We start from the raw sequence: 266,452 nt of genomic DNA, 5'->3' as shown, positions 1-266,452 counted from the left end.
TGACCGTATAGACATACTAGCCTAAGACAAACAGCCAGGTACCAGGAAGAACTACTACTCAAGAAAGCATCCGAATCTGATCCCTGAGCAGAAATCAATCCCCTTCTCACTATAAAACTATATTTTTCCCATTGAAATAAAAGCTTTATATTGAAAACACTTTGCATGTCACTTTAGGGGTGGTGGTAGTTATATCCTACCAAAGTAAACACAGAACGAAGATGAAAAGTATTAACACCCTAACACAAAGGTAATGCAGAGAGTGAAGCTTATTGGCATTTCAGTGTGGGTGCCAGGGAGACATCAACTGGGTAATGAGGAAAATCAGTGGGATCAAGGCAAGGCCGAGCTGGAAATTGGCCTCTGTTTTATCATTTAAAGGCTCTTATTTGGATCTCCGAAATGCTCCCTTCATTTTCCTACTTATAGGTAACAGACAAATGTGGAATCTCTGGTATTTATTTTTTATTCTCTTGAGCCACATCCTTTGATCTCTATTTTACAGAAGTACCCTAATGTTAGTTCCAGACTCTAGTGGTTTCCTGGCTCAACAGCTGCTTCTACCAAGAGAGGAACCAGAACAATCCTGGCACTTCACTGAAGCCTGCATGGGTACAGAAAGGTCCATCTGTGTAGCATCTGGCTTTCAGCAAAGCTCCAACATTAACCTGTCATTGTGTTTGTTTTAATGCACTTTCTTAAAGTGGGGAGAAAAATACATAAATTGCTAGTTTATTGCTTTTCATATATTTTATCTTGTGTCTTTCTTGAATCTGACCTTGTAATTTAAACTATTCATACTCCCATGAGTTTTCCCTAGAGAGTTCATTATTAGGCTTAGTTATAGCGTGTAGTCAATCACTCTATTGCCGAGGAGCGTGTCTGTTAAACTAAAGTGTAATTCCAATTATTGAGGGCTTACCAGGTCCCAAAGTGCCTTAGCACATATTACAGACATTAAAAATTCATATGCTAAATCTCTATCCCGGAAGAGTCTAAGGTTTAATTGGTGAGGCAAAATAAGATAGAACAAAATATGCTCACACAACAAAGTGTATTATTTAGAACAAAAGGACTAAGTTCAAAACAAGAAATGATGACTGACATGATGGAGGAGTTTTTGGAGGGAGTGAAATTTGGCCTAGGCATATATTTTGTGTGATTAGACTGTGGACAAATCAAAATAAGCAGGGGTAAGCATATTTCTGAAGCCCTTCATCTGTATTTGTCAGATCTGAAATCCTGTTTGGAATGAAGGGACTAAGTGAGTTACCTTATAAATGGGCCATAAAATGTTCAGAATGTGCAACCCGTGGTGTGACTTTCAGTGCTCCCAGATCTGCCTAGATCGGACAACATCCAGAGTGCTGAGACTCATCCATACTAATGGACATCTTGGGAATAATGGAAGATAAGAGTCCACCTCTAGTCTCTTTGGACCAGAACTTGCTAGCATCTAGCATGCCTCTGTGAACTCCTTGCCAAATCCAAGCCCTTCCTCTTACTTGCCTACAGGAAGATTAGGGCTAATCCTCTCAAAATCTATGGTCAGTTTCCTATTACCAGTGCACAGGTCTGTATTGGATTGCATCCTTGTCTCCCCAAGGGTCACAGGTTAAAGGCTTGATTTCCCAACTGTTGGGATATGATAGAAGTCTTAGGAAGTAGGGGTATGATTGAAGGGAACATTGGCATACATCCCCTGCCACTTCTGTTTCCTGGCTGCCATGAAATGAGCTGCTTTGCTCCATCATGTACTCTTTGATGTCCAGCCTTGCCTCAGGCACAGAACAGTCCAAACAAATGGTCATGACATCTCTGAAAGTGTGTGCCAAAATAAAAACTTTCTTCCTTTGTTTATCTCAGATGGGTATGTAACAACAGAAAGCTGACCGACATAAACAAAGGAAGTCCAAAAATGGGGCATTAATATGGCCTGCGTTGAGCATAAAGTTCATAATTCTTTGAAACAGACTTGTGGAAGGAGTTGGAAAACAGGTCAGAAAAATCCTGAAATACTGTAAATATTAACATGTGGTTCTGAGGCAGCTCAGAAATGCAGAACCCCAGTACAGATGCAGACAAGGAAGCCTGTGCTGATCAAGCTTCAGAAGGAGATCAACTGTTGAGAATGGAACTAACTGTCAAGTTTGTGACACTCTGCAATGAGCTTGACTATATTCTGCCTGTGCCAAGAGACTTTGTAAAATGGTTAATTTACAAAGGTGATGGACTTGTTTACATGGTGGAGGAAAATTCTAGGCACCACAGCATGCAGACACTGGCATGGATATTGCTGACTATGTCTAGCCAGATTTACACTAAAAATCATGAGCAAATCGTGTTTGAAAAACTCACAATTTGAACAAAATGGTGGCTTGTTAAATTCTGGTTGCTGAAGTCATTAACACCAAGGGCTCTGCACACAGAGAAGGGAAATATGTTTGAGGGCATCTCAGGGATCAGCAAGTTCCACCCGCCCAAGCATAAAGTATACATTCATAAACCTTTGCTTTGAGAAGGACACTGGTCTCCAAGCATGTGCTTCTGCACAATCAGCCATCTGGACACATGGGGGCTGTGGTCCAAGAGGGTATTATCCAGTTGGACTGATTTTATGAGCATAGTGAATGTGAGTTGTGGTGTAATGGAGGCGTCCATACAGAATTCTTAAAAGCCAAGGAATCATGGAGTACGTGACAGGGTCAGGGTTTCTACAGGCAGTCTGGAAGAAGGTAATCCATGAAACTGAGTGAAGTTATGGCTGTGACAGACAGTTCAGGGTAACAGAGGTGTCAGGAACACAGGCCACAGCCCTGGGGAAATGGCTCAGCATGTGAAGTATCTGCTGCCCAAGAATGAGGACCAGAATTTAATTCCCCAGCACTCATATAAACAACAAACAACAACAGCAACAACAAACCCCAAGTATTCAAAAAAAATGAACTTCAGATTCAATGAGAGATCATGACTCAAGTTAATATGGAAGAAACTAAGAATGATAAGTTGATGTCATTCTTCTCAGGAAGAGCCTAATTTTGTCAGGCAGACGGGACAAACCTGGGTAACATCTCCTGGCAAAGGCAGCCCTGATGTGTCTGGAGATAACTACAACAAATATTTTGCATGCTTAATCTCCCCATTACTCCAAATAACAAAGCTTTGGAATCTGTCTCTTTGAAACAAGTTTAATAACTCAAAATTATAACTTGGGGCTATGAAACCATATAAGCTGATGAGGATTTCTGTTCTGGTCCGGGTCCCTTTTGTGCATTAGCCAAGAGCCAGTTGTGTACTATTATTAAAGAGGGTTTTTCTTTGTTTATCTGTACCAAAGGGACTAAAGGGAAGATGCATAGAAGAGGAAACTTGGCATCTTTCTGGCCTCTTTATATACATGAGCACACCCCAGCATAAACAATCTCTTTGGTCTGGATGTTAGACATGGCACTACAGAATCTGGTATTTCCCTGTTGGGGTTTGGTCCTGTGCTATTGGTATTCCATTCCGCCTCTTTGGAATAGGAGTCTACCCAGTGCCATTGTATGTTGAAAGTATAGAACTTATTTTTAAAGATTTATAGTTGTTCAAAGCTAAGAGTCTGCTTTACATCTCAAAGGAGACTTTGGATTGGATTTTGAGTGATCCTAGAAACTTTAAGACTTCGGTGACTCTCAGAGAAGGGCTGAATGCATTTTGCATTGTGAGATGGGACAGGAAGCTTTCAGGGTCAGGTATCTAATGTTACAATTTGGATCTGAAATGCCCCCATAAAGCACATGTGTTAAAGGCATAGTCCCTGCTAGGGACACTATCGGGAGGAAGTAAACTCTTGAGGAGGTAGGGGCTGGGTATAGAAAATAGGTAATAGGGAGCAAAGTAAGTCAAAAGTTATCTCCAAATGACCATCGAAGGAGACAGTGGGATCCCTAGCCCTTCCTCTGTTTCCTGAGAGCTACAAGGTGGGCGGGTCCGTTCCCTGTGTGCTTCTGCCACGATGTTCTGATGTGCCTCACCTCGCAGCAACTGAGCCAAGTGCCCCTTGGCTGAAATAAAATTCTTGTCTTCTTCTTCTTCTTCTTCTTCTTCTTCTTCTTCTTCTTCTTCTTCTTCTTCTTCTTCTTCTTCTTCTTCTTCTTCCTCTCCTCCTCCTCCTCCTCCTCTTTCTCCTCCTTCCCCTCCTCCCTCCTCCTCCCCCTCCTCCTTCTCCTTTTCTTGAGGGGGTGAGGGGGTTGAGACAGAGTTTCTCTGTGTAGCTCTGGCTGTCCTAGAACTCACTCTATAGATCAGGCTGGTCTCAAACTCACAAAGATCCTTCTGCCTCCGAAGTGCTAGGATTAAAGGCATGCACCACCACTGTCTGGCAAGTACTCTTCTTTTAAGTCATCTCAGGTTATTTTGTCACACCAATAGAAAGTTGTACCAGGAGAAATGCCTGGAAGCTTCGCACATGCGCAGGTATATCCCCATGTTTGTTTGTTTGTTTGTTTGTTTGTTTGTTGTTTGCATCATTAACCCCAAGATCCAGTCTGACCCAACACTCTCAGCCCTTGTTTGTGATCTTCCCCTAAAAGCTATGGCAGGCTCCACACAATCCACCATGGTACTTTCCCAGAATTCCTTTCTGCCTCCTGCAAAGACTCTATGAACCCTTATCTGTAGTACTTACCCTTCTGTTCTCCACTCTTCACTCACTGTAGCAAACCCTACCTCATCCTCCCTCTCAGTTCCTGATAAACAGTTCCTTCCATTTCCTTCTCCCGGGACCTGCATCCCAAATCCCTCTCGTCTGCCCAGTTTTATGCTCTCATTTTGTACCTTGTAACCACCCCAATCTGCCTTTGCCTTTGTGTTGTACAACACAAGTTATCCAATCTAGTGATTCCATTGTCTTTGATTCTGAGTCAATGGCAGACCCAGCACTGCAGCTCTGGCAGAATCCTTCCTTCCCGGCTTGGTTTCATCTCACCCACATGGCAACATTTCACTGCACAGCTCTGAGATCTGCACCCACACAGCTAAGGAATGCTAGGGAAATGCCACAACTTAGAAGGTAGGAACCTGTAGCTAGAGTTTTCCTGCCTGGCCCACGGTCAGGACAAATCTCTCTCACCTGCCAATCCTGCAGCCGCTCAGACCCAACCAAGTAAACACACAGAGACTTATATTGTACAAACTGTATGACACAGTTTGTATTATTTTCTGTTAAATTAACCATTTTATTAGTTATACTTGCACGTGCTCATGACTTACCTAATCTTTCATGGCTTCAGCTCTTCTGCTCATCAGACTTCTTCTCTGCTATATTCTGCTATGGCAAAGTTTATATAAAAAAGAAACATTAAATACAAAATCACAGAAAAAATCTCATCAATAAATACTACTGTATAAGCTTAAAAAAATCTGTACAGAAATCAAAACAAAAAACAGAACTTATATTCTTACAAACTGTATGGCCATGGCAGGTTTCTTGTTAACTGTTCTTATATCTTAAATTAATCCATTTCCATAAATCTATACCTTGCCATGTGGCTTGTGGCTTACCAGTGTCTTCACATGCAGCTTGTCATGGCAGCAGCTGGCAGTTTCTCTGACTCAGCCTTCCACTTCCCAGAATTCTCCTCTCTCCTTGTCCCACCTACTTCCTGCCTGGCCACTGGCCAATCAGTGTTTTATTTATTAACCAATCAGAGCAATTTAACATACAGACCATCCCACAGCAGCTACCTTTTATATTTTTCTGACCCCATTCTCCATTGCAGGTGTAGAAAATGTCCACTTAATGTTTTATACCTACACATGTCACCAGGCCTCTCATCCCTAGAAGATGATCTCTCAACCTCCTCCATGCCACTGGACACTTTCAGAAGGAACTGTCCTATCTTTCGTCAGAGTCATCCTTGGTCTCCTTCCCTTTGATAAAAAAGAGGAGCCGTCCTCTACATATCCAACCTCTCTTCTAGTTGGTGGCCTACAGCATCCAATTATCTTTGTGTCTCACTCTATCAACTAGATGCTTGGTTTCCTCTTGATTCTTCTGGGTGATTCCAAGTTTCAAGCAAAGTCAAATGTCACCTATCTTAACTAGCACTTTCCTTCAAGCTAATACCTCAAGGCTACCATCCTCTTCTTCCTTCATCCATAGATGCTCTCAGCAGAGCTCCTTACACCTGCCGTATTTGTGTACTTACTCTCCTACCAGGCTCACGGAACCCTGGCATCTACATTTAATGTCCTACAGCTGTTCTTCTGCAAGGCTGCAACAACCTCCATATCATCAGCTTCACAGGAACACATCGTCTTCTGCTCTTAAATCTGATCACTTACTTCCCATGGTTCTCTCCCCCATGGCATCTGATCACTTCCTGTGGTCCCTCTGAACCACTCTCTCAGGTTTTGTGATTCCTTTGTCTGCTTTTTTTTCTGTTTTCCTTTGAAAGCACCTCTTATTTACAAGTATTAATATTCCCCAGAATTTGAAAGTTGCCTCTTCTCTTTTTACTCCATTTCCCCCAGGCAATATTCTGACCTTGCAGTAGATACATATATTGGCAGTGAAGTGTGCTGTAGAGGAAAGCTATTTGCATCATGACAGCCTGGTCATGGGAGGAAGAGGAACCAATTAGGCCTCTAGCCCATGGACTCATGCTCAGGATATGTGTTTCCCCCTCAGTTAATATTTCTGTAAACACCGTCACCACACACTAAGAGGTGTATCTTGGTCTCCTAGGTGATTCTAAGGTCTATTCAAATTGACAGTGAGGATAAACCATCACATTCTTTGCTACACATATTCAAACCTGTGTCCTCAATTCCCTTCCCTGACATTCAGACCCATATACATTCAGGTCCACTCATTACTTCTAATAGAATTTCTCTTGGTACCTCAAATGCCCAAATCTCACCCTGTGTTTTCTCTACTGTCCTTATCTCAGCAAATAACCATTCTCTCAATCCAGGAAGTCATTCTTCCTTCTTGTCATTCCTCAAACTTGATCAATCCATAATGCGGGCATTCTGCTCACTGGCATCTGTCATTTCTTCCCTTGTATAATCCATCAAAGCCTCCAGCGTCACCTAAATTGGTCTCTGAATCTTCTATGACTGCCCATCAGCCTTCCGCAGCATGATTCCTAACAAGCAAGCTACTTCCTGAGCAGGAAGTACACAGTTCTACTTGATCCTGTCTTTTCACCGTAATGTACTCCCCTACCACAGGCCAATAGCAACACAGCTAGCCAATCATGGACTGCAACTACTCCAACCTAAGCCAAAATGAACCTTTTCTCCCATTGATTATCTCCACATTTGTTGTAACAGAAAGCTCATCAGTAGTTCATAGTACGTATTTGTAGTGTAAGCAAATCAGTCCTGCCTGGCAGAACTCTGACAAAGACTTTGGATGAGTAGGCCACAGACTGATGAAAATCTGCCCTCCAAAAGCATTTGTTCATTTCAAATTAGACATTATTTTTAAGACATCTTGCAGATATATTTTAAAACTAAGGTGTTTAGAGATTTAGTTATTTTGCTCACTAAGCAAGTATTCAGTTCACCTCAGCTTGTGTTAGGAATCTTGATTTTCTGTCAGTCAACTAAACATGAAGAGACAGCAGGAGATGATTCACTTCCACCTCCAGATGACCCAGTGCACACACTGCTAAGTGAGGGAACACTCTGCTGTGCCTACCAAGAAGTTCTCTGTTGCCACTGTCTAGGTTTTGTAGCAGACGGCAGGTGAGGGAAGAGTAATGGGGAAGAGAACTTGCCTTTTCAGAAGAGACCTCACTAGCATCAGTTATACCTAATGATTTCTGCCTCTGGCCCATGGCCATTGTGCATTGAGAAATCAATATTACTTCAGAAGAGCCAAAGTGCAAGGTTCAGTGGAATCATGTGGTACTGGCCTTTACCTTGCTTGTGGAGCAGTGAAAACCACAGTAGGCTCCCAGCAGCCTTGGGAAAGAACACTTTGCATGAGCTTTGAGAAGAAGTCTTGAGAGGAATGGAGAGCCTGCTGGCACTCTTGTGAGTTAAGACAGGCCTTTGGATGGAAGAAAGCAGTTGGTTTTTACAGTACAGTCAACAAAATCAGCTGTTTCCACTAAGCTTGTGGCCCCAGATTCTACCCTAGGTCCTGTAACTGCACATGCCATGGGCTTCCACGAGTCTTAAGGATTGAGTCGGGGAGACAGTGTGATGACTAGGGATGAACACGGTAACTTGAAGGGATTTACAGGTCTGTGCCCTTCCTGACTCCGAACTTCCTTCAGTTACCACTTGTTTAAAGTGTGAAAGTCAGAGAAAATCAAGTTGAACCTCTGGATTCCCTTGACCAGATGACACAATGGTCCTTCCTGGTGATGCATCAATTTTGTGGCTTGCTTGGTGCAACAGAGTTCACTCATGGCTGGATCTGAAATAGTTTTGTGGGTGAGGTGACACAGGTTGATCTGTGGTTCCCTTGGCAGCTTATTGTAGCCCTGAAAGTCACACAGACATGTGTTTGTCGTCTTTCTTCTCTCCCATAATGAAATAAACACAACACACAATCCTTAAGTATTAGCCTCAAAGTTTAATCAGTATTATATTTTCATGGGAGCTACATGTGTAAGGAGAGACTTACTGAGTATCCAAAATACCTCAAGACCAGCACTTGGGAGCAGTCCAGATGTAATTGGAATTTTCTTTGGGCCACCAAACAGCTCCTAAATAAAGACACAGAGACTTATTATTAATTATGAATGCTCAGCCTTAGGTTAGGCTTATCCCACTAGCTCTTTTAACTTAATTTAACCTGTTTCTATGTTTCTATTCATCTATGTTTTGCCTCAGGACTTTTTACCTTTCTTTCATTCTGTGTGTCCTTTCCTGCTTCCTTTGTGTCTGGCTGGCTAGCACCTGCTGTCTCCCTGGTATCTTTTTCTTTCTCCCTCCAGCCTAAATTCCTCCTCCTACTTATCTCCCTGTCCAGAAGTTTCCTTATACCTCCTCCCTTGCTATTGGCCATTCAGCTTTTTATTAGACCAATCAAGTGCTTTAGACAGACAAGGTAAAACAACAACACATCTTTACATAATTAAGCAAATGCAACACATCTTTACATAGTTAAACAAATATTACTCAACATAAACAAATAGAACAACATATCTTTACATAGTTAAACAAATGCAACACATTTTTGCATAGTTAAACAAATATTCCACAACATTCAGACAATCAGAGCAGAGCCACACACTTTTGTGAAGCCCACTCCAGCTGCAAAGGACAGGCAGGAAAGTGGCGGTAGCAACACTTGACTATTCCACAAGCCAGAAGCAATATCTGAGAGGTCAGTCCACCTCATCAAGACACCATAGTCATCTGACTGTTTCAATAACTATGTTTGCCAACTGCATATATTCTCAAAGCCCCTGACTATGTAAGATTGTTGGGAGAAAGACTACAGTGAGATATAAGGAGGACAGAGGACCCTAACAAGGACATCACAGGTAGAGGAGACAAGATGGATGGAGAGAAGGACTGGAACAAGTTAGCAGAGGAGCAGTTCATTGGAAACCAGAGCAGAGGTGACGTGCTGTTTGGAGTCTCTCTCACAGCTGGGTACAGTGCCTCAAAGAGGGCCCCCTGGAGGCCCATGCCACCTGCCAAGCCCAGACTGCTTCCTCATCAGTTTTCATCTCCTACAGGAGCTCCACCTTCACCTAGTTTGGATAGCGGTCTTCCAAGTTACAGTTTCATGCTAAAGATCATGCATTGGCTATAACACAATAATAGTAACAATAAATTATTATATTTATTACAATAACATGAATTCTTATTAGCTTTATTAATGACAACAAGAAAAAAGCCTTAGGAAGTTTGCTTAAAATGCAGATTATCAGCTCCTGTCCCTAGGCTTTGAGAGGGAACCTTGCTGTGCATTTCTAGCCAGGGTGCTACATATTGTGGTTTCTGATCACACCTTGCAACTAAAAACATCTTGCAATGTCTCATTTACAGCAAAGAAATCAGTTATGAGTGTTGGAGGTCACACTTCCAAATAAGTATTTTTCCCTTCTGTTTTCTGTTTCTTGAGGACAAATTTTTTTTCCTCAACTAATATTTAGTAATTCATATGTCTGTGATGGATATATTCAGAAAAAAACACAAGCACATAGTCTTTCTATCCATGGAAAAAGAAATAGAGAGAAGTTTCACATAGTTGATCTTTTATCATCTTTCTTGAAGCCCTGTTGTAAAGGAGTGGCTAGTGAATACCTATATGAGTTCTTTGGTCATTTAAGAGGGGTCCTGAAGTCATATCTTGACAATATTGCCAAGGAAACAAAGCAGGTAACCATAGAACAAGTACTATTCGTGAAACTGTTTTCATTTTCATTATTTAGGAACCTGAGCACTAGAATATTCCAGAGGTGGAAGAATGTTGGAAGGTATCCCATCCTTCTTGAAACAGGGAAGAAGGGGTCATTAGGGTGCCCACAGCATTTCCATGAGTACTTGTGGTTTGAATGTGAAATATCTCCCATGGGCTCACATTTGAACACTTGATCCTTAGATGGTTATGCTTTTTTGGCAAGGTGCCTTAAGAGGCGGAGCTTTGCTGGAGGAAGTGTGTTACCAGGGGTGGGCTTTGATGCTTTATAGGCAGCCCTAGTTCCTGTTCACTCTACACTTCCAGAGTATGGTTACAATGTGACCAGCCAACCTCCTGCCACTGCCCCCCAACGCACGCTAGCTTTTCTTCCCAACCGCGATGGACTGTACCCTACTAGAACTATAAGCCAAAATAAACCCACTCTTCTTTCATTTGCTTTGATCAAGGTTTTTATCACAGCAATAGAAAAACAAGTAAAACACTGCCTATATTCCTCAAATCTCTGAAGCAGGAGAGTTACCTGAGAGCAGCTGACACCCAGCCCTCACGCCAGTACCTTGAGATGGTCCTGAAGTGACTCTGTCAAGTGGGCAGATGGAGACCTACAGCTTTGGGGTGACAACAAGGGCTGCCTCTCAGATGGCAAGTTGAAACATGGAAGAGGCTTTCCCGTGTCTGAGAGGAGCGTGTCTCACGCTAGTCCTCATTTGGGTCCTCTTCTCTTTCACACATCTTGGGGCGGGGGTTGGCTTGGCAACTGTCCCCTTCCATCTGAACTTCTTCTGGAGTATCCCCAGCACGTGGGCCAGGTCATCAGCCCACAGAACCACATGCTTACAGCACTTGTTAGAAAGTGCTCTGCCCGCCCTAGCTGGGCTGTAGCTTTGGCAACCTGAGCTCACTCTACCCTTCACCCCTACCCGCAACAGGTCGGAAGCAGGGAGAGCCGAAAGTGATGGCTGTGGAGGGAGAAAGGAAGCGAGACACAGTCGAGAGCCAGTGGGGCGAATCTTCAGGTTTGGTTTTGTCGTCTTTTGTCCTCCAAAGTCAGGAGCATAGAACACTGCAGGAGACAGGCAAGGGAGAGATGTGAGGAACCCTCAGTATCCCAAAAAGAAAAGCACCCCAGGCTGAGGAAGCCCACCTGTTCATGTGCAGTGTGACTCACCGCAGTAAACACAGTAAATGTGCATTTGTTCTTCACACCCCAAGATAGACAAACTGATCAGACAGAAGGATAAATGGAAGGGGGAGTCTCACTGTTCCAAATGGTAACACTCCAAAGCTAGCCTTTCCCGGGTGCAGGCGCTGTTCTAGTCCCGCGCACACACGAGTGTGTGTAATTCTCACAGCAATCTGCAAGGTGCATGCCGTCATCCCCAGTATTGTAGAGCAGGAACACAGAGACACCGAGTAACTCATTCGAGGTTGCACAGCTAGTCAAGAGTAGACTCAAGCAGGTCTCCATGACTATGCCCTTGATACTGCTACACTTGCTTTGAGGTGTAGTATTCATAAAAGGCAGGCACCGTGTTTCGTAGTTTCCCTTAAAAACTCAAAATTGCTTCTTTGAAAATGTGGCCATCGCTACAATCATGGGCTTTCACAGTATGTTCAAAGCAACAGAGTGTAGCATTTTGCAAGGATTGACTTGACTTCCCTTTAATTATATATTTATAAATAGGCCCTTTGCAGACTGACAAACTATTGTTAGTAACAAATGACTTTTTCCGTTGCTGACAGCCCATTGCAACACCCAGTGTGTTGTGACACCACCATGGCTAGGAACCCACTGGCTTGGAAAATAAACCTGAGCTGGGAGATATTTATATAACCAAGTTGGAAAGGTAGTTGGAATGTGCACAGAACAAGACGTCAGCAGTGCGTGTCAGCCTCCTGGCTTAGAGCCTTCCTGGAAAGAGACACAAAAAAAGTAGTTGATGGTAAAGCCAAGGCCTGTGGTGCAGAAGTGGAGACCGGGGACTGTGGATGGGGTGTTGCTGGGATGCCTGCAGAGATAAGCTTCAGGACATCTGTGGGGGGTGGGGCTTCAAGACAGAAAGCCCAGATTTATTGTTGCCAAGGATTTCAGTTGTCCCTGGCTGAGAATGCCCTCTGAAAGCTCATGTGATACACCATGAGGGAAGAAATCAGGCTTCTCTAAGGACTTGTGGGTGCTTCCTGGGGCATTTGGCCCTCTGATGTGCCAGGGTAGTTTGTGACTTTGGTGGAGTTATTCAATGCTAGCCTGAGGGGAGGGAGCATACACTTCTATCATTTCTATCCAGCTGGGAAAATCTGCAAAGCTTTGATAAAAATGAAGCCAAGATGGATTTCTATTCCCTCCGGAAAGGGTGAACTCTGACTGTTCACTGCTTATTTCCTCTTGCCTTCAATTTTCTTCCAGAAACTCAGCCCCAAATTACTTTCTTTTTCATTTCAAATGAATAGGTTAGTGGAGCCCCTGTGTGTCTCTAGTCCGAAGATACTAAGTAATACACTGTTTTTGTTCAATCCATGTAAGCATTATTTAGATAAAAACCAATGAATCTATATAATGGCTGTGTGTAAATGCTAAGGCTTCCATATTCTCCATATTCATATACATTTATAGTCTCTATATATCCTCCCCGCCCCAAGCCATTCTTACATAGGATGCATTTGAGGATATTGCACTAAAAAAAAGAAATTATATGGGAGAAGTTTATTTGCAAAAATCATTATTGGCCCTTTGGTTAGATTTCAAATGATCACAATGGGTTTGAAAGATCCAGTTTCACCTGGCCTGCTAATCAGCTCAAGAATCTCAAGGCCTTGTTAGTTGGGAATGTGATGATTAAAAAAGAAAGAGAAAGAGAGAGAGAGAGAGAGAGAGAGAGAGAGAGAGAGAGAGAGAGAGAGAGAGAGAGAGAGAGAGAAAGGAGGAAGGAAGGAAGGAAGGGAGGGAGGAAGGAAGGAAGAAAGGAAGGAAGGAAAGAAGGAAGAGAAAACAAAACAACAGCAACAACATTGGCTTGTGCCTTCAGGACTTACTAGGGACTGCTCAGTGGACTTGATGTTGAGGATAAATATGAACAAAACCTGGTCCTGCCCTCAAGTCTAGCATAGCAACAAATTGTGTAAGACAGCCCTCACCACAAATCCTAAGTATGTGACTGACAGACAATACTATTGTACTGGGTGAGCATTTAGTCCGGGCAAGCGTGGAGATCCCGTTCAGAAAAGGAACATGGTGGGCCAGGCCTATCAGCTCAGCAGGGAGATGCCCCACACAGTGAGAAGAGTGGGAGAAAGAGGGAGGGGAGAGGAAGGGAGGGGAGGAGCAGGGGGAGGATATAGAATGTGTGAATCAGAAAATGCTGCTTGCCACTGGTCTTCGGTTCTAGGCCCTTCCCAAAGTCCAGCCACATCCCAACACTCCAGTACTCGAGCATCCTACATTTTTCTAAGTGGGTTCACACTGTTGTCATTTTAATGCTTTCAAACCAAGAGTTAATGAATTAACTGTATGACTTAAATAAACTTAAACTGTATGAATTAAAATGACTGTGGAACAAAATTTGGCCTGTCTTATACAAATAACAACTGTTTTGGTAACTAGGGCAAAGACAACTTTCTATGGCTCATAACCCCCTTCCCTTGTAAAGACTCAGTTGATGGGTACCTGTCCACCTCTGAGGTTTGGCAATAAGTGTAAGCACTTCATTTTGATCAAGGGTAAGGTCAGGGGAAAGCCAAACTACTAACTGGCAATATTTCTGTCTCAAAGTGACTTTATTGTTACTTTAAAGGGGGAAGTAATAGTTTTATGATTTGGCTGATTATTCAATACAACACTGTGAATGAAAAGAAACGTGGTTTTCAAGTTTAAAGCTGTCCAGCATAATGCCATCTGAAAGTTAGTCTTCCTCTGTCTTCTGCTTTGACAGTATGCTAATGTTCACCAGACAAGTCCTGCCTCAGCCCAGCTATTCCCCATCCTCCACAGAACTCTATCAGAAGTTATTATTTGCACTTAACACAGGAAGAAACGGAGGCCCATTGAACTTTCAAACAACCTATATGTCCTTTGATTCTGAGGTCTGTAGTCCGGCTCTTGGATCCCAGACAGCATTCCTCCCTGTCCCCGGGGAATGCATTCCAGAAGTGACACAGTGACCAGGAAGCAGGTCACCAAGAGCAGCTAATCACAAAAGAAATTGACAATTCCACCTGAAACAAGCACTTTTGGACCCAGGTCATTATATGCTAGAAGGCCCATAAGGAGGGACCCTACTGCGGTCCGGAGAGGTGCTAGGGACCCTCAGTGTACCAGCCCCAGACTGGTAGGTCTTTCCACCCCAGGCATTACAAATGGAAAGGTTCCCAAGAGAATCCTAGCTCTAGACAGTCATTGACAAAAAGGCTTAACCCCCCTGGCTGAGTGTGGCCAACTCCCAAAGTGGTGTAGGATAATAAATGCCTGCTGTTGTTTTAAGGCCTGAAACTCGGAGTCATTCTCTGTGCCGCAGGCTGCAAGAAAGTGACTTCCAGGATCACTCCAAAATCAATTTATAAACACTCAGTGCAGAATGAACCAGATGACTTCTGAGCCTTGGGAAGTAGGGGAAGGAGGTTAAGGTATTACATCAACCCTCTGCCAGCCCATGTCCCCACCCCTGATGGCATATAGAAATCCCTCTTTCCCACCCGGGTCTTGCATCATGGACGCACTCCATGGCTGCTTGTCTCTAGGAACAGGCTTGGAGACGCCCTGGCTTTTCCTGCAATCTTGCTGTGTGCAGGTGGCTCTGGCTTCTTTGAGAGGTGGTGCTGATCCTACTGCCTGCCTTGATTTCCTTGCCAGCTCTTCTCTCATAACTCCATAGTCTGTTCCCATCTGAGCACAGACAGTACTGCAAAGGTGGTTGGGAGTAATCTCACCTGCCCGCAGTATTGCTTGCTTCCTGATAAATTACATCCCGTCCCTGGACTCACATTTGGCTTAATCTACAGGGAACATGTGTGTTCTGGGTGCGTGTTAATGGTTATTAAAATAAGGTCGAGCTTATTTCCTGGGGTAACCATTCCCTGTTAAGATTCTAAATCGTCATCTACTTCCTCAGCTTTTTCTGCTGCTGCGTTTGAAGGCTGTGCTCCAGTGAACGCTTTACACAAAATCCCATTGAATGGCTCCCCCTAGTGTAGCCTTGCAGAGGCACTGTGTCCAATGCCCATTAGAAGTTCTTTTTCATTTAGATACATGTAATATATTTTCATTTAGCATCCACAAATGAGGTAAATCAATTACTATGTATTATTTACATCTTTAAAATGACATTTTCATAGTTTTTCCTTTCACGAACTCTATGACCAGTTAAGATGGTCATTGCCAAGCTTCTATTTGCTTTCTGGGTTTATTTTATTCAAGATATTGTTGTACAGTATAGAGAAGGAGAAGAAGGGTGGGGAGAAGAGAATGGGGAAGGGGAGGAGGAGGAGGAAGGTGATAAGGAGAGGGAGAGGGGAAGAGAAGGATGAGGCAGATGAGGAAGAGGAGGAGGAGGAGGAGGAGGAGGAGGAGGAGGAGGAGGAAAGTGTGCGAGCAGGGGAAGCTTCCCAGATGGTAAACCTAGGTTATTATTTTGCTTATGCTCTAAAACAAATTCAGTTGCAGCTAATTAGGCAGTATACAGTCGTGAAGCTAGCAGAGATGTGCACAGAGTACATTTTGCTAAATCATCTTTCACAGGACACCGATTCACTAAGAGGTTTGCAGGCATTGTATAAGGAATTCTGTCATTTTAGCATGCTTCGGGCTCTGCAAAGTCCTAGGGCAGAAGCAAATGCTTCACAAAGCTTGTGTGGCTTTGCTCGATCCCTCTCTCTGATTTATTTGCATCAGAGAGTCTCTCGGAGCTCCTGGAGTAGTGTGGGGAAATCCTCTGAGGGAAGTGATGAGGTGCAGGGGGAGTCTCCCCTGGCTCCCTGTCATATCAGGAGCCCACAGTGGAACAATAGCATTCTTGCCCAAATGGAAAGCCATGGTCCTACGAAGTACCTGGTAGGAAAGCGACCTTCTCAACACCCTCCCCTCCTTCTAAGAACCACCAGTTTCTCTAAGGGTCCTAGCTACTCTGAGGACATCACTTCTTTGTGGCCTGACTGGCCATCCTTGGAAGTGTCACAATGGAGCATTACCCCAGAACAAGTATCGGATCAGCCGAGACTAATGCTGCCATAGCCAAATGAGGACCTTGTCCTCAGCAGAAGAACTCCCTGTTAGTCCCAAGAGCAATATAGTATACTAGTTAGATTTTGTCAACGAAACATCTGAGAAGAGGGAACCTCAATTAAGGAATTACCCTCCATCAGGTTGGCCCACGGACATGTCTGTGGGGACATTTTTTTAAATTAAAGATGGATATGGAAGGGCCCAGCCCACTGTGGGCAGTGCTACCCCTGGACGGCTATAAGAAAGCAAGCCAGTAAGCAGGTTTCTCTGTGGTCTCTGCTTCGGTTCTTGCCTAGAGTTCCTACCCTGGATTCTACAGATGATGGGCCTGGAATTATAAACTAAAATAAACCCTTTCTTCCCCAAGTTGCATTTGGTTTTGATGTTTCTCAAACAACAGAAACAAACTAGGACAATATGAAGTAGTAGTTCTGGGAAATCCTGACTAGTAGTTCTAGAATGTGTTTATTGATCCCACAGTTGCTTCTGTAGAACTACTCTGACATCACCACATGACATGGCCTTATTCAGAATCTGCCCTATGCCCAGTGCAGTGTCAAGGACAGACATGGTGAGACTGTCAGTACAAGTGATGGCCCTATAAAGAATTTGAATCTAACCAGGGAGATAAATTTACACAGGAAAATTAGAAATTAACTATAAGTGCATGCCATAGCCCCACCCCCTCCACTTTCAGCTCTGCCAGCTCAACCAGCCACACCGCTCACGTACCCCATTGCAAACGTGCAGTACCCTGACACTTGTCCTAGTCATTGGAAATGCTGGAAAAATCTCCCGAGACCTTTCTAATACTCTTACACCCCACCTTTTGTATTATTATAGACCAGCTTAGTCTTTTAACATCAGGGCTTACGATTTTCAGCATCTAGAGCCTATGACTGACTATATTTATTTTTAATAGGCCATTTGGTAGTACTGTTATAAATAACATACCTGTAAAATTTCAATATTAAGTTTCTCTTTGGTAGTATATGGAAATAAAATTAATTTTGTATATTGACATTTCAGTGAATTGTAATTTTTTAGCACTAGAACTTTTCTTTAGATTGTTTGGTATTTTCTGTTATCATGTATACTGAGAAAAGAGACTAAGGGACCAGAGAAACTGCTCAGCACTTAAAAGCCCTTGCTGCTTTGCCAGAGGACTTGAGCTTGATTGCCAGGTCTCTTATCAAGTGGCTCACAACTGACTCTAACCCCCGTCTCCAGTTCTAGAGAATCTGATATCCTCTTCCGGCCTCTGCAGCTGTGGGAATACACTTGGCCCACAACACACACAGACACATAGACATATAGAAATATTGTTTTCCAAAGAGGGTTTGTTTCATCTTTTCTGGTCTGCTTCTGGGTTTTTTGTTTGTTTGTTTGTTTGTTTTTGTTTTCTTTTGCCTTTTCACACTGGCTAGACCATTCAGTACAGTGTTGTATAAGAATGAGAGGATGCCGGGCGGTGGTGGCGCACGCCTTTAATCCCAGCACTCGGGAGGCAGAGCCAGGCGGATCTCTGTGAGTTCGAGGCCAGCCTGGGCTACCAAGTGAGCTCCAGGAAAGGCACAAAGCTACACAGAGAAACCCTGTCTTGAAAAACCAAAGAAGAAGAATGAGAGGAGTAAATAACCTTGCAGTGTTTTGCATTAAAACAAACAAACAAACAAACAGTGTTTAGGGGGAGTTATGAGGGTGGGGGCACACCTGGAAGGACTGGGATGTGAATGTCATTGGGGTGGATGATGTGAAATTTCCAAATAATCAACAAATTGGAAAATAATGAAGTGTTCAGTCTTTTTACATTATATATTAACTACTTACCACTTCTCTAGCAGTTAATAAATTTCCCTCTATTAACAGATTTCTAAGAATTTTAAAAACATAGATGTTAAAATTTTCAAATATTATTAATAAACATCATTTTTTCTTTCATTTCCTCACTAACATAATAAAATACACTAACTGATTAATGCTGAATGAGTTCTGAATTCCTTCTTAAAATAAACTATTTATTCACAGAGAATTAGCCTCTTAAAATTTTGCTTCTGTGCTTTCCCTCTATGTTCACAAAAATATTGACATGAGCTACAGTTTGGATTGTGAATATTCATCCTTCCAAAGCCTATTTGTTAAAGGGTTGATCCGTAGCCTGTGGTCCAACTGGGGGGTGGGGCAACCTCTAGGAAGTAGGGATACTGAGAGGAAGGTAGCTCATTACAGGTATGATCTTGAATGGGATTTAGAAATCTGTCTTTCTGTCTTCCTCTGTCTGTCTCTCTGTTTCTGTCTCTATCTCTGTCTCCCTCTCTTCTCTGCTTTCAAGATGCCATGAGGTGAACAGACTTCTTGTATCACATGCTCTCACCATGGTATACTATCAATACTGCACAGGCCCAAAGCCACAGGGCTAAATGACCGTGGACTGAAAACTCTGAAGCTATTAGCCCAAGTGAACCTTTCCCCTGTTTACTTTACAAGAACATTTCATTACAGTGACAGGAAGTCAGTGTAGTTTAATATCAGCATAATCAGAGGCTCATAAAAATGGATGGGAAGTATTTCCTTTTCTGATTTCGGAGAAAAGTTTGCAGAATTTTTATTTATTGTAACAAATGTCTGAGATAATCAGCTGAGTAAGGGGACATTGGAGCCTTCTGATCCTTGCTCACTCTCTGTTTTTGCTTCTTGGTGCCATGAAGTGAGCATGTTTCTCTGAAATGTGCTCCCTTAGTGTGTGCCAACATGACCCAAATATGACAGAGACTGCACAGCCTGACCCTGGAAAGTCAAAATAAACCTTCCCTCCTTGTAAGTTGTCGCCAGTACCTTGTGTTCCCGTGATAAGCTAACTCGGTGACTCCTTCCTCTTTGAGGCTCTTGAAACCAATCTTCTGGCACAGAGCAGGACTGTGATAATACGTATTTTTAATATCGTCATTGTTTTCAAATTGACCAGCAGATTCTTGGCTGAGAAATGGCCTTTTTCATGTTTTATTAAATATATGTGATAAAATCATATCACTCATCTCTGAGAACTATCCTGCAGTCACAGACCTCCCCTGCATGAGAGATGCCAGTTAACCCTTTAGTAACTTAAGCATGGTAGAGCTGGCAAGAGCTCTCAGACTGAGTTTGTTCTTTTCAGGCAGGTGAAGGAAGGCTTGGAGATGTCTTTCTGCTCAAGGTAAAGCCCTAACCCAACATGAAGGTAAAATGGAGAATCAGGTCCTAAGGGGATAGTGTGGCCATTAGTTCCCATGGTTGAACAGTAGATAGTCCAAGCCTCAGTTTCCCCTTTGCATGTTGACATTCTTTGGGGATGGGCTTGCTGACTTTCTCTGAGTCTCTGACTGCGTTAACCATCAAATGCATGACTGAGCTGTGTTCCACTGACGCCATTCTCCATGTTGTTTCATTTTCATCCCATTGTGAAGTCCTAGCCTTAAAAATGTGCTTTAGTTTCCAAACACCAAGGCATTTCCATTCAGGGGGTATGTGAACAGACAAGGCAGTTTCATCTTCTTTTCTGAGGCTTTCACTGAGGGAATGTTATAAACCGTTGCACAGAACTTCCTCCAAAGGCATACCTGGGACTTCTGAGCATTAGCCAAGCCTAGATCCAGGATTCCCAAACTTGAGTGCAGAAAGCTTCACCCCCTCACCCTTCCCAGTGATCTGTTGCTGGTAAGCTCAAGGAATATTTACTTGCTCTTACCCCCGTTCAGTTTGGTTAATAAAATGTTCACTGACTTTCCTTTCCCTCTTCACCACAGGGAGCCCTCGCCATTGGCTTCCTACTCCAGGCCCCTGGCCTAGGAAGGCTGGGAAAAGAAGATCTGTGTGATCTGCTATGTCAACAACTTTGGAAACAATTCTTGAAATGTGTTTTGCAATCTCAAAATTAACTACAAGTTTTCTGTCCCGTGTTTCCCTCAAGGGGTCTGTTTCCCCTTAGTGGTCTGTCTTCCATGTTCCCCTCCACCTGGCTGCACATAAGGTGACAAGTCATGGGTCCTTTACTTTCTAGATGTCCCCTTAGGTAAATGGCTTCTATTTAGAACACTTTGAGTTTAGATTGCATTAGTAGATCAGACAGAGTAAAAATGAATTTTGAGCCTTGGCCCCTTCTCAGGGAGACCCTAGGAAAGACAGTCAACATCTCCGATACCTGATTTTCTCATTTGTAAAACAACTTTATTAAGATGGTCTAAATAAATTACATGATGAACTTTGTACACAGCAGGTCTATAAAGGGTGACTATAATTATTTTTTTGTAGCATCTGCCTCAGGTCTTTGATGACTGTTGGCTGGTTTCCAAAGTTCTCCAGACTTACTTTACATGATCATACAGCCTCAAGCATGACTGAGTCAGCCATTGACCCAGTTCTCATCCAGATTCCATTGTGTACTTTCAGCTGGATGATGGGCCTTTTCAGTGACTTTCTCAGCCTTCTTCCATATTCTATGATCAGAGTTTCTTAGTGTCAGGACACGGTCAAAAATATGATGCATGGTGAACAATCTTTGGGGAGCTGTGAGAGAGGCTCCAGGAGAAAGGCAGAGGTACATTTTGTCCCCTGGATTGTTCTTGAATGTGATTTCATGCCTCCTGTGTTAGACATTTACACTCAATTTATAAGACATGTTTATTCTTGTTGGAACACAGAACACAGCTATAGAACCCAATCCGGTCAGTGCACCCTGAATCTGGATATGGCCTTCTGCCTTAGTTTCAAGCTTTCCCAGATATAATCTATAGTACATGCCAGGCAATTGTGTTTAAATTGTTCTGTCCTGAGAAAGTTCTGGGAAAGGTCTGCTTTGTTAATATTTAGTATGTGCTCACTGGCACATTTATTTACATGTTTCTCTGACCTAAAACAATCTCCCTTAGACCATTGCTTTTTTGTTACATTTGTGTTTAGAAGCACACTAAAACTGAAGTAAGGTTGTCTGCAACAGTAGACTGTAGTCAGCCCCATTCTTTCAGGTCCTCAGATCCCAGGTCCAGTAGCCAAGATCTGCACAGGTCAGCGAAGGTCAACATTTTGTCATTCATATGAGAAAGCAATGGTGTGCTGCATAAATTCCAAAAGAACAGCTTTACTCAGAGGTAAACTATAGTGCCTTGTGTTAGTCCATAAGAGACTGAATTTTGATGGCTATGCAGATTGTCTACAAAAAAAAATCTAGAGCGAATGGTTGGAACACTCAAGTGATAGACCATCCTGTGTTCATCTATTTTATCAGTGATTTCTGTGTCAGAACAGATAGCCATAATAGTAAAACTGCAGTGGATGGTTTTGTTTATGTAGTTAATAATAGTGTACTTGTTCCCTTTGTATGTGATCTGGTTCCAACCTCCTTTATGGCCATAGGCTGTAAAAGCCTTCAGTGATACTGCCACATAAGGCAACAGGTAGGAATTACATACATGTGTCTCAACAGGAAGACTCTACCCGGGCTCTAGAATTATGACTGTACATTGCAGTGCTCAGTCACCAAAAACTTATTGATTTTACCTTTATAAAAGTAGTAAAGTGTAGCTAGAGTTTTCATGCCTTGCCCACAGTCAGACAAATCTCTGTCACCTGCCAGCCCCACAGCTGCTCAGACCCAACCAAGTAAACACAGAGACTTACATTGCTTACAAACTGTATGGCCGTGGCAAGCTTCTTGCTAACTGTTCTTATAGCTTAAATTAGTCCATTTCTACCTTCCCTGAAAAGGTTGTGATTCATCTTCCTGCACAGCTGAACAAGATTCCATAGTTATTCGGACTATGTTTCCTTCGTTGATTTACATCTCGGTGGGTTCGGTTTCTTAGTCACAGAAATAAAGCAGCAGTAAACACGGGTGTGCAAGCCTCTCTAGGGCACAGCATAGCGTGCTTAGTGCATATCAGGGAGCGTGGCTGAGCACACTGGTTCCAGTTTGTTGTTCTGTAGTAACGGTGTTTTCCTGTGTGGCTGGACCAGCTTTCAATCTCACTGGTAGTCGGGGGAGATGGAGCGAGTAAACTGTGAAAAGGGCCAGGTTGGGGCTTGGAGGTGGGGGACAGAAGAGCAGGGATGCTCCTGGCCACTGCAAACACACAGACTGAGAAAGCATAGTTCAGGTTGTGAGTTTCTGTATTTCTCTCACAGGACTTTCCATGAAACTCCACGACAAATGTTGTAAGACTCACAGCCATAAGATGGTGCTAATGCGACGTGAGAGACTATTTTGTGTGCTACAGATGCCTTTGGAGCAGGGTATCTCCTATTTAGATTTTAGGAAATAAAGCTAGTTTTTATAATGTAGTAAATAATTTAAATATAGAGAATAAACTACAGCTATCATTTGGATTATGATTTTTTCACAATATGTAGAGAGTGGAGCCAATGTTTATCTAAACATACCTGAAGTTGGCTAATTTTAACACCAGCCTTTAACTTTCCATGGACATGCATACTATGCCATGTGCCATGCCTCAACTGTTTATGCCAAGGGACTTTTCTTCACTTCAAGAACTCAAAACATTGTCGAGGGCCTGGAACCATAAGGTAAGGTGGGCATCTTGTCAGTGTAAGGTCTCCCCTCCTGACAAGGGGTGCTCAGGAAGATTTCTCCCCGGAGAGGTAATGCAGCAGTAAGGGTGTGCAATGAGTGAGTGTCTGAGTGCCATTGTGTCTGGGTGGAAATTCGTGGAAGACTAGGGGAGGTGACAACAAGGTCAACCTCGGAAGGGGGACTGCTGTTATGACAGAGCAGGAGGAAGGGTCAGATGGTGAGAAGCTTCAGGCTGTGAGTCAGCAGGGTAAATGCAATGCGCATATACATATTTGTAAACACATTTTCCTCATCCATCCTTCTGTTAATGAGCACCAAACTTGTTCCATGACAGCTGTTTTGAAGAGTGATGTAATACACATTTGATGTGCAAGTGTCTCTGTGACATGCTGACTTAAACATCTTTACTACATACCCAGGAGTGATATGGTTGAGTCATACAGTACATCTAGTCTTACTTTTCTCAGGGCCCTTCATAGTAATGCTTACAGTGGTTGCACAAGGTCACACTCCATCCAAAGTGTGTAGGAGTTACCTTTGGTCTACTCCCACTCACTGTTGTCAGACCAGGGTGAGATGAAATCTCAGTGTAGTGTAAATTTGCATTTCCCTGGCGGCTAGTGAGGATGAGCATATTTTCATATTTATTGGTCATTTGTATTTCATGTTTTAAGAACTTTGGGTTCATTTCATTAGACTATTTCCTGGTCTCTTGTTTAGTTTTTTGAATCTCTCATGCACTCCAGACATTAATTCTGCTCACTTGATTGTTTCCTTTACAGTATGGAAGTTTCTCAATGTCATGAAATCTCATTTGACAATTGTTGGCATGATTCCCCTCCCTCTTCACCTCCAGTCCCTCCCTCCCACTTCCCCTCTCCCCCAGATCCACTCCTCCTCATTTCCCTTCAGAAAAGGGCAGGTCTTCAAGGGATATCAACCAAAATGGCATATCAAGTTGTAATAAGACTAGGGACCTCCTCTCATATTAAGGCTGGAGAGGGCCAGTAGGCCTAAAACCTATACAAAAAAACTACAGGCAATTGAGTGGCCTCCCCAGGGAAGAGCACACCAATTAGCTGTCCAGTACCAACATGTCAGCCCTGAAAACATGCATACAAGAAACATTATACACTAAACGGGTTATATTTAGGTATATGTGTGTGTGTGTATACATTTGTGATTGCAATAGAATTTATGAAAAAATAGGATATGAATTTGAAGGAGATCAAGGGAACAGTGTATAAGGAGGGTTTGGAGGGAGGAAAGAGAAGGGAGAGATGTTGTAATTATATTGTAATCTAAAAAAATTTTTTAAATACATTGGAGAAACACAACCTCATCAACAAGTGGTACTAGGTGGTACTGGGTAACTGGATATTTACATGTAGAAGGATGAAACTAAATCTTCATCTCACGCCTTCAACAGAAGTCAACTCTCTAGATGGATCAAAGACCTTAATGTAATACTGGAAACTCTGAAACTGATGGAAGAAATGGGGAAAACACTTCAAGATATAGATACAATATAGGCTTTGAATAAAATTCTGGTCTTTGAGCCTAGCATAATCATCAACAGAGAGGCTTCATTCAGCAACAGATAGGAGCAGATGCAGAGACCCACAGCCAAACATGAGGCAGAGCTCGGGGAAATTCTGAGGAAGAGAAAGAGGAAGGATTATAGAAGCCAGAGCGGCAAAGGACACCAAGGAGAACGTGGCCCGCAGAATCAACTAAGTAGAGCTCATAGGGGCTCCCAGAGACTGAAGCGACAACCGTGGAGCCTGCACGGGTCTGATCTAGATTCTTTGCACATAGGTTGTGGTTGTGTAGCTTGCTGTTCTTGTGGGTCTCCAAACAGTGAGAGTGGGTGGTGTTTCTGACTCTTTTGCCAGCTTTTGAGAGCCCTTTTCTCCCATGGGGTTGCCTCATCCAACCTTGTTATGAGGGTTTGTGCTTAGTGTTATTGCATCTCGTTATGCCGTTTTTGGTTGGTATGCCTGGGAAGACTGCAAAAAGTTTTCCTTTTCTGGAGGGAAATGGAGGAGTGGATCTAGGGGAGAGTGGAGGGGAGGGGAGGCAATGAGAGGAGTGGAGGGAGGAGAGGCTTCTGTCTGGATGTATTGTATGAGAAAATAAAAGAGTAAGCTCTTATATTCATTGATTCTTTGTATTGTTTTGTTTGTTTCTATTTCATTAATGTCTACTCTTTTTTTTTAATTTCTACTCTTGTTGTTGACTGGATTTGGATTTGGTTTGTTCTTGTTTTTCCAAATTTTGAGTTGCATCATTAAATTATTTATTTGTGCTTTTCTTCTTTTTTATAATATAGACACTTAGCACTATACATTTTTCTCGTAGAACTGCTATCAGTGTGCCTGAGAGGTTTTATTGTCTTTTGTTTCAATTTTCATTTATTCCAGTAAATTTTCATTTCTTTCTTGGTTTCTTCTTTGACTGATTAAACAGTGAGTTGTTTAATCTCCAAGAATTTCTGTATTTGCTAGAGATGTGTTTGCTGTCAATTTCACATTTTTTTGCATTGAAATCAGAATAGGAGTTGTTTTAACTTCTTTGAATTTGTAATGGTTTTCCCCCCACAGGATGTAGTGTATTTTAGAGAAGCTTCTATGCGCTGCTGAGTAGAATGTGTATTCTTTGGTGTTTGGGTGGAATATTCTGCAGGTAATCTATTAAGTCCGTTTTATGTACGATGTCAACTAATGCTTATGTTTCTCAGTTTATTTTTTGTCCAGAAGACCTTTCTATTGGAGAAAGTGGGATATGGAAACCACCCACTATTAATGGGCTGATGTCTTTAAATGCAGTAGCACATTTTTCAAAAATGAAATTTGGTGTACCAGAGTGTGGTGTATACGATTTTAGAACAGTAATGTCTTCTTGGGTAACTGTTCCTTTGATTAGAATTAGTTTTAGTATGACATCTATTTTGTCAGCTATTAAGATGATGACACCTACTTTCTTCCTGGTCCCACTTGATTGGAACACTTTTCCCCAGCCTTTGACTCTCGGGTGGTATCCTTCTTTAAAACTGAGATGTGTTTCTTGGAGGCAACAAATAGATGGATTTCTTTTCTTGATCTAGTCAGTTTGTGTCTTTTGACTGGAGAATTGAAGCCAATGATATTTACAATTATTATTGAAATGTGTGTGTAAATTGCACTGGGTTGTTGGTTTTGGCATTCATTGCCTTTTGTCTTCTTAGTAGCAATTTCTGTTTTAATAATTATGGCTTAATATTTCTTTCCAAGTCTCTTGTTTATGCTCATTCCTCTCTTCAGTGTGAAATATTGCTGTATTTTCTTTAGGTATAGTTTGTTGCACATAAAAATTTTTAGGCTGTTTATGTCATTTGGTAAGTTTTTCTTTCTCCTTCAATTAGGGCAGAGAGTTTTGCTAGGTATATTTGTCTAAGCTGGCTGCCATTGTCTTTTATGATGTAAACTTCTTTGTTCCAGGGTCTTCTGGCTTTCAAGATTTTTATTGAAAAATCAGCTGTTATTCTGGTGGTTTTCTCTTCATAAGTGACTTGTGTTTTTTTCTCTTGCTATGTGCTCTTCGATTCACTTTGCTATGTATACTTAGTGTTTTAAGTAGGATCTGTTGTGGAGATTTTCTTTCAGTCTGGTCTATTTGGTGTCCTGTGTGCTTCTTGTATTGGTATGGGGGTGTCTTTCCTGAGTTTACAGAAGTTTTCTTCTGTGATCTTGTTGAACATCTGATCTATGCTGTTGACTTGGGATTCTTCTCCATCATATATGCCTGTGATTTGAAATTTTGATCTTTTCATGGTGTTCTCCATTCCATCTACATTTCCTGTATGTTCCTTTCCTGTGTTTCTAAAATTTTTTCATATTCATTTTTTATTTAAGCTACATCCTCTACTTTAAGTCCTGATAGTCTGTCTTCTGCTTGGTCATCAAAACATTTCCTTCTCCTTTAATTAAGACAGGTAGTTTAACTAGGTATCATAGTCTGGCTTGGCACTGTTCTCTCTCAGCACTTGAAAGGCATTATTTCAAGTCTTCCTAGCTTTGAGTTTCTGTGGAGAAATGAGCTATTGTTTGGAAGGGCTGATTTTCAGATATGACGTGGTATAATTTTCTGGCAGCTTTCAGTTTACTTTCTTTTTTCTGTATTTTTAGTGTTTTAGATTTAACATGACACGGGATATTTTTTCTGATCTTGCCTTTTTGGTGTTCTAAATGCCTTCTGTACATGAATATACATTTCTTCGATTTAGGAAATTTTATGCTATGATTTAATCAAGTTTTCTTTGATTTTAGCATGAAATTCTTCTTCTCTGTCTGTGATTAATAGATTTAATTTTTCAGAGTGTCCCATGAATCTGTAATGATCTGCTTTAATTTTATTTGTCTTTTTCATTGCTTGAATGTTCTAATTCCTCTACCATGTCTTTAAATCCTGACATTCTGCCATTCCCTTATTCTGCTCTATTACTGATGCTTTCTATGGACCTTTTTCTATTGAATTCTTCAAGTATTCTGATTCAGTATTTTTTTCAGTGCTTATATGTATTTATTGAATTTTATCAATATCCTGTGTTGACTTCCTTGTTTCATTTAGACATTTGTGTTCTATTAGAATATATCCAGGACTTTGTATTCCTTTAGATTTCTGTGAACATAGTCATTATTTATAATTATTTGTCTGTATGAGATTAGTAGTTATTGAAGAAGTTATGTTTCCACAGTTTTTTACAAGTTAGAACTTGTGCATTAGGGTTAGGTCACTGGTTCATTATTTTAAAAAACCTTTGTTCTTTCAGTGGGAGTGTTGGTAATATTGAAGATAGATGATGTTATAATAAGATTAAGTGTCATTTTCCTCTTCTGTATTGGTGTTGGTAGTACCTAGCTCAATTTCCAGTACTCCACTGTGAGTAGAATGTTGCCTGGAATATTAAAAATAAAGAATAGGCATATTCTGGAAATACAGTAATAATCAAATAAAAAACAATCACTTTTTTTTTTTGGTTTTTCGAGACAGGGTTTCTCTGTGTAGCTTTGCGCCTTTCCTGGAACTCACTTGGTAGCCCAGGTTGGCCTCGAACACACAGAGATCCGCCTGCCTCTGCCTCCCAAGTGCTGGGATTAAAAGCGTGGGCCACCATCGCCCGCTCAATCACTTCTTAAATGTCGATAATGGTAGGAAATAAAGGAACAGTGATAGTACTATGTACACTGATATATTAGTTACTGTGGGTGTGAGGGCAAAGGAAAACCAGCAGTGTGAGACTAGTGCATAGTACTTGGTTAACAGATTGAGAAACAGAGCAAGTAAACATAGACATCATGATGAGGTGGTAGGATAGAGAAGGGAGATGAGGTAGGTTGGACCAAAGGTAGCATGGAAATAGAAAGAAAAAGTTCAGGCAGATAATCTCAGGAGCCTGTGACAGGGACACCTGCAAACCAAGGCAGCCTGTGTTCTATATGGAAACTGCCTAAAGGACAATGACATTGGCAATGGGAGGAATCAGGAGAAAAGAAAAAGAGGAGGAGGAGGAGGAGGAAGGGGGAGAGAAAGAGAGACCAAGAGAGCATGAGAATAGTGTGCCTGCAGTATAGAGCTGGTCTGCTAACTTGGCATTGTCCATCAGGTAAAGGGGGAATATACATGAGGAGGGATATCTGGATGCGTATTTGAATGCTGTCCTTCCTGCTTGTTGGTTTCACTCTCTGGTGCAGTGAGAAGCCCAAGACCTTTGGGCATCTCAGTTAACACAGATGGCCAGTGCCATACAGAGGACACAGAGTTTCCAGCTCCATTCCCAGGATACACTGATAGGCCAGTGAAATGGAGCACTATGTGGAGAACGTGATGCCTTTCTGGATACTGTGAATGATTAGACATGGTATTGTAGTCCTTTTTGAGATCTCCATCCCAGTATCTAAATAATATGCTTCCACTTGAGCTCCACATCATCGATCCAGCCAATGAATCAAGAAATCACAACCTTTAATGCTGCTACACAAGGAGAGTAATTTGCTCAAGCCATAGCTGCAACTGAGGAAGACACTGAAAAGACAGCGCTGTGATGTTTCTGAGAGGCCCACAAAACTTAGGACTACATCAAGAACCTTTCATGCATTGGAAATGTGTCACTGATGAGTAAATGATGACATAGGGAAGAAGACATTCGAGAATTTCATTCTTAACTTAGATGACTCATCAGATGGAGGAAGCTGTAGAAGCCGAGAAAGCTGCATTTAAGAAGGCAACAGCTTTAGCCTGGATAAGGGTGATTTTGACTCCTGAAGGCCCATGGAAAAAGTATCAGAGCTGCTGACTAGTGGAGAATACTGTCTGAGACTGGGCCTGGGATGTACAGCTGAGAAAGAGGTGAGAGGTATAGACAGTGATGAAGAAACTCAAGAAAATGTGAAGAGAATGGTTAAGAGGAGCTTTTACAAGTGCAAAATGTTCCTTAAAAAGAGCGATCTGAACTCCTACCCCAAAGATTTTTTATACAATAAAATATAATTACATAATTTCTCCCTTTCCTTTCCCCCTTTAGCCCCTCCCATGCCTCCCTTATTCTCTATCAAATTTCTGGCCTCTATAATTCTCTCTCTCTCTTTCTCTTCTCTCTCTCTCTCTCTCTCTCTCTCTCTCTCTCTCTCTCTCTCTCACACACACACACACACACACACAAACACACACACATGTATACATACTATGTGCTGAACTTAATTTTTTGCTTGTATGTACGTGGTTTCAAGGCTGACCCCTTCATATTAGATAACCAATGGAGGGGCTCTTCCCTGGAAGAGACTGACTCTCCCTCTCTCTGTAATCTTTAGTTTCCCGTGGTTCTTTATCTACAGGTGAGGCCCAGACAAATTTCCCCTTCCAAGTTTTCATGTCTGTTGGGTGCTTCCATTGTCCTGGTCTCGTTTAGGCAGTCACACTGCTGTGATATCATAGCTGTGGGTTCTCTGACATTTGTATGAGACATAGTTTCCTAGCATATTTCCCAGTCCTTGGTAATGTCTGTGATACATCATCATCTTACAAGAAGGTCTGTGAAGAAGAGAGGAAGCAAGTCAGTCAAACCTCATGGGCACATTTCTGATAAGAGGGGCAACAACAGCAGTGCTTGTGGGGGAGGGGGAGGGGGCTCCGGAGGGATCCAGAAGAAAACAACTATAATAGAAGGTGACTGTGGCACAGAATGCTGCCACTGAAGACTTGCTGGGGAGAAACATGTGGAGGGGGGTGGTGCTACTGGCAGGCCTGACCCTGTTAGGCCCGGGTCAATCTGTGTTTGTGTCTTAGTTTTTAACCAAAAAGCTTTAAAAGTACAATAAAACAAACAAACAAACAAAAAAGATTTTAGAAAGCCAATGTAATGTTTTTACACAGTTGTACAGTCTTCTGTGTTTATGTCTTTAGGTGTTACAGAAACCCAGAGAGTTTTAAGCTATAGTAAAAGAAGATAACAAGCCAAAACCTGCACAGCTATCTAGTAGAGCCTTCCCAATACTCCCCTATCTTTCAACTTGATTTTTCTTATACAAATAAAGCAAAATAAAATCCTAATTATTTGTTATGACCACACATCACTCCTGAGGCTGGACAATAAAGGACAGCTGTGTGAAGCTTCCTTCGGTTGTGGTTTGAGGTCAGTGTACAAGACAGGAATACAGGAAACCAGTAATGTGGGGATTTAACAAGGCAACTCCACGTAGTTAAAAGGAGGCTTATTTTGGGGTAGCTTACAGCCAGTCAGGATCCAGGAGAAGTGAGGTGCAATCTAGCGGGTTTCTCTGGAGAGCTCTGACTCGGTCTGCCATCCAGCATCCAGGATCACGAGGAATCAAGAGAGCAGGCACATCTGGATCTTGGGTCTTAAGGGCTCCTGTAATGGCCATGCCCCAGGGTCAGGTGCTAGGTAGGCGTGGTAGTTACTGGCTGCCTTGCTGGGGCAGTGCTTCAAGGTCAAGTGCTTCAAGGTCAAAGCTGGAGCAGCTACCTACTACCAACCAGGAGAAAAATTTCTCTGCACAGAAGAAAAAGCTGCCCATTGCCCATCTCACAGCACTCACATGTAGTCTTCAAATGTCAAAGCAATAGGTGCTAAACCATGCACATAAGTAATAGCTTAATTTATTTAAAAACTGAAAATAAGCTGAGGTCTAAGATTCCTATTTGTTTACACCAAATTAATGTAGAGCTGTGTAGAATTCTGAGATGGGCTTACCTCACTGCAGTCTTCTAATACTGAGATGAATATTTAGTGGGCCGGGGAAAGGAAGAAGGAACATCAGCTGAGTGCTTACCCATTCCAAGCACTTTAACACTGTTTAACTAATGCCCAATGACCCTGAAATTGGGTAGAGTTCTGATTTATACTGAAGAAACAAAACTTTACAGGACAATATGAGAAAGCTCAGCACAGAACCTACCACAAAATGAGTAGGAATATCTTTTTGAATGAATGGTTGGTGATAGACCAAGTTGAGAGAACCAGGAATCAAGCTTAGTCAATGATACTTCACATCCCCCACATTCTCTACCAGAGTACATTGCCTCCCAGTGAGACCATGCAAAATGGTTTGAATGGCTAAAGATCACTGCCAATAAACCCAGCTAATACTCCCAGCAACCTATGATTTCAGGGCTCTTTTAATTTTAAAATATGTGCTTCATAAAAGAAAACACAGAGAGTCTTTGTGGACCTTTAAAATGATTTAATAAGCATTGTACAGAAAAATAACAAAATTCATAGGAAAATATTATGTGTATGGAACATTTTATTGGTTACATAGCTTGTATCATTTTTGTTGAGTTCTGATAATTACTCTAAAATATCCCTCTGGTGACATTGTCCTGAAATGTCACTTTAATGAATGTTTTCCTTTCTCTGATCCACACAACAAAAGGAATTATTTGAAAATGTTAAAATCTACACAATACAGCATTCTTGTGTCCAGCATTAAAATATTTTCCAACTTTTATAGTAATTTTATATATAATTGCTTACCTATTGCAAGTAAACTAATCTGTGAAATTGACTAATCTCTTATGGATGGCCAAAAATATAAGGAAAATGTAAGTATAAAACCTCCAAGATGCTTAATTTGTAGCAGATACATATTTACTCTACTTTCAAGGTAATAGCCAATTTCCAAAGCATTTATGACAGATAGCTTTTATTGGGAGATAAAATTTATAAGACAATGCCATCTTCATCATAAACTAAAAATAAGTGATGACTTAAAATATGTATTACAAAAGATGGCGGCTTAAAACACGGACCATACTCAGCAAGCTGGAGCCACCAAGATGAGAAGGCTATTGCTTTGTTCACAATCTAGCCCCTGAAAACCTCACATGGTAAACCCAGCTGGATTTTCTTTACTGATGATTATTCCCAAATTTGATTTGGTTCCATAGTAATTTTTATTTTACCTGCTATTAAAAGAAAACGACAGGATTCTACTGACAGACTAATAATTATTGGGTTTAGTCTGGAAATTAATCAGTGGCAAATATTTATCTGGTTGAGTTAATAACCTTCACAAGATTCAAACTATTACAAACCCAAGTGCTTAGAAACACTTGGACTGGAAATGATTTTTAAAGGTTCTTAAAAGCTAGTAAAACTCTCTCTTTAGGGGTAGCTAGAACATGCAAAGCACATGAGAGTTGAGGCCACCACCACCATCAGGTCCCTTGAGTCTGCACTTGTCTACATGGCTCAGAGGGTCTGGGCTGATCCACAGGTACTAGGGAAACCTGAAGCAACATGCCGAGCTGGGTCGAAAAGGAATTACTTATCCTTGGTTTCTTAAATTACATTGTTATTTTGCATACATGTTTCCTCAAAACTAAAATGAACATTTGTTGAAGATGTAGGAGATGACTTAATCGTTTATGAGGTTAGCTTGACAGGCTGACAGTCGATGTAAACAATGAAGTCATTTATCGTTAGTAACCAGAAAACTTTAAATAACTGTATCTTCTTTTGAAGTGTCTCTTAGTAAAGCTTGTGATTTTTTATTGTTGTAAGGCCGGAAGTGTTCTTTCTTAACATACATCTTTGCACAGAACGGTGGATAGCTTTGTTCTCAGTTAATCTTCAGTACTCTATACATACTATTCTGAAATACTGTGGTGAAGTAAGGTCTGGAATTCTTGAGCAGGACACTACAGAGGGGAGGATTAGCTGCATTGGAAGGGTCTTCCACATCCCAGATTTCAAGCATACTGCAACCAGGTCTGAAAGATAAAGGGCATAGATAAATAGCCATATTAAATAAATTAGCATATTCAAATTAAGAAATAACTTCTAAATTTCCAGAGGCTAATTGATTTAACTACTTAAAATCTTAAAACCATAACTGCAGAAACCATTAAGCTCAGTAAAATGAAGCATGCTACATTTCCAGCCCCAGTCAACATATGCTGACAATAAACACAAAATATGGAGACAGAAATCTATATTTGAACTAGTTTACCTCCAATATGAAATATAATTATACTTGTGGACCACTATTTCTGTCCAGTCATAAGACTAATTTGTATTTGAGTGAGATAAATTAAAGGAGAACTGATTAAATTCCTTAGAAGATCCATATGTTTTTGACATAAAGTGCCCTGAATTAGTAGACAAACATATCCAGGCAGAGGAAGGAGGTTCTTAGTCTAAGTTGCTTTCTTTAGCCCTTCACTTTTGGGGAGCATGGTTATAAGAGTACACTAAGTGGTGTAATGTGTCTTGATAGAGAGTAACCCTACTACATAGGAATCATTAGTTGGAAGAAGTCAGGCAAAACTGACATCAAATTTTTAATGTATATTTTGAAATATAACATATAAAATCCTGACATTTCCCATGTAAAGTTTAACTGTATGCAGGGATTATCACAACCAATGCAGAAACATTCCTATCACCTAACATGTTCCCTATGCCTTTCTGGTAGTCAGTCTTCATCCCCAAACACAGCCTGGGTATGCACAGATCTCCTTTCTGCACTACAGCATTTAAAATTCCGTGCAAATACATTGTGTAAGTTTTTCATTTCTGGCCTCCTTATTTTAGAAACTGTGCTGTTGATACCTTAGATACTGATTGTCCTGGTGAACTCACCTGTTAAGTTGCCACAACCTAAAAACACTTGAAAAGACAGCTCCAATTGTGGAATAGATCAGGTTGCCCTGTGGGCATGTCTGTAGGGGATTGTCTTGATGGTTAATTGATGTAGGAGGGCACAGCCCACTGTGGACAGCACCAATCCCATTGCAGGTGCTATTGAATTCTATAAGAAATCTAGTTGAGGGGCTGGAGAAGAAACTCAGTGGTTAAGAACACAAACTTCTCTTGCAGAGCCCATGTTCAGGTGGCTCACAACTGCCTGTAACTCTAGACAGGGAATCTAATGCCCCCTTCTGACCTCCATAGACACCTGCAAACGTGGCTTACACACATGCAGAAACACACACACACTGTCACAAATCTTTTAAAATAGAAATACAAATTTAGATGAGCATAAGCCTGTGAGCTAGTCAGCAAGCAACATCCTCCATGGTTCCTGTCACATTTCTTTGGTATTGAAGTGAGTTCCTAGGTCTGAAACTCTAAGATAATACTGTGCAATAGTAAGGTAACAACAAGAAAGTCTGCCTTCAGGTTCATGAATGCCTGCCTTGACATTCCTCATGACGAACTGTGACCTTGAATTGTAAACCAAATAAATACCCATAATTCTTCCCTGCCCCATACATTGCTTTCTGTCTGGGTATTTTGCTACAAGAGATGAAATTAGAATATTATATTTGTTGTAAGTATTATTGCCTTTACATTTCTAAATAGTATTTTATGACATGGTAGACCACAGTTTATTTGTTGATGCTCAAATTACTCAGCATTTGGGGTACTTGAAGCACATAAGAACTGATTTTAGGCAGACACCTAGCAATGGAACTGTAGGGTGGAGTGCTAAGTGTGGTTGGTAACTTGATGACAAAGTGACTGTACTGTTTTCCATTTCTACAGTGTATGTGATTTTAAATTTGCATAAATGTATGGTATCACCAGTCTTCATAATTGTAGTCTTTTTAGTGTTGTTATGGGTTGTTCAAAATAACTTCTTTGGTACAATATCTTAACCAAATTTGTCAAATTTTGTATTGTTTCTTATTGAAGTGTGAGAAGTTTAAATATTCTATCTGATGTTCTAGACTTAACAATATTAATCAATCAATATATGGCACATAGAGGCTTCAATCTGATTCTTTCTAATACACTTATGTACCCACAGAGGACCAGTGTAAACAAGGAACATAACTCTGTCTCCACAGCTCATCCATGCTCTTTGCAGTTCACTCTTCTGTTCATCAATGCCTTTCAAAACATAACCATACATCCACTTCTTGTCACTGTAGATTTGTGTGTACTTTCTGGAATTGTTGCCTCCTTTCTAATTTTGTCTGGCTTATTTTCCTAAATACAATTATTATCCATATTGTATGTATTGATGAGTGGCATTATGTTGTCTAAATATTCCAATAGTGTTTAGCAATTAATTTACCTGTTAATCCATATTTAAATTATTTCTAAGTTGCAGCTATTGAAAAAGCTGATGTGAATAATTGTATACAATTATAAGTATGGATGGCTACTTTTTTTAAAAGTCTACTTTATGAGTGTATGTGTGTGTGTGTGTGTGTGTGTGTGTGTGTGTGTGTGCGCGCGCGCGTGCGCGCGCGCGCACGTGCATGCATGTGTGTGCCATGTGTGTTTCAGTGCCTGTGAAGGCCTGAGGAGGGCATTAGATCCTCTGCAGCTGGAGTTACAGGTGATTATAATCTGCCTTATGTGGGTGCTGGGAGCTAAACTCAGGTTTTCTGCAAGAGCAGAACATCCTTTTAACTGATGAGCCAGCTATTCAGCTCCAATAAATTCCTTCTTTAATCTTAAGCAAATACACAGAGCAGGTGTTGGGTTTCTTATGAGACTGTAAAGTTCTGTCATGAAGTGGTTGTACCACATTCTATCATGCAACTGATACATGAGAGTAGTAGGTATGCCTCCATGTCGGCAACACTTGAGAGAGTTTCTCTTTCAACTCTAAATATTTTACTAGGTGATTTAAAAATACCACTTTGTGGGCTTAATGTACACTTTGTAAGTGGATAGTAACATCAAACATCTTTCCATATGATTCTTTGCCATTCATGAATTTTCTTGTTGAAGTGTCCAAGCATTTGCCCATTTTGACTAAATTGTTTTCTTATTGAATTTTAGTAGTTCTTTCTATATCTAGATAAAGTTCTTTATTAATCACAGGATTCAAAAATGTTATCTTCTAGCTGTGACTTATTTTCCATTACTCTTACTTACATTACTTCTATTCATTATCTTCTATTATTATTCTGCTTATGAAAGGTTTATATTTTTAAGGAGATTTCATTTACTAATGCATTCTTGTGTCATGCTTGTCATATTTGATTTAAGGAATCTATCATAAGGTCCCAATTATTTTCTTCCAAAACTTTCACATTTTGGGTTTACAGTTAAGTTTATGATCTGTTTGAATTGCAGGCACATATAACCACCACACTGCTTCCCAAGAGTCTTACTGTGAGTGGGCGCTTAATTTTACCAAATGCCTTTTCTGTGTTTATTGAAATGATCATAGAAATTTGCTTTTTATTTTACTTATATTACGAATTTAAGCCATTGCATTCATGAGATAAGCCCACTGTCCCTTGAAAATATAGTTGGGATCAATTTACTGTTACTACTTGAGATGACAGGCTCATGCACACAGTTAATGACTTCTATGCCTCTTTATATAAAGTCACACACTTCGTCCCGAATACTGCTGTGGTGTGACCACAGACTCTGACATGCTGTGTTAATTTTCATTTAGTCCAAATATTTTAGGATTTCCCTTGTGATTTTATCTTTGATCTTTAATTGCATTGTCCAAATTACAATTATTTAGACCTTTTCCAGATATCTTGTTATTAATTTCTAATCTTATTCCATGTTGTCAAAGAATGCAATTCCAACTGTTTTGAATACATACATATTATATATTATTCAGATTTGTATTTTATCCCAGTCTATGCTGCATTAGCTCTTGAATGGTGTGTGTGTGTGTGTGTGTGTGTGTGTGTGTGTGTGTGTGTATCTAAGAGCTTTTATCAGAGTGCTATGTATTCTTTAATTGGTTATGTTAATTTTTTGATTTTGTATATCCTTGAAGATTTCAGCATAGCCTTTTTATCACTTTCTAAGTATTTTAATATCTAATTGTATTGCTGGTCTGTTTCTACCTCTGAGTTGTCAGTCTTTGTTTCACATCTACTCCTGTTCTGTTTTACACTCAAATATTCACAGTCCCAATCATTCTAGCACCCTGATATGTGGAACTGTTCAGCACTGTGCCATTTTCCTTTGGTGGTGTGGTTTAATAGCTATTTTATCTGATAAAAACTACTCAACTTCCTTGAAGTTAAGTGAAAAGTTTTAGTGATAGCGCTCCATTATCTACTGCCTCACTTTAATTTTATTTTTACATTTTGCATTTTAGTGGTTGTTTATGGATTGCAAACAGAAATCTTCAAAATATCTTTTACTGGGCAGTAGAGCTAAATTCCTTTCAATAAATAAAGCTTTATATTTCCACTTATTCTTTTTTGTGCTGTTATTGTCATGTGTACTACTCACTCTATAAGCTGAAAAATACGCTGATGTTTTCTTTTATTTTGCTAGATTTTTAAAATATTCCCATAGAAGAACAATGTGGTCATTAACATGTGCAAGTTCTCAGCACATTGCCTTGTTCCCTCCACTTGAGCCGCCACCAGGAATCATTTCTCTACAATGTAGAGAAGTTTGCTTGCAAAATGCCACTGAGACGCCATTGACCTGAACCCCGTCAGCCGACCCTCATGTACAGATGGAGTTTCACTGAACATGGAATTCCTGATGTCTTCATTCACTGCTTTGCTCACTCCAGAATCAGACAAGCAGGCTCTTCCTGATGAGAAGTCAGGTGTCCATCATGGTGTGCACCTTCTTCTCTTCAAGACAGTCCTCCAGCTGACCTTTGTGCTGGGCTGCAGTATGCCTTGCTCTGACCTTTGTGCTGGGCTGCAGTGAGCCTTGCTCTGACCTTTCTGCTGGGCTGCAGTGAGCCTTGCTCTGACCTTTCTGCTGGGCTGCAGTGAGCCTTGCTCTGACCTTTGTGCTGGGCTGCAGTGTGCCTTCCTCTGACCTTTCTGCTGGGCTGCAGTGCACCTCGCTCTGGTTTTCTCTAGGTTTGCCCTAAATGGATTTGTGGAACTTTTTAGTGGGTCTCTCAGTCAATGACTTTCTCAAACCTCAGAAACTAGACATTTCTTCAGCTGTTGTTTCCTATCACCTGTCTTCTCCTTCCCTCTGGCCCCAGCTGTCCCTGTCATGTTCAGTTACTTAGTTAAGTTGTCCAGGTCTCTGCAAATTTTCCTTAAAAAACAATTTAGATAAGTCCTGTTCTTATTAGTTGCCTTTTCTTGATCTAATTCAGATTCACCGCTTTTTTTCTTGTATCAAATAAATTTTGCTGTTTAGCACTTTTAAGTTTGAACTATTTTACGTCTAGAGTTCCCAACAGAGGTGGTTTTAGTTCTGTTGAGAAGCTGTATCTTTCACCAACTGATAGCATGTTCTACTTTAATTCATGCCCCCGTTTGTTTGTTTGTTTGTTTGTTTGTTTTTTGAGACAGGGTTCTCTGTGTAGTCCTGGCTGGTCTGGAACTCACTCTGGAGCCCAGCCTGGCCTAGAACTCAGAGATCAGCCTGCCTCTCCCTCCCGAGTGCTGGGATTAAAGGCATGGCCCATTTTTGTTGTTCCTGTAACAGAAGCCAGGGCCTTGCACATGCCAAGTGAGTGCTGAACTGTATCCCCAGGACTATTTTATTAATCATTTGAATAGTGAATATGGACTCTCTAGATACTTAATCAAATACTTTGAACCAGTTTCTGATAACTTCCTACTTTCAGAGTTTTGGTCCCATTTTCCCATTATGTGTATAACTGAAAGTTTGGCTTGAAAAGTAGATACTATACATAATACATTCTAATGACACTGGAACCTATTTTGATCTTTTGACTTATGAATGAGATTGTGGTTATAGGCAATTTACTTACCTGGATCTGTTGATATCTCAGCCCAGAAATCTAAATAATAAACTCAAGAAATCCACTGAACACTTTGTTTTTTCCATTTTTGAAAATGCAAATCTCAAATAATTTATAATGTACTTATGTCATCTATAGTTACAAGACATTTTTAAGCTTTATGCATGCAATATAATTGAATAACATTAAGAGATAAATATACTTCACTTATAATTCAGTTATCAAATATTACAAAAATTTGAAAAATTATAGAATATATATATTTACAATAGATATTTTAACTTGACTAAAGAATTACATGATGAATACTTGTGCTAAAACATCACCTTACTTCCTTAATCTTTATACAGTTCATGTTTATATATATATATATATATATATATATATATATATATATCAGTGAAAAGTAAATATAAAAGGTCACATGAAAATTGAGTTATTAAAGTAAAATTTTAATAGCTATTATCAGAAGATAATTTAATTTCTCTAGATGAACTTATTTTACCTTATGCTATAATAATATTTTAATGGGATGTATCTAAAATATATAGCCTTAAAGAATCAGGACTTCTACATAGCAGCATCTTGTCATTATATAATAATATAGAGTGATTTTTTGGCTTTACAACATACCATATTATATACAACATCAATACTCACTTTGTTCTCACAACACACCATGCTTCTTCTAGAACATAATAATTGACATGTAATTCCAACAATTTATCTCTCACTTCTACTGCAGATTTTCGACTATAGGCGGAATAAACTATTTTTGTTCGAGCCCTTTAAATTTAAAAACAACAATTACAAACAAATTTTAAAATAAATGATAACAGATTAAAGAAATATTGCTAGCAAATTGATATTGTAACCCTCAGTGGATGGAAGACAGATATGTATGGTCATAAACTATGCAACTGCTTTGAGAGATTGGTTTTCACACAAATATTTATGTTTTGAACATGCTAAATCTTAGAGCAGTTTGAAGCTTGTTATATCTAAGTTAATTTAAAATTGTACTGGGTGTCAGGCTGATAGTTCAGATTGTAAACGTTTCTTCATATAATCCACAAAAGAGCTGAGGCTTGTAGCAATACGGATTTAGTAGATAATTTCCCTCTAAGAAACAACTGACAAGTGAGTTTTTAGCAGTGGGCATCCAGGATACTACCACAGATAGGAAAACACCATATAAGATTTTGAAATGCTAGGATATTCATTCAAATACAGCACAATAGAAATTCTGTCCCTGATCAAATTAAATGTTGTTTGGGATGTTCAATCACCACAACTAGACAAAATTTTGAATGAATTCAAACTTTTATTCTAGCAGTATGCCAAAAATTAAGAGCAAAAGATTTCTTTAACAAATGATAGACTGATCAAAATAGCTTTTAAATCCATACCTGCTGCACTATAAATAAAGACCTGGATTCAGGCCCCCTACACCCAAAGCCAGGGACATTTGTTCTATCTGTGACCCAAACACAGAGAGAACTGGAAACAGGAAGATCTTAGAACCTCACTGGCCAGCCTAGCTGAACTTTACCCTCAATAGACCTAGTCTCAAAGAATAAGGTGCAGAGCGATCAGGAAAGACATCTACCACTGATCTCTGGTCCCCAGACATGTCTCTCTGCTTGTGTGTGTCATTCTCTCATGCACATAACCCCCATACATGAGAACCATTTGTTGTGTGTATGTGTGTCTGGCTCATGTATGTGTTTGTATGGGTATATACATGTGTGTGCATGTCTGGAGACCAGAGGTCAATGCTGGGTATCTTTCTTTGGTTTTGAGTGTATGGGACCTGACTTGGGGTCTTCATCTACCTACAGTAAAATGGTAGGCCCTTTACTGACTAAGACATCTCTCCAGTCCTGCAACATTATTTTGCTCAGGATTGATTCAGATTTGAGGCTCTATTCAACCTACGTCAGAAGAAACAGGTACCTTTAGAAATTGTTATAAATTTTGTTTCTTTGTTAGAGACAAGGCTCCATTCTGTAGTTCAGGTTGGCCTTGGATTCACCAGGTCAGCCTTGATCTCAATGGTTCTCATGCTTCAGTTTCCCAAATGCTGGGATTACAGGTGTGCCTTCCAAAACCAGCTGCGTTGTGCATCCTTTTAACTTCCAGAGATGAGTAGAAAAATGCTTATGTGATTATGTATACATGAGTATATGTAGATGAACATATGTATGTGTGTGTGTAAACAAACAGGTGACCTCTTACCTCAAGTCTGCGTCCTCATAATGTGGGTGGTTCACAATTGGATGCAGTGTAGATAGCTTGATGCTTGCCATTGTAGGCATAGCACCTGCAAAAACAGCATCTGGGAAACAAGATGACGTTTCTTAGGAAAACACTTTAAAGAAAATAAAAAGTTCAAGAAGGATCCTTACATAATGGCCACTGATGTAGATGTTTTAATTATTCAATATCCATTTCTTGTCTTCTGTAATATTTAACCTTTGCTTGATTGGTGGTGAAAAGCTATGCACAATACTTTTAAATTTTATTTTACATTTATTTATTTGGGGTGTGTGTGTGTGTGTGTGTGTGTGTGTGTGTGTGTATGCTTGTGTGTGTGCACGTGTGCATGGATACACATATGAGAGGACAGAAGACAATTGTTGGGAATGGGTTTTCTCCCTCCAGATGAGGCCTGGGAATCTACATCAGCTCTTCAGAGATGGCAGCAAGTACCTTTACCCACTGAGCCTTCTCATTGACTCCACACATGATATTTTCATAAGGATCCTGTGACTTGGTTAGTAGGACAACTCAATGAATTCTATTTTTCTTATTGTGTAGATAAATAGGCACAGACACAGCAAAGCTATGTGATCTACCAAGACTCTACAGTTGAAACATTTCCAAACTTACCCATACCTACTTCACCAAAGCTTCCTGCTGTACTTTAAGGACTGGCACTACAGGCAGAAAACTAGACAGAAGGAAAACTATCCTGTAATACTATGAACTATGTAAAAGGCCAATGTCATAGCACTTTTTTTTCAAATGATTTTGTTGTTGTTGTGAATTGTAGTTCTGTGGATTCATTAGAAAAAAATGCTGTACTTCAGTGTTTCAATATTCACAATATGGGGACTAGAGAGACAGCTCAGTGGTTAAGAGCACTAACTTCTTGCAGATGATCCAGGGTTAGTTCTCAGCACCACATGGAGGTTCACAACACATAACTCTAGTTCCAGAAGATTGGATTCCTATTCTGACCACTACAGGATCTGCATGGATGTGGTGCACACACATACAGGTGCATATACATACACATGAAGTAAATAGGTGTTTTTGTAATATCAGTGATAAAGTTTGTTAGTTGCCTTTTACAATTTATTGTTTCTCCAGCTCTTCAAATCCTTCATTACTTGTTGGCAAAATTTTTGGAAATATAAACTTGGATATAATAACTACATCAAAATCAATTATTTAGGCTTCTGTTAAGTCAAAAACCAAAAACTTCATTCTTGACATTTTAGTACAGTAAATGTTTATATAATTTTAAGATTATTTTTATTTATAAAAATTGGTCACAAGCATATGGCATTTTATTTAAGTCCACTGAAATAACATTTTGTTCCAAATATAACTAAGCACTTGAACTAAATACAACTTCCTGAAAACATGTAATAAACACCAAGAGCCTAGAACAGTGAGGAGTGTCAGTTTTATCCTTTAGTGATGGAGTGGCATGCTGGAGCTTACAGCATCATAAGAGAGTATCATGGCTAGATCTGGGGAAAGATGACAATCAAAATTGAAGCGCAATTTCTGATGAACGTTTATTTCTTACAGACCATTGTAAAGAAAGACAATTGAACTACTGCAAGTCAGAATTGTGCACGCCTGAGCGCGCACGCGCGCGCACACACACACACACACACACACACACACACAAATGTATACATACATATATATATATGATACACACACATCTGGAATTCTTAGCTGTATTTGACAAACAAACACATGTGTGTGCTTTATATTATATATGTATAACATCTCACCTGGCCTGGTGTTGTGTTTGATCCAGTGTATGAGTTCTTCCTGAGGCAGGTTAGTAAACTCTCCCATGATGCTCCATTGGTTATGGAGGTTTGCACAACCTTGTATTGACATGATTGTCAGAATACCGAAGACAACATTCTCAAAATGAACTCTGCAAAAAAGCCAGCCAAAGAGCTGAAATAAAAAAAAAAAACATTTATTTATATTTCTTATATGAAGAGTACTACTGGATCAAAAGTACATTCTCACCTTCCTACTGAATCCAAAGTGGATTACCCTTTATCTCAGTACACAGACACACTGAATGCTCATCTGCTGCTTGCAAAGAGCCAACATGCTAGAGTGACTGGACCTACTCATAAATAAATTTTCTGTGATTTTGAAAGAATTGAGCGTCTTTCCAATGATGACTTGTAGCCAGGCACTAGGATTAAGGAACTGCACCTTGAAATATGCTAGACTGAAATCTTTTAACATTTGCCTGATTTTTATGATGACTTGAATAAACAAAAGAAACTCCACAAGCACTGACATGCATGTTCCTTTCAGGAAAATGGCTGCTAGACTGTCAAAACTGAATGAGGTGCTTCTAGATGTACTGAACATCTGTCTAATTCCTGTAGCTGTCTAGCTGGTATATATGTCTATTAGCTATAGTAAGGAATAGCAGAATGGAGAGCATTTTGAGGAATTCTCTAATCCAAGCAGGGCCACTCTGGATCTCCTCAGCATTGAAAATGTGCTATTAAGGGGGTTTATGGTCCCAAACCCCCTTCACAAACTTACATGCTAAAAGAATATATTTGTAGACATGATGATAACAGAGGGTGAGGAATACCCAATTGCTTGTCACAGAAACATCACTCATAGTCTATAAACGTTTTCAAAGCCACTCTCTTGCTGACAATGAATCAAATGACATTTATAGTCATTGAGCATAGTTAACTCAAAGCACTCAATGCTTTCATATTTTGGATTACTCAGCAAAGCCATGGCAGCTCCACGTCTTTAGTTGTTAGAATGCCTGTTAAGGCATTCAAGAGTGGGTGGCTTACCTGTCGGGAGCAGATCAAGGACGCCATAATGCACATATGGGGTGTCAAAAACAGCTTCAACCGCATGATTAAAATGGCGAGAGCTGTGAATGCCAGCAACTGCAAGGTGTGAAAAATCAACTGCAAAACACAAAGTAGTGACCTTTGCACTTTATACATTTTTAAATTAACAGATAAAAATAAAGTGTCTTACATTTTCTTATACAGAAGGGCAGAGATTTCCCAGCATGGCATTAAGCCTATTAATATATGCATTCATCTATTCAACTAAGATTTAATAATATAATAATCTCTGCAGGAACTTTTCTGAGTGCTTCAAATAGAACACTGAGTAATTCTGCCCTTGTGAGGCTCACACTTTAGGGTATTTAGTTAGAAAGGGATACTGGTAACTCACTGTACATAAAAAAGCTGCAATCGATTAGACAGTGACAAGAACAATGGGCAAGATGGAGGAGAGGAAAGAGCCAAGCAGCAAAGGATGTGTAAAAGGCCACAGTGAGGACACCATATCTTAAGGATTGTCAGCACAGTAGGCCTCACTGAAAAAGTGACAGCAGGAGAAGGATTTGAACAAGGAGGGGAAGAAGACAAGGGACAAATACAGAAAGCTTCATATGATTCATGTGCATTTCAGTTATGAGCAATCAGAGGAGCACATAACCCAGACTACTCTTAAGGCAGAGTGGTCTAAGTGTCTGTACTAGGCAGCATTCTATCCTACTTTAATAGAGCCCAAGGATCCACAGGGCAACAGTTTCAAATAAAATTTTCCTAATTGAGATGTTCGTACAACATAACCTTTACTAGAAAAATGTGCAGTGATGTGGGAATAATCAAAGTAAATGGCAACTAAATATTTACATCCTAATTCACTGATGTTCAACTAAATTACAGATATATGGTGTGTAATAAGTCTTTTTCTGTCCTACCAGCTAGCTCCCAAATAATGACGCAGAGACTTCTTATTCATTATGAAAGCTTGGCCTTTAGCCTAGGCTTGTCTCAACTAGCAGTTATAACTTAAATTAACCCATTTATATTAATCTACATGCTGCCATATGGTGCTCAAAGGTTTTTGCCTTTTACCCTCCTCCCCTTACTACACCATTAGATTGCATCCTAAAGCGAGCCACCAAGGTCTGGTTCCTTATTTGGCTACTGACTCATTCTGAAGACAAAACACCAAGGTCCAACAATCAAAATTCATTATTTGGACACACTGGCTAACATATCCAATTAGGACTTACCCACTCACTCTAGCACAGACTTCCCCCTTTTCTCCTTAAAAACTTACTCCTGGAAAAACAAAAAACAAAAACAAAAAACAAAACACAAAACACAAAACAAAACAAAAATAAACAAACAAAACACCTGCTGCTGCTTGTTGTCTGCTTCTGCCGGATCCAGAGGCAGCTCCCACCCCTACTTGACCTCCCAGGGTAATAAATCTTTGTGCTGAGAATTTGGTGTCTGGATGTGTCCTGTACTGACTCCAGGGGGCCTGCCCACCCTTACAATACAAACTGTGTATGTACAGAATAAGACTCTGTAAAATAAATGAACAAATAAAATAAAAACACATGTATCTATACCATAGAGTATAAGAAGGATGATATAGAAACACACAAAACAAAACACAAACTTCTAGTAATTAGTCTGCGTTTTCTGACTGTCTTTCAAATCCATGTTAATATTCAGTTGTGAGGTGAGATGAAAAAGGAAGCCCAGAAGAAATGATTACCACTGCCCCAAATCCAAGCAGCACTGATGTGCAGCAGCAGGAAGGCTACACCTCTGTGAGTTATCCTTCAAGTGGGATTTAATACACAAGTCTACCAAGAATGAGAGCTTTTACCTCACCATTTTCAAGGAGCTGTTTTCTGGAAGAAAAGAAAAATGATCTATTTACTGAATGTCCATGCAACATCATTACATAAGAATAAAATCATTCATTTTAATTTTAGATTTTAAATTCTTAATTCTTCCTAAACTGTGTAAAGTACAAAATTTAAAACACTATATATATGCTAATAATTACATATGGTATATGAAGAGGCTGATCTTTGATTAAGTTAGAATATGTTTTCCTAATCCCTGGAGACTGCCCTTCTGGAATGACATACTTCTTTTTAAATATTTAAGCTATGAATTATAAATACAGTGCTTTCAATGATTACTGTTGGACTTTTGACTTGTTTTAATTTTTCACAATTATAAACTACATGATATTTTATACATAACTTGGTAAATATCTCTAAGCCATATAAATATTTTATCTCTTGAAAATCAGTCCAAATGAATATCTACAGTAGCATATAACGTTCTAAATACTGCACAGTGAATATATACTATGGATAATATAGAAATTATTTTTATGTTAATAGAATTTATGGCAATCTAATGCACAAATAAGAATATCTAATCTAATCCTCTACAGAAAAGACTGTGCTTTACAAATGGCCTTATAGGAAGGGACATTCTAGGAGAAAGAAGTTAGATTGTGATGAGAGGAAATTCACAAGTGTAGTCTTAAAGGTGGTCACAGAAGGTCTGTTGAAAAGTAGAAGAGGAATCAAATTACTCAGATACCCTGTAGCTTTTTCCTAACCTATATAGCCAGGGAATGGAGGCATCCCAGTATCCTGAACTCTTCCACTCACAACAGAATCCTGCAGTGAGCAAAGGACCTGGCTACTATGTAATTATTATATTCACCAAGGACCACCCAACTGGTATGAATAAAACTAGTAGCCAACTTATTATATGAACAAACAAAATACAAGTAACATGAAAAGGAATTACAGAGATAAATAAGCAAAACAGGTGACCTTTCTGGAACACTAATGCAACACATATAAGACAGTGTTCAATGCAACTTTTAACGTTTTTCTTCGGAGATGTTTGGGGGTGGATCACTTATTACATAACTAGATGAGCTGCCATGAAAAGGAGCTTTCTAAAACTCTGGGACAAACATGCTAACCGAACTGAAAAACCATAAACTTAGGTTTGGAAAATAGAATTTACATGGCTGAAGTTTGGATGCTGGGAAACTCAGCTATGGAATTGTCCAAGAACAAAAGGGACAAAACAAGAGACGGTGGGATTCAAGCAGAACTAGACCACCAACGAAGGCAAACTAGCACAGATAGGAAGACAGCGTCAACCTCCTGAACAGAAGAAGGATGGGCTCCTCATCTTAAAAGAGCCAAAGAGGTAACAAAAATGTGCACACATACGAAGCTTCTACAGAAAATTTCTAGAGAGAAAGGCTATATGGGTTTTTTTTTTATCTGTAATTTTCAATACTAGAAAATAAGCAGAATGTATGAGATGCTAAATGAAACCTGGGAGTGGCGGCAAACGCCTTTAATTACAGCATCCCTGAGGCTGAAACAGGGGGATATCTGATGTCCAGGCCAGCCAGGCCTACGTGGTGAGACCCTGTCTGAAAAACAAAAACTAAACAAAATGATGGATAAAACTCAGACATACCTATTAAGCAATCCATCAATCATACGAAAGTACAAACTATATTTTCACAGAAGAAAGCACTCAGACTGGGCATGGTGGCACTCAACTTTAATCCCTGTACTTGGAAGGCAGAAGGAGGAGGATCTCTTTTGAGTTTGAGGTCAGCCTGGTCTACCTAGTGAGACCCTATCTCAAAAAACACAAACAAAAACAAAAAAGGAAAAAATTCAGAAATTATGCTGTCTCTAGATTCTTTTCAAAAATACTATGGAGGCATGTGATCTATGACTCTAAGAGGAAGAATTAAACACAATAAATAGTAAAGAACAAATCAACTAGAAAATTTGGAATATAACAATTTCTAATGTCTTAATTAAATTGTTTAGCGACTTCTTCAATCAGAGTAGATTCTGAACAATCAAAAAATAAGCTTTCAGGTTGTCTTAGCATAACGTGGGATGTGAGCTTGTGTAGGTAAGACATCCTTTAACTTGGGGTGTGAAACAAGCAGAATGAGTCAACCTCAGCCTATGGGACAAGTTGTGCATGCTATAAATGGCAGAGCTGTGGAAGTTGGAGCTGCCCATGCTCTTTGGAACAGAGAAGACTATGAATCCCAACAGCAAGACCTGAACATCACAATGTAGAAGAAGCAGAAGAAAATGACCTTAAGAATAGCATCATGAAGATGCTAGAGGCCTTTCAAGAAAAAATAAAAAATAAAATTGAGGAAAAGGCATTGGCACCGTTCGCGACCACGCTGTACTCTCTCTGTGGCTGCCAGGTTTGGGTGGGGCGAGAGTCTAGGCAGCCTCACTGGATAATGGTGCCTTCTGTGGGGTTGTGTTACTGGCAAGTGCTGTGGAAGCTGTGGGAGGTGCAGCCCAGCCGCAGTGCTGGGGTTTGAATGGGAACTGTCGCCTATGGGCTCATGGTGGAACTGTCAACTGGAGGAACTGTTTTAGAAGGCTCTGGAATCTTTAGAAGGTGTGGATTTGCTGGAAGAAGTAGGAACAGGCATTGAGAGTTTCTAACCCAGCTCTGCTTCCCATCTACCCTGTCCTTCTTGACTATAGATGCAGTATGACCACCCCTCTCCCGTGTCTGCTGCCTGAACTCAAATGCAAGCTGAAATAAAACATTTCCCTTGAGTTGATTTTTATCAGATTTTGTTTTGTCACAGCAATGAGAAAAGCAGCATGGAAAATTGTTCCTAAAGAAGGCACTCCTGCTGTGACAAACCCGACCATGTGGTTCTTAGGCCTTCACAACTGGGTAGGAGGAATGAGGAAGAGATAGGAACATCACACTAGACAAGCCCTGGAATACTTCCACAGAGCTTGATCAGCTGTTGTGATAGGAATTTGAAAAAGAATAAAAAACTGAGAGAAATGTACAGGCCTGGCTCATTAAGTTTCAGGAGGAACAAGGGCTTTGTTGAGAACTGGAGTGGAGGCTATTCATGCATATTCTGGCATCGAATCTGATTACCTTTTGTCCATATTCTGAGACTTTGGGGCTAAATTCAATGGACTGATTTTTAATGGAGGGAATAAGGTAATTCAGTGGATAAATGTTCCTGCTGCCAACACTGATGACTTCAGTTTGATTTCCAGAACCTACATGGTAGAAGTAGAGAATCAATTCCCTCAAGTTGTCCTATGATCTCTGCAAGTATGTCATGGTACACACACACACACACACACACACACACACACACACACACACACACCTATCTGCCTATGCAACACACATATACAACAAATAAATAGTAAATGTAATTTTAAAACATTTTATTTTGATAGGAGATTAAACTGAGAATGAAGGGGCCCTTACTGAGAATAACCACCTCAGGAAGTATTTCCTCAGGGAAAGCTCAGAGAACCCAATAAAGCTATTGTACAGAGGGTAGGTTAGACCTTGAGCTGCAGCAGGACTTGTTACATTCATCTACCTGGCATTGGTTTTACAGGCATGAAAAATGTAACAGTATGTAGAATATTATTTTAAGATGTGTTTTTCTTTAAGCAGTGGAACATTTGTTTAATGGTGCAAAGATGTTTGCATTCCTTTATGTTGCATTTGTTTAACTCTGTGAAGCTGTGTTACTGTGCCTGTCTAAAATATCCGATGGTCTAATAAAGAGCTGAACAGCCAATAGCAAGGCAGGAGAAAGGATAGGCGGGGCTAGCAGGCAGAGAATATATAGAAGGAGAAATCTGGGGAAAAGGAGGAAGTAGTCAGAGAAGGAGGGGGACATCAGGGGCCAGCCACCCAGCCACACATGGAGTAAGAGTGAAAGTAAGATATATGGAAGTAAAAAAGGGATAAAACCCAGAGGCAAAAGATGGATGGGTTAAAGTTAAGAAAAGCTGGCAAGAAACATGCCACGCTAAGGCCAGGCATTTATAATTAAGACTAAGCTTCAGTGTGTGATTTATTTGGGAGCTGGGTGGTGTGCCTTCCAAAAGAGCAAAAGCAACCAACTGAACTATTCTCTATTTAATGAAAAATGGGTCAAGACAGAAATAAAGAAATTAAAGCCTTCCTAGAATTCAATGAAAATGGATACACAACATACCCAAACTTTTGGGACACAATAGAAGTGGTGCTAAGAGGAAAGTTCACAACACTAAGTGCCTACATTTTAAAAAAAAAAATGGAGGCCCAGCTCTGTCCCAGTTGCCAGCCAGCAGGCAGGGCTCCTGCGGGAAGGTCCCCCTCCCACCAAGACCCCCACCGAACCCTGCAATCTACATGCCTGCCCCCATACCCATCCGCCTGAGACCCCAGCCACTTCCTGAGGCACAGAAACCAAACCACCAGCTCTCATTGGACCAAGAGAAGCTCTCATTGGAATAAAAGTAATCCCCGGAGACAGGGAATCCGCCACCTCTCATTAGACCAAAGTGGCTTTTTAAGACGAAGAATCTGCCACCTCTCATTAGACCAAGAGAGGCTTCCTGAAACACAGAATCTGTCAGCTTTGACTGGAGCAAGAGCCCTGATAAGACCAAGAGCGACTTCGTGAGTTACAGAATCAACAAGCTTGGGTTGACCCAAGAGCAGCTCTCTGAGACACAGAATCTGCCTGCTCCAATTAGACCAAGAACTAAGATTGGACCAGAGGGACCCCTGAGACACAGACACAACAAACACAGAGTGGACCAACAGCAACTCACTCAGACACAGGCACCTCTTATACCTATTAGAGGAGGAGATGGGCAGATGTCAAGGAAAGATACATACAACAACATAAGGAGCAATACGGCATCACCAGAAGCTAGCCCCCCTCCAACAGCAACACCTGAACATCACAATGTAGAAGAAGCAGAAGAAAGTGACCTTAAGAATAGCATCATGAAGATGCTAGAGGCCTTTCAAGAAAAAATAAAAAATGAAATTGAGGAAAAGGCAAACAAAAAATTGGAAGAAATCAATAAAGAAATAGAGGAAAAGATAAATAAAAAATTAAAGGAAATCAATAAATCCCTTAAAGAAACCCATGAAAAAGCAATTAAACATGCGAGGGAAACAGTTTAAGACCTGGAAAGGGAAAGAGAAACAATGAAGACACAAACAGAGGGAATGCTGGAAATAGAAAATCTGAATAAACAAACAGGAAACACAGATGCAAGCATAACCAACAGAATAAAAGAGATGGAAGAGAAAATTTTTAGTGTAGAGGATACAATAGAGGAAATACCAAAAATACCAAAGCCAAAAAAGTCATAACACAAAACGTCCAGCTGCATAAATGTAACTCATTTTTTAAAATAAATTCATTCTTTACTTGAGGTACATCTAGATTGTTTCCAGTTTCTGACATTATGAATGAAGCCAAATCTAAGAATAATAGGGATAGAAGAAGGAGAAGAATACCAACTCAAAGGCACAGAAAAATATATTCAACAAGATCATAGAAGAAAACTTTCCCAACTTAAAGAAGGAAATACCTGTGAAGATACAAGAAGCCTATAGAACACCAAACAGAATAGACTCCCAAAAAAAGTCCCCTTGCCACATAATAATCAAACAACTAAACCTACAAAATAAAGAAAGAATATTAAGAGTAGCAAAGGAAAAAAGCCAAGTGACTTATAAAGGCAAACCCATCAGAATAACACCTGATTTCTCAATGGAGACTTTGAAAGCCAGAAGGACCTGGACAGATGCAACGCAGACACTGAGAGACCATGGATACCAGCCTAGACTAATATACCCAGCAAAACTTTCAATTACCATAGAGGCTAGCTAGTAGGGAGGACCCTAGGAAGGATGCATGGATCGCCATTAGACAAAGAAATGAATGAGATCTACATGAGCAAACTGGGGGTGAGGGGGCAGGTAGTGGAGGGCAAGGGTTGGGGAAAGAGAGCTTTGGGGAGTGGGAGGTCCTAGCTGGATCTGGAACAGAGTGGAAGAACAAGGAAAGAGATACCATGATAAATGAAGACAGCATGGAAATAGGAAGAAGCAGAGTGCTAGAGAGATCCCCAGGAATCCACAAAGATGACCCCACTATAGACTACTGGCAATGGTCAAGAGAGTGCCTGAGCTGACCTACTCTGGTGATCGGATGGCTGAACATCCTGTCACAATAGAACCATCATCCAGCGACTGATGGAAGCAGATGCAGAGATTCAAGGCCAAGCCCCAGGCAGAGCTCCAGGAGTCCAATCGATGAGAGAGAGGAGGGATTATATGAGCAAGAGATATCAAGGCCATGACTGAAAAAAGTACAGAGACAACTAACCAAACTAGTGGAAACACATGATCTGTTAGCTGAGGAGCCCCTGTGGAACTGGACTAGGCCCTCTGGATAAGTGAGACAGTTATTTAGCTTAAGCTGTTTAGGGGGCCCCCAGGCAGTGAGAAGGGGACCCGTCCTTAGTGCATGAGCTGGCTTTTTGGAACCTAGTGCCTATGCTGAGACACTTTACTCAGCCTTGGTGCAGGGAGGAGAGGATTGGACCTGCCTCAACTAAATGTAATAGGCTCTGCTGACTCCCCAGGGGAGACCTTGCCTTGGAAGAGTTGGGAATGGGGGGTGGGTTGGTGGGGAAGGCTAGGGGGTAGAAGTAGGGAGGACAGTGGAATTCATGGTTGATATGTAAAATGAATAGAAATTCTCTTAATAAAAAGAAAAAAGGAACAATCTCATACTAATAAATTAATAGCATATATGAAAGCTCTAGAACAAAAAGAAATAAACACACCCAAGAGGAGTAGACTGCAGGAAATAAACTGAGGGCTGAAAATCAATAAAATAGAAACAAAGAGACAATACAAAGAATCAATGAAATGAGTTGGTTCTTTGAGAAAATCAATAAGATAGATAAACTTTTATCCAAACTAACAAAAAGATGGAGAATATCAAAATTAACAAAATCAGAAATGAAAAGAGAGACATAACAGACACCAAGGAACCCAAAGAATCACTAGGTCAACTTTAAATACCTATACTCCACCAAATTGGAAAATCAAAAAGAAATGGATAATTTTCATGATAGGTACCACTTACCAAAGTTAAATCCAGATCAAATAAACGATTTAAATAGATCTATAATCCTTAAGGGAATAATAGAAGCAATCATCAAAAGTCTCCCAACCAAAAATAGCCCAAGGCCAGATGGTTTTAGTGCAGAATTCTACCAGACTTTAAAAGAAGTAACACCAATACTCCTCAAATTATTCCACAAAATAGAAACAGAAAGAACATTTTCAATTTCATTTTATGAGGTTGCCCTGGTACAAAAATCACTTGACAAAGAAAGAGAATTACAAACCCATTTCTCTTATGAACATAGATGCAAAAAATACTCAATAAAATACATGAAAACCAAATCCAAGAACCCATCAATGAGATTATCCACCAAGATCAAGTAGGTTTCATCCCAGAGATGCAAGGATGATTCATTTATGAAAATTAGTAAATGCATTCCAACATATAAACAAACTGGAAGAAAAGAAAACATGATGATCTCATTGGATACAGAAAAGGCCTTTATAAAATTCAACACCCCTTATGATAAAAGTCTGGATAGATTAGGGATACCAGGGGTATACCTAAATATAATAAAAGCAATGTGCAGCAAGTCTATAACCAACATCAAATTAAAAGGAGAGAAACTCAAAGCAATTCCACTAAAATCAGGAACAAGACAAGGTTGTTCACTCTCTCCATACCTATTCAATATAGTTACCTGAAGTTCTAGGTAGAGCAATAAGACAACTGAAAGAGAGCAAAGTGATATAAATTGTAAAGGAAGAAATCAAAGTATAGTTATTTGCAGATGATATGATAGTATAAACAAGTGACCCCAAAATTCTACCTGGGAACTCCTACAGCTGATAAACACCTTTAGGAAGAGGCTGGATACAAGATTAACTAAAAAAAAAAATAGGTAGTCCTCCTATATACAATTGATAAATGGTCTGAGAAAGAAATCAGGGAAATAACACCCTTCACAATGGCCACAAATAATATAAAATATCTTGGTTTAACTCTAACCAAGCAAGTAGAAGACTTGTATGCCAAAAACTTCAAATTTTTGAAGAAAGAAATTTAAAAAGATATTAGAAGATTAAAAAATCTCCAATGATCATGGATCAGTAGGATTAACATAGAAAAAATGGCCAGCTTACCAAAAGCAATCTACAGCTTCAAAGCAATTCCCATCAAAACCCCAACACAATTTTTACAGACCTTAAAAGGACACTATTCAACTTCATGTGGATAAACAAAAAACCCAGGACAGCTAAAACAATCCCGGACAATAAAAGAACTGCTGGTGGTATCACTATGCCTGATTTCAAGTTGTACTACAGAGCTATAGTAATAAAAACATGCTATTGGCATAAAAACAGACACTGTCAATGGAATCAATTTGAAGACCCAGCTATAAATGCACATACCTATGGACACTTGTTTTTAATAAAGCCAGAAATACACACTGGAAAAAAAGACAGTACCTTCAACAAATGGTGCTAGTCAAACTGGGTATCTGCGTGTAGAAGAATGGAAACAGATCCATGTTCATGGAACAAAACTCAAGTCCAAGTGGATCAAAGACCTTAACATAAAACAAGACACACTGAATCCGACAGAAGAGAAATTGGGTAATGGCCTTGAACACACTGGCACAGGAGACAACTTTCTGAACAGAACATCAATAGTGCAGGCACTAAAATCAACAATAAATGGAACCTCAAGAAACTGAAAAGCTTCTGTGAAAGAAAACATACTGTCAACAGGCCAAAAGGACAGCTTATATCATGGGAAAAGATTTTTACCAACTCCAAATCTGTTAGAGGACTAATATCCAAAATATATAGAAAACTCAATAAACTAGATATCAAAAACCAAATAATCCAATTTAAAAATGAATCTAAACAGAATTCTCAATAGAGGAATCTTAAATGGCTGAGAAACACTTAATGAAATGTTCAATATCCTTAGCCATCAGGGAAATGAGATTCCATCTGACACCTGTCAGAATGGCTAAGATCAATAACACAAATGACAGCTCATGCTGGCAAGGATGTGGAGCAAGGGGAACATGCCCCAATTGTTGGTGGGGGTGAAAATTTGTACAGCTACTATGGAAATCAATATGGCAGTTCCTCAGAAAACTGGGAGTTGATCTACTTCAAGAACCCAGATATGCCGTTCTTAGGCATATATCCAAAGGATACTCCATCTTATTACAAGGACACCTGTTCAACTACGTTCATTTTGGCTTCATTCATAATGCCAGAAACTGGAAACAATCTAGATGTACCTCAACTAAAGAATGAATTTATTTTAAAAAATGAGTTACATTTATGTAGCTGGAAAAAAATAAAGAAAAAAACAATAAGTAAAAGACATCATGAAATTTGAAGGCAAATTGATGGAACTAAAAAAAAAATCAACCTGAGTGAGGCAACCCAGACCCAAAAGACAAATATGGCATGTTGACATTAGTCATTAAGTATATGATAATCAAACTACAATCCACAGACTCAGAGAGGTTAGGTAAAGAAGAGGGCTCTAGGGTGGAAGCATGGATCTCCTAGGTAAGGGGAAATAGAATAGATTTTGCTGGTGAACTGGGGCTGGGTAGAGACAGGAGCAGGAAGAATCACTTGGTGATGGGAGATTGGTTAGAGGGAGAGAGTGTGGGGAGAGACTATCACTGCCTTGAGGTCCAGCCTCCAGCAGCTCAAGGTTTGAGGGGAGAGCCAGTGGAGATGTCAGACTTTCACTCAATTCGACTTTTCTATCTGAGGGAGTAAAACTTAATTCTCAGGGGCCTGTGAGGGTGGCTAAACTTAACTCTCTGGGGCTGACAAAAGAAAAGGAAAACACACACACACACACACACACACACACACACACACACACACACACACACACCTCCAACATGTCAGGATCTCACCTAGGGTCCTGATGAATGGCAAGCCTTCAGCAAGTCAGAGAAACTGAAGAGGAGATGCAGAGTAGGCAAACTACTGGACAGACAAACAGACACACAAGGACTTTTCTAAGGACTAAAGCTTAGTTCTTCATTTTATAATTCCTACAGTTGCTTGTTCTACTTTATTCTTTTTCTATTCTGTTTTTTCTGTCATGATGTTACCCTTGATGTCAATCTTGATGTCTTCCTTCTATCCTTCCTGGTGTTTTTCTTCTCTCATGCCTTTATTTTTTCCTTATGGCTTATATACCCCAGTACAATCTTTCAAGCAATATAAAAATCACAATGTGGTTACATTCTATTTTTCAAGTGAATGAAAAATTTTAAAAAACAGCATGTTTTCTATATCCCTTACAAGATTAAACATTTTATGTATTACAGGTGAAAAACAAGTTGTCCCAAGAATCCACATACATTCATACCCAAGCAGCTTGTTATAGATTAACAGAGTGTAAGTGAGCAAAGCTTTTTCTCAGCCAGTTCTTTTACTTGCATGCTACCTTTTTCATTTTACATGTTACACAGAAAGGACCAATCATTTTGTTATTTATCTCAAAGGGTAGTCTTATAAGAAATCTTAGAAGAACCATAAATCTAAACTTTTATGTATGAAAAACAACCAGTTAGCTCTACTTTAAATCCTCAGGGTACACACCCACTCATTAATAGTTATATATATTAAGTTATATATATATATATTCCTGATATATATATATCAGGAAGCTGGGAGCAAAAATGGGTACAAGGAATTAATCATCACCTTTGATTAATTCACCAACCCATCCTAGTAAGAAAGGCACATCAGCCAATTATTATTGGGCTGCTTTGTTCTTATTCCCTGAGCTTAATGAATCCCTCACACAACTATGTGTCTTTCTAAACTTTAGATTGTTTCCCAAGATTTTCTTCCCCAAAACCAATAACAAAAACATCTTAACCTAACCTTAAGTCACATTTAAAGCCTTGTTTTAGCTATGATGCACACTGAAACCCACGAACACATCTCCCAACATCAAGATTAAAAGAACTTGAGCTAACTTAGCTTCTGGGACTCAGTTGTTCCTCTAAATCATTAAGTTAAGTTATAGCTCCTCAAGAGAAACTAGATGTGTGACATTTCTTTGTTCATATTTTCTATCATCTTCAGCCTCTGCTTTATCAGAGGTGGGGGCAAAACCATATCTTGCTTTTATCTATAATAGTATTCCCATTAAGCTAACCTCTATCATAATCCCTTACTATAATTATTAAAGACCCTCAATCATCAAAATCTTATTTAATTAGCACTATTATTGTATAAAACCATTGCTTCAGTTAAACAGTATATCTTAGGAGGAAATCATCTTCATAATAATGTACAGGTAAAAATGCCCAGTAGAATGGGATATTTCCACGAGACAATCATACTACATTAAGTGCAGAGGGGATCTCCCCATGCCCATTCACACCATGCCAGATCCAGAGAAAAATGGCAGCAGCAAACATGCAAAGACACAGTAGTAGCAAGAGACATTCTAGAGCAAAGGCTCTCAGAGCCTTTCCTATCCTTGCCTAATCAATCATTCATCAGAACTTTATTCCTGGAGTGCCTATCACCTAAAGTCATTTGCCACCTGCTGTTCCTCTGACAAGGCTAAGGGACAGCTAGAATTCAGGGGCTTTAGGGATGGTGTGGAAACCTAGTACAGTGGGAACTTCTTGGGATCTATGAGGGTGATTCTAGTAAGAACTCCCAGTAATGGGGGATACAGAGTCTGAACTGGTCATCTCTTGTGGCTTGGCAGTGCTCCCAATGGCAGGACTGGATTGCATTTTGTTAAGTTGTTGGCTGAGGGTGGGGAGGGGGCTCCCATGGAGATACCAAACAACTCAGGCTTATGCTAGGACAGAGGGCTGCTTTCTCCAAACTCAGAGCAGGGTCCTGTTGCTGAGGACAACTTCAGTTCATTGAATATAGAGAGGTTAAACTGGTATCTGCCTGGACCCTTCACTCCTACACTCTAGTCTCTTTGGTGTGAGAAGTTACTCTGAAGGCTACTGAAAGAGAAACATGGACACTAACACAGCCTTCAAACCTTTGACCTACAATCTATTCCATCTGCAAGATGTTCTGGGGCAATGGTGGCATACAACTTGTGGGAGTGGCCAACCAATATTTCTTTTAACTTGAGGCACACGTCACAGGAAGTATCCCATGCCTGATACTGCTTGGATAGCCAGGAATTGGAGACTGGATAGCCCAGAGACTTAGGGTAGAGCCAAGTATGACTGGCCAAAAAAAATCAATAAAATGATTTCTAATGATAGTCCTCTATACATACATAGGTGCTTTGTCCAGTCATCATTAAAGAGGTTTCCTCCAGCAGCAGACAAGAGTGGATGCAGTAACCCATAGCCAGGCATTATGCAGAAAGAGTCTAAATAGGAAGTCTTCTTTGGGTCTCTCCCTTAGAGATCCAGGAACCATGTGGAAGAGGGTGTAGAAAGATTGTAGGAATCAGAGGGGATGAAGGATACCAGGACTGAATCAACTAAGCAGGGCACATATGAGCTCAAAGAGACTGAAGCAGCAAACACAGGGCATGCAGGGGTCTGTAGCAGGTCCTCTGTGTATATGTTGTGGCTGTTAGCTTGGTGGATTCTTAACTGTGGAAGCAGGTGTGTCTAACTCTTTTGCCTGCTCTTGGGATTCTTTTCCTCTTCTTGGGTTGCATTATACAGCCTCTGTGTAAAGGCTTTTGTCTTAATTGTATTTTTTTGTCCTGTTTTGTTGTTGTCTCTTGGAGGCATGTTCTTTTCTGAAGGAAGTGGAGGGGGAGTGGAGCTGGGGGATCTGGGGGGAGTGAAGTGAGGGGAAACTGTGGTTGGGATGTACTGTATGAGAGAAGAATCTATTTTCAATTTAAGAAAAAGAAAATTAATGAGATTCAACACATTAACAGAATAAAAGATACAAATCATGTCATTATGTCAAAATATACAGAAGAAGCAGCTAACAAAATTCAGTACTTTTTCAAGATAAAAATTCTCAAAAATGAGTGGCTCAACATAGTATGGATCGTGTATTGAAAAGCCCATTGATAACATGATACTCAATGGAGAAAACTGAAATGTCTTACTCTAGAATCAGGAACATGGTGAAGATAGCCACTTTCACCCCTTCTATTCAACAAAGTAGCCAAAGCAATAGGCTAGAAAAAAGACAAAAATGCATTCAAGTTAGAAAGGAAGAGAAAAGGTTGCCTGTGTTTTCAGACATGAAACTATCCCAGAACTGTTAGAGCTAATGATCAGATGTAGTAAGATGCAAAAATCAGCTGTCTGTGTATACATTACCAATGAACAGTCTGGAAAAAAATTAGATGGCAACCTATAAACTTATAATACAAAATATTGATTACAAAAAATTTAAAAACATCCTATTCCCATATATTAGAAGAATTAACATTGTTAAGATGCCCATACCATCCACAGCAACCTACAGATTCAATACAATATTAAAATCATCATGTATATTTTGAAGAAATAGAAATAAGAAACTTCAAGTATGAAACCACAAAAGAACACACATAACCAAATCAGTCTTGTGCAGGCACCACACTTTCCAATTTCATACAAATTACAATACCACAGTGTCAAACACAGTATACCACCAAGGCTCAAGGCACATCACAGAAGAGGGGGTGGAAAGCATTGAAGAGCTGGAAGGTGGGAAGAGTGCTGTGTAATGCCCTTCTAGACATGAAGTGGCTGGTGCACACATAAACTCAAAGCAGGTGTGGTTACCTGAACAAGACCTATTTAAAATCAATTAAAAATTCCAGGGTGTAAGTGGGAGGAACCTGGATGTACACCATGTCTAGGTAAGGAACTACCAAGAGTTGATGGCAGATGGGGGAAATAGAGTCACTTTTCTTTGGTGGTGAAGGCCATGGGCAGGTTGCCTATGCCTCCATGATCCATACCCAATAGGAGATGGTTAGCACATTAGTTACAAAAAGGCAAACTACCTGACAAGCCCCAAGCCACACCAACTTGGAAATCAGGTAGGTGAACTTTACTCTCCTTCCTGTTCTCCATTTCCAATTTCCCAATCTCATCTCCAGCCCTGTAGTAGGGGTTGGGGCATACTTTTCCCTCTTCCTCCATTACCCGGGGACTCTGCAGCTACTCCTGGCAGAACTAGCCAACCCCACTTCTAATCAATCCCCATTCCACTGTGTCAGCTCCCAATACCTAGAAACTTATTGTACCTGGAACCTCCAAGTGGCCAAACCTTGAAGTGACTCAAAAGTACTCAGTAGGTAACCTGTAGCCACCATACTCTCCTAAGATCCAGAAAGGGCAACAGAAATTAAGGAATACAATAGTCACCCAACCAAAACAAGACCAGATATCAACACTTAGAATTACAATTCCCCACAGCACATAATAATCAAAGCAATAAGTGTACAAACAAAGAAAGGATATTATTAAAAGCAGCAAGGGAAAAAGACTAATGAACACAAAAACATAAACCCACTAGAATTACTTTTCAATGTAGATTTTGAAAGCCAGAAGGTTCTGGACAGATGCTTCACAAACTCTGAGACCACAGATGCCAGCCCAGACTATTATACTCAGTAAAACTATCAGTCACAATAGACAAAGAAAGAAAACATTCCATCATAAAATCAAATTTAATTAGTATTTATTTTCAAATCCAGCTCTACAGGAGATAGAAAGAAAACTTCAACTTGAAGAGGTTTAACCTCACCCAAGAAAACACAAGAAATAAATAATCTTAGTACCACAAATCAAAAAGAGGGTCCCATATAACAAGAAAATAACAAGAATCAACAAACATGGACCATTGATGACTATCAACATCAATAGCCTTAATTCCCCCAATAAAAACACAGATTACCAGATTGAATTTGAAATCACTTCTGTTGCATGCAAAAAAAAAATGCCTTAAACATCAATGATAGACATTACTTTGGGATAAAAGGATGGAAAAAGATATTCAAAGCAAATGAACATAAGAAGCAAGTTGATATGGCCATTTTAGTATCTGATAAAATAGATTTCAAATCAAAACTAATCAGAAGAGATAGGGAATGACACTGTATTACTCATCAAAGGAAAAATCCACCAAAATGATATTGCACTTCTTTACTATCTGTGCACCAAACAAAAGGGCACCAAAGTTCATTTTAAAAAGCCACTACTACATCTTAAATCACATATAAAACCTCACACAGTGATAGTGGGTGACTTTAGTACACCATTCTCGCCAACAGACAGGTCATCCTGGTAAATACTAAATAGAAAATGCTAAAGGTAACTGATGTCATAAACCAAATGTACCTATTTACAAAACATTTCACCCAAACAAAAAAGAGTGTACCTTCTTCTCAGCACTTCATGGATCTTTCTCCAAAACTCACCACTTACTGGGACACAAAGCAAGTCTCAACAGTTAAAAGAAAGTTTAAATAACACCCCATCTGACCATGAGAGACTAAAGCTGGGTATCAATAACAACATAAATAATAGAAAGCTTACAAACTCATGGAAACTAAACAACTCACTATTGACTGAAAATGGATTAAGACAGAAATTAAGAAAGAAATAAAAAAACTTTTTAGAATGCTGGGCAGTGGTGGTGCACGCCTTTAATCCCAGCACTTGAGAGGCAGAGGCAGGCAGATCTCTGTGAGTTCAAGGCCAGCCTGGGCTACAAAGTGAGTTCCAGGAAAGGCACAAAGCTACACAGAGAAACCCTGTCTGAAAAAAAAAAAAACCTTTTTAGAAATGAATGAAAATGAAAATAACCTTATGGGATACATTGAAGGTTGTTTTAGGAAGCAAGTTCATAGCACTAAGTGCCTACATTAAAAAAATAGGAGAGCTCATATTAAAAAACATAGCAGCACACCTGCAAGCTCAAGAACAAAAAGAAGAAATAATAGCCTAAAGGAATAGACTTCAAGAAATAAATAGGCTAAAATCAACAAAATAGCTACAACAACAAATACAAAGAATCAATGAAACAAAGAGTAGTTGGTTGAGAAAAATCAATAAGAATAACAAACCCTTAGCCAAATTAACTAAAAGGCAGAAAGAGAAAACCCAAATTAATAAAAATGGAGTTGAAAGGAGGAACATATCAGCAGACACCTAGGAAATCCAGAGAATCATAAGGACATATTTTAAAAACCTGTACTTCACACCACATTGTAAACCTAAAAGAAATGGACATTGATACCAACCACCAAATTTAAATCAAGATCAGATAATCGATTTAAATAGACCCGTAATTCCTGGTGAACACAAGCATTATCACTCTCTGCTTTCTGACTGTGCATGCAATGTCCCACTGCCTGCTCCTGTGGCCATGATGGACTGTGTCCCCTGGGAAATTAAGATAATAAACTCTTCCTTCCTTACGTTATTTTTGTCAGAGTATTTTGTCACAGCAATGAGACAATTAAGCAATACAATGATTTCTGTGTAAAACAGAAAAATAACTGAGAAATTTTGAATAGTTTTCTTTTTGATATAGATAATATTTATAACCAACAAATGAACACAGAATACTGGAAAGTTTTATATAGTTGTATAAATTATAAAAATGTATAAACATTCCAAAATTCATATATAAATTATTGATTCATTTCCTGCTTCAAAATGTATAGCATGAATATCATATATAAAAGTTTATTATTGAAGAAGAAATAAGTCACTAAGAAGAAATATAATAAACAGACCTTGAAAAGAAAAAACTTCACTTTCAGCTATATAGTTGATAAAAAAGACTTCCTTATTCTGAATTACTGCCTTCCACTCATTTGCCCCCACAAGTCTTTCTTTTTTCACATTTCATCACTTTGCAAGTATCTGAGGACACTTTTCATATCTCTATCAGTTACATTTCAAACAGTGAAGTGTTCCACGTCCCTTCACGCATTTCTTATGGAAGGGCTTATCAAGGAAACTTATTTAGAATGTCATGACACACTTCTCCAGCTTCCATCTGACTCACATGAAACAGAATGTACATATGAGCACCCTGCTTCAAAAATGATTTCAACCAATGCTCTCAAGGTCTTATATTAGTATCTCTGGCAACCAGACAAATCTGCTAATAGAAAAAAAAATACAAGCATACAGTATACAAGGCTTGAGAAGACACTCAGTACTCTTGGCACAATTTTTCTGTCAATATAAACTATCCAAAAAATAAAGAACGTTAAGTAAAATTAAGTGATATAATTACTACTACAAAGTAGTTTGAAATAACGTTTCTTCAGAATGTATTTTTCTCAACTGTGTGTGATATGAATTGTATTACTTTTCATTGGCCCCTGTCTGTGCTTGATTCTAGCAATTTTACTGGAACCACTAAAAATGTGATACAACAAATATTTTTAAAAATAAAATTTGGCAAAACATTTAACATTTAATAAATATTTAGAAATATAACAATTATTTCTTTTCTCAAAGTTAAAAATAAGGATGGCTTAAATAAATCTTAAGCTATTTCTGTTTATTAACTTTAAATTCTGGTGATATATATGAAAATTAAGTATGTTTAAAATTTGAGCTATTTTAAAATGTAAATATCTTTAAAATGATTTTAAATATATAAACTAAATCCATAAGAGTAATATTTTTAAAAGAAAAAATCTAAATCTACTTCTTATAGTCTTTGTTAATCATAATGTTGAAGTAAACAATCGTTCGAAAAATTATTAAAATTTTAATAAGTTACTTAATAATGAACATACTATGATTTTTAAAACAACTGTGAAAGAGTTACCTTAGATAAGTGTTTGTGCATAAGACACATAAGATATCACGAACAATCTGTAAACAGAATCAATCGATGAGACTTCTCTACAACATACTGTGATATACTGAATACTCTAGCTCACTGCTATAAACCATCCATTCCACCAAGAAGGTTCTCTTCCTCTGCTTTGTTCATTCCTTTGCTTTTGTTTCTTTAGATATAAATGTCGCCCTGGCTTGGGTTGGCCTGGAGCTGGTGATCCCTGTGCCTCAGCCTCCACATCCTGAGATTACAGGTGTTACCATGAAAACCAACTTCTTTCGTGTTAAATAAGTTAAATAAATAAATAGTTCACTCCGAGCTTGAAATTATCAATTAAGGATAACAGCTTCCTGGTGTATTCAGTAGGAGTGGTAGAGTAAATCTTATGTCTATTTTGGCTCTAAAGTGCTTAGCTTTTAGAATGTGAAGAGCTACATACTAATACTGAAACTCTGTTTTAGCTGGGCAACAGATGATCTGAAAGGAGGGAGCCTCTACCATGCACTTTAGACAGTTTTAACCCCCACATTCTTCTCTTCCTCTTGTTCTTTCTCTTCCCTACTCATCTCTATTTCTGCTTTACTCAAAGCTCTAGATAGTTATTAAGTAAGTTGCTGATTCATCTGCTTTCTTGACTACACTTCTATCCAAGATAGCTGCTATATGAAGATTTTCAGTTCTTACAAAAAAAAATGTACCAGAGGATGGACAGGGAAGGAGGAAAAGAAAACGGGGGAAAATAAATGTGTAAGTTAAGCTGGACCACATTGGATTTACCATACAAACCAAAAAATCCATAGATACTTAAAAGTTTGTACTTCATAGAATACTAGCTTTAACTCAAATGAACGGGCAAATATATATAGTTGAATAGCTAATTGAGCTTTAATTGAAATAAAATTTAAGTATAGAAATTTTAATTTCACATATTAATTCAAGAGCATACTTCATAGAAAGATATTTCAAATTCAAGGAAAACATAAATGTAATATTAATTTAATATGTATCAAATAATATAAATAAAATCATAGTCATGTACTCAATCAGAGAAATTGAGGTTATCAATAATAAAATATCAGTTTGTAGGAATTTAATATTTATGCTTTCTCAGTAGAGTCATATTACATATGTCATCCTTATTCTATAAGGTCATTTTATACAAGTGAAAATCTAAATAAGCATCAGTTATATCCACAAAGTGAAAAATAAGCCACTCAGGGCAAAGAAAGAAGGAAGAATTGACAAGGAAGCAGGAAAGAGTGGAGCTTTAGTGACTACAAGTGTGTGTGTGTGTGTGTGTGTGTGTGTGTGTGTGTGTGTGTGTGTGTGTGAATGTACACATGTCTATCTATGTAGACACTTCAGTTTAGGCTTGCAGTGTTTGGATACTAATAAAATATTTGAGAGTGTCTGTGTCTGATTAAAAAAAATAGTACATCTAGTCAACCTTTGCTACACTGGATGGCTCTTCACTCAACAGTTACTTTCCACTTTAGCCCCTAAGCTTGAGTTGAGCCTGGCAAGAATGCTGTGGTCTACTTGGATGGAGTACAAACAGAAACAGTAAACTATCTTGCTTTGAGCTTGGGTGGACCAGGGCACAGGAGAACAGTAGCCTGTTGTCATCTAGCCCATTCCTCTTCTTCTCCTCTGTCCTGACTGCCCCCAGTGGAAAGGAGCCAAGTCAGGTGTAGACACAGAGGTGTAGACTTGGAGGGTGGTGCCTTCTTTATGCAAATGACTACTCATACTCTATGCTGAAACAGAGGGACAAGAAATGGGGTGTGGGAACTACATGGAGAAGACATGCAATTTTTAACTTTAAGTATAGAGAACTCTTTCAATGGGATCACAGCTGGAATTGTGGGTGGGGAATCATGTTATAGCTTCTGCTGAACAGGGAAAAATAAGCATGGGTTGACTTAAGACACTGCTAACAATATAAATAAAGATGGCTCCAAACCACTAAAGTGTAGGGATTTATGTCATTAAAGTCTTAAACCATGAAAATATGCCAGTGAATTTTTAAAGACAGTTTCTTTTAACATGATATGATCTTCTGATATAAAAGTAGTATATGTGTAAGGAAAGATTTTTTTTTTAGTGGTAGTGTAAATTTCTCCTATGCATAACTGCTCAAAATAGATGAAGACTTCTTTGGCTGTGTTTTTACACTCATCACTATACTTTCTACTCATGATGCATAATAAAGTTTTTATTTTTAGCTATGTGTGCAGTGTTTCATGTCCCACACCTGAGACTGTCTGGGAGTGGTCATGTTTCGCTTGTCCATCATGCCTTCAAGTATATGCAATTCTTTATATATAATCAATGATTGGTAAAAATCACCTTTGAAATAAAGTATCTTTAATAATGTGATTTTTAAAGTATAATACCAAAAAAGGCATAAGTAAAATTATTTAGACAGATAAAAAGAATTAAACCTAAAAGAAGGAAGGCATTTAAGCAATTAGCATTAATCTATTGTAGTTCTATCTGAACCCATTAAAAAAATGACAAATTTTACATACCTTTTTAAAGATAAAATATGTAATCACTATAACAAGTGGAAGTAATAAGGTCTTTGTGTATCTCAGTGGTGTCTGAAATATAGCAAATGATTCAAAATGGTTAATTATGAAATTTTACTTGAAGCAGTAAATATGTCAAACTGAGCCATAATGATATTTACTAAAGATTAAATTTCCTTGTCTTTAGCAAAATATATGCTTATCAATTTCCACAGTCTAATATAAGAATGAAATTATTAAAGTGGTTATAAAAAGAATCCAATAAAGACAGCAACCTGGAAGCTACTCTATGATGTGGTTAAGGGGTCAGCTTTAGAAATAATAGGCTATACTCCAAAGGCAGAGGGGAAGGAAATTCAGAAATTCAAAAAGACAGTGACAGACTAGCTGAGAAGATTGTCATTGTTTGTGGTGGTTGGGATGAGAATGGTCCTCATATGTTCATTTGAATGCTTAGTCATCACAGAGTGGTACTATTTAAAAGGATTAGGAAGTATGGGTTTGTTAGAGAAAGTGTGTCACTAAGGGGGTGGACTTTGAGGGTTCAAAAGCCCAAGCTAGGCCCCAGGGTCTCTTTTTTTCTCTCTTTTGCTGCCTGTGGATCCAAATGTAGAACTCTCAGCTACCTCTCCAGCACCATGTCTGCCTGCATGCTGCCATGCTTCCCATCATGATGACAATGGACTAAATCTCTGAAACTGTTAGCCAGCCCTAACTAAATGTGTTCTTATATAAGAGTTTGCCATGGTCTTGGTGTCTTGTCATAGCAATAGAATACTGACTAAGACAATCAACCAATAATTAACTCCAACTTTGTGGCTACCTGGTAGGTAGGGAGAGAGGAAGAAAAGCCCTGTCCAAAAGGAAAGCCAGCTGGCCCTGGCTTTAAGAAAACAATTGACAGTCCTAACCCCCAGAAAAGCCCCAAGCCCTCACATAATTCAAATATTAGACCTGAAGCTTTGAAATTGCTAGAGGGAAACACAGATAAACACTTCAATACATCGGCATAGGCAAGGACTTTCTGAAAAGGATTCCAGTAGCAAAGGAAATAATCCCAAGAATTAACAGATAGGCTATGCAAAATTTAAAAACTTCTACATGACAAAGGAAATGATTGTCAGAGCAAGCAGTAGTACAATATCAAATTATATGAAGAACTTCAAAAAAATGGACATCAAAATATCCAGCCAATAAATGAACTGATAAACTGAATAGATAGCTCTCCAAAAGAAGTGGAAATGACAATAGGTATTTGAAAAAGGGTCTGTGTTTATATCTTAGCAACCTCTTTCCAGTCAGAATGGCTATCATCAAGGAAACAATGCTGGAAAAGGTATAGAGAATGGGGAGACTACTGGTGGGGTGTAAATAAGAGCAGTCACTGTAGAAACTAACATAGATGTTCCTCAAATTGCTAAAAGTAGAACTACCAAAAGACCAGTACATATATCTATGGCATACCCAAAGAATTTTCAGCCAAGCTATCACAGAGATAAAAGCACATCCATGTCTATTGTTCCAGTTTACAAGAAATGGAACAAGACTAGGTTTCTATCAACAAATGAGTGGATAAAAATAATGTTATACACATGAAAGTAGAATTTTACACAGTAATTAGAAAAATGAAATCATACCATTTGCAGGAAAATGGAAGAAGTGGGGAATCATTTCTCTAATGAAATATTGGAGCATGTGCTTGTCTGTCTGTGTTAGTTACGAAAGAAGAAAAGGGACTATGGTAGAGGAAGAATGAGGAAGTGGCCAGTAACAATGGGCCATGGACCATGGAGAAGAGCAGTGGGGGAGGGAATGAATAAGAAAAAATATTAGGAAATATATATAATGTTTAATCTATAATCAAATCTATTGTTTTATATTAATTTGAAGATTAACTAAAATATCAATAGATAAAAAAATTATCCATAGAAACTATGAAGCTAGATCTGGTTATGTCTACATTTTCCTTTCTTTTGGGTGATATTTTTCTATATATGACACTAGGTTTTACATGTGTGTTAATAAATCCAGGTCCTACAGTCTCATTTTCTACACTGAAAAGTTCTATTCTTTATATTACTGTCTCTTAGACTAAGAAGAAAGTCCACCAGAGTAATTACAGAAAGCAGAGAGAGTGCAGAAGTGTCACCAGGCAGACAATTTTCTGGACCAGTTCTCATATGAGCTCACTTGCATGTCACTAATTATATCTACCTGCCATATGTGCAAGAAACAAGTCTTTTTTCCTCTCTGAAGTCCTACTGTGCCCTGCCTAATGGGGAATTAGTTGTCAACAAGAGTTTCTGAGTTAATGGGTAAGAAATAATAAAATTTTGTTACTATCTTAACTTAGAATTATAGCTATTAGGCAAGGACAGACCCAGAGACAACATTTCTAGTCTAAGAAGAAAAAGGAAGCCTCACATTGAGGAAGGACACTGTATTGGGGCTCAAAGACCCATCAGAGCCAATGTGCCTAGTTTTCTCTCACTGTAAATGGAAGAATTGTGTTATATAGTTACTGTGCTCTTAGTCTATGATCTTACAGCAAGGCAAAGCTTTAATGACAATGAGCTTGAGCTTTTTCAACTGGCGAATGGCATGCCATTCTGTAATGTAAGGTGTATTTGTTCACTAGTAGTTTGCTGATCTAGGCAATAACCTGTTACAAGTTTTTTTTGTAGTATTTAGGGTAATAATGCAGTGAGAGTGACTTTCTAAAAAAAAAAAAAAAAAAAAAAAAAGGATTTGAATTTCATTTCCCTAACTGGTCTCTCAGTGGCCTTGATTACTCAAAACAATATATTTTTTTGTAATAGCAGTGATCACTTTGATCAAATATTTTACCTCAATTAACTGATTTAACTGTCATCTAACCATCATCTATAGGCATTGATTTTAGAGGCAAAATTGGTGATAAATGCCATATGGCTAGCAGACATTAAAGGAAAATAGAATAAGTTGGGTGTTTCCCAAACCAAATGAAAATGAACAGAGAACAAAATCATTACATGTGCAGAGAATGAAAAGTAGAGAAACATTCATACCGCTTGTTCCATGAAGTCAAATTCAGGAGCACAGGTGTATATTAAGGTATCGAAATCTGTGTACCTTAAGATTCTGGCTGCTATGAGGTCACTCAGGCGAATCTGGAAAAAATAAAGCAAAATGAATGAAAATCACACAACAATATAGCTAGTAATGGATAAATGATATTGCCCAAGTGTAACAGAGTAGATAGATCCAAGATGCAGAAGTGTGCCTCAGAATCAAAAATCAAATGCAGAGGACTGAGGGTATTAGCAATGAGTTATCAAGACTACAGAAAATTAATAGGAATATCAAATGTGCTGGTTAGTTTTTGTTAACCTGACGATAAACTAAAGCCTTTTGGAAAGAAAGAACCACAATTGAGGAACTGCTCCTATCAGATTGTCCTGTGAGCATGTCTATGAAGCATCTTTCTAAATCAATGATAAGTGAAGGCCCAGCCTACCGTGGGTCAACCCCAAGACACTGGGTTGGAGAAGAAAACAAGATGAGCAAGCCATGGACAGCAAAATAGTAAGACGTTCTCCTCCTTGGTCTCTGCTTCAGTTCCTGCCTCCAGGTTCCTTACTGAGCTTCTGCTCTGACTTTCCTCAGTTATAAATTGTGACATGGAAACTAGATTAACTCTTTCCTCCCAAAGTTGTTTTGGTCAATGGTTTATAATGGCAACAGATAACAGTGGCATGAATATCATTAGCATAAATAATCACTTTCTAATTGGATTTAAGTCCTATTCCACAAGATGCAACCCATACCTGGCACCATTATTGGTCCAAGAAACTATGTCTAGACAAGTCATAGACCCTAGGGGTGATCCTGGTGCTATTACATTGCCAAATGGGCATAGTATTAAGCTGACTCCTCGTGCCATATGGTTATACCCATAGATCAATACATCTCTCAACCATCAACTGAAATACTTCTATTTGCAGTAAATAGTGATTAACACAGAGACCCACAACTATCCAAGGGACAGAAAATAAGAGACTGCAGAATGCTCAGCCCTCCAAAGGTTTAGGGATCATTGTGGAAGTTAGTGCAAAGTGTAGGAGGAGGAGAGGTTGATGGCTAGAAGAAAGCTTTAGACACAGCAGGGTAGTGGCACATATGGACTTACAGCAGTTGTGACACCATATACAAACCTTGTGCAAGGCCAAGTCAGACCAAATCCCAGCATGGACAAGGGAGTTGGTCACACAATCCCAATCCCTAGCCAAGGAGTGACTAGAAACTGTTAGCTGCTGGGAGATGGAGAGATCGTTTTCTTTCTTTTTCTTCCTTCCTTCTTCCCTTCCTTTCCTCCCTCCCTCGCTCTCTTCCTCCCTCCCTCCCTCCCCCTCTCTCTCTTTCTTTTGTGGGGGTGTGTTTCAAGACAAGGTTTCTCTGTGTAGCACTGGCTGTCTTGGAATTTAGTAGACCAGGATGGCCTTGAACTCACAGAGATCCATCTGCCTCTGCCTCCTGAGAGCTGGGATTAAAGGCATGCACACCACACCAGGCTATAATAGTTTTCTTAAGACTGTAGCCCTTAGAAATTTGACCAAGCACACATTCAAGACTAATTGGACACATAAACTAGTTTTGAGGGGTGTAAAAATAAAAAGACAAAAATTGTGTGGGTGGGGATGGGGAGTGAATCTGAGATGAGTTGAGGAGGGGAGGTGAAACTTGAAATTCTCAAAGAACTAATACAAAAATAGATGGTAAGAAGTGGAAAGAAGTCAGGAAAAAAATAACAGTGATGGTAAGGCTAAAGCCAGTGTTTGCCTAGAATAAACTAGTTCGTGACATTTATAATCACATAATTTGTGGGGGAATAAACACTTTCAGTTCACTTTTCACTATACACTATAAATCATAAACATTTCTAGGTATTAGAGTTTTCACAAAGCCATACGTGCTGGCTGTGTTTAGTACTTATTGATTTCAGACATCCATTCATCCCTTAAGCATGAGAACCCTTCTCATAGGAAACACAACTACACATTCTATTTTGACTTAGTTACTTGGCACCATCAATCAAACCCAGTCTAGAAGCCTTGCTTTCTACCACCAATGAAACAATTACTTTTCCACTGTGAGATATTTGACATATGAAACCTTAACTCAAATTTCCTGAGAGGCAAAGAAACAATTTTAACAACGCTGATGATTATCAGCATTTACACTAGCTTAAAGAGTCCTCTTATTGGCCTATACTGAGGATTTTTCTCAAAGATACTCACCATTTTTTAATTTAAAATAATCCTGACAACTAATAATTTGTTTAAAATACTAAAATTTTACATCTAGTGGATATCACATAGGGAAAGTCTTTTAGGACTACTATCAGACCATTAATTATGAATTTATAATCTAATAATTTATCATAAAATTATTGAACATCTTTTCACTTCATCCTATAGCAATGTGTATGTTTCTTTATAGATTTACAGAGCTTGAGTGAGAATATGGAAAAAGGTGAGAAATAAAATTACCAGCCTACCAAATGGATAAGTAATGTAAAAGTCTAAATAAAGTTAAGTAAAAAAAAAAAAATATGCCTTACTAACAGAAAACTAAAGGTAATGAAGAAAACTGATGTCACACATCCCAGAAAATAGAAACAACAGATGTACCTAGGAATCCATATTTACCATATCAGTAAGTACAAAATAGGATTTACGTGTAGAAATTCTTTTATGTGAGTGTAAACCATTTCATTGGCCATTCCCACCACCTGGCCTTTTACAGAAGCAGTGCTATAATTAGTTGCCAAAGGTAATATGATTCTGTGCTGGCTGGGCTCCTACTGAACAGTGCCAGATAAAGAAAATTTCATTCTACAGTTTCTTCTGTTATGTTCATATATGCTTATTTCTTAAAAGAAAGTGCTAGACTCCAAAAAGCCAGCTCATGCACTAGGGACAGATCCCAATCCCACTGCATGGAGGCACCCTAAACAGTTCAAGCTAAACAATTGTCTCGCTTATCCAGAGGGACTAGTCCAGTCCCATGGAAGCTCCTCAGCTATCACTTTGTGCATCCTTGGTAGAGGGAGGAGGGGCTTTGACCTGCCTCAACTGAATGTATCAGGCTCTGCTGACTCCCCATGGGAGACCTTGCCTTGGAGGAGGTGGAAATGGAGGGGTAGACTGGGGGGGAGGCTCGGGGGCAAGAGGAGGGAGGACAGGGGAATCTGTGGTTGGTATGCAAAATGAATAGAAAATCTCTTAATTAAAAAAAAGAAAGTACTAAAAATCGAATGTGTATCTATGCATATTTGGGAGTTAGGCCTTGAAAAGGGACTTTCATGAAATTATTTGATGTAAACAAATAAATATCAAATCACAGATAAAGAATCCATATACATTTTCTAGAGGATAAAAAGACAAAGACACAATAAAAATAGTCTTATTTTTAAATACAACACATAATTTTAGCCTCTAATATTAAATTAGTAAAACTATTTTGAAAAAATTTAAAGGTCTGTATTTCAAAGATAAGTAGGTACTGGTCATACATTATCACCTGCAAAAAGGAAAAATTATCATTATGCAAATATTCATCTTTAGCTGCAATATTATAAGTTAATACCAAGGGAATTTGTAGTTTTGTCTCTAGAGGACTGAGACAGCAGCCACTAACACATTTTCCCTGGGCATTTATTATCACTCTGCAGAAAACATGCTTGGCCTCTGGACAAAGGAAGACACACAAACAGATGGCTTCAAATTCTTATCCAGTTGTGCATCTTTAGAAAGTTTAATGTTTCAAGTAGAAAGTACTTACATGGTCTGAAACGCCACAGATTTTAGATGTCAGAAATTTCAAAATAATTGTTCCACTCCACCAAGCACAGCCTTGGATTAGCTAGAAAATAAAGAGAATTTGGCTTTTAAAAATAACATAGGACTGAGTTAGAATATTCAATGATGCCCACAAGTAGCAGCACAAAACTAAATCATGTTGAGATGCACTCATGTGCTATGTGGAGTGAACAGAAAGAAAAGGAAAGCCGACTTACCATTTTGCATATTGTCAAGGAATGAAATTTGATGACACTGTCACACTGTGATAAAGGACCTAAAAAAAACACCAGGACACTACATACCCTAAATCTGAATATAATTGTAAAGAACAAGAAACTTCCTTTTAATCTCTTTGAAGACAGAGAGAGTTTTATTCCTAAACATTACTGTCAGCTAAAGGCTAAGGCTCAGAGAAGTATTAGAGGAGCAGGATAAGAACTATGGTAAGATCCCAAGGTTGGAGAGGAGGGTAGCTCAAGTGAGTCTTCTGGATGTGACAGGGACAGGACTACTTCATTCAAGAACTCACAGCTATGGCTGACTGAACAGGACCTGAACAAATCAAGCCAGCCTACATTTTAGTATGATTGGGGAATGAGTTCCCAAGCCCAATCCCTAGCTGAGGAGCTGTAGACAGATAGCTGATGGTTTCTGTGGAAGAGTGAGTCAATCCTCTTTGAGAGTGTGGCCCCTGGCCCTTCAACAACACTGCAGTAGAGGGCCACATGCCCTGATGTGTGTGAGTAGTACATATTGGGCTCCATAGGTTATTAAAAAGAAAAAAAAAAAGCACCTGAAATTGAGGGATAAGAAGATGGAGGTAGATCTGGGAAGAGTTAGTGGGATAAGTGTAGTTAGTGTGATCGAAATACATTATATGAAATTCTCAAAAAACTAATAAAAATGTTTTATCAACTATTTTTCACTGCTCTTGCATGAATATGAGTCTTTCTTTAAGAAAAGAAAATTTTCTTGTATCTAAACTTTCAGAGCTAGGATCCACAAATAAGAAAGAACAAAGCGGTGTTTGTCTTTCTAGATCTGGGTACCTCACTCAGTACAGGTTCTGGTTCCATCCATTTACCTGAAAGCTTCATTTCCTTCTTCTTTACAGAGAAATAGTATTCTGAAGTGTAAACGCATCACATTTTCGTTACCTATGCATCAGCTGAAAGATGTATAGGCTTGTTCCATTTCCTAGCTGTCATGAGCAGGGCGGCAGTGAACAAGGCTGAGCAAGTGTCTATGGAGTAGGATGTCAAGTCCTTGGACATGTGCCAACGGTTGGTAGAGCTGGGTCATATGGAAGACACATTTCTAGCATTTGGAGGATTCTCTAGTGACTGGGCTGGTTTGCAATCCCACAGTGAACCAGGGCTCCCTTTCCTCACCGCCTCACCAGCAATTGTTGTTATACTTTTCTAGATTTTAGCCATTCTGACTGGAGTAAGCTGAAATCTGAGAGTAATCTGAATTTATATTTCCCTAATTTTAAGGATAATGTGTGATAAACACATTGGGGGATATTTTTAGCCTTTCATTCCTTTTGTGAGAACCCTTTGTTCAGAGCCATAGTCCACATTCCTTCGTTGGGTCACTTGTTTTCTTGACTCTTTTTTATTTGAATAGAATCAAGCTGTAACCAACCTGGAAGCCTTCTCACTAGGAACTAGCTTTTACAGTACTAGAAATAGATTCCAGTCAGAGAAAATTTTAAATCTAAAAAATTCCTAACATGAAACATCCAGGAAATCTGGGACACTATGAAAAGAGCAAACATAAGAATAGGAATAGAAGAAGGAGAAGAAGCCCAGCTAAAAAAAAAAAAACAGAGGATATATTTAACAAAATCATTGAGAAATTTTTCCTAACCTAAAGAAGAACATGTCTATAAAGGCACAAGAAGCTTGCAAAACACCAAATAGATTGGATCAGAAAAGAAAATCCCCTTGCCACATAATAATCAAAACACTAAACATACAGATCAAAGAAATAATATTAAATGAGGCAAAGAAAAAAGGCCAAGTAAAATACAAAGGCAGACCACTTAGAATCACACCTGACTTCTCAGTGGAGACTCCAAAATCCAGAAGGGCCTGGACTGATGGCTTGCATACTCTAAAAGACCATGAATGCCAGCCCAGGCTTACCCAGCAAAACTGTCAATATCCATAGTTGGAGAAAACAAGATATTTCATGACAAAGTCAAATTAAAACAATATCTATCCAAAAAACTCAGGCCTACAGAAGGTACAAGAAAAAAAAAACTCAACCCCAGGAAGTTAACTACATACACAAAAACACAGGCAATAGATACTCACACCAGCAAGGAATACCTAAAGAAAGTAAACACACAAAACAGACACAGACACAAACATACACACACACACACACACACACACACACACACACACACAGACATACTACCATCACCAACAACAAAATAACAGGAATTAACAATCATTGGTCAAGAATGAAATGACAAATTTCTTGATAGATACCACTTATCAAAATTAAATCAAGATCAGATAAACAATTTAAGTAGACTGATAACTCATAAAGAAATAGAAGCAGTCATTAAAAATCTCTCAACCCCAAAAAGCCCAGGGGCAGATGGTTTTAATGCAGAATTCTACTAGACTTTCAAAGAAGACCTAATACTAATACTCTTCAAATTATTCCATAAAATAGAAACAGAAGGAACATTGTCAAATTCCTTCTATGAGGCTACAGTCACCCTGATACCCAAACCACACAAAGACTCACTAAAGAAAGAGTATTACAGATCAATTTCACTCACAAACATTGATGCAAAAAATTAGCAATAAAATACTAGCAAATTGAATCAAGAACACATCAAAAAGATCATCCACCATGATCAAGTAGGCTTCATCCCAGAGATTCAGGGTTGGCTCAACATATGAAAATGTAATCACCTGTCAATGTAATCCACCATATAAACAAACTGAAAGAAAAAAATCACATGATCATCTTATTAGCTGCTGAAAAAGCTTTTGACAAAGTCCAATACCCCTTCATGATAAAAGTCTTAGAGAGATCAGGGATACACGGGGCACAGCTAAACATAATAAAAGCAATATAGTGCCAATTACCAACATCAAATTAAATGGAGAGAAACTCAATGCAATTCCACTAAAATCAGCAACAATACAAGTATGTTCATTCTCTCCATATCTATTTATTATTGTACTTGAAGTTCTAGCTAGAGTAATAAGACAACTAATGGAAATCAAGGGGATACAAATTGGAAAGGAAGAAATCAAAGTATCATTACTCACAGATGATATGTTAGTATGCATAAGTGACCTCCAAAACTCTGCTAGGGAACTCCTAAAGCTGATAAACACCTTTAGTCAAGTGGCAGAATACAAGATTAACTCAAAAAAAAAAGTAGCCCTTCTACATACAAATGATAAATTGACTGAGAAAGAAATCAGAGAATCAACACCCTTTACAATAGCCTCAAATATTATAAAATATCTTGGTTTAACTCTAACTAGGAAAGTGAAAGACCTGTGTGACAAGAACTTCAAGTCTTTGAAGAAAGCAATTGAAGAAGGTATCAAAAGAAGGAAAGATCTCCCATGCTCATGGATTGGTAGGATTAAATAGTAAAAATGGCCATCTTACCAAAAGCAACATATTCAATGCAATCACCATTAAAATTCCAACACAATTCTTTACAGACCTTGAAAGAAAAATACTTAACTTCATATGGGAAAAAATCCAGAATAACCAAAACAATACTGTACAATAAAAGAATTTCCAGAGGTATCACCATCCCTGATTTCAAGCTCTACTACAGAGCTATAGTAATAAAACCACAGAGTGCTGGCATAAAACAGAGAGGTGGGTAAATGGAATGAATCATTTGGAAAGACCCACCTGTAAATCCACACACCTATGGACACCTGATTTAAAAAAAGAAGAAGAAGAAGAAGAAGAAGAAGAAGAAGAAGAAGAAGAAGAAGAAGAAGAAGAAGAAGAAGAAGCCAAAATTATACAATGGAAAGGAGAAAGCATCTTCAACAAATGGTGCTGGTCTAACTTCATGTTGGTATGTAGAAGAATGCAAATTGATCCATATCTATCACCCTGCACAAAACTCAAGTCCAAGTGGATCAAAGCCCTCAGCATAAATCCAGATACACTGAACCTGAGAGAAGAGAAAGTGGGAAATAATCTCAAGTGCATTGGCACAGGAGACAACTTCCTGAACAGAACCTCAATAGCACAGGCACTAAGATTGATAATTAATAAATGGGACTTCATGAAATTGAAAAGCTTCTGAAAGGCAAAGGATACCATCAATAGGAAAAAGCAGTAGCCTACAGAATGGAAAAAGATCTTCACCAACCCCACATCCAACAGAGGGATGATTTCCAAAATACATAAAGAACTTAAGAAACTATAAACCAACAAACCAAATAATCCATTTTAAAAAATGGAGTACAGATCTAGATGCAGAATTCTTGATAGAGGAATCTCAAATGGCCAAGAAACACTTAAGTGTTCAACATCCTTTGCCATCAGAAAAATGCAAATCAAAATGACTCTGAGATTCCATCTTACACCTGTCAGAATGGCTAAGATCAAAAACACAAGTGACAGCTTATGGTGGAAAGGAAGGGGAGCAAGGGGAACACTCCTTCATTGCTGGTGGGAGTACAAATGTGTATAGCCACTTGGAAGTCAGTGTGGTGGGTTTTCAAAGAACTAGGAATCTACGTACCACAAGACCCAGCTATACCACTCTTGGGCATATACCCAAAGGATGCTTAATCATACCACAAGGACTATGTTCAACTATATGCTCAACTATGTTCATAGAAGCTTTATTTGTAATTGCCAGAACCTGAAAATAACCTAAATGCCCCTCAACCAAGGAATGGATAAAGAAAATGTGGTACATTTACACAATGTTGTGCTACTCAGCTGTTATAAACAAGGACACCAGGAAATTTGCAGGCAAATGATGGAACTAGAAAAAAATCATCCTGAGTGAGGTAACCCAGATCCAGAAAGACAAACATGGTATGTACTCACTCATAAGTGTAGGTTATCTGCAAAATAAAGGATAACCATGCTACAATCCATAGTCCCAGAGAGGCTAGATAGCAAGGAGGTTCTGGGGCGGGAAATACTTGGATCTCCCTGGGGAGGGGAAAGAGAAGAGTTTTCATTATAAGACTGAGGGAGATCGGGATGGGAACAGAGCAATCAAGTGGGGGGGGGACAATTACAGGGGGCAGTACTGAAAGAGACTTCTGGAAAGGGGGGCGGCATTTGGGAGCAGGTAAAAACCTAGCACACAGGAATCTTCCAGAAATCTACAAGAAAGACCCCCATTGCTAAGATTCCCAGCAATGGCAGATATGTAGCCTGAACTGGCCATCTCTTGTAACCAGATTGGTGCCTAGCCCAATTGTCATTGGAGAGGCTTCATCCAGCAACTGATGGAAACAGGTGCAGACCCACAGCCAAACATTAGGCAGAGTTTGGGGAATCCTGCAGAAGAGGTGGGGAAGGGATTGTAGGAGCCAGAGGGGTCAAGGACACCACAAGAAAACTCAAGCAATCAACTAAGCTGAGCTCATAGGGGCTCACAGAGTGACAACCAGGGAGCCTGCATGGGACTGACCTGGGCACTCTGCATATATGGGACAGTTGTGTACCTTGGTCCTCTTGTAGGACTCCTAACAGTGGAGACAGAAGTTGTCTCCAACTCTTCTACTGGCATTTGGGACCTTATTCCTTATACTGGGTCATCTTGCACAGCCGTAATACATGGGGAGGTGCTGAGTCTTAGTGCATCTTGATATGCCATGTTTTGTTGATACCCATGGAAGACCTGCCTTTTCATAAACAGAAAGGAGGAGTGGATTGGGAGGTGGGAACAGAGAGAGTATGGGGGGAGGGACTGGGAGGAGAGAAGGGAGGGGAAACTGCAGCCAGGATGTAAAATAAATAAAAAAGAAATTTATTTAAAAATAAGCTCAATTTAGTGCTTTTGTACAGTAGAAAGATATTTTTAAATGCATACGTTTTTAAAAAATCAATTCATAGCTATTAAGGGATATTAACGACCAGCCTGGACTGAGTCTATCAGGTCGATCCCAGTCCTTGGGGGAGACCTTGATCTGGAGGAGGTGGGAATGGGGGGTGGGCTGGGGGGAAGGGGAGGGGGCAGGAAGGGAGAGAACAAGGGAAACTGTGGCTGTTATGTAGAACTGAATAGTATTGTAAAATAAAATTTAAAAAATAAATTCATAGAAAACTTAAAATCCAAGACAAGAAATGGGAGAAATAGGACAAAATAAAACTTCCATTAAACACAGACAGTGAAAGGAAGGAGGTTATAATTGAAGATGAAGGAAATGATGGGCTGTCTAAAGAAAAGGTCCAAATAAAAACTTGGCAAAGATATTAAAGCAAAGGCAACTAAATAACCATAAAGAATGCAAGTGAGAGCAGACTGGTAGGAAGGACCAGAAATCGAACAGGAAGATGAGTACATAATCAGAACTGTATTTCTTGAGAAACACATTGTCCATAAATAAAAGAGACCCTCTATCTATGCATGTACCTTAGATAGGATTTCTATTGCCCCTTTTTAAAAACTGAATTGCTTGTTTTCTTGCCATTTAATTTCTTTTTAGTTCTTTCTGTATTCTACATATTAACCCTCCCCCCGCCAACAGATATATAGTTTGTAAAGATTTTTTTCTCCATTTGTAGGTGGCTGCATCACTTGAATGATGGTGTCCTTTGCTGGACATAAGGGTTTTTATTCATAAGATCCCATTTAGTAATTGTTGACACTGGAGAGAGAGACAATAACCTCAGCAAATTGTACTGGTCAAACTGGATAGCTTATATAGAAGAATCGAACTTGATCCTTATATTTCATCCTGCATTAAACTCAACGCCAAATGGATCATGAACCTGAACATAAGATCTGATGTCCTGAACCTGAGAAAGGAGAAAGTACGGAATATGCTTGAACTCATTCGCACAGGAAAGGAAGACCTATAAGCAGTTAATATCAGCAATTAAAATCAGGAATGGAGCTAAATTGTGTTCTCAAAAGATAAAACACAAATGTCTGAGAAACACTTTAAAAACTGTTCAACATCCTTAGCCATCGTGGAAATGCAAATTAAAAACTACTTTGAAATTTCACCTTACCTCATTCAGAAGAGCTAATATTAAAAAAAAATAAATGAAAATAAATGCTAGCATGGATGTCAGGAAAGGGGACATTTATTCACTGCTGGTGGGAGTTCAGACTGGTGCAGGCACTATGAAAATCACTATGGAGTTTCTCCAAAAGCTGAAAATAAATCTATCACAGACCCACCTACACCACTCTTTGGCATATATCCAGAGGACTCTATATCCTACCACTGAGATCCTGCTCATCTATGTTCATTGCTCCTGTATTCATGATAGGTAGGAAGTGGAAACAGCCTAGATGTCTATGAATGCATAATAAAAATGTGGTATATTTATACAATAGTCTATTACTCAGCTGTTAAGAAAAGTGAAATAATGAAATTAACAGGTAAATGGATAGACCTGGAAATAATCATTCTGACTGAGGAAAGTCAGACCCAAAAGAACAAATGTTACCTGTTTTTTCTTATTGAGGATGTTATCTTTGATGTGTGTATTTCAACTGGAATGCCCACAGAGGTCTGGAAAGTAGCAAGGTACCATGGATGGGGGGTTTCGAGAGAGGAGAGAGAGAACGAGGTGGTAGAAAGCGTTAAAGGGGAATAATAGAACAAGGAGGGTTAAATTGGGATGGAAGATGGGAGGGGAAAGTGGAGGAGAGTGTGGGGAGGGCTAAACAGCATTAAAGACATTTTGAAAAGTCACGTGGAAACCTACTATTATAGACTCTCTCATGTGTGTATGTGCACATACATACACACATAAAAATAGTTATGATCTTATTTCTCCTTTTGCTTCTTTTCTGTCTTGTGGGTTCTGGGTATTGAACCTTGAAGCATGCCATGCAAAGAGGCCACCTTTGAGTTACATCCCTAACCCATTAAATCTTCCTTTTCTTTTGCTTTATGAACTAGAGTTAATCCTCCATTGTTTCTCTATTTACAGATCCTGTTAGTTATCCTTGATAACTTAGAATATCCTAGAATACCTTCATTCCCCTTTCATTCTTTTTTTTAAAAGATTTATTTATTATGTATACAGTGTTCTGACTACATGTTTGCCTGTAGGCCAGAAGAGGGTGCCAGATCTCACTACAGATGTTTGTGAGCCACCATGTGGTTGCTGGGAATTGAACTAAGGACCTCTGAAGGAGCATCCAGTGCTCTTCACTGCTGAGCCATCTCTCCAGACCCATCTCTTTCATTCTTAGTGGACACTGTAGCAGTTTGAGTGATAAATATCCCCATCAACCTGTGTATTAGAATACTTGGTTCCTGGGTGGTGGCTCAGTTTGGTGAGCTTTAGGAGGTACAGTCTTATTGAAGGAGTTCATCATTAGGGGTGGGATTTGAGAATTCAAAGCTCATATCACTTCAAGTTCACAGTCTCTGTTTGGTGCTTGTGGTTGAAACAGGGGCCCTCGGCTCCCTGGTCCTGATGCCATTCATGCTGCTTGCTGCCTGTCCTCCCACCACAGTCACTCACCCCTTTAGAACTCTAAGTACAGACAAACTCTTCCTTCTGCAAGTTGCCTCTGTGGTGGTTTTTATCACAGCAACAAAAAGCAACTAAAACAGACACTATCCCTGGATATAGAATTCTTGACTGGCATTTCCTTCAGACCTAGACACAAATCCTGCCACCTCCTGTCTCCACAGCTGGAGATAGAAGTCTGCTATAACTCGTCTCAGTCTTGTCCTTCTATATAGCATATAATGTCAATATGCTATTTCTCTCTAATATCGTTTTCATTTTCTAAAATTTTGTTATAATGTATCATGGCCTGAGTTTCACTGGATTTCTCTTAATCAGGATTCACCTTTTGAAAGACTGAGGTTTCAGTCATTGCTTTTTAAGTATTTGTTAGCCTATTTTTGGCCCCTTCTAGAATTTCAATGATAATATAACAGACCTTTTCTTATTGCCCACAGATTTCTGAGGCACTGTCATGTTTCCAATCTTAATTTAGATCAAGTGGTTTCTCTTGCTCCATCTTCAGAGATGCGGTTTACTCACTATCATTCACTCTTACCATAAGCTTATTCACCACATTTTAAACTTATATTTACTGTGTTATTCAACTATATAATTACTAAGTTCTTTTTTCTAAAAGCTTCTATTTCCTGAGATGTTATGATCTGTTTCTAACATATTTAAATATGTTCACTGAAGCATTTTTTATGATGGCTGTTTTAAAATCTTCATCAAATAATCCTAGTGCCCATTGTTCAATCTCCCTCTTCCCTCCCTCCATTCTTCACAGCCTGCAGTAATCACTATAATACATTTCAGTCAATGTCAGTAAAACATCCACCCATGGGAAAGAGCAAGCAGTATTTTTTCTGTGCCTGACTTCTTTCATTATGTGTAATGCCCTCCAGCTTTGTGCATTTTCTATATATCATAATATCATTCTTACTTATAGATGATAAATTACATTGTGCACAGCCATATCTCATTTTCTTTTTCTATTCATCCACCAATAAGCACCTACATTGATTCCACGTCTTAGTTGTTAAGAATAGTGCACCATAAACATAGACTATCAGGTGTCCCTCTAATATAGTGACCCCATTTTTTTTGGCTGTAAACCCAGAGTAAATTTAGCCAGAGTAAATTCCAGTGATCCACAACACCAAGGCACAAATATAGTTCATGATAACCTCATGTGTATTTTATGAAAGCTAGAAGACAGGTATTCAAAGGCTCTAAACACAAGGTAATGATGGAGAGGTGGAAGTCATCCCAATGGTCAGAGCGATGATATACAGGAACTGAAATACCATGTTTTATAACACAAATATGTAAAATTATTGCAAATTAATACATTTTATTAGCAGTTAAGGAGCTGGAAAAAGTTAACTACTCTAATCACTATACACTATATACATGACTCAAATGATCACATTGTATCCTATAAATCTGCATAATTAAAATAATGAGTAAAAAGAAATGCAGACTTCCAAAAACACCACCACCCTATTCATCTCAATGCTGACATATGCTGATCACCTTTTCTAACTCAAGTTATTATTTTTCTCATTCTTGCTATTGGTAATAGCTATTGCATCTGATGCATTCTGAATAATGTAACAGAGATTGTGGAACCTATTTTAATACCCCATCTTAACCTATAATAATGTTCCAATTCAACCGATGTAACCGGACCTTTTTATAAACTCTTGTTACAATAACAATTTAGTTCTCAGAATCTTTGCAGAGCTATGCTTGTCAGTTTAGTTCACTTGCTTCCTCTCGTGGCTTCATCTCAGTCCCCACTCACGTTGACCACCAAAGAGAATGTCCCTCACCAGTCCTCTTGCTGTTAAGTGGAGGGTGGCAGATACCAGGCATAGGGAGTAGGAGAGGATATTAATGGATTTAAGATGTTTCCAGTTATGGAACAGTAGGATGTTTAAGGAAATATAGTCAGAGTACATACACCTATTCCTTTTAAACAGCTTAACGAGTTAAAGTCTGCTTGTTCTCAATATGGCCCAACAGCGCCTTTCACTCAAGCCATCTTAGAAACTATGGCAATTGAAGCCTTGCCTCCTGAAGATTGGAAACAATTAGCTAAAGCTTGTTTATCTGGAGGAGATTAATTATTATGGAAAACAGAATTCCATGAGCAGTGTGAAAGTACTGCTAATGTTAACAGAGCTCAACAGATTCCTATTACTTTTGAGATGTTAGCAGGTAAAGGTGATTATAGAGATGTGGATAATCATTTAAATTTTAACGTGGTAGTGTATGCTCAAGTCAGTTCTGCAGCAAAGAAAGCTTGGAATAAATTGCCTGGCACTGGAAAGCAAACAGAGGATTTATCAAAAATAAGACAGGGACCTGATGAATTGTTTCAAGATTTTGTTTCCAGACTAATGACAGCAACAGGAAGGCTATTGGGAGATAATGAAGCTGGACTTTTGCTTGTAAAACAGTTGGCTTATGAGAATGCTAATACAGCTTGTCAAGTTGCCATTAGACAATTCAGAAAGAAAGGAGATATTTCTGATTATATTCGGTTATACTCTGATATTGGCCCTTCTTATACTCAAGGGCTGGCTGTGGCTGTGCAATGCAGGGAAAGACAATTAAAGATATGCTTTTTCAGCAAAGACGACAGGTTCCAGATAAAAGGAGGATTGTTGGACCACCTGAAAGTTTTTTCGAGTGTGGTCAGATCAAATTAGGCAATGCCCCAATAAGGGAAAGCCAAAGGAACCTGGATTATGCCCTAGATGTAAAAAAGGGAAACATTGGGTAAATGAATGTAAGTCAATAAAAGATGTGCATGGAAACCCTCTGTCGGGAGCAAAGGGGCCAGCCTCAAGGCCCAGAAACAATGTTATGGGGTACTCCAAGCATTCATTCCTCAGCAAAGAAATCCTTTCAAGACCTCTACAGAGCAACCCCAGGCAGCGGAGGATTGGACCTCAGTTCCTCCTCCTACACAGTATTGATTCCTGAAATGGGAGTTCAGGCCCTGCCTACAGGCATTTATGGGCCTCCACCAGAAGGCACAATTGGTCTTTTGCTTGGGAGAAGTAGTATAAGTAAGCAGGGAATCTTTGTTGCTCCAGGTGTCATAGATACTGATTATGAAGGAGAGATTAAGGTTATGACCCATTCACCTAATGGAATTTCTGTTGTAAAGACAGGGCAGAGACTTGCTCAATTAATTTTACTTCCACAAGTGCAAACAAAAAATCAAGCTATACATAACAAAAGAGGAAAATCAGAATTTGATTCTTCTGATGCTTATTGGTTACAAGCTATAGGCCCACAATGTCAAGAACTAATTTTATTTATAAGTGGAAAAAGGTTCTCTGGTCTTCTGGACACAGGTGCAGATGTGTTTGTAATTACTGCTAATCAATGGCCATCTACCTGGCCTAAACAACAAACTATGACACAATCACAAGGAATTGGTCAGTCTTAGAGTCCTGAACAGAGTAGTGATGAATTAATATGGAAAGATGAAGAAAGGCATGAAGGAATCTTCTGACCTTACATTGTTCCTCGACTGCCTGTAAATTTATGGGGAAGAGATGTTATGAGTCGGATGGGAGTTTATTTGTATAGTCCTAATGAAGTAGTCACTAATCAAATGTTTCAACAAGGGTTATTGCCAGATCAAGGCTTAGGAAAAAGGAATGATGGATGTGTATCTCCTTTGCCTCCACAGCAAAGGCCTAATAAAACTGGATTAGGGTATTTTTAGAAGGGGTCATTGAACAGTCTGTACCCCATGCAGACCCTGTAATTTGGAAATCTGATGAGCTTGTATGGGTGGATCAATGGCCCCTAACAGAAGAAAAGATAATAGCAGCCCAGCAGTTAGTACAGGAAGAGCTAGACAATGGCCATATAGAGCCTTCTAATTCTCCTTGGAATTCTCCTATTTTTGTGAAAAAAAAAGAAAAGAAAAGAAAGGAAGGAAGGAAGGAAGAAATCAGGCAAATGGAGATTATTACAAGATCTTAGAAAAGTGAATGAAACTATGCAATTGATGGGTACTTTGTAACCTGGATTGCCCTCCCCTATAGCAATAACTAGTAATACATATAAAATTATTTTGGATTCAAAAGATTGTTTTTATACTATTCCTTTGGCTCCTCAGGGTTGTCAAAGATTCACTTTTAGTATTCCCTCTGTGAATCTTAAGAAACCAGTGAAAAGATTTCATTAGAAGGTTTTGCCTCAAGGAATGGCTAATAGCCCAACATTATGTCAAAAGTTTGTAGCTCAAGCTATACAACAAGTTAGGGCTCAGTTTCCACAACTTTATATTATCTATTACATGGATGATGTTTTACTTGCTTATAATGATGAGGGAATTTATTTGCTACCTATGGCCAAATACAACAAGATTTGGCTCAAGCAGTATTAATTATAGCCCCTGAAAAGGTTCAAAAAGAGCCACCTTTTCAGTATTTAGGATATATAATATCCTAAGGAATTAAAACCTCAGAAACTAGAAATAAGAAAAGATGAGTTAAAAACATTGAATGATTTTCAAAAGTTATTAGGAGACATTCAATGGTTATGATCTTATTTAAAATTACCTACTGGTGATTTAGAGCCTTTATATAATATTTTAAATGAAGATAGTGATACTAATTCACCTCGAGAGTTAACTAAAGAAGGAAGACAGGTTCTTGCACAGGTTGAGAATGCTATTCAATATCAGCAGATACATTATATGATCAACCTTGGCAAGCATATATCCTGCCCACTAGACTTACTCCTATAGCAGTATTATGGCAAGATGGTCCTCTTTTATGGTTTAATCTTCCCATTTCACCTGTTAAGGTATTATATCCATATTATGAAGCTGTAGCATGTCTAATACAAAAGAGTCGAGTTGAATCCACAAGGTATTTTGGCAAAGAGCAAAAAACTATTGGTGTGACATTCACTCAACAACAGATTGACTGGTTATTTCAAAATACTGATTCTTGGACAATTGCTTTTGCTCAATTTCTGGGTCAAATTGATAATCATTATTCTGCTGATCAATTATTAGTTTGCTCAGATACATTCCTTTATTTTTCCCAAAGTAGTAAAACATATTCCAGTAAAAGATGCTGCTTTGTTTTTTACTGATGGTTCATCTAATGGGAAAGCAGCTTATATGATTAATGGTAAAGGATATATAGTTCAAACTACTCCTGCCTCAGCTCAAGTGGTTGAATTAAGAGCTGTCACAATGATCTTTCAAATTCTGAAAGATAATTCATTTAATTTATATACAGATAGTCAATATATTTATAGAGCTCTTCAAGTTATAGAAACTGTTTCTTATATTAAAACTATTAATGAGCAAATAAGAAAGTTATTTAACAAATTCATGATGCCATTCATTTAGGAAAATTGCCATATTTTGTGGAACATATAAGAGCACATTCAAATCTTCCTGGTTCATTGGCTGAAGGTAATACTTTAGCTGATAAATTTACTCAGTTAATCACTTTATCTCAAGTTGAACTTGCTCATCGATCACATGCTTTACATCATCAAAATAGTAAAAGCTTAAGAAAACAATTTGGTTTAACAAGAGAAACTGCTCTCCAAATTGTTAAGAAATGTGCTATATGTCCTCAATATTTAACTGTACCTCATTTTAGAATAAATCCTTCTTCCTAATCATTTATGGCAAATGGATGTCACTCACATAGAATTTGGAAAATTGAAATACGTGCATGTAACTATAGATACTTGTTCAGGATTTTTAATGGCTACTGCTCAAACTGGTGAGGCTACTAAGCATGTAATTGCTCATTGCCTGAAGTGTTTCTCCTATATAGGAATACCAAAAGTTATTAAAACTGATAATGGAACTGGATATGTTAGTAAAGCTTTTTATCAATTTTGTTTTCAATGGCAAATTGAACATAAAACAGGCATTCCTTATAATCCTCAAGGACAAGGTATTGTGGAGAGGGCTCACAGCAGCCTCAAAATACATCTTAAAAAATTAAAGGAGGGGGAGTTGTACCCCCAGTCACCACACAATGCTTTAAATCATGCCTTATTTGTTTTAAATTTTTTAAATGAGGATGCTGCTGGAAAATCTGCAGCTGATTGATTTTGTCATGAAGGAACCACAACTAAATTTGCTCTAGTTAAATGGAAAAATCCATGTAATGGTTTATGGAAGGGCCCCGATCCTGTATTGATATGGGGATGAGGACATGTTTGTGTTTTTTCACAGGAATAAAATGAAGCTTGTTGGTTGCCTGAAAGATTGGTGTGGTGTGTATGGAGCAGAGAGATGCTGATCCTGATGTTGCTGATGACCATTCAGAGATGCCAGAGTGAGACCTATTGGGCCTGTCTTCCTGATCCACCAATTTTACATCCTGCAACTTGGGAAGGAAAAGAAATTATGGTTGCAGTTAATGATACCAGGCTTTTAGATCAACCTGTCACCCAAGAGTTCCACATTACTCGCAACTTTTCTTACATTGGATATGGTAAAGGGATCCCTATATGTTTTGTAAAAAATACTACTTTGGAGGGATGTCTTGGAGTGTTTCCAAAACGAGTACTGGGACATGATAAACAATGTACCAGTCATACAAAGATATTGCTTCCTCAAGGTAATTGGACAAATATTACTTCACCCCTTCAACGATTTCCTCCATGTACAAAATAACTGCGAGAGTCTAACAGAACTTTGTTTTGGAGATGATGTACTGGCATTGTTCCTTTAAGGTACAACATCACAGGGATATAGCAGTATATTCTTGACTGGTCTGGAAATCAGGAAGATTATAGTGACTCTTATCCTGTGTCTACAGCAGAATCTTGAGACCAAGGAATGTCAGCTGGAATTTGGTATTCCAGTACTGGATCTCCACACTTATGTTTGGAAACTTGCTGCTGCCATGGGAATAGTTGCAGGACATTCCAGTCATTTGAACTCTGTTTGTCCTTTCAAAGGAACTGTTTTAGCTTGTGTTAAATGCCCTGTGTTTTTTTAGTTGGTAAAGCAAATATTTCTATGAATGGTTCTGTGTTTAAAGTATCATGTCTTAATTGTATTTTGACCAATTTTATTTCCAAAATGGATAATCGCATTCACGTAATACTGTTAAAACAACCTTCTTTTGTTATATTGCCATTCTATGAATGATCCATGATTTGATGATAAAGTGCTACAAGTAATTGAAGAAATTAAGAAAACTTTAAACATGCAGAAACGTGTTGCTGGATTAGTTATAGCAAGAATTGTAGCTCTTGTGCTACGACTATGGTGGCTTCAGTGACTTTGTCTCAATCCATTCAGACAGCAGGGTTTGTTAATTGAATTGTCTATGAATGTTTCTATAACATTAGAGATTCAAGAAGATATTGCTGTAAAAGTGGAACATAAATTGAATGCTTTATATGATATGGTACAATTTTTGGGAGATGAGTTCCAAAGCCTGAAAGCTAGAGTGCATTTGAAATGCCATGCTAATTATGAATGGATTTGTGTTACATCTTCTATGTATAATGGAAGTGCTATTGGGTGGGAAAGGGTTAAGGAACATCTTAAAGGAATTTTGCATGATTCTAATGAATCCTTAGATTTGGCTAAATTACATCAAGATATATTAGAAATGAGAAAGGCTAAATTGGATTTTGATGCAGTTAAAACAGTTGAAGAACAAGTTAAAAGGGCTATCCCATCATGATCATCATTTACTTCACTCTTGAGTAGTGTTGTAGCTATTGGAGCATGTGTCTTAGTAGGCACAATCTGTTTGCTTATGATTCTCAAGCTGATTTTGAACTCATTGCAGAGATTGGGATTGGAACTCCATGGAATAAAGCTCCACACATTCCTCTGACTTGACACCAGAGGCAGGTAGCCAAAGACAGGTAAGTTTTCTTTGCCTCTTTTCAACCTAAGACAGAATGTGAATGATGGAAGTCATGCTCCCATGACAGGAAAGATTGGAGTGTGATAAGGAAACACCTAAGACAGGCACGGTCATCTGAGAGACTCAGGGAAGTCTTTAAATAAATAAAAAAGGAGGAACTGTGGAAACCACAACTGACTCAGTTTACCAGTTTGAATCTGAAGTCTATTCTGAGTCAATAGAGTTCAAACTTGTTTGCTCCAAAGCTGTGAGAAAGTTCTGATTAGCCCACAGTGTCTCCTTGAAGGGCTGTGAGAAAGTCCTGATTAGCCCATAAGAGGGAACATACTATCTAGCTAGATGCAAGCTGCTGATGCCTTCCAGAGGTACATTGAGATAGAAAATGAAACTGCCTGTTCCCTGGTACAAGGCAGGATAGACAGTGGTTGAATGCCTGTGTTGTGCATTGTTCTACCTCTGTCCTTCAAAACTGTATTATAAGCTGGCAGTGAAATAAACTCGGGGCTGTCTGCCATTGCTGTCTGGCATTTACCAGCAGAACTCTTGACTCTTTTCTGTCTTCTTCGTTGTCTCTTCAATCCACACACCTCTACCCAGCTACCCAGCTGACTCTAGGCAGGCCCAACAGCATATTAAAAGTGTCATGTTGTCAACTACTTGGTAGACAAATCTTTCTCCATTTTCACCATATGGCACAGGAATGCCTCAAAAAGAACCTAGAAGATCATGACATTTGTTTTTTCGTTATTTAATGAAATCTACTTCTTCATTCAATTTAAGAAATAAAAAGACAGATTGAAAGAAACTGTTAAAAACATTAATTCTTACCCAAAAGTGGAGTTCAGAAGATCCCAATCTTTGAATTTTATTCTTCTTTTGCATTATTGCCTAGAAGACATGTAACCAAAAAAAAAAAAAAAAGAAAGAAAACATTAACATTTATTTTACAATTAATAATTAAACAATCATTCCCTCCTATCTCAACTACATCTGCAATTTCTGCCTTAATTATTGGCTTTCCAAATTGTGGACAAGATAAACTTCCTTGAAGCTATAAGAAGTTGCTTTGTGTGATAAGATGTTGCCTTTTGAATGACATTTCTACCTCAGTGAGTTATGTGGTACGTGCTCTACATGGTAATTCCTATGGAAAGAAGGTAGAATGTGGATAATACTGAGAAAGTCTAGTACCATGCTAAGAAAGACAACTGCACTGTGCACACAATCAGTTTTTATAATGCTGAACACACGAACTTTCCTGTTTCTGCATTATCAAGTAACCAGGAGAGTCCAATCTTACACACCATCTAGGCCTTGTATTTCCTCTATTGCTTATATTTGTGTTTTTCTCAACAAAAATTGAGTGGGTTCATCTCTACCGTCACATCCTGTTTATTTTAATGTCTCTCAGGCACAGATTCTTACAGGCAAGATTGGCCATTAGTAATTTTCTACTCCAGTTTGGGTAGGTAGGGGTGATACACTAGGTGAGTTTTGGGCAGGAAGAGCCAGACTAAGGGACTATCAGCAATGGTTTGGTATTATTATATTTATAGATGGACTTAGGCTGGTTTGAGACAGTTTTGACAACAAATCATCATATTTTATTTCTTATATTTACAATGATGACTCAAAAAATCCATTTTATTACTTTTAGTCACAATTCTAATATGCACAAGCCAGAATTGAGACTATTCTCTGTTCCCTCACATTTTCCTATAATGTGATACCAGAAATAGTAAATCAAAAATTGTCTATCCTGGGTGCACTGCACTGATTTAATATTTGTGGATTGCCCTTGAATTTTAACATCTTTGCTTCCTACATCCTTTCTACTTCATAAAAACACAGCTATTCACGTCCCCCTTTCCCTCAAAACCTATGCTTGACTTTCTGCAACTTACCCACGTCACTAACAAAGATGAGGAATAATAAGAACTTAAGTACATTGGATTCCCAAACATCAAAATGAAACATAGGATAACAGAACCCTGAGATAAGGAAACAAAAATGATTCATAGTCAATACATGTACTCATACTTCGGAGACAGGTTAGACAATTATATCTTTAGCATTTTTATTAGTGTATATTCACTATACATAACATACTTCATTATGACATTGTCACACAAGTAGACCATATAAATTGATCATATCATATAAGCCATTGATTATAGTATTAATGGGTTTGTCTAAATAAAAATAGTATTTCAAGTTACTGCTGTAAGTATTAAAATTCAAGATCATAAATTACTTATACCAGAATTTAAAATTTTGTGTGCTACTTTGGTTTCTATAGTTTAAATAATGGAGTGACATAATAAGACAATGATAAATATGTTTTCACTAATGTTTTGTTGCATCATTTTATGATTTTTATAACTTATAAAGATTTATTATCATTTTATGATTTAAAGGAAGATGCATTTGGAAACTAAGAAAGTACAACAGTATAAAATTCCAGTTGCAAATTTTCACATTTTCACAGTGTTAAAAATCCCTGATGTAAAAGGCACTTAAAAAAATTAATGGCAATATTAAAATGTAAAAATAAAGACTAAAGGGCTGGAGAGATGGCTGGGCAGCTTAGAGCACTGGCTGCCCTTATAGAGGACCCAGGTTCAGTTCCCAGTCCCCACATGGCATCTTACAACCACCTGTAACTACAGTTCCTGGAGATCTGAAGACCTCTTCTCTACTCTGTGGGCACTGCATACATGCAGGGTATATACATGCATGCCCAAACATTCACATATGTAGAACAAAAGTAAACACATCTTTAAAAACATAAAAGCTTTATAGAGGACAGTCCATCTATGGTATGGTTGCCAGTTTAAAAAAAAAAAAAAGCACGGCACAACATAGAGCCTGACATGAGCATTTCAAGCTTTCTCTCTGGATATCGTCAATATCAAATACATGAAATACTAAAAGAAGTACCACGTGAAACAAAATTAGTTATGCTTTACAAACTGAGATATCTTAATATTAGACTTATAAATATTAAAAATGTTACCATGTTGATATAAATGATCTTCTGAAATTTGCTTGGCTCAATGTATCCCACAACATACATGGGAAATAAGGAGGCTATCTGAAATGAAAATATAAAAAAACCCAAAGTGAAAAAAATGTAGAAAATGCACAGTTCATTATTCATAGAAAAAGCAAATACAAGGGAATAGTTGTCTATCTGATGGTAAGAGCAAAATGATGTGACCTAACTTTCCAGCCTAGAAACAAAACAGCTGAGGAAAACATACAGAAATCTAGGCATATATGAGGGCTCAGTATTCATGGTTCTCTTTACTATTACTGTTATTATTAACAAGCCAATTAAGAACCACGGAGATAAATCCCAGGAAATAATGGGAGTCTCTACCTCTGACTATGACATTTGGGTTATTTCTCTTCCAGAATAGCTTTGCAGTTCCAACCACGGCTGAGAACCCTGGTTGTGCAGCAGGTGAAAATGAACAGGTTGAGCAGGCAGACTGTGAGGAAGGCACCCTGAGAAGGATGCTTCCTACATTGTCAGGCTTTGGTTTGAGGCTTGGAAGGTCTAACTCTGGAGGTGAGCCAGAAAAAAAAAGGAAGCTACCAGAGGGAACAAAATCCATTTTTGGGTCATCTCACTCAGTGACAATGATTCAACATTGCTAGTGCCTTTGCCTGTTGAAAACAAATTCATTATTCCCTAGAGAAAATGATCATCAACATAGCCTTTTGCTAATCCTAAATCACACATTAAAACCAACCAGGCATGGGAATAGAAAAGGCATTATGACAAAGACTCCTGAAATAGATCGGTTAAAAAAAAAAAAAAAATCTCCTACAGCACAGATCAGCAAACGTTATATGAAGGGCCAGATGAATTCAGTGTGTCACAATTTCCCCTATTGCACTTTCTTTTCTTGCCTATTTTTTTTTTACAAATATCTGTATCTATTATGTATAGATACATAGATATAAAAATCTGTGTCTTTATCTATCCCTATATATATAATAAAAATATAGATAGATAGGTAACTAATAGATAGATAGATAGATAGATAGATAGATGATAGATAGATAGAATATTTTAGTTTTTGAGACAGGTTTCTCTTGTACTTGCGCTTTCTGGAACTCACTTGGTAGCCAGCTGCTCGAACTCACAGAGATCCGCTGCCTCTGCCTCCGATGCTGGATAAAGCTGCGCCACCGCCGCCCGGCAAATATTCTTATCTTTCAGGACATTCAAAAGCATGCCTGACATCATTAAACATAAACTTGTTTTGTATGGTCTAGGACACATAATAGGTAGGGCTAAAAATTCGATGAAGAGAACTAACAGTCTTAAGAAAGGAAGCAAACTAAAATTCTGCAACTAAATATTACAGTAATTAGTATTGAGAAGCTGAGAGGGGGCCTGGGAAGATGGATCAGTGGTTAAAAAGGCTTGCTATTCTTCCAGAGGTTTGGAGTTCAGTTCCCAGCACCCACATCCAATGGCTCACAACTGTCGGTAACTATCTCCAAGGGTTCAAATGAAATAAACAAAGCTTCTTTTGAAAGAAGACCCCAACAGCTAAGTTTCAAAGTAGGATAAACAAAAAAGAGGTGTGCTACAAGATGGGTTAGGGGAAAACATCCTGAGGAAAGCATAAAATTATAAACCCTGGAAAATATATGGAGAAAAGCACAGCAGAGGTAGAGCACATGGTACATAACCCACATGTGACACTGACATTTCAGGAGGAGGGAGGAAATAGAGAGGAGGCTATATTGAAATAAGTGCAACTGAGGACTTCTCAAAATGCAGAGAAAAAAAAAAAAAAAAAAAAAAAAAAACCCAGTGATTCATGAATACTACAAACCAAGAAAGTTAAGAACAAAGAGATCATTGTCAGGGTAGTTGGTTGTAGAAGCAATAGAGAGGGGAATAACAGGGTACAAGTGACCTGACTAGGGAAATGGGAAAGGGGGACTTTTATTAAGGAGGAGGGTGTGGATAAATACAGAAAAAAGAGAAGGGAAAAGTAACAGTAAAGATGTCTGAAAAAGTCATTTGGAATCATACTGTTAATGATCTACTAAAAGTATAATATGCATAAGTTGGTGTATAAATATTCACATGTAGTTTAAATAAAAATTTTCCATCTCTACTGGCAATACTCTTTCCAAGAGCCAAAGACCAACTCACAAAATCCCAACACCAAGCATAAGAAGCCCTATTCTGAGGTATTGGTCAGGATTGATTGTCCAAAAGAGCCTCAAAACATTGCAGGCTCTTGTCATGGTTGTCACCAAGAGGTGGATGGTCCCTATTGCTTAAAGACAGCACTTGTTTCAGACACAAGGCTCAGAAGTACCCAAGCTGGAACTGACTGAATGTCTTCTCCCTGAGGACTAGCTTTCATAGTCTCAGAAGGCCCCATGTAAGCTTCCAAAAAGGAAAATGACCTACAGTCACCACTTTACTAAATCACCATAATTCATAACAACAAGCCATAAACATTTGCCCTATACCCACTAATAAATGTAGTTTACACCTTTCATCAAGGAAACATTTCTGCAACAGATGGAGACTACTACAGAAAACAACAACCAACCAAAACTCAGATCTGTGGAATCGAGGCCCAATGGAATACACTTAAAAAACAACTCCAGCATCTAATACTCAAGGAACATTGTAGAGGAGAAGGCAGGAAGACTGTAAGAAAACTTAACTCCAAGTGGATCAAAGACCTCAACATAAATCCAGTAACTCTGAACCTAATAGAAGAGAAAGTAGGAAGCACTCTTGAATGCATTGGCACCAGAGATCACTTTCTAAATATAACACCAGTAGCACAGACACTGAGAGAAACAATTAATAAATGGGACCTCCTGAAACTGAGAAGCTTTTGTAGAGCAGAGGACATGGTCAACAAGACAAAGTGACAGCCTACAGAATTGGAAAAGATCTTCACCAACCCCACATCTGACAGAGGGCTGATATCCAGAATATATAAAGAACTCAAGAAATTAGTCATCAAAATGCCCAAAAGTCCAATTAAGAAATGAGCTAAACAGAGAATTCTCAACAGAGGAAGCTCAAATGGCTGAAAGACATTTAAGGAATTGCTCAACATTACTAATCATCAGGGAAATGCAAATCAAAATAACTCTGAGATACCACCTTAAACCTGTCAGAATAGCTAAGATCAAAAACACTGAAGACAGCTTATGCTGGAGAGGATGTGGAGCAAGGGGAACACTCCTACACTGTTGGTGGGAATGCAAACTTGTACAGCCACTTTGGAAATCAATTTGGTGCTTTCTTAGAAAATCGGGAATCAATCTCCCCCAAGACCCAACTATACCACTCTTGGGAATATACCTAAGGAATGCTCAATCATACCACAAGGGCACATGCTCAGCTATGTTCATATCAGCATTGTTTGTAATAGCCAGAACCTGGAAACAACCTAGATGCCCTTCAACTGAAGAATGGATAAATAAAATGTGGTACATATACACAATGGAGTGCTGCTCAGAAGAGAAAAACAATGATATCATGAGGTTTGCAGGCAAATGGATGGAACTAGAAAAAATCATCCTGAGTGAGGTAACCCAGACTCAGAAAGACAAACATGGTATGTACTCACTCATAGGTAGATACTAGATGTAAAGCAAAGGATGACTAGATTGCTTCTCGCAAGTCCAGGGAGGCTACCTAGTAAAGAGGACCCTAAGAAAAACACAGGATTCGCCCAACAACAGAGAAATGGATGAGATCTACATGAGCAAACTGGATGTGACGGGGTTAATAAAGGGCAAGGGTTGGGGGAAAGAGGGCTTAGGGGAGCAGGAGATCCCAGCTGCATCAAGAATAGAGAGGGAGAACAAGGAAAGAAAGACCATGATAAATGAAGACCCCATGGGAATAGGAAGAAGCAAAGTGCTAGAGAGGTCCCCAAAAATCCACAAAGATACCTCCACAATAGACTACTGGCAATGGTCAAAAACTGACCTACTCTGATCAGATGGTCGAACACCCTGTTGTGATAGAACTCTCATCCAGTGAATGATGGAAACAGATGCAGAGATCCATGGCCAAGCCCCAGATGGAGCTCCAGGAGTCCAACCGTCGAGAGAGAGGAGGGATTATATGAGCAAGAGATATTGAGACTATGATTGGAAAAGGCATATAGCCAAACTAGTGGAAACACATGAACTATGAACCAATAGCTGAGGAACCTCATGGAACTGGATCAGGCCCTCTGGATAAGTGAGACAGTCGATTAGCTTGAACTATTTAGGAGGCCCCCAGTCAATAGGACCAGGACCTGTCCTTAGTGAATGAGCTGGTTTTTTGGAACCTAGGACCTATGCTGGGACACTTTGCTCAGCCTTAGTGTAGGGAGGAGGGGACTAGACCTGCCTCAAATGAATCTACCAAGCTGAGCTGAATCCCCAGGGGAGTCCTTGCCTTGGAGGAGATGGAAATGGGGGGGTGGACCGGGGGGATGGTGGGAGTGGAGTGAGAGAAGGAAGGACAAGGGAATTGGTGACTGATATGTAAAATTAAACTAATTATAAAATAAAAAAAAAAAGAATTAGCAGACACACAGTTCTTGTTCTTCAGCTCCAACATGGACTGGACACTTTGAAATATTAATATACCAATTACCTCTTTTTAAATAAAAAGATTTATTTTTATTTTAAAAAAAACAGAGCCACAGAATCAGAGAACTAACTGGGATTGTGTCTCCTAGTAGTGTTGGAAGCTACACCCATACAATCTCATCAGCATAGCTTCCTAACTGTGAGCTAAACAAAGGCAACAGTAGACAACCCAAAGTGGACAGAAGGCCATGAGGCCTCAGCTCTACAGAAAGAACTACAGGCAACTAAGGAACTTCGATAGAGGGAGAAATAGTGTTTCCCATGGAAAAACACATCAGTAATTTTCTAATACTAAATGGTCAGCCCTGAAAACATACAAGTAACATTACACAGACTAGTAATATATGTTCATACATATTACAGTGTGTGTATGTAAAAACGACAGTTAATGTTTTAAAAAGAGGCCATGAATTTGAAAGAGAGCAAATGAAAGGGGTACATGGGAGGGTTGAGGGGAGGAAAGGGAAGGAGAAGTGTGATTATATTATACTCTCAAATAAAACCTCAAAAAAGTAACAGAATTAAGTTTTTTTAAGAGCTTAAATAAGTAGAAGAATATTCTGTATTCTATGACCAGAAAAAACAATACTGTTAAGATATTAATTTTTAAAATTTTGGAATAAAATTTTCAGAAGAAATGGAAAGGAGAATTACTATAATTAAATTAAAATTATTTTTCTTTCTGTAAACAAAAGATAAATATATAGAATAATCCAAGATTTCATCTAAGTTTAGAAAAAAACAGCAAAGAAAGAAAGGAAGAAAAAGGATGAAAGAAAGAAGAAAGAGAGAGAGAAAAAACAAACAAGCAGATTTTAAGGGACATTGGGACAATTGCTTTGTGTGCTTCCTACTGAGTCTAGATCACTTAAAAAATAGTTATAGGCAATGAAAGAAAGTTCATAAGGTCACCTTGTGAGGAAAATTAATTTTGTATTTTACGTAGGAAAACCACTGAGTAACAGTAAATTTAATTAATAGTTTATCCAAGGTATAGAAGTACTGTTCAATTGTATAATTCTTTTATCAATGCTGCATAAAAGTTGGAGACCTTTCTGTAAAACAATAATATAAACAATAAAGTCAGATTGAAGCCTTGAGTAGAACTCGGTTCTAAGCTGCTGAGTGTGCCTCAAAGCAAACTAGAAAGTGCAGGTGCTTCACAGGCAAGCCTGACTTAACTGGATGCCTGGGACTTGGGGCCTTCATCAGTTAGAGGAAGCGAGTGCTACCTGCTGGACTGGACTACTATGGGATTGAAGCAAAATGGTCGGTCTCTACTTCTGAAGCTTGGCACACTTAGTCTTCCATTCTTATTTTTACCTAGCAATACAGTGAGGATTCACTCATCTTCAGCACTTTCTAAAACACCACAGCCAAGCTTTGGTTGAGAAAATACTGAACAGGCAAAGCTTTTGCAGGGTTTCTGAAATGTCGTTAGTTTAATCACTGGTTAAAAGATCATTTCTATCTCCAGACACAAGCAGCAGAGTTGGTAAGTCCACTGTGAAATACAGAGAACAGTGGACATGGCCTCTTGCTTCTGGGTGCTTCTATTAGACACTGGCTTCGAGGTGAGTAGCCTTCAGCAGAGTTAAGAATTTGTCTCCAGGAAACAAAAGGAGGGATTTGAATCTGTTCAAGTCCTTGGGAAACTTTTATTTCTAAAATCAGAGATGTGTGTAGCCGGGCGGTGGTGGCGCACGCCTTTAATCCCAGCACTTGGGAGGCAGAGCCAGGAGGATCTCTGTGAGTTCGAGGCCAGCCTGGGCTACCAAGTGAGTTCCAGGAAAGGCGCAAAGCTACACAGAGAAACCCTGTCTCAAAAAAACCAAAAAAAAAAAAAAAAAAAAAATCAGAGATGTGTTCAGATATCTTAAAGTAAATTAGTTACAAGGTTTGAAACTATTAATATATATCCTATAAACATATTCCTTGTCATCTGCTATTTGGTTTACAAAGAGATAATTTAATCTATATATTAAGCATCATGACAACAACTGAAGCATCTAATTAATCTGTAGAAATCCACTCCTGCAATGTATTTTTAAGAGTGTTTAACGGCATTTAACAGGATGCCAAGTCAGACAAAGCTTATGGAGAGGGAGGTTGGGTCTCAGGTAGGAGAAGTGCTACAGCAACATCTTCTAAGAGGAGGAACATCCAATTGCCTGTGGGGACATAGTTGGAGGCCTCTTTCAGCATCTGTATCAAAGGCTAGCAGGCCCTCACTGTTCTTGAGTGGAAGGTTCTGTGGACTTGATGAACAAGGACTGTCCTTCCTTGGACCCTTCAGGCCAGATCTGACATTCACTGAAGAAAGAACTAGATAGCAACTCGCAAGGAACCAGGAGTTTTGAGTTGAGAATCTTCTATGAGATTTACCAATATCTGAATACCTTTAAACATCCTAATCCTATGAAGGACAGAGCAGCTGCCAGATGGCGTCTCAAAGAGGTTGGAAAACACACCAATTGTTCAGGTAGGAAAACCTGACTTGAGCACTTGCCCATCACCAGACCTCAGAGGCCTGCCTCAGGAGAAAGCTAGTTCTGCAGAGGGCGTGTGGTCGATGCTGAGCCTTCTTTGCTGCTTGGCGGCTTTCTTGGCACTGCAAGTGTGCTGTAAGGCAGAACGACTGGGACTTGCACAGGCAAGGCCTCTGTCCAGGTCCATCTGTGCAGGAAACACCCAGCACCTATACTCTAGTGACATTGTTTCATCTTCAAGGAGGCGTGTCTGAGTTCTTGATGGCCACGCCCAAACACGGGTCTTCTTCAGTTCCCTCAAAAGCGCTGGGACAGGAGACACAATTTGCCAGTTGGAAGCTTTGGATGTTTCCCTTCTGTGGAAATTCTTACAGAGATCCAGAAAGCACCTTCATGCACAAGTAACAGCACAGAGGAGTTAATGAGATATACAGTTGTGTAGACGCAGAATCCACCATGGCTTAGAAATGCCAAAACATGGGATACAAGATTAACTCAAAAAAAAAAAATCAATAGCCCTCCTATATAAGATGATAAATGGACTGAAAAATAAATCAAGAAAAAAAATCACCCTTTACAATAACCACAAATAACATAAAACATTTTGTGGTAACTCTAACCAAACAAGAGAAAGACCTATATGACAAGAATGTTAAATCTTTGAAGAAAGAAATTGAAGATGATATCAGAAAATTGAAAGATCTCCCATGCTCTTGGAGGATAGGTAGGATCAACATAGTAAAAATGGCAATCTTACCAATGCAATTTACAGATTCAATGCAATCCCTATCAAAATCCCAACACAACTCTTTACAGACCTTGAAAGAACCACTCAACTTCATGTGGAAAAACAAAAAGCCCAGGATAGCCAAAACAATCCTGTACAATAAAAGAACCACCAGAGGCATCACCACCCTGACTTCAAGCTCTACATAGAGCTATAGTAATAAAAAGAGCTTGGTATTGTTGACAATAAAACAGACATGTGGATCAATGGAATTGAATTGAAGACCCTAACATTAATCCACACACTAATGAACACCTGATTTTTAACAAAGAAGCCAAAAATACACAGTGGAAAAAAGAAAGCATCTTCAACAAATGGTGCTAGCATAACTGTATGGTATGTCACTACAATCTTGTCTAAAAACAATTTATCTCTGTCAAACTTGCTCTACAATTTCTTCCATCAGTTATCTCACTTTCCCAATACAACAACTTTTCCAACTTATCTAGGGATCCCAAAGGGAAACTGAATAAGTAAAAAATTAAAATCTAGTTGCCAAAATTCTTAGTATCTTGGAATAATCATGTCTAAGGCCTTGTCAGAACAAATATCCTAGATACCTGTGACCCTCTTTCATCATTTTTGTCCTTCGAAATATGGACCATCTTTCTTTATATCCATTTCTCAGACAAAATGGTTAGGGGACTTGAACTAACCTTTACTCTTATTTTAAAAATGGAATCTAATACCCAAGAAAAATTTTGAATCTCCCTATGAACATGTAAATACCAACCCAAATGTAAGCATGTGTTTTAGTTAAGAAAATTAAGTCTTGAATATGCTCTGAACAGTTGGAAAATCACTAATGAAATTTTGAACCCGCTTTAGGAGCCTCCCACATAGCTTCATCAGTACTACTAGATTGATAAATTTGCTTATAATGAAGTGACTTGTTAAAAATACATTCTAGGGGCTGGAGACATGGCTCAGTGGTTAACTGTACTAGCTACTCTTCCAGAGAACCTAGATTTGATTCCCAGCATCCACGAAGCAGCACAAAACAATCAATGTAACTCCAATTCTAAAAGATCCAACACCCTCTTCTGACCTCTGCAGAGACTGCCTCCATGTCATGCACAGACTTACATGCAGGCAAAATACCCATACATAAAAGTTACTTATATTCTATGATTTCAGCCTACACCAACAATAACTATAGGATGACCCAAGTTACAGTTGACTCTAATAAGAACTGAGAATCCCTTAAAAATTCTCTAAACACACTGTGCTTATTGAGCTCAAGTCATAATCCATGTCTCATTCTGGTACAGAGCATCACTGTTGGTGGTAAGGACCTATGGATATTCTTATTGCCATTAATCTTCATCATGTTGTCCTCTTACTCCACTTCATGAGTTTAATTTCTTGCTATTAATATTTTAGAGAAAAGAATATGGCTTCAATTCACATAAGCAAGATCTTGATGAAAGCTTGGGAAATGGTTGAGTGGTGACGGCACATGCCTTTAATCCCAGCACTCGAGAGGCAGAGGCAGGTGGATCTCTGTGAGTTCGAGGCCAGCCTGGTCTACAGAGTGGGTTCCAGGACAGCCAGGGCTACACAAAAATCCCTGTCTCAAAAACACTGAGAGAGAGAGAGAGAGAGAGAGACAGAGACAGAGACAGAGACAGACAGAGACAGAGAAGAAAAAAGAAAAAAATTGAGAATGGCTTGGCTCCTGGTAGAATTTTGCTCCTCAAACAGAACAGACTGATTACAGACATTAATGAAGACTTAATGATCAGCCCTATTTTGACAGCCCTTGAAAGCACAGATAAAATCAGCTAGGTGTAATGAAGCCTGTGTCACCCCTGCACTTGAGAAGTGAAGGCAGGAACATCACAAGTTCATGGACAGCCAACTTGGGCTGCAGAGTGAATTTGAAGCTAGCCTCAAAGAGATAGATAGATAGATAGATAGATAGATAGATAGATAGATAGATGATAGACAGATAGATAGACAGATGATAGATAGATAGATAGATAGATAGATAAATAGATAGATAGTAAATAGATAGATAGATAGATAGATAGATAGATAGATGATAGACAGATAGATGATAGATAGATAGATAGATAGATAGATAGATAGATAGTAAATAGATAGATAGATAGATAGATAGATAGACAGATAGACAGATGATAGATAGATAGATAGATAGATAGATAGATAGATAGTAAATAGATAGATAGACAGACAGATAGATAGATAGATAAATAGATAGATAGATAGATAGATAGATAGATAGATAGATAGATGATAGACAGATAGATAGACAGATGATAGATAGATATAGATAGATAGATAGATAGATAGATAGATAGATAGATAGATAGATAGAAAATAGATAGATAACAGGCATTCTACAGCCCTCTACTAGAACAACCATGCACATAAGTATTCAGCCTAAGTTAGTGCAAACTATCTTACCTGTGTAAAAAGTATAAACTGAGCGAACTGCCAAGGGAGCATAAAAGCGACGTTGGAGAAGCAGAGCGCCATGAGGTATTTTTTGTGAAGGGTTGAGGTCCTGAGGGAAGGAAGCAGCACAGAAGTTCTTCTATGAACTACAGTTCCGCAGCCAGTATCTCAGAAACACAGGAGTCCTTGTTGAACACAAAAACTAACTGATATCCTTACCTTTCATGTAAAACAACAAAATATAACTTTGGAAATCAACTTACTAAAATCATTTTAAATGGATGCACAAGAGGAATGCTTGAATAAAACAAAATTAAACATTTAGAACTTGTACAAAATTTTTCAGTAAATTATTTAAACACAACTTTGGTTCCTTTTTTTTAAAAAAAAAAAATGTTTACCGTTCAATTTTAATCTCCAGGGAAAGCTCAGGAAACAGGACATGACACTGATCCTATTCTCCTTAGGGTGTCCCTCAGTACACAGAGAAGTCCTTCCCACACCTGGTCACTCATGTGATTAAGAAAACAGTGAGGAAGAAACACGTGGCTGTCCGGGAGTGCACCAGCACTTGTGGGGGACTCCCGAGAGTTCTTCAAACAGTAAAGCCAAGGACAGTCCCACTGCTGCAGTCGGCATGCAGATTGTGTATTCCCAAACAGGATGACTTTGGGAACCAAAATCTTTCACCAAAGAGAGTGTAACATCTCTTGGAATATGAAAAGGCTAATGCAAACATTTGTGTGGAGAACAAACCAGCTCTGTGACTGCAGCTTCACGTTTTACACAGCCTGGGGTGGGAGGGATCCTTATTTTCAAGCCCCAGGTCCCAAGCAAAGCACAAAGACTGCCTGAGCATTTGACAATCTTGTATTTATTCAGACAAAATTGGCTTTAGTTAAATAGAGTGCGTGCCTTCAAGGTCATGATCTTAAATGTCCTGATGAGCACATTTCACTGTATGACTCCCCTGCCCCTCAATTAGCAAATGAACAAACATCATGGAAGAGAGAGGGTAGCATCTTTCTCTATAATTTTTCTAAGCACACAATGTAAGGAATAAATATTGAAACCTGAACTGGGAGCAGATTTCCAAAGTCATATTCAACCACTAATTGCTCACACACCAGGAGGCAGCCTGTTATCAAGATCTGCAGTGAACTTAGAATGCACACTCTACCTTTATTCAGTTGGCTAGCAAATGCGTGCTTTAATTAGTTACTTGGGTGTGTGCTAAGTAGTCTGTGGCTAAAGATTTAAATTTGGCATAATTCCTGCCTCTGTGGGTACTTTTAAATATATGATGCACAACTTTAGAAAAAAAAAAAAAAGGAGAAGAGGACAGAAAGGAAGTGAGGATTGTCATATAAGGTAACCTCCCAGAGCTTAGTAAACTGACTATGGTTATTCCCTGAAAATTTAGAGGACATTTCATTCACTAATGTTCTATGAATCTATTCATATAGCCAAGTTATTTATAGTATTCTGTTCTTTGTTTTTCTCAGACCTCTTACATTTCTAAAATACTTAAAACTTAATTCACATAAGAGCATATCCAAGATAATTTGAAACTAGCTGAATTATTAGAAACATCATTCAGAAATTAATTATATGTATTACATGTATGTACAACATTCTTATATGTGTGTGTGTGCCATGCATATATGTGTGTGTGTGTGTGTGTGTGTGTGTGTGTGTGTGTGTGTGTGTGTACTCTTTGGGACTATAAAGTTTACAACTTCCCAAATCTATTCATACATGGGAGCCCCTTTTCATGGCACTATATTAATCTTCTTTCAAAGACACAATTTAGGGAACAATGAGCTGGAGTACGTTAGCTTTGAGGAATTTAGTACTTGTTTCTCAAAAACCTTTGAATGGGGCTGGACACGTGGCTTTTGCAGAGGACCAAGGTTCAATTCCCAGCACTCACATGATGACTCACACCCATCTGTAGCTCTATGTCCAGGGGATCTGACATGCTCTTCTGACCTCTGTGGGCACCAGGAATGTATACAGTGAAAGTGCACACATGTAGGCAAAATACTTATTCACACACAAGAAAACTAAATAAATATTTCTTTAAAAACCATAAAATTATTATTTAGAACCTGTAGGCTAACATTTTCAATGTTAGAAAAAGTTGATAAATTTATGTTATGATTATCTTATTACTCAATTCATTTTTTAAATAGTTGTAAAACATGGTTTAATTTGGTAATTATGACTTAAGTTAAAGCAAATCTTAAGAAAAATAACAATTTATTTAGCTTTGTTTTATGACTGAAGTTACCTGAGGATAGTAGTTAAGACATACATCTGAAGTACAAGGAATGGATATGAAAAGCTTTCCCGGAGAGGTGGTGTCCACATCACACGGGTGGCCTGAATGCATAAAACACGCAGTTTGCATTATTCTCTGTTACAGTGAATGTTCCTCACTTAAAACTCTGGGATTGGCTTACTTTTAGAATTTTAATACTAGGCTCATTAGATCCTATTTCTCCCTGTCTGGAATAGCTTCCGGTCCTTTGACATTCTCTCTCATGGCCAGTAAGGGAGCACTATGAACTGAGGTCAGAAACACGTAAAAACTATATCAAATCCTACACAACTTAGCCACAAGGCCAGCAAATACCCAGGGATAGGTGCTGTGAGGACCACAGGCTCAGAGCACACCACAGCCTGAGCCTGGCATGTGGGGCTTTGAGATACTGTACACAGTAAGTTCCAATTAGTATAGATAGACATAATCAGCTGTGAAGACTGACCCTGAGTTAATCAAATACACTCTACGTGAGCTAAGTTTTTAAAGGCAATTGAAAGCACTGAGAATTGCTAGTAATGAACACAGTGAAAATCCTAAAATTGAATATATATATATATTTAGACTGTCTTAAGACACACGGTTAATATTCACTGTATAAATTTTTCTACCAGAAACCCTAAACTTACAGAAAGAAATTAAGTTTTTATCACCTGTTAAGAGTATGATTGCTTTATTAAGAGTCTCAGAAAGTTATAATTTGTGTAAGAAACCAAACTTGTAGACCTTGAAAAGAGTAATTGGTTTTATTCCCAACTCAAACTCGGTCCACCAAAGCTTGCACACCCAAATAAAATCTTTTCCTTGTGCCAACATATTGTTGAATGATAAGGCATTTGTTTTCATTGAATGTCATATATTTAAAGCATTTTATGTGTGACTTTGTTTCTTCCTGTAGCTAACTGATTTTTTAATTTGGCCCACTATAACAGGAGATAAAGACATGTGCTGCATGTAACCTGGGCCACTACATAGCACATTTGATTCTAAACAATAATAGTCAGATTCTCTCTTCTTATCACACATTCAACATCTAATGCATAATCTAGAATGTGGAGCACACTCACAATGAATCCATCATATTGTAAAACATTTTTAGGAGCGCATTTTAGCCCGACTATGTCTGTTGGGATGACTTACAGAAAAGGAAGAATAACTCAGTAGAAGCAGCGAAGGGGTTGGGGGGGGGGCAGCTACTGAGTAAACTGCCTGCCTGCTCTCGGGCCAGCACCATTATAACCTTTGGGAAGAGCAATGACTCAGTTGTGTGAGATGGGCAAGTTCTGGAGATCTGACCCATAACATTTTGTTAAATTTGGGGGCTGGACAGATGGATCGGAGGGCACGAGGATGGGTGTTCAATTCCTAGTATCCACAGGGTGGCTCACAACTGCCTGTAACTCCATCTCCAAGAGCTATGACACCCTCTCTGGACTCCACAAGCACAACCACAACAATGCATGCACACACATACATGCACACACTCGCACAATAAATCTTTAAAAATACTGTATTGTGGAATAAAAAAAATGGTTAAGAGGGTAGATGTTGTCTTAAGTATTCTTACCATTTAAAAAAAAAAAAAAACTTTCAAAGCCAGATAAGGTGTACAAGCAATATAATTCTAGCACTTAGGAGGCTGAGGCAGGAGAATCAGGAGTTTTGAAGCCAGCCTAGGAGACACAGTGAGACCCTTGTCTGAAAAAGTCAAAAGAAGAAAGGGGTAGGTGTATATTTCAGAAAGAGAGGAAAGTGAGGTTTTAGAGCCAGACAAACACAGAACGGGAAGCCCAGCTTCACCATGCAATCTCGGTTAAGTAATGTAATTCTCTAAATTTCATAACCTGCATGATGAAGATAACATCCGGCCACTAGAGGTTTAATAGTCAATTAATGGCATGCATAAAGTGCCTGATTCAGAGAGTGCAATGCTGTCATTTATCTACAAAACATTATGTATGTAAATAAGCATCAACAGGTTGATAGATCACATATTTTCAATTTTACTGATTTACGATTTTAGATTAATATAATTAACATATCAATTTACAACAAAGTGCTTTAAGATTGCACAGTCACAACACAATGTAACCATCGTAGTTAGTGGTTATATTTACTTGTTCATACAAGCCACTCTATGTTTTAAAAAGATTGAATAGAACACAAACCTCTCCATGATTGAAAAAGTAGCACACTACTGTAATCAGACCTCCTAACTGACTTCCACTGTAAAAAGAATAAAGTACACAGTCAGAGCATGCAACATACAGGTTCTTCCCACAAAATTATCCCAGAATTAAAAAACATAGTTTTCTATGTGTAAGACATGAATAACTAAGCCATAAGACCACAAATATTTCCCAAATGCCTGTATAGTTTTCCAGATCCTGACTGTATAAAGACAAAAAGTGTACACAGAATACAGTCTCAATTTTCTAATTACATCAAAATGTTTTCTAAATAAACCAAGGGCATAAAATAATTTTAAATGCACAGCCCAGCACTTTGGTCTGTATGGTATTCTGTCAGTAATGTAAATTGAGTCAAGTTTTGTCTTTTGAAATTAGGCTTAAGTGACTGAGAGATTAATGCCAAAGACTAACAGTTTCACTTGGCAATAACTCCTAACTGGTGGACTACAAATACTCTGTCGGGAGCCACACTGTAGACTCTACACACCAGACCTATGTGCCTAATAATCATCACAGACGTTCAGACACATGTTGTGTAGTGTTTCTTGACTTGTGTTCATCTGTGGCCCAGATCCCAAGCCTCTGTGTTATAAACACCAAGCAGCAGAGTCTATATGTGCTCACCCATCACTGTTTCCTCAGCATGGGATACAATAAATATTGGGGTAATGAGATGAAAAATAAAAATGAAAGCAGCGAGCTGTGGTAATAGCCCTGACCACTGTGTACAGGTAACAAGAGAATGAACTACGGAAGAGATGTGTGGCTTGTGAAAGGACGTCATAAGGCATTATGAGATGCCTTACATTGATCAGAAGGGAAAGCACGCCAACTCATTTTGTCTTTATTTTAGATATGTTTTAGTTAGCATACAACATAATGGTTTCATTATGATATATTCATGTATATACCATATATATGACATCATATACGATACATATCATATATATGTGATTTTATTTTGCACATATTCAGCCTATTATATTCTTTTGTTCCTTTCCCACTTTGCATTCTTTTTGGTCTGCCTTCTGCTTTCATATCTTATATACACACATGTATATCATATATAAAATATATGTAGTTAATTTCTAACACATACAAACTATTATATCTCTATAAAAATCTAGATTCACTGCCTAGATGTCTCCCAAACAGATCAAGCCAATCAACTGTCTCACCTATTCAGAGGGCCTGATCCAGTTGGGGGCCCCTCAGCCTTTGGTTCATAGTTCATGTGTTTCCATTCATTTGGCTATTTGTCCCTGTGCTTTATCCAACCTTGGTTTCAACAATTCTCGCTCATATAAACCCTCCTCTTTCTCGATAATTAGACTCCCAGCGCTCCACCCGGGGCCTAGCCGTGGATCTCTGCATCCAGATTCCTCAGTCCTTGGACAGGGTTTCTGGCACAACTATTAGCGTGTTTGGCCATCCCATCACCAGAGTAGGTTAGTCCCGGCTGTCTCTCGGCCATTGCCAGCAGTCTTTTGTGGGGGTATCTTTGTGGATTTCTGTGGACCTCTTTAGCACTTTGTTGCACAAGTTAGCCATTTGAAACCTGGGACTTATGCAGGGATGCTTGACTCAATCTGGGAGGAGGGGACTGGACCTGCCTGGACTGAGTCTACCAGGTCGATCTCAGTCCTCAAGGGAGATCTTGCTCTGGAGGAGATGGGAATGGGGGGTGAGCTGAGGGGAAGGGGAGGGGGGCAGGAAGGGGGAGAACAGGGGAATCTGTGGCTGTTATGTAGATCTGAATAGTATTGTAAAATAAAATAAAATAATAAAAAAAATCTAGATTCAGAGAATCACACTATGCATGTTTTCTTTTTCCTCATTACATTTATCCATTTCTTACTTTTATGTTTATGAGTGTTTTCCTGCATGTATGTATATGTGTATACCATAAACGTGCATGTCTGGTGCCCAAGGAGGCCAGAGGAGGGTGTCATACCCTTTAGAATTGGGATTACAGATGGCTGCAACCAGCCGTGTGGATGCTAGAATCTGAACCCTGATCGTCTGTAAGGACACCAACTGCTCTTAACCACTGAACCACCCCACCCCTTACTTACTCTTGTTCCCCACTTCCATGTCCACTAGTCCCTTGTCTCCCGAAAATAGTATTCCTTCTAATTTCATGACTCAGCCTATATTTTTAAAATCTAGATTAAATCTACATATAAAAGAAAACATGGTATCAGTCTTTATGGGTTTATTTCAGTTAACTAGGATACTCTCCAGTTCCATGCATTTTCTTGAAGGTGAAACAATTTCACTTTTATTTACAGCTGAATAAATCCCACTGTACATATGTACCACACTTCCTTTTCTACTTCTGAATTTTATTTTAGTTAGCATAAAAACCACTGAGTTAGCCGGGCATGGTGGCGCACGCCTTTAATCCCAGCACTTGGGAGGCAGAGGCAGGCGGATCTTTGTGAGTTCGAGGCCAGCCTGGGCTACCAAGTGAGCTCCAGGAAAGGCGCAAAGCTACACAGAGAAACCTGTCTCGAAAAAAAAACAAAAAAAACAAACAAACAAACAAACAAACAAACAAACAAAAAAACCACTGAGTTTTGTCGTGGCATATTCCTACAAATATATTATTAAGCTGTGCTCTCCCCTCCTCTCTGCTCCTCACCTCTCTCCCCTTCCATTGGTCCTCTTTCCTTTCCTAGCCAGTTCCCACTTCCGCTTGTCTGTATGTGCACTACACGTGTACCGGTGCCTGCGGAAGCCAGAGACGGCATTGGAGTGACAGTGCTTGTGGACTGCCCAGTGTGGGTGCTGGAAACTGAGGCTGAGATCTCTGCAAGGGCAGCGGGTGGTCTTAACTTCTGCTCTGTCTCTCCAGCCCCTTCTGGTTTTCTGTCACGTGTGTTCTGTCACTCTTTCTAGCTCTTCAGCACCTTCTTCACCTCTCAAGATTCCCTCTCTAGTTTCATGACTTATGAGCAAGCATGCACACCTGCACACCTGCATGCACACACGTACACATGTATACACACATAAACTTTTATTGAAATCTAGGTTCCTCATATGAAACATGGTTTTTTTTTTTTCTGAGTCTGGCTTATTCTATTTAACCTAATGATTTTCATTTGCATTCATTTTGCTGCAAATGTCATGATTTCATATTTATTTAGGGCTCAAAATATTCTATTGGGTGTATGTACCACATTTTCTTTATCAGTTTATCTGTTGACAGGTAACTAGGCTGTTTTGTATTTCTGGATAGTGTGACTAGTGCAATAATAAAGATGGATTTGCAAGTGGCTCTATGATCTAAGACTTTGAGACTTCCCAAATTTTTCTCCCATTGTGTGGTCTGTGTGTTAATTCTGCAAAGTATTTCCTTCTCCATGCAGAAGCTTTTCAATTTCATACAATCCAATTTGTTGATTCTTGTAATTATTTTCTCCCATCGATGTTTTAACCAGGCCCAGCCCTGCTTAACTTCCCAAGTCAGACTAGATCAGTTGCATTATGGTAGTGACCAGACATGCTAGCAATTATTTCCTTAGCTGTTAGAACTCTATTAAGAAGGTATTTGCTTATGTCTGTTACTTTTAGTATTTTCCTGTACCAGAAATTCTCAAGATTTATGGTATTATATTAAAGTTTTTTCTTTGAGCATTTAAAGTTGTTTTGGTTTAGGGAAATATAGAGACATCAAATTTTATGGTTCCACATTCAGTCATTCCCAAAGCACCACTTGAGGACAGGAATTTTGATCTCCAGCCAGGCGGCGGTGGTGGCACATGCCTTTAATCCCAACTGGGGAAGCAGAGCCAGGCGGATCTCTCTGAGTTCGAGGCCAGCCGGGTCTAAAGAGTGAGATCTAGGACAGGCACCAAAACAGCACTGAGAGGTAGAAGCAGGAGGATCAAGGGCACTCCCTGGCCAGAACATCTATCCGATCAGTGATCACCAGGTTCAGTAAGAGGTCCTGTCTAAAATTATAAGGCAGAGCACAATAGAGGAGGACACTTGCTGGGATACTGTCCCCAGATTTTTTTTTTACTTCTAATTTTCTGTGATTCAAAAATAACCACTGAAAACAAAGCTCATGGCTTGGGAATATATTTCACTGAAAGAAACAAATAAATCTGACAAAGTAGTTAAGCAATATGGATATATATTATATCAATCAACAAAAATGAAAAACAAGTTCTCTGTTGGCACTATTCCATCAGTGCAAGGTTGCTAGGCTGAGTAGAACTAGGTATAGCTGCTCTCTCTATGGTACCCCACACACACCCAGGTCACGAGATGACTCCCGACAGCACATTCAAGTAAAAACAAGAAGAAATAGAGAAAGGGCAGCTGAGCCTGTAGTTTGTGACAAAGTGTTCCTAGATAGAACCATGGCTGACTTTGCCTTAAATTTCAATGAGAAAAGCTAACTCCTTTGGCTCTCCTAAGGAGCCATTGAAAGCAGGGGAATAATATATGATAGCAATAATTAATTTCATGGCCTGAGACTAGGCACCTTTACACTCCAAACTAAATTGTAATACTATAATCAAGAAAGTGTCTTCCACAAATGATATAAAAATGTTTGACAACTCTCCAAATCTCACATCGAAAAGAATAAAATTAGAAACAACATTCTGCTATGTAATGTTGTCATAACTTACACATGAACTAGAGGCATCTTCATTAACATTCTTGTTAATAAATCTTAGTTTTCAAAAATCTTCAAGAGGATAAAGTAGAGGCCTGTAAGGTGTCGTTAGTGGAGGTTCATTTTCTGTTTGCATGGTACTGGTTAGGGAAAACCATTTCTATCAAATTTCCTAGAACCGTCAGTTGGTGTCATCTGCTTCCTTTTCATTTAGTCAGTAGGGATCAACCATTCTTTATAGGCTCGCTCACTTTAGTAGTCTTTACTAGTCTTTACCAGTCTTTACTAGTCTTACCTCAGGTATGTACCATAGATGAAGAACAATCCCATCATTAGTCCATTCAACATAAAAATTACACCAACGTAAAAGCAGGCAGGATCTCCCAATCCTTTATAAAAGACACAGACTGGTCAGTATTTAATAAGCAAAATTATTTCAGTGATTTATAATCAAGAACTCGTAAGTTGGCTCAAAGTATTTGCTTTCACGATCAGTCTTTAATGTTAGAATCATCTTTACCGCCACAGAGGATGTTTTGTTCGCTGTCCTGGGGACCAAAACCAGGGCCTCTCACACAACCCCAACCCCTACAACATACATTTGGTTACATTTACACTGCCCCCTAGTGGCATGTTTCTATAATGTGATGGTCTGTTGGAGTTCGCATTAATTTAGACAATAATGCTGCTGCTCAGTGTCTGGGACTTTCTGTAGAGCTGCTGCATATTTTGTCTTTTCTAGGCTCTCCGGTGAGTGACACACAGTCCCTAATCTGGGGAAAAGCCTTAGTCTCTGTGATATGATCCAGTCACCTCATCTGTTACGATGTAGACAGAATGTTAACTTATCTAATCTATATGGTTGTGATCATGTGTACACAACTTCCTGGGTGCTTTAGAGTCAACATTTCACACGATTCTCAGGCAGAAATTTGAGATTAGCTGGTATGAAGGACTGTCATGTTTGGGAAAGCAGCATTAAAAACCGTGATAACTTGCAAAGTTATGCTGCTGTGCCTGCTGGGAGGCAGAACCCTGCTGGCTCTGGTTCATTAACCCTTTCATCCCAAGATCACATGGCCTCTCTCACATGCTCTCTCTACTGCCAGTTACCATCCATGCACAGCTGGTCTCAAGTCTATATTTGGACTGGAACCTTTTGCTTCTCGCTTGCTTATTTCCAGTTCCGGGTCTTTCAGCTATCTTGAGCTAATACATGCACTGAAACAACACCCACACGAACTACTTTTTATTCTCCTGTCAGTCCAAAGACTCAAACCAGAAGCCAGTTATAGGATTCTTCACACTCCTTCTTCTCACCCAAACGGTTTACTTTCGAAATCCAGACATTTGCAGTGATCTTTTTTTCCAACTGACTGAGAGCCTATCAGCCATCTACCTGATCACATGGAACCCACCTCTACCCTTACAAATGTGCTTCAATGAAGCTGGCAATGATGCTTCAGTATGCAGATCCCTTATGGCTCTGCAGTATGTAAGATGCGAATTCCCAGCCAGCAAGTGGTCCAGTGTGGTCTGCCCTTGAGTACACTCCCAGCATCTAGACATTTGTAATATGCACTATGGCGAAAACTGCTAACAGCCTTGATGATAGTATAAGCTCTCCCAGTTTAGACCCATGTCTTCCAGCTCTTCAAGTACCAAACACTAGTCTGTTGCTGATTGAGAACTTAATATATATATCACATATGTTCAAGGTGATGCCTTTTACCCTTAGAAAAGCTGATGATGGACACACTACAAAGCCTGATGATGGACGCACTACAAAGTCTAAGTTAGTGTGATGAGCCATAGTCTCCATTGCTATATGTTGCAAAAATCACAAAGCATTTCACTCCTTAAGCATCTTCCCCAGCATCACTTTAGATTTTTAAGGGAATCAATAAAAAAAGTATGGGAAATTCAAATTTTTTCATATTCCAAGAGTTAAATAAATGTAGCAAGTAGCAATATTGTAGAAAAATGATGACATTGAAAACACCTGTGTGTTAGATACATGTTTCTATGTGGCTATGGACAGAGTCTCATGGGCATCTGGGGAAACTATTACATAATTCCAACAGAGTTTTGGTTTGTTTGTTTGTTTATTTGTTTTGGGCAAAGATACCATATAGAAAATATTCAGGGGCCAGGTGGTGGTGGTGGGTGACACACACTTTTAATCCCAGCACTCTGGAGGCAGAGGCAGGCAGATCTCTGTGAGTTCAAGGCCAGCCTGGTCTACAGAGTGAGTTCCAGGACAGGCTCCAAAGTTACATGGAGAAATCCTGTCTTTAAAAAAACAAGAAAAAAAAAAGATATTCGGGGAGAGTTTCATCAAAATTCCTCTTGTAGTGTGAAAAAAGATAAAGCAATATTTATAATAGCTGATTATTAACATCAACTAATCCATAACTATTGCAAGTATATATTTGGCCCTTTGCCCCCCAAATGAATGCATTAATGTTACCACAAACATTCTTTGTACTATCTCATTCTGAAATGGATTTTTATTCAAAAATACCTGATGTTGGGAGTTAAATACCCAAATTGCTAAGCATGCAGTCTTTTCAAAAAAAATAACTAAGGTGTAAAATATTTACTGATACGAATCAGTCCTCTACTGTCTTAAATAAAATTGATCACAGTTTATAATAAACCTTAAAGTGTGTCACAACATCAGATGTCTATGGAAACACCAGTGAGCACACAGCAGCGTAGAGGAGGACACGTGCCTTCACAGCTCTGGATTTCTTTAAGAGGTTCTATTCTGGTGACATTCCAGCAGGTCTTAGTTTCCAACCCAAATAAATTCATTATGCCCACGACTGTGCGATACCAGTAGGCTATGACTACCTATAAAAGAGAAGATAGAAGAAAACATATTCTGATCATAAAGAGAGCTTTTCTAAAATACCATTCTACGATGTTTGCTTTAATGTGATAAACCTAAGCAAACTTATTTGAGAAATAGTATGAAATTATATATTAGTAACATTTACATAGATTAGTCAATTTAATTATAGCAATATAACCATACAACCAAATATAAGAGTATAATCTAAATTTCTTTATTATTAAAACACATCATTTTACAAACTGCAATGCAATGGAGTAAGAGCTCCAGGGCACATTAAAAACTTGACCAGTGACAAGACTGAGGTAGCCAGTTCTTTTCAACCGGAAACCTACTTTTGAAAGTTCAGAAGCAAGAGAGGGAAATAAAGACAGAAATAAAAATAAAATAAAATAAAATGCTTATACCTGGGATTTTATAACTTGGTGGGTTTTGAATCAAAGATTTTGAATTTTATCAACTTTGGCTATGAACATAGGATTCTATAAAGATTCTGGATTGTTACTTTTATCTCCTTAGAATTCCATAATTGTATATAATTTGTTTTGAGAAGATCCACCTCCCATTCGCTCTCATTCAATTCCGCCCCTTTCTTCACCACCACTCCCACACTACCAACCTTGTGTACTTTTTTTAAACCCACTCAGTTCACTTGGTGATACCAATTCTGATAAATCTAATCCATTGCATGAATGAACTTGAGAACAGAAATCACATTGGATACATAAGAAGCCATTGACAAAATTCAAAAGCCCTCAAGAAAGCACCATGAAGGCTTCCCGCAGAAGGAGGCAACCAATGTTCTTACCCAGTTATGATGCCTAAGAATCACATCAGCTACCAGAATGACATGATAATCCTAAGGGTGTGTGGCGAGCCACAGGACTATGAAATAGAAATCCGGCTGTATATTATAAGATATACCTGTTGGTTATGCTGCATTGTTTATGCTGCGGCGCTGCTCCTCATGGCTGGTCACCGCCCGTGGTGGCCATGCCGGCAGAGGAGTGTGCTGATTTATAGAATCAAAGCCATGTGGCTCCTCGTCTGGGAATCGAACCCCGGTCTCTTGTGTGACAGGCAGGGATACTCACCACTATACTAACGGGTGCTACAAAGGACTTTAATGTAAATATCTATTACTATGAGATGCTTTTAACAATCGATCACCTTTCTCCTAGATGCTGAACTAGTAAAGGAAACAGGTGCTTTAAAATAATCTGTCTCTGATAAAGCTTAACATGTTTCAAAATCCATAGGGACAGGCCGGATCTACCTCAGATAAATGTCAACATAAAATAATAATGATTCTTTTATCTCTCTAAGTTTTTTTCTGTGTCACCAGCATCTTGTCAAACAAAAAGTTCCCAGCCACAGTCAAAAGGGATACATGTCTCCAGAGCAAGCGGATGACAGACAGCATTCCACAACGCCTGTCTACCTGGGAAGACTCCCCTTCTCCATTGCCCCCAGAGCCAACCGACGTCCAAAAGTCAGCTGGAAGCAGTTTTTGAGAGGAACAACGCCCCTAGTCCCATCTACCTGCTTTTTTTTTTTTTTATAGTAAGGTAAAGTCTGGAATGTAAGGATTCGGTCCTTAATTACGTCATCAGCCTTCGAGGGTGTCCCAGCCTAAAAAAGCAGGTGGGCCCTCTGTGTGCCCCTCTCCTTTCCACTCCTTCCTCCCGTGGGCACCCCTCTCTCCCTCCCCCCCACTCTGTCTCTGTCTCTGTCTCTGTCTCTCTCTCTCTGTCTCTGTCTCTCTCTCTCTCTCCCCCCATGGCTATGATTCTTTCAATCAGCACACTCCTCCACCAGCATGACCAGCCACGAGGGACAGCGCAGCAGAATAACCAACAATACCTTGACCAGACCAAGGGTCAGTCAGTGGGAAGCCATTTAGCAGGGAGTATTTGGTGTTACAGAGCTTAATATTCAATTATGCCCTGCTATGAAGTCCTTGTGCTCATAATTCTCCTAAAATGTGTATGTGTGTGTGTGAACCTCTGTTTCAAAGTACTTTGATAAAGTCATGTAGACAGAGCCTTCTGCCTCTGAGCTCCCAGCTCCTCTTTAGCATTTGTTTTGGGTATCTGCCTTTTGCAAATATCATCCCTAAGCTACTTCCTAAGATAGGGTCAACCCCAAAGACTTGAAAAACAAGCAAGGAACAGACAGCTATCAGACCACCTGCTAGACACCTGTAGCCTCCCAAACTAAGGTAAAAAGTCTCGCAGACCAAGTAAGTGCCTGTCCCCTAGATGCATAGCTTTGTTTCTTGTGCAAATCAAGTTCAGGTCTTCCCCTCTTTCTCACCACCCCAGAGCAACTTCTTAGAACTCAGCAGGTGCTTCAAGCTGTGAAGCAGATTGACTAGCAGTCAGTACTCCTCCCCTCCCCCGCCCTGTCAGGAAACTGAAAAATAGTGACAGTTTTAACTCTTTAGTGACCTCAGATTTTCCCTACCATATCACCTGTAAGTTCGTGGTTGAGCTTCATTTCACTGGCTCAGGTCCCAAACACAGGCTGTGTTTCTTTCCTTGGTCCTGGGCCCTAGGGCCAGGATTCTGCTGTCCTGCTCTGTGATTGGTTGGTTTCACCAGTCAGTTGGACAGGGGCAGAGATGGCTCTGATCTGAGCTAAACTGTGTTTCTCTCACTGGCCTTATCTGAGCCTCCCTCCCCTAATTCTGGGCTTCAGGGTCAGGGTGGGCTTCTTTAGCCAGCCCCCTTTCCCTACATTGTGTCATTCCCTCCTAGTAATGTCAGAAGTTACATCCATAAAGGTTCACTAAGATAACCAAAATAGCATCTTCAACAAATGATGTTGAGACAAGTGCCTCTCTATATTTTGAAGAGTAGAATTAGGCCAATATCTAACATCCTGCACAAAAAAAATCAACTCCTAATGTACTAAAGACCAAATGTGAAACCTGAAATTCTGAAACTGATTAAAAAATATAGACAGAACCCTACAGAATATAAGTGAATGAAAGGACTCCATTCACTCAGGATTAAGACCAAAAACTGACAAATGAGACCTCGAAAAACTGAAAATCCTTCAGTACTTAGTTTACTTTGCAATCAAATAAAGAAAAGTTCACAGAATAGGAAAGAATATCTTTGCAGCTGTTCATCCAATCAAGGATTAAGTTCAAAATATACAAATAACTCAAAGAACTAAGAATCAGGAACACTAATGACCCAATTAAAAAATGGACAATAGATATGAACATGGATTTCTCAAAAGAAGAAAATAGCTAGGAAATAGCATTTAAAATATTCAACATCCTTAGCAGTCAAAGAAGTGCAAACTAAAGCTGTGTTGAGACTTCACCTTATCCCAGTCAGGATGGCTAAGATCAAGGAAACAATAACAAAGTCTGGTGAGGATGTGGGTAAAGGCAAACCCTCATTCCGTTTTGGCTGGGCTACAAACTGGTGCAGCCACTAAATAAATCATCGTGGAGAGCTCTCAAAAAAAAACAAACCAAAAGTAGATCTACTATATGACTCAACCTGTCTTGGCATATAACCTAAATATTTGATCTCCTACTACAGAATCTTTTTGCCCAGCCTTGTTCTTTGTCTCTCTATTCACAGCAGCCAGGAAATGTAAACACCTGAATGTCCTTCACCTGATGAATGGATAATGAAAAACGTGGTGCATACACACAGTGGATATCTATTCAGCTATAAAGAGAATTTAAATTTTCAGGTAAGTGAATGGAACTGGAAAACACCACTTTTTCTCTTGTGGATCCTAGCTCTGAATCTTTAGCTTGAGTAACTGCAGAAGCCAGGAAAGTAAAAAGGGACCATGTAGGAAGCAGGGAGAAGGAGCTTCAGAAGGTGAGAGTAGAACACAGGTGCTATGTGGAGAAAAAAGAAAAACCAGGACTGGGGACTTCAACAGGGGAGGGAAGAGAGGTAATGCTGTGAGAGGGGAGAAGGTAAGCTAAATGGTACAAAGAATGTTTGAAAGATCGTGACGGGGAACCCACAGAGACAGCTGACCTGAGCTCCTGGGAGCTAACAGAGTCTAGAATGGCAGCTAGGTAGCCTGCAAGGGGCCCACCTAGGCCCTCTGCATGTGGGTAGCTCGGTCTGTTTGTGGTGCCCCTTTTGGAACCTATTCCCTATGGTGGGATGCCTTGCTCAGCCTTGATGCAGGAGGAGGAGCTTGGTCCTGCCTCTAACTTGATGTGCCTTACCCTTTCTGAGGAGTGGATGGGGGAATAGGAAGGAGGTGGGGGAGGGAACAGGAGGAGAGGAGGAGGGGAAACTGTGGTTGGTATGTAAAATTAAAAAAATATATATATTAAAAAAGAAAGTTTGAAAGAGACCATAAAAAGCATTGTTTTATAAGCTTACTTGAAAATACTTACACTCCCACAGCCCCACCAGCTTTGCTGGAGGCGAGGCTGGTTCTAGAGACCCCAGGTAAGACACTGCTCACTGCCCACTAAGCCCCTTTAAGCCCACCCAACAACCCCAGACTTGCATGGCACAACAGCCCTAAGGGTGCAGCAATATTGTGCAGAGCTTGGCACTAACCCACAACTCTAATTGGACAGGACCTGCGGAGATTTAAGTCAGACAGTGTCCCAGGTGCTAAGAGTGAGAAATGAACACCAGCTCCTACCCCTAACCAAGAAGCTATCTCTAGTTGGCATCTACTTGCTAAGGAAAAATTAGTTTTCTACAATTGAGTCTCAATGGGGATATTAACTACACTTAAAGGTAAAGCCCATGTGCCCAGAAGTAGATGGCAAACATAAAACTCAGTGGTATTTTTGTATACTTTTTGTCTCATATCGCTTTGTTCGGCTTTTTTTTTTTTTTTTTTTTTTTTTTTTTTTGGTCCTACCATCTTGCTTGTGTATTATAATTTCTAACTTTGTATTTCTGTAGGTTTTATTTGTGTCTGTCTCTTGTGCTTTCTTTGATACTTTTTTTTATTCCTTTTTGTTCAATTGTTTTGCTTTCCAAAGAGAGAGGTAAAGAAGGTGTGGGAAGATCTAGGAGGTGGTGGAGTGATCAGAATACATGGTATAAATTTTTATTTTCAATAAAAAAAAGAATTCGCAAATGGATCTTCCCAATGTTTTCTGTTGCTTCTCAAATTTCTAGACTCCCATTAAAAAACATATTTTTTAAAGCTAAACATCTAAAGAACATTCATGGATTTCTGGCCACATAGCCAAGTAATTCTTACTTTGATGGTGCAAGTCCAAGGTCATTAATCTGCTGTCACCCTCACTGCCCCCTCGTATGGTCTCCAGACCTATCCTCGTGGCCTCAAAGCCAGACAATTGCCTCAGGCAGAGCCCTGGTCCTGATTGTTCTATCTGCTGCCTGAGTTATTATTCCCATGCTAAGATTATTTCTCTGAGATCATGGGAAGGCACTTTACAGCTGAATTGTAAGAGAGGAACACGTTATGATGTAATCTTAAAAGCATCTACAGTTAACAAATCTAAAACCAAGCCTCTTGTTTTCCTCTGACGTCCTTCTATTTACCACTTTTACTTGAGAATAGTCTGCTAGTATTATTTGATTCTAAAGACTCCTTACCTCTGGATAAAGATGGAAGCGTTTCACTGTATTGATTACCAGGGGATATTCAGTTAACCTGTCATTCATGATCATCCACAGTCCCTCCAGAAATGAAGGTGCTTCGATGATGGTCTTGAAGTAGGAATAATAAAGTCCCTTTTAAGAAAGATACACACAGTCAATGTCAATAAAACCTTAAATTATTCATAGAATATTTTTTCAAACAACTTTTTTAGGTCACCTTTCTTCTGTTAAAAAAAAAAAAAAAAAAAAAAAAAGGTCATAAAGAAGACCTCCTAAAGAATCCTTACTGTTAACATTCTGACTAAAAAGCATGTATCTTCAGGTGCCCATTCTAGTATTCCAAAGGTCTGAGATTATTCAGATTAGATGGGTGGTTGTACGTAGCACTGATTTAACTTGACTAAATCTGTTTTCCCATATGCTTAGCGATTGGCATATAATAAATTCTATCAAAAACAGGGTGTCTTCATGCCCAAGTGCAACCCCGCATTTGGAAAAGAGTGCCCGCTCTATTAACTAGTAACACATGCTCATCAGCCTTGGGCAATGGTCCAGCTTACTTCAGAGCTGCAGCTGGTACCTGAACAGATCCCCTGTTCACAAATGCTGTGTCATAAAGAGATCACCCTGGTGTGGGAATTCCAGCACAGGGAACATGGCCTCATTAGACCAGGAAGGGGATTTCAACTTAAAAGTCAAGGGTTCTAGAGACTATACGGTTTTATGTTATTTTCATGATAAATTTGTTGTTTTCCAAAACAAGCAAGCAAACAAATACATAAATAATAAATAAAAAGTGCTACAAGTTTTTTTAAGAATAAAGCCAGTACCCCGTTCTTTTACATTTTTTTTTTTTCAAAATAATTGAAACTCCACATTCATTCCTGCTTCACTTTAGAGTTGGTATGCTGAACAGCACCAGGGGCTTCTAAGTCAAGCTGGTTCCTAACTGGCCATTTCTACACAATTTAGATTTTCCCTTCAGCTTATGAAGATAACACAGCAGTATAACTACTAAACAATATCTAATATGTCAATGTCTACATATAAGGAAATAAGATAAAAATGGTTTTTGTTAGGAAAAAGCTCTTGTTTTATGCCAGATGCTATAATGTGTGCTTCCATCCATTTACCCCACCCGCTCCTTGATTTTCACCACAGCCCATGTGTCTGATATGGTTTCTATCTAACGGGTAGATGACTGAGAATCAGAGACAGCTCTCCAGTCCTCACAGAAATAAGCACAGGATGGCTGTCTGCATCCAGCGTCTGCCCCAAAAGGCCTGCCACAGCTCTGTTTTACTTAACAGTGGTTTATATGCTGCCCTTGGAAATATTACCTTCCAGGCACTCAAGAGCCACACAAACATTAATGATCTATGTATTAAGTCCCCGAACGTAAGAGCTTCAAGAGGTTTGGTTATTGGAGGAAATGAAAGGTGGTGGAGACGTCTGTAGTGTACTGACCGACTCTCGTAAAGACAGTGTGATTCACCCAAAATTCACTTCAGGACCTGCCAAATTTCTACCTTACTGCCCCACTATCCTTAAAACACAGATTAATCAAAAGAAAGAACCGAACCATTTCCGTGCGAAAAGTCATCTCCCGTTCCAGAGATGAGAGGTGAGAAAAATGACGGTCATTTTCAAAAAGTGTTATTAAGTGTATCCTAGAGGGGAAAGAAACATATTCAAATGAGAACGGGCCTCAAAACCAGCACTGAAACAGCCTCAGAACTCAGAAAGCCATAACATGAAAACAAGTTTTGTAATAAATGTTGAGATAATTTTACAATTTACTGATGAACTTGTATATTCCTGAGCATTTATCATTCATCATCATTCATCAACACATACACTCCAAATTGCTTAGCTCCATTCTTCCAGGTACTTGCATACCTAAAATCCCTACGGCACCCTCTGCTCTTCCACGCCAAGCTTCTTAAGAACACAGGAAGGCCTGTGTGTTTTTTCATGTTGTAGGAGTGATTGAAAGGGTTGGGAAATACTTTTGTAACCACTGAAAAGCACTTTGAATATAATTTAAATAAAATCACTTTTAAATAAAGTAATTTTAAAAGAAGCATAAGCCCATACAAAGAATGAATGACCTTTTAAGTCCCCCGCAGGACTGTACTTGAAGGTACATAGCAGTGAAACTCAGTGGCTGTTGCCAGTGGCAAAAGAGTGTATGTGGCAGGTTAGTCGTAGTCAGGGAACACGTTTTCCAGTTTGTAAAACACTTCCCAGCAAAATTAAAAACAAAAGTCCATACAGCAACTTAGTTTCTGCCCTGGATTTACGCACAGGTCATATGCAGAAAACCAGCAGAGGTCCAGCCTTTGTGCTCACATCAAAGTTGCTACGCAGATGGGATGGCAAAGAAACTCGGGCCAGGAAACCTTTCTACGTCTACAAAACCTGAGCTCAGGTAGAAATGAAAATATTACAGATGAAATTGTTGGGGGTTTTTACGCATGATTTAAAAAAAAAAAAACTTTTCATAAAAAGAGAGGGCCAGGGAATGCACACTGGCCTGCTCAAAACATTTCTGCCATCCCACTGAGGAAAGACTTGTTTTTCTTGAGGCAGGGTCTCTCTATGCAGGCCTCGATAGCCTCAAACTCCAAATCCTTCCACCTGGGCCTCTAAGTGCTGGGATTACAGGTGTGTACACCACATCCAGTTCAGAAAGAAAGTAAACTTCATCTTCTTTTCTGACTTTTAGCTTGCAGGCATCCCTGAACTTTAGCTCTAAATTTATGTCAACAATAACATGCAGGTATTACAAGTGAATAAACTGAAAAAAATGAAAAATAGAGTAGTGAATTAAAGCAAAAAAAAAAAAAAATAATGTGCGGAGAGAAGTCAGCAGTAAGATGACACACGTGCAGTCACGATTTCTAATCCAGCAAAGCGTCATTGTCTCATGAAACAATCACAAGAACAAAAAACATCTATATGCATAAAGTATTTTTTACTATCCCCCAGGGCATCTGCTTTGTGAACGCTGCTGTGCACATGTACTTTGTATAAAAGTTATACATGGGTGTAAAGTGGCATGGGTATGGGTTTTTTTTTTTTTTTATTTACAAAGAGTAATGGCAAAATCTAACCCATACATTTCTATGTATTTCAAGCTGAGACAAGAATCTTACCAGTGCAAAATCCCCACAAAGGCAGCTGAAAAAGAAAAAAAAAGAAATAATTAAAAACTGCTGTTATTAAATGTTTTTTAAGCACTTAGCACTTCAAATGTAAGCCTACAGTAAGAGCTCACTAAGCTGGACACCATCTGCTTCTGCCTACTTGAGCCAGGAAAACAGCCCAGGAGGATGTGAAACCAACTGAGCCATGCTCCCTCTGTCGGTGGGAAGGACCTGGAAGCTTTAATATTCCTCTTAGTCCATTTTTAAGAGTGATGGAGTGGGTGGCTTGACCTTTTTGTGATTGTTCAGTATGATTCTCTATTGTTTCTTATTCTCTCTTTCCTTTATATAAAATGTTTTTAAAGTACATACACTATGCCCAGGTAAGATCCTTTCTTTCTGGCCCACAGAGTCCGGCCTACAACACTAATTTTATAGTGTTAACACAGCGATAATTAAGTGCAGAAAAATCATTGTTCAGCTATTTATTTGCAAGCTAGGCTGTACTATTCAGGCCCTGATGAACTGTCAGATCCCGGTGAGCACCTGGATCCAGGCACCCTCAAGGGCTAGGATGAGCCCCGTGCATGAGGCGAACAGGGAATGAGGAGCAGGTCCAGTTCCATGCTGCTCTGGGTATGCAGCTTTTGTCAGAGCTCCAAACACAGTGGTCAGGAGATTCCCTGGTTTCAAGGACATCACGGAACAGGGAACGAGGGGGGGGGGGGGCTAGTTAAACGCCACGAAGCTCCTGCTTCTTCCTCAGCTCTTCCTGAGTGAATTCCCTTTCATCACAATAAGCTGAATTCCCTTTCATCACAATTTCACTCATATCCAAAGTTTTGAAAGTTGAATTTTGATAATTCCCCATGGCCTTGCTGGCATGGAGAGCTAACTCACTCAGCTACTGCAGGAGTCCCACAGAGACTTGGTGGAAGCATTTCCCATGGCTGCCCCAAGTACACTTGGCAAGATACCTCATAAGACACCAACATTAACCTTCTAAAACAATTTTCAAAACTATTCATCTTGGCTAACAGGATAAATGCAAAGTAATTCAATGAAGAGACATAAAAACTCCGTGTTGAATTTCCCACCTGTGTTCCTCATTGCCTATGTAACACCATGCTGGGCCATCTTAAATTCTTCTCAGATCAGACTTGCTTATATCAGGATGAGCAGAGCCCATGGTCTGTTTTTGTACTATGCTCAAGCTAAAATGTTCTTTATGTTTTCAAAAGGAAAACACTGATTCAGTAGGCACTATGCAGTCCCTCACAGAAAACAAATGCAAATGTTCTCTGCACCACTCTGAAATGAAAATCGTATAACCTCTACCTTCAACTGAGAAAAAAAAATACTCCTGAGATAAAGTTTACTTGACAATGACAGAGACTGTCCAAATTCAGCTACATTTATTTCTTCTTTTCTGGTCTCTTGTTAGTGATATATAATGGAAAATATTTAAAATGACATTTTCAAAATGAAAAGAGGGAAGAGCTGGCTTCAGAGAGCATGAGAGCTTGCTCTGCAAGTGAGAGGACTTAAGGCCAAATCCCAGGTCCATGTGATAGAGCCAGGTGTGTCTACATATTGTATAACCCAGTATTAGGGGGTGATGACTAGAGCTACTGAGAGCTCACTGGCCGGCCAGCCTAGACGAAATGGTGACCTTCTGATTCAGTGGGGGGACCTGTCTCAGGCAAGTAAGGTAGAGAGTGATAGAAAAAGACAGCCCAAGTCCTGCTCTGGGGTTTGTAAGAGTTTGCAGTAGAGTGCATACCCCATACTCACATGTAAGCACCACACATACACACACACCCCACACACTCACACAAAAGGCCAAATATGTGATCGATCCATCTGTTTTCCAAAGATCCTCCCCACCAGCCAAAACTTCCCAAAATATATGTACTTAGACGCATCTCAGTTTTCCTTTCCCACTTGTCTCTTAAAATTAACTTCAAATGCTTTTCCACAAACATCTTTACTCTGCCTTGGAAATCTCCTTGCCATCTCAGATGTGGATAACACCCAGAGCAATTATCTTTATTCCCGCTCCTGCCTCATCTGCTTCTGCTTCAGTCTCATCTGCTACCTTCTCTACGGGTCTCTTCTCTCCACCCCTGCTGCTGCTGCGCTGCTGCTGCTGCTGCAGCTGCAGCTGCCATCATTTAGACCACTGTAGCCTGGTTCAACTAAAATTTTTCCCATATTCTTCCCGCTTTCTTTCTCAGTCCCTCCCCAGTCACAGTACACACTCCGACCAACCTTTATAATCTCAAAAGCATGCTCTGATCAAGCAACTTCCCAAGGGGGGAACATCATTCAGTGCCAACATCACATAGCTACCAAATGCTGTGGAATTGTTCTCTTTAACATGAACAATTCATGTTTTGAATACATACATATATATATATATATATATATAATTATTTATACATAAAGTGAACACTTTGTTATTCATAAAGAATATTTAAAGGAACAGTCTTCCCAAGGAACAGCACATCAACTTGTTATCCAGTAATAAATGGTCAGCTCTGAAAACATATACATACAAGCAACATTATATGAACCGTGCAGATTGTATTTATGTACTTAGGATGTGTGTGTGTGTGTGTGTGTGTGTGTGTGTGTGTGTGTGTGTGTAACAACATTTAAAGAAAAGGAGACCATGAATTTTTAGGAGAGCACAAGAGGATGTGAGGAGAGGAAAGGGGGGATGAGCTATGTAATTTTATCATCTTAAAAAATAAATAATCATTTAAAAAACAAAGAAAAGAATCTGTGCCTTCACACAGAGAGTAAGATGCCTCACAGCCATTGTTGAGTTGGACTCTATGAAGCGTCTGCCCCTACAGCATCTTCGTGCTCTTCACGTCTTTCCTTTCATTCTAACCTTGTTCTCATGCCATTCTGTCTTACCGTTAATCCTGCCATTCTGTCAGCAACACACACACACACACACACACACACACACACACACACACACACACACACTTCTCAGCTCCCCACAGCCATATAGCCCTTTGCTAGAACTCAAGTCCCACCGTTTTCTAGAAGTCCTCTCTGATCTACAATCTACTTCCATTCTGGAGTATTAGCTGTCTCTCCTGAGCTCAGTGAATAAAGCCAGCTAATGAAGTTAATAAAGTTATTATTCAGTTAATAAAGCCAGCCATGGTTTCCTCAGCCACTCATGGGAAACCAGGTGCCACACCTCAGCACACTGGAGCTTGGATTTGAGAAAACAGCTCTTGTGGGTTGTGGATGTGTCTTGGGTCTGTTGGCATAGACGGCAGATGCAAATCTAAATACGAAGTTCAGTTCTTCCTCAATTATTGTTAGCACTTCAGTGTGACAACTCATTTTTACCTCAGCAGCCAAATAGCGTATGAGGGGAAGAGGCGACAATAACATGTATTGGGGTGTTTATGTCTCCGTTTATAACGACAGTTAGTCTGCCAAGGCTCTCAGCTCAAATACCAGACAGCAGCAACATTTAAGTTACCTCAGAAGCTACAGAAAATTAGAGGTATAAATGGAGGAAGTGCTTACATGGAAAAACTCCTAGGCTGCTGCTGTTAAGTTCATCAGGGTGGGAGTAAGTGGGTGTCATCAGGGGTAATACACTCCCCTCCTTCCTCCTCCATGAGTGATCCCAGCTGAGAAACTTTTATTTAAAATACAAAGAAACATAACTCTATCCAGAGGTAGCCAACCACTTTCACACTGTGTTAATTGGCTGCTCTGATAGGGTAACTTTTTGTTGGCAAGCATGTGACCACTAAATCGGAAAACCACAAGATAGTTTAAAACAGGAAGTAGAAGGCTGAGAATTCCTGATAAGTGATTCTCAGATCTCACCATCAAATCTTCCAACACCCCAAACACTGGTGAACGAAATCTCAAGTAAACCCTTTCAAGACTCTAGGCTGGGAGGCAATCCTGCCTGGCCCGGGGTGGAGCCCTCTGAGCAGGCTCTGCTCACCTACGCCAAAGAGGGTCCTGTGGGAGAAGCGATGCAGCTGCAATGTCTGCACCTTTTCGCGGAGCTGGTCCAGGAGACTGTGGAGGAATTGGAAGCGACCGAGAAGAAGGGTCTTGGTGGCCTCTTCCAGCTGAAAGTAATTGTGCGCGTTCAGATTTCGGATCCTCCGCTGCGCATAGTTGCGGGCGCCCCCGGGCAGGTTCCTGCCTCCGAGGACGAAAGGCTGCAGCAGCGACCGCTTGGGCTTCTCCGGCGGCTCTCCGCGCTCCAGCGGGGGCTCCACCGCCCCTGCGCTCCGCCTCCGCCTGGCTTGCAAGCTGCGGGAGGACTGCGGCGCGTCGGGGCCCGATTCCCTGAGCTTACTCCTCGTCGGCCCCACCATCTTCTCATAGTCCGTGTTCAGGCGGATGGAACTGGGTCACCGCAGGACAAGGTCCGGGGGGCCGGACTCACCTGGCAACCTCAACGACCAGCCCCCGCCGCCGTTGCGGGCAGCCTCGTCGTCATGGCGACCGGGAAACAAGGATGGCGAGCGTGCGGTCCAGGCAGCCTTGCGCTCTCCACGTGCAGCCCGCGCGCACGGACTTGCGAGTGGCATAACCTGCCCCAGGACCTGGGCCTTGGAGTTCACTTCGGTTTACCCCTGCAGAACAGCGTTCATTAGCTCATTCTTTAAGTAACACCGTCTGTTCCAAGGAAGTTGCTCGGATCCTAGCCCAGAGAAGGGTTGGGCTCAGCACGTTCAATGCATCCCTAAACCAGAAGCCACCCTAGACCAGAGAAAGGCAGTCATGGCTTAATAGTATCTCTACAGCATTAAAGAGGTCACCTCCACGTTCCAGGTCTTAACTTCAGTCTGTATGGCTGGAGTCCACACCACTTCACTCATCCATTTTAGGACGTCACTGAGCTCCCAAGAACCACAAACACCATGGTGTTGTCTAAGTTCATCTTCATGGAAGAACACTGCTTGGAAATGCTCCGTGGTTCCCCCATATCCCCTAGAGCTTAAACTCGATAGTTTACTCGTCAATACCTTCAGTAATATTTCTCAATCTACCATTCCGACTTTAATTTCCACTTCCCTAGACACAGGTCTTCCAGTAGCTGCAAGTGACACACACACACACACACACACACACACACACACACACACACACCATCCCATGGTTTACCCAGACTTTTCTCCTGCCCATTTGAATGCTGTCTTCTGACCTCAACCCCTTCCTCTAGTCCACATTAATTATGCCTTCACTTAACATCTAGAGCGCACACTGGCAGTTCTATTCATCTGTCCACTAATTTAAATCTAATACATGTGAAACAAGTAAGTGCTGCTGCTGCTAATTTCGTGTTTTATGAGATTTTTCCCAAGAGGCATTTCTGCGTCCCTAGTATTGCTTGTTGCTCAAGATGTTTTATTACTCAGGGCATAGGAAGTAGAGGAGCAGGAATGTAGTACTTTGCTGATATTTTAACAGGCTGTAAATTTTGTCTGTCCAATTTTGAGTTTAAAATACAAGATATTGTTGATTATTTTTTTGGCAAACACACACACACACACACACACACATACACACACACACACACGTATATTTGAGACGTCTTACTACTATGTAGTCCAGGTTGGCCTTGAACTCCTTCCTTTTTTGGCCTCCCTAATCCTGATACTACGAGTTTTGTCACCATATTCAGCTGACAAAAATCTATTCCTAAGTGAATACACAGAGTCAAAATGAAGCACCTTATTTTAAGGTGCACATTTTAATTCTGCATTTTGCAATAACAAAGGGAGTGTAGGGGTTACCCCTGCCTCTCTTGGCAATTTCCCCTGTAGTTTCTTCCAACTGCCTGTAGAGGCGTGTTCTTACCTGTGGTTCATTCCCTTACAAGTAAAATCTAGTTGCTCTCACCATTAAAAATAATCTTTCATATGGATATTCTTCTATTATTTATTGTCAATGAAAATTAGAAATAGTCTCAACATCAAATGCCAAGTTACAGAATTACTTATGCCATGCAGTATTGGGGCCATTAATTCATTTTGAGTGAATAGTTCGTGATAATGGAAAATAAGATACAGTGCTAAAAGAAAAATAAGCATGATGTGTTTTCTGAATTCAATCGGATGTGTAATATTATGTTAGCTTTTAAGTGTCAACTTGTCACTTGAATAGAGAGCTTCACCTGAAGAACTGTCCTGAAATTACCAAGACACTTCAATTTAACCTCTGGTAAATTCTGAGAACAAGGGAGAAAACTGGCCACATTCTTCATCAAATTTTCTTTTTTTTTTTTTTTTTTTTTTTTTTTTTTTTTTTTTTTTGTTTTGTTTTTTTTGTTTTTGTTTTTCAAGACAGGGTTTCTCTGTATAGCTTTGCGCCTTTCCTGGAACTCACTTGGTAGACCAGGCTGGCCTTGAACTCACAGAGATCCGCCTGGTTCTGCCTCCTGAGTGCTGGGATTAAAGGCGTGCGCCACCACCGCAAGAATAGACTAGCCCAGTTGCTAATAGTGTTCTCTCTGAAACCTCTTGAATTGGATGGACCTCCACAGTTTGCATTGTTCCCAGCACTATTGCCTTCCAAGATCCTACTAGGCTTGCTAAGCTCAACTCACAGAATTCAACTACTTTCGTGGTCCAAAGTCCCCAAATCATCCACACATATCTCCAAAAAACAGCATGGTTAGTCCTGCCACATCAATATGCCACTCCTTGGTGCCAACTTCTGTCTCGGTTACTTTTCTATTACCTTGACAAAACACTAGGAGTAAGGCAACAGAAGAGAAAGCATTTAATGTGGGGTTCATGGTTCTAGAGAGATGTGGAGGCCATGACCGTCATGGTAGGGAAAGGATGTCAGCGGGCTGGCAGGCATCCACTGGGGCAGTAGCTGAGTTTACATACTGAGACAATAACCACAAGGCAGAGATAAAGCCAACTGGATGGCATGGGCTTTTGAAATGTCAAAGCCCACCCCCACTGACATGCATCCACCAACAAAGCCATACCGCCTAATCTTTCCCAAACAGTTCCTCCAACTGGGAACAAGCATTCAAACATATGAGCCTTTAGAGGCCACTCTCATTCAAATACCACACTCATGTTTTAGAAGATAATCTCTCTTACATAAAGGAGCTTTATCCAGTCATATATCTAAAACCTGCCTCAGTTCCCCCACTCATGCCCCACCTTTTTTTGGTTAAAACAAGTTTTAAGTGTTTTGTGAAATTATAATACAGTCACATTTTCTTCTTCCCTTTCCTCCCTCCAAAACCTCCAATACCCCTCTGTGGTAGTTCACATGCAATTGGTCCCCATAGTCTCATAGGAGTGGCACTATTAGGAAGTATGGCTTTTTTGGAGTTGGTATGGCCTTGTTGGAGAAAGGTGTGTCACTATGAGGGTGGGTTTTGAGGTTTCCCATGCTCAGGATATCACCAAGTGTCTCAGTTGATTTCCTGTTACCTGCAAGATATAGGACTCTCAGCTCCAGCACCACTTCTGCCTGCAGGCCACCATGCTCCCACCATGATGATAATGGACTGAACCTCTGAACTGTAAGCAAGTCACCCGCAAATATTATCCTTTGTAAGAGTTGCCATGGTCATGGTATCTCTTCTCAGCAATAAAAACCCTAACTAAGACATTCTTCTTGCTCTCTTTGAATGCATGGCTGGAGAGGGGGTTGGAAGGCAGGGTGGAGGGCTGGAGAGATGCCTCAGAGGTTTAAGAGCATTTGCTGTTCTTGAAGAAGACCTGGATCCAGTTCCCAGTAACCACATGTTGGTTCACAGCCATCTGTAACTCCAGTTCCAGGTGTAGTAGGACAGGCCCATAGGGTCGAGGAAATTGACTCAGACCAGTTGCCAAGGCATCCACATAACATACTCCTTAAGAGCGACCTGGAGTCTGCCTGAGGGCCTAGCAACAGGAGCTGTCAGAGTTCCTGGTCACTGTCAGAGGTCCTGGTCAATCATGCCAAGTCTGCTGAGGACCTAGCAACAGTCGCTGTCAAAGTTCCTGATCAATGTCAGAGTTCCTGATCATGTCCAGCCAATGAGGGACAACCACACAGACTGGGCGCTGGGAGGAGGGTATGTAAGGCCTTCCCTGTTACTGAATAAAGGAGTTCGTTATTTGCCTTCAACGGATTTCTGGTGTCTGTGTCATTGATGCCCCACCTTCTCACTCCCTCCCCTGAGGGAGCTGTTAGAATCCAAGCAACACCAGGCGACATGACACAAAAATAAATAATTTTTTAAAAAAGAGAAAGAGATTTATGGCCTCTTTTTAAATTAATTTTTGCTACTTAACATATACATATATGTACTTACATGTATGTTCCCAAATATATATCTACAACCTGCTCATGCATAGGTGTACTTACATTTATGTTCCCAAATACAGAACTACAACCTGCTCAGTCTGTGTAATGTTACGTGTGTTTTCAGGGCTGACAGCTTTGTGTTAGACAACCAGAAGACGGTTTTTGCCACTGTCCACCTTCCTTAGTTGACTGCAGCTCTTTGTGGAGCGTTGAGGCCTCTTGGGCTTTCCCTGTCCACCTGGCCGTGTCTATTGTTGTTCCTGTTCAGCTCATGTTCAATCAGTTTTGTTGGTGAGACTTGATCAGAGCAGCTGCGCACAGCACATTCCCTGATCCTTAGGCTCTTAGAGTCTTTCTGCCCTCTCTCCCACATGATTCCTGGTCCTTAGGTCAGGGAGTTGTTTTGCAGATGTATCAGTTAGGACTGAGCTCCACAACTCTTGGCTTTGATTGTAGTTTCCTGTAATAGTCTCTAGCTGTTGCGAATTCCTTAATGAGGGGTGAGGATCACACTTCTCTGTGGTTATAAGGACAGGTATTTCAAATGTAGTTAGGAATTACACTGGCTTAGTAAAGTGGCGGCTGTAGGTTCACCTCCAAGATCCATGACTTCACTAGCCCTGGGTAGTTGGCTAAGTTTTCGTTACCAATGAGTCTTCGGTTCCATTAGAGAGTAGCTGGTTACCATGAAAGTATGTGTACCACTACTGTATGCTTAAGGTTACTATGCCATGTTGGTCATTGTTAAGGTTCATGAGCTGGGCATCAACATTGTTGGTTATTTCTCTCCTTTGAAAACTTGCATGGCACCTTGAAAGCTGGTCCTCAGGGAGGAGGCATTGGGTCATTTCCAGCTCTGGGGTCTCTGAAGTGCCTGGTGTCATCAGCAGTAGGACTTACCTTCCACCTCTGGGGAACAACCAAAGGCAATAGCAATAGCCTGTAAAGTTTTGTATTCTCCTAACCAACAACTCAAAAGAGGGCTTCTCATACCTGCTGTTTTTTTTTTGTTGTTGTTGTTGTTGTTGTTTGTTAGATGGTCTTTGACCTTTGGAGAGAGCATTGTCAGCCCAGGTGGAAAATTTTCATTTAAACTATATTATGTGTATTTATACACAAACTTACATGTGTCATAGGAATTTTAGGTAGAGAGTTATAGTATGATTCCTTATGATGTTTTAGGATAGTGTTACTGTTTACTTTTACCCTCTTCTCTCCTTCTATATTTACTTTCCCCATCTCTAATTACAGCCCCCCCCCATTTCCCAGTTTCCCCCATCAGATCACTGGCAGCCTGTTATTCCCTTTCTATGGTTCTCTCAACCAATTGCCCCAGCAATATCCCTTTTTGCTTTCTTGGTTTCTGTAGTTACTCCAGGATATGTATACTCACATCCAGAAATTTGGAGCCATAAGCCTCAGATATTTTCTAGTCCCATCTGTTTATCTGAAAATTTCAAGATTTAATTTCTTTTTACAGATGAATAGTATTCTGTAGTGTATATGTACTACATTTTCATTACCAATTCTTCAGTTGAAGGACATTTAGGTTTGTTTCCATTTCCTAGGTATTATGAATAAAGTGATCAGTGAGAGAGTTGTTTTTCATGAAAAATGCAACTAAGCTGTGTAGCCAGCAGATGGCAATAATGACCTATAAAGCATTTTAAAGTGGTTTTAAAATAAAATGAGGCCAAGGTTTCTAAGTACTTTTAAACAACTGCTTCCAGATCAGCTTGGACCTGATCTGTTAGTAATACTCCTTCCTGTCTCTGTCTCCCAAGTCCTGGGGTTAGACACATATGCTGTCCTGCCTGGAAAAATGCACTTGAAAAATAAAAAAAAAAAAAACTACATATAATAGATCAGTGCACTAAATGTGAAATTTAGAGAAACTCCAAATGGAAAACCAAATAAAGGCAATTTCACTGCAGATTTCATACAACTAACTAATAAAGACATTTTTGGGTAAAGTGCTTAGTCTCCCAAATAAAAAATGACTTCATTTTGTGTCATTGAAAGCTTCCTTTTTGCTGTTAAGTTCAATGTATGGTTTTTAGCTTTAAACAAATACACAAGCACAAAGCTAAGCAGTTAAATGCCATCTACATCTACCCTGGCTATACAAAGCAAGGTATGTGAACAGTTCAATCATCACAGTTCTGAAACTTTTATAAACTTTTCACTCACGACCGATCATTTAAAACAACTGATTTTACTTTAATTAAATTTCTTATGCAAGAAAGGTGGCCAGGCGGTGGTGGTGCACGCCTTTAATCCCAGCACTTGGGAGGCAGAGCCAGGCGGATCTCTGTGAGTTTGAGGCCAGCCTGGGCTACCAAGTGAGTTCCAAGAAAGGTGCAAAGCTACACAGAGAAACCCTGTCTAAAAAAAAAAAAAAGAAAGGTGAAATCTTGTTCATACTATTGCACAATTTCTTGTATGTTAAGGTACTTTTTCTTTTTCAGTTACATTTTTAAATTTTTGTTTTAATTTTTCATACAATATATTCAATTGTAGCTGGTATTTCTTCAGTCCCACTGGGGCCCACAGCCACTCAGACTCAAATAAACACAAAGAGACTTATATTACTTATAAACTGTATGGCTGTGGCAGGCTTCTTCCTATCTAGTTCTTATATCTTAAATTAACCCATTTCTATTAATCTATAAGTTGCCACGTGGCTTGTGGCTTATGTACTTTACATCTTGCTTCCTATGGGTCTGGCTGGTGACTCCCGACTCAGCCTTCCTCTTCCCAGAATTTTCCTCCCTGCTTGTCCTGCCTATACTATACTTCCTGCCCGGCTACTGGCCAATCAGCATTTTATTTATCAATCAATCAGAGCAACACATTTACAGCATACAGAGCTATATCCACACCATTCAATCATATTATTTTTCTTCCTCCAGTCTTCCCAGATTCTCTCTGTCTCCTTACCCACCCAATTACATTTTCCTTCTCTCTCTCTCTCAGAACAAATAAAATAATGAATGAATGAATGAATAATATAGATAAATAAATAAATAAATCTAAGAGGAAACAGACAATACAAAAAGAAAAGAAAGCCCACAATATTTCCATTTTGCACTAGCCAGCTACCCCTGTGCATGCGTCATGCCCTGGAGTGTTTTTGACATATCCAGTGGCACTCTGTTCCCACCAGGCATCAATCATACATAGTTTCTTGATAATCAGCCAAACTAGAAAATCTAAAAGAAATGCATGAATATCTTGGTAAATATGACCTACCAAAGTTAAATCATGGTTAAATAAACAATTTAATCTAACTCATGATCCCTAGTAAAATATAAGCAACAATTCAGTGTCTCCCATCCAGGACCTGGAGAGGTCATTCAGTTGTTTAGAACAATTGGCTATTCTTCCAGAGGATTAGGGTTTGATTCCCAGTACCCAGATAGCAGCACACAACTGTTTGTAACTCTAGTTCCAGGAAATCTGATGCCCTCTTCTAGCCTCTGTGGCACCAGGCACACACGTGGTGTGCAGACATACACGAAGGCAAACACCTATATACACAAATTTTAATTGAATTGAATAAAACCTCCCAACCAAAAAAGCCCAGGATCAAATCTATTCGGCACAGAATTGTACCAGACCTTTTACCAGAGCTTAAGCAAAAAACTAATGCCAACACTCATAGTATTCTGTACAATAGAAACTGAAATAACATTTCCTAATTCTTCTTGTGAAGCCACAATTGTCCTAATACCAAAACTACATAAAGACTCAAAACAAAAATTATAGATCAAATTCCTTTATGAACATAGATGTAAACATTCTCAATAAAATACTTGCAAACTGAATTTAAAAAACACATCAAAAATATTTCCTACTATGGGGCTGGAGAGATGGCTCAGAGGTTAATATTGACTCCTCTTCTAGAGGACCTAGGGTAGGTTCCCAGCATCCATATGGCAGCACACAATCATCTGTAACTACAGTTCCAGAGGATCAAATATCCCTTCTGCCCTTCTTGGGCACTGCATGCATGTGATGCACAGATATATACTACATGCAGATAAATGGTCATATACATTACATGAATAAATTTAAAAATTTAAAAAGTTATCTGCTGGGCTGGAAAGATGGCTCAGAGGTTAAGAGCACTGATTGCTCTTCCAAAAGACCTGGGTTCAATTCCTAGCACACACATGGCAGCAAACAACTGTCTATAACTCACAGAAGATATACATGCAGGCAAAACACCAATGCACATAAAATAAAACTTAAATAAATAAATTATTTTTTAAGTTATCTACCATGATCAGGGATGTATAGATTATTAAACATGTATAAATAAATAAACATAATACACCACATAAACAGACTGGAAGACAAAACTGCATGGTCATCTCATTAAATGCAGAAAAGGACTTTGACAACATTTCAGAATTAGTTATTCATAAAGATAATGACAAAGTTCTTAGTACCTCACAATGATGTGACCTATACTTGAATCTCACTCTAAAATTCTAGGGCAGTATCATTCAGTCATCTTGTTCAATTATCCCACTGTAAGACATCGCCTACAATGCCAAAGATAAAATCAATCTCCTTACTTAGTGATGTGTTACAATTTTTGAATCAAAAAAGTCTTGCCATGCAGCTTAGCTTGGCTTGAACCTGAGATCCCCGTCGCAGCTATGTATTTTGATGTTGGTATGTGTGTATTTCTGGAAGGCTATTTTTTCTAGGTAATTCAAATTAGTCTGTTTTTACATAAAGGATTTCCTTCCACACATTGCCTCTACTAAAAACTGTCTTGCAGTCATGTGTTTGATAGAACACCTGTGTGTTGTCTCTGAGGAAGTACCAAGAGGTTTCTAGAACACCTCTCTGTCTTTGCACTAATGTGTTTGACAGAACACCTATGTGTAGTCTCTGAGGAGGTACTAAGAGGTTTCCAGAACACCTCTCTGAACTCAGGGAAATAGAGACTTACTTTGGCTCTCAATTTGAGGGGATGTTGTGCAGCTAAAGACTGATGATGTGTCTCTGCAGCTCCCAGAGCAAGTGGTGGTTGCTTGCTAGCATCAGTACCAATAAACAGAAAGGGGAGTGAGGTGCCCAACTGGACCCCAAGTCTTGAACTGGTGCCTGTCTTCCTCCTTTGGTCAATTCTTTCTAGAAATGCCCTCACAGACAACATCTAGTAGTGTGCCTTGATAATACTCTTAATATGGTCAGGTTGACAATCCAAATTAACCACTACAAGTCAAGGCCACCAGATCCCTGTTTGGGATACCAGAGTTTATCTCCCATAAAGATATTGCTCATCCCCCAAGAAAAATATTTAACTTTAAAGTACTTAAACCACTGAGGCATCGTCCCAACCCCAGCTTTCATAGTCTTAAAGAAGCATGTGTACCTGGTTCAGAAACATCAAGGAAAATATGACTTCTTGAATCTCTTTTGCACGTGGCTATTTCTGTTTCCACTTGTCTGCCATGCTGTGACGGTCCAGTGGAACCTATCCAGATGCCAACTCCATGGTATTTGTACATTGCAGTCACCAAAACTGTGCCAAACCCTCTTTGTGTACAAGCTGCCCACACTCAGATACTTTGTTATAATAACAGAAAATGAACAAAGAGAGTGAACAAATTAGGAACATTTGTTTAAAGGAATATAGAGTATCTTAGTTTTGAGTACAGAAGGAATTGACATCTCCATATCAGAGTAATTAATCTCTCTAAGACACATGATTCATCTACCTCACAGAGTTACTGCACATAAAGTCTTACATACTGTAAAGGTCTTGTGAAGGGTAACAATAATTATTATTCCAAAGTTTGGAATAATTTTCTTCTGGGGAATCCAAAAACCAGCTATGACTTTTCTCTGGGGAGGAAAGAGGAGATGAAAATAAAGTAATATAAATTAATAACCAAGGTCTCAAAGATGTGAGACAACAGAAATATCTTCTATTTAAAGAAAAATGAGGTGGGAAGAATATTCTTGGGAGCTCCCCTTAATTCCAAGTAGATGACTTGCATGACACTCAAAAGTTTTGAAAGTGGACAAATTAAGCCTACATAATTAAAATAGAGGTAGGTATACTGCTTGTATGTATGTGTGTGTGAGAGAGAGCAATAATGACTTTCATGACAAATAATTTCAGCATAACATACATGCCTCAAGTATGTAATCCAATATGTTAGTATACTCACATCTGTATGACAAGCGCCATTCTCTCAGTCCACATTTTACTATGATTGACATAAATCCCATACCCATTAGCAATTCTTTCCATTCCTTTCTCCTCTCTGCCTTCTTTCTCTTCAGATACTCCTGTGCTGGACATTTTCATATAAATGAATTATGCAATGTATAGTCACTTCTGGCTGGCTTGTGTCACTTAGCATCATGTTTTCAAGGGCCTTCCATGCTGTACTGTTTTCCTTATTCCATTGTCCGGGTGCATGGCATTTTATCTACATACTCATCCTTGATGGACATTTACATTTTCCCATTTTGACTGTTATGTATTATGCTGCTGGGTCTGGGATTGCAGAGTCACCAGATAAATTCATGGTTTGCCTTTGCAGGACCAGCCATATATTTTCCAAATGGGCCATGCCATTTTCCATGTTCACAATCAATATATGAGGGGGTGGTGTTGCTTTCCCACATCCTTGCTAAAGCCTGTTATTATCCAACCCCTGTGTGCACACATCTCCTAGTGACAGGCAGTGACGTTGTGCTATCTTCTTGCTCACAGATTTTATTTTTTAGAAAAGTTTCAGGTTTACAGGAAAATTTTTCAGAAGCAGAGTTCCCATATCTCATTTTTTCCCAGCCTCCCACATAGAGTCCCCTGGTACAAACATCTTGGATTAGTGTGGTCCTGGTGTTGTAAGTGATGAGTCAATATAGATGCACTCTCAGTGACTAGTCTCCAGTTTGCATTACAGTTAATTCTTAGATTTGTCCGGTCCCATACATTTTGACAAATGCATAATTTTTTAGACTCATCATTAAATCATCATATCAGAATTGTTTGGCTCTCTAACACTCTTATGAACTCTATCTGTTCACTCCACCTCCAAAACAAACAAACAAACAAACAAACAAACAAAAAACCAGAAGGCACTGATAAGACTACAATGTTAGTAATTTTGCTTTTTCTAGAGTATCTTGTGGTTACAGGGCTGGAACTGTGCAGTGTGTAACCCTTTCTCAATATTCTTTTCATGTAGAAATAAGCATTTTTTCATTCCTTTGCATCTTCTCACAGCTTAACAGTGCTTCTCCTCCTCTAATTCTTCTCTTCCTCTCTTTCTCTTCCTCTTTTTCCTTAGTTCCTCTGTTGTAGAATATTATTTTAAGATGTGTTACATTTGTTTATGCTGTGGAACATTTGTTTAATGATGCAAAGATGTGTTGCATTCTTTTATGTTACATTTGTTTAACTCTGTGAAGCTGTTTTACTGTACTTGTCTAAAACACATAATTGGTCTAATAAAAGCTGAACAGCCAATAGTGAGGCAGAAGAAAGGGTAGGTGGGGCTGGCAGGAAGAGAAAATAAATAGAAGGAGAAAAAGCAAGAGAGAAGGAGCAAGAAAAGAAAAGGCCAGTCACCCAGGCACACAGCCAGACACAGAATAAGAAGGAAAGAAAAGACATACAGAAATAGAGAAAAGTAAAAGCCCAGAGCAAAAGGTAGATGGGCTAATTTAAGTTAAGAAAAGCTTGGCTAGAAACAAGTCAAGCTAAGGCTGGGCATTTATAAGTAAGAATAAGACTCCATGTGTGATTTATTTGGGAGCTGGGTTGTGGGCCCTTCCCCTCAAAGAGTAAAAGAATGAAAAAAAAAAACACAACAAAACAAAAAACCAATAACTACATTTTGGCATACCAATGTGGGTCTCTCAAATTTCCATGTAGGACCTGAGAAAGCTGTTTAAAAAAAAAATGGATATGGCTCCTTTAAGAGTTTCTGCCTTCTGGTGAGCCCTTGAGCAACCAGTATGTTGAGCAGGAACAAAGAACTAAGTAAAAATGACTGCCACAGTACAAACATCAGCATTCTAGAACTCCAGGAAGGTTGAATACAGTTCCTGGACTCAACCCTGGCCAGGCTGTGAGCTTTAGGCTAGGCTCTCATGATCTGAGAGCAGGCAGAGCCAGCCAAGAGCCACATGGAGGATTCAGGTATAGCCTAGCAGTTTAAAGTTTGCTCACACTGTCAAAAAAGACTAGAGATATGCCATAAAAGATGTCCAGACAGAAAAACCTCTAAACAGGTTACAATGTGTTTTCCAATGTGTGTAGGCTTAAAAAAAGAAAAGAAAGTGGGTATAGGCAGTTATAGAAAGAAAGAAGTAGTTTAAAAAATCAAGTCTTTAAAAAGACAGTAAAATTAATATAAAAGAAAAAGCCATATAAAGACGGGAAATATACAGGGAATCTGGATCTTGTATAATATTGTCTTGATTTTGATTTTTTTTTTTTTTTTTTTTTTTTTTTTTTTCGAGACAGGTTTCTCTGTGTAGTTTGGCTTTCTGGAACTTGCTTTGGAACCAGGCTGGCTCGAACTCACAGAGATCCAACTGCCTCTGCCTTCCGAGTGCTGGGATTAAAGGCGTGCACCACCACCGCCTGGCGGATTTTGAATTTTTTGATGCTGATGGGCAGAAGATAGCTGCCAGGAGACATGGACTTGTGAACAGGACTGCAAAATTGAACCAATCTAGATACCCTAGGGCTGTCTTAACTTTTAAAAAGATGTCAAAAAACATATTTGTCAAGTGGAAATAAAAATGTTTTGGAGTTTTGTTCCCACAAGAGGTGAGAGGTTGTGGATTCCTTCAGAAACAATGTGAATAAGGTATGACAAGGAGAGACCTTCTCAATCTTGACAGGTGATATCTATCAACAAAAGTTATAGCTGGTCTTCCCAAGACTTGGCCATATCCCAAATCTTCTCGCTGGACCCTAAAAATGCCTTCACTCACAGACAACAGGGAGCAGTCTAGAGAAAAATGATGCCCACATTCCCAGGAGTTAAGGGGTATAGGTGGTCTTTGGTTATTTATTGGGTTATAGATGTTTGCTATCATTTAAGAAAATATAGTATATTGATACAAATGTAAAGTTATTTTTTGTTACACTGAACATATGTTTCTGCTCTTATTTAAGGTATTGCACCTCTGAAGTTCAGTTAAAAATGTAAAGTAAAGTTCTAATTTTTGAAAGCTATTATAATTTATATAATATATTTAGGATGATCATGAAACACAGGTTAGTCATCTCCAACAATCAAATTTATAGATATGTTAGGCATGTTTAAACTGTTTTTGCCTTGACTGCTTGACAGTATGCTCTATAAACTGGACATGCAGGACCCACAGAAAAGTGACTGATAAACTTTGTCAAAACAAGGTGGGATGGTCTTTCAGGGTTTCTGCTTCACATAAGAGTATGCTAGACATTCTACAGGACACAGAGGAAAGCAACTGACAAACTTTGCCAATATAAGGTCAGACAGTCCTTCAAATTTCCTGCTTCATTGAAAAAGTCTGTCAGATACTCTAGCCTGTAGGATGGATGCCCCAACATTGCAGAGGAACTTTGGGTGACTGTCCAGGCAGACAAATGTTTCTGTCATTTCTAGAGTTTTGGAAGTTGCTTGCAATGCAATTCCTCTTTACTCAAGCAATATTATATCCTTCTGGTGTCTTAGATGGAGTTGAAGTCTAGAGAGTAACAGCTGCAGTTTTCCTTAATTATGATAGAAAGTAAATTAGGTATAAAACTTTGGACTCACTAAGATAAGATAGATAAGGAGTGTTTTCTCTAAATTTGCTAGATAAAAATGGACTGAATATTGTAAATGTAGTTCTTGATAACTATTTCTGTTGTATATAGTTTTACTATGTTAAAGTTAAAACCTTTCATTTTTATTTAGACAAAAATGGGAAAATGTTGTAGAAAATTATTTTAAGATGTGTTACATTTGTTTATGCTGTGGAACATTTGTTTAATGATGCAAAGATGTGTTGAATTCTTTTATGTTACATTTGTTTAACTCTGTGAAGCTGTGTAACTGTGCCTGTCTAAAATACCTAATTAGTCTAATAAAGAGCAGAATGGCCAATAGTGAGGCAGAAGAAAGAATAGGTAGGACTGGCAGGAGGAGAGAATGAATAGAAGGAGAAAAAGCAAGAGAGAAGGAGCCAGAAACGAAGGGGCCAGCCACATAGCCAGACAAGGAATGAGAAGGAAGGAGAAGATTCACAGAAATAGAGAAAGGTCAAAAGCCAGAGGCAAAAGGTAGATGGACTAATTTAAGAAAAGTTGGTTAGGAAACAAGCCAAGCAAGGCTGGGCATTTATTAAGACTCCACGTGTGATTTATTTGGGAGCTGGCTAGTGAGCCCCCAAAGAGTACAAGAAAAAATTTCTCTTTTCTTGCTACATTTTTGAGGATCTACCCCGGGCCTTGTGCACAATGGGCCAGCACTGGACAACTAAGCTACACCTCAGCCAAAAGCATTTCTTTTTATCACTGAGTAATAGTCCATTGTGTAGATTATTGATGTGCCATCATCTGTTCATCTAGTCACCTGGTGTGGGACATCTTGATTATCCCACATCTTGGTAATTATGAAGAAAAACTGCTATAAAGTCAAGCGAAAACTTTCATCTGACAAGACCAGATCATCTGGGTAATAGCTAAAAAGCATAATAGTCATATGACAACAGAATGTTAGCTTGTGCAGAAACAGAAAAATTTATTATGTCTGGACCATTTTTATTTCCCCCAGCAGTGATGGGATTCCTTTTGCTCTGTATCCACACTGCACCAGTGTTATCAGCACTTGGTATTACAACCCATGTCCAGGGCTACTTAACTTGTTTTTTAATGTATGATTCACCAGTCACATGTAATGTTGCATACCTTTTCACATGTTTACTTTCCATTCCCATATTGTCTTACAAAATTTATGTGTATGTATTCAGATATTAAAACAAACAAAAGCCAAACCGCAAGTGGGTGGGCTAATTTCATGTCAATCTGGAGTCATCTGGAAAGAGGGAATCTCAACTGAGAAAATAACCCCGCCAGACTATGCTATGGACAAGACTGTGGTACATTTTCTTGACTAGTGATTGATGAGGGAGGACCCTGGACTGGTGGTCCTGGGTTCTATAAGAAAGCAGACTGAGTAAGGCAGTAAACAGCCTTCCTCCGTGGCTTCATCTTCAGTTCTTGTCTCCAGGTTCCTACCCTGAGTTCCCTAGATGATGGACTTCACTCTGTAAGATCAAATATGCCCTTTCCTCCTCAAGTGACTTTAAGTCATGCTGTTTTACCACCACAATAGAAACCTACCTAAAACACCTAGAGGTTTCACTTATGATATCTTGTGAAAGTTTTATAATGTTCCTATATAGTATTTTGATTTAATTTTTATAAGCTGTCAGGTCCAAATCTGAATTCATCTTTTTGCATATGGATATTACACTATTCCAGGACCAGTGCTAGAAGATTACTCTCCACTGAATCATCTTTGCTCCTTGATTAATTATGTAGATGAGTTATTTATGTTGTATTGGTGGGCTGTGATGACCTATTGCTTTGACCTTGTCCTGTTGTTTTTAACAACAACAACAAAATACCTAATGTCACATTGTCTATTTCACTGTACCTTTGTAGTAAGTTTTAAAGAGAGGCATGACTAGTCCTCTGACTCCATTAGTATTGCATTGGATTTATGTAGAAATAAATCACTTGCTGGATTTTGAGTAAAACTGTGCTGAATCTATCTGTTTGAAGTTGTGAATTGACATCTTGGAAATATGGACTTTGTTTTCATAAACATGCCACCACGAGCATATCTGCCCCCCCCAAATTTGGTTTCTAATACCCTTCCCCACTAAAAGGAGCCCGGGCAAGGCTCTAGAAAAGGCTGGCAAAGAAGGTACAAGATAGACCTGAGATAGTTCATTGTGACAGATATTGAAGAATGACTAAAAATAAATAAATAAATACATATCAAGAAGGGAAAAGATCTTAATGATCAAATCTAAAACAAATGGAGCTTTGAAGTGATTAAAAACAGACACATTATAAAGCACTGGCAATTTGGACACTTTTGTCATGAAACAGCAAGACAAGCTGAGGATCTGTATAAATGCAATATGCCAGCCTCAACTCAATCTATACTGAAAGAAAATATGCTCAGTCACTTGACAAAAATTACAATGTAGATAACAGATCATTGTTAGATTTCCCAGAGTTGCCAAAACTACTGTGGCTATTTGTTGTTTTTAAAAATATGCTTCAAATTACTTTGGGAAGTGGGTCATAGGTTCAACACATGCTCCGCCAGCTCAAGGCAGTTTCTGCAACTATGCATGTAAGTTTATCTACACCACTGTGTGCGCTGCTCAGTGTGCATGCGACAAAGCAAATGGAGCTTAAGACTAGGAATTGGTGAATCCCAATAAAGGACACACAGGATTTCTTATACCATACTTGCAATATTTCTCTTTAGTGTGAAATTCTTCCAAATAAGATGTTTGAAAGCTTGAGTTCAGCATACACACAAATTAGGAGACATTTGCAAGCAAAAGGTATGATAGCACCGTGTATTCTGAAGAGCAATTGTGTGGAAGATGACTAAGGCCTTGAATTTGGCTGATCCTGCTTGGTCAGCCTATTTGCTGCACTATCGCTATAGCATGGATCACTGCTCATGACTTGGCTGAGGCAGTAGTTTTTAAGCTACATGGAATCAATGTCAGGGTCAATTGGTACAACAGACGTAGAATCACATATCTGAGGGTTCATTGGGTGGAATAAGTGAGGGAAGAGAGTTGAGCAGTACTAGAAAGAGAGAAGGGTAGAACTGTGAAGGCAGTCTTCCTTAAACAACAATGTCACAACATGGCATCATAACCCAGAGAGATCATATCTGGGAATGGCAAGTTGAGCCCCAGTATCATCCAGTCCTCCTCTGTATCAGGTGAGAATACAGACACCAAAAGTCACTGTGTGTAGATAATAAAAAGTGTAAATGTGTTCATATGCATAAAAAAACCACTCCATTCTTAACAAAAGAAACAAGTATCCACACATTAATGCTTCTGTACAATTCGGGATAATATATAATTTTAGCTGTTTACAAATAACATGTTATGCTTCAAATATTACATAAGGTTGATAATACATTTCTGGCAGAAATAAATATATTGCACTTAAACAGAACTTCATTAGATGTTACTTCATAGTATTAGGCTTATAATTTTTTCCCCATAGAACATTTCCCACTCCCTTCCCCCACCCCACACACTGCATTACAGTGACCTTTCCACGCAATTCATTAAGCAAATGAAGACACAGCAAACAAGGAAACTGTGACAGAGTCTGCCTAACAGGTGATACAGAATTTCATACTTTAGCTAACAAAAGAACTTCAGATTTCTGACAATTTTTTAAAAAGCAACTTAATACCATATGTCTTTGTGCTAGAAGTAAAATACAAGAAATTGTATCTTTTGTCCAGATGTACTATTTCACACACACACACACACACACACACACACACATACATGCACACACACACAATTTATTTTCTTTACAGGATGCTTTCTTTAAAAGGGGAAGAGATTGAAATTATATGAGAGAGGCAGATAAATAAAGCTAAAAAATACTTAGGGATTATTAACCCATCAAATACTTAAATGAGCCTTCCTATATGTAGCTTTCAGGGGAAAAATAAGTGTTTTGGTGTTTTCTAGTAGTACAGAATAGTAAGCCATGACAAAAGGGTTTATGCTTTCTTAATGTTTTAAAGGTTTATAACCTTCCCTTTGCTTGTTTGTAGCAATGCCTTTCATTCTAAGACAATACAAAAAAAATGAATATAAAACTCATCCTTCCTGCAGTAACTCTCTAGAGGAACGAGCTAATTTTTTTTTTCTTTTGTCTACTGCTTTGTCAGAGTGAGTATTGTTTTGTTTGTAACAGTTATCAGTTCCCTGCCCATTTAACAATGGAAGTGGTTTTTCTTACTCAATAGAATACTGAGTAAAAAACATGAGTTTTAATGTAGTGTGTTAGCCTGCTCATTAAGGACTAAAGTCACCACTGAGCTTGCCTGCCTATCTGAAGGAGTGGGAAGTCCTCCCATCCGTTTTATTTATAGGTAATTTTCCTAACATAATTGTCCTTTGTCCTCTATATTAGCAATGTAGCTTGAAAAGTTAATCTGAAATAAAGAAATAAGATAAATATTCTAACATCTCCCTGAAATGCTCATAGGCAATGTGAGGCATGAGGTTTCATTTCTAATATTTCTTGAGCATGTAAAGGATTCCCTTTGTTTTTATTACTGTGTTTAGGGAGGGGAGAGTTGTATCTGGAGAAGCAAAATGGCAGACATTTGGCCAGTGGTTGGGAGATAAGATCTAAGAATGGCCCAGAAGCCAGTGCAGCTCTTATACAAAGCCCTACACAATGTTTCTGCTACATGATCAAGCTCTTTTCAAGAGGTTTTATGTCTCTGTACCCACTCACTACAAATACTGGCAGCTCTTCCCAACAATACACCACTGTTACAAGCTGAAAATGCCAGCAATGGAGCAGACCATTGAGCTAGGAAATGCTACCTAACATTTGTTGATATGCCAGACACAACTGGGTGTGTTTCCACAAGAACGCCAAGGACAGCAAGCTGGTAGGATGATTCACTAAATAAAGAATTGGCACAACTCAACTTAGAACTATTGAGTTACATTTTAAAACCAGAGCATGGGTCAGAATCCAGTAAGTTATGAACCAGTCTGTTAGAGTTCAGTGAAGCAAGCCTGGCCTGGTGTCTTCGGCAGCACCGCATTGGGCCAGGCAAAGCGGAAGCCCTGACTTTATTCCAGATATATTGTAAGTCTTAGTTATTATTATTCAATTGGATTTACCTGTTAATATCTAATTCTTGTCTTCAGTTTTGGTGGAATGAACATTCGGATTTTAAATAGTAAATTCCCAAGGGATTTATAAAAATTGAAGACCACAATAAGTTCCAAAGTTACAGGTGGCTCCCAGGCTTGAGTGCCAGGCATTCCCATGACCCCATTTCCCTTGGGTGGTTTCTGTCTGGTTCATGTAATACCAACTGGGGAAACAAACATCTAGTTAAGAATTTTAGGGCAAAAATTTCAAGAGCCCGCTTTGCTGGCCACTATGCCTTCCACTCAGTTTCATTCTCATATTGCTGAATTGCAAGCAAAATTCTAAAAAGTACTGACAAAAGATCATATTTAACAACAGCAACAACCAAAAACCCACAAACATACTGTGAGGCACACAGATTGGGAAAACTACAAAAACAGTATTAAAACAATCCTTTTGTTGTCATGGAAAAGAAAATGCTGACATACATTCACTTTAGTATCACAGCATCCTGTAAAATAGCATCTTTGTTTTTCCTGCAGTGTTTTGTTTCAAGGTACTTTTGCAAGAGGCCAATCATTAAGTCCAATCCGATAACCTAGCTGTATGGGCGTTTATTTTAAACATCACTCACAAGTTGTTTTTAAAGGAAATGCATGTCCATACTTGTCTGGAAACCAACTATCTGTGCATATGACTGCGTGACCCACAAGAAGCTAGATTCACCCGCAGTGTGTGGCATGGGAGCTTACTATGGTTTTCCTGACAGATCATGTTTCTTTGTAACTCAGCTATGGACTTTGTGGAGATTATCAAGGGCAACATCTAAAGCCAGCATCCCACACTCAGGCTGTGTGTGGTACCCTGTTTCACAGGTTGGACTCGGCCTGGAAAGTCATTCCACAAAACTACCAGTAAAAATTGTGGAGTGATGTTGTATATTGCATTTATGCCTAAATACACTTCTACAGTCAGGAGTGCTATTTCTCATGTCTTCTAGCACATTCAACACATTTGAAATAGGAACAGAGCAGAATAAAAACCACATATGAAAATTAAACCAAAATAAAGTTTAGGGGAACTGTGTGAAGCAAACCAGTCACACCCTCAAGGTGGAACACACTGTCTTCAAAGCTGAAGGTCTAATGACTTGAATAAATCTATATGATTAGGGAAATGCATTATTGCAAAATACCAGATTTGTTGCCCTGACTGTAAAGGCTAAGATACATGTTGTTCAAAAATAACATATTGATTATATAGAAGTAAAACATAATCTCTAGTGTACTTATAGAGGAGAGGCTTAGGAAGGAAGCAAGAGCTGGGTGAAGCTCTAGTTTGCTGGTAAGAACTGTTAGTGTTTCTGTCAGGGAGTCACAGAATTGACATGCAACTTCATGTTGGCGGCTGAGGAAAATGGAAAGGAGTCCGTAAACATATCACAGACAGATGAGAGAAGTCAGAGGCAGGGCACATCCATGCTGTAAGCATACATGAAAGCATGGTGAGCCGCCCGTGGGAGAATGGTCATTGGCAAATCCCTGATGACAATGGCGACAGGAATAAAGCAGATTTTAAAAAATCAGAATTTGGCCCAGTATGTTTTAATAGGCAAAAGATCCCCCACCACTGAAGTGAAAATAAAAGGGACTTCGGCTCCTATGACACAGAAATTCCCCTCTGAAGAGAACCACTGTATTTTGATTGTAGTCTGTAAAGGAGAACCTCATCCATCACATTGCATGGGCTCTGGAGAGGTCCTCAGTGGCGATGCCAGCAGCTTATCAAGAATGCAGTGCCCCAAAGCCAACCTCTTTGATAATAACAGAGCTTCTTACTTTAAAAATAGCATACAGAGGGTTTCCTCTACATAACTGAAAAGTTTTTGCAAGAAAAAGAATTATTAGGAAAAAAAAAAGAAGGAATAAAGACAGAGCTTATGGTGTCGCGGCCTGCGGATACGGCAGGAACTTGGTAAAGGCATCACCGTATGTCCATTCACACCACAGGACGCATTCGTACTAACTCTGCCCCTTCCCCAGCAAACTGACATAAAGGAAACTAAACATGCTTCAGCTACAGCACTACACACATTTCGCTATTGGCTCCCATTTTCTACTGGGAGAAATGGACTTGAGCATTTCAATATGCTATATAGTATTGCCTCCTGGACGATGCTTTGAACCTGTTGAAAGCAGAAAGAAAAGCTATACACGAGGATTTCATACAATACTGCATCAACAGGACTTTTAACCGCTAGGAATAACGCACCGTGGGATTCCTTTGCCTTGGATCATTAAGCTTTCTAGGTAAACTGATGTTCTGTTAGTTGTAGGAGTGGGCTGGCTAAACTTTACACTGATTCTCTTCTGGATCCAACTACAGATGAATCCTGGCCCATGGTGCACTCCCTTACAAGTAGGTTTTACTGTGAGTCCAGCTCTCCGCTTTAATGAGTCCTGTATTTCCTGGAGAGCCCCCGCTCCAATACCCCACCTCCCACCCACCCATCAATCTCCTATATTGTCATACCCATTTGCACATCCTGGATCTAGCTTCCCCCACTCTCAGAAGAGTCATACAAACGGTGTCATCACCGCAGAGGAGTGGCGTAGTCCTTGGATGGCTGCATAGGGCCCCTGCTGGAAGTAGTGATGGTATCGAGGCATGTGGAAGGAAGGGAATGTGGGACCACTTCCCTGCATGGAGCTGGCAATGGCAGATGGGGTCAGAGGCATTCCCAGGCGGCTGTACGGTGGCAGAGAACCCTGGATAGGGTGAGGAATGGGTGTCGCTATGGACGCTGTGCTGGTGCCAAGAGCAGTCAGGGTCTGCGGATGCTGAAATCCAGGGAAACTAGAAGACGATGACACCCAGGAACTGAGAGACAAATTGTCAGATGTTGTAAAGGCTGATCCTGGAAGAAAAGCATTCATTAGACTCAAGTAGCTACTTAAATATACTGATGAAAAACTAAAGATCAGTTTATGTTCTTTCGTCGTTGTTTTGAGATAGGGTCCTTACTCTGTAGCCCTGTTTGTCCTGAAACTCACTCTATAGACCAGGCTGGCCTCAAATTCACTGAAATCTTACCTGCCTTTGCCTCACAAGTGCTGGCATTTAAGGCATGTGCCACTATGCCCAGCTGAAGATCAGTTTATTTTTTTAAAAAAAAATTGCTAGCTCTCCACACCCAAGAGTAGTTGGGTAACACAAACAACAGGATTCCATTTTAAAAGAGAGAGAGAGAGAGAGAGAGAGAGAGAGAGAGAGAGAGAGAGAGAGAGAGAGAGAGAGAGAGAAGGTATTGGAGAGTTGACTCAGAAGTTGAGAACACTGTCGTCCAGGGGACAGGTTCAATCCCAGCATCCACATGGCAACTCACAACTGTCTGTAACTCCGGTCCCATGGGAATCTGATGCCTTCTTCTGACCTCTGCAGGCACCGGGCATGTGCGTGATACACATGCAGGTAAAGCACATATGTAATATATATATATATATATATATATTATTTATAATATATTATATTTAATAAAATAAATATAAAAAAGAGAGAGGAGAACTCAAAATTGGGTGGTTAAAGACATGAGGGTGGCTCTGGGAAGAGTTTGGAGAGGGGTGGTGAATATGATCAAAGTACACTATATGAAATTCTCAAAGAATTAATAAAACTATTAACATTTTAAAAACAGGGAAAATGCTAGATTGCCAGTTCAAAAAGACAAACCAACATGAGACTTATTAGAGCGCAGATCCAACTTTCTAGATAAGAGGACTCCATTGACATCCTACATGGAAGAAGAATGAACTTAACAGGAAAACACTCAACTGATTGCATGGCCTGCATATTCCACAGTGGCCAAGCAGTGATACTTTGCCAGAGAGTATGTCCTCATTTCCTTAAAGAGCTCCAAATAACTGTAGCACCTCTCTAAAGGAAGCTGAATATGTCTCAGCAAAGCTACCTTTTACCAAAACCATCATGAGAACCCGAAGAATAAATTCTTCTACACCAGGAAAGCTCAGTTTTCCAACTGAGTAATGGTTCATGGCTACCTTTCCCTGGGTTATAAGAAATGTCATGTGTTTTCACTAATTGTGTTGCTTGGCATCACAAAAAAGATAGACATGTTTTCCCCATGCAACCATCTTGGGTCCATGGTGGGGCACCAGCAGCCTCTCTTCTGTCTTTCCCCTCATTCACACTTCCTGTGTGCTCAGTCTTCTCTCTGAGCTTTCTGCTCAAGGAAACTGCTCAGTTCTTTTGTTTTGTGTCACATCTGCAGTGTGCATTGGACACCCTCATGTACCATTCCCCACCCCTTTTTTGAGATACAGTCTCTCACCATTCTGGAGCTCACTTAGTAGTTCAGGCTGGAAGCCAGTGAGCCCAGGGATTTGCCTGTCTTTGTTTCCCTAACACAGGGAATTATAAGTGACCAAGCCATCTCTCCAGCCCTTTGTTTAGTTCTTGCTTCAACTATTAGGACCAGTCATGGCCCTTTGTCATGATAATCCTCTTTTAAACGTGTTCATTTTGAACTTCAATCCTAATGAAATATCTCTAACTTTCAAATAATAAAGCTGAGATTCAAAAACAGTAAGAAACTTTTCAGAAGTGTGATTGGGGGCTCTTTGACAGTAAGTCACAGACAAGCCCACCCCTACCCTGATTCAAAGGTTCTATGTTCTGTTACCAGAAAACACACCATGGGTGGAGTGCCCACTCAAGCAAAATAATGAGGCATACGAGGATCAGCATTCAAGGCTGCTTTTCTGAAAAGGCTTGAAGGCACTTATCAACATATGTTCCAAGAGGACCAGACATTCCATCAGCAGCCTGCCTTCACCCTCTCTCAAGCGCTCTGGCCTCTAGCATCTCCACATCTCCACTTGGTAGATGGCCTTACCTCGATTTGGAGTTGTTTGACTCTCCTCCCCCAGTACATCCTCCTCTCCATAGGTGCGGATGGGTGAGCGGGCATAGGAATGCTTCTGGATCAGGCTCTCCACACTCTCCCTGTGGAGCGGAGGGACAGACACATCATAGTTCACTTCAGAGAGGTGATTAGGCATAATTCACTAGTCTACTTTTTCAGCCAAAGGGAAAGACAACATTCAAAGCTTGTACATTTACCCACTGCAGAGTCTTCTGGGACATGAGTTCAGATGCCTAAGTGCAAATAAATACAACTAGACAGAAATAGAAAGACACAGAGCAATGAAAAATGGTCATAGGAGAATGGAATTTAATGAAGCAAAAACTAATGGATGAATTTACTATAGGATGGCAATGAATCTTCTTATTAACTTCAGCAGATAATGATTCAAAAGAGATATAAATTGATTCAAATATACTGGCTCAGGATATGATAAAATACTGAGAAAAGTTCATAATATCAGTCCTAAAATGACTAAATATTCACTAACAATGCAAATGCTCAGAGCACATGGCAATATCAAGAGTTTAGATAAAGAACCTTGTAGATCTTTGTATGTTAAAACTGAAAATTACAGAAAATCTGTGAAGAGAACATGAGCAGCCATTAAGAAACTGACACCCTCAGAAACACTGCTACCCTGTCTTTGAAGAGGGTCTCCCAAGAGTGCAAATAACTCTTTCGAAAAAAATTAGCTGTGACCTACAGGCAACACCAAATTAACCACCAAAGAGCCAAAAATGGATATTTCTTTTAAAATTGTGTGGAATGAGAAAGGAGAATCTGAACACCCAACTGCACCCTGAAGAAATAAGAAAATAAATCAAATGTCACAATAACTATTCATTGTAACATTTGACATTTCACATAGATATATCCACACTTGTGAAAAATACTATCTAATTAACAGTGTGTTTGGAGTCCTAAAAGTTTACATAATCATGACAGTGTGAGGGGTCTTATTCCCAATAGATAATGGGGAATGCTCACTTCTGCTTGCCAATGTTTTCTTGATCTCTGTTTGTGGACTGTCACAGCAAAGTCACAATGTCCTAATTGCTGTTGCTGAATTAAAGTATTAAAATGAGTTTTCACCAGTACCCCCAACTTCTTCAAAATTGTATTGGTTATTCTAGTTCCTTTATTTCCATAAAAATTTAGTATTTATTGATTCATTTTTAAGCTAACTAAATTTTAATCAGGATTGTGTCTGAGATGTACATCAACTTATGGAGAATTGACATTTGTAATACTGAGTCTTTTTCAGTCCATGAACAGTATGTCGTTCCATTTAGTTATCACTAACACTAAATAGATATAAATATACAGGCCTGACACATCTGAGCCACATTTATCTCAAATGTTTCATGTTCTAGTAAATGCTCTTTAATTTCAATGTTCAATTTTTCATTTATAGTAAATATAAATGCAATTTTCTTTTGCATGTTGATCTTGTATTTAGTAGTTTTGCTAACACATATTTGTTCCAGCAGCTCTTTTAAAGATTTGCATTTTGTGTACAATCATGATATCTATGATCTTGATTTACATTCTTTGGTTCTTTTCATAATGAATTTAATTTTAATTTTCCACAGTTTGCTACAACATCCATGATTCCCTGCACAGCTCTGAATAGAAGTGGTCAGCTCCACTTAGTGAGCTCTCACACCATGTGCACACCATGAGCCCCCAGGGCTTGGTGGGTGTCTCACTGGATTTGGTGTAATGAAATTCACAGAATTGGTCCCTTCTCCTCCCATGTTGCTGAGAAGATTTTTATAAATAAGGAATAAATTTTGTGTTTTGATTTTGCTTTTGTTCTCTTCTGTGTCTACTAAGATTCAAATGAGTTTTGTTTTTCAGTGGGTTAATATGGTCAGTTATATTAGGTGAACTTCTAGTGTTTAACTTTGTATTTCTGAGGAAAATTCTAATTGATCATATTAATGTCCTTTTGTTGAATTCAAAATTCCCATTTTGAACTCCCAGAATTATTTTTAAGAATTTTCCCATGTATATTCACAAAGGACTATTTTTCTATTTTGTAATATCTTTCTTCAGTCTTAGTCTTAAGGTAATGATGTTCTCGTAGCTTCATCTTCAAAGTCTCCTTGGTTTCTTTTCCTGTTGCTATGATAAAGTACCCTACCAAAGCAACTGAGGGGGAAAGGATTTATTCCAGTTCATAGTTCACAGTCTGTCATGACAGGAAAATAAAGACAGAATGAGCCTGGGATAGCAGGTCATACTGTGGTCACAATCGGAAAAGAAAGAGAAGCATGCATGCTGCTCCACTCACACAATCCAGGATCCCAGCCAGGGAACGATGCCACCTCACCCACAGTAGATGGGTTTGCAGTTAGTGCAATCTAGATAGTCAGGCATGCTCAGAGGCCTGTCTCCCAAGTGACTGTCCAGGAGGTGGTGGCTCACGCCTTTAATCCCAGCACTTGGGAGGCAGAGGCAGGAGGATCTTTGTGAGTTCGAGGCCAGCCTGGTCTACAGAGCAAGATCCAGGAAAGGCGCAAAGCTACACAGAGAAACCCTGTCTCGAAAAAAACCAAAAATAAATAAATAAAATAATAAAATAAAACTAACCATCACATATCCCTTCCCTTCAGTTTTCTAGAAGAGCTTGGCAATTTCTGCTATGGTACATTCTTTAAATACTCTGTATAAGTCACCAGAGGCATCTTAGCTTTTATGAAAGTGTTAATTACAAATTCACAGCTATCAAATTACATTTCTTCTTGAATGACATTTGATGGTTTTTGTCTTCAAAAAACTTATTTGCCCCAGTGACTCACAGTTCTTCTGTCCAAGCCAGGTATGGTGGCCCAGGCCTCTGTCCTAGCACAGAAGGAGAAGGATCACAAGTCTGAGTCCAATTCTTCATGATGAGTTTCAGGCCAACATGTTCTGAAAACGAAATCTGAATGCGGCCGGTTACCTACACTGTGTTCAGAGACAACTCCCTTCCAGCTGTGGCTGGCAGACGGTTCTGACAGACTTCATTCCTGGGAGCAGAACCCCGGGCCTCGCTGGTGAGTTACCAACCCAGCCTCGGGTGAACATTGTGAACTCTTACCCATCTGCCCTAGTTACGTTTATGTTGCTGTGATTAAAGCACCAAAACGCATATGTGTGTGTGTGTGTGTGTGTGTATGTGTGTATGTGTATATATGCATGTGTGTATGTGTGTGTGTGTATATATGCGTGTGTGTATATGTGTGTGTATATATATGTGTGTGTATATGTATGCATGTGTGTGTGTATATGTGTGTGTATGTGTGTGTATATATATGTGTGTGTGTATATATGTGTGTGTAAGTGTGTATATATATACGTGTGTGTATATGTGTGTATATGTGTGTGTGTATATGTGTGTGTATATATGTGTGTATGTGTGTGTGTGTATATATATGTGTGTGTATGTGTGTGTTAATATATATGTGTGTATATGTGTGTGTATATATGTGTGTGTGTGTATGTGTGTGTATATATATGTGTGTGTATATATGTGCTTGTATGTATATGTGTGTGTATGTGTGTATATATATGTGTGTATATGTGTATATATGTGTGTGTGTATATATATATATATATATATGCCTCATTCAAGTTATTGGAATTGTAAGTATGCTGATTATTGTGTTATATGGTAATATTCCCTTATTACTCTTCATCTTAGCTTCTTGTCTTTTTGCTGTAATAAAATACTCTGACAAAAGCAACTTACAGACAAAGGGTCTTTCCATCTCGATATAACCCAGACAATCCCCCACATGCGTACCATAGACCAGTGGTTCTTGACCTTCCCTAATGCTGTGACCCTTTGATACAGTTCCTCATATTGTGGTGACCCCAACCATAAAATTATTTTCATTGCCACTTCATAACTGTAATTTTCTACTGTTATGAATTGTAATGTAAATATCTGTGTTTTCTGATGGTCTTAGGTGATCCCTATGAAAGGATCACTCAACCCCCAAAGGGTCACAACCCACAAGTTGAAAATCACTATCATAGACCAACCTGTTCTGGACAATACTTCATGTAGGTCTTATAGATTAGAGATTGTGCAGACTCACCAGTGGTGTTGTTCCCTTAATAATGCTTAATAATGTGAATTGTGTTTTCTTTCTGTTCAGTTTGACTGGAGGAGTGCCAATTTTATTAATCTCTGCATTAATGTTCCACTGTTTTTCTCCCCCTCTTTTTTTTCTCCACAAATAAGACTTTTTATCTGTCACTATTAAAAATCTGGATTTCAAACAGATTCTTGGACTGGTAGTTCATATCCATCAGCTCATTCATTTTCAGCTCCTGTCTCATCACCAGTAATTTTTCCAGATCTACCACCTTCACCATGGAGCTCCATGAGTTTTCCCAATTAAAACTTGGGTTTCTTCAGTATTTTTACTTTTCTAATGAAGACATCGTAAAGAGGATAAATAGACTGGCAAACCTTTTCTATGTCTATGTTGTCTGGAATCAATTTATTAACCATTTCCTTCAAGTCATTTGTTTGTACTTCTCAAGTCATAATTTCCATCATCTTCTTCTGGATCTGGCAGATCTGCTGGTGCTATACATAGGAGGTCTTGTGGACCAGGTTGTTCCATTTTTTTTTTAGTGAAACTAACACAGAACAGACAGAGCAAATAACCATCAGTTGTCTTGACATCAATGTGAGCTTCAATCATGGTCTGCCACTTTTTGACCATGGAACACATTTTGTGCCAGGTAAGATCCAAGCCATGGAAGTTAGTCAGACAGTTTTTGCCCTGAACTGCCTCAATAATTAGCTTGAATTTTTTAAATGCAACTTTGTCATTCTGTAGATAAGCAAGGCTTGCTTCAAACACATGACCCTTGAGGCCATTAGATGCAATTTTGGTTCCTTGAGTCCTTGTGATTAGTGTTTTTCCAACGTTTCTAACATTGAACACAGCCGAAGCTTTCACATCATGTGAATCTTTCTTCAAAAAATGTTTCAACCACTTTCTTCTTGGCTCCCTTCTTGCCGATCTTCATCGGGCACTTGTTCTTGCTAACTACCATGATGCTGCTGAGAGCTCTAATGTTTTTCCTTCTACTTTGAATCCGATTTGTTCTTCTTTTCCTAGTTTCTTTGATTGGAGATGTGGGTCATTGGCCTTAGACATCTCTTCATTTCTAATAAAGACTATACTACTCGGTAGTGTTTTAACAGCATCCCACATGTTTCCCTTTTCCGTCAGTCCAAAATATTTTCTAACTCTCTCGATGTTTTCCTCATGTATATCTGCTATACAGTTACAGACTTTAAGGACTTGTCAAGATATCTTCATGTTAATGATTTCTCATACTGTTCCTTTATTGTCAGAGGCAGATTTCACAAGACTCACAAATCTTTTACTTTATTGAGCCTCGTTTTACAGATCTCAGTTACCATGGTAACTGTTCTGTGTCATACAGAAGATGTATTTCACTACTGTAGAAGGGGGTGCTTTCTAAATATAAACTGGGTCGGGCTGGTTAATAGAGTTGTTCAATTACTCTGACTCCTCATTTTTTGCCTACTTACTCAGTCAACTATTGAGAGAGGGGCATTGAAACTTCCAACTCTGGTTGGTTGGTCATCTGTTTCCCTTGTAGTCCTTGCCAGATCCGGAGTTCTGATATTGGATGTATAAACAGGTATAATAGAGCGTGCTTCTGAGAACGAGCTGACATTTTGTCTCAGTCAAACCTACTTTGATGTTAATATGGCTACTCTAGTTTTCCTCTTTTTCTTTGTTTATTTTTTTCTTTTTGAGACAAGGTTTTATGTAATCAACCCAGGATGTCCTAGAACTCCCAAACCACCTTCCTCTGCTTCCTACCTGCTGGAACTTGAGGCTTGTGCCATCTTGCCCAGCTAGCTTAATCTTCTTTCAGTGTTAACCTGTTACACTTGTTTTCTATTATTTACTTTCAACTCATCCCTTTATGACTTCACATGTTTTTGTGAGTGTCAGTCCAGAGCAAGAGCCTCTGCCTTTGGATGAGGGTGCTTAGCATGCATGCAGAGATGCTCCTGGCTGGCCAAGGGTGGCTTCTTTGGTCTGCTGCTTTGCTGTTTTTGTTTGGTTGGTGTTTCTTTGTTTATTGTCTGTTGTTGCTCTTCTGCTCCTGTTTATTCTCAGCTGTTCTTTACCCTTTTCTTCTTTCCCTTAAAGTCACAGCTTCATAGTCCCTCTGATTTCCTTTTCTTGTTTAGCATTTAAAGCTTCCTTCTGTTATTTTACTGACTGTCTCCACATTTATGGTAAATATTTAATTTGTCACAATCTTTCTTGAAGTGAAGAGCAGAAGAATCTTACTAGTCCCCAGCACCTAAAAAACTTGCAGCTATATATTTAATTTACCCCTTCGAGGTTTATCTCGGTCTTTTAAAAACTGTATGTTTTATAAATTCCATTCTATACTTTATGTCTCTTAAAGATTTAAATGATATGTAAACTCTTGGTTATATTAGTTGGAAATACTTTGCAATTTCCATGTCCTTTGCATTTCTGCCAGTCTTCGTTTCATCCTGGAGATCCAGAATGGGACCTAGCACAATCACTTCAGCCTGAAGAACTTCCTTTCTATCTAAACAGCAACTTGATGGTGATGAAGTTGTCAGCTTTCATGTGTCTGGAAGACAAGCTTTCTTTTTCTTTTTCTTTTAAGGAGTCATTTTGGTGGCTGTTATAACTCTAGCTGACAGACATTTCCCCTCAGTTCTTCTAAGACAGTGCCTTACTCACTAGAAGTCAGCCATTGTTGTCATCGTCCTTAGCTCTGTTCCTCTGATGTAATGTCTGTAATCCCCTCAGCGCTCCCATTGTTTCCTTTCATCATTGATTTCCAGCCATTTGATTATGATGTAACTCTCACTCTTTCCTCACGCTTCTTGAGCTCGGCCTTGTTGGACCTTTTGGATTGTGTATTTAATTGGTGTTAAATTTGGGAAGACTGCATCTCTTTCCCCATCCTCCGTGACCTTCCATGGTGTCTGGTTACACATAGATAGTGCCTCTCGAAGGTCTTTTTGTTTTCCAAGTTGTCTCTTTGCTCTCTTTCACTTTGGATAGTTTCTGTCACTCTGTCCTCAGTTTCACACATCTTGTCGTCGGCAGTGTCTAGTCTGCCCTTAGTCCCACTCAGTCTATACTTGACTTTGTAAATAGTCACTTTCATTCTCAGAACTTGATTAGATCTTTTCATCTTCCGCACGTCTAACTTTCTTCATATATGAAATATAGTCATGACAACGATCTGATTATCTTTGTTGATTATAATATCTACATGATTTTTGCAATATTTTCAGCTAATTTGTCCTCATGGTCAGACGTATTCTTTCATCTATTTACACACCTGGTCCCTTTCCTTCTGCACTGGTGTTTAGACTTGGCCTAGACACCAGGCATTCTGAACTGATCTTGCCAGGTATTGCATATCCTAATATTCCTGTACATACTCTGAAACTTTGCTGTGGGATTTGGCTATATTAGTTGGAAATACTTTGCAACTTTTCTTCCAAGGCTGTATCAGGTAGGACTGTACCTAATCAAGGGCTGTTTTTCCCTTCATTCACGAAACAAATCCTTCAGGAACTTTGCCTGTTGTCCTGTCAAGCAGAACTCCTCCCCGGTGTAAATACTACTGTTGTTCATCCCTTCTGCTTCCTCCCCATTCTGGAAATCCCTTCACATTATTTGTGCTTAGCAACTTTCCAAACGCCCGAGAAAAACTCTTTCTAGATCTCTGAGTTTCTTTTCCTTAAACCTTCATGTCTCCCTCTCCCTCAGATATCCTCTGAAGTCTCCATCATAGGACTCTTCCGCTCTGACTCCTCAAGAATCCTCCCTTTCTCTCTCCCCATGCCATGGTCTGAACACTCTAAAGAGCGTTGCACTGAGCATCACTCCCTCTCTTTATTGCTTTATCTTCCATAACTATGCTGCCTTTTGTTGCTTCAGTCCCAGTGTCATTAAAAAAATGTTTTCTGTGCTTTATCTGTTTCTGGCCCTTGCTGCACAGCTCTTCTGGGAGCAGTGTTCCTCATGATGCCCTCCTAAGAACCTCAAAACCCAGCAGGACTCCGAGATCAACTCAGTCACAGCTTCCGGGGTGAAGCACTGGCCTCAGTAACTGGCAGAACTTCCCCGGTAATTCCAACAAGAAGGAAAGATTAGGAATGCATGAGAAGAAACTTTTCACCAAGCACTCTTCTCTAAGTTTTGAACTCTTGATGTATATATTATTTATTCAAAAATAATTATGAAGTATAAAAACATCATGTGACTCAGCTTACCAGTGGCAGCACAGAAAAGAACTGATGTCCAACACTAGCATTTCTGGGAGTTATTATAATGAATTAACAAAATAATAATAATCATCATATCAGCTTTTATATCAACATAAAAGACACAGGAGGCTACATGTTACATTGGAAATGCCATAAACTTAAATGCCAGTCATTGGCTGGATGAATGAATCCATGAGGTGATGGCCTACCTACAACACTTTCAATCCTTGCTTTATTACTTCCCTAACCTGTCTTTGTAAATTGGAGAACTAAATATTTGCCTCACAGGTTCAGTCACGTGTTCAAGCAAATAAACATACAAATGCGAGCACACACATATATGTGCATATATATAGAATCATTACCATGAACAATATAGTATAGAAATTGTGGAGTTATTAGTAAATAAAATATAAAAATATCTGCCTCTTAAAGGAGGATGATGAAAAGAGAGAGAGGAGGGAGTGGAGGGAAAGAGAGGAGAGAGAAATGTGGTATATATATTCATGGTAGTATAGTATGCCGTCATGAGGGGAAATGACAGCTGATCTGTTTTCAGCAAAACGATGGAACTAGAGGACATGATGTTAAGTGACATCTTGGCTATGGAAACACAAGTGCTGTGAGCTCTTTCATGTGTGGCAGTAAACAGAAGAAAAAGGATCTGACGGGAGGTGGTAACGATTAGAGGTTGGGAAGTAGGAGCACAGGATGGTAAATAATAGAGAACTGGATTTAATCTGTGTGTGGGGGCGGGGGGGTCTGTGTGTATGTGTTATGCATGTATTCAAACACAACACTGAAGCCAGCTTAATATAGATAATTAGTACATGTTAATAAAAAATAATAAACAGGATGGGTTTAATCATTACAGACAGCACTCTGGTACTGTTGAAGCTAGCAGCCTCCAGAGCTAATAACACTTATTAAGGCCTCAACATACTGTAATATCAGAACGGAACTCTTCTTAGGGTAAGTTAGGTCACTAAGAAGAAAGTCCGAACAACCCCATCACGAAATGGCAATCAAAAAATACAACAAAATTGTCTTTTAAGTTTGTGTCATGAGTCATAACATTCATATTTAAAATAAAATTTTAAAGAATTGGGTCATTATTTGTACATAAGGGAAAGAACCTGCTTAAATAGCGTAGATAAACACTCCTTTTTAATAATCATAAGGAAATATAGCAGTATATTTATAAAGTATATTCCTTTTACCACGACTTTCTTGTGTAAGCATTTAAATTCCAAAAATGCGTGTAGTGTTTGCCTCTTCAAAAGTGCCTTTATAGAGCATCATTCAAGCATCTTTACATTCACAAAAGAAAACTCATTTTCCAAATGACACAATGAATCACTGCCTTGTGAAACATTTTGCTTTTCTATAAAAAGTACATTACATTCATTGTGTCCTTGCTAGATCGCCGCTATCATTACTTATGCTATTCCCTGGGAGTGGGGAAAAAAGGGATTTTATCGGAGTGCTTTACTTGTGTCAGGCCTGGAAGTGAACTGAAAGCAATGGCAGTTCTTATAGAAAGGATGGTCTAATTGCATTACTGCCTTTTAAGTGATTGAACACAGCGGTGCATATCAGAGCCATCTCCTCAGAGATGCCGCAAAGGGTAGACAGCCCATGCTGTTTACTTCACAGCAACTCCCTGTATGCGCAGAAAGAAAGGAGCGAAGACTCCGCTTAGCCTGAGAAGCCATGGAAGGGTTTCTAAGACACTGTCCCATGAAGAATGTAGAGTTCAGCTATGGGGATGAATGATTCACATAGTATACACTTTGTGATGCCCGGTTCTGCGGCATCACAGTGCAAGACTGGCCTTGGAGTCCGCTGTGGATGAACAGTGTTTCTAGGATCTAATGGTAACCCCGTCTGAGCAGAGGATGGCATCAAGGCTGTAGGTGGTCTTCAGTGGGTCGCTTCTGACTGCTCTGTAACTGTCAGTTCTGGGACAATTGTTAGAGACACCAGCAGACAGAAGACAGTAAAACAGAGAGGATGGGGGCGGTGCTTCCGGCCTCCCTGCACAGTGTCCACAAGACAGAAACCATTCCAAAGATTTATTCAGAGTCTCAGCAAGCAAAGCCCGCACACCCTGCTGGAAGCGGAAACGGTTTCCTTTCTTCGTTCTTGGAACTAAAATGTTTATGTCTCAATGCTCAAAACCCCAAACCTTCCCTTTCCCCTCACATTCTTCTTTGCTTACTGCCTTTCTAAACACCCTTTTTGTCAGCTTAAGGATCATTTGCATGACCCTCTCCTTAACTAGTTTCCTGGAAAACAAGACGGAGGACAGTGCCTCCTTCTGGAGGCTTCAGTGCGCAATGCTTCTAAGTCACTTGAACACCTCCTCAAAACAGACTGTCAGCTCTGGCCTAGGGCTTCAGCGGTCTGGGGTGTGACCTGAGCACGTAGGATATTTCCATGTGGTACAGATGTCAATGGCTGGAGGCCCCACATGGGGAGCCACTGCTCTGGGCAGCCTTCAGGAGTGCATTTGCCCCAGTGTGCTTGCTTAACCTGGAGCCCAACTTGGCAGCTTGTCCCTGTAGGGTTGAAGACACATTATTTCACTATTCTACAGCTCCATCTTAACACCACTAAAATAAAGACTTCAATGTGATCTCATTCTTAATGTCATTATTCGATTGTGCAGATTAATATAATCTTCGTTGGTACCTGACACAAGGGTGTTCAATAAACATGTATAGATTAAAAAACTAAGTTGGATGCCAAGGCTGTGTTCTAACAAGCAAACTTATTTTAGATGAAACCGACACTTCAGGTCCCTACAGCTTTCCATGCCTTACTTTTCCTATAATTCATAAGTCAGAAAGAAAATTAAGTAAAAAGCAAATGTCATTTCAATTTCATTCTTTCTCTTTTAAAGTTAGGCCTGCCTCCTCTCCAAGAACAAACAAATAGCAAATCAAAACACTTGTGTTTAGAAAGAAAATGTCAAACACATTAAAATCAATCTAATTTATAGGAAACAAAACATTTAAATTTTTCTTTTTCATTAATTTGTCCCTTATTTCATGTCTCATTATGTCTTTATAAATAACTCCTTGTTACAATATTTTACTAAAGATTTATGCAGATATGTTGTAAATTATAATACATCAATATCTGTACATTCCATAAAGTATTTAATAAATGAAAACTTTGGGATAATACAATTTGAGATATATTATAAACCATTAATTTTAATTTAAGAACTGAAATATATTATGTAATCCATTTTGGAAAAACAAATAAGTCTAAACTCATCTTTTAAAAAGCTTTTAGTCCTGATTTTTATTTATTTGACTAAATCCTACTGGGTTTTATTTTCCTTAGTAATATGTATTTCTAGTTTTGTATTATCACTAACAACTTAAATAAGTAAATAAACCACTGAAAAGCACATAAGATGTGTGTTTCCAAAAAAAAAAAAGGATATGTTGTTTTGTTTCCTAAAACCCCTGGCTCTGACTAGAAATCTCTTAGGCAAAGTTCAAAGAACTCAGTCCATAAATGCATCCTGGCAAACTGTGAGGCATCCTTTACTGCAGACATTGCAGGCATTACACCATTAGTTTTGCAAAATAGATTTGTAAATACAACCAAAATACAGAAGAAAGATTGAGGGACTTAACAAACAAAGTTACAAACCACAAAAATGTTATTTGCCAGGCTCGGGTTGCTTTTGCTTTCTCCCAGCCACGGTAGGTTCCCTCCTTTAAACCATGAAGTGGACAATAGTGCCTCAGCCCAAATCGATTCCACTGGCTTTCTTTCAAGAGCTAAGGAAGGTAAGAGAATTAATTCTGCTGTCTGCTCGGCGAATAACTGTTGGGCTGAATTGGTAAGTGCACAGCACGCATGGCCTCTTCAGAAGCCCTGAGTGAAGGCATCCACTCCTCCTCAGAGCTCAACAGCACAGGGGAGAAAGCACACACACGCAACTGAGAAGGATGAAGCCAAAGATGAGCTCAGGGCACACAACGGTGCTACAGAAAGTCTCAGCTGCGGGGGGAAATGACCTTATGTCTAAAGCAAAACGACTGTCATGTCTAAAGCAGCAGGCAGAAGGGGATTGCTTTCAAGGACATGCCTCTAGTGCAGGACAGCCAGAGAGGCTCCTGAGTGCGGCATCCATTCCATTCCGTTCTCCCACTGAGCTCCCTTGAAATGGCTCACATGCCAGAGAATGGGATGAGCTCCACGAAGGGAAGGGATCTTCCTAATCCTCACGTTGTATTTTCCCCACAACTGTCCTCCCTTCTCTAAAGCTGTCAGCCACACTTTCAGCAACACGAAGAAGAGAACTGGGGAATGCACTAGAACTTAGTGTGGAAGGAGTCTTGGGCTGCCTTCAAAGGACGGCTCATCCTAAGGAACCTAGTGTACGAAGGAATGGCAAAAGAAGGTTTAGACTGATACTACCCCTCCCCATGTTGCGTCATCTATGGGTAAAAGACACAGAGGTGCAACAGGTTCAAAGAGTCCCGGTCTGAAAATCCTGCCCGCAGATCAGGGAGAAATGGCAGCAGAGGAAAAAAAGGATTTTCTAATTATTTAATCATGTACGAGTGTTTTACACCTGCTTCCTTCCATACCAATTGGTATTTCTTCCGTATCAATTCTTCAAAGGCCCTTCAAGTTCCCTCACAAGCCCTCCCCCATGGTGCTCTGCTAGACCAGAGGACTTGAGGCTGGGTTCTTCCCAAAGAAAAGATATTCGTCTGTCTTGTGGTTTTAAAGTTAAACATCCAAGAAAGATCGTGCTCACTTTTCTAGGGCCAAGATCAGATGCATCTGGTGAAAGCCCTCCTGCTGTGTGTTAACTTGGCAGACAACATCAAGTGACAGTATTGGGTGCCAGTGGCAAGGGTGCATCCACAGGTAAGAGAGGCTGTAGGGTGGTAAAGAAAGCAAGAGGACACGCCAAGGAAGACAGACTTGGTTTGGACCACTCACTCTTGAGGTAGATAATCAAATCTTTCCAGAACAAGAACTCATACCTGAAGGGGGAAAAAAGCATCAGTCCCTCTTGATGGCCTAGTACTCTGTGACCTCTCAAAGACACCACTTCCCAACACAGCCACATGGGAGATAAAGTCGCATAGCAAACCATATATAACCATAGCAAAGCTATTTTCCAGCTATTCATAATAACTGAGGCACAAGACTGGAAAACAGGCAAAAATAACACAGGTTTTCAAAATGTTTAAGAGGTCTTACAGGTGCACACCTCCACATTGTCACTTTCTTGTTGTCATCTTCATCCCACCCTCGTCATCCTCATCCCACCCTCATCATCCTCATCCTGTCCTTGTCATCTTCTGGCCAAAGCCACAAGTGCTGAAACAACCCTAATACCATCTTCACTGCCAATGTAAAAACAAAAAAAGGAAGCTAACAGATATCTGCAACCATCACTGCCTGGACTTCAGAACACAGCAAGCCTTTTCATTTAACCCAGAAGACTGGAAAGTCAATCCTGGAGTGATGGCACATGTCTGTATTGCCAATATGCAGAAGGCTGGGGTGGGAAGATAGAGTTGAAGAATACTGTAGTGTGATCCTGTCTCAAAAAGGGGGGTGAAGAGAAAAGGAAAAAAAGGTCACCTGAAGGAAGTACGATTTCTTGGTGGACAGTCACTTTGCTGTCACTGTTCTCAGCCCCTTAAAACCATACTAGATAGCTAATATGTTTTTCTGTGGGTCCTACAGTCTCCATCACAAGTACTCAACTCTGTGGTTGTAGCAGAGAAGAAGCTACATTCAATGTGTAAGCTAAAAACATGACTGTGTTCCAACAAAAATTACTGTACCTCACTGAGCTTGTGTCCAAACCTCACATTCAGAAGTTTTATTCAATGTACAGGAGCTTTCTAATCATTTTCTGAGGCTCTCGGTATGGCTTTTAAAGCAACATGGTAATATAAGCTTATGTATTCAATTTCCTGCCCCACTTACACAGCTAGAGAAGCACAGAAAACAAAGGAGAGTACCTACTGTACACTTGCACATTTCAGTCACAAGAAGGGAGATGGGGTGGCACACCCATGTGCCACCCACAAGTGTGTAAAGAGGAATACTACTTGCTGCTGCCGCTGTTGCTGTGATAGCAATGGCGGCCACCGCTGCTACTGTTTCTGGGATTACCATTTCATAATTGCTTACTGCAGCTAGCACAGTGGAGACTCTGACAACAAAAGTAGCTACCACAGTTAATCTTCCATTCTATTGGGCATGATAAATTTAATTCAGTAGTTACATACATCTCGATTGGCTTTGAAAATTATAAATTTATAAACTCAAGCTCCAGTTGCTTTTGGGACTCCAATGTATAGTATGGCTCATTAAGGTAGGGAATGGCTCAGTTGCCTTTAGCCTACTGGCTATGGGTGAGATAGGACCTCTGTGGGTCTTTTCTATGTCGAACACACAGATTGCAAGCCCAGTGCCACTTTGAGATCTTTGGCAGCAGTTAACTCTGCAACTCACACACGATTGAGCCTGTATGATAATGAGTATTCAGAGATGGGTAATGCCTGGGGAGCACTCACCAACCTAAGTCAGAGCACCTGTGTGGCCTGGGCAGGCATCTCCATGACGGATAAGGTGACCTGCTGATGTCCCATGCAACCCAAGTCAGAAACTAATTTTTTAATAAAAGGGGGACCTGTAGGTCCCTGGCCTCCGTTTTGGGTAACTGTTGCCTTGCTTGCAGATCTTGAACTTGATATCCTCCCTATGCTAATTCCCTGCCAGGTTCCACCCTCCTGAATGCTAAAGGGAAGTTCCTTGTCTGTGTATCCTGAATAATGGGCATTAATAGCTTAGATGCAAGATTGTAAAACATCAGTAGCAAACTTCTGCCCTCTGGGGTTCTCCCATTGTGCTGTAAGCCTGTATTTAAGACCTCCTCCCTCCTTCAATAAATGACATTCAGCATTTAAAATTAAATATATATGTGTGTGTGTGTGTGTGTGTGTGGTGTGTGTGTGTGTGTGTGTATGAAACAGAAAAAGAAGGAGAGTGCCTACTGTATACTTGTACATTTCAGTCACAAGTAAGAAGGGAGATGGGGAGGCACACCCACGTGTATGTATATATATATGTGTGTGTGTGTGTGTGTGTATGTATATGTATATATATTACATATATACATACTGCGAATGTAATCTATGAATACCACAAATGTGATTAATATCATGAGTGTAATTAATGAATATCATGAGTGTAATTTAAAAAAAAAAAAAGAGGAATGCTACCTGAGAACTACAAACCAGTTCATCTAAACTCCAGCTTAGACTAGTTGGTGGGAAGCAGGTTCCACTCTCCTGAAAAGAGTGAAAAAGACAGCAAGAAACTCTCAGGTCACAGTGCACTTGGTACCCTGAAGGGTGCCATCCCTGACCCAGATCTTGACTATCTCTAGGGGAGGGTGCATGCTCACTTAGCTGGGAGTGATTGGAGCTTAGCCCAGATGAGCTCTGCTGCCAAGGCGGACAGGGGAGCTACATGAATACAAAGGCTGCTTCCACCTATAGGATCCATTTCACTATACCACACAGAATTAAAGTTTCCACATTGCTGAAGTGACAATGAACTGATTACCCGTCTTCAGTATCAGTTTGAAGAGCTAACCAGATGTCACATGATTTTACTCAGAATCCATCCTGATTTCTAATAGTAAGCAAACATTTTATGCTATAGATGTGTTTGAAAGGGGGACATTATAATATATTGAACAATCAAGAGAAGGAAAGTTACTAATAAAATATAACAAAATTCCTTTTGAAACAGTTTGGCTACAAACAATAGGAAAATACAGTTTAAAATCTCTAGTTTGTACTTTGGAATTTTGACATTTAATAAAATTAGGTGAGTAAAACAGGAGTTAAGATCTATAAAATGGGAACATTTTGAACTTGTTAAAATATTTGGAAATAATAAAATAGTAATTGTCACATTTTATAGACACTCAGTAGAAACTGTCAACAGAATACAAGGTGTACCAGACAGCAGAATCAATAAACTATAAGACTGATAAATTCACCCCAAGAGTCAGAACGAAGAGTTGAGGAGACAGGAATAGGGTGAAGACTCAGGGATGCTGTGGATGCACAGCAGGAGTGTTAGAAGGTCTGACTGGAGCCATTAATGGGCAAGGATGAAAAGCAGCAACAGTGAGGAGAAATGAGAAAGCAAGAATAAACTTTTTATGAGCTTAATTAAGATTTCCTATCAACACAAAACATTAATCTTATGATAGGTGATATCACTCTGTATGCTGTGAATATGTGTTGCTCTGATTGGTTGATAAATAAAATGCTGATTGGCCAGTAGCCAGGCAGGAAGTATAGGTAGGATAAGCAGACAAGGAGAATCCTGGGAAGAGGAAGGCTGAGTGAGCAGACACCAACCTGCTGTCCAGGGAGCAGCATGTAATGCACAGATAAAGCCATGGAACACGTGGTAACATATAGATAAACAGAAATGGGCTGAGTTTAAGTGCAAGAGCTAGTCAGTGGTAGGCCCGAGCTAATGGCCAAGCAGTTTTAATTAATATAAGCCTAGGTGTGTTTACTTGGGTCTGAATGGCTGCAGACTGGGCAGGACACAGGAAAACTTTTAGATACAAATTGGGCCCAACGTGGGGCAAGAACTTCCACCCAAAACCTGAGAGTTTTTTTTTTTAAAGGGTTCTAAAATGGAGCCAAGAGCAGCTTCCTAGTTGTGTCTCTCAGGAAAGCTGATACAGAGACACCACAGCCTGCAGGCTTGAGCTACAGTATGGCAGGTTCACAGTGGTATGTGAGCTTGAGTGCAGCATGGTGTATTTCTACTGCTACACAGTGGCATCTCCAAACCACACAGTGCACTGTGTTGTGACAGATTTAGCTTTTGCTAGTACAGGGGGAAAAAAAGGTTTCTGGGTTATACACTGCTAGATGGAAGCATAGACCCACTTTAAAAAAAAAACGTAGACTCACAAATATAGGATAGATAGAAATTTTTTTCTTTAATTTTGCAAAATAAAAATAGACTACATATTGTAACTGTAATTTTTGCTTGATGACTGTTTTGTTATATGTAATTTTACTAGGTTAAAGTTAAAACCTTCCTTTTGTTTAGAAAGGAAAGGAAAAGTGCTGAGAGAATGTCTTTCTGTATGCTGTGAATATATGTTGCTATGATTGGTTGATAAATAAAGCTGTTTGGCCTATGGCAAGGCAGCTTAGATGCAGGCAGAAAATCCAAACATATAGAGAGGAAGGAGGAAGACAGAGCAGGGGAGATGCCAGCAAGCCGCTCAAGGAGCAACATGTAACGGGAGGCAGGTAAAGTCATGGAACATGTGGCGATACATAGATTAATAGTTATGGGATAATTTAAGATATAGAGCTAGCTAGCTAAAAGCTTGAGCCATGGCCACACAGTTATAATTAATATAAGCCTCTGTGTGTTTACTTGGGGGACATGAATGAGAGAGATTTGTCCTGACCACTGACAGGGACACAAGAAATCTTCTGGCTACAATCTTGTTTAAATGCTAACAAAAAGTCTACAATGGACATATATCTAGTAGTGTTTGAAATTTAAAGTTAAAGAAACTACTTCAGAAACATATTATATAGAAAGAAATAGGCAAGCTCTCTATATAAAAAAAAAAAAATGTAAATTTGGCACTAGCTTTTATCCCATTATCTACAAAAGCTAAATGACATGCTGTTGTGTAGCAATTTCCTCTGAGACAAAACATTTCACCCTGGAAGGAAGCTCATTAAGACACAAGATGCTGTTAATCATCCTGTCTTACAGGGAAGCTCTATAAAACCCAGGAAGTAAACAATTCAAACACTTCAGGAAGTCCCTGAAGCTAACCAGATGCACCAAGATCCTCCCTCCCCATATAAGACTGTAAGGACAGCTGGGAGAGGCTCTCAGATAAACCAAGCAGCTTAAAGGAGGCAGAGATTCAGCCCATGCTGAGGTGGGAATTTCATGATGCATTTGTCATTGAATCATTATAAGTAACCTATAAGTTACCCCTCACTCACTCCTGTAAGTAACTCCAATAAAATTGACTGGTTCAGCAAATTGGACTTTGTTTATATCCAAGTTTTGTCATCAGTTCTCATCTAAGATGAGCAGTCATTTGTTCATGTCTCTCCATGAACTGTGTCACACAGCACACATGTAAAGGGAAGATTGAAAGAGTTCCGAGGAAAAGACCATGACCTTCATCAAGGTCAGGTTCATACATAACAGACATACTAGAACTCCTATTATGTCTTGGATTTTTAAATGGCCCCAAAGGCTGATGTAATAAAGGTTTGACCCCCCCAACTACTGTTGTTATTGGAAGTTTAATAGTTCATAAGGATCCTGTTCTCATAAATGGATAGTCCATTGAGGAGTTTCTAGCTGAATGGGTTACTATGGTGAGGCCTCACTAAAGGAAGTAGGTCACTAGGGCACTGCTTTTGAAAAGTATACCTTGCCCTCCTCCTTCATGAAAACCAAGAGGCATGGGGTGAAGAGCCTCCTCTACCACAGATTCCCAGAGCTATGACATTCTACTTTATCTGTGATCCAAAGTGACGTAGCCTGACAACCATGGTCTGAAATTGTGAACTAAAAAATTAATCCCCATCCACATAAGTGTTCTTGGATACTTTGTCACAGAAACATGAATTAATAACACAATTCACAAAGAAGAGGATATCCATAGCCTTCAGAACCATTCATTGTATGTTTGGTAGCAACTGAGAGTCAAATGAATCCAATTCCAGGAGCCGGAAAGAGGGTGGAAGAAATAAGTACGAGAAGAGTTAAGACTGAAAAGATTGCTGTTAATGTGTTATAAAAGCAAGGAAGGCAAAGAAGGCACAGGAATGAAAGCTCCTCACCTGACAGCCCTCACCTGACATCTCACCTGACAGCCCTCACCTGACAGCCCTCACCTGACATCTCACCTGACAGCCCTCACCTGACATCTCACCTGACAGCCCTCACCTGACAGCCCTCACCTGACATCTCCCCTGACATCCCTGCCCTTGAACATCCTGTGGCTGGGTTCAACAACTCTTATGTGACCACCTTCATAACTCTTCCAACTCTGCCTTCACTTTCATCAAGGATCTCTTGAGTCCTGATATGATATTACCCCTTCCTTATCCATTCTCTCACTCCAGTATCATTGTGTGAAGTGTAATGTGTGACCTGAATGTCTGTGATATTGTTCATCAAGGTTAGAATAAAGAGTTTGTACTTCTCCAATAAGTGAACTCAAGACTCTTTGGTGAGTTAAAGCCTAAGAAATGATGGAGCTTGTGCATTTATTGGTGATAAGTCCTGACTATGGAAAGACAAACAGTCTATCTACATTGCTGGCATAGCTTGCTCAGGCAACCTTGGTTTCTGACAAACTAAATGGGCTTTATGCTCAGCTGTCACAAGTCATGTGAATAATGACAGTGTTTCAATCTCACTCAGCTTTATTTGTCACATCTATAAAATAGAGATAAGCTTCCTAGTAAGTGACTGTTTTGAAGAGTAATAGAAATTCAAGTTGCTAGTATGTAACTCACTGCTTAGCACAAGTGGAGTGATCCTGTTACAGTACTAACAAACTAACAAAGTAAAACAGTAACAAAGTAACATAGCAACACATAGTGAAGCAAGCAGCTGTCCTACACAGGACACAGACAAACAGCTGTCCCACACAGGACACAGACTAACAGCTGGCCTACACAGGACACAGACTCTGTAACAGCTGTCCCACACAGGACACAGACTCTGTAACAGCTGTCCCACACAGGACACAGACTAACAGCTGTCCCACACAGGACACAGACTAACAGCTGGCCTACACAGGACACAGACTAACAGCTGGCCTACACAGGACACAGACTAACAGCTGGCCTACACAGGACACAGACTAACAGCTGGCCTACACAGGACACAGACTCTGTAACAGCTGTCCCACACAGGACACAGACTAACAGCTGGCCTACACAGGACACAGACTAACAGCTGGCCTACACAGGACACAGACTAACAGCTGGCCTACACAGGACACAGACTAACAGCTGGCTTACACAGGACACAGACTCTGTAACAGCTGTCCTACACAGGACACAGACTCTGTAACAGCTGTCCCACACAGGACACAGACTAACAGCTGGCCTACACAGGACACAGACTAACAGCTGGCCTACACAGGACACAGACTAACAGCTGGCCTACACAGGACACAGACTCTGTAACAGCTGTCCTACACAGGACACAGACTCTGTAACAGCTGTCCCACACAGGACACAGACTAACAGCTGGCCTACACAGGACACAGACTAACAGCTGGCCTACACAGGACACAGACTAACAGCTGTCCTACACAGGACACAGACTCTGTAACAGCTGTCCTACACAGGACACAGACTCTAACAGCTGACCTACACAGGACACAGACTCTAACAGCTGGCCTACACAGGACACAGACTCAGCTCAGAGAAGTACCATACATATCAGTTGTCACTGACTTACAGAGGTCTAACAAAGAGAAAGCAAAGACTGTCACACATTTTCCAGACATACTGAATGATATTTTTTAAGGACACTTCATCAACAGGACAACTTGACAGCAATACTTGAGTGTTAATAATACTCTAGGTTCTGAAGACATTAGAAACACAATACAAAGGCTTACATCATTCAGACATGAGGGCAGTAAGTACAATGTTGGTAGAAGGGAAGGGTGGAGGGTGTTAGCCTGGGCACGCTGGAAGAAAGACAAGAGGCCAGAGTGTCTACAGCAAATGGCAAGAGAGGGACAGCGCACTCACTGGGACACTGGGTAGAACTCTCTGGACCTTCGATGAGTAACTAGAGAACTGTGCACAGGGGTGAGGCAACCTAGCTTCCTGTCACTGATAAAGTCCTTCCAATTGCTCTGTTGAAAACAGACAGAAGGACAGAAAGGGTGGAAGCAAGCATATCAGATAGAATATTAATGTAATAATCTAAGAAAAGGAGGATCATGGCTCCATCTGTGTGGTGGTAAGCAGGATGGCAGGTGGTTGGGGCTCTGTGATGTATTCTGAATGATTAAGTGATAAGAGTCATCAACTGTTTGAAGACAGAAAAAGATGAGTCAGGGTGACACCACCCCCCGAGTTGTTTGGCCAGAGCATGGGGAAGATTCAGTCATGGCTGAATCAGGAGCAGTGAGGGGAGAGCAGTGTGCAGGCCGGTGGTAGCACATTCAGTTTTAGGTGTGTGAAATCTGAGGTGCTTTCAGCAGAGAGGGAAAAAGAAAAGCAATAGCCAGTTAAATGTGTAAATCTGGAGGGAATCAAACAAGCTCTGTAGAGTTGGCCTCGATCTGGGACAGACCTCCCGGGAAGCATGTGCCGTCTCAGAAGGAAAGATGGAATATCTAAGGTCTGTATCACATGGCTGCTACAGAGGAGACAATGAGGACGGAGCAGGAGGGAGGTAGAGGAAGAAGAGCCCACAGGTCTAATGAGAAACCAGAGGAGGGAGAGGCTGTGGAAGCCCGGGAAGGGGATGGACAGATGTGCTGCATTTGCTAATGTGCAAGCAGGCTGAGGACTGGAAGCTGGGCTGGCAGTCGGTGGGTCACAGGCAAGCAGGTAAAGGTGGACAGTGGGGGAGTAGGAGTGTGGGGCAGTAGGAGTAAGTGAATTTCCACAAGACAGGGCACAAGAAAGAGAAGGAAGGAATTGAAGAAAGTATATGCAATTCTAAGAAGTCAAGAAAGGAACAACAACAACAACAAAAAAAAAAAACCTAGGCAATGAAATCAGGAGATGGTTATTTTTGTCTTAAAGAAATGTCAGGATGTTTGTATGTTAAAGAAAGAGAGGAGAGTGTGTTCCTACCATGACTTCTCCTAAAAATCAAAGGGCATCTGAAGGAAATATTAAAAGAGGGTACACGCATGGCTAGAAGAAGTTGAAGTCAAGGCAAAGGCCCCAAATGAGACCAAGTCCATCTGTGGTTAGCTATAACTTGTGGAACAAACTAGGAATTTTGATAAAGAAGTGATACCCTCAAAAAAAATACTGTATCCGGTATTTGTGCCAGCCTGATAAACTATTCAAATAAACAGTTATTTCTTTTCTATTTAAACTAAATCCAAAAACAAAAGGAAAGGAAACATTATATTTCCATTGAGCAAATTGAATCTGATAGTGATAATGAAGAAAATCTGAAAGGGCCAAAGAAAGAGGAACAAAGTCTTACCTTATTTTTTTTTTTTTTTTGCATTTTTTTCCTTTTTAAATATTTATTTATTATGTACTCAGTATTCTGACTGCATGTTTTGCCTGCAGGCCAGAAGAGGGCACTAGATCTCATCATAGATGGTTGTGAGCCACCATGTGGTTGCTGGGAGTTGAACTCGGGCCCTCTAGAAGAGCAGTCAGTGCTCTTAACCACTGAGCCATCTCTCCAGCCCCAAAGTCTTACCTTATTAACAAAAAGTCTTAAATAAAATATAAATAACTAAAGTCTGACAATATATTTCCAAAGAAACATAAAATCCAAATGGGAATTATTCCAGAAATAAGATGATGCTTCAACAGGTGATATGAGAATAATAAACCATATTAATGTGTAAAAGTGGAAAAATAATTTTAATTCAACTCAACAGATTCTAAAAAGAACATTGAATATAAACTCAATCAGTGTTGACTGAACAGGAACTTCTCACTCGGTCATTGGTGCTCACTGGGTTTGGGTAATAAGGAACACCCATCTGAAGCACAGCCAACAGAAATTACACACAGGAAGACCCAGAAGCAGTCCAAATGAAGGAAGGGAAGAAAAGAATGCCAGGGATTTTATTTGTCAACAATATACTTTAGTCATTGTCATAAAGAAAGAGACTGATTTAAATGCATAACTATCAAAGATAAAATTATTATCTCTTATAGACTATGCAGCAATCTAATTGGAAAACCAACAAATATTAGAATCTATTAAACTAACTTTTGTGTTCACTACAGTGTCAAAACACAAAAGATATGAGGAATTTGATCATTTTCATAAACAAGACCAGTCAGATTTTTAATTTAAAATTCTACTTGCCACAGCAAACCATATCTCATGAAAACTCTTTAATATAGTACTTTCTAGTGGAATGAAATGCTAGCCACATATGTAATTCTATAATAGTCTAGGGTCACATAAATAAGCAATAAAATAGATTTTATTTAATCCAATAACCCAAATTATTTTAAAAGCTAATGAATATTGTGAACTATTAACAAGATCTTTTCATTTTGTTTACTAAGGCTTTAAAGTGAAGTTCAGATGGATGGGGGAGGGGTTCTTCTACTTTTGTTTCTAAATTCAGGATTGGAATAGCCTCCCTTCAAATTTTCACTAGCTACCCTGAACCAGTACCTGTTGCACTGAATGTTGCAGCTTCATAGAGCCAAGTATGTGTCTAAGAAAACAAATGTGGGATTTGAAAACCTGAAAATACCAAAATGCCTTCCAGTGTAAGAGGACATTTTATTAAACAAGTAAACATGAGTAGTCCTGAAAGGAACTTCTTATACTATAAACACATCAATTCTCTCCTAAAAACTTGTATATAAGTTCAACAGAAATAAAAACAAAATCCCTCTGGCATTTTGGGGGGAAGATTAGCCAAATGCTTCTGAAGACTGGATGCAGATGCATCATAAAGCATCAAGAAAGTTTGACAACAAGAAGAAAAAGGAGATTTGACATCTCAGACTTAGAGTGTTTACAAACGTTATCAATTTATGCAAAGGACAAATGCAACAACTTGAAAGACTGCAAGACATAGTATAGATAAGAATTAGGTAAACTACTATCTTATATCTGTCAGAATGGCTAAGATCAAAAACACTGATGACAGCTTATGTTGGAGAGGATACGGAGTAAGGGGAACACTCCTCCACTGTTGTTGGGAGTACAAACTTGTACAGTCACTTTGGAAATCAATATGGCAGTTTCTCAGAAAGTTGTGAAAGAAAGAAAAATTGGGAATCTACCTCAAGACCTAGCTATACCTATTTTGGGCATATAACCAAAAGATGCTCAATCATACCATAAGGACATATGCTTAACTTTGTCTGGACACTTGCTCAACTATGTCCATAGCAGTACTGTTCATAATAACCAGAGCCTGGAAACAACCTACATGCCCATCAACTGAAGAACTGATAAGGAAAATGTGGTACATTTATACAATGGAGTATTATTACTCAGCTGTAAAACAAAACAAACAAACAAAAAAAAAAAAAAACAATGACCTGGATGGGACTAGAAAAAAAAAAATCTTGAGTGAGGTAACCAAGACCCAGAAAGACAAACATGGTATATGCTCACTCATAAGTGGATATTAGGAGTAAAGTATAGGATAACCAAACTACAATCCACAGCCCCAGAGAAATACAAGGAGGACCTAAATAGGGATGCATGGATTTCCCTGGGAAGGGGAAATAGAAGAGATCTCCTGGGTAAATGGGGATGGGGAGGATGGGGGGATGGGAACTTGAGGGAGTTGGTTATGTGGGCTGGGTACAGGAGGTGGGTTGGGAGCAGGATGGAAGGGGAGAGTAATGAAAGAGACAAAAGAGATATCTTGATGGAGGAGCACATTTTGGGGTTAGAGAGAAACCTGGTGCCAGGGAAACTCCCAAGAATCCACAAGGATGACCCCAGATATGACCCCTAACAATAGTAAAGAAGGTGCCCAAACTGGCCATCTGCTGTAATCGGATTGGTAACTACCCTAATAGTCATCAGAAAGCTTTCATCCAGTGACTGATGGAAGAAGATGCAGAGATCCACAGTCAAGCTCTGTGGAGTCCTGCTGGAGAAAGGGAAGAGGGTATGTACAAGCCAGGGGAGGTCAAGGTCATGACCGGAAAATCAACAGAGACAGCTGACCTGAGCTCATGGGAGCTCATGGACTCTGGACCTGAATTAGGGAGCCTGCCGAGAACCAACCTTGGCCCTCTGCATGTGTGTGACAGTTGTGTAGCTTAGTCTGTTTGTAAGGCTCCCAGCAGTGAGTTCAGGACCTGTCTCTGGCACTTAGCTTCCTTTTAAGAACCTGTTCCCCGTGCTGGATTACCTCATCCAGCTTTTATGGTGGGGGGGAGGGGGGAGGGAGGATCCTACCTCAACTTAATGTGCCATGCTTTGTTCAAGTCCATGGGAGGTCTGCCCCTTTCTGAATGAAGACTGAGGAGGAGAAGATGGGGAGGGGAGTAGATGGAAGAGGGAGGAACTATGTAAAATATATGAAAAATGGTATGTAAAATAAATGAAAAAATGTTAATTAAATTTTAAAAAGAATTAGATAAACAATCAAGGGAGACTCATAATTAAATAAAAAATTGATGTATAGGTAGTATATGGTATAGAAAAAAATATAAAGTAATATGTCTCTTTTATATCATATCAAAACAAATATTTGAATGAGTCAAAAATGCAAATAGTTCTGAGGAGCAGGGAGGCAGACCCCTCCAATATTATTTTTTTGTGGGGGCAGGGCTGTGCATAGAACCATACTCCTGTAGAATCTATTTTACTCACTGACCTGTTTAAGGACATGTTACCCAAATAAAAGATGTTTCTATCAAAAAATTACTTAAATAGTAAAGTAGAAGAAAATGTGATGATTCATGCTGTCAACCTGGAGAATCAAGAATCTCACGGGAAAATGGCCTGTGATAAGCATGTGGGGGACAAATGAGTTGACTGTATTAATTGAGGTGGGAATATCCACATCCCGTGGATGGCTCCACTCCCTGGCTGGGACTATGGGCTGCATGCATAGAGAAGGGAATTGAGCAGAAGCAAGCATCCATCAGTCTCTGCTTCCCGGTACTGGATATGATGTGACCAGCCGCCTCAATGTCCTGCTGCCTTGATTCCTACCTAATAGGAATGGACTGTACCTTGAACCGTGGGCTAAAACAAACCCTTTGTTCCTTAAAGGGTATTTGTGATATGTAAATGGTTTTCATGGGTTGCTAAGAGACAGACAATAAAAAAAATGAGTTCAAGAAATAAATAGGCCAATTCTTAAAAGAAAATTTGTATTTATCCCATCATATTAGCAAAAATGAAACGATGACCATCATTTTTGACACGGCCCAAATATATGGGCAGTCAATCTTTCTTCTTTTTTCTTAATGCCCAGATGATCTTTTTTGAAAAAAACTTGGCTGTGTTAGACATATTTGAGAACATGTACCTGGCCACTTACAAGAGATAATTAATAGGCAGATTCACATAGACAGAAACTAACATGGGGGCAACCAAGGGTTTGGGCCAGAAGGAGAAAGAAGAGGGAAGGGCCTGAGCATACCATCTCTTTGTGATACTGAGAACATTCTGGAAAAGGATAGAGGTGATGGTTGCATGACATTATGAATCTACTTAATGTTACAGAATAGCATGCTTAAAAATGATTAAAATGGTATTTTGAATTTTATATATTTAAACACTGTTTTCTAAGTCACATGACTATAAAATTTATTAAATCATTTCTTATTACTGAACACTTAAGTTCTTTCCACAAAAAATTGACATAAAATAGCAATATAGCAGAAAAATTAATAAAAGTACATGTTTTCCCCCAGCATTTTTAGCTGTGGTTACTTATCCTATGAACATAATGAAGAATACATGTAAAGAAATAACACTTTCTCGCTGGGTGGTGGTGGCACACACCTTTAATCCCAGCACTCAGGAGGCAGAGGCAGGTGGATCTTTGTGAGTTCAAGGCCAGCCTGGTCTACAGAGCGAGATCCAGAAAAGGCACAAGGCTATACAGAGAAACCCTGTCTCAAAAAAAAAAAAGAAAAGAAAAGAAAAGAAAGAAAGAAAGAAAGAAAGAAAGAAAGAAAGAAAGAAAGAAAGAAAGAAAGAAAGAAAGAAAGAGCATTTTCTTCCTGGCATTGTTCATAATGGGAAAAAAAATATAAGAACCCTGAACAACTAAAAGTGTGATAGAAAATGAAAACATAAGATAATTATTAAAAAATTATAAGGTAGATATATCTATAGGAAAATGGTTAAAAATGGTATTTGGCGACTAATGCCCTCATAGCGAAGAACCCAGGAAAATGCACAGGTATGGAAGTCGGCTGTCCCTTTCCTGTTCCTTCCTGCCTTATCCACATTTTGTTTGTCTCCACAGTTGAGCAGTAACTTTTTGTCAAAGGAAAGAGGCTAACAAAAGCCCTTAATTTTGAAGAAAATATCCTAAATCTTTTCCTGGTATCTTCTCTTCCTCAGAAGCAGCACTGAGCTTTTGTGTGTCTAGGAAGCTACCCGAAAAGAGAGGGAGGTGGAGAACACCATAGGGCAGGAGGCTGTCCTCGGCTACTGACTACACAGAACCAGCAACAATTCTTCCCTGGTCTAAATGGCTAGAAATTCATTCCACGAAGCCATCCCTTCAGGCTTTCTAGTGTGCTTCTTAACTGTCCGCTGGACAAGTGCTTCTCTTCCTGATAAGGACACGAGTTTTCTTTTACAGATCAGGAGAACTCTGACCCTGCACAACGAGGTTGCACGTGGAGGGCGGATGGGACACATCCAGCTAAGTAGAGCCTGCTAAACCCAGATCCAGGACAACCGTGATGTCTCATGAAGCACCCAGAGCTGACAGTCACAACAAGGCCACACTGAGGTCTAAGCACACAGGTCCCATCCTGAAGGTATTTTGGGTTGGTTGTCCTACACAGTAAGTTATAAATCTAGAACAGGAAACTTGAAATCATTAAAGTCACATATTTATTACATCATATTCAGTTAGGTTAGAAAAATGTAGTATCTTTCATCATGTCATAAAAAAATGTGTTTTCCTCTCAGATCTCTTATGAAGAAAAGCTCCCAGGATTGTTACAGATAGGGCTGTTTTCAATCAGTTACAGGGAACAATTCAATTACTCCATGGTTTAGTGCAGTAACTGACTCCAGACTAATTTAATTTCTTTAGGTCTCTAAAGATCAATTGATCTGATTTGTCCCATCCCCAAAGGCTATTTAGGAAAAATTCAGGCTTAAATACCTGGAAATGAAATCCAAAACCTTGGCCAGTTTCACACCACTTAGGTCATCTTGCAAACTTTCAGCTGGTCACATCAGAGTGCTCTCTTGGCCTTAGGACCATCGCAGGCCACTTAGCTTCACATACAAGTGAGTGCTCCCACATCAGAACGCTTATTTAATAAGTGGAAAATGTGGCCACATGCATTATCAAATCTGCTGTTCTAAAGGGCAGCCAGGCCGGGCTCCTATCTCATGAGCACGCATACAACTGCAGGGCTATTTTTATTCTAAGATCAGTTGACAGAGACCATTCAAAGTTCCCCAGATAGGGTGTAAAGGGTTAGATGCAAGGTTAGTCCAAGATGAGAGACTCAGAAACAGTTTTGCACTTTTATAAATGTCACCATCCACAATTCTCCAACCAACCTTCTCTCTGAAACTTAGGCAATAGATGTCCATCCAGCAGCCTAAGGTTTGTCCCTAGCTTCACCACCTCTGACCACCTAAAGAAATTAAATTAGTCTGGAGTCAGACTCTCCAGAAGTTCATCTTTTTTACTCCAACTCTCCGGCTCCCTACACAGCCTCTACATTCATTCCCTCCAATTATACCACCATTTCATGCTCTGCCACTTTGGCAGGTTTAAGAAGAATCCATCAGAAGTTGATAAAACATAATTAACCTTTCATTTGAGTTGCCGAGACAGGTTGGCCAGAAGTGCCAAGGTCAGATGTACCCATGTGGTAGGCAATAAAAAGGAAAGCAGAAATGTGTGGCAGTTGACAGGAGAGTCACACAAAGGTATTCAGAGACAATACATAATGGGGCTGGTAGCTATGAGGTGTTCCACCCATCAGCAAACATATCAGACCTAGTATAGAGATGAAGGATAGAAATTTACTGTGTATAAAGAGTATAAATAAACAATTGGGTCAAAATCTTCTTGAAAAAAAAAAAACATTTCAGCATTCAAAATGGGCTGATAACTATGGCTCTCAATCCCCCAATGGTCTCAAATGACAATGAGCAACTATCACTGTGAATGGGCTAAGTTTCACAGGCATGACTGTTTCTTGTCTGCTTACCAGTCCTCAGACTTGATATTTATTATTCCTATTAATGTTAGCAGTCTACTCTACAGATAAAACTGTGTGACATGAAATGACATCTCCTTGTTTCAAGGTTCCAAAATGCCCCTCTATTCCTTGTGTTGACAAATGCATCCCCTTCTGACAGCAAAGGGCTATAAAGTGTCCACTTCCCTGCAGAGCGCTGCTCAGTAAGACAATGTTCAGTTATAACTAGGAGCCACTCTCTGGTCACAGCAAAACCCAATGATTTACAATGGCCTATGTGTCCATATCAAACAAACCTTTTTGCTGGGGAACCAAGCATTAATGAGATTCAGCAGGAGCCACACTCAAGACTTAGGAGCTGTACAGTGACAGGGTTTTGGTTGGAAGGGAAGGTGTAGAGACGATGGAAACTACCATACGGCAAGACTGCGATGGAAACTACCATACTGCAAGACCACGCTTCATTGGCATTAAAAGGCACATGTTCTTACAACCCACTCTTGAATCTTATCTGGACAAAAGAGCAAGCAGAAAATTCTCATTACCTCTCAATGTCAGTGAGCCTGGAGGAGTCCCGGAATCCTTTGGCAAACGGATTGCTGTCTATTTTCAGCTTGGTTATCTGGGAAGGAAGGAATGGGTACAAAACAATCTCATTTCCAAGGTCAAAGAACAGCATCAGAAATAGGTTTTTTTTTTTTTTTTTCATTTCCCACAGATCCCAGTAATACAGTCATGTCTGCAAGCATCATGAGAAGTGACTTGAGGGACAAGTTCACAGGGGTACTGGGTCATGGCTGCGAGAGCGAAGGTTTGGTGGCCTTTCCGGCAAGGGTGGACACGAAACTAGATTGTGAAGTATTTAAAATGCTAGGGTAAGGCTAGGACTCAACTGGGGAAGGGGGAACTACCTCGATGGGAGAACTGTGTAGAATGTGTGTGGGGAGGGTGACAAATGAAAGCAAATGATGCTGTCTTATGTATGGAAGCATCTCATAGCTTTTTGAGCAGTTAAATATATACTGTAATAGACAAGAAGATTAAATGCCCAATAATAGCCCATGTTCAATACTGTACTGATACTGACATGAATACAGGATATGAAGCTCTCAGAATATCAATTTACTGCCCTTATCCTTTCCCTCTGACTAAGAGAGAATCAAAACAGTCACTTTGTCAGCCTTGGTTTAACATCACTTGTGTAACTATGCTTATGGAGAAACAGTTACTTTCTAGTAAGAATCTGTCTCCAACATCAAGTGTCTACACTTCGGAATTTATAAATCTTTTTTTTTTTTTTTTTTTTTTTGGTTTTTCAAGACAGGGTTTCTCTGTGTAGCTTTGCGCCTTTCCTGGAACTCGCTTTGGAGACCAGGCTGGCCTCGAACTCACAGAGATCCGCCTGCCTCTGCCTCCCGAGTGCTGGGATTAAAGGCGTGCGCCACCACCGCCCGGCCAGAATTTATAAATCTTAAAGTATTACTATTAACACACGAAGCCCCATTAGACCCTGGGTACCACACCTCTGAGGAAAAACACACCAGGCTGTGAAGCAAAAACCAGAGGAAGCACTGAGGAGAAGAGACTCGAAATAGCGATTCCTGTCAGCACTGAAAGGAACCTCCCAAATAAGCAAGCCTGTGCCCTCATCTGATGAACAGTCACAGTGAGCACAAGGACCCAATACAGCCTGTTCCTAACTGAATTACTAGCAAGAAAGCCTTCCAAGAGGGTCTGAGCTCGTAAGATCAAATTTGGAATACAAATTCATCTTTGGAGGGAAACACACAAAATATTCTGAGCAGGGAAAAGGGAGTGTGGGATGTCCTCCTGTTTCACACTGAAGAGAAAACAATTAAAACATGTTTTATATGATAACTATAAAATTTATAAAAATAACTATTATTTATTTATAAAACAAAGTTTTATAACAAGTACTATTTGGGAAAAAAAACTGATCGGGCGGTTTGCAAAATTCAATGCCTCGAGTTTCTCTTTTACCACAAAAAATGTTGTCATTTTCTTTTTAAAGTATTCTCAATGTGAACTGAATTTGCAAGGCCGCAAAGAAGCTTTTACCTCCCTTAACATGGCCTCTATCTCACAGACGGACACTCTTCTCTACCTCCAGCACTGGCAGGCCACAGAAGGAGCTTGTGACGATTGGGAGCCTTGAGGGTAACTGCTCAGAACATCCACTGGAGAGCAGCAAAAGAATAGTGACGTTCCTTTTTAGCAAAATTATGGATACTGGTAAACAGGAGGGAAGTATGCTAGACAAATAAAACCTGTTCACAATAAAAAGCAACAACTAAAATATGCACAGAGTTGAGTCCTCGGAGGGCTGAGGTGGGTTGCACAGTGCGCACACCCAGAGCTTCAGGAGGATCTCTTCTCACATATGGCTGCCTTTCTGAAGACTGTCTGTTCAGCCATTTGTTCAGACTTGAACTTGTATCTGAATGTCAGCTTTCAAGAAGAATGATGCTGTTTATTCAATGTAAGTTATAAAACTCTTTTAAAGCCCAGACAACAATTATGCTCTAGGATTCTAAGTCCCAGCAGCATTTCAAAATCTTCAAGGAGAAAAATGCACTTCTTTCTGCTCAGCAACAGTAATTTAAAATACTCTAATAATGCCAAAATGTCTTAAGGCTCCTAAAATGTTTGGGCAATCCTTAGCAGGCACCTTGTAATGAGGATTGGTTGCTCTGGTGCAGGGTAACACTGGGAAGAGAACACCTGCTCTCTGTCTTGAGAGAGCCTGAGACTCCATGGAACAAGTACAGAAACACACTGGGAAGAGACCTAGGCGGTGACATGGCTCAGCAACAGTAAAGGCAACTCAAACCCAGATGAAAATTACAGCTGTGTGGCCAAACAACCAAGGCAAATCTAAGTAACACATTCCGAAATTGAAAAGTGACTGGATTTCCTGGTAGTTAAAACTGTCTGGGCATAATGCAGATGGTGTGTCTAACATGGAGGCTAACATCAGAAATTCTTGAATGAAGCCTTTTCTCTTCAATGTGAACCATAGCAAGCTTTACTTGTTTGCAAATAAGCTGCACAACAGAAAGAAGCATCTATGTTATGATGGTTGCTTCCTCCTGGAAAGGATTTTGAAAATTTTCTACTTGGTTTTCATAGCTACAAAGGTTAAAGTTCAGTGACTCTGAATGAGGTGAGTGTGGCTAAAATCCTCCAGTGTCCTGATGTAAGTGGAGAAATATGCACCGATTAATGTGTCTGTGATCTAACACTGTTGCCATAACTTTCTGCCTGGAAATGAATTAAATACAGCATGAGTTTCCTTATTTCTTTAAATTATCTTTCATTACTATAATTATCTACCAGTAATTTTTTAAACTTTACTTTTTATAACCTTCACTGGTTGTCAATGATAGCCTTTTTCTCCACATCTTGATATAATTTCCACCTTTAGAAAAACCGTGAAAGGGCATAGCCCTCTGCATATCTAGACCTACTAATAAAGGACATAGTCCTCTGCATATCTAGACCTACTAATAAAGGGCATAGTCCTCTGGATATCTAGACCTACTAATAAAGGGCATAGCCCTCTGCATATCTAGACCTACAATAAAAATAGTCTGATATCTAGACATAATAAAGGCATAGTCCTCTGCATATCTAGACCTACTAATAAAGGGCATAGTCCTCTGGATATCTAGACCTACTAATAAAGGGCATAGTTCTCTGCATATCTAGACCTACTAACAAAGGGCATAGTCCTCTGGATATCTAGACCTACTAATAAAGGGCATAGTCCTCTGCATATCTAGACCTACTAATAAAGGGCATAGTCCTCTGCATATCTAGACCTACTAATAAAGTGCATAGTCCTCTGGATATCTAGACCTACTAATAAAGGGCATAGTCCTCTGCATATCTAGACCTACTAATAAAGGGCATAGTCCTCTGTTCATCTAGACCTACTAATAAAGGGCAATGGTGATTCAATTTAGAAAATTAATGAGAAAAGAATGCAAGACAATCACCCGATGTTTACTTTCTCTATGGATGATTTTGACTAAATCCAGAAAAAAAAAATCACTGGTTTTGAGCATTAGAGGAGGAGAAAAGCTGGCTGGATCTGGAGTTGTGATTGTTTTATCTCCAGTGAATACAGCAGCACAGAGATTGTAGTTACACTTAAGAATCCACCTTATGTGGCTCAGCTCATCCAGACCCAGCAGACAACCACAGCAGTAACTTCACACAAGTCTGTTGAGCTTTATGTTAAGAACAAACCACCAAATTATCATTTAATGATTTTTACAGACTAGGTTAAATTTTGTGTTGCTAAAAAAGCATTCTATTTTGTTTTCTTATTTCAAGATAAGACAATACACATACATATACATACATACATACATATGTGTGTACATGCACTTGAGTGTGTGTGTGTGTTGTGTGTGTGTGTGTGTGTGTGTGTGTGTGTGTGTGTTGATTTTTGAGACAGGATCTCTCGACATAACTACTTGCTGTCCTGGAACTCACTATGTAGACCATGCTGGCCTCAAACTCATAGAGATCAGCCTGCCTCTGCCTCCTGAACATTGAAACTAAGGGTTTGTACCACCATACTCAGCTGTAAAATAATTTTAAATAATAAAAATTTTGCATTCTAAGTAACAACAGATTATAAAAAGGTCAGACATTAGTATTTAACTTAAAAATATGGAAACTTGCTTCTGAAGGCATAGTTTGACATCCCTCTGTGTTGAAGATAATGGAAAGACTGGCTATGGGAACAGATGAAAGGAAGTGGGTAAGTGCCATGACCTCACCTGGACCTCTTCTGTCAAACTCTGCCTAGGAAGTTTGCAGCCTGCAAAGCTGCTGCTGCCCTGTGTTATCCTTCCAAAAGCAGAGACACAGGTTTTTTTTTTTTTATTTTTATTACTCAAAAACAATTTTGTTAGGATTTATTTTTATTTTATATGTATGTGTATGCCTGTGTGAGCAGATGTTTACGACGTGAGTGAGTGCCTGCAGGAGCCGGAAGAGGGCATCTGATCCTCTGGAACTGAAGTTAGAGGTGGTTGAAAATTTCCATATGTGAATTCTGGGAACCAAACTGGTACATGCTCTAGATCAAAGCACCATCTCTCTACTTCCCCAATCGGTTTGTTTTGTTTTTGGTTTTTTTTTTTTTTTTTTTTTTTGGTTTTTTGTAAAAAGGGTTTCTCTGTGTAGCTTTGTGCCTTTCCTGGAACTCACTTGGTAGCCCAGGTTGGCCTCGAACTCACAGTGATCCACCTGGCTCTGCGGCTCCAATCAGTCTTTAAAAGCAGCAGTAGTCTTCACTTAGTAAAGAGAATGTATTGACACATAAGAACCGCACCCTGCCGGGCAGTGGTGATGCACACCTTTAATCCCAGCATTTGGGAGGCAAAGGCAGGTGGATCTTTGTGAGTTCAAGGCCAGCCTGGTCTACAGAGCGAGATACAGGAAAGGCGCAAAGCTACACAGAGAAACCCAGTCTCGGGGGTGGGAAGGGGGGGGGGGGTCCCTTCACCTGTATGTTCGCATGCAGAGACTTGTGTTTTTACCATCACTGCAATGACACAGAGCATGTGCTAACCAGAGAAATTCATTCTTCCCACCGTTCCTGTCCTCTGTAAGTGAATGCACACACAACTGGGCAGATGTTTGACGCTGCCGCCGGCTGTGCACTGAAGGACAACTTTACAGTGGTGATTATTCCTATCTGCTGTCACAAGACTGGACTCTGAACCCAGCTGGAGTCCCAGCCATAAGGTACAATTGGCCCTTGGAGACCATTTCTCCAATTATCAGGAAAAGATCTGACCAAAGGCATTTAGAAATGAAACCTGACCTACACTTCAACTCCACAGCAATGATCTGCCGGCTCAAAAACAATGCATGACCTTTAAATCTTAAATTATAAAATAGTTTGTTGAAAGTATAATGTATTTAGCGTTTATCTAATAATGTAAAGAAATGCAATCATCCCCTTGCAAAAAGCAGAAGAAGAAATGGGTAAAAAGGTCCCATTTTCATTAATTCTAAACACACACACACACACACACACACACACACACACACACTTTGGGGAACTTTCATTTGAATTTATCAGCCATAAAAATAACAGTCATATCAAAAGACAGAGGGAAATGTGTCCAAATGGGAACTTGAAAATCCTCCCCTCCCCATCTTAGTTCTTCATGCATGGAACATTTTTTGTTGACGCTGTACGTAGTATGTATTCCTTTGTATCATACCTACTTTGCTGTGTTTACTGTAGGTAAATTAACACACGCAGAGTGGCAATGAGAAAGCAGTTGACTACAGGAAGCCTGCAGGTAGGATAATGAGAAGACAGCATCTGACCTACCTAAAATGATGATTCCTGGACTGATTTCTAAGAGACCTGTATCAGTTTTGTTTGCTGAAGGAAATCTATCAGCCGTTTGCAAGACTGCCCTGCCACACAAAACCACACTTATGGATGGTTTTATGCCAAGGATGGCATTAAAGGTGGATTACAGAAATAAACTCAGGGATCTAGTGAGGAAGAGGCTTTTATCGTGAGCTGGTCTGTGGCGAAATGGGCTACTAATGCTATTAATTATTATACTTTGTGATGCAGTCAAAGATCGATGGGCTCTTGTGACTGAATTTTGAACCCACTTGTACTATCAATTAGAAAAACAAACATCAGTGAGAGGAGTGATGAGTGTTAGAATCTGCATTAGTTAGCATTTTAACTTATTTTAATATAGTAACACTTCAAATTCAGCTTTCAAGCTATTGACTTGAAAGTGATTACTTCATTGGCCTTGCAATCCAACACAAAAGGAGGAGTTGGGAGCCAGAAGGTCAAACCTTCCTGACAGATCTGGGACTTATCAAATATGTAGCTGTGAGTATGCGTCCTAACCACTTGGAACTTCAGTTTTACCATCTACAAAATGACACTCACAGGACTTCCATTGGGGATTAATGTCAGAATTAAATAAGATTATTGAGGAGAATTTGAAAGGACGTTTTCTGAATTAGAATAATCAGCCTAGAGTGTGAATTTTAGTTGGAGCGTAATACAGAGGAGAAGAAAGTTCACAATGGTTATTATTGGTCAATACTAAAATGTAAATGAACTGCCATAGTATGAAGGAATATTTCTAATCGATGTTCTGGGCTGTCATGAAGACAATATGGTCACGACAACAACATCCTCACTGTGGGAGTGTGCTTGCTGGACGGAGTCGGCCTCAGTTGATGAGACTAGCATCTTCGTTTGGAATGGCAGAACAGTGCAGACAGGGAAGAGAGGAGCAGGCAGAGTGAAGCCAACTTGGTAGAAGTTCATTGTGAAATCTGAGTGGAGAGCTCATGGGGTTCATTTGACCATCTGTTTATAAGACTTCCTTTTTGACAAGGAAGTTTTTCTGAGTAAACAGATGAGTGAAAAAATAATTCCATGAGACAATCACATTAATGCACATGGTATCTACTGGCTAAAGTGAGCCTAGCTGACACTTGGCCCTCCTGCTGAGGAGAGCAACTCCCACATTACACTCGCCTGTAACTGTGAACATAGCCCCACACAGCAGATAAATAGTGAGTACTTTGTGTGGGTGTGGGGCGGATAATAACTTAAAGCCCTCTGGGAAAGATGTCTGAGGGTCCATCAGGGCTAGAAGCTGAGAGAAAAAGCATTCTGCCGCCTGAGAAGGGATGCTCATCTCAGAGGTCAAGGACTATAACTGCCTTGGTTCAAATCCATGCTGGGCACAGCAAGCTACCATCAGTGACTCATTTAACTCATGCCTCAATTTCCCCAGCTGTATATTGCAGAACGAAAGTACTATTTCTCTGATTTAATAACATTCCTGCAAAGATTAGATTAAGAAACATATCCTTTAAGTGGCACTCTGTGCAATAGCAAGCCACTGAATTCTAGCCACCCTTATGTAATCGATGCACTAGGGCAGAAGGTCTGCTGGTATTTTTTTCAGGATGGCTCCCCTGCCTATCAAAACAAATCTAAGGCACTGCATGTGGAAATTCACCTCCATATTTGTTCTAACCCATTGCAGTTCAATCTTTGAAAACAAAGTTGTAATTTGCTTTTTCTCCTTTGGCCCTCTTTAAAGGGAATTCTGAAAAAGGCATTGAAGTTTCCACGGGACAAGTTTTTATTTCATCCCAAAACATCTACATTTTTTTTTAAATGTTATACATCTAGTATCGCATCATATAATTACACATTCATTTAGTGTAAATGAGCTTAGTATTTCTCTAAACCTGTAAGATCCACTTCCCACATGCTTTCAAATACCAGTGCGACTGTGGCTTCAATCTTCAGGGCTTTAGGGTTCTGTGGACTTTGGTCTATTCACAAAGTTCTACTTTGATATTTTTTGAAAGTCTCTCATTTTGTGTTATCATTTTGGAGCACAAAAGAGATGACACTTTGTTTATATAATAAAGTAATTTACATAATAACTGTGCATTGATTTACCTTAGCAAACATGCCAATAAATTCTTATTTTCACTTATTTAAGTGTGTGTGTGTGTGTGTGTGTGTGTGTGTGTGTGTGTGTGTGTGTGTGTGTTTTTCTAGGGATCTGATCTATTGAGCCATCTCTGTGGTACAGTCACTGACATTTTTATGTCCAAGTGTGGATGAGCACAGCTGGCATTCCTGAACAGGCCAACAACACGGTTCCCAAGGCATTTTTGTACACATCATCACATCTGAGTTTCACTGCAGTCTCCAAAAATGGTCCGGTTGGGTCTTAGCCCCAGCTTACAAGTAAGGGAAATTGCAATGGTAGTTGTGAATTGAACCTCAACACGAGCCTTCTCCATCCTCTCTGGCCATTCTTAAATATGCCTTCTGTCTGGTTCCACTTTCTTCTTTTTCAAGATTTTATTTATTTATTTTATGTATATGAGTGCTCTATCTGCATGTACACCTTTATTCCAGAAGAGTATTAGATCCCACTATAGATGGTTATGCGCCACCATGTGGTTGCTGGGACCTGAACTCAGGACCTCTGGAAGAGCAGCCAGTGCTCCTAACCACTGAGCCATCTCTCCACTCCCCCCCCCCCCTTTTCCACTTCCTTATTTGCACAGAACTAACTGTACTTTTGGCTTCCTCCTGCCTTTCGGAGTCTCTGAATCCCCTCCGCCTACCCACCCATGTTGGATTCTCAGCCACTAGGCAGCACCTGATTGTTATCCATTCAGAACCCACAACACACCAACAGTGTATGAAGAGGAAGACAAGCATCCTAGCTAATCAAACAAAAGCCTAATTGTTAACTAAATTAAGGTGCGAATACCTCTTACTAAGTACACTCAAAAGAATTCTACTTCCTGCTTTTTTTGACTGCAGGAAAATTCCTCCCTCTGGCTTCCCCTCAGCTTCCTCACTGTTCAGCATCAGTGTTGCTCCGAACATTCTGCCGACTAAGAAAGAATAAAATGTTTGAGCAAGTGCGTAACAGCACTTGGCCTTCGTGGGCCATGGATAAATATTTACTAAGACTAAATCTTATGCGTGAAAATAATGCTCAAGTTGGAAATATAGTGTATGACAGAGAAGATATAACCTGATGCTGTGAATTGGATGTCTTCATGTCAATGAAACACCCGGCTGAAGCTTATTATTTAAAAAGACATTCATATCCTTAGTGGCTAAGCTAGACTCACAAAGTATCTCAAGTGTGAGTAATTTAGGCAGCTATGTATAAGTGTTTGTTAAAAAAAAAAAAAAAAAAAAAAAAAAAAAAAAATTGAACATGCTTCTGCAAGAGGAGGAAAAGGTAGCAGGAGCTCCCTGCAGAAGGCACACTGGGGTGGATTCAGGTCAGGGATCAGCCACCAGACAGCCTGCACTACAGAGCAAAGGTCTTAGACGATGAGCTGGTGAAAAATATCTGACCCCTCGGCACATGATGCTGCGATGCTGACATTCAATAGCTCTCTCCAAAGGAACTTCTATTTTGAGTACTGGAGAAACCCTCCTGCAGGAACAGAACTGCGAAGGACCCACTCACCAGCTGGTTCTGGTAGGCCGTGACCGCTGTGAAGACTGTCTCTGGAAAGATGAATGTTCTGAATTCTTCTGACTTCAGATTGAGCAGGGAAGCCGTGTGGTCTTTCTTCTTTATGATGTGCACCCGCGGCTGGTACTTATGCATTGAATTCAAAATTATCTACAGTGAGGAGATGGGAAGTCCTGAGTTTCATATCCTTAACCCATCCAATCTGCAACTTTAGGTTCAATTCTAAGACTAGAACCAGCCTTCTCCTTTCCTCTGCCAAGTCATTTTCATACAATTACAAAGTCATCGGGGTGAATGACACTTTACCAAAACAGCCGAGAATCCCAGAAGCCATCTTCTAAGACGATGGAGGCAGGAGAAAAGTCATTTGGGGAGGGGGGTGTTCTATATATGACAGTGTGTGTGTGTGTGGAGAGAAGTCATTTGGGGGGTGTTCTATGTATTGTGTGTGTGTGTGTGTGTGTGTGCGTGTGTGTGTGTGTAGTGTGTGTGTGCACACACGTTTCTGTTGGTGTTCCTGTTTGTGTGGGCACGTACGCTTATGCATGTGGAGGCCGGAGGTGAATGCTGGGTGTCTTCTTCAGTCTCGTTCTCTGGACAGAGTCTCTCACTGCACCTGGAACTCACTGACTAGATTGGCCACTGAGCTCCAGGATCCAACTGACTCCACTCTACAGTGCCCCTGCTGAAACTTGGCTTTTATGTTGGTGTTGGGGGGTGTCCCCAACTCAGGTCCTTATGTGGGAGGCATGCGAGCAAGTGAACCATCTCCTCAGACCAAGTTTTATTCATTTTTCAAAATCAAGGGGGCTGGAGCTATGACTCAGTGGTTAAGAGCCCTTGCTGCTCTTGCGGCAGACCTAAGTTCTATTCCCATGCAGTGACTCACAGCCACCCATTGGTCCAGTTCCACGGGACCTGACACCATCTTCCATTTTTGACTTTCATATGGCCACCAAGTATGCACATGGTGTACATACATGCAGGCAAAACACTTAAACACATAAAAATAAAAAAATTTTAAAAAATAATAATAACAAGTCTTTAAAACATTTTTGGTTTTCTTCTATTTAGACCATAACATTCATGTCTAATTTTCTAAATAAAAAGCAGTATTTTATAGCAGGCCAGATTGTTATTTACAAAGGAAAAAAGGAAAATTATTTAAAAATACAGTATTGTATTACACAGACATGGGTTAAAATTCCAAAACTTCTACTTCATGGCTCTTTTATCTTGGCCAAGTGAGCAAGCCTCTCCAACCTAAGTAGCCTCAAATGTGAACTAGGCACTCACTTCACAGGGCCAGGGTGAGGATAGAGGATGTAACTTTTAATTTTATGTGTATTATTTGTGTGTGCACACGGTTGTACAGGTACACATGGAGACCAGAAGAGGGCACCAGATCCCTTTGAGCTGCATCCACAGGCATTTGAGAGCTGCCTGGCAGGGGCTGGGATCTAAACTCAGATTCTCAAGACAGAGAAGCAAGTGCTCTTTGCCCACTGGGCCATCTGGACAGTCCCTACAGACTGTAACCCTTGTGAAGTACACAGGAAGTAGGAAGTGCCCCAAAATAGGAACTTTAAAAAAAAGACAAAATATAACTGACAATTTCTTTAACCACTAACTTTCAGTTTCAAAACTAAAATGTAATCAATGCCATGGCCATTCTCCATTCTGTAGCTACCAAAAATTACAAGTTCTTAGTAATGATAATACATCTTGGTTAAAAGGGCAGCTAAAAATTACTATTTTCATTCATTCTATGACTAAAATATATTTTGCCACTGTACAAAATGAGCAACAAAACCTTTCTGTCCTTGTTTGCTCACATACGTGTTTGTTTCCAGACAGGGTTTCCCTCTGTACCCCAGGCTGGCCTTGTCTTAAAACCTTGGCAAATTTCCTGCCTCTGCCTCTTGAGTGCTAGGATTATAGGTATAAACTACCACATTTTAATGAACAAAACTCATTTTTAGGTATAGCGTTTCCCACATGTCTCTGACAGACAGTTACTTAAATATACAAAACCGGTCTGCCTTTTCTGAAACTGGGGGTTCAGTTCTATCCTCTCCTCAAACACCTTGCAAATCCTCTGGTCTCAGGAAGCACCCCATAAACAGTGCATTGGGCCCACTAGGTGATGTTTGCTATTTGACATGGTGACTGAAGGGCCCCTTGCTTTCTAATGTGGATAGGTATGGTATAGGAGGGAGAGTTTCTACTGAGTGCATTTACAAACTCTCCACTAGATGCTGAGGGTAATTGATACACGGTGGACATCTGCAACTTTGGGTGGTGCCTCTGTAGATTTAAACCACCTTAAATAGGTCCAGGCATGGTTGTGTATGCCTTTAATCCCAGTACTTGGGAGGCAAAGGCAGAGATAGGTGAATATCTGTGACTTCGAGTTCAAGACCACTCTGGTCTACATAGTGAGTTCTAGGACAACCAGGGTTGCATAGAGGAAACCCTATCTTAAAAAACCAAAAAATAAATCAAATAAAATAACAACTTTAGATCAAAAATATTGTGCCTACACTGAACATATATACTCTTTTCCTTGCTTTTATTCCCTAAACAATTCAGATTAATAACTATTCACATAACATTTGCATTGCATTAGGTATTCCCAGTAGCCTACATACTACTTAGAGAAAATTATATGTAAATAGTTGTTCCAATTTATATAAGTGGCTTGGGCCATGGCTTCATTATTTTCAGGACACCTTAGAACCAATATCCATAGAAATAAGAGAACAATGGGCCACACAGTATTTCTCTGCCTCTGACTTGTAAGTCAACCCCAAGTCGTTGAATGGGATTGAATTTTGTATCTGCCACTCTTTCAGTCTCAAACCAGAATAAGAGCAACTAAGGAAAAAGAATTCTTCAAATATATTGAAATTAAGTTTTGAAAGAGAACATCATTTCTCTATATAATGTACTTCCTCCAAGGAGTCCAAGACAATGAGACTTGATCATAGATCTAGAGTCCAGTGGAAGTAACAAAAGAAAACGTTTGTCCCCTAATATAAAATATTCCCCAGCATTTCTTATATGTTTAACTGAAAAAAATAAGAACTATTAAAAAACATTCCTACTCACCCACATATACACATACCAAAATGAGACAAAAAAAAAAAAAAAAAAAAAACCACCAACCAACCCTTCAAGCCTTAGATAACATCCCTCCCACTCCTAAGCCTTCCAGTCTGTTTCCTCTGGTAAGGGGCACTGAACAACCTCAGATTCCAAGGCTGCTGACTCCTCTCCAGACCTCACAGAGCTAAGAACTACCAACAGAAATGCAAACTGTGTTTTGCTGAGGAAATACCTTCCTGGGAACAGTGGATGCTCCTGTCGGAGACTAAAAACTACATCTGTGATAAAAATGAGAATCTTCAGGGCTGGGGAAAATAGTTTAGGGGTTAAGAGCACAAGCTGCTCTTCCAGAGGACCTGGGTTTGGTTCCCAGCATCCACATGGCAGCTCACACCTGTCTATAACTCCAGTTCCAAGGGATTTGACATCCTCACACAGACAAAACACCAGTGCACATCACATAAAAATATATTTTTTTTAAAAAAAAGAGAGAGAGAGACACTTCATCAAACTGATTCCAAGAAGCTGGTCAAATAATAAAGTACCTAAGAACCCTTCTTTCTCAGTTTCAGAGGATACTTATTCTGGTGACAAAGGGTAAAATTAAATCATACAAGTTTTAAGACTAAAGTAAACATAAGTGGCCACCAACAATTGAACAATTTGACAAGATCCAATTGCCGCACAATTGGGATAGATCTAAAAACTCCTAAAACTCAGCTACCCTTGGAGCTGATGCTAAAATAAAACATTTAAATTCTGGGTAAATAATCTACCGCTGAAGTCTAAAGTCTTTTTGGAGAATGCCAAAGAATTCTAAAACTTTCACATGTAGAAAAGCAAAAGAATTTTTTTTTAAAAAAAAAAATTGTACTTTCTCTCTGCAAAGATTTCAGTTGGGGCCTAATCTACTTTAATATGAACCACATTGAATAAGACTGATGACCGGCCTACAAAGAATATCTCAGATAGTTTCTAAATCTCAAGCCGACAAAAGGGCCACCGAGTGGGAGCAAATTAGGCCAGCACTGAAAAAGTCTGTTATCTTTCCAACAGGTGTAAGGCAGGAGCTCTGTAGCCCACCTCCATGTCTCTCCATGCTACCCACAGTCGCAAGATAACCTGCTCACCCTGATGCGGTTGTAGTAAGCAAGGAAGGTCTCCTGGGACACAAGGATAGAGACACTTACTCAAGTCAATTCTACTGTTTGAAACCATCTCTAGAACTCTCATTTACTGTCCATTACATCCATTCTCCTCTATAATCCACAGATCCAATAAAAGAACTAGGCCTTAACGTCACAAGAACCTTATTTAGTAAATAATAATAATAATAATAATAATAATAATAATAATAGAGATTATATAATTATTATGAAGCTATAATAATTATCCAAGGAAGGAAACTATAAAAGAAATTGTGTTTTTCCAACAATGAAGGCAAAAACACAGAAATAATCTGTTCAAAAGAAGCATGCAAGCCTGCCTTGAGTTTCTCACATAAATTCTAAATGAGACTCTGTCCATATATTTCTATTTAAGAGCATTGAATCATAGGGGCTTGAGAGGTAGCCCAGTGAGTAAGAGTGCTTGTCCTGAAAGCAGAAGATCCTAAGTTCAAATCCCCAGCATCCATGTAAGAGCTTGGCACAGCTGTGTATTCCTGCAACCCCGGCACTAGGGGACAGGGATGAAGAGAGGAGGATCCAAGGAGCTCACTTGCCAGCTCACCAGATGAGACAGCAAGCTTTGATTGGGGGAGAGATTCTGCCTTAATATAATAAAGTGAAGACAGGTAAAGGAGACACTAGATACCTGCCTCTGTCCTCAACATGCATGGCATGGGCACACACAATTATAGACATATGAGAACACACACACACACACACACACACACACACACACACACACACACACACTGGCACACATGTACACACACACACAGGAGCATGAACATTCAATCACATCCAAGACACTGCCCTAACAAGAAACTTAACAAATGGCAAGGACCCTTTTGTCAGTGGCTATTTGCTCTATCAACTGCTGATAAAGGCTCCGAACTGTATTTTCTCCTTTTCCCACAGCCAATGACTCTTTGTCCCAGATTACAATGAACTCTTTACTCACACAAAATGAAATCTGTTTTTGTTTGGTTTAGTTTGCTTTTTGAGACAGGGACATGGTTGAGAGGATTTATTTGGACCAGGTTAACCTCCTCCTGCCTCCACCTCCCCTGGAGAGATTACAGGTGAGCACTATGTCCTCTGCTCTGTTTATAATTGCTAATATTGTCTGTCCTAACACTTATGCAGCCAGAACAGTAGAAACTAAAACTTGGAGTCCTGGAAGAGAAGAGTGATAACAGAGCCTGCAGGGAGACATGCAGACTCTCTAGGTTCCTTTTAGGGAGAAAACAGAACAACTTTATTTTACAGTTGGATGTATTTGGTGCAGAGTAGTGTCACTGGCAGTTCCAGGCCTCATCTAGAGCCTTAGTAGTCAAGGGCTCTGAGCTCCCTCCCAGACATTCGTTCTCTGAGAGACACACCTGAAGGTGTTTTCCTCCTGGCTTTCACATTGCCTTTCTGTATTCCAGAGAGACATGTGAATGCCCAAGGAAAGATTAACTAAGTCAGAGTTCACCTGAGACTTTAGGTTTGCCCTTAGTGAACTCTTTACAGTCCTTTACCAGTCTGTATAGCAACATACAATGCGAATCAACAGCTTTGCACACTTGTTTGGAAATAAGGCCCTCTCAGTCTGCTACACCTCAATCACATGATGTACTCTGCAGAACGCACTTAGCAGGCTCCCACAGGAATTCTTAGTCTCACTTTTTTATGCAATATTATTAATATACTAACATACACAAGATGCTTAACCCCCCCCCCCAAAAAAAATATGTTTGCTGGCCTCCCCAAATGCACAGTCCCTTTGTTTTGTTGGAAAATGTGGCCAAGTGTTAGCAAAACTGTCAGAAGATCCTTGGCACAGAAGATCCCAGACCCCCTTGTACAACAGTGCCACATGGTATCCCCATGAATGCCTTTAACAAAAGCAGTCAAGGTCCCCTGGAGAACATATACATGTTCTCATACAATGACTCAGAGATGGATAGCAGCAAGTTTGGAAGATGTGGGAGAGGGAAAGGCAGAGGGAGGGGAGGAAGGATATTTCACATAACATGTCCCTTACATCTAGAGAGCCAGCAGATCCAAGGCTCTGTACTTACATGGCCATGTTGATCGAGTTCGTTGTTGGTGAGTTTCACCTTTTCAAAAGACACCATCTGTTTGAGGAGCTGCTCACCAGTAAAGGGGGAGTCTGGATGCACATAGAGCCTAGGAAGAGTGTTGGAGAACTTCAATGAGGTGTGTGCTAAGACTCTGTCTTGAATTAAGCATGTTGGCACACATATCTGTCATCTCAGCACTCGGAAGGCTGAGGGGGATTTAGAGTTTGAAACCAGCCTGGGCTACATAATGGGATCCTGGATCAAACACAAACATTTGGTCTTTATTCTAAATGTGTTGATTCTAAAGGACACATAAATATCATGTGAGGAACACATTTCACTTGTCCCATGTACCTTGGATTTATTAAAATAGCAATGTTGAGATAACTCCAAAGCACCTAACATACTTCTTCATGTTCCAGAGATATTGGAGTAATTAATATATTTTCTGTTATCTGCTGAGCAAGCCATTTTTCAAGGATGAGTTTGTTCATTCTCTCTCTCTCTCTCTCTCTCTCTCTCTCTCTCTCTCTCTCTCTCTCTCTCTCTCGTCTACTGGTCTACATTTATCAAATACTTGACCTTACTATTAAAGACCTTTTTAAAAAAAACTGTTACAGTAATGTCTAAGTTTCTAATATAGGCATTACTATCAAGCAATGAAAAAAAATTCAAATGAGGAAGTAAATTTAGAGAACCAACTCATTTAAACTTAAAAGTGACTCAGTTTAATTTACTAATACAAGTCTGGCTAATTTTCAATGCAGGACACAGTGAATGTTTTCTAGTCTATGGATCTGAGCTGAGAGCTTCCTGTCCTGCCCACTTTACACTCCAGCACACAGCTGCATTACAACTGTTTATGTGCTGCTAAAGGAAAGATTTTAACAATCTAAATGAACCTCTGGCTACTAAATTGATTCGTTTATTTAAAAAAAAAACTTAAGCAAAAAAAAAAAGCTTTGGCAAGAAAAATCTAGTGTTCACTGACTAACTGCGATGCGTAAGGAATGCACACTCACTGTAGAAGAAAGGCCAGCCATTCTGTCCCCCTGCTGTCACACTAAGTGCAGCCCTTCCTAAATCTTCACCCCACTGCCTTCTTCACACAATCTTTCAAACATCAAATTGAGATGATGAATGAGAAGGAGGACAAAATCCTCTTTTTCATAAGACAATTACATTGTCCCTTTCTTCTTTTTTTTTTTTCTTTCTTTTTCTGTTCTTCATTTGTTTTGGTTTATGTGCTGGGAATTGACCTCTGGGCTCGATGCATGAGAAGCTCATGTTGTATCAAGGAGCTTTATCAGCAGCCCTGACAAATTCCTTTACCCACATGTCAGCTTATTTGTATATAAATTTTACACACCATCCTTATAGCTGGAATTAATAAATAGTTTTGTTGGGAAAAGCAGGGAAAAAGGTCATAGAACAAACATTACTGGCAATATTTGGGTAAAGAATGAGTAATCTGTGCCACGAAAGAAAGACTAAGATCAGAAGAATCTGTACCGTTGCTGAAATGGATGAAACGGGTCAGGAGTGAACCACCTTGAGGCTGACAGTACCAGAGTCCCGCCCCACCCACAGGGGAACTCTGCAGGCCTCAGAAGCTTGTTTCTCCCTATGTTTTCTGGGGGGTGCTCATAATTGTCTTGTAAATACAAGTATACTTTGATAGTTCGAATACAATACCATGTCAAGTTTTAGCTCTCCAAAGGTATAATTTTACAAATACTGTTATTTTATTGATCAGTATCACATCATCCTTCTCTCCTAGAATCCCAGTTTACTAAAAGATCTAGAAATTGATGACATGCTCCTTCTTTATCATATTCACTATATGTAATCACATTAGCATAGATATGAATTTATTAAATATAAATTACAGTAGTGGTATGAAAATGTAGCATTACTTTGGTCATAAATAATGTTGTGCCTGTTACAACTACCAAATAATATTATGAAGTATTGTGTTTCCTGATTACAAATCACTGACTTTGGTCTGAGGGGGGAAAAAGGACTTCTTAGATTCAGAAGTTTCTTAGAAACTGACTTTCTACCACCAGCTCAAGCATTCTGATTTCCCAAGTTCCTTCCTCTATGGAAGTGGAAAATCTAGGAAATTATTTTCTGTAATAATAATAACAACCAGGAATTTCCATGAATTACCTGAAATGTTTCCATGTCATGGTTTTATCTAATATTAATTTAAATAAGCCAAACCAGGATACATGAAACAACATAGAGGACTCCCTCTTCCCTCGCCCCCTCCTCCCTCACCCCCTCCTCCCTCACCCCCTCCTCCCGACCTAAAATTCCAGCAATAGCTTATGCATGCTTCAGTTAAGATAGCACACTGGTAGGCACTTTTTCCCTAACCAGAACAGATTAGAAACATAAACAAGCATGTCATATTTATGAAGTCCCGCTGGCTTGCAGCAGCTAGCCATATTTTCAGAGAGGAAGAAAATAGGGGAAAAATAAGAGTAAAAGACCAAAGAAAAACAAAGGCTAGAGAAAGCCAAAACCAATGTGTGCTTAGAAAAATGGTTAGGAATCTGCTCAAGTTCCAACTCTCCCCCTTTCTCTTTTCTCTTCCAGACCCCTGTTAAGAAGAAATTAGAAACTGAGCACTTGTGAGCCCAGTCATAATCTAGGCAGTCTGGATGCTGCAACAGGACAATGAGTTTGAGGACAGCCTGACTACATAATAAGACCCTGTCTCAAAAAAAAAAAAAAAAAAAAAAAAAAAAAAAAAAAAAAAAATTAACTGAATTGACTTTTCAAAAGTAAATAATAGAAAACACCAATTCTACTAATTTTAATATCTGTTACAAAGCATTGCTTTTTCACTTGGAAGAACAAATTGCCATTTACAAGTATTTCTTAGTCCTAACCATTTACTATGCTGACTCGCAAGGCTTGGAGGCAACTTTCCTGGTCTGTTTTAAGAACAAAAAGCCAGAGTGCTGTTATCTGCTTCCTGGTGCCTTGAACAGGCTGGAAGACAATAATGTGATCTCTGCTGGTGAAGGTGGTGCTCCTGCGAACTGTGTCGGCCACCCCCCGCTGGGTTTGCTGAGTCCCTAGTGTCCGTGGCTGCAGACTAGATGCCTACAAAGAACCAGCCACACCTTCAAGGATCTTAAGTCTGTACATCGAAGTGAATGTTTACCTGTGATCTAACTTTCAATCAATTACCAAAAATTAGTCATCAAACAGGCAGTTTCTTATTCCAAACAATGGAGTCAACACATGCTGTTTGCTTTATATTAACAGCTGCTGACAGACTCCTGTAACTTCAGCTCTCACACTATACTCCTCCTGAATGTTCTTTTGAGTAAAACGCTCATGAGAAAGGTTCATAGAGACATTAAAAAACATTATTAGCAAAGGTAACCAAGAATACAAACTGCATTGTCTCCAATATATTAGCTGTGTTTAATGTAGAAGAATATTAACTTATTGAATTATGTTTATCCATCAAAATTGTGGAGGGGGAAGAAGAAATTGCTGTCCTTACTTAAAATGTGTGAGTCTTCTGTGGGTCAAAACCAACCAGTTTTACCCAAATGATGCTAAGCATATGCAGATATAATCACACTGATAACAAATGGCTAAAAATGTCGTAAATATTTTATGCACATGAAGATTTTAGGGCAGCTATCAGCATATTTATTTATTCTTACTCTAAGCACTCTATCAGAAATATTATACATATATCTCAAAAAGGTCACGTTTCTAACAAATATTCAAATTGAAATTTCACGAATATCTGGGATTAATTTTGAGAGATAAAAGTAAAGGCAATGTTTTCTCTATGCACAAACTTCACCTTTCTTGAAGACTAACCGACATGTTTTGTTTTCAGTCCTGCGGTGTCCGGGCTTGGAAATCTCTCACGCCAGAGCCCCGTGGTTAAAAACAATTTGCTTAAAATTCACATAAATCAGAAGGGTTAATACCACTTTAATCTGCAAGAAGTCCAAAGTCACGAACCTGGCTGGCAAGGGAGGGTCAGCCTTGCCGGCTACCAGCCATGAGGACCGGTGGTAGGCATAGCGATACCTCTTGTTGTCCACCGGGACGATGTCCATCAGGACTATGTACTTGGCCTCAGGATCCACTCCAGAAAATGACACGCGGATGGTCGGGAACATCCTCCTGGCAGAGAGAGGGAGAGGCGGGCTTCACTCTTTGTAAAGAGCTGACCCGAATTAGGGAGAAAGGAAGAAAGTTGGAACCACCCTTATGGAGTCTCAGTTTCCCTTTGGTTGTTGTTGGTTTTGTTTGTTCTGTTTTATTTCGTTTATGAACCCTCAGAGATGTGCCTACAAAGACAGAACTTCCTCCCCCACCACCACCACCAAAAAAAAAAAAAAAAGAAGAAAAGAAAAGATTCTGTCTCTTTTTCAGGGGCCCCAACTGATAGGTAAAAATTTTGAGCTTGTTTTGTTTTCTCCCAAATAACCAGAGGTGACTCAGTTGCATAACCCATCAAAAATCCCGGGCATTCCTGAGGGAGGGGATTCGTAGAGTTGGCTTCAGAGACTACAAAGGAATCGCCTAGGGTCAGGCTTTCCCGAGCAGCCCGGCTCACATGCTCCGGGCAGCCGCCCAGGCCTCCTCTCTACCCGAAGTTCATCCGTCTTCCGCTAAGGTTTTCAGCCGAGTTTTTATTGGAACCAGGAGGCTTCCGCAGGCTGAATACAACGGGGAGCCTCTCCCTCCCCATCCTGCAGTCCCCAGCGGAGCTCCTGCCACCCCGGCCTTGCTCCGAACCCAAGATACCTGGGTGGGAGCAAAGACCTGGCCGCGCGGCAAGGTCTCCTTCTCTGGGTGTGGAGTCTTGCAGCTAGACCCTGCGAGTGCAAGACCTTCTTCCAATTCTGCGACTCTTTCTCAGGGAGCTGGTGGGAAGCGGAGGCCTCTCAGCTCAGCCACCGCTCTGACCCCCGCCCGGGCAGCTCCCACTCCAGCCCCCGGGAGTGCAGTGTGACCCCTTTTCCCCGTCAGCTCCCGTCCGCGCCAACTACCTTCCGGACTTGGTGATGATCATCTCGGTGCCCAGTTCATGGAATTTGTCCCAGAGCTCCTTCGTTTCCAAGCTGCAGGCGATTTTAGCCATCTCCTCGCTGGGGATGATGGGGGTGGTGGGGATCAGTGGCTCTGTGCAGAGAGAGGATGAGGAAGGGCTGCCGCCCCCGCTGCCGAACTCCGCGTGAGCATCCAGGCTGGTGAGCTCACCCAGGGGCTGGGCGCAGGACGACTTCTCCACGAATTGTTCTGGAGGCAATGAGAATAAAGATTGACTGCTGACACTAGTCAACAAGGAAGGAGCTGGGCAGAGTACCCAAAACAGGCCCTTGGGTCTGGTGCCGCTAAACTTGGAAACTCAAGCAGAAAAGTGTGATCCATCACAGTGCAAAATGTACCTGGGACATGCCCGGTGCTGGACACTAACCGAATCTAATGAGCAGGGTCTATCTGGAACCAGAGCCTATTACCGACGTGGCTGAAGCTACCTTAGGAATAGAATATGAGTGAAGAAAGGGAAAACTTGCGATCTTGAGGGACAGAATGTAAATATCACAACAATCATCCCAAATTCTAGGTTTTTCAGCTACAGAGGGCGGCACTAGAAAGATACCAGCATCTAGTTTGTTAAATCACAGCGGTGGGCTCTAACAGACGTGTGTGTGAGTGTGTGTGTGTGTGTGTGTATGGGGGGGGGTGTTTGAAGATGGAGACAGATTACTGGAGAGATAATCTAGCAACTGTTTTTCCTCCAAATAGCCCGGGAAGTGAGGGAAATAACTTCAATTCTGGTCTATTAAATTAGAGAGAGAAAAAGGTTTTGGCATCTACCAGTGGGTTGAAAATATCCCCCTATGAAGCAGACATTCTCCTGTACAGCTGATAAAAGACCTCCACAGGAACTTTGGTGGAATACAGGGGAAGTTTTCAAAATCCGGCCAACTAGCTTTCATTTCTTAAAAAAGAAACTACCTGAATCTGCAACTAAACCCCCAACCAAACCAGTATGTTCTAACTGCTCTCAAGGAAAACCAAAGAGTTCTAGTTACTTGCATGCACATGTGTGGTGTGTGCTTGAGTTTGTTATGAAATGATTTTTTTATTCCTCATGCTTCTTAATGTGAGGCTAATGGAAAATAGGTTTTGCCCTTTCTTCTCATAATAATCCAGTAATAATAAAGTAATAATCCAGCTCATGGAAATGTTTTAAATGAAGGATAATCTTATTAATTATTGTACAGGTTGTTTCCAAATCAGAGGAAACCAGGCAGTACCGACATTTTATTTTGGAAACACCTTAGGAAGGGAATCCACACCCACTTCTTTACAGGGAATCAAAAAGGAACCTGAACCTCTCCATTTTCCAAGGACTGACAGGTGAACTTTCTCAGCCCCACCTGGCCTGAACTTCAGGGAAGGTGGAGAAGGAAGCCAGGAAAGCAGAATTGCTCCAGTGGTTATGCTAATGTACTTGAGTGGTGGAGCGAGTGTGGGACACATTGGAAACCCACCCTTTACACTTCTGTTTTCTTTTTCAATGAAGACATCCCACTGCCTCTCAACGGATCCCTTAGTGTTTCTGCCTTCAAGTGTTCTCGATTTAGTCATTTCTTGTGCTCTGTTGGACTGGTGAGTGTAAGGGATAAGAAGGTAATACACAAGAGCTGTTCCCAAACAGGTGAACAAACTCCATTCAGAGACCGCACGGGGTAGCCAGGAGAGGTTGTGGAGAGCTGGAATTGGCTTAGCATTTAGAATTGGTAATTTTGATTGAAAGGAGGGGTGCTTAGAAAAATTAAAGAAAAGACTAATGTAGGTATGATAATAGTGGAGTTGGCAAACCTCCCAGACCACTGCTCACATGTCTGTAAAAATTTTAACTTGAGTTATTCATTTTCTACTAGGTACCAAAATGAGATGGAGGTATTCAAGAATTCTCTCCCCGAAGTGGGAAGGACAATGGTACTGATACATTTCAGCAGTCCAGTTTTGAAATTAGTAGCCAATGATATGTCTGAAAAAAATGAGGATTTGGTGGCTAGCTCACTTGCTTTCCAAGATTTTGACTTAGATGGAAGTTGGTGAGAACCGGGGAGGCAGCTCAGAGCTCATGTTTTGACATGGATTTAGGGGAACTTGTGTTTCCTTCTTAGTTTCAAGCTGTTTTGCTCTTCAGCTCTCTCCTGTCCCAGTGTAAGCTCCTTATTTTCCCAAGCCCCTTAAGGTTTCTTCTTGGATGTTATCTTGGATGTGATATGTATTAGAGTCGGGAAAAGATAGAGAAAAGAAAGAAAAATTAGTGAAAGTTTTTAAAAATTGCCTTAAGTTAGCTATTTGATTCCTGACAATATTTTAAGAATAGTGGTGATTAGGTTGTGTGATAATTATTTCCAAAGATCGGAGAGTGAATGACAGCTCTTTCTCTAAGGGTTGTAAGGGGTTGTCAGAACACTTGTCAGGGGCATTTGTTTGCATATTTCATACAACTCAAGTGTGCTCCTGAGAACCTCCCCTCCCGCCTCACTTCAATCTGATCCTAGTGTCTTCTATAAAGAAAACAGTTTATGCAAAAACAGTCTAACTAAATGTCGAGGAATTTGGGAGGCCTTTTGCTAATCTCGACTGAAAATGGCCAGTGTAAATGAGGGTTACTGATAAGCCCCGCGCTTCGTTGGAGAAAGCGGCTCCTGTATGGAAGACCGGCTAATTTTACAGCCCTTTGTAGAGATGTTAAGCCTGTTTATTGTGATGGAAAAATCAAACTGCTTTCTTGTGAAGTTGCGCAGCGTCTTCGATTCCAAGCGCATGCTCAGGTGTTATACGCACTGTGGATCCTGCGTCTTAAAAAACAAAACAAAAACAAACAAAACAAAACAAAAACGTCTTATTTGTCCTTGAATTTGTTTTCATTCAAATTTGCACACCATGCATACTGTCTACTTGACCTCAGGATTCCAGGAAACTGGGGACAGCGACTACAAACACAGCCTGGATTCCCACGACCTTTAGTTGATGGAGAAGCCCAAAAGAAAACTTGGGCAGAGAAGGAAAAAAAAAAAAATCTCCCTCCCGGGACCTATACCTGGTCGACTTAAAAGCGCATCTGGCCAGGAGAAAAGGCCACCCTTGCTGCCCACGGAGCAAACCGCCTGTAGCCAGGGGACGTAGAGAAACACGGCCCCTATGGACGGCCTAGCACCCCGACTTACCCAGGGGTTTGATGGTGTTTTCTGCTGCCTCCTTCTCCTTGGGGCCGCCGCTGGACATGAGCGCGGCGATGGAGAAGGCATTGGCTCGAGAGGAGAGCTGGGGCTTGGGCGACGCGGTGAACTCCATGGTCCCCAGCGTGCGGTCCTGGTCAGGGACCGGGCCTGCCAAACCGCAGTCCAGCTTCTCCCAAGGGAGACAAAGACCCGAAACGCAGCTCAAAGTTCCCGAGTGCAGTCAGAGCGGAACTGGGGACTCCCGAAGAGTCCGTCCCCCACGTCCCCAGAGCTCCACGCTGGCCTCTCCAGTCCGCTAGAGCAAAGCCTGGGAGCCGCAGAGACTTCGAACCAGCGGGAAAGCAGGGTGTGGACCAGCCGCGAACTCAAGACTGTGTGCTAGCCGCCGGGCACGCCAAACATCAACTGCGTAAAATGCAGGGTGCCCAGCACCCACTCCGAGTTCCCCCTCCCTCCCCTGCTGGGGACCGAAGAGTGGCCCAGGCCACGGAGAGGTGATGACCCGCTGTGGGACTCTCGAGGGTGCGGAAACCAGGGAGCCGGATCGCCGTTGTGCTGAGCGCAGCCAGGCGCGACCTACACTGCGCCTGGGCTCCCGCTGCCCCGCGCCTTAATTTGCTGGCCGTGGCGGTCCCTGCACGCAGCAGCCAGTCAGTGTGGTCTCACGTCACCGCTTCCTGGCTGTGCGGCACGGGGCGGGGCCAAGCGGCGCCTGCAGCCTGCGCCTGGAGCGCGTCGCCCTCCTGCCTCAGCGCTCCGGGTGGAGAGCTGGGCACCCCTCACAGTAAACAGTGCCACCAACAAGGTGACGCAGCTGCCTCTGCCACCTCTCTCAGATCCCGTGGCAGGAACGGCACTTTCACTGCCTCCCAGAACCAGGGATGCGCGCGTGGCGCAGGATCCGACGCCACCAGAGGAAGCCTCGCCGAGTTTTACAGTTTCCACTATGTCCTACCGGCGTTCAAAAGTTCCCAAATAGATGAGAAGAGTAAAGCAAGTTCCACAACGCTGAGCGGCATTAACCTCGCAACGCCTCACAGTCCCTAGTGCTGGGTTCCCCACTTGACGGTCTCCAAGTTACATCTACTTTCATAGAGCTGGAGAGCTACATCCCTGGGAAAGAAATTTTGAGCTGCAGGGATCGTGTAGGAAGATGCTTTTTGGCGAACCAGGGCTTCTGCTGCGCACTGGTTTTTTCTAGGCTGGGTTTTCTATTTCGAAGACGGACTCTGAAAAGTAGGGCAGTGGCCCGAAGCAAAGACCAGGGCAGGGCAGGGAGCCCGCGGGGGCCACGCGACAGTCACTGGGAGAATGTGACCTTTCCAGCGTTCTGGCTTTTGGGGACACGGAACCATCTGCCTTGCAGACCCCGCTAAGGCCAGGGCTTCCCACGGCCTTGTGGAAGGAGTTCTGTTGGTCCTGCCCAGTCTAAATAACTCAAATTCTCCAAATTCGCAGGGTAATCCACTTTCCTTGCAGCCGTGTAAACTCTAGAAAACACACACTCTCTCTCAAGCTATACTTGTAAATATTTGCTCTCCTTTCCAGCCAGTTGGTCTGGCGATTAGGAACCTCTTGGTAGGTCTTAAGGTGGGGGGAAAGAAAGAACAAAAAAAAAAAAAAAAAAAAAAAAAAAAAAAAAAAAAAACCACGAAAATACTCCTGTCTCCCACTGCATCCTCTGCACAGCTCCTGAAACAAAGTTATAAAGGAAGCCAAAATAACTATTAAGACCATCCCGTGTAACAAAACGTTGGCATCTGAGGAAGTTCTGATTTAGGCTGGCCTGGCCATCCTGTCAGTGTCTCCTCGTTTCAACATCTCTGTCCAAATGTGAAGTATCAATGTTGGGAAAATTCGAAATTAGTAGAACTGCAGACTTTTCATGCTAGGTTGTTTGTTTACTCCTTGTCTGGGCCACCTCTCACTTTTAAACAGTCAAAGGTGACAATTTGTTGGAGCATCGCCTCTTCCCTCCAGGTCTCCTCCCAGCTAGAAAGAGCCTGAAACTCCAGGCTCACACTCCATCCAGTCCAGGTCCTCCTGATCAGACCCAGTCTTTGCAGCTGTGGCTGTGGAGGAGTGTTCCTAACGGGGCTAAGGCCAGATGGCAGAAAGCTTAGAAGATATACGAAGGAAATATATATATATATTCCCTGTATACAATGCACTTTTTTTTATTATTTACTTTGTGTTGTGTGTGTGCGTGAGTATCACATGTGTGCATGCAGGAGGAAGCCAGAACAGAGTATCAGATGCCCTGGAGCTGAGATTACAAGCTGCTGTAAACCCTCCCTGCGGGTGCTGGGAGTGAACTCTTCAAAGTCCTTGGAAAGAGCAGCAAATGCTTTTAGCTGCTGAGCCATCTCTTCTGGCCTTATATACAATATCCTATTCAAGGTAACATTTTCTTTTTATTATAAGGTTCACACTGTCTTGCTTCTTGTTTTGAATTTTTAGGATTTGTCAAGGAAGATGGATTTCTCTCAAGAAGTGGGGTTTTTATTTGGGAGAGAGAAGAGGTTAATAGAGACTTTGATAAAATGCTTCAACTAATATTGCAGGTTTGGTTCGCTATATCTAGTTTTCAATAACTTGCTGTGTCATTATACCTTAACTGATAGAACTTCCTATTTCATCTTATATAAGACTTAGATTAGAGTTGGAACGGCACCCTGGGAGACACTGATGGAGCACAGGAAAGCTGAATTTCGGAACTCACTGTCCACATTCTTACACGTGCCACCTTAGCCCAGTTCTGGGACTTTTGTGGGCAGGAAATCACCCAAAGGCAGGAGAGGCTGAGCAAGTGGGAGGAGGGAGCAAACTAAAGGAACAGAAGCGAACTTTTAAAGAAATCCAGGGGCCAGAGGTGTGTCACTTGGGTGTCCCTAAGCAATGCGTCTTGTTGGTGTTGAAACCATCACCACAGTGAAACATTGCTGCAGGGTTATTATCTTGGTAAACCGTTCCTCCTCTTAATTCATGGCCTTTGCAAATCAATGTGTTGCTCTAAGAAGGGGAGCGGGTGCTGGCAGAGAGGTGTTGTCACGTGGTAATTCAAACCTTCCGCCTTAGGAAGCTAAGGGTAACTAGTTCTGAGGTCCCTTCGAAACCTTCAGGGAGCAAGGGTTAACACGTAAAACCACCCATGCAGCTAGAACAAAGCAATCACGTTCACACTTCCCTCGACCCTGCCCGGGCTGATGACAGGCTGTGTGTTCAGGCTGCTTTCAGATACCGGCAAAGGCATTGGACTTGAAGAAAGCTTTGCGTCTTGGCTTTTAACAAGGGTTAGCGCTGGCGTTTTGTAGGCTTCCCAAACCTTTCAAAACTTCAGTTCCATCATCGACTTTAAAATGGGACTAATACTTACATGTAGTAGATAGCTCTGTGAGTTAACAAAATCCTAGTGTGTGTAAAACAACCAACGATAAGCAACATCATTACTCTACAAGAGCAAAACAACGCAGCGTTTTAATTATTTGATTTTGAGCTGCATACTCTTAATCGCAGGGACATCAGATAGTTTTGGGATATATGCAGAAGATTGGGACCACGACCACAGACAGTTAAGCTTCGGAGCTGACAGAGCCATCTAAGGTTTTGATATTTGTCTAGAAGGACTGAACAGTGCCCCCTCATATAAGACATGTATTTTAGAAAATTCTCTTTTGCAGCCCCCAGAACCCAGGAGCTTCGTCAACCCCCAAAACTCCAGGGAGTAATCCGCGACCCGCATTCTGCCAAGGTCCCTAACTTAACGAATGCTGTCTGAACGCTTTGCGAGGAGCTGCTGGGACAGATCCCGCGTAGGTCTCGCTGACTGTCCGCAGGCGCCGCGGGCAAGAGCTGAGCCCGGGCTTTGGGCCAGGTATCAGGCAGAGGGCGCCACTAAGCAACTGGGGTTGGGAGGCAGAAGCCAAGGGCAAAAGGGACATCCGCTTCTCAGCAAACAGGCAACTACTTCCGAAAATGGCCCGAAGTCTTGTCCGGATTCTCCTTCCGTTCTTCCGGGTAAACTCTGTAAAAGCGACAGTAAAAGGACACTTGCGCCTTTGGAATAATAAATTTCGTTTAAAGAGGAGGAAAGATGCCCCAAGCAGTGGGAGGAGCTAGGCGAACATAACCCTGAAACGCCTTAGAGGCGCGTTCCCTGCGCTGCCTGGTGCTGGGTGGGGAGTGCTGCATGCAGCTGGCCTGGCGAGATCCCAGCCTGTGCACCCAGGGCCTGCGTTGGTGCCCAATCACACGGTCAGCCTTAGGTATTCTCGAACTCGTGTGGTTGGTAGGAAGTAAGAGCGTGAGTCCCAGCCAAAACCGCAGGTCGTGGCCCTGAACATTCAGATCAGACCTGCTGGGGACCCTGGTTGCCCTATGGCTCCGGCTCCGGCTCCGGACGACTTCATCCAGTTCCCTTTCTAAGGTTAAAGCACAACCATCCTGTGCTGGGGGACTGGGTGAACGCGAGCGATTCACCTGGGATCTCACATTTCTGCTCAGCTTAGACTGGGAGGAGATGGATGTGGCACGGACATTAGGCAATTGGCATTCATCTCCAGGGTCCACGTGCTCTGGAGATAAGGGACCAGAGGCTGCAGTGCGGACGTTTTTCCTCAGCTGCAAGCCAGTAGCTGAGGAGGGCGCAGCCTCCACGGCCTCGCATGTCCTTGTGGGTCCGGTCCTCTGCTTGTCCTGAGTATGGACCTAGTCCCATCCCGCAGCGCCATCGGACCTGAGGCCACTCAGGCTCACATTCGCTCCACACTGTGCCTCTTCACGTCTTCCTCCCCCTTTTCTACGAAGTGCATTCCTCCGGCCCCAAACCACCGGGCTACTGAAGGCTGCTATTTAAAATTCAAACATTTCGACTTTCAAAATCACATTAAAGTATTTGCTTGATTGCTGAGGTTTGGGATACTTCTAAACTTGGGGTGGGGGGCTCTCACCTGGTCCCAGGCTTGTTAGGAAGGTTAAGAATTTCATCTGCATGATGCCGACTCAAGGCAGTTTGGAAGATTCGCCCCTGCAATTACAGTACTCACTCTTCGAGGCGCCCCCTCGACAGCTGGTGAGGACCCAGACACAAGCTGTCTGCACGGGCCTTCAGCAGTGAGGATCCTGCTGGATGAATTCTCTCCCGGTGCGGGAAGACGGCGCATAGGCCTATATGGATGGCTGTCTCGACAACTGGCCAAAGGGTCTTTCCAGAGCTGCCGTTTCTTAGGCGTTTTAAACTAAACAAGTTCTAAGTACATATAGAAGAGCAGCCACAGCTGCCTTATTGCATGCACCCTTCCACGGTCGGTCGGTTAAGGCCAGTTTGGGAGGTGTAACCCCGTTAACTCAAAGCAGTATTGCGAGGTTCCGATGGTTCCTTTTGCCGCCACAGCTGTGCACTGCCCCTTCTGGTGACTGCGGGAGCGGCTCCCGCGTTTGCCACTTGGCCTTCGGCAGGAACTCGAACCAGCTGTTTAACTACAGTATAGATCCACATCTTTATCGGGAGGTTTAGGATGTTAAAGTGAAGACCTGTCAGGAACTAGCCTCCAAGGTCTCTTCCACTAACCTTAGAAGCCCATGTTGGAAGCCCCCACCTCCCCCCAGCAGCTGACAAAAGCCCTCTATTGAGGTTTGGGTACCACTTCCTAAATGTCAACTGGCTTCAGGCAGCCTGAAGCAAACACGAGGGAGCAAACGCCTATGCACTTAGTAAACAAAAATGCACAGCATGTTTTCATTTGCCAATATTACCTAGTGCTTACTTGGTTCTGGTTACTGTGCCAAGCTTAGCGATCAGAATCCCAAACATCGATCAGAATCCCAAACATCTTGCTTCGGTGCCACTCAATACAGGACCCAGAGAACAAGCACGCGGACACAGCATAGAAACTGGAGGGCAGGTTTAAGGAAGTTAAGAGGGGAACTTAGAGAATTCAGCCTGTTAGTGGCCACTCATTCATTCCTGGCCAGACACTGGCTTGTGTGGCCGTTTGCATATGCTCACTGCCCATACATTTGGAGACTTTTTTTTCTTGTTAAAGCATTCATATGGAAATTTGGGGTGACATTTCCATAGAAGTTTTGCTAAGAGAACTCCAGGGGTGCAAACTGCTTAACTTTGAACACACAACAGGACAAATAAACAACTTTCAAACCCTTGCAGAGGAAGGGAGTGGGGTCTGGCACTGGGCTTCCTTTCCACATCTGTAAATATGAAGACTGAAGAGATACCCACATCAGCTATTAAATGAAGCCACGCCCATCTGCGTAAGAGCAAGGGTCTTCATAGGCATTCCTACCGGCCAACATGCCTTTTTTTTAAATTTAGAAATTATATAATTATATTTTATCAATAAGCTGTGTCCAAAAGCCATACACCTAAGGAGTTTGAGAAACATCCTGCTCTCTGGCACCTGTGTACCCATTCTCTAGAACTTTGTAGGGGAGAGAAAGGCCTGAGTATCGAATGGAGGAGGGCAGCTTCCTGCAGAGCCAAGAAGGGGTTACTGTGGACACCTTGTTAGAATGTCTGGAGACCCACAGCCTCGTCGCTGGATTATCACCCACTAGCTCACACTTTAGGGGTGTTTGTACCGTTCAGTTTTCCATGAATCCTTAAAAGCATCTACTCCTTGTACGCTTAGTATTGCCAGGCTCAGCAATGGCTGAGTAAGTCATTGGCCCCGGGCAAGGAGTTTAAAAGTGTAGTAGGATGCGCCCCCGGTCCTTGTGACCGATTTGTTGACTCCTCAGTGTTAACTGCCAGCCTACATCAATTTCGACTACTAGCTGCCCGATTCCTGGAGCACTAAATAGTCTCAGAGCACAGAAGCACGCGGTGACTGATTGTGTTAAAAACTTGGGCGAAGTCGTGGACCACCGGCCTCTAAAGCTTTCATGATTCTTTTCTGAAAGTTACTACCTCATATCCCCCAGGCACTGCCCAAGCAGCAGAGGCTAGTTTGTCTGTGGTGACGTTTGTCGTCATGCAGGGGACCCTCACAATCAAGCGCTCCACCCGGGCAGGGCAACCTTTCTTCTTCAGCTTCCCAGAGTCTCCTCTACCCCTAAATTTGGAAGGCACACTGCCAAGGTTGTCAGCTTGGTCCGTTTTGGTCGTGTGACCCTGGGCCACTGTATTGCTCTAGGCCTTATTTTCCTTGGTTTTGAAAGGAGGGGGCAGGTGTTGTTTAGCCCCGAGTTTATGGAGCGCAGGTCGAATGATGCTGCGTGGGCAGGACGTGCGCAGCGCTGGGCACCCTCTGGGCTGCGTCTGAGTTGGGCGGGAGGCGCTGGCTAAGTTGGCGCTGTGACTGGAGGCCGCACACGCCTGCTTTTTCTACGCAGAGTTAGACACCCAAAGCCACCTCTCAATTCTGGGGTGCCTTGGTTCCCCTCCTCTCCTTCCCCAGTATCTGCTCCTAGTCCCAAACCTAGATCGCAAAGGGATCACCGATCCAGCCCACAGCCTAGGGGCTGGTGACAGGGTGACGGAGCTCTAGGTGGTTCGACTCTCCGAGACGCCCCCCAGACCAGCGTTTCGGGGATCCCTGCAACCCCCTCTTGAGTCCTGTGCCCGGGTCACCTCTGCCTCATGGCCTTTCCACCAGGCCCAGAGGCCGGGGACTGTGCCTTTGCTGCAGCTGCGGTGGCCCTTGGGCTAGGAGGCAGACGCCGAGGCGGAGCCTCCGCCACCGCTGGTCCCTGCTCGGCCGGCGCGGGGACCTGGCCCTGGCGGCGGCGGGGCCTTCCCATGGCTGCTCCGCCATTTAATCAGGGCTATTATCAGACTGGGCTTGCAGGATGGCGCCGGCCAGCTTTACCCCCATTAGCACAGGGCCCGGCCGGGTGGGGGTTGGGCCCCGGCTGCAGCTGCAGCTCTTCTGGGGTATTGTGAGAAAGGGCCACAGATCTGTCCAGCGGGGTGGGCCGCCTCTACCCAGGCTTTTACAGGCCCACCTTTTATTAGAATTTGATTTCCTACCTCTTCGACTGACTTCCTAGATTTATACGGAGGACACTCACAAGCTATTCTGGATCTCAGTTTCCTCGTGTGAAAAATGGGTCTCCAGAGATGTTTCTCCCCAGTTGTAAAGATGAAATTAAGATGGCACACCTGAGATGTTTTAAGTGTCACGTGGAAGGCCGGGTACACACATCTGCCGGTGTCGCTGCTGTTACATTGGAATCGGGCGCCTTAAAAAGAATGGTTTTTTGGACAGTTCTGGCCAGCCTGCAACTCAAGGCGACCCTTCTGCCTCAGCCTCCTAAATGCTGGAACTACAAGTAAAAATCTCGGGGTGGGGGTCTCTCTCTCTCTCTCTCTCTCTCTCTCTCTCTCTCTCTCTCTCACACACACACACACACACACACACACACACACACACTTAAAAAGGAGAACAGGGAACAGAGGTTGAAAGAAGGTGAGCACTTGGGGGTTGCTGTTTTTTCACCACTGACTGGGTTCAAGTTACAGCAGCCTTGCAGGGACCTGTGTGACCCTGGGCAGATCCCTTCTTCTCTCGGTGCCTCATTGGATATAACTGTAAAGTGGATGGAGGTCTAGCACCCATGTCACCAGATCTTTAATTAGCCTGTGGGCACATCAAATGAGTCAAAACCCTGGGAGGCTGAATGGAAAATACATCCAGGACCTTTACCGATTGCTATTAGCAAAATGGCTTTACAAGCCACAGATGGTTTTAAAAAGACCTTCCTAAGCTTATATCAGCTAGTTTTCCCCTGATTCCAAGGGGTGTCTATGGGGAAAGGATCCCAGGACTGGCATAGAGAGAGGGGCCTTGAGTCACCCAACACTCTGATCTTCAGTTTCTTCACAGTTCACGCATGACACCTTATTGATGGCCCTAAAAACAACAGCCCGGCATGGAGATCAGTCAGCACAGACAGTCACTTAAAAGCCCTCCTGAGCACTCACTGCAAGCCTGGAATTATCAGCATTGTTTCTAATCAGTAGAGTGTAATTAGCAAAGCAGAGCTAATTAGTAAAGTGGCCCTTCTAAGTAGTGAATGTTTGTGAATCGTTCTTAAGTGGGATGTGCTGGGCGCACAGCCCAATCCCATAGCCTGCATGGGATTTCTTCCTCTGGAGCCGAGAGTTTCGGTCTGGAGCGGCTCTCGTTCTCCAGTCTCCCCCACAGCCTTAATTGTAGCTATGGTTTTGAGTTGACTTCTCTCTTTGTCACGTAAAACAGCCATCTACAACAGTGGTTTCAAGTGCTTAAATGTACCGAGGAGCGGAGCGACAGAAGCACCTTGCTGTCTTAGCTAATTTATTTCCCCCATTTAACTGATGACAGAAGGGAGGTTCAGATAGGAAACTCCTGTATTTCACTCAGCTACTGGTGATGGGGCGTTGGCTTGAACTCAGATCCGCCTCAGCTCAAGCTCTCAGCCTCCAGCATGGCTAGCCCAGTCCTCCTGGGTTCTAGAGAGGCCCTGAAGTGGGTGGTAATGATCAGAGACCTGAGGGAACAGCACAGAGACTGACCTCCTGCCGCTTCTTCCCGGAAGTCACAATGGCAGAGTCTTCAACATGGCAGTAAGTTCTGAAGGCTTGTCTAGTGGGTGTGACCACCTCACCTCGACTACTAGCCTTGGAGCTGCCATTTACTCCCTCCCAAAATGAAACTGCATGTTTCTGGAACCGTTCACTTGTCCGTCATCTAAGTGTCATTTGCTGGGATCTAATGTATGCTAAAGCCCATGTACAGGCGGTGTGTGTGTGTGTGTGTGTGTGTGTGTGTGTGTGTACGTGACACACGTATAATTTCACTCTGAAATAAATTTGATAAATTTTACTCCGTTGTAAATATCATCTACTTTATAGGGCTTTGGTTTTAACAACCCAGATTATTCAGAAATATTAAAAAAGAGTTTGCTAGAAATTTTTTTATTATTTATTTTAAGCATTTTGAACAACAACAAAAAAGAGCCACAGTAGATTTCCCTGTGCAACTGAAGGTCTTCAAGGATGTGAAGACTGTAGAACTTTTGTGTATATCTTGGATCCACCGAGAGCTGTTGGACTCAGAGCCCCTACGATACTATTATTTCCTGCCTTACTCAGAAAGGACTGCTTTGAGACATGGCATGCCTGTTGTTTGAGTTGGAGGTTCCCGAAACTACACAACGGCCTTTGTGCAACTCGAGCAAAAGAAAAGTTACCTTAACAATGCCTCCACCCGTGCACTCACGCACACACACAGACACACACACACACACACACAGATACACACACACAGACACACACACACACACACACACACACACATACACACTCACTACTACCCGGAAGACTGTTAAAAGTGACTATGTTTAGCTTAGATCATTAAAGGGAAAAGATTGGGAGAGTCTGGATGGTTGGAAAAGCCACAACCTCCACCTTCCCTTCCGTCCTGCAGGAGGCTTGTCCAGGGACGTCTACAGGAGTCTAGGGACAGCTTCAGGTGCACTGTGCCCCAAGGGTCAAAGGAAATCTCTCCTTGCTGACTTCTTGGTGTTGGTGCTATTTCCAGGCAAACTTTCCTCCAGGGTCATATGATGCCCTCAATAGGTCTCAGGACCACATCTTACATTTTTTGGTATCCATCGGGAAAGTCTTTCTTCTTTGTGAGACCTGTAGAAAAAGGCATCCAGGGAATTTCTTTTTAGGGCTCATGATTTGGGGCCAAGACAAAGCAGTGCTCCATCTCTGCAATGTAAGGAGAGGAAAGCTTCCAAACCTGTGTGACAGAGACTGGGGTGGAGGCGAATTCAGTAAGCAGAAAGGAGATTACTACTGATAAGGTAAGGGACAATAGTTATGATGAGGCCATCACTGTCAGTCCACCAGAGTAAATCATTCTGCACATATGCAGTTATTTTCTAGCTTTTGAAAAGAACGGAATTACAACTTATAAGCACATGTTAATCCATTTGAAAATCCCCACAATGATCCCACATGTTAGTCAGTGAAGACTGGCCACCAGAGGATCCTGTCTCCAAAGCTTAGTTCCTAGGAACCCCTTAATAGGTCCTACACCTGGGGGTGGGGTCAGAGAGGTTGACTGCAAATAAGATGGGGAGGTAGCAAGAATATGAAACATCAGCTACAAGCAGAGGCAGGCAGAGCTTTGTGAGTTCGAGGCCAGCCTGGTCTACAGAATGAGTTCCAGGACAACCGGGGCTACACAGAGAAACCCTGTCTTGAAAAGCAAACAACAAACAAAAGAAAAGAAAACCATCTGTGCTCAACAGGCACCTTTAGCCTGTCTTGGAGATGCATGCTTATAATCTAATGCTGGAGAAGCCAGGCAGTGGGATTCCAGACTGGAGGCCAGCCTGGGTTACAAAGCAAGACTGTCTGAAAAGGAGTCAGGTGACATTCCACATTTTAGGGGAGCCGAGACTCTGAAGATCACACCTATAAGCTATACTTGAGTTTGTGAAATCTAACTTTAAGTATTCCTTCTTTTTTTCTCTTTTAGGAGACCTGCACTGTTTTCCCAGTGATGTGTACAGGCTTTGAATACTTGAGGAGTTAAAAAAGGTTTAAAATGAGGCCGGGCGGTGGTTTCCCAGTGGATCTCTGTGAGTTCGAGGCCAGCCTGGGCTACCAAGTGAGTCCCAGGAAAGGCACAAAGCTACACAGAGAAACCCTGTCTCGAAACCCCACAAAAAAAAATGGTTTAAAATGAACATACCATGTCATGAAAATTACATAAAATGTAGTTCTTGCTATACCTAAATAATTTTTTATTGTAGGGGCTTACCAGTTTTTTTCTGTAAAAAGCCAAATAGTTAACATTTAGATTTTGAAAGCCACGTGGTTTCTGTCACAATTATCCTACTCTCCCTTATAGGATAAAAACAACCTCAGACGATAAAAATAAATATAGCTATTTCTAGTAAACTTTTAATTGTAGCTACTTTAATTTAAATTTTGAGGAGTTTTCAAATTCAGATTTTAAAAACTATAAATGTGCTGGGCTGTAGTGGTGTCTATCTTTATTCCCAGCTCTCAGGGAGACAGAGGTAGGCAGATCTTTGTGAGTTTGAGGTCAGCCTGATCTAGAGGGTGACTTCCAGGACAGCCAGAACTACACAGAGAAACCCTGTCTCAAAAAACAAAAACAAAACAAAAATGAAAAATCATAAATGCCAAGCATGGTGACATGAGCCTTTAATCCCAGTACTTGAGAGGTCGAGGCAGGCAGATTTGTGTTCAACACAGGTATAACTGTGTTCAAGGACAGCCTGGTCTATATAGAGAGTTCCAGGGTAGCCAAGGCTACATAGGGAGACACTGTCTCAAAAGACAAAGAAATAAAATAAAATAAAATAAATTAAGAATGCAAAAACCAGGGCTGAATAAGGCTAAGTGGATAGTGTTTGCTAAGCAAATGTGAGGATATGAACTCATACCCACAGCACCCATGTAAAAGTCAGGTGTAGCTCAAGTTATCCTCTTCCTGCCTGACTCACGCACCCCTCAGACCCAAGCAAACACACAGAGACATACTATTTATAAACTGTATGGCCTAATGGCTCAGGCTTCTTGCTAGCTGTTCTTATATCTTAAATTAACCCATTTCTATAAATCTATACCTTGCCACGTGGCTCATGGCTTACAGGTACTTTACATCCTGCTCCCCATGGTGTCTCTCCCTGACTCCACCTTCCTGTTGCCCCAATTTTCCTTTCTACTAATCCCACCTACACTTCCTGCCTGGCTACTGACCAATCAGAGTTTTATTTATCAATCAATCATAGTAACATATATTTACAGCATACAGGACATCCCACAGCCGTCAGGCATGGCAGCTCACATCTGTAGCCCCAATATTAGAAACTCATTGGCCAACCTGCTAACCTATCTCAAATTCCAAGCCCTAGATGCAGTGAGAGACTCTATCTCAAAAAACAAGGTGGAGAGCCACAGAGAAACACCTGATGCTGACCTGCAGCCTTGGCCTCCAGGAGCATATGCAGGGAATCCAGACCAGGACTTCACAACGTTTATTTTTTGGGAACCATTCATCTAGATGCTTTGGCAGAGAATCAATAACAAGTCCATTGAGAAGTTCATATTGGCCAGACAGTTGACTTGGTACTGGTGGAGCTTCGCTGGCTTTTGTTCAACAAAAGATTAGTAGCCTAATTTAGAACCAGAAATTATCTAGTTCTTAAGACAGAAGTATTTCTTATTATTGGATATTGAATCCCCAGGGAACAAACACTTCTCATACCCCCCTCATTTGACATGAAGGCAGCCATTAGGCATGCTAATTTTTCTCCAAGTAGCCCCCCCCCATCTTTCACAAGTCACTCCACACATTTATAACCTGCCAGATCTATTAATGGACAAATGGTTTAAAGAAAAAGGGTAGGATTTTATATTCTCTGTCTATCTCCAGTTCTTTAAATAAAGCTCCATTAAACTCCTGAATTGATTCATTTCTGCCCCCAGCATACACCTGGATGCCTATTGATCTCTAGTCTCTGTGTTTTGATTCTTTTTCCAACATCACTAAACTTCTGAGCGATCAACTTTCCGAGCACAGGAAACTTCGATATCATAGCCAAGAAAGATAGAGGAACAGCATAGAATTTTGCTAGACTTAGAATTCAGACTTGCAGAATGGGACTTATCTCTGGTTCACCTTCCAACCAAAAACAGAAAACTTGGAAGCCAGGAGAACAGAAACCAACCAGCGGAGGAAACAGAATAATCTTGTCCCTTGATGAGTAGGACTGAACTGTGGCGCGTGCTGTTGCAAAACAGATTTACGATGTTTAACAAACGTGAGTGGAATAGCCTACTGTGCCTTGTTCTTTTTTCTACATGCCAGTAACTCAAAGCTGGCTCACTAATTCCACCTTTGCTCTTGGTCATATGAGCCAGGACTCTGGGTACTGTTTATTCCTTATTCCTTTTTTTTTCTTTTGGAGATAAGGTGTCTCAGTGTAGTACTGGCTGTCCTGGAACTTGCTTTGTAGACCAGGAAGGCCTCAAACACACTGAGACCTGCCTGCTTCTGCCTCCAGAGTGCTGCAATTAAGGGCCTGTGGTACAATTACTCTTACCCTGAGAGGGATGTTCCCTGCTCTGGCCACAAGCCACTCACTTATAGGCTACACATAAGGAATTACTAATTTCTTATCAATTGAAGTTCACATTGTTTCAGATTAGACCCTCATGGTCATTTTTATTTTTATTTAAATTAGTAGACTTTCTTAGGGAAAGAAAATCAAGTTGCTGACATTTAATCATAATTTCTTGTTGTTGTTCTTTTGAAAAGAATCTTGAATGTTCTTAAATTATTAAATGCTTATTTAACCAAGTTAACACAGAAAAAGCAATGTTCTACCACACACACACACATGCACACACACATACACACACACATACACACACACACACACACACACACACACACACACACACACACATGAGCACACACACATAGCTAATATGCTGAGGTGTGCTCTGTGAGCACAGAGAGCATCCCCTTCTTGACTTACTGCTTACCGTAATGCAGAATGATTAGCCTCTCCACTTAAAAGGCTGTAGAATGAAAGAAACCTGAAAATGAAACCCGCTAGACCTCTCAGAGTAAATCATGCTAAATCATGCGGCTGGCCTAAGAGGCTGGTCCTCTTAAAGGGAGACCACACACTTTAGCTATTGCAGTGCATGCAGCAATTACTAGTTCTATTTTTCATTGGTGACCTTATACCAGTGAAAAGGACAACCTTACATCCTCCAAGGAGTATTATTCTGAGACAGGCCAGCCAGGTGAATTTGGGATCTGTCTACGTTTCAAAGACAATAAGCAAAGTGACAAAGAAACCATAGGACTAGGGATCTGAAACTCACCACGCCAACTCCACTGAGCACACTCCCAGCCCCGTCCTTCCCATCTGTAAGAGGAAAAGAAAAGGGTCAGGCCAGCTTCCTCGATGTTCTTAAAAATTTCTCATGTTACAGTTAACAGTATTTTTATGAGGTCCAAATAGAACCATGAATGTAAAATTCCCTTTTAAAAATGAAAAATTCTCAAAAAGGTATTTGGGAGATTCAAAAGATTCAAATACACCTCCAGGAACTTTAATTAGCAACACTGACATGAATATTTAGCAATAAATCATTTTATTTTCTTTCTTTCCCTTTTCTAGACCCAGATTTCTTGACATAATTGTGTGTTATTGTGTGTGTGTGTGTGGTGTTATATGTGTGTATTGTGTGCTATGTGTATGTGTGGTATATGTGTGTGATGTGGTGTGTGTGTACGTGCTGTTTTGTATGGTGTGTGTTTGAGTGTGTATTGAGTGTATTGTGTGTATGTGTTGTATGTGGTGTGTGTGTGTGTGTGTGTGTGTGTGTGTGTGTGTGTGAGATATGTGCTGTATTATGTTATATAAAATGTAAGAAAGATTTGGAGATTGACCTTTCCTTATTATTTCCTTATTATGATGAGTAATCAGTCTGAGTTCCCTGTTGAACCTGCTTCTGGATATGACATCCTTATGCAGTTACCCGCCTCCTTATATTGTGCCAGGATTGGGCCAAGTGGCCAAAACAATACAATAGGGGAGATGTATCATTTTTAAGGTTAAGTTATAGAATATGCAGTCTCAACTCCCCCTTCTCCCTCCCACCCTCCATCCCCTCCCTCTCTTTCCATTCCTCTCCCTCCCTTTCTATCCTCTCTTCTCTCTCTGTGGAGGAAGCAGTATGCTATGTTATAAGCTGTCCTGTGCAGTTTATGTAGCTACCAACTGAAGTTTCCTGCCATTGGCAAACAGTAGACATTTTTGTTTCAAAAGGAAAAACTATAGAACTAAGCTTTCAAGTGATTTTTCTAGCCAACTCAAGCTTTTAGATATTTCAATCCTGCCAGTCAATTTAGCTGTAACTTCATGAGAGATTTGAGACTAGAGTCACCCAGGCAAACTGCCCTGAGAATCCTGACTCATGGCTACATCATGAAATAATAAATGTTTAGTATTATAAATTGCTAAAATTGTCATAATTTGTCATGTAGCAATAGACACCTTGCACAATTTCTCACAGAGAGAGAAAGTTGTCACACATGATAAATTCTGTTAGCTAGAAAGAACTTGATCTGTTGGGCACACACGCCTCCCTCACTTATCAGCCTAGCTTTGGTAAGCATACGAGAGACGAATGTCAATGTACAGTTGTCGAATCTAAAGGCATGTTTCGATGCTGATGTTGCTCTTAATGAAACACACAGGTGAGAATTAGAATTCACCAAAGCCCCCTGGAATGTCGACATGGTCTGGGACCTTAGTGTGCAATGTTATGATGGCAAGCAGGGTCGCTGACAGCCCCAGACAGACAGGAAAGGTGTGCTGCTGCCACTCCCAAGTGAACCACAGGTTTGAGGGCTGACACTGAGGGAAAAGCATTTTCAAATCACTAGCTCCATAAAAGTGCCAGGGACTTGGTTAATGTTTCCAGCTCCATCCAGAGATTCGTTGAGGCTGCACAACTTTTACCAACCCAGAACAATTATATTTAAGTCTGATGAGCAATTTTGAATAAATACTTGTGGCAATAAGACCTGCTCTCCTGTCACTTCAAGGAGTCTGGTTTTGTGAAGTTGACAGCCACGTAGCCATGGCTGTCCTTGGCTAGAAGTGATGAAGAACCTTAGGCTGTCTGATGTCTGATGTGCCTTGAATTGAGATTTAAATGACTGGTCCTGGAAGCTGGAGAGATGGCTTACTTTGCCAGAATGAGGACCTGAGTTTGGCTCTCTGGGACCCAGAAGGTGGGGTTGGTGTACCTGTTGTCTCAGTACTGAGGATGCAGAGACAGGACAACCCGGCCTTGCTAGCAAGCCAGGCTGCCTGCATGCATGAGCTCTCAGTTCAGTGGCAGACTTGTCTCAAAAGAATAAGAACAATAGAACAATCAAGGAAGGCTCCCTGTGTTGACCTCTGGATTCCACACACAAGCACACACACAGACACAGGTATACGCACACACATGGGCACACACACAATAGAGCACACACACAAAAACAATTGATGTTAGAATTTCGGTTTTGTTAGCTTTTCAGCACCATTAGAAATTGCCGACCCATTCCAGGGTGTTTGAAATCTTCATCCCTCCTGTAAAAGTTGGATGCAGCAGCTTTTAACTAGTGATTACCTCCACAATAGTTACAAGTTGGTTTTGTTTTTGTCTGTCTGTTTGCCTTTCGAGACAGGGTCTCTGTGTAGCCCTGGTCATCCTAGAACTTGCTCTGTTGACCAGCTGGCCCTGAACTCAGAGATCCACCTGTCTCTGCCTCCCAAGTGCTGGAAATAAAGATGTGTACCACCACTGCCCTGCAGTTACAGGGTTTTTAAAATTAAAGTCATCTTGCTGCTATTAAATGCTGTATATCCTTTCCTGCTAGCAATGAGTTTTAGACTATTGTCAGCATCTGTTTCACTTCATGCATGGTATAAACCCCAGAAGACAGTATTATTGTAAATGCTATAAAATATGTATTTTTCAAATATGCCTTTTTAGTGATCTTATCTCTGCCTGAAGTTCCAGTCTCTCATCTCACACGAAGAGCCTCATTTAGCACCTCTTGTGGTTAAGACCTGATGAGAGATAATTTTCTCAGCTTTGCTTGAAGAGTCTCCCTTTGGGTTTTTTTTTTTTTTTTTTTTAATAGAACTGTTTTTAGATTAATTGAAAAATCACTAATGTGGATTCCTCAAATGCACCATACTGTAGGCTGGAGAGGTGGCTCTGTGGTTATGAATGCTATGATGGTTTTTTTGTTTTTTTGTTTGTTTGGTTGGTTGGTTGGTTTTGCTTTTTGTTTGTTTGTCAATTCCCATGAGCTGGGATCCTCTAGGAAGATAAAACATCCATTGAGAAAACGCCTCCATCAGATTGGCCAGTAGGCAAGTCTGTAGGGCATTTTCTTGATTAGTGATTGATGTAGAAGGGGTGGGCTCACTGTGGATAGTGATGCCCCTGGGTTTTAAAAAAACAAAATGAAGGACAAGAAAGACCGAGTGAGCCATGGAGAACAAGCCAGTGAGCAGCCTTTCTCCATGGCTCCTACTTCAGTTCCTAAGTCTAGGTTCCTGTCTTGAGCTCCTGTCCTGACTTCCCTTCGTGATGTAAGCTGTAAGCTGAAGCAAACTCTTCCAAGTTACTTTTGCTCGTGATGTTTTATCACAGCTATAGTGTGGTGGTTAGAATGACATTGAGCCCCACAGGCTCATATATTTGTATGTTTGATCCCCACTGATGATCTGTTAGGGAAGGATCGGGTGCTGTGGCCTTTTTGGAGGAGGTGTGTCACTGGGGTTAGGCTTTGAGGTTTCAAAAGCCCACACAAGGCGTAGTCTCCCTCCCACCCCCTTCTTTCTCTTGCTCTCTCGATTTCTCCCTACTTGTTAATCACAATGTAGCTCTCAGCTGCTTCTTCAGCACCATGCCTGCCATGCTTCCTGCCTTGATGATAGTAGACTAACCCTCTGAAACTGTAGTTAAGCCCTTAATTAAATGGTTTCTTTTTGCCTTGGTCATAGTGTCTCTTCACAGCAACAGAATAGTGACTGAGACAACTAGAAACCTGAAACAGAAATTGGTACTAGGTTTATAGGGCATTGCTGTGACTGGACATGTTGTTTTTTTTGGGGGGGGGGTTATGAAAGTGTTTGGAACTCTGGGCTGGAAAAGCCATCTAATACTCAGAAATTAATGTGCTATTGTACTGACAGTAAAAGCAAAGCATCGAACAGACATCTATTAAATGCTTATATCAAACAGGTTAAAAAACAAAACAAAACCATGCTACTGCCTCCTCCTGACACTTGGAGAAGCCCTATTCTTACCATACATATTTGGATAAGTACCTTGTGTATAAGATTCTATTTGAGATGGATATATAATGATGTTAAGATACCAGGAGAAGTCCCTCTGGTCATATCAAGCAGCAGATTTGCTTTTTAAATTTGTAGATAGATTCAAGGTGAGCAAAGTGGTAAACTAATGATCAGATGATCAATAGAAGAGTTCATGGGACTGGAGAAATGATTCAACATTGGCTGCTCTTTCAGAGGTCCTAAGTTCAATTCCCAGCAACCATATGGTGATTCACAACCATCTATAATGGGATCTGATGCTTTCTTCTGGCATGCAGTTATACATGCAGATAGAGCATGTATATAAAATAAATCATATATATATATATATATATAATATATATATAATAATATATATATATCTTAAAAAAAAAAGAAGGGTTCATTATACCTCAGTCTCTGCCAGGCAGTAGCAACCATAGAATCTCTCTAGCTATCCATATCTTGTATGCCACTATTTTTAAGAATGACTTTAACATCAATTATACAAAATAAGACCCCTTCAATATAGGTTTAAATGACAATATAGAAGTGCTTGTCACATATGTACATTCCATCCCTGGTGCCCTGGGTGGGTGTGAAGCTTATCTTTGAGACCTTCCATCCCAAGCATGGGTCACCTTCCTGGGCCAGAAGAAGGGGATCAGGGTTGAAATGCAGAGAGCCATGCTGACACCTCAGAGCTTGAGTCAGATGCTCACACAACTGGATGAGAGTCTGTCAGTGCCTTTGGTAACAACCTCTCTGACAGCCTCATGCAGCCCACACTAAATAATGGGCAGCATTATGACCAAGCTTCCTGATGTATGAGTCTTATCTTTTGTAACATAAATAGGATTCTCTCTCTCTCTCTCTCTCTCTCTCTCTCTCTCTCTCTCTCTCTCTCTCTCTCTCTCTCTCCCCCAACACAAATATACAGTGAAAATCTCGAGTTGTCCCAGGCTACACAATTTGCATGATATAGACTTTGTCTTTGGGAGCCCACAGGTGAGGTGGACATTAGAGGAAATGGTCCCAGCAAGACATCACATATTACAGGGATGGGGAGGTACTATGGGCTTATTGTCTGAAAGAACTTCCTATAGATCTCAAAAAATGGTTAAGACCTTGCAGCACAGCTAACTAACCTGGGGCAAATGATGAAATGAGTTTATTAGACTTTTATTAGCTTTATCCAGCTAGTAAGTGAAGGGAAGCCAGAGGAAGCAATTTCTGGTTCTGCCTTTCATTTGCCAGACCACAGGATGATGCATATATCGTTGCTTAATAGTTAAATGAGAAAAATAAAGTGTGCTTGTGGTTTCAATAAAGACAGACATTTCATATAAGATTGGGTCCAACTCCAAATTGGAAAATAAGAGACTGGAATTATACTAATGGTCATGGAGTCACAGTGTCCTTGGGTAGAGAATCACCTACAGGAAGAAATACAAGTTGTCTAAAAGCCAAATCTGAAAATGCACTTGCACACAGTGGAGGGTGGGGCTGTGCTGCTGTGAGAATCCAGGCAAGACACATACTGGTCCAAGGCCTTTCTTCCTCTAGATCTGGTTCTTAATGAACCCTCAAAAGTGGGGCCACAGTGAAGGGAATTGTTTCTTCAGCACTCAGAGCTACCTGTTGTGGAATATTACTTTAACTAGGCAAATATGTGTTACATTTGTTTATGCTGCATTTGTTTAACTATGTAAAGATATATTGCTGTTTCAACTTGCCTGCCTAAGGCACCTGATTGGTCTAATAAAAAGCTGCACAGCCAATAGCTAGGCAGAGGAGGGAAAGGCTGAGCTGGCAGGCAGAGAGAATAAGTAGGGGAAGGAATCTATGCTCAAGAGGAATAGAGAAAAGAGAGAATGAGGGAGCAAGAGAGGGAGACATCTGGGGCCAGACAGACAGACATGGAGGAAGCAGTAGGATATACAGAATGAAAGAAAGGTAAAAAGCACCGACACAAAACGTAGATGATGAGAAACATGTTTAAATAAGTTTTAGAGCTAGTGGGACAAGCATAAGATAAGGCAGAGAGTTCATAACTAATAGTGAGTCTCCATGTCGTGACTTGGGGTCTGGCAGTCTGAGAAAGCCTGCCACAGCTGTCTCATCAAGGTGCTGTGCCAATGTCCTCCCTAATCTTTTCCGATGACAGGCCTGGTGACCTTTGGTGGCACTTGGACATTTTAAGGGGACAAAGGAAACATGAAGCATAGAAGCTAAACAATCCAGTCCCCAGGATTAGCAACCCGTGTCTAGCCTTCATAATGAATTCTTCATCTTGCTCAGTTTCTCATTAACATGAGACAAAGTATAAAGTCAGAGTGCAGGGGTTTCTTCTTGGTGCATTTCTGTAACATAATTAAAATGCTCATTTCTCAGCTCAAGTAGCCAAGAAGGAATCCAAGTGTAACTCTTAGAGGAACATTTCGTGAGTCAGCAAGGGAAACTCATTGTGTTAATACGTACCTACCTGTTCCCAATTCCTCTTCGGTAACGTGTCAGGGAGCAAAGGTTCCCTATGAGATCTGACAAGCATGGGCTGTTGAGGAAGTGGAGGGGAAGTTCTCTGTTCATATGACTAATTAGACAGGCTTCATGCTGGCTTGCTCTTTTTTGATGCTGGTCCTAGTCCTAATTGTCAGTTTGTTCCCTGGAAAAGTATGGTTGAGTTCAAATGCTTATGGAGCCTGTTTTCTCTTAGCATTCTGAGCTGAAACTGATGCAAGTTGACAGCAAACAGAGGGAAGAGAGACTCACTGCACTCAGCAAAGCTTTTCAAGTTCCCCAAGCAAGCTTAGAACTAGAAGCAGCTCCAGGGGGAAGGGGGGGCTGGATTTACCGCTTGCTGCGCCTTGCCTCACACCAGTCAGGAGCTGCATGCAGGAGATGGCAGGCCTCTGTGATGGGCAGCCAAGAGTCCAGACATGCTGCTTAGAGGCCAAGGTGGATGTGTGAGCTGCACATGGCCTACGGATCTGGGAGAATTCTAAGAAACAGACTGTGAGATTGATGCAAGAATGGTGGGACTTCCTTACCTGACCCTATCATTATGCCGTTTGCAGCGTGGCCTTGCGGTTATTCCCAGTAAGGAGCGGATCTGTGTCCTCAACCAAGTCTAGGTAGGTCTTGTGACTACTATGAACTGGTAGAAAACACTGCATGGGATTTTATGTTTGTTCCAAGCCAACAACATGAAAATCCAGAGAACATGGATTCCTCCTCAGAGAATACTGCATGCCCTAACCTGAGGGCAGAGAGTTGTATGTCTCCAAACTGGAGCTCCCTAACTGAGCTCCTTCTGGGTGATTCTGTGAGAAGCTAAGCCACCATCTGACTGTGATCCCAGTCAATGCTAACTTAGCCTTTCTTGTATCAGAGGCTGAGTTGGAAGTTTGTCTCCATCAACACACGAATACCTATGAACAAAAAGAAATGCTCATTGATTGTAGTGATTGAACTTCAGACTGTGTGTTAATTCAGGTCTTCTGAGCAGAATATGAAACATGGAGTTAGGTAAGCAATAGGCTGATTGTATGAAACAGCAGTACTGGGGTGAAGGAGAGATAGGGACAACCTCAGGCTGAGATATAGGTTGTACTTTCATGAAATAAGGAAAGGGTGTTGGGCAAGACAGCCTCAGACTACATCATGGTTTCATGAAAGTTCTGGCTAATATGATGAGTCCATCTTGAGCCAATGGTACTGGAAAGGAGCGCTGCACTTTACTGAAATGGGTCTGTACTAGTAACCTCTCTATGCTCAGTCATGGGCTGGGAGCAGCCTAGAGGAAGTGGAGCTGCACTGTGAACTTAGCAATGGATCTAGAAGGCCATTAACAGGAACCCTTGGTCACTGAGAAAGAGACCTGTGCTGAGACTGTTTTGTCATGCAGCTGTATTGGGAAGGTAGACCAGATAGCTCTGATATATGAGATAGATAGGATTCTAACCTCCAGAGATCTTCACTGTGACCTGAGCTTGGTATCTTTCATTTTATGTGTTGACTCTGATCAAAACTAAAGAAGAAGCTTTTCCTGTATTAACATCAAAGTTTCTCATTGTTCTTTGCTAACTTCAGCACTAAAGCCAGGAATATCCTGAGAAAATGCAACAGATCCAGAATCCCACTCCTCAGAGGGCATAGAGGTGTGTATGTTATTCATCACTTTGCCTAAAAGAAGTCACATGGTGCTCTCCACAGCATGCCAAAAAGAAACTGAGTCCTTAGCCAAGAGGCTTTTAATTACCTAGAGCTGAAATAGGCTTCAACCTGTGTGATAAAACATACAGAATGTTGTTGGTGGCAAACTCTTTGTGCACCTGTGTAGACTGGGTTAGGACACTTCACTTCTATTGTTCTTATAAAGAAATTTAATTATAAGCATTTGTAATCAGTATTATTAATTAGTTTTTATGGACATCTAGGGAGAAGATACAACCTCAGATTCAATTAACATTTATGGAGCTCTGTTTATGTGCTAGGCAGCTTGCCAAGGATATATTTTATTGAATTTTCACCAAAACTATGGGAGGTCCTTATTATTATCTCTATTTGTTTCAAGAATCACACTGCTACATAGAATGCAAAGGTCCCCTGACTTCATAAGCCATACACTCAACACACGTTCATTAAGCATACAGCAAATTCTATGCACTGGGCTATTTGATAGTCACATCAATAAGTCCATGCTCTCTTAAATTCTTCATAGATTGGGAGGTAGAAAGATATCATGGTCAAATACTCTATGAGCTGTGTGCTGCATCTGATAACTGCAAGGCTACTGTGGGCATTGGAAAATGGCTATGGGCTGGTTACCCACCAATTTGTATGCTGAAACCTTAACCTCAGTAACTCAGAATATGACTTTTTTGATAGTAGGTCTTTCAGAGGGATGATTAAGGTAAAAGGAGACCATATAGTTGGTTTCTAATCCAAAATGGCTGACGTCTTATTGACTAGAAGAGCAGGACATAGACATGTGTATGTACATAGGAGTGGCCATTTGGGGATACAAAAGAAAGCCAAGGGAGAGGCCTCAGGAGGAAATGCCCCTGCTGGCACGTTGGCTAGGGATTCTGGCCCCATGAGCTTAGAAGAAATAATGCCAAGAGCATTTCTGAGTGAGGCAGGTACTGCAGCTGAGCAAGATCTGTCTAAGCGGAGTCAGGCTGTGAACTACCTGTCTGTTGGTTAACGCAAGAGACTTCAGCAAATCACCTTTTGTTGCTGGACCTCAATCACTTATCTGTGAAATGAGGGATCTAGCCCAGAAGTGTTTCCCAAAGTATGTTTCAAGGACCATTGGTCCCCAGAGACATATCTCTAGAAAGGGATTGGGGGAAGTTCTCTATGACCTGAAATTTTTGCGAGCACTCTACACCAGACTCTCTCCTGAGTATTCTGACTTGAAGCATTATGCCAAAGATTATGAGGAGTCCTTAGGCAGAAAAACCTTGTTTTATGTAGAATGCATCAACTTATTTAGACATTTAATGAATTTCCATAGTGCACTTAAAACTACTATTGCAAAGGACTTGTGTTGGGAGACTCAGACCCAAGGGCCTGCTGTTTTTATAAGCCTTATAGTTGTATAAGTTATATATTTATTAACAATAACATTTATACCTCAAGTCTGAGATCCAAGGCTGAGGGTGAATACTATGGTTTAATCATTAAGAACTACTCCTAGCATGGACAGATGGAGAAGAGGTTAAGAATTACTCCTAGGAGCTGGAGAGATGGCTCAGTGGTTAAGAGCACTGACTGCTCTCCCAGAGGTCCTGAGTTCAGTTCCCAGCAACCACATAGTGACTCACAACCATCTACAAAAATGAGATCTGGTGCTCTCTTTTCACCTTCAGGCATACATACAGGCAGAACACTGTATACATAATAAATAAATAAATAAATCTTAAAAAAAAAAAAACAACTCCTCCTAGCATGGACAGATGGAGAAGAGGTGGCATTAGTTTGACCTATGTTCTCTGGTTTAAATTTGTTCTGTCCCTTGCCTATTTCTTTGGCAAAAAGTTACTTGCCAATGCGGAGTAATATTGGTAACAGTATTGATCTGGGCTTATTTTTGCCTTAAACATACCAAAGTGTTTCACCATCTACTTGATGGTAGCTGTTACCTGAAAAACTATCTTTTATTGAGCTAATGAAAATTTCATTTCTTATTTTAAAAGAGTTTTAACAGAGATGATTGTTGGTTTTTAACAACCCCCTTTTTGTCTTCTAAGGGGTGATATGACTTTTAGCCTTTGAATTAGTATAATAAATTAATTGATAAGATGATTCTGATGTTACTAGGATAACAGTACCTTGGTATAATTTATTAGTGTGAATACATTAACTCATTTCAGAATTCCAATGTAATTACTGGCTTTCAACTAACTGTAACCAGAAGTATATGTTTTTAAAACACTTAAACAAAACAGGTCTATGCTAATGAGAGTTTTACCAGTGTGCCTTAGTTCTCATTAAGTAAGTAAGCTATCCAGGCCTAGCTCAACGTGACATCAGTCAACTGTTAATCTGTTTTAATAGCCAAGACTGAATGCATAGAATTTAACAAAAACTGGCCAATCTCCACAGAGATAGCTAAAGAAAATTCTGTTGTACATACCTCAGTTTATGAAAATTCGTTGTAGTAACAACAAATATTGTTGAAAGAACTATAATTTTAAGTTAAATTAAAAATTAGACAATGAAAAGATTTTTTAAAAAGTTATGCCAGAGGCTGGAGAGATGGTTCAGTGATTAAGAGCTCCTGTTGCTCTTGCAGAGGACCTGATTTGATTCTCAGCATCCACAGCCAGATGTAACTGATGTTCCAGAGGAGCTGATGCCCTCTTCGGGCCTCTGCTGACATCAGACACACATGCAGTACACAGGCACACATGCAGGCAAAGCATACAGTACACATATGTTCTTTATGTTTAATTCTAAAAGATATATCAGCAATTTTCTGCAAGTTCCTGCTTCTGATCCCACAAAAATTGATACATAAAGGTCATTTTTCAATACACAGTTATAGTTTGGGCTGTTAAAACCACCACATCTAATATCCGCTAACAAATGTACCTATGAGTTCTTTTTTCAATGTAATTTTTTATTTTGAGAATTTTATATGTGACTACTATATTTTACATCATTTCCACTCCTCCCCTTCCTCTCCAGCTCCGCCTATGTCCCCTCAAATTCATGACCTTGTATTCTGTAATTATTCTTGATACACACACCACCTACTGAATCAGTGTTGCTCATGTGTACACATGTTTAGGCTGACAACTTGAGATTGGATAACCTATCAGGGAGTTTGTCTCTGGAAAAAAGCCTGGTTCTCCTTCTCTTAGCAGCCATCAATTACCTGTATTTGTTTGGCATTGTTACATAGACCCACAACTGGTTCAGAATTCAGAGAATCAGTGACTGTGTTGGTACACTATACAGCACCAGCCAATTTTTGTCTCATGATGCTAGCTGAGAAAACATATCTTATCTCCATCCTTTCTCAGACTAACTAGACTATTTAAGCAATACAGCTGGACTAATTATGATGATAAAATGGAAAGATCCCCAAGGCTGATATTTCATGTTTCTTTTCCTATTAATGTAAAACAAAGAAAGAACACAAAACAGCAGGGAAATTGCATTGGGCTGGTTGATTTGGCTTTTAACCGGTTTATTTTGCATTTATTATTGATTTAAATGCTTATTCAAATCTTGATAGGCATACTCAGATACACATCAGGGGAGGATTATTAATTTATACTCATCTCAGTAATGTTTCTCAGCTATAGAGACAATGAAGGTTTGGGGATCTTCAGAAAAAACACACACTAAACGGTAACATCATTAACTCCTTAATTTCCTTACAACCAAAGCAATAACCACAGGCCTCAGCCCTTGAAATTACTGCTGCCGAGTCTGAGGAAACACTGATGTGGGTTTTCTAATCCCCAAATTCCTGGATCACTTCTCGGCTAAAATGAGAAGCAGGACTCAACAAATCATAGAATACCAAGGCTGGGAAGGAGCCCAGCTTCTCTGACTTCATCACCATAACAGTTTAATACTTCTGGTCTTTGATGATGAACCTCTATTCTCACGTGATGATTTTTTTTTTTTGAACGTTAGTGAAATCAATGAAGATAGATGCCATATCAAGAAGTTAAAGAAAGGTACTGGTAATGGGAAGTAACACCCTTCTTTTGTTTTAATTTTTTTCAGCCCAAGTTAGAGATATAGATGGTCCTTGACTCATGATGTATTATATTCAAGTGAAGCTAATATAGGTCGAAAATGCCTTCAATGCAGCTACCTTTCCTAACAGCCTAGCTTAGCAACACAGTGATCTGCAGCGTTGTCTTCACTCTCATGGATGACTAAGGAGTGCAGCTCATTGCTGCTGGGCAGTATCTGAAAACAACAGCCCATATATCCCTAGCCCACGGAAACATGCAACTTCATGTATCAGCCCATATGTCCCTACCTATGGAAACATACAACTTCACTATTGGAGGTGCAGTTTCTGTTGGATATATATCACTTTTATACCACCTTAAAGTGAGGATGGGACAACCTATGCTCCTTAGCAATCACAGAATGTCAGAATGGGCTGTGAAATGCTTCATTCCAACAAGCTCTTTTTATACTGTAAACCGAGTGCCAGAGTGCTTAAATAAAATGGTTTGGTTTTGTGTTCCACTGTTACATTTCTCTGGCCTGTGAAGACTGGATTTCCAAAATATAGTGAGATCAGCGATTAGGTGCCTACCACCGGGAAACAGGCAAAGCATTGTGTGTGGGTCATCCTGGGCATTGTGGGTATCCTGGGCATTGTGGCCATCCTGGGCAGTGTGGGCCATCCTGGGCATTGTGGACCAACCTGGGCATTGTGGCCAACCTGGGCATTGTGGGCCATCCTGGGCAGTGTGGGCCATCCTGTACCTGGCCAGCCTCTTTTGCTATTCATGAGTGAGAAGAAAAGAATCTTGTGGCATTCAGGGTTCAGGGAACCCTAAAAGGTGACAGTGCATTGAAATGGAGGCAGGGCAGTGGCTGCAGAGCATGCCTTTGTAATATTAGCCTGATGACTGGATGGCATGTGCCGTAGCACTCACCATGATACTTATGATCATGTAGCAATGGAGCTGAAATCGAGAATCCCAACACCCTGCCTTTGTGTTGATTGCAGATCACCCTCTAGGTAGAACTATTCATCTCCACAGACCTCCAAGAGTATTTTTTTTTCCTCTAGGGAAGGCTCTTTCTGTTAGAAAGCTGAACTAACAAGCGATAACTGACTGTATTGGACTTCTCACAGCAGTGTGCTTGTTTATTCTCTCAGATAGAGCTGGGCAATTCAGTACTCTGAAATAAACTACCCTTTTGATGGCCTGGAAGGTAGAGAGGAACTTAACACTGTTTAGAGATTTCTGGAAACTTCCCAGGGATGAAGAGAAATGATTCAGTCTGCTGGGGAAGGTAGTTCACAGGATTGTAGTGAGTCCTTACTTTATCATTAGCTTGAAAAATAATTAAAGAACTATAGGTGGGAATATTGCATGTGATACCCACTCTGCCTTTCAAATACATATTGAGCTTTATAACAAGCCCTGGATGGCCCATCTCCAGGAGTTCATGACTGGACCCAATAACCATCTCATGCTCCTAGGGAGAGTTGAGACAATGCTTGTTCCTTTTAAGCATTGGGGTTAGACTCACTGATGTACTGCATTGTGCTGGAAACATTAAATTCTGTTTCTTGGTTGATTTTCTATAGAATATTTTTTCTTCATATTTTTTTCTGGTAAGTATGGTTGATTTACAGGCTTTTGGTGTGGATCAAAATATGATATACTTTGAGTCTTCTGATATCATTTGCTTTCTTGGGAAATTAAAACTTTTTGGAAATAATACAATTTCTGATACTTTTTTTTTTAATTGAACCATTGGCACACTGTTTGGGCCCTGGGCTGGTGAGTTGGGATGCTTTCCCAGAGACTGAGGCATGATTATAGGGGTGATGAGGAAGTATTCTGATCCAAATCAAATCTGCTTCACAGTTAGAAAAGGAAAACAAAAATGCATCACAATGAAGTAAAAAGAAAGATAAAATGAAGATGAGAATATAGATGAAGACATACACAAGAGCTGGAGAGGTGACTCAGCAGGTAAGAGCATGTACTGCTCTTACAGAGGACCCACGCTCGATTTCCAACACCCACATCAGGTGTCTCACCACTGCCTGTAGCTCCAGCTCCCAGGAACACATGCTCTCTCTGGCTCCCTTGAGAGCCTGCACTTCAATGCTCATACCCACATACATACAATTAAAAATAAATCTTTTTTAAAAGGACACATACAGGCCAGGTAGTGGAGGCACATGCCTTTAATCCCAGTACTCAGAAGGCAGAAACATGTGGATTTTGATGAGTTCAAGGACAGCCTGGTCTACAAAGTGAGTTCCAGGACAGCCAGAGTTGTAATACTGAGAAACTCTGTTTCAAAACACCAAAACCAACCAAACAAAAAAGACACATGCAGTAAAGTGGATCAACCAAACCACACTTGTTCTTTGAAAGGACTGATGTGATATAGATTTGATAAAAACCAATGATTGATATATTTTCAAATGCCTGTAACTTATAAAAATACATATAAGTAACATGACATAAAACATAGGATTTATTTTTAAACACTTGAAAAAAACTCTGCAAACTATTAAGTGTTCCAAGTGTCATCTGATAGTTGATGGGGAGCCTGGGAGGTAGATGTGTTTGGAATAGAAATGTCTAATATCAATTGACAAACTGATTGAGAGAAACAGGTACCACCTCTCTTGTTTACTAAAATATTATTTTAATGCTATAGTTTTCTCACTTAAAAACTTACTTGGCTATATTCCACACTCACTAAAAGTAGTTTCTATTTTGTCATCATTGTGTTCATGCTCAATTTCTTTTAAAAAATTTGTAAAATTTACTTTCATTATGTGCGTGTGCATGCACATAACGGATGTGTGCAGACTCATACGCCATGATGCAGGTCTGGAAGAGCTGGTTCTCTGTTTCCACTTCTGTGTGGATTCTGGGGATCCAACTCAGGCTGCCAAGTTTGCAGGCAAGTGACTTCCCCACTGAGCCACCTCATGAGCCCTAGGACAGCCCTCAGACTGAAATTCTCAAGTGTATTATGATTTCTTATTTCACCCATGGATTATTGAACATATTCCAATTATATGAGTATCTACTAATTCCTCATGTGATTTCAAATTAAAACTTTCTATTGTAAATATACCATATATGTGCGAAAGCTATGGATTTGGTGGTACTCTGCCTGCTTGGTGCTTCAGTATTTCTGTCCCATGTTCTTCTTGATGTGTGTCAGAAAGGAGGCAGATTTCAGCATGATCACAAACAGCTGTCAGTTTCTGAGAGGGATGGCAGTAGAAATTTCTAGTTCTCTCTCTGTCTCGTGTGTGTGTGTGTGTGTGTGTGTGTGTGTGTGTGTGTGTGTGTGTGTGTGTACAGGTGTGCACCTGGCTCCCTGCACAGAACAAATGCCAGCCTGTCTTAATGTTCAGAACACAATGAGGGGTGGTCTCTTTATCCTGTCTTTCTCAGACACAGGCAACAACTGGCATGCACAGATGTGGGAATTACCCTATTTTCTGAGCCAGGATCTCTCACTGACAACTGCCTTTGCCAATTTGGCTAGAACAGGAAGCCAGCAAACGCCAGGGATCCTTCTGTGCCTAACTTTTTTTTTTTTTTTTTTTTTTTTTTTTTTTTGGTTTTTTGAGACAGGGTTTCCCTGTGTAGCTTTGCGCCTTTTCTGGGACTCACTTGGTAGCCCAGACTGGCCTCAAACTCACAGAGATCCACCTGGCTCTGCCTCCCGAGTGCTGGGATTAAAGGCGTGCACCATCATCACTCGGCCTGTGCCTAACTTTTTAAGTAGCTGCTGGGATCCATGCTCAGGTCCCTCATCCTTGCAATACGAGCTCTTTACTGATCACCCTTCAGCCCCTTGGTTTTCCTCTTTATCAGTTCTCTGTCCATATTCTGAGGTAGTTTTAGGTGTATGCACTTTGACTTAATAAAGTCCTTATTATTATACAGTATACTTTTAATCTCTAGAAACATTTTGGCCCTAAAGCCTAATTTTTATAAGTAACTTAGTTGCATTCATTTGGATACTGATTTCATAGAAGTGTTGAATACTTACCTATAATATTGCTAGTGTACATAATTATGTTTTACTTTCTATATTTCCTATTTCTTATGTTTTAGGGATGTATCTTATCAACTTTTTTATCAATCATCTTTTTATACAAATGGGGGCATTTAAACAGTGAGGATTACTTTAATAGAACAATATAGTTGAGTTTCTTTTAAAAAGTTTTAGTCTCACGAAGTGGTGGTGGTGGTGGTGGTGGTGGTGGTGGTGGTGGTGGTGGTGATGATGGTGCACACCTTTGATCCCAGCACTCCGGAGGCAGAAGCAGGTAGATCTCTATGAGTTTAAGGCCAGCCTGGTCTACTATTGATGAAATTATTAAGGCCACTCCATGGTAGTATTGTGTTCCAAAATTGTGTACTCTAATAATTTATCTGTCAAGAAAGACAGCACTAGATACAAAGGCTAGAAATGTGACTACACTTTAGCATTCAGAGATAAATCTGATCTGTAGCAAGACATGGAAATAGCCAGCATGGTGACACCTTAATCAGAAGCAGACTAATCAGGGGTGTGGGCGAAAGATATATAGCGCAGATCCAGCTGGTGTTCATTTCTGGAGCATTCTGCTTGGTCAGTTCACGAGACCATCTAGGCGTTCCAGGAGACAGGAAGCCTGCAAGTGAGATGATGTGGTTGGAACTTCCAGCATACCAATAATGCTGGTGATATTAATAAGAACTAAGATCTGCTACCCACGTAGTTAAAAAAATTATTAGTAGTCTTACAATGAGGTGTAGTCTCCAGAGATCAGCTGCTCTGGAGCTTTGTCACTACATCAGAGAAGAAGCCTCTGTCTTCAGATAAAAAACAAGACAAAGGACAAAACACAAGAAATGCAAAAAACAAAACAAAAACAAGAACAAAAACAAAAACCTTTTAGTCTCGCTTTAGCAGATTGACTTGCAGTTGTGGGTAGTAAGATTTCAGCCACTGGCTGGGAAAGGCCTCCTGTGTCTCTAGGTGATATCCCAAACAAGTCGGCTTTTTTAAAATTCTCTTTTAGCAAGATCTGTACTATCTGATGAAGTACATGCTTGGTCAGCACATCAGTCCCATCCACCCTACCTCCCTACACAGGACGAATGCCAGGACCAGCTTGCCCTTATGTCCAGAGCACCCTGAGGGGTGTTCCGTTCTTTCTGTATCCTTAGGGGTGGGCAGCAAAGTGGCCATGTGCAGAATTTCAACCTTCTGTGTTTTGCTGGGGCTGTGATGTGTAAGATGGATGTTTCTACTTTTGGTGTTTATGAGGGGGGGGTGTAGGTTTTGCTTGTATAGATTTGTAGCAGTCGCGCTCAGAAAAAAAAAAGACTTATATTGCTTACAATGTATGTGCAGTTTGTTAATATTCTTATTTGGTTTTTGTCTTACTGAGTGGGTGCTTACGAGTCTTCATGTGCTATGGCGTGACATCTTCTGCCTCCCCTCTCTCCGCCCCACTTCCTAGCACAGCTGATCAGAAGACATCAGCACTGACATACGACTCCCACAGCCAGTGCACCATCTCACACCTGCACTCAGCCATGCTATCCTCTATACGGACTGCGAACCAAAAAAAAAAAAAAAAAAAAAAAAAAACTCCCAAAAAACTTCTCGATTCCAGATTGAAAGTACAGTGACATAATTCTGGTGCACTGTGGCTGGATGATGCTTGGATGGGAAATCCCACATGTGCTTCTCACTACACTATTTACATCCAATTGTCCCTGTTGTCTATTCTTCCCAGTTCTAAGATTCCCCCTCGTCCATCTTTGCTCTCTTCTGCTTGCCAGCATGTGGTGGGCATCTGATTCAGTGGTAGCAATGTGGAAACTGAGTAGCCTGTGTAAGAGCTGATTCACTGAAGGGCACTGAAAACGCTAAAGAAACTCAGAGAGGTGACAGGAAAGGTTCTCCCATACTGACTGGCTAGCCTTTCAGGAGTCATTTCTCTTTAGAGGAAGACAGGCTTAATCATTAGTGCATCTTCAGGTTTGGAGCAATCTCTTGCTTTTGTCTCCAGTGTGTAATGAATGTCCTTATTCTCCTCAGTGTTCTCCCCCACAGCTCTTGGGGTTTTATTTCCCCTGAGAAGAGTTGAGGGTGGAGACTGCTGTCAAGTGGGACAGCTGTCTGGTGTGAACTGATTAGAATCTAACCCTGTCTGTGACAGGCAAGCTCCATTGGAAGGAGTGTGACCAAGAATTTTTTGTCTGTAGTTGCTAAGATATAGATTCCTTAAAGGCAAAAATCACCACATCTAAATAACACTTAAAGCTGTGTAACAGTTGGCCTGCATTCCTGTGAACACGAGGCTCTGTATCTTCTCCCCAACTGTACACATTAGCAAGACTTACCGCTTTTCGGTGGCTACTGTAAAACAGTCTAACCAAAAGCAACTTAGGGAGGAAAAGGTTTACTTGGCTTACATTTCTAGGTAACAGTTCATCACAAAAGATCAAGGCAAGAACTCAAAACAGGAACGTGGAAGCAGAGACCGTGGAGGACTGCTGCTTACCGGCTCTCTCACTGGCTCATGGTCAGCTGCAGCTTTCTTATGCAGCCCAGGCCTGACTGCCTAGAGATGATGCCACCCACAGGGAGTTGGGCCCTCCCACATCAACAATCAATTAAATAATCTCTCACAGACTCGACCACTGGCCAATCTGATCTGGGCAATTACTCAACTTAATTTCCCTCTTCTTAGGTGACTCTAAATCATGTCAAGTTAACAATAAAAGCTAATTAGCACACTCTTCAACCAAAGCCGCTGCAGGATTTTCAAGAACCCATTCCTGGTGAAGACAGCTCTATGGTAGAGGAGGGAGGGCTGGTAGGAACCCAAGGGCAAGAGGAAGCCTAAATGGTAAGCTCTGATGGAGGTGTGCTATTTTTCATGGTCATTTGGAATGTGGTCTGGGCTTTAGGTGTAGAAAATGCCTCAGTAGGGTCTGGAGAGATGGCTCAGTGGCTAAGAGCACTGGCTGTTCTTCCAGAGGTCCTGAGTTCAATTCTCAGCATTCACATAGTGGCTCACAACCATCCATAGTGGGATCTGAGGGCCTTCTGGTATAAAGGCATACATACAGATAGAGAACTCAGATACACAAAATAAATAAATAAATAAATAAATCTCTAAAAAAAGAAAGAAAATAACTTGTTCTAGTTAATGGGATGTTAATTGATGAAGAAGATCAAGACCTAGTGGAATGTATGCTGTACATTAAAAACAAAATAAATCTGGTATATTCTTAGATGTTCTAAGACAAAACACAAAAGTCAAGACAAAAATATTGTGTTTGTTTAAAGTTTGGCCAAGGTCTCAAGGCCTGCCGTGGCTCTGAGGACATTTGAGACACACATCCCATCCCAAAGGTAGCCTTTGTCTGGAACTTCAAGGAAGGGAATTCACCTGTGGATTGCAGAAGTAGAAGTAGATGGATTGGTTTTGGGTACTGACATAGGAGAGTTCACAAAGATGATAACAATAATTTCAGTGTTCATTGATGTAGCAAGGAAAAAATGGTCACAAGTCATCTTGGTAGGGTGGAGGAGGGTTCTTCATGTTTGTCCAATTGGTACTGCCTTGGCATCGTTGGGAAGATAACTCTCCCTGAGAGGGGGTTTAGTTTTCCTAGTCAGTAGGCCAGTAGCATCTCCCAGACATTGTCCAACAATCCGAGAAGTTCCCATACCTTCTAAAATCTCACTGGTGGGGTGTTAGCACCCTCTGTGCAGGGCCAATGGTACATGCTGAAGAATCCTGACTCTAAGTTGTTCTTTGCCAATCTCTTAATGTGAGTCTCTAGACAATCATTTGTAGGTATGTAGACTTTTGTTTCCTCATCTAGAAAGTTAAAAGCATTGGAAGTTCTGTATGAATTCTTGTACCTTTTGTATCCATGCAATCTGTAATTTCTCTACTAGTGATGCTTCTGTTACTGTGACAAAATAGTGGAAATTATTAACTTATGAGGAAGGAGGGCTTATTTCAGCTAAAGGTTTTCAGAAGTTTCTGACTATGGTCGCTTTGCTCTGGCTCTAGAGCTCTCGCAGCCCAGGACATCATGGCAGAGATATAAGGCAGAGGAAGCTGGTGAAGAGACAGGGATGCGGAGGCAGGCGAGTGGCTCCTGAAGAGCTGATGGCACCCTTCTTCCCTTAACCACCCAGAAAGGAGTAGCTTATGCTGGGCTTGTTGAACGGGGATTGGACAAACTCCAGCCAAAGAGGTGAGTCAAAAGTTTTATGATTTTCCGTGGGTTCAGCTGGCTCAACGGGCATCTCTTTGCCATTGTTTGCCTCCTGTTTGTTTCTGTTTTAATTCTCTCCTCCTTCACCTTAGCCCTCCCTCCAAGAACCAGGCTTTTATCACTGAGAGCATTTGTTAAAAGTCCAATCTTGCTGTGTAAGATTGCAAAAAGGAACTATGTAGCCAGGAACATTCTCACCATTTCCAAGTATCAATTTTTGTCTCACTTGCTTGGTAGAAACGCTTCCCCTTGGGGTGTTCTTACTCACTGGAGTGCTTTAAGTCTACATTAATACACTTATTTCAACTAGACTTTTAATCAATATTTCATGGAATGTATTGAGGAGACACATTGAATCGCTTCTCATCTCGGCAGGTGTCGGTCGGAGCGACATAGCACTGGCCCAGGAAGGCAGGCATCATTTACACACAGATGAAGATGTTCCTAGTGAGCGAAAGCTTGTTGGGATGATTTCGCTTGCAATTAATCATTTATAGGAAGTGGACAAGGCATTTTTATGTTTTACAGAATGGAAATTTTTGATCCATAAACACATATCTGAGACCAATTACCAACAGAATCAAGGACAATCACAGATTGACCTAGCAAGGAAAAATAGCAACACAAATAAAAAGGTTAGTTAGGCCACTTGGGGTCACAGATGCTTGCAATATTCATGATATATTTCAAAGAGATCTTGGGTTTCTGTTGTCCATAGATAAGAAAGACTCGATGAATGAGAATGTTGAGTGGTCTTTGGAATAGTAATTCCAGTTTGGTTCATGGTGGGAAATGGCTTGAGCCGTTCCTTCTCTTGATGTGATAACCACTGTGACTGAAAGCCACGTGGGGAGGGAAGGGTTAATTTCACCTTGCAAGTTACAGTTCATCATGTAAAGAAGTCAGAGAAGGAACTCAAGTCAGGACCCTGAAGGCAGGAACTGAAGCAGAGCCACAAAGGAGAGCTGCTTACTGGCTTGCTCCCCATGGCTTGCTCAGGTTGCTCTCTTATATCAGTCAGGACCATCTGCCCAGGGCTGTCACTTCCCCCAGTGGGCTGAACCTCCCCCATCCTCATCAATCATTAATCAAGAAAATGTGGTACTGACTTTCCCAGAGACGATCTGACGCAGGCATCTGCACAACCGAGACTCCTCTTCCCAGATAACTCTAGCTTGTGTCAAGTTGACAAAAGAAACCTGACCAGGACAGACTGAGTTTTGTATTAGGGAGGAGGTGGAGCAGCAAACACTCTGACTCTAGCACTGATCATCTCATGTCTATAAACGTTCTGCTTTACATCCCTCTGGAGTCAGGGCCTAAACTGTGACATCTTGGCTTAATAGCGAACACATGTTAAGCACTTGTGAGCAAGATGCTCCCCTAAGTCCTTAAGAGACATTACTTTTTACAATCCTAAAATTACCCTTCAGAGGAAACACCATTGATGACTGGTAGCCATGCAGTCAGCCTATAAAGGGGGTTCCTCTCACTTCTCTGTCCTTCAGTTTTTAAAATCTGTTAGCACTTTTAGCTCCTTAGTTATTTTCTTAATATAAATTTTAGAGTAAGTTTGTTTAATTGTTTTACTAGGATTTCACAAAGAATTCTGTTTGCTGGGTCAGTGTGGGGAAAATAATGTTTACTAGGTTGAGTTGTTTAGTGCATAAAAAACAGTCCATCTGGTCATTCAGATCTCTAGTGTTTTTTTTTTGTTTTGTTTTGTTTTGTTTTGTTTTGTTTTCATAAACTCCCTGGAATTCTCAGCATGTAAAATCTTGTAAGTGCTGTGCTACATTTGAGTGTAACTACTGCATTTTTGGAGTGATCACAACTGGTGCCATGTTTTTAAAATTGCAGTCAGGAAGCTTTTACCTATTTCATACAGTTGGTTCTTTTTTGTTTGTTGTTCTCAAATTCTGCAACTTTTCTAAATTCACTTACTTTGGGATTTTTTTTTCTGCAGAGAATACCAGGGATCTTCTATGCAGACAATCACTTTATTAGCAAATGGGTTCCTTAGTTTATGATGCCTTACACTCTGAGCTGAAGCCTGCACATAAACTACCATGAGCAGGACATCAGTAAATTGTTTGAGCTCCTCTGTCCTTGGACACAGCCAAGGAGTATCCTTAAAGTCTCTTCATTGCTGCCATGTCAACATTTCTGGAAGATTCTGACCAGCTGCAAAGTGCTTCATGGGAGGACTGAGCTTTGAAAGACTCCATAAGATCTAGGGAGCATTTACCAGCTGTGTGGGGGTGAAAGACCCAAGCTCCCAGAGCACCAGGGCCTTTATGTCTGTCGTTTACTCGGCATGTGTCGGATAGAATAGTTGTCAAACCAAAGACACCTTTGTCAGGCGAAGGTTTCTAGAGACCAGGTGACCGCTGATTTAAAAACAACAAACAACAACAAAAACCCTTATTGGTGGCTTTAAAGAAAACACCAAAGAATCCTGCCTGCAAGGCTATTTTGAAGATAGGAGAACAGAAGTGACAGAAATTGTGACTGAATGAGGCCATGAGAGGACGAGGAGCTTTGCTTTTGTACCCTCTGTTGACGATGGCTCTGGACAACCTGGTTCTTCAGAAATAGAAACTGAGTGGCACAGTATGAAGCAAGGACAGCCTGTGGACACAAAAGATGGCTCCTACTTCATCTGTACAGGGAGGTTGAAGTGGTTCTGGAAACTTTGGTGGTAGCCATGGAGGTGGCTTTGGTAACAATGACAATTTGGTGGTGAAGGAAACTTCAGTGGCCATGGTGGCCTTAGTGACACCTGTAGTGGTGAGAAATGTGGCAGTGGGATGACGACAATGGATTTGGTAACAACAGAAGCACTTTTAAAGGTGCTGAAGTCTAAAGTGATGTAAGTTACAACAACCAACATTAAACTTTTGGACATACGAAGGGAGGAGACTTAGGAGGCATAAGCCCTGGTCCCTACGGTAGTGGAAGCCAGCCCTTTGTCAAACACAGGAACAGTCTGGCTATGGCGGTTCCAGCAGCCATGACATTGGCAGATGTTTTTATTAGGGGCGGGAGCAAAGCTTACTAGGAAAGGAGAGTCAGAGAAGTGGGAGGAATTGACAGGTTACAGTGCAATGATGCACACTGTCATGCTAACCAGCCCAGCTGCATCGAGAAGAAACCTGTTAGATGGTGCTCATGTGGATGTGTGAGAAATTCAAGGACTGCATCTGTGACTAATTGGATAGCAAGTTATTATACTTTCTGTTCTATGGAAAGTGAAACATTCCAACACAGAATTTTACTATAGACATACTTTTCAATCATACTGTTGATGGCTAAACTTCCTATTCTGGCTATAACAAGTCTTTTTCTATTCTGCCTGTCAGCTCCCAAATAATGACATGGAGACTTATTATTAATTATGAAAGCTCAGCGTGTAGCTTAGGCTTGTTCTAACTAGCTCTTATAACTTAAATTAACCCATTTATAATGATCTACATTCTATCACGTGGCGTTACCTCTCTTCCATCTTGCACCTCCTGTTTCCTTCCCTGTCTCCTCTCTTGTCTCTAATGCTCCTAGATTCCTCCTCTTACTTTCTCTCTTTGCCTGGAAGTCCCTCCTATCCTCTCCTGCTTAGCTATTGGCTATTCAGCTTTTTATTACACCAATCACAGCAATACACCTTCACATAGTGTACAAATATCAAATATCCCACCATCTGGCTATGATGCTGCTGAATAAGTGGCTTTGTTTTTTTTTTTTCTGAGACAGAATTTCTCTGTGTAACCACCCTGGCTGTCCTGGAACTCACTCTGTAGACCAGACTGGCCTTGAACTCACAGAGATCTGCCTGTCTCTGCATCCTGAGTGCTGAGATGAAAGTGTGGCTGCCACTACCACGACCACCCAGCTAAATGTCTTTTTTCAAATAAAAGCATTTAATAAAAACATAACCTTGCAGTTTAGCCTTGCTTTCCTTGACTATGCTCAGGACACTTAACCTTCTGTGAGGACCACAGGAAGGGCTGAGTAAGTGAAGTGCACTGAGTGAATATGTTTTGTTTGCGTAAGCAAGGGTTCCAAACCTCAGACTCATGGAGAAATGCCAGTGTCTCCCTCTGGTCATGTGTAGATGTTGCTAGTGTGTGTGAAAATGCCCACCAAAAGTTCCCACCGCTCCCCACTGCTCTGCACTGCTTCCCACTCTACCCCCAGAGACTGCCCTGTAGCATGAATCCTAATTGGTCTTAATAATAAAAACCCAGTGCTGTGGGATGGTCTTCCTGTACGCTGTGAATATGTGTTGTTACCATTGGTTAATAAAGAAGCTGTTATGGTCTATGGCAAGGCAGAATAGAGGTAGGTGGGGAATCCAAGGAGAGATAAGAAAGGCGGAGTGGGGAGACACTGAGCTCTGCCGGGGGAGCAAGATGTATTAGAATACAGGTAAAACCACGAGACATGTGGTGGTACATAGATGAATAGAAATGGGTTAATTTAAGATGTAATATCTAGCTAGCAATAAGCCTGAGCCATAGACCAAACAGTTTGTAATTATTGGCGGGGCTAGATATCGGCCTCTAGATCAGTAAAGGAGCCAGCCACTAGAGAGACTTCTTACCTCTACTGAATCCTCAGCCTGAAAAGACTGAGCACCTGTCTCCTCCCACCTTATAGTCCTCTCTCTGCCCAGCCATATCACTTCCTATTCTCCACATCCCTAGTGCTGGGATTAAAGGTGTGAGATCCCAAGTGCTGGGGTCAAAGGTGTGAGCCACCACTGCCTGGCTGTTTCTCTTTTAGACTGGATCAATCTTGTATAGCCCAGGGTGGCCTTGAACTCCTAATCTTCCTGCTTCCTTCTTCCAAGTGCTGGGATTAAAGGTGTGTACCACCACTGCCTGGCCTCTATGCTTACTAATGATTAGCTCCACCCTCTGATCTTCAAGCAAGCATTTTTTGTTAGAGCACAAACAAAATATCACCACATAGCTCCTATTGAGGTTAGCTAAACCTGTCCTCTCGATCCAGCTGTATACCATAAACTCCGCCTCCTTGTTTATCTGAGTGTAATCACTAAGCCTCCTAGTTACTGTAAGCAGAAAGCCTGCCTTCTATTCAAGTCTGTGTAATAAACACTCTGAGCTTCGAGAGCTTCTGTTTCATCTTCTCGAGTAGAGCCCAGACCACAGGATTCCAGCTTTCTGTCTGCCTAGGTGTCTATCATTTCTTCATTCCCTATCATTTCTTCATTTTCTCATAGTCCCCAGTCAGGTCCAGGTCTCTGGAGGCCATGGATGAACATGGCAGCCAAGAGATGAGCAAAACCATCTAACATGAGGCCTATTTTGTAATAAAGCATTGCACACCTCATGTGTCCCCAGTGAGGTTCACTGAGCAGTGCTGTGGGCTCCTTGACTCGAGTATGAATGACTGACGCACTGGGGCAATGTAGCTTGCTATTGCCATGGACCAAGAAGGCATACCACATCCGGGAACTACGAAAAGACTCAGTTTCTACCAGATGTACACTGCTTCCACCCCACTGAAGTTTTAAAAAGAAAGTGTAAATCTAACCACCACAAACTTGGAACTACCTGTATTTTCCCCCCATTAAGTTTTGAATGCCTTACATCTTGTTTTATTGCCTGTGCTGACTGAGACTTAGTGTGTTGTGCTGAATGACATTTTGGAAAAAAAAAAGTCATCTTAATCCAAAAATATGTCATTCGCCTCATAAATATTCATAAAACTTCTTTAAAAATTCTTCAAAAAGAGCCCACCAGGCTGCTTCCCCCTTGGGCCACCCAGTCCAACATCTCTTTGCTTATAGCTTTGCTAAAGCAAGTTCTGTTTAAGTAAGTTCTGCTTCAATTGCCCCTCCCCATCTCCCAATCATTCCCTGCTTTCATTTTTTAAATTTATGTTAATTACCTTACAGAACAACCATTTTCCTTATGGCATTTTCATATGTCCTTAATTTTTGTTGATTCTCTCTCTCCCTAGCTCTTTGCCACCCCATGTCCCTGCCTTTCTACCCCCTTCCATTTCTTAATAAGAATTTTTATTTTATTTTAGGTACATTGGTGTTTTGCCTACATGTATGTCTGTGTGAGGATGCTGGATCCCCTGAAACCAAAGTTATAAACTACTGTGACCTGACAAGTGGGTACTGGGAATTGAACCAGAGTCCTTTGGAAGAGCAGCCAGTGCTCTTAACCTCTCATCCATCTCTCCAGTCCCCGTGGTGCCCTTCTTACTCCCTCCTTAAGCCTCTTTCACTCATCACTTGATTGAATTGTTTCCTTCAAGAAGACAAGAACAGAAGGGTCCTCATCACATTTGCAGACGTTGTTTAACAAGTTAAGAAATGCCTTCTATTTCAGATTTACAGAGAACTTTTAAAAAATTCAAAAGTGGATGTTGAGTATTGTGCCGTGTTTTTTTTTTTCATTGATATGATAATATGGGTTGTTTCTCTCTCTCTCTCTCTCTCTCTCTCTCTCTCTCTCTCTCTCTCTCTCTCTCTCTCTCTCTCTCTCTGGTTTTTCGAGACAGGTTTCTCCGTGTAGTCTTGGTGCCTGTCCTGGATCTCGCTCTGTAGACCAGGCTGTCCTCAAACTCACAGAGATCTACCTGCCTCTGCCTCTTGAGTGGTGGGATTAAAGTCGTGCACCACCACCGCCTGGCTGGGTTGTTTCTTTTTTTCAGTCTACAAAGATAGCAAACCACATTAGTTGGCTTTTAAATTTGAGCTACCCTTGAATTTCTTCCAGGAATATTTGCTTCCCCATGACTCTTGAGTGTGTTTTATCTTTCTCTTCAGACTGCTGTTCCTCACTGTTCCCTGTAGTGCTTGTCTAGTGGCATACGTTTCTTTAATCTCTTTGTATCATGGCAGATTTTAAAACTTTTCCTTCAATTTAAAAGACAGTTTCTGTGACAATAACAATCTAGGTTGACACTTGTGATCTTTCAGAACTTGGAGTATGCCTTCCCAGGCCTTTTTGGCTTTAATAGTTTCTGTCAAATGATCAGATGTCATTCTGATGGGCCTACCTTCATAAACAACTTGACCTTTCTCTCTTGAAGCTTTCAATGCCTTTCTTTAGTCTGTATTTTTAATGCTTTTGCTATAAAATATCTTGGTGAGTTTCCTCTGGTCCTGCCCACTTGGTGTTCTGTAGGTCTTTTTTTTTTTTTTTTTTTTTTTGAGGGTGGGGGTCGGCTAAATTGGTACCTCCTTCTCTAGGTGTGGAATTTTTTCTTCTATGACTTTACTGAAAGTATATCCAATGCCTTTGATATGATATCTCATCTTTCAGTGCCCACAATTCAAAGATTACGCATTTTCATAGTGTCCCAAAGCTCCCCCAACTTCTCTTCAAGGATTTTTGATAAATGCATCATTAAACTTGACTGAGTGAGCCAATTCTTCTGCATTGCCTTCCAGGCCAGATACTCTGTTTTCTGCATGACCCTTTCTGTTGACCAAGTTTTCTACTGAGATTTTTATTTGGATTATTGAGTATTTCACTTCCAGGATCATTTTAGTTTGGCTTTTCTTCCAGATTTTTATCTCTTTTGTGAACTCAGTTGTAATATCTTGTATTGACTTCCTTATTTTATAGGGTAACTAGCCACTTTCTATCTAATTTGAGGCTTCCTCTCCATAGGAAAGAATTTCATACCTGCTATTGGAATACCAGTCAAAAGTCCTTGGAGGGGGAAGTCATAAGTCCTAGGATAGAACCTGTTATTTTTATTTTGCTAAGTGATCACATTGTCAATTTGCCTTCTAAGCAAATTTATGTTTATAACCCATAGTCCCGGGCTTCTCTCAACCTTGACCAAAGAAACTTCTTCTTACAGTGGGGAGGAGTGAGTGGAGAGACTCATAGCTGGTCAAAGTGGTAAAATTCAGAGACTGAGTGGGACATCTGTATTAACTCCCCTCCTCCCAGACTCAGGGAACATCACAGAAGAGGAGGCATGACGAAGGTAATGAGCAAGAGGATGGGGAGGAGAGATGGGAAATGCCATCTCCTGGACACGGCTTGGCTGTCACAACAGTGTATCCACAGCAGTCATGATTACTTGAACAAGAGATACACAAGAGCAGACCAGTCCAAATCCTAGCATAGATGACGTAGATTATTTCCAGGCACTGCCTTTTACTGAGGTGCAATTGGCAGTGGTCCTGGGGGAGAAAGAACCACTTTCTGTGAAGGATGTGGCCACTGGAAAGGTATGCATGCTCCAGTGGACAGCCACACATCCATGCACAAGTAGAAAGCACTGACTAGACTTAGTGAGTTGTCAGGAAAAAATAACCAAAAACATCCAGGCAAGAATTTGGGAGGGCCATGTTGAAGGGATGGGGAAGAGCTGGAGGGGCTAAATGGGGCACAGATGTGATAATATTTTATATATAGAAAGCTGTCAGAAGTAAAGAAAAAATGGAAAGGAATCTAGTTGGCTGTACTGTAATATATATTATATATACATAATTGGTTAATATTTTGAGGATAATTTTTGCATCTTTGTATATGGGAAATGCTGATTTGCCATTGACTCATAATTCAAATTTTGTTATTGAGATTTAATAGTCTTAATGTACATATTTAAGTTGGTATATAGGAAAGCTATTAATATTTTCATTTTGTTCTATGCCCATTTTTCTCCTTAAATAAAAAAAAAAACTTTTAAGTTACATTGTTTATTTACTTGTTGATTGATTGATTGGTTTGGGGGAGCATGTGCTGTGGTGTACACAGGGTCAGAGGACAACTTTGCAGAGTTGGTTGTGTCCTTCCTCTTCTACAAGGATTCTGGGAACAGAACTCAGGTCATCAGGGTTCACGGGAAGGGCTTTCATCCACTGAGTCATCTCACTTGCCCCTGTTTTCTTGACATTTTGCTTTAATTATCATAATTTTTAAATTTACTTTTTATTGTTCTGCATGAACACATATAGTGTTACATTTAAAAACATGTCAGTTGGCCATCTTCTGTAACCAGGCAAGACTTGCAGTGGAGGACTGGGACACCAACCCAGCCACCAAACCTTCGATCTACGATTTGTCCTGTCAGCAAGATGTGCTGGGGTAAAGGTGGCGCAGAAACTGTGCAACTTGTACAGCTTGAGACTCATATCATGAGAGGGATCGCACCATTGTTCCTGCCTGGAGGGCCAGGACCCAGAGGCTGGATAGTCCAGAGGCCTAGGACAGAACCAAACATGACTGGGGAAAAAAATCAATGAAATGACTCCTAACAATATTCTGCTATACCCATGGGTTGGTGCCTAGCCCAGCTGTCATCAGAGAGACTTCACTCAGCAACTGATGCAGAGAACCACAGCTAAACATCACGTGGATCTCGGGGAGTCCTGTAGAAGAGGGAGAGGAAGGATTGTAGGAGCCACAAGGGTCAAGGACACCACAAGAAAACTCACAAAATCAACTAACCTGAGCTCACAGAGATGGAATTTAACAACCAGGGAGCCTGCATGGGACTGACCTAAGTCCTCTGCATATATGTTACAGTTGTGTAGCTTGGTCTTCTTGTGGGACTCCAAACAGTGGGAACAGAGGCTGTGTCTAACTCTTCTGCCTGCTTCTAGGATCCTTTCCTCCTACCAGATAGCCCTGTCTAGCCTTAGTCAAAGGGTGCCTAGTGTACTTCAACTTGATATGCTATGGCTGGTTGATATCCCCAAGAGGCCTGCTCTTTACTGAAGAGAAGAGAAATGGAAAAGGAGTGGATGGGGGGAAGAAAGGGAGAGAAGGGAGGGAAAACTGTAGTTAGGATGTAAAAAAATTAAATAAAGTCATAAAAATGAATAATAATAAAAACATGTCAATCTTTCTCATACTTGCCAAGTCATATATTTCTTTAGCTGTTTGCTATGCAGTGCCTCTGAGGTCCTTACAGTTTTAGTGATTCATAGTTTATAAGCATAAAACTATATATTAGTGTACATAGTATTTGCTAGTATTCTCCACTGTAATATCACACTGAATAATCCGTCTAAAAACTCTGCTGTGCCCTGCCCGGTCTGCTCTTGGCCTCTGGCAGTCACTGGTACTGCTTTCCATGTTTTGTGCTTTCCAGGTCACATAGGTGGAATCACCAAGTGCCTGGCCTTTTCAGACTAAGTCCTTTTTAGTTGATATACAGAAGGGTGGGTTTCATTATGAGATTCCCAAACACACACATCAGTGTAAACTATTCTTTCTTATTCATTCCCCACTGCCCTCCCTAGCCCCTTGCCCCTTTAATGTAGATAATAGCATTTTCTGTTTAAGTTTCCCTGAAGTCTTTTCACTGCCTGGTGGTTCACTTCATGTTAGAACATTTAATTTAGCACATTCGGTCCATTTATTCAGAGATAGCATTATCAATTCCCAACTCAAGAATATCTTGATGGCTTTTGAGTTTTTAACAATTTGTATTATTTATTTGTTTGTTTGTTTGTTTGTTTAATGTGTGTGTGTGTGTGTGTGTGTGCGTGCGCGTGTGCACGCCCGTGCGCCACAGTGCAAGTGTAGAAATCAGAGAACACATTTTAGGAGTAGGCGCTGTCCTTCCGCCACAATGGACTTGGGTTCAAACTCAGTCTGTCTGGTATACTCACCGTGGTCCTCAGCCACTGAGTTATGCAGCCATCCCAAACCCTAGTTCAAAATGAAAACTGCTACAAATGTCCTTGGGCAAGTTTGTATGTGGACATTCATTTTTAACTGTTTGGTTGTCAAGGCACGAGATTGGTAGAGTGTACAGTAAGAAACTGGGAAGTGATTGTGGTTTTGCCTTCCCAGGATCAGCGAGCATTTCCATTACTCTACATTCACACGGGCGGTGGATGATGCTAGTGTCTGGATTTTGATCATTTTCACAGGTGTGCAGGTATCTTATTCTGTGCTAAATTCTATTTCCCTAATAACATAATACACAATATTTCTTCATTTGCTACGTTTAATCCTTTTTGGCAAGCAGTTTTATTATCCTGATGACTGGTGACTATTCTTAAGATCTGTATAACCTGGAGCCGTGGCACACACTTTTAGTCTCAGCACTCAGGAGGCAGAGACAGGTGGATATCTTTTAGTTTGAGTCCAGCCTGGTCTATATAGGGAAACCAACAATCCCCCCTAACAAAAACTGAACATCTTTGTAAATACATTTGTTATTTTCTTAAGTCTGAAAGCAACACCAACTTGATTGAATTTCTGTGACTCCAGAAGTCTAAACAGTAAAAGCAGAAGTCTATCCAGTTTTAGTTTAAGAGCATCCACTCTTTATTTTACACTTTTCCTCAGTACTTCCTGACGCCTGCATTAGTCAAGGACACATCAAAGTCCTCTCCTCACAATTATTCTTCTGTAGTTACTGCTGATCATCACCAAGCCTTTTTTTTTCTAGTCTTTCTCTTGATTTTACTTTTTTTTTGCTGGAGAATTTATTTCCTTATATAATTTGTTTCAGAAAGGGCTTTTGTATAATAAATGTTTGAGTCCTTGTCTTTTTAAAAACAACACCTGTTTTACCTGGTATGTAAATGATAATTTCATTGCCTTCTAGCATTCCATGTTACAAAAATAGAGTTCAATGTTGGCCTAATTCTAACTCCATTATAAATAATTGATTCCTGTATTTTCAAGGTAAGTTCAGAAATTTCACAAGTGCATACCTAACAAAAATCTTTGTTCCTTTTGTTCACAGGTCAAGACTGAAGCCTCAAGCCCTTGGTGAGCTCAGTAAGACAGTGTTGTATTGGCACTTTTAACATAAACCCCCATTTTAGTCTGCTTTCAAGTTCTTCTTTTCTTACTGAGTACATTATTTCTATTATTTAAACATGCCTAGATAAAAGTTCTCAGTTCTTCCATTTTTATTCTATTTTATGGGGTATTTTCATTTTCCAGATTCTCACTTCAAATAGGTGGTCCATTTTCACTTGGACTTTTCTGTGGAGCTAACACTACCTTGATTTTTGCTTTAAAAAATAGTGCCCTGTTCACTTTTCACAAGTGAAAAATCCTCCAGAAACTTTCTGGATGACACTTAGTAAAAAAGTTTAATTTGGATCATAGTGTTCATCTTTCTTCCTTTCTACTTGTTTGTCAGGGCAATCTCACCCTTGCAATTTGTGTTTCTCAACCATCTGGGAATCTTCAGGTTCCTCTTCCCATCGACAGATGCATAAGTTTCCTTTCTAGGCATAGTTTATCCATAATTAAGCCTCACCCACCCCCGCCAATGGAAGGGATGACCGTTGTGGAATATTAGTTTAAGATGTGTTACATTCGTTTATGCTGTGGAACATTTGTTTAATGATGCAAAGATGTGTTGCATTCTTTTATGTTGCATTTGTTTAACTCTGTGAAGCTGTGTTACTTTGCCTGTCTAAAGCACCTGATTGGTCTAATAAAGAGCTGACCGGCCAAGAGCTAAGTAGGAGAGAGAAATAGGTGGGGCTGCCAGACAGAGAGAATGAATAGAAAGAGAAATCTAGGCTAAAGAAGACCGTGAGGAGCAAAGAGTGAGAAAAGGAATAGGAGGGGAGGACACCAGGGGACGGCCACACAGCCACACAGCCAGCCACAGAGTAGAAAGGAAAGAAAGATATATAGAATAAACAAAGGTAAAAGGCCCAGAGGCAAAACATAGTTAAAGAGAAACAGGATAATTTAAGTTAGAAAAGCTGGCTAGAAACAAGCCAAGCTAAGGTCAGGTATTCATAAGTAAGAATAAATCTCCATGTATTTACTTGGGAGCTGAGTGGCAGGCCCCCAAAGAGTAAAAAACAACCAACTACAGATGACCATGGGTCAGGCCTGCTGACAGGCGTCTTTCTCTCTGGAGAGGAGGTGAGGCAGAGTCGGAGAGGCTTGCGAGAGGCAGACCTTATTCTGTTAATTAAGAACGTTCTAGGTTTCCATTCCTGAACATGTCATTTTTTTTTTTTTTCCCTGCTCTTCAGTTCCTCATTTCTCTCCATTTAAATCCCAAACTCCTTTCTCCCCTCCTCCCTGCAGAGGATTTGCTACCAGGGGAAGTATTCTTCAGGTCTTTCCAAGAAGTTAGCACAGTGGACCAGCCTGTACGCAGAAATATGCAGAGGCCACAGCCCCTGCTGCTGCGTGATCCTCCTTTCTTTGGTTTTTCCTGAGGACTGTCAGACGTGGGTCTGCTCAGGTCCCTGTGTATGTATTCCAGCTGTGGAAGCTCCAGAACTGTTGGACCACCATTGCTATTCTTTCCCTCCTGACCCATGGCGGCTGGTCTGTGAGGTCTGTTTCCTCTACTCTGGTGTCTTTACACTCATCCACTTCCAGAAACTCTCTAAAATGTATCCTTTCCTGTTTCTTAGACCATTACAGATTTATTCTAAGAGTATGTACGATGTATCATTTTAGGGGAGGAAGGCTGTGCTAACTTCACCTAGTGTTGATCCAGAGTTAAAGTTCTATAGGGCAAGCCGGGAGGCAGTGGCGCATACCTTTAATTCCAGCACTCAGGAGGTAGAGCCAGGCGGATCTCTGTGAGTTCGAGGCCAGCCTGGTCTACAGAGCGAGATCCAGGACAGGCACCAAAACTACACAGAGAAACCCTGTCTTGAAAAACCAAACAAAAAGAAGTTGTATAGGGCAATCAACTAAAAGCTATAAAGAAACCCTAAATTCTTGTTTGAATTATCTCTAGTTTCTAGATGAAATCTCTATGCCAGGGGTTCTTATCCCAGGGTGTAGAGGATGCTAGCAATCCATTAACCCTATGCTCTTAAGTAGGTCTTTATAGGACTTTTAGGAAAATCATACTAAAATAAATCCTTTTGATTTTTTTTTCACAAATGGCAGTAGACAACAGAGGTAGGGAGACAGCTCAGTGGTTAAGAGCACTTGCTGCTCTTACAGAAAACTTGGGTCCCATCGCCAGCATATGGTGGGAAGCTCACAATCATCTACAAATCCAGTTTTGGGAAATCTGATGCCCTATTCTGGCCTCCATGGACACCAGGCATGCATACATGTGCACATACATACTTACATACAAAATATTCATATGCACGAAGTAAAAACAAAAAACTTTTAAAACAGCAGCAGGACCTGGTGGTGGTGGCGGCGACGGCGGCGGCGGCGGCGGCGGCGACACGCCTTCTATCCCAGCACTCGGGAGGCAGAGGCAGGTGGATCTCTGTGAGTTCAAAGCCAGCCTGGTCTACAGAGTGAGTTCCAGGACAGCCAGAGCTGTTACACAGAGAAACCCTGTCTTGAAAAACCAGAAAACAAACAAACAAGAAACTGCAGTAGACAATTTATAAACAAATTCTACAATGGGATTTTCCCAGCAGTTTGTTGGGAAAAAAAAAACTTAAAAATTACACAGAGGATAGTCATTGACTTATTTCAGTTTTACAATATACCTAAAGTATTTGCTTTATCCTATTTTTATCCATTGCTCTTTCTAGTTCTTTTCTTTTTTGTGCATTTCTAGGGAACAAGCATTGGGCACTTTAGCAGGTATTTTTATGTTTTCTCTTCTATCCCTTTGCCTTGCTTCCTTACCTCCTTTGTTATCGCATTTTCATGGTGGGAAAAGGTGAGCACCCCTCAGAATCTCACACCTCTGCATGCCTGGCTAACTGGGGAGGAGGGGGCGAGAAGAGGAGATTGACTGCTTTAAGGGGCAGCTGAAAGGCTACCTCTTCTGCAAAGCCTTCTTTGACTGAACACATTGACAATCTCCTGTGATCTCCAAGCACTTGGACCGACCCCTGCTCAGCCGTTTATCAGATAGACAACACGGTTCCTCCATCATGAGAATGTCTCTCACTGTGTTCTACTCATTTCTATGTCCAAAAACTAAATCAGTTCGTGGGACATACAAGGTGAATGAATCAGTAGGTGAACAATGCTTCCTTGCTCCAGATAGACAAAACAGTTTGAATCCATTTTTTCTGATCATGGCTTTTCCTTTTATTACTTTGGTAGCTCAAATTAGAATGGTTGCCTTGCTTAAGGATATTTATAATCTACACGGTTTTAGTGTAATGCTTAAGGAAGGCAAGGTAATGCCCTGTAAGCAACAAACCACAATTCCAGGCTTGTATGTCAAAATCAAGGGTGACTGTTACTGTGCAAAAATAGAGTGACGGTATCAAGCCCTGATCTCTGACTCACAGCACACGTCACGCCATCTGTGTTATTCTTTGGTAAAGTGGCCAGGAACCTTTCAGGTTCTCCATTGGATTAATAGAGTCCACACTTCTGAAAACATTATTTCTGGTTTTCATTTTTCTCATTCTAAAAAATTTCCCATGACTAAAATTAGCAATGGCTCTAACAATACCCCCATCCACGGCTATAGAGAAACTCTGAGTCTTGATGGAGTGAGCTGCTCTCCATGAGGGGCCTCTCTTTGAGTGCCAGTGATTCAGCAGCCAGGCGCACAAGGGATCCCAAGGCAGGTAGCAAGGAGAGCTAAGGTTCAGGGAAAGTGTATGATGTGCTTTATGGATGTGCTAGGCGGTTTCTAAGAGTTGCTTCTGTCTTAAATGCCCTCCCAGTGAGGGGAGACTGGACTAGCTGATAGATATCCCTGAGGGGCACTGTCTCCATGGCTCATCATCACTATTTTCTTGCTGACTCACAGGGGAGGAAACATGCTTCTTTCTCAGTGTCTTCACTGTTTATAAGTGATGGTCAAGAGTACTGCCGGAGAGCAGAGACACTTAAGCAAGGCTACAGGGCAAAGTCAATTCAATACGGTGTTTGCTGTTGAATAAGGAAGCGCATTAGCATATTGCCTTGGTGCAGGACCAGGGGAAGAACTCTAGGCTTAGCTGTGGCTTTGTGATCAACCACCAATTCCTGAAGACACCAGCTTCTCCCTGCTCTCTCTCCTCACTTGCTATAAGCAGCCTGCAGCCCCTTTCTTCTATTTTGTAGCTTGAGAGTTTATTGGATCAAACATAACAAATGTGACCCAGAAGGGAACAGTGGAAACCAAGTGTGTTTCACACTTACAGAAATGACCTAGCTAGGGTCTTCTGGGCCCAGTTTACCTGGTTGAAGAGTCCCAGGAGCCTGCCCCAGCCTGGGGCTCCAACATGCTTCCTGTGACTGTTTTCCCCGCTCTGCAGCTTTGGGGCAATCTGTGTTTGTGGGAGCAGATAAGAAATGAGTTTAGAGGGACCCTTTATCAGCTGCCGTGTTCACAGAGGCCAGATGATCTTGAAGAAGTTCTTGGGCATTTAAAGCACTGATGTGACAGGGATGCTTTGATTTCCGTGCTCTAGCCATCGCCCTGAAGCCAGTGTTTACACAAACTTGAAAAAGCCTGCCACTACTGCTCATCACCCTCGTTTTTCAGTCTTAATGGTAATTGCATTCCAAGGACTAGGAGAGATTTAACCTTCCCTTCAAGTGCTGGATGGAAAACTCCCATTAACATGGTCTAGAAGCATTAGAGCTTGGTCCTAGAGAGCACTGCATGTATGCTGTGGAGTCAGGGAAACTGCTACCCAAGAGTGTTGGCGTTGGTCCCTGGAAAACTTTGGTTCGTTTACATATTATTATTGAGCATGCAAAGTTCTGACTTTTTAAATTTAATGCACCAACATATAACAAAATGTTGAATAAAACCAAAATTCAAGAGTTAGAAGTAAAAGCTTCCTTACTGCATCCAGTGGGGAATGCAAGCCCTTTCCAAGCCAGCAGCATCCTCCTTCTCTGCAGCTTGTCACTCTCAAACTCAAATCCCATTTTCTCTCTGGTCCTTTTTAATGACAGAAATGGAATCCTGAAAGGGACAGACCTGTGACATCAGTTCAGAATCAAGACAGCTTGTCTTTCGGCCACTTTGCAGTCCTCCCTCACACTTCAAAGATGCCTTAGATATCTTTCCCATCTTATCTTTTTTCTTCCAGAATCTGGATTTATCCTTATTTTCAATCTCCAAAAGGAAAAACAAAAAGATTTTGGATGGATCATAGGATTATGTGTGAGGATAAAATTATATTTCACTTCTTCAGTGCCCTTTCATGGTCAGGCTCTACAGGATAGAGGCTGGGGATTCAGGGTGATCAGATCCTGGGTCTTGAACATCCTCGATCCTCCAGGGATGCTCTCTCACATCTTCTTGGCAACCTGAGTGCCATCAAGGCCTGACCAGGCATAGTGCACTGATGGGCCCTGATTTCAGGCTGACCACTGGAATGGTGCCAAAGGCTCTGGGCACAGCCTCCCAGATGAAAGAATCTTGGGTCCTATTCCTGGAATCAAGAGCAAGCACGCTGATGGAGCCTTTTCTTCCTTCCAAAGGCTCAGCCTCTGGCAGGGTTTTGTTCTCCCTGTCCAGAAAAGCCAGCTTTCAACGGCTGAGGTCTTAAGATGCATCATCACATTCTCCTAGGGCAGAGTTCTTGGCTTTTGCTTTTTTCAAATCATCCCAGCTTGCCTGGGAATATGAATTCCATAGACTTGGTACACAGATCTGACATTTTCCAACTTTCTTATCTTCAGAAAAAAAAATGCATAGGAAGATGTGAGGGTTTTTTTTGTTTTTTGTTTTGTTTTGTTTTTTGCTTATTTGCATGCAATCATGTGTGCATGTGTGTATTTATGTGCAGTCCTGGACACATGTATAGAAGTGACTGGGTAATGTGTGAAACTCAGTTTTCTCCTTCTACCATGTAGGTCCTGGGGATGCAGCAGCTCAGGTCGCAGACTTACATGCTTTCATCCTCTGAGGCTGCAGAAGATGCAGGTTTTATGTGGTCTGGAGTCTTATGAAATGCTAGAGGTCAACTTCAAAGAAATTATGAAGGTAAAGTAAGTGATGTATGAGCTTGTTTTATCTTCACTATAGCAAAACACCCAGCCGAAACGACTTAGAGGAAAGGCCTGTGTGGGTCATGGTGTCTGTCCATGGCACTGCTCATCTTAAGGTGGACGAGAAGAGTGAAAGACAGGAAAGAGACAAAGCAGGATGCCCTTCAAAGACACACCCCCTGTGACTTCCTCCTGCTGCTTCACCTCCCAGCTTCCCTGCCTCCATCTGAGTTCAAATTCCCAGTCCATCAATGAATTTAAACAATTGATTTTTTTACCAGAATGCTCATGATCTGATTGTTTCTGGAAATTCCCTCGCACGTTGCCCAGAAGTGTCTCTCAGTCCAACCAGGCTGACAATCAAGACTACTTAGCACAAGAAGTACTCAGCATGCTGGTGTAGAGACACGCCTCAGAAGGCTACTGCACTGACAGTCCTGGTCCCCTAGTGTGGCTGGGAGTTGGTGGAAGCCTTGGGAAGGGGTACCTAATGTGAGGGGGCTGTATCACTGGGGATGTGCCTTGTCCTCTTTGGGAAGGGGTGCCTAACGTGAGGGGCTGTATCACTGGGGATGTGCCCTGCCCTCTTCCTGCCTCTCACTCTCTTCCAGCTGCCACAAGGGAATGGCTCCTCCCCCTCCTCATCCATTCATCACTCTATACAAGCTCAACCAAGCCCAAAGCAACGAGTCAGCTGACCATAGCTGGAAACCTCTATAACAGAGACCCAAACAAACCTTTACACTTTCAAGTTTTTAGTCACAGCAGGTATTTTTTGACAGTCCCCCAAATTCCTATGAACATTTCAGAACTACCAACCCTGCTGGAAGTACGGTGAGGTAGATGGGCCAGGAAGAGAGAGAGCTGTGCAATGAGAAGGCCTGCAGCTTAAGTCTCACTGGCCGGACTGTGGATCTGTGGCTGTCAGAACATTCTCCTTTAAACACAGCCTCTCGTCCTCTCAAACCACATTTATGTTTCTGAAAATGCTTAGTGGGTGATCTTCATGAAGATTGTACCTGTACTCTTCATCCCAATAGTTATATTTTAGAAAATATAATCTAGGAAAAATGTCTAAATCATGAAAAATCTTTATGCATAAAAATGTCTATGAAAGCATTCTTTATAGTTGCTTAAAGCTTGGAAATTCTAATGATTAATAGCACAAAATAAGGAAACTATGACATATTCACCTTGGGAGTTTTTTAAAAAGTTTTATTAATGAGCTATTTATTTTTATCTTATTTTATGTGCATTGATATTTCTCCTGCATGTACATCTGTAGGAGGGTGTTGGATCCTCTGGAACTGGAGTTACATACAGTTGTGAGCTGCCATCTGGATGTTTGGAATTGAATCCAGATCCTTTGGGAGAGGAGCCAGTGATATTAACGTCTGAGCCATTTCTCCAGCCCCATCTTATGGAGTTTTATTCCTGTAGTGTCAATGACTTTGTCTCTTTTAGATACAAGATCTTGCTACGTAGCTCAGGATGACCTCAAACACAGAGGCCCCAAGAGCTGGAACTGTAAGTGTACACCAGTCAAGAATATCAATGATTGAAAAAAGTCAAAACCCAAAACATGAAATGCCAGTGACAACTGAGGAACGTGAGTATATGGATAATATCTGAGAAGAGGGGAGGAAGAAAACTTGGTTGGCAGAGCGCTTGCCCAGTGTGTATGAAGCCTCGGACTTGGTCTCCAGAACAACATAAAACTGGTGTGGTAATCCTAGCACTGTGCAGGCTTGAGGATCAGCAAGTATCAAGGTAACCCTCAGCTACGAGGAAAGTTTAAAGCCAGTCTGGTCTATGTGAGACCTTGTCCCTAAAATACAAAAGAGAATAAAACAACAAATCTCACTGACAGAGAGAGAAGAAAAAGAGTTACAGAAAGCAAAAACAAAGCTAGATGGGATTTTTTTCCACAAGGAAGCCAGCAGTATTCACACCAAGATGCTGGGCTGAGCTGAGTCCTGCCAGGGAAGCCGACTGAGGTCTCAAGTGAGCCAGGACTGTTCCTGATGCACACAGCGTTCCTAGAGGGACAAGTGGAGCTGGGCATGCTAAAGGGGTGTGGGAGGCTGTCATGGAGAGATTTGCAACTCCCCGTTTCTCCACCACCTATCATTGTTTCGATTGGCCACATGTGGAAGAACTTGGCACAGCACCCTGATGGCAGCCTTCCAATGTCACCTTCTTCTCCAACCCTCGCCATCGCAGAGAGGAGCTACAGGCAGTCACAGGAAGTTGGTGGGAGAAACTGCTGTGTTATCCCAAGGGACTGAGAAAATGTAAACATAGTTGGGTGAGCCCTCCACATGACCACAGAAGCCCAGTGCACAGACTGGGTGACCCCAAAGCACCAGAGTCTGACTGTCATTAGCAACCGCGGGAATCAGGCAGGGAAATCTGAGGAAAGCAGCCTCCAGCCTCAGAAACCCCGGCTCCCACGAGTACACACTTCACTTGTTGGAACTACGGAGACCAGCAGCCCCTTCCCCCACTTGTGGCGCCTGATTGAAAAGAAAACACAGGCTGTGTTTGTCTAGCCGTGAAGAAATCCTGACTGAGATGAGCAAATATCACTTTCTATTTCATTTTATTAATTTTAAATTTTAATCAAAAAGTTTTTTACTTTCTACATATACTTCTGTGGGGTTTTTGTTTGTTTTGTTTTTATTTGTTGGTTGTTTTTGTTTTTGATGAGACAGGGTCTTTCTGTGTAGTCCTGGCTGTCCTGAAACTCACTGTGTAGACCAGGCTGGCCTCTGGAGTGCTGGATTAAAGGCTTGTGCCACCACTGCCTAGCTACTTCTGTATTTTAATTGTTAGGTTGTTGTGTTTTAATTTGTATCTTGCTGTACAAAGCTATATCTGTTTTTATTTTTTCTTTCTCTATACCTAATATCCAATAATCTCCCTATGACTTTCATACCTCTAACCATACCTCTAACCACTATTCTTTTCTAATTTTTTTTTTTTTTTTGGTCTTTTGAGACAGGGTTTCTCTGTGTAGTCTAGCCTTGGCTGTCCTGGAACTCACTCTGTAGATCAGGCTGGCCTCCAACTCACAGAGATCCACCTGCCTCTGTTTCCAGAGTGCTGGGATTAAAGATGCATGCCACCACCGCCTGGCCCCTTCTAATTCTTATCCCATTTCCTCCTCACCCCATTCCCTTCTTACTTCCTTGATCACTTCAGTTCTTAAAAAAAAAATCTCTAAACTGTTTTTCCACCCTGTACCCTAGGTCTGCCTCTGAACACCGAGGGCAGGAGGGAGGCACACGGCGTCTTCTCCTGCATCTTCTCCTGCATCTTCTGCACTCACCTCCAAACTGCTGGCAAACCACTGAGGACAGGAGGGAGGCACATGGTGTCTTCTCCTGAATCTTCTCCTGCATCTTCTGTACTCACCTCCAGACTGCTGTCCAACCATCAGACTTTTTCCTGTAGTTGGTTTTCTTCACCTCAAAAGTAAAACCATGTCAAGACTAAGGAGTCTTTCTCTGTCCTGCCAACCAGTTTCCAAATAACGAGACAGAGACTTCTTATTAATTATGAAAGCTCAGTAAATACCCGAGTCTTGTTCCTAAGTAGCTTTTATAACATAAATTAACCCATTATATTAATCTACATTTTGTCTCATTTTTTTTAACCTTTCTTTTTCATTCTGTGTGTCTGACTTGTTCCAAGTCTCCTTGGCATTGGACCAATGCCTAGAGTCATCTCCTACTTTCTTTCTCTCTGCCCAGAAGTCCTGCCTATGCCTCCTGCTTAGCTATTGGCCTTTCAGTTCTTTACTAAACCAATCACAGTAATAAATCTTCACACAGTGTATAAATATCCCACAACACAAGACAATTAACCAGGAAGATTCACATAAAACAATGCAAACAAAACAAATAGGAAATGGGGGAAAATAAAACCAGAGGATATATTGATCTCAACATATGTGCAAAGACAACAAATGAACATGTACACCATGCCACAGAAATCTACTATGACTTCTCCAGCAGCTTGTAACTTCTCGGTGCTGGACAACAACAAGAAGCTTGCTGAATTTATGTCAAAAGACTGCAATATCCTACTGTTGTTTTGTTTTACAGACAGGGTCTCATGAACTGCCTTGACCTCCATGGGTAGTAAAAAGGATGGACTTCAGATCTTACTACCTCTGCTTCCCAAGTGCTGAAACTGTAGGCATTTGTCATCATGACCAGTTTATTTGTTGCTGGAAATCAAACCCAAAGCTTCAAGGCTTCATGCATGCTAAATATGTACTATACTGACTGAAGGGACTCTGGCCAGCTCTAGTGTGGCAAGAATGGCTCTGGCAGGCCTTGCCCTTCTGCCCTATTCCCTCTGCCTTGCTAAAAGTCATTAGATTATATTCCTAAAGCTACTCATCAAGGTCTACTCCCTTATTTGGCCACTTTCTCCTCCTGAGACTGACTGCCAATGTCCAGCTGTCAAAGTATTGAAGTCCAACGATCAAAAGCCCCCTTTGTTTCAACTAATTAATGTTCCCAATCAAAACATACCAACTTGTAGCTAGAGTTTTCCTGGTCCTGCCTGGCCCACAGTCAGGACAAATCTCTCTAACCCGCTAGTCTCACAGCCACTCAGACCCAACCAAGTAAACACAGAGACTTACATTTCTTATAAACCGTATGGCCATGGCAGGCTTCTTGCTAACTGTTCTTATATCTTAAATCAACCCATTTCTATTAATCTATAAGTTGCCACATGGCTTGTGTCTTACCTGTATCTTTACACGTTGCTTGTCATGGCAGCCACTGGTAGCATCTACTCACTCAGCCTTCCTGTTCCCAGAATTCTCTTCTCTGCTCGTCCCGCCTATACTTCCTTCCTGGCTACTGGCTAATCAGCATTTTATTTATACAGAGTGATATCCACAGCACCATGTCATCCTAGCACATTTTAACACAGAACTCCCCTTTTTCCCCTTAAAAATTATACCTGCAAGGGGCTGCTGTTTTTCTGCCTGAGTCAGAAAGCAGCCACTTTAACTTTTCTTCCCTGCTTAATAATCTCTCCATGAAAATGTGTGGGTGTGGTTAGTGCCTAATCCAGGGATCTGGGAAGGAACCTGCACTGTGCAGGGGGTCTCCTTCAACAACTGTGCTAAATTTTCAGCCAAAGTCTGACTTTTAAAATGGATCAGTGTTGACATAGATGACTCAAATAAGCAAATGAATCTAGTAAGGAAATCAGTTCAGGATCTAGATAAGAGTTACCAAAGTAGATGATGCAGTTGATCATGAACTTGGAAAGGAAAAGGATAAACACAGAAGAAAGACTTAGCAAGGAAATTGAGATGCAGGACAATAACTGAACATAGATTTTGGAAATGAAAGAATCAGTCAATCAAAGAAAAACACACCAACAGAGAAGAGTAGATAGAAAATGAATTTCAGAGATTCCGGACAAGGTTGAGACAGTAATACTTTCTGACATGTGAAGAAAAAAATTTAATGACCATGATCCAAGCTTCCAAGATCTCTGGGTTTTATTCAACAACCCCAAGATGGGAATACATGCAGTAGAAGGAGGAGCTGATATAATGTCTAAAGACTTAGGTCATTTATTCAATGAAAATGTAGTTGATAATTTCTCAAATATAGAGAGAAACAAGAAGATATCAAAAACACAAGAGGCCAGAAAATATGTGACTAAAGAATGACTGCTCCATGTCACATCATAGTTAAGATGTCAAAATTGCAAAGCAAACAAAGGATGCTGAAAGCTGAATGAAAAAAAAAAAAAAAAAACAGACACACAAAGGCAGAAACAGAACATCAGATCTTCTTTTAGCAACCTTTAAAAAAAGCAAATAAAAAAAACCCCGTGGAGTGATATATTTGAAGACCTGAAAATAAGTAACTATCAAAACAAGTTATTTTTGAAATAACATATATTCATTTATTTATTATGTGTGCATGTGTGGGTACTTGCAAGTGTGCATGTTTGCATGTATGCCATAACACCTGTAGATGTCAAAGGACAGCATGTAGGAGCAGTCCTCTCTTTCCACCATATGGGTCCTGGGGATTGAACTCAGGTCATGAGGCTTGGCAGCAAGACCCTTTCTCCACTGAACTCTATTTCTGATACAGCAAGATCATCTCTAAAAATTGATGGATAAATAAGAACATTTCAAGACAATCATGCCCAAGGCAGTTCGTTACAGTCAAGCCAACACTGCACATAGTTCTAAAGAACTGTGTGTAATGTACAGAGGTAGGAAGAAGACAATCTCACCTATAAAAATGAGAAGAACTGATGAACAGAGGGAAGCCAGGAAGGAGTCAATTTCATTTAATACCACAAACCTTTACTACCAACAAAATTGTAGGGAAATAAATACCAGTAGTCCAACCTTACCAGAACAGATATCAACAAAAAACCACAGGAAATAGAAATCTTTTCTCAATAACAATCTTAAAAACAAATAGACTCAACTCACCAATTAAAAAAAATAAACAAACAAACAAATTAAGAGCACAGACTGCTCTTGCAATTCACATCAGTTCAATTCTCAGCAACTAAGTCTGGGAGCTCCCAAACAGCTGTAACTCCAACTCCAGGGCATCTAATGTCTTTGTATAGACTCTCAGTGTACTTGGACACATGCACACACAAATACCTAATACATAATACA

General features: G+C 40.5%; 2 protein-coding genes and 1 pseudogene across 3 annotated transcripts; all 3 read right to left on the bottom strand.

The window, feature by feature from the left end:
• Nucleotides 1-31,871: 31,871 nt before the first annotated feature.
• Dpy19l2 (dpy-19 like 2) lies at nt 31,872-128,736 on the bottom strand. The gene is made up of 22 exons (XM_028872566.2): nt 128,205-128,736; nt 124,223-124,247; nt 122,647-122,734; nt 121,059-121,196; nt 115,361-115,481; nt 112,921-113,014; nt 107,972-108,029; nt 105,771-105,862; nt 103,487-103,586; nt 93,147-93,224; nt 92,035-92,121; nt 90,959-91,018; nt 73,540-73,620; nt 69,765-69,866; nt 66,718-66,789; nt 64,172-64,218; nt 46,287-46,311; nt 44,429-44,548; nt 43,373-43,547; nt 41,577-41,676; nt 39,999-40,124; nt 31,872-33,423 (listed from the first exon to the last, which is right to left on the bottom strand). The coding sequence occupies exons 1-22, from the start codon at nt 128,584-128,586 to the stop codon at nt 33,273-33,275; spliced, it is 2,322 nt and encodes a 773-aa protein (XP_028728399.1). The 5' UTR covers nt 128,587-128,736; the 3' UTR covers nt 31,872-33,272.
• Nucleotides 128,737-145,645: 16,909 nt separating this feature from the next.
• On the bottom strand, nt 145,646-207,163 carry Tbx20 (T-box transcription factor 20). 2 transcript variants are annotated; one of them, XM_028872567.2, is made up of 8 exons: nt 206,544-207,163; nt 203,334-203,583; nt 202,297-202,461; nt 198,292-198,400; nt 191,943-192,101; nt 182,430-182,506; nt 152,371-152,480; nt 145,646-150,375 (listed from the first exon to the last, which is right to left on the bottom strand). In XM_028872567.2, exons 1-8 carry the CDS (start codon nt 206,668-206,670, stop codon nt 150,035-150,037), a joined length of 1,338 nt encoding a protein of 445 aa, XP_028728400.1. In that variant the 5' UTR covers nt 206,671-207,163; the 3' UTR covers nt 145,646-150,034. The 2 variants fall into 2 exon arrangements, with proteins under 2 accessions (XP_028728400.1, XP_028728401.1); XM_028872568.2 differs by having other exon boundaries at nt 203,334-203,466.
• LOC119088341 lies at nt 156,329-160,470 on the bottom strand (annotated as a pseudogene).
• Nucleotides 207,164-266,452: the final 59,289 nt, after the last annotated feature.

The sequence above is a fragment of the Peromyscus leucopus genome, chromosome 7 (genome assembly GCF_004664715.2).
Source record: "Peromyscus leucopus breed LL Stock chromosome 7, UCI_PerLeu_2.1, whole genome shotgun sequence".
Taxonomy (NCBI): domain Eukaryota; kingdom Metazoa; phylum Chordata; class Mammalia; order Rodentia; family Cricetidae; genus Peromyscus; species Peromyscus leucopus.
The sequence above is the reverse complement of the archived record's forward strand: the minus strand, read 5'-3'. Positions and strand labels throughout refer to the sequence as shown.

Bases quoted from the DNA above. Each gene is read 5' to 3' on its own strand.
- Dpy19l2 (XM_028872566.2), bottom strand. From the start codon at position 128,586: ATGGTGGGGCCGACGAGGAGTAAGCTCAGGGAATCGGGCCCCGACGCG. The intron at 113,015-115,360 runs GCACGTGTCCTC...TCTTTTATAAAG, and splicing joins AGAAATCCAGAGCTGTGAAG to GATTGGGAGATCCTGCCTGC. The intron at 73,621-90,958 runs GTAAGAATTAAT...TTTATTTTCTAG, and splicing joins CTTCTGAACTCCACTTTTGG to CTAATCCAAGGCTGTGCTTG.
- Tbx20 (XM_028872567.2), bottom strand. From the start codon at position 206,670: ATGGAGTTCACCGCGTCGCCCAAGCCCCAGCTCTCCTCTCGAGCCAAT. The intron at 202,462-203,333 runs GTAGTTGGCGCG...TCTCTCTGCCAG, and splicing joins ATCATCACCAAGTCCGGAAG to GAGGATGTTCCCGACCATCC. The intron at 152,481-182,429 runs GTAATGAGAATT...TCCGCTCCACAG, and splicing joins AGGCTCACTGACATTGAGAG to GGAGAGTGTGGAGAGCCTGA.